This window comes from Meriones unguiculatus, chromosome 21, assembly GCF_030254825.1.
Source record: "Meriones unguiculatus strain TT.TT164.6M chromosome 21, Bangor_MerUng_6.1, whole genome shotgun sequence".
Taxonomy (NCBI): Eukaryota; Metazoa; Chordata; class Mammalia; order Rodentia; family Muridae; genus Meriones; species Meriones unguiculatus.
This window is the reverse complement of record NC_083368.1, coordinates 46,029,532-46,284,248: the sequence shown is the minus strand read 5'-3', so window position 1 is coordinate 46,284,248 and position 254,717 is coordinate 46,029,532. Positions and strand designations below refer to the sequence as shown.

At 41.7% G+C, this 254,717-nt stretch overlaps 1 protein-coding gene, 1 long non-coding RNA gene and 1 pseudogene across 3 annotated transcripts; 1 reads left to right on the top strand and 2 right to left on the bottom strand.

Annotated features, from left to right (window-relative positions):
• The first annotated feature begins 36,873 nt into the window (after window positions 1–36,873).
• Window positions 36,874–39,887, top strand: LOC132649716 (uncharacterized). Its single transcript, XR_009588212.1, has 3 exons — window positions 36,874–37,116; window positions 38,430–38,595; window positions 38,796–39,887. It is a non-coding gene; the product is annotated as an uncharacterized LOC132649716 (long non-coding RNA).
• Window positions 39,888–50,391: 10,504 nt separating this feature from the next.
• Met (MET proto-oncogene, receptor tyrosine kinase) lies at window positions 50,392–164,525 on the bottom strand. Of its 2 annotated transcripts, none has more exons than XM_060374043.1 (21): window positions 164,292–164,525; window positions 134,959–136,175; window positions 113,393–113,584; window positions 98,831–98,965; window positions 97,778–97,951; window positions 94,163–94,323; window positions 91,940–92,042; window positions 91,693–91,829; window positions 90,876–91,037; window positions 90,062–90,161; window positions 85,847–86,065; window positions 79,313–79,459; window positions 77,272–77,425; window positions 76,974–77,114; window positions 72,549–72,779; window positions 70,672–70,752; window positions 66,926–67,107; window positions 63,087–63,196; window positions 61,756–61,921; window positions 52,833–52,969; window positions 50,392–52,733 (listed from the first exon to the last, which is right to left on the bottom strand). In XM_060374043.1, exons 2-21 carry the CDS (start codon window positions 136,159–136,161, stop codon window positions 52,523–52,525), a joined length of 4,146 nt encoding a protein of 1,381 aa, XP_060230026.1. In that variant the 5' UTR covers window positions 136,162–136,175; window positions 164,292–164,525; the 3' UTR covers window positions 50,392–52,522. The 2 variants fall into 2 exon arrangements, with proteins under 2 accessions (XP_060230026.1, XP_060230027.1); XM_060374044.1 differs by having other exon boundaries at window positions 164,400–164,489.
• A 22,331-nt stretch (window positions 164,526–186,856) lies between these two features.
• LOC110552610 (large ribosomal subunit protein eL13-like) lies at window positions 186,857–187,521 on the bottom strand (annotated as a pseudogene).
• Window positions 187,522–254,717: the final 67,196 nt, after the last annotated feature.

Here is a 254,717-nt window from a genome sequence, read left to right as displayed (position 1 = left end):
TCTCTTTTCTGTTTTTCTCTCTGATATCCAGATAATATAGTCTTTTAAAAGTTATTTATATAAAAATGGTTTTGATAGAGTTTTATAAACACTGTGGTTAGAGAACATTAGACCAATTACTGACAAAACAACATTAAAACCACCCACCTTGCCCCTATGGCAGTGTAAATTATGGGGCATAAATAAAAATCTTAAGGGTTTTTAAATTTTTTTTTTATTTGTTTATTTTTTTAACCTGGAAGGACAAAGCAAAATAATACATATGAACACTGATGCCAAATGAAAAATAAGTCAAACATCCTTAAATTTGTATTGAAAATGTCTTGTTAATGAGTTAAATTTTTTTTTCTTCGGTGTCTCCATGGAGGGCCTGGGGAGGAGGGGAATGTCTATGTATGTGCTCTGCTGGGCAAGTGCACTTGGAGGGCAAAGCCAGTTCCTTCTCTGCCTTGGTGGGTTAGGGACTATCAGTGAACCTGGAGCTCAGCATTGCAGCGAGACTGACCGACCAAGAAGCTGTGCAGATTGGCCTGTCTCCACTCTCCAACACTAGGATTATAGGCATGCTGCCACAGAGGAATCCAAACTCAGTTCCTCATGCTGTGCGAGAAGCACTTGACCCACAGAGCCATCTATCTCCCAGCCGGTGAGCAGTAACTTTTGTTTGTTGGTTGGTTTTTCGAGGCAGGGTTTCTCTGTGTAGCCTTGGCTGTCCTGGCCTCACTTTTGTAGACCAGGCTGGCCTTGAACTCAGAGATCCATCTGCCTCTGCCTCCCCAAGTGCTGGGATTACAGGCATGTGCCACCACACTTTGCTTGTGATCAGTAACTTTTAAGACTTTTATTTGGACTCCTTAATAACAGTGCAGCAAAAAAACAATATTGTCCATTGTCTTTCCGCAAAGCTACACTTGTCTCCAAGAGGCCCAGTCCAGGGAATCGCAGTAGTGTCTGCCAAATTCCTTCTTCTGCGTTATTTGGAAGTACCACCGTGAGCCAAATAAAATGTTTCCATGGCTGGCATTCTCTTGGCCACTGACCTTAATCACCTCTGCAGCCGCTCTCTCATAGGACGGCCCTCACAGTAGCTCTAATACTTTTCATGTCGTGTAGGGCTGTGTGCTCAGGTCACTTCGTCTTCTGCTCGCAACACATTTTGCTCTTCGGTGCGTGGATGCTGAGCTATTCAGAAACACCATTCTGAGCTATGTGGTAGAGTATCCAGCTCCATAGTGTTTGCTTTCATGCGTTGCTTTTGATGGCAACAGCTGTGGTGGACACTACGAATGCTCTCACCAGATAACCTCAGAACACTTTTCATGATCCATACTTCAGTGCTTTCCTCCCTTACCACACAGTGTCTGTGATTTTTGGAGAGATTCCACTTTTTTTTTTCTATTAATATTTTTTTATTTTTAAATAATTTTATGCATTCACTTGTATCCCAGCTGTAGCCCTCTCCCTCTTTCCCTCCCAATCCTCCCCTCCCTCCCTCATCTCCTCCCTGCCCTCTTCCGAGTCCACTGAGAGGGGGTGTCCTCCTCTCCTTCTGTCTGGCTATAGCTTATCGGGTATCTTCAGGATGGTTGCAATGTCCTTATCTGTGGCCTAGCAAGGCTGCTCCTCCCTCAGGGGGGAGGGGAAGCTCATGAGTTCATGTCAGAAACAGTTCCTGTCCCCCTTACTAGGGTACTTGGATACTAAGTTACCATGGGCTATGTCTGAGCAGGGGTTGTAGGTTATATCCATGCATGGTTCTTGGTTGGATAAACAGTCTCATAGAAGACCCCTGTGCTCAGATATATTTGGACCTTGTGGTGCTCCCTGTCCCCTCTAGGATATACTAATTCCTCCTTCCTTCATATGATTTCCTACACTCTACTGAAGGCTAGGTTATGGGTCTCAGCATCTGCTTTGATACACTGCTAGGCAGCATCTTTCAGGTGCCTTCTGTGGTAGGCTACTGTCCTGTTATCTGTTTTCTCCTATTTCCAATGTCCATCCCCTTTGTCTTTCTAGATGAGGATTGATCATCTTACCCCTGGACCTCTTTCTTGTTTATCTGTACATATTTTAGTATGTTTATCCTATCTTATAGGTCTACACAAATGAGTATATACCATGTGTGTCTTTTGCTTTTGGGATACCTCACTCAGGATGATTTTTCCTAGATCCCACCACTTGCCTGCAAAATTCATAATTTCCTTGCTTTTAATTGCTGAGCAGTATTCCATTGTGTAAAAGTACCACAATTTCTGTATCCATTCCTCTGTTGATGGAAATCTGGGTTGTTTCCAGGTTCTGGCTCTTACAAATAAGGCTGCTACAAACGTGGTTGAGCAAATGTCCTTGTGTACTTGAACATCTTTTGGATATATGCCTAGGAGTGGTATAGCTGGATCTTGAGGTAGCATTATTCCTAATTGTCTGAGAAAGCGCCAGATTGATTTCCATAGTGATTGTACCAGTTGACATTCCCACCAGCAATGGAGGAGGGTTCCCCTTTCTCCACAGCCTCTCCAGCATGCGTTATCTCTTGAGTTTTTGATCTTAGCCATTCTGGTGGGCATAAGGTGAAATCTCAGGGTCGTTTTGATTTGCATCTCTCTGATGCTAGGGATGTTGAACATCTCCTTATGTGTTTCTCTGCCATTCTATATTCTTCTACAGAGAATTCTCTGTTTAGCTCCATACCCCATTTTTTAATTGGGTTACTTGGATTATTGCCTTTTAACTTCTTGAGTTCTTTATATATTCCAGATATCAGCCCTCTGTCAGATGTTGAGTTGGTGAAGATCCTTTCCCAATCTGTAGGCTGTCATTTTGTTCTAACGACAGTGTCTTTTGCCTTACAGAAGCTTTCCAGTTTCATGAGGTCCCATTTATCGATTGTTGCTCTTAGGGCCTGTGCTGATGATGTTCTGTTCAGGAAATTTTCTCCTGTGCCAATGAGTTTTAGGGTCTTCCCCACTTTTTCTTCTAACCGATTTAGAGTATCTGGTTTTATCTTGAGGTCTTTGATCCACTTGGACTTTAGTTTTGTGCAGGGTGATAAATATGGATCTAGTTTCTTTTCTTTTTTTTTTTTTTGCATGTAGACATCCAGTTGGACCAGCACCATTTGTTAAAGATGCTGTCTTTTTTCCATTGAATCGTTTTGGCTTCTTTGTCAAAAATCAAGTATTCATAGGTGTGTGGGTTTATTTCTGGGTCTTCTATTCAGTTCCATTGATCCACCTTTCGGTTTCTATGTCAGTACCAAGCAATTTTTATTATTATTGCTCTGTAGTACAACTTGAGATCAGGGATGGAGATACCTCCAGAGGATCTGTTGTTGTACAGGATTGTTTTGGAAATTCTGGGTTTTTTTTGTTTCTCCATATGAAGTTGAGAATTTTTCTTTCACGGTCTGTAAAGAATTGTGTTGGTATTTTGATGGGAATTGTATTGAATCAGTAGATTGCTTTTGGCAGAATGGCCATTTTGCTATGTTAATCCTACCGATCCATGAGCATGGGAGATCTTTCCATCTTCTGATGTCTTCTTCGAGTTCTTTCTTCAGAGACTTGAAGTTTTGTTCAAACAGGTCTTTCACCTACTTGGTTAGAGTCACCCCAAGGTACTTTATGTTATTAGTGGCTATTGTGGAGATTCCACTTGTGCTAGTGGACTGCTAAGCTCAGAGCTGGGAGTTTTGCTCTGTGGATCCTCTGGTTTAATTCTTCACCAATAGCTGACAGAACACACACACACACACACACACACACACACACACACACGCACAGGCACACATCAAAATGAAATGAAAGCCAGACACCTTGCTTCAAAAGAGGACAGTTTACACTATTGTAATCTTACCCAAAAGATGGTATACTCTCTAAAATCCAACTGTCTAAATGTATTTCTTTACCTGCTGCATTACATAGCTTGAGACTGAAATGTAAACTTAAGACAGATCACAAAGTAAATATTTAGTATTCATCTTCACTAAATTTGCTTATGCGATTCTTTTTCATTTTATGCTTACAAAGCAATAGGTTTCTTTATGATATTTCCACATGCACTTATTACTAGCTGATTCTCACCCTCCTTTTAAATCTACAAATCGAGTCCAGGACAGCCAAGGCTACACAAAGAAACCCTGCCTTGAAAAAAAAAAAGTATTATTCTTTGACAACTTCATATACATATATATTTTAATCACCCCTCTCAGTTATACTCTTCCAACTCTATCTGATTCCCACCAAACTTCTTCCTCATAACTCTGCTTCTGTTTCCGTGTCATTTTGTTCTCTGTTATTGTTTTCTTTTGTGACTACTGAGTTTAACAAGGATTACTTACGTAAGCATCAGTGAGGGGTTATTCACTGGAGCACAGTCAACTTGCCTTTTTCGTTGGGAGCCTTAGCCTTAAAAGGCTGAGCCATCCCTCCTGCCTATACCCAGAGCTTAAACAATATAACAGGTGCTCTACCACTTCAGGGAATGGTGTGTGTGTGTGTAAAATTATGGACTTTCGATGTTTGCTCTAGCTCAAAATAATGACATGGAGACCTTTATATTTATTAATAAACTTCAAGCACTGTAACTGGGCAGATACATATCTATTCTAACCTGACTATGCAGGCCTGGCCTGCTTCCTAGCCACATGCCCCATTGCATGCCATCTTAGTCTCACCCTGCCCGCTCCTGCTCCGGCCGTGGCAGCTCCCTCATGATGACTCCCTCATGGGGACCTCCTCTCTCCTCTGTTCTCCACCTAGAACCCCCTCCCTGGGATAGGATGTCCAGCCCTAGCTCTCCTGCCCTGCTATAGGCTATTCAGTTCTTTATTAATCAATCAGAATGTGGAGAACAATTTTTAGGCAACATTGAGTCAGAAGATGCTTCGTAGAAATGACAATGACAGATTTCTGCAACCAGATCTCCGAGTACAGAAATCAGAATTTGAATACACAGTGTACAACACCATCGCAACATGGGGGTGGAAGGAAGGGGACAGACAGACTCCCGTTGCCCCAGCAACCATTAATTGTCAATAGCTCTGTGGGGGGGGGAATAGAATCTTATGAGCCTCTCTCAACTGCACGATAAAGAGTTGATGGGTCAAAGTGTGCGAATGTTTTGTGTACGTAACAATGGCCTTAGCTTTCACATGCTTGTCATTTATATATTTTCCTTGGGAAAATGTCTTTTATACATTAGGTCCATTTTTTTTTCATTTGGTTTGCATTTTTACTAGTCGAATTTGAGGCCTGGTTTGCAAACTCTAGTTATAGCAACTCTTTTGTTTCCTGGTGCAATCCTATGAATATTTTTTATAGAAGGTGATCCTCCTGATTAAACCAGGCATTGCAAGGCATGCTTTAGTCAAGTTTCTCCTCTCTGGCCATTACTTCCTCTGCATCAGAGAGCATTCTTAGGTTTTACTTTCACTTCTCTCATAGAGGTGGTAATGAGAGTGAAAGAAAGAGGGGGAAAAAAGCCTTTCATATTTATATAATTTAATACTTGTATCGCAGAAGATATTACAGTCTCCAATGTGGACAAAATGCTAAATGTATTTGTCAATTGTAGTGGAAAAAAAACATCTAAAAGTTATGAAATGCATGCTGTTGCCACATTAAACTCCTTAAGTCAAAGCAACAGCTCCACAGAATTGAATTATCTTGCACTTGCATGATAATGGGAGCTGTTTTGGAAAACAAAACAGTGTTTAACCTGGAACAGCTCAGGAGAATTTGTTGTAGCTCAGATTTGTATGCTAAGCAAGCAGGACAGTCTAGCAAATCTGAGAGGGAAATGAAAGACTGAAGTTCAAGTCTCGGAGGAGGTTGTGTTTCATAAAAACGATTCCTCATTTGACTGTTTATTTTCACATGGAAAGGCGTGGTGTCAGCTAAACAGAGTTTTGGGGAAACAGGGATTCTGTGTCTCTGGAAACGACATGCATACTTTTATTGCAAATTCAGAATTGCTTTCACTGTTTTCAGGAGCCTACTGGGAGATGTGAAGGGCCCTTTAAGGCTCTCTCAGGCTGGGTTGGAGAGGACTAGGGACTTGTGGAGAGCAGTGAGGGTGGGAGGTAATCAGAATGAGGCAAGGGTAGTGTCGCCTTTCCTGCTCTGTGGCTCACAGAAAAGGGAAACTGGGGTTCCCAGACTGAGCAAGCGGAACTACTGGCGAGACTTAGGGGTAGAGCAAGAGTTGAGCTTGGTCGAAGCCACCGATTAAGACTGGGAGCATGAAGATGTAAAGAAATGTAAAAGAAAAAAAAATAGCCAGGTTGTGACTTATATCTAAATATACTATGTCATTTTTTTCCTCATAGTGTCCTATGTAAGCAGAACACTGCTTACATAGCTGTAGACCAGTGATAGCAGAGGGCATAGTGGTTTACAACTACAATCTCAGCACTCAGGAATCGAGGCAAAAGGACTGAATTGAGTTTGAGGCTGGCATGAACAACATAGGAAATGCCAGGGCTGCCCAGTGAGATCCCGTCTCAAAACACAACAACAGAATGTTATGTTTTGGAGAAATGAGTACAGTTCAGCTTACATACCAAAACATACAATAAGGTCATATTTGGCTGTCTTCGCCAACGTTCGGTGCTCCTTTCTTATGTCTCATTTAGCATGATTTTTTAAAAATAGATGTTACCAGAAAGAACCTCATCTTACATTGACATTTCTGTATATCCTATACAATTTCAACAGTTGGGGGCAAGAAGGAATGTTACAAATCCAAAACCTAACTATAATTTATCTCCAGCTACCAATAGGCCCTTTAATAGCCTTTTTTCTCCCCTGTCTCTGTATCTGACTCTTCTTTACATTAGATAAATCCTTCAAAATATACAAATAGAACCTTAGCTCTCACCAATCAAAGGGCTAAGAGTGTGGTTACACAGCGTCAGAGCCTATAGCTAAGACTCCCCCAATTTTTGGAACCTGCCCACCTAATGTTTCTGTCAATGTATTTGAAAAGTGCTTTGGTTTGTGATTCTCTTGGTTTTATCCCTATGAAACTTCTTGGAACAGTTATTGTATTGAAACACAGCGTTCGCGAACCCCTGATTCTGTGTTTCTAGGCCACGGTCTCTTATATTTGATTAGAGATTAAGTGGACTCTCATCTTCCTTGAGGAGAAGGCTGTGTTTTACATCAACAACATTCAGCAAGCGCAGTTTGGACAATGTTCTTCCTTCTTCTTCTTAGCGTCCTAAGAACAGTAGCTGGTTGAGGCCCGCTGCTTCCAGCTCTGATGCGATGGCTGCATATGCAGGTAGGGCCGGTTCAAAACCAGATCCTTGGTGCTGGGTGAGGAGCAGGCAGCGGAAGTCTGAAGCGCTCCATATGATGCCAGGGAGCGGCCGAAGCCCCGTAATCATCATCCGTGATCCACACACGATCAGCAAATACTGCAGGAGATTTAAGAGTTCGACTACCGAGCGAGATCTAGGACAGCCAGAGCTATAAAGGGAAACCCTATATCTATACCCCTCCCCACACAAAGAGAATCAATAGTTTTCTTATGATTTATTAGAATAAGAGAGAAAAATATTTCCTAGGTTCTACGAGTGACCGGTTTCACTCACCAACCACATTTTTACCTTTGTCTACACTGCAGTCTCTGGTCATGTCACAATTGACACGCTTTGTGATTTGCTAAGTGTTCTTCCGTAGCTATTAGGAAGAAGACATCAGGTCCCACCTGTGGCTTATTTTATGTTGTTAGTCTATTTAGTTAGCTGATTAACTGCAGGTTGGAAAAATTACATGCTCACAGACTTAAGGCTGATAAAGCCATTATTAGGTATAACCCCCCAATGACAAAAAATGAATAGACTCTTCACTGTAGTCCAAGTGTCCCAACTTGTCTGAGCAGAGAATCAGTATATGTTGGGTCTTGAGGAAGTGTGGAGTTTCTGGATTGCTGGCGTTACAGAGGCTTAGGAACTTTGACATCCTCTATGGAAGTGTGGTTGCGTAGATACAGATGTTGACTGGTTGTTACAGTAGCATGTATATTAGAGTTGCATCTATGACTGGCTGGCTTCCACAAGAGACTCATACTAGGCCTGGACAGATGGTTTAACAGTTAAGAGTACTTGTTGCTCTTACAGAGGTTCCCAGCATCCACATGGCAGCTAACACTCATCTTTTGCTCCAATTTCACAGGATCCAGTGACCTCATCTTGCCTTCCTGGGCATTTCACACATGTGGTTCACCTAAATGCACGCAGGCAAAATACTTACACTCATAAAATTAAGAGGAAAAAAAAAAAAGCTTTTTAAAAACGGGGCTGATGCTGATAGGTTGATTTGAAAAGATGATCACTGAAGCATGCTGTTGATGGCATGATTGGGTTCCAAGCTGGTTATGATGTCATTTACAGACATGGCTTAGGACAATTTGGCCTATAGTAGTAGGTGTGGGAATTTGTTTCTGTTTTCATTCGGGGGGTATTTATGACTTTTCCTGAGCAGATGTGAACAAACATCTCTCTACCCCAGAGACCCCTGTTTAGACAAGAGACTAAAGAAATGATTTCACCAGACTGTAGCTTGGTGAGCCATTTACTTACAGGACCACGGGTGACTCAGAGGCAGCTGTACCACTGAAAAGCTTAGGGCAACATGGAGGATGACTCATGAAAGGTGCATCCTGGAACTACCTATATGACTCGTCACATTTCAAATGTTTTCTCTACCATTTGCTACTGTCTATATAACCTTGGAAGGAGCCTGGAGAATCTTATTGAGAAACCTGTGAGTTTTATTTACTTCCTGGGCCTTGTAAAGGTTTTATTTATTTTCTGAGTCTTAAGGAGCCTTCCTCCACTAAGGAATGTTTCCACCAGAAGGAACTAGCTACCCAGTGGGGCCACCAGTAATAAGGCACACGTCCTTTTACTACCCACAGGTTCTTTGGCAGGATTAGAGTGGGAATGGGTAATATTATAGCAGGAAGGAATTTAGTTCATTCAGTCTAGAGGATTTTCAGTGTTTGAAAAACAATTTAAGTACTGTCTTAAGAAAGCATAATCTATTAATTAGTGTCCCTTCTTTTTTTACGTAGGGGAGAGAGATACAGGTGCTTGGGCTTTATACCGTGATGATATCAGTTATTTGGACGCTCTTTCTTGTCCCTGGTGTAGCCTGATTCTGGTTCCATAGCACACGCCAGCTGGCTTTACTGTTGGCTAACTCCTTGACATCCAGTGTACAGGCCTAATCACAGCACAGCCCCCTCATGATGAGTCTACTGGGGGCAGAAGGCTGTGTTGCCATTAGATACTGATTCTGCCACCTTGTTGCTTCAGGCTTTGTACCATTCCTCACTAGCGAAACTTAGAAGACAGGCAGTCAAGTGGGACACTTCTTGAGTCCACTGAGAAGAACACCACTAAGACTAAGGCTTTCCAGAAATTTCTCTAGTGTCCCACCCTTGATTCCTTTCTGGCTCCCCAGGGCGCAACATTTCCTCTATCTCTCTTGTCCTCTCAAGGAGATCTCAGCTACCCGCAGGCACTTGCTCCAAGAGCTTTCTTCATGAAGCTGTGCCCCTGGGTTCTTCACATCTGAACCCTTTTGCTCAGTTACGCACTTGGCACATGTTAATATGCAAATACATATTTGGAGGTTGCATTAAAAAAGAATACAGATTCAGACTCAGCTGGTGTGAAGTGGAACTTGAAATCGTGCCTTTCCACCCAGCTTGCAATCGAGACGTGCCTTTTGGATCTGCTACCACAGTCTGAAGAGGAAGGTTCTATAACCAAGGACTTCATCAGGAAAAATGGGGAAGGCTGCCGACATGATTAAGTTGATGATACAATGTGGGGATTTGGCACCAAAAACTATGGAATGGGCCCGGAGTCTGTACATCTGGTCCCCTTTGTGACTTTTCTATACTGGTTGTTTCAGGCACAGCACTGCCTTATGGTATGAAGATGTTATTGTGGATTCCTTCCTCCTTAGATAATTATTTAATAATGTATTTTGGGGGCTGGAGGTGTAGCTTGGTTGATAGATTGCTTGCCTAGTATGTTTGAAGTCTTGGGTTCAATGCCATACTGCATAAAATGGAAGTGTCACCGCATTCCAGCACCTGGAGGCAGAGGCAGGAAGACCAGAAGTGCAATGTCATTCTCAGCTACATAGTGGGTTCAAGGACAGCCTGGGTTACATGAGTCTCTACCTAAAACATTTATTTATAAAAAAATTATATAAATATAAACCAAAATATTATATATAATTATATACATTTATATATAAATATATAAATATAAATGTATATAATTATATATGTGTATATATTTATATAAGAGTATATATTTAGATTAAATTTTTATTTAACTATAAAACAAAATATATTATATTTATAAATTTTTGAGGTGTTGGGAACAAGCAAAGAAACTTATTCTAAGTACTACCATTTTGTTTTAAGACTCCACTAATCATAAGGAGAAACTAAATTCAAGGTCCTAGGTCCTAGGGGAGCTGGGGACTTCCCAGTAGTTAAACAGCTTCTATTGTAAAGAGACAATTGTCTGAGTCCAGACATCTCAGGGACAACTTCTCCATCTTGCTGGCAGGGTCAAACAAGTTCATGTTCCAAGCCCAGGAATGGATTCCTATCCCACTTCTCCAAATATTTCTGTCAACTGGTAAAGAATATAGAAATTGCTGTTATCTAAGCCAAGATACCCAATTGCCTGGTATGCCCTACATGCAGCTGACCCACTCCTTTGTCTTCTTTTCACTCTGAGCTCTGGACCAAATGTCTAGGAGGATGGCCCTTAACCCATCCTCCTAGATGGCCGGGTGTCCTGGATCAGGCCTAGTCTCCAACAGATACTCCCTTGCTTAACCCATAATGTCAAAATAAAATTTATAGCACTGGAGCCCACCCATCCCCCTCCCTCTCTCGTTTTCTGTTTCCATCCTTAAAAAATGTTGTACCATCTCCCTTCCAGGACGAGGTTTGGATCCCACCTCTCTGAAGTCAGAAAACAAAGCTTCCACTGAAGTAAGTTTTCTCAGCTTCTGCCCTGAGCACAACAGAGGCAGGGACTCATTACAACACTATATTATTATATGTAGAGGTCTTATTTTTGCTGAGATAAAGCTAAAATATTTTCATGGGCTTCTGCAAATATCGTGAACTCTAGGCATCTTGCCTCATAGAGAAATTAACATGGTCATCTGCAATGGGTCTGCCTGTTGGATCCACTACACACATCTGCAGTTTGAAAGCACTTCTCTGAAATGGTGCTATGTAAATTCCTGAGTGGGATAAAATATTTTCCTAACTCCTTTGAATCTTACAAAACAGCTCTCTTTCTGTGGGATTGCATTAATATTCGAATTAATTTAATTTGCTCATTCTCCTCCCCGCTGCTTTCCAAAATGCGCTCCCTTGGGTTTGTCATGAAGAAAAGGAAGAGGTATACTATTTAAAAGGCTGTGCCCTTAATTACAAGAAGAGGAGCTTGGAGACTCTTTGCTAGGAAGAACTTGATTGCACTCTGAGCACAGGAGTGGCCGTGCTTCCTTTCTGTCTACAGGTATGCTACTTGAACAGCTGCAGTGACAGCCGAGACAGTGTCAGGAGAGCAGCTCTGAATAAAGTGGGCCCAAGAGGCTCCCAAGAGGCCTAAGACATCTTTGAGGAATTCCGGTGTTCTATAGAATTCAATTTGTGTACCAACAACAGAATTCATAAGCCCTGCCACACTTTATAGATATTAATTAGAGTGTCAGAGAATGCGATCCTGTTTTCTGCCTGTATATAGTTATATATACACACAATATGTGTTATGTATATATCTGGGCATATATATATATCTATATATCTAATTGAGACAAAGTCTCATGTAATATTGGCTGGCCCCAGACTCACAATAGCTGAAGAATGCCTTCAACTCATGGTCCTCCTGCCTCTACCTTCCTGTCTGTTTTTTAAATCAGTAAGTTGGGTGTGTTTCCGTGTACATCTGCCTAGTAATTTAGAAACTCCCCTAACTTGTGACAGAATGGTGACTCACACCATCCTTATCACTGATTTTTGACCCCAGAACCACGCCTTGATTTCCTGAAGATTAAGGGGGAAAAAGATAACCAGAAGAGAATTGTTAAGGAAAACAATGACCTACTCCCAGGAAGAAACAACAGGGGTCAGCTGAGGTCAAGATGCTTGCCATGTTTTAATCCTCGGCACTTCATCATGGTGTAGGGGTAGGTACCTAAAGCAGAGTGTGTTAGCGCTGTGTCCAGAATCACTCACTACTCTTTGTGGAGTTAGTCATGAGCTCACCGAGTCTTCCGTGATCTGCCTTGGAATCACTCTTTTATGACATGCTTAAAAGCTCCCACCCCAATATTCATGTCATCTACTTCAGAGAGATTTCTTCTTCCCTTTCTTTTTCATGTAGCTCTTGGTGCCGCTCCAAGCAACTGAGACATCTTCAACTTCTTTGTCTAGTGACACCACTCACCTCACTGTTAGAATCCACCATAATCCTAACTGAAATCCATTTTTGTGCTTATGGGAGTCAATCACAAAGTGGAACCATCTTGAAGGTTCAGAGCAAAGCTTCAGGGGACTGCCGTGGAGTCGGAGCCAGAGCCTAGCAAAGGCTGCCTCTCATCCTCAGAACCATTGCTGCCTGTCTCCTCCACATCCTCTCCTTGTGCCAATACTCTGTGAGCATCTCAGCACTGAGCCCTCCCAGCCTGGCCAATAAATGGAGCTGTGTTTTTGTTCAGACAGCTTCTGCTACTACTGACCTTGATGTCTGTGGGAGGAACTCAGGTGTTCAGACAGAAAACAGTCCATCTCCTTTAGATCCAATGTTGAACTAACTTAGAAAAATTGAGCAAGCGATTTAATTCACCCATGCCTCCTTTTTATTTGTAGTAAAATGGAAAATGATTATAGTACCTGTGTCATTTGGCTACAATAAAGGATGAAAGAGCTACCACATAAAAGCACTTTGAACAGTGTGTGCTTCATAGTGAGGCATTAATAAGTAGTAACCGTTATTATTGTGAGATGGTTGGCAGCAGGCGAGAATACAAAGTGACCCCCATTATGTTCTGAAGACGTTGTAAGATCAGAATTCCTGAGATGCCTTTCACTCACTGCCTTAATGGCCTCCTTTCTATCCGTACAGTCAGGAAAAACAACAACAACAACAAAGCACAACAACACCTCCCCCAAACACCACCACCACCTCACAGATCTTCCAGGCTAAAGATAAAAAGCCAAATCTGACAACGACTATCAGGTGGACACAAAACAGTGACCTAGCTAATGACATTAACTTCTGGGGACTTGTTAAAATAACTCACCCCTTGATGCACCTGCTGCTGAGTCCGCTGTATCTGGGAATCCAAGCTTGGGTCCTGTTGCCAAAGCAGGTCTGATTTGCCGCCCTCACTTTCACCAGCAGAAAACCTGCAGGGCACTCTGGGCAGACACACCTCAGCCCGTGCTTTCTTTCGTCCTCACCCGTGAGCCTGACTTTCTCCTGCTTGTCTGATATCCTAGTCTGTTTCTAAATAATGTGTTTTTGTGGACTTTTTGCCCTATACATTTTCTCAACATGTAAACCGTTGCCTATGAAAGATACCAGATGCAAATTAGTGCTTTAATAGACTTGCCCCATCCCTTTAATAATGAAGAATGTTGTGGAGTGGCAAGATTGCTCAGTCAGTAACAGCATCCACTGGACAAGCAAGAAGACCTTAATTAGATCCCTAGAAACCATACAAAAAAAGCTACGAATGGTGTCACGCTTGTACCCCAGCTCTGGGAAGGGATCATCGGGGAGCCACCCTGCCCTATTCAGTGAGTTCCAGGCCATCTTAAAACACAAAAATAGCTGGTCATGCTGGCACACTCTTTTGATCTTAGCATTCAGGAGACAGGCAGGTGGATCTCAGTGAGTTCAAGAATTGACTTTGTCTACAAAGCCAGTTCGAAGCCAGTCAGGGCCACACAATGAGACACTGTCTCAAACAAAACAAAACAAAACAAAACAAAACAAAACAAAACAAAACAAAACACATCAAAGTACCTGAGGAACAACACCTGAGAATGACCTCTAGTTTCTGTAGCAGTGTATACACACACACACACACACACACACACACACACACACACACACAGACACAATGCAGATCGAAAGACTTCACCCCAAGATCCTAGGAGTATGGGGAACTAACACTCACCTCAGTTCTTGATATGGATGGCTTCAGCAGAAGAAAGCTGTTGTGCCCAGTGTCAAGTCAGGTCCCTTGTGTCAAATGACTGATCAATGTAGGTATAAATGACCCACCCCAATTAACAAATCAGAATAACTCAAAAGGAACAACCCAGCCTCAAAACTCCCTGTACTGCTTGCTGAGACCTCAATTGAGATGCTACTGAAGATCAACATTATCCTCTCTAAAATGCTGCTTCCTCAAATTTCTTCTCGGAGTTGCTGATTCTAAACGCTCCTCAACAAATCTCTCATATAGTAATCACCATCTCACAGCTGTCTCGAGGGGATCCCAAATTGTAGCATGTATAAGGAGTATGTTTTTTAAAAGAATAATAAGCTTGTCTTTTCCATCTGGTTAAAGACAGATTATATTTTTCTATGTGCTTTCTAAAATCTGTTTTAATTGGCACAAAGCAATGGGCTTTACTGTGGCTCTTTCATAGCTTTATGATTGTAAGTTGTATGGTTTCTCTCTCTTCCACCCACTTCTTTCTGGTCCTTTTCCTGGCTTTCACATCTTATATTCCATCACTTTCTCTTTTTCCCCCTCCCTCACTTTAAAACCTCTTCCTCTTCTATTATAGTTTACTTTCTGCTTTCATGTCTTACACATACATACATACAGAGAGAGAGAGAGAGAGAGACAGACAGACAGACAGACAGACAGAATGACAGAGAGATCCAGACTCAATATTTGAGGAAAAAGATGTTATTTGTCTTTCTGAATGAGACTGTTTTTTTTTCTACAAATTTCATACTTTCATTCTTTTTTAAACAGCTGAGAAACCCCTCTGCACCTATGTCTTCCTTCCTTCCTTCCTTCCTTCCTTCCTTCCTTCCTTCCTTCCTTCCTCTCTCCCTCTCTCCTTCCCTCCTTCCTCTTTTCCTTCCTCCTTCCTTCTCTTTCTCTGTCTCGCTGTCACTGTCTCTCTCTTTCATTCCTTCTTTCTTTTGTTTTCGTTTTCCAAGACATGGTTTCTCTGTGTAGTCCTGGAACTCACTCTGTAGACCAGGCTGGGCTTGAGCTCAGAAATCTGCCTCTCTCTGCATCAAAAGTGCTGGGATTAAAGGTATATACCATCCACTGTGCTTATATCAGGTTTTGTTTATCAGTTCATCTATTAATGGATCGTATGCTGTCTGGCTCCTTATCTTGGTTGCTGTGAATAGCATCAGTAAATATAGGTATGCAAATATCTCTATGATAGGCTGGCCTAGAACCCTTCGGGTATATGTCAAGAAGTGGTCATATGCTGTGAAAGAGGAAGTAGAGAGGGTATGAGAGGGAAGCAAGATGGGGGTCAGATCTGGGGAGAGCGGGGAGGGGAGGTTTGAGGGCCGGAGACAAAAGAGAAAAAAAAGAGAAACTGAAGGTGGGGGCATCACTGAGACAAGCTGGAGACCTGCGACAGGGTAGGCTACAGGGAGGATATGGGGATGTCTACAAGATATGCAGAGATAGAGACCGAGGGAATGACCAACCACTGCCTGGCCCAGCCTGACACCGGGAGAGCTCCAACCCCTGACACCATTAACAACACTATGCTATGTTTACAGACAGGACCTAACTTAACCATTCTCTGAGAGCCAACCCCCCCAACAGCTGATTGTATCAGATACTGAGACTCACAGCCAAGTATAAGTCAGACATTGGGATGTCCTGTGGAAGAATGGGAGGGAGGGTTAGAAGGACCTGGAGGGGACAAGAATGCTACAAGAAGACCAACCAAACTAGACCCATGGTGACTTACAGAGATGGAAACACCAGTCAAAGAGCATGCATAAACTTGACCTAGGCCTCCTACCCTATGTAACTGTTGGGCATTTTGATCTTCATGTGGGTTCCCTAGTAAGTTGAGCAGGTGCTGTCTATATGATATGGACTCTGTTGCTTGCTTTTGATCACTTTGCCCTAACCAGGCTGCCTTGCCTGGCCTTTAGTGGATGAGAAAGAGCTCAGTCCTGATGTGATTTGATGTGCTGGGGTGGGTTGGAGGGGGAAGACCATGGAAAGAAGGGACCAGGAAGAGAGAAGGGCGGGGGCTATGGTCAGGATGTACTGTAAATATATAAATTAAAAATACGTTAAAAAAAACAAGTGGTCATATGACAGTTCTATTTCTAGTTCTTTGAGGAACCGCTATACTCCGTTTCCTTGTGGGTGTAATAGTTTGCATTCCCATTAGCAACGTGGAAGCGTTCATCTTGCCCTACATCTTCAGCAGCATTGGTGCCTCAGTTTTTGATGACAGTCATTCCGACTAAGATACAATAGAATGTCCGTGCAGTTTTAATTTGCATTTTCTTTTTTTTTTTTTTTTTTCAATGCAGTTTATTCAGGAACATTGAACAATCCTCGGACCCAGGGGAAAGCCAGCCCACAGCTTAAATAGCCTCTGGGTAGCCAACCCAGGCGTGCCACGGGGGCAATGCAGATAGGTCCACATACATGGAAGCAAGCCAGATCCTCGGCCTTAGCCAAATGTGGAGTTGTTCGTGACAGAGAGCACTCACCATCGGGAAGGTGGAAGGCGGAAACCAGCTCCATCTTTAAGGCATAGCATTCCGCAGCTCTCTACAGTTCCCCCTTTTTGTTTTAGACGCATCAGGCAAGAGTAGGGGTCTGATCTCTGATATTAGAAATAAATTGGGACTTTGTACAGATGTTCATTTAGGTGTCATCCACCCAAAGAGCATCAGACCCTTCCGATACCTTTTTCTCAGAGGCGGGACCTGGGGCATCAACCCGCATGCAATCAGACATGCTCTTCTCTGGGTCCAAAGCGGCTGACCCTGAGTGCAGTGCTTAGCCTCGCATCCTGAGCGTATCATTTTAGCTTTTTATGGTATCCAACCATGCTTGGGGAGAATGTCCTGCTTCAATGGCTGTAAAGGCCTGAATGATCATGGCTGCATCACACTGTTGTGAGACTCTAATCTTGCATATATACCACAGGCAAACCAAGGAGACCAACACCAGAAGGCCTGCTAATACTCCCATGCCCGCCCATTCCTTCAGATGATTCATGGCTGCAGCAATCCATGTTGATAATCCTGTGGCTAGTCCTGCGTCCACTCCGGTAGAATTTGCATTTTCTTGATGATTAAGGAGGTTGAATCCTCTTTCAAATGCTTATTGGCCATTTGTGCTTCTTCTTTTGAGATCTAGTTAATTCGTTAGCTCACTGATTAATGGTGTGATTTGATTTGATTGGTGCTTAAAGTTTGGTTTTAAAGTTTATTATACATCCTAAACATTAATATGCTCTCAGAAATATAGTTGTCAAAGATCTCTCTGTAGTGTGCACTTTCTCTCTGCCAATTGTCTTCCTGATGTAATAAAACTTGCGTGTGTGTGCATGTGTGTGTGGTCTAAGCATGTGGGGGAGTATATGTGTGTTTTAGTTAGCATTTCTAATGTGGTGATAAAATACTATGACCAAAAGCAACTTGAAGAGTAAAGGGTTTATTTTATCTTACACTTCCAGATAGCAGCCCATCATAGGGGAAGTCAGGATAGAAACTCAAGGCAGAAACCTGGAAGCAGGAACTGAAGCCGAAGCCATGGAGGAAAGTTGCTTACTGGCTTGTTCCTTAAAACTTGCTTGGCTTGCTTTCTTATACAACCCAGGACCCCCTGCCCAGGAATGGCACTGCTTACACTGAGTTGGGTCCTCCCTCATCAATCATTAATCAAGACAATGCCCTCGAGACATGCTTATAGGCTGATGCTGTGGGGGCATTTTCTTCACATTCTCTCTTCCCAGATGTATCTAGGGTTGCCTCAAGTTGACGAAAGCAAATCACCGCAATGTGCCTGTGCATGCCAACATGGAGGCCAGACAAGAGTGGTAAGTTTCTTCCGAGGACCTGTGGCCTCCCCAGCCACGGATATTTTAAAGATTGGATTTATAGTAGGAGCCATGAATACTCCGCTGGTGAGAAGACCCCACATCTAATCAGAGAGCACCTGTTCACTTGCCTAACGGTCATGCTCCTTCTACAGCAGCTGGCACATCTTGCCTCATGGGTTGCTTTTGCAGTTCACATGGCTCCTAACCATTTAAGACATGGATTCCCTTTCTCCCCTCAGAGTCAGCATAGAACCTTCCTATGAGAAAGCCGAGCAGCAAAGATGAAGCTTCCGCTAAGTTACAACTTAAGTGATGCTCTACATCTTGCAACACAGGTGTGTAGCGTTTTCTTGCCATCTAGTTTGATAGCCCTCCAGGAAGAATGGCGAGAACCCCTATTTATTTTGAGAGGGGTTGCTCTTGGGGCTTTCCTGATCAGCGACTAATAAGGAGGTAGCGTTGGAAGACTCACCTTGCTTGCTATGTCTTCTTGGTTTAATGACGGTAGGTCTTACGAGCTTAGGAATTTATTTTCTAAATTAATTTCTAGATTTTCCAGTTTTCTGGGAGAATGTAAGTTTTCAAGTTCCATATTGAGCTTTGAAATTCCACTAGAATTTGTTATCATCCTTTTTTGAATCTCTATTTTCTAATTTTAATTTTTATATTAATTATAGTTTATTCACTTTATATCCCAGCTGTAGCCCCCTCCCTCAATTTTTAATCCCACTCTCCCTCCCTCATCTCCTCCCGTGCCCCTCTCCAAGTCCACTGATAGGGAATGTCCTCCTCCTCTTCCATCTGAACCTAACCTATCAGGTCTCAAAAAGGCTGGCTGCATTGTCTTCCTCTGTGGCCTGATAAGGCTGCGCCCCCTGTCAAGGGGGAGGTGATCAAAGAACCAGCTACTGAGTTCATGTCAGAGACAGTCCTTGTTCCCCTTAATAGGGTACCCACTTGGATATTGAGCTGCCATGGGCTACATCTGTGTAGAGGTTCTAGGTTAACTCCATTCATGGTCCTTGGTTGGAGTATCAGTCTCAGAAAAGACCCCTGGCCCAGATTTCTTGGTTCTGTTGCTCTCCTTATGGAGCTCCTGTCCCCTCCAGGTCTTTCCATCTCCCCCTTCTTTCATAAGATTCCCTGCACTCTGCACAAAATTTGGCTATGAGTCTCAGCATCTGCTTTGATATCCTGATGGGTAGAGTCTTTCAGAGGCCCTCTGTAGTAGGCTCCTGTCCCATTCCCTCTTTTCTCCCTCTTCTGATGTCCATCCTGTTTGCCTGTCTTAGTGAGGGATGATCATCTTACCCAGGGTCTTCCTTCTTGCTTAGTTTCTTTAAGTGTACAGATTTTAGTATGTTTATCCGGTATTATATGTCTAATATCCACTTATAAGTGAGTATATACCATGTGTGTCTTTCTGCTTCTGGGATACCTCACTCAGGATGATCCTTTCTTTTTGCCTGCAAATTTCATGATTTCCTTATTTTTAATTTCTGAGTAGTTTTCTATTGTGTAAATGTACCACAATTTTTGTATCTGTTCATCCATTAAGGGACATGTGGGTTGTTTCCAGCTTCTGGCTATTACACATAAAGCTGCTACAGACATGGTTGAACAAATGTCTTTGTTGTGTACTTGAGCATATTTTGGATATATGCCTAGGAGTGCTATAGCTGGATCTTGAGGCAGCACTATTCCTAATTGTCTGAGAAGGCACCAGATTGATTTCCAAAGTGGTTGTACAAGTTTACATTCCTACCAGCAATGGAGGAGGGTTCCCCTTTCTCCACATCCTCTCCAGCATGTATTGTCACTTGAGTTTTTGATCTTAGCCATTCTGATAGGTGAAGGTGAAATCTTAGGGTTGTTTTGATTTGCATTTCCCTGATGGCTAATGAGGTTGAGCGTTTCTTTAAGTGTTCCTTTGCCGTTCGATATTCCTCTATTGAGAATTCTCTGTTTAGCTTTGTACCCCATTTTTTTAATTGGATTACTTTAATTGGATTTGTTGCTTTGTGCTGTTGGTGTTCTGTTCAGGAAATTGCCTCCTGTGCCAACGAGGTCAAGGCTCTTTCCCACTTTTTCTTCTAACAGACTTAGTATGTCTAGTTTTATCATGAGGTTTTTGAGCCACTTGGACTTTAGTTTTGTGCAGGGTGACAAATATGGATCTATTTGCATTTTTCTACATGTAGACATCCAGTTAGACCAGCACCATTTGTTGAAGATGCTATCTTTTTTTCCATTGTATGGTTTTGGCTTCTTTGTCAAAAATCAAGTATCCATAGGTATGTGGATTTATTTCTGGGTCTTCTGTTCGATTCCATTGATCCATCATTCTGTTTATATGCCAGTATCATGCAGTTTTTATTATTATTGCTCTGCAGTACAGCTAGAGATCAGGGATGAAGATACCTCCACACGATCTGTTGTTGTACAGGATTGTTTTGGCAATTCTGGTTTTTTTGTTTCTCCATATGATGTTGAGAATTGTTCTTTCAGTGTCTGTAAAGAATTGTGTTGGTATTTTGATAGGAATTGCATTGAATCTGTAGATTGCTTTTGGCAGGATGGTCATTTTTACTATGTTAACCTTACAGATCCATGAGCATGGGAGATCTTTCTATCTTCTGTTATCTTCTTTAATTTCTTTATTCAGAGACTTGAGGACCTTTTTTCAAACAGGTCTTTCACTTGCTTGGTTAGAGTCACACCAAGATACTTTATGTTATTTGTGGTTATTGTGAAGGGTGTAGTTTCTCTAATTTCTTTCTTAGCCCTTTTGTCTTTTGTGTACAGGAGGGCTACTGGTTTTTTTTTTTTTTTTTTTTTTTTTTTGAGTTGATTTTGTTTCCAGCCACTTTGCTGAAGGTGTTTATCAGCTGGAGGAGTTCTCTGGTTGAAATTTTGGGGTCACTCACATATACTATCATATCATCTGCAAATAGTGATACTTTAACTTCTTCCTTTCCAATTTGTATCCCCTTGATCTCTTTTTGTTGTCTTATTGCTGTAGCTAGGACTTCAAGTACTATGTTGAAGAGATAAGGAGAGAGTGGGCAGCCTTGCCTTGCTCTTGATTTCAGTGGGATTAATTTAAGTTTTTCTCCATTTAGTTTGATGTTAGCTATAGGCTTGCTGTCTATTGTCTTTACTATGTTTAGGTATGTGTCTTATATCCCTGATCTCCCTAAGACTTTAAAGATGAATGGGTGTTGGATTTTGTCAAATGCTTTTTCTGCATCTAAGATATGATCATGTGATTTTTCTCCTTCAGTTTTACATCTCCTTCAGGATTACATCAATGGATTTCCACCCCTGCATGCCTGGGATGAAGCCTACTTGGTCATGGTGGATGATATCTTTTTTGTGTTCTTGGATTCAGTTTGCAAGTATTTTATTGAGTATTTTGCATCAATGTTCATAAGAGAGATAGGTTGAAGTTCTCTTTTTTTGTTGGGTCTTTGTGAGGTTTAGGTATCAAGGTGACTGTGGTTTCATAGAATGAATTTGGTAATGTTCCTTCTGTTTCTATTTTGTGAAATAGTTTTAAGAAAATTGGAGTTAGCTCTTCCTTGAAGGTCTGGTAGAATTCTGCGCTGAAACCATCTGGCCCTGGGCTTTTTTAGGAAGGGAGACTTTTGATGATTGCTTCTATTTCCTTGGGGGATATAGGACTATTCAATCTATTTACCTGATCTTGATTTAGTTTTGGTAAATGGAATCTATAAAGAAAATTGTCCATTTCATTTAGATTTTCAAATTTTGTGGCATATCGGCTTTTGTAGTAAGACCTAATGATTGTTTCGATTTCTTCAGTGTCTGTTGTTATGTCCCCCTTTTCATTTCTGATTTTGCTGATTTGAATATTTTCTCTCTGCCCTTTAGTTAGTTTTGCTAAGGGTTTGCCTATCTTGTTGATTTTCTCAAAGAAACAGCTCTTGGCCTCATTGATTCTTTGAATTATTTTCTTTGTTCCTAATTCATTGATTTCAGCTCAGAGTTTAATTATTTCCAATCGTCTACTCCTCTTGGATGTGTTTGCTTCTTCTTTTTTTTTTTTTCTAGGGCTTTCAGGTGTGCCATTAAATTGCTTGTATGATATGTCTCCAACTTCTTTCTGCAGGCACGTAGTGCTATGAACTTTCCTCTCAGCACTGCTTTCATTGTGTCCTGTAAGTTTGGGTAAGTTTTGTCTTCATTTTCATTGACTTTTAGGAAGTCTCTAATTTATTTTTTCATTTCTACTCTGACCAAGCTGTCATTGAGTAGAGAGTTGTTTAGCTTCCATGTTTATGTAGGCTTTTTGTTATTTCTGTTGTTGTTGAGGTCTAGTTTTAGGCCATGGTGGTCAGATAGGATACAAGGGATTATTTTAATCTTCTTGTACCTGTTGAGGCTTGCTTTGTGCCCGACTATATGGTCAGTTTTTGAGAAGGTTCCATGAGGTGCTGAAAAAAAGCTACCCAAGCTTGTTTTCTGGGTCCATTTGCTGGAAAAACATTTTTCCAGCTCTTTACTCTGAGGTAGTGTTTATCTTTGTCACAGAGGTTTGTTTCTTGGATGCAGTAGAATGTTGGATCCTGTTTCCACAACCATTCTGTTAACCTGTGTCTTTTTATTGGAGAGTTGGGTCCGTTGATGTTGATAGATAATAGTGACCAATGAATGTTAGTTCCTTTTATTGTGGAGTTAGTGGTATTACTGTGTTTCAATGCATGTTTTCTTTTAATTTGTGAAGTTATCTATATCCTGTGTTTTTGTGGGTGTAGTCGTTTTTGTTGGATTAGAGTTTTCCTTCTAATATCTTCTGTAGGGCTGGGTTGCTGTGTAGATATTGTTTAAGTTTAGTTTTGTCATGGAATATTTTGTTTTTTCCATCTATGTTGATTGAAGCTTTGCTGGGTATAGTAGTCTGGGTTGGCATCTGTGTCCCTTAGAGTCTTCATGACATCTGCCCAGGCCCTTCTGGCTTTCATAGGTTCTGTTGAGAAGTCTGGTGTGATTCTGATAGGTCTACCTTTATATGTTACTTGGCCCTTTTCCCTTGCTGCTTTTAACATTTTTTCTTTGTTTTGTAGATTTAGTGTTTTGACTATGATGTGACGTGAGGAGTTTCTTTTCTGGTCTAATCTATTTGGTGTTCTGGAGGCTTCTTGTATGTTTGTGGACATCTCTTTCTTTAAGTTGGGAAAATTTTCTTCTATGATTTTCTCGAAAATATTTTCCGGACCTTGGAGCCTGGAATCGTCTTTTTCATCAACTCTTATTATTTCTTAAGTCTCGTCCTTGATATCTTGGATGTTTTGTGTTTGGAACTTTTCCGATTTTACTTTTTCTTTGAGAGAATATCAATTGAGAATATCAATTTCTGCAAGTGTGTCTTCAGCGCCTGAGAGTCTCTCTTCTATCTCTTGTATTCTATTGGTGATGCTTACCTTTGTGGTTGCTGATCTTTCTTCTAAGTTCTCCAGCTCCAGTTCTCCATAAACACTTCTCTGTTTATGCTTTCTGTATTGATTCTAATTCTGTTTTCATGTCTTCGACCATTTCCTTCATCTGTTTGAATGTGGATTCCTGTCTTTCCATGATGGCGTTTATTTTTTGTTTGTTTGTTTCCTCTCTATATGCCACTAATTTTGCCTCTATTTGTGCCTATATTTGTTTGGCTGTAGTTGCCCGTATTTCTTTGAAAGCTTTGTTCATTTCCTCATTATGTGCTTCTAATATCTGGATAAGTCTAGAATTGAGATCATTTTTCCATGTTTCTGATGAATAAGCATCTCCACTGATTTTGTGGGTTGCTGGTGAAGGCATGATGACCTCATGTTTTTTGGATGTGTTCTTATGCTGACCTCTAGCCATCTGCTTATCCGTAACTTTCGCTGTTTGTTCCTGGAGTCCATACTTCTGTCTGTGTCCATCTTTCTCTGGTGTCTGGAGTATTCTTCAGGAAAATGAGAGAGGTTCACCGGTTTGAGAGTGGATGTTGGTGTTTCAGCTGTAGCTAAGGGAGGAAGGTCACAGGCACAGGTGCACAAGCGTGGGTGAGCAAACATGGGTGTGTGCATGAAAGTGTGCCTTGGAGGACAGTGTGCTAGAGTGTGTAGATGCCCGGAATGTGCGGCTTGGGTGCAGATCCTGGTGCTGTTTGTGGGTGCAGTGTGCATGCGAAGGTGCCCTGAATACCTCAGTGGCCTACAGGCCTGTTGTACTGTCCTTCTGGTATTCAAATCTGTCTGGCTCCAGGAATTGTTTGCCTGGACTCCACTCATAGACCCACAGAACAGGGCCTTCAATGTTGAGAACACTGTCCCAAGAATCCCTATGTTGCCCGCAGTGGGTGTGGGTGTGGGTGTGGGGTGGGTGTGGGTGGGAGGGATCCAGTGTCTGGCTGCTAGTGTAGAGAGACCCTGCATCTGGGACTCTGCATGCACTCAATTGAAGGCGCACTCACTCTCAAGCAGGCCTAATCAGAAAGCACAGGGGTCCCCCCTATTCCCTATTCTCCGATTTGGGCCTGCAGGGGCAAATGAGGGTGTAGGAGATCTGTCAGCTCAGTGGTGTCCACTGTTTGTCTGCTGGGCAGGGAAACCTTTACTTGGGTTAGCCACTTCTGTTGTGTCAGTCACGGAGATAACATGGAGGCTCCTGTTAGGGCTAGCCTCTACCCCGCTGCCAGTGCTGCAGACCTGGGAGGCCAGTACAGTTGCCTGCTGGGAAGCCCTGGGAGGCCACCCCACCACTGTGGAACTGGGAGACCCTCCTCCGCTGTCGCTCAGGGAGTTACTGCTCAAGGAGGCCTGTGCTTGGGTCAAGGGCAAGTGCAGGGGGTTGAATATTCTCCACTCTTAGCCTTGGAGACGTTCATGGGTGACCTGGATCCAAATGGTCTGAGCTCGCAGGTTGTTCCCTCTCGCCTGGGAAGCCTCAGTGTCGATGTTCTGGCTTCAGCTGTCCTTCCACTCACCAGTTTCAGAGTTTCAGATCCTGTACCCCTCAGATATGGTACACACTGGTCGCCACCATCTTGGATCTCCTGAATCTCTAATTTTCATTTGGGTCTTCTCATTCGTTTGCTAGCTTGAGTATGGTTTCACTGATTTTGTTGACTTTTTCATAGAATCAGCTCCTTGACTGACCTTGTGTATCAGCTTTTTATTCTACTGCTTTGGGGTTCTGTTTGCTTTTGGTTTTCTAAGAACTCAAAGTGCATCATTAAATTCTATATTTGAGATAACTCTGATTTTTTAAAAAGGGTTTTATTAGTTTTTTTAATGTAAGCTTTCTTTTTAGAGCTGCTCTACATGGATCTCAAAGCTTCTGGTAAGTTTTATCTTCATTTTCATTTTATTCTAACAATTTTTTCCCTTAGTTTATTTTTTTCATATGCTGTATGTGTATTCACACATGTAAGTGATGGTGCACATGGATGTGTGTACATGCCCAAGGTTGATGGTGAGCCTTTCTTATTCATTGTTTACACTATTCCTTGAGGTGGGGTCTTTCAATTGAATCCAAGACTTTCTTTTAATGAACTAGTCTAGGTAACAAGCTTACTGCAGGGTTTCCTGATCTTTGCCCTTTGATTGACTGAATTACGGGCGGATCATCATGCCAACCCTGAATGTATGTGAATTCTGGATATACAACCTGGTGTATGTTTTGAAATGCTTGCTATGGTGGATGTGAACAAACTGGATAATACTGGAAGTTTGAAAATGGTTTCTGCTTTAGTCAGATAAGAAACAACAGTATACCTTAGAATATGCAGTGGACCAGATTGTGCATATATTTTAAAGATAGAGCCAGTGGTGTGTGCTGATGGGTAGGACATTGGTTGAGTGCCATGGTTGGACAAAGATAGCATTTTCTAAGATAATAGACTTGTGGGGACAGTATTTCAAGAGTTTCATTTCCTTTGTTAAGCCTGAGATATTTAACATAAGAAGATATTAAATACGTAGTTGAGCATATGAATTGCAGCTCAAAGAGAGACATATTTGAGTGCATTAGAGAGTGGTACTATTTGAGAAGGATTATAAGGATTAGGAGGTGTGGCTTTTCTAGAGCTGTGTGGTTTGTTGGAAGAAGTATGTCACTAGGGGTGGGCTTGGAGGTTTCAAAAGATGTAGCACTCAACTACTTCTCTAGCACCATGCTGGCCATACCTGCTACCATGCTCCTTCCCTTCCATGATAATAATGGACCAAGCCTCTGAAACTGTGAATAAGCCCCAGTTAAATGATTCTCTTCATCAGAGTTGCTGTGGTGAAGATATCTCTTCATAGCAGTAGAACACTGACTAAAACAGAAGGAAAAAAGATACAACCTAATGGAGGGTTTGTGGAGTGCTTCAGGATAGATCCTTTATTACTTCAGTGGCTGAAGTTTGAGCTTGAGGAAAAGATTAAGCATAAGGACAAGGAAGAGGCAGTGAGTACTGGGTGCTGGTAAGAAGAAGTATGAACCTCTTTTGGATATATGCCTAGGAGTGGTAGAGCTGGATCTTGATGAAGCGCTATTCCTAGTTGTCTGAGAAAGTGCCAGATTGATTTCCAGAGTGGTTGTACAAGTTTATATTCCCACCAGCAGTGGAGGAGGGTCCCCTTTCTCCACAACCTCTCCAGCATGTGTTGTCACTTGAGTTTTTGATCTTAGCCATTCTGATGGGTGTAAGGTGAAATCTTAGGGTCATTTTGATTTGCATTTCCCTTATGACTAAGGACATTGAACATTTCTTTAAGTGTTTCTGTGCCATTCGATATTCCTCTATTGAGAATTCTTTGTTTACCTCTGTACTCCATTTTTTAATTGGATTACTTGATTTGTTGCTGTTTAACTTCTTGAGTTCTTTATATATACTGGATATTAGTCTGCTCAAGTACACAATAAGGACATTTGCTCAACCATGTTTGTAGCAGCCTTATTTGTAATAGCCAGAAGCTGGAAACAGCCCAGATGCCCCTCAGTGGAGGAATGGATGCACAAATTGTGGTATATCTACACAATGGAATATTACTCAGCAATAAAAAACAAGGAAATCATGAAATTTGCAGGTAAATGGTGGGATCCGGAAAAGATTATCCTGAGTGAGCTATCCCAGAAGCAGAAAGATGCACATGGTATATACTCACTATATAGACCTATAATATAGGATAAATCTACTAAAGTCTGTACACTTAAATAAACTAATCAAGAGGGCGGACTCTTGCTAAAATGCTCAATTCCTATCCAGAAAGGCAAAGAGGATGGACATCAGCAGAAGGAGAAAAGAGGGAACAAGTCAGGAGCTTGACACAGAAGACCTCTGAAAGGCTCTGCCCTGCAGACTATCAATGCAGATGCTGAGACTTATGGGCAACCTTTGGGCAGAGTGCAGGGAATCTTAGGAAAGAAGTGGGAAACAGTAAGATCTGGAGAGGACAGGAACTCCACAAGGAGAGCAACAGAACCAAAAAAATCTGTGCACAGGGGTCTTTCCTGAGACTCATACTCCAACCAAGGACTATTCATGGAGATAACCTAAGACCCCTGTACAGATGTAGCCCATGGCAGTTCAATATCCAAGTGGGTTCCATTATAATAGGAACAGGGACTGTCTCTGACATGAACTGATTGGCCTGCTCTTTAATTACTTTCTCCTGAGGGGGAAGCAACATTACCAGGCCACAGAAGAAGACAATGCAGCCACTCCTGATGAGACCTCATTCACTAGGATCAGAAGGAAGGAAAAGAAGACCTCCCCTATCAGTGGACTTGGGGAGGAACATGCATGCAGAGGGTAGAGGAAGGGAGGGAACCACAGGGGGGATACAAAGTGAATAAAGTGTAATTAATAAAGAATTAAAACAAAAGAAGCAGTATGAAGTTGAAAGATACAACATCTCAGTGTGTGTGTGTGTGTGTGTGTGTGTGTGTGTGTGCGCGTGTGTGTGTGTAGGCCAGAGTAAAACCTTGAGTATCATTCTCAGGAATAAACTATCCTTATGTTATACACATGATCCTTTTACACAGGGTCTCTCACTGTCCTGAAACTTAGCAGCTAGGCCTGACTGCCTGGCTAGCCAGCTTTGGACTCTTCCTTTCTCTGCTTTTCAGTACTAGGGTCACACATGCTCCAATATGTCCACAGTTTTACCATAGGTTCCAAGGATAAAACTCAAGGTTTCCTCATGTTTGCAAGGTAGTAAGCACTTTACTGACTAAACCATCTCTCCAACCCCCATGGGTGACGTTGACAAGAGCAGATTCTGTGTAAAGGTAGGATGAATAATGCCATTGAAGGAACTGAGGAGAAAAGGATGTATAGAAATGGAGGTTTTATCATTCAAGATATTTACCATGCATGGAAGAAGGGGAATTTAATGTTCTACTAGTTAGTGAACACTGTTTTGTGCTAAGAATTTTTTAAAGATATTTACAGTTCTCCTGGCAACTCTCAAGACATTGTATTTCCATTATATAAACAGTTTAACATAGGATCAAAGTTATAAAATAATTACAAAGTCCACACGGCTAGTAAAGGCAGAGCTGGAATTCAGGCCCAGCTTCGTGTGGGTCTTAGCCCTGCCTCCTGGAACACGGAATCTCTCCTGGCAGGAAGAATTACACTATGGGTATGGTTTACAGGAACTTGAGAATTTCTTCTTAGTTTCCAGCCAGAAATACTAATACTATTTTTTCTCCTGAAATGTATGATGTTCTGAAGATTTCATTAGTATTTTTTTTAATTCTGAAACTTTTTCAGATTATATTTTAGTTATTAATTTAAATGCCAACTACCAAAGGAAAAGCAACAATGAATGTTTTTTTTGTTTCTTAACTTTTTATTTTATTTTTTAAAAAATATTTATTTTTTTATTAATTACAGTTTATTCACTTCGTATCCCAGCTGTAGCCCCTTCCCTTTCCCCTCCTAATCCTACCTTTCCTTCCTCTACTCCTCCCATGCCCCTTTTTAAGTCCACTGATAGGGGAGGTCCTCCTCCCCTTCCATCTGACCCTAGTCTATCAGGTCTCATCAGGATTGGCTACATTGTCTTCCTCTGTGGCCTGGTAAGACTGCCCCCAACTTATCTCCTGTGTCTTTTTTAACTTCTCTAAAGAGCCATGACTTTAAAATCCATATCATCAGACTATAATACCCATTTACTTTGGAGAGTGACCCGGGAACTCCAACTTATTTCTCCTACTTTTTTAAAGGTTTCAATAGGTGGATTGTGATGCCCAGTTTCTATATTCTCTATCTATAGTTGTGGTGGGCTTTTTCTTAAATGCTGTCTGTAGGCTCCTGACATCCTCTCCAATACCGAACTTTCCTTTGGATTCTGGGCTTGTACCCTCAATTTGACCTTTGTATTCTCACAGGCATTCTAAAATTAGCATATCCCAAATGGTCCTCTTGGCTCCCAACCATCTCTTTTAATTTTCCATATATGAATAAATGGTGAACATAGTCTTTTTGGTTTTGTTTTTGTTTCTTATTGCAGAAGGCTATTAGTCATCTTTGAATCTTCTCTCCTAACCTGTGGATTGTATCTATCAAGAAGTCATGCCAATTCTTCCTTTAAGAGAGACCCCGAGTCTGTCATTTTCTTTCTCAGCATCCCACTCTTGGGACTACCCCGCCCCGAATGGCCCCCTCCTGTTTCACCATCTCACCTATCATAGCTAAGCTTCCACTAGCCTTACCTCATGCAGTTATCACCACTTCCCCTTTTGAATACAAGTTCCTTAAGGGCAATGATTCTGTTTGAATTATGATCATGTCTCCGGTGTTTAACATGATTACCATAGTAGCAGGCATAAGAAGTGATCAACAAGTGTTTTGATAACTGAAGAAAAGATCGGTGAGTAAACAATTTCTAGGTGGAAGGCAGGTATAGAAGTATAGCTTGTTGAACAGTGGCCGCCCAGGGTGGGGAAAATGCCCACCAAAAGACCGGATGCCACTCCTAAGGCAATAAACCCAGGTCAATATTGCCAGCCTTCCAAAGTCCTGGAGGCCCCACATCCTGCTCTTGGCTCCCTGCCAGGGATGTCCTCCCTCTTCCTTTCCACTTGGGTCGCACATTAGTCTTCTATGCCACCACAGTGTTACAAATGACAACTTTTTGTAGACTACGAAATTCATACAGCTATAATGTTCTGATTACCTGAGAGAATGGGGTTTGTGTTTTGCTGACAGTTAGTTCAAAGTTGAATTCAGCCCTGGATGCCCATCTGTGTTTCTAGCTCTGCCTTTCCCATTGGACTTATGTTTTGTATCAGAGCATAATATAGCAAAGTTGTAACAAGTAATGTTTCACCTAGCACTCAAAATAGAGAAGTGGGTGGCAAATGTTACCTGAGAAAGGAAGGAAAGGGTTCAGGGTTTTCCACTTGAACACTGACTGAAAGCTTGGGTGCTTGGAGAAGTACTTTTGTTTAATTCCTAGATTATCTATATACAAGATAAGACAATCTTGTGTGAGTTCCCTAGTCCTGTGGTCCTCAGTTTCCTCCTCTGACAACAGAAGGTAATGTTAGAAGTACATACTCCAGATCATTGTCTGGTTTCTCTCTATTGATCCATGTAAGGTATCCTAAGTAATGAAGCTCAAAACTAGCTACTAAAACATGGCTGAACCAGGCCTGGGACCAGCTCTTTGGACCAACTGCAGAGGCCGTTCATCGTTTAATTTTGCTGCATACTTAGGAAAGAAGGTTGGAATGACTTTTTTGTAAAATGCTCTTTCCAGGAGCTCCTGGGGCTAAGGATGCCTTGCATTTTACGAATTCCAGAACGAAGATAAGAATTTGATGCTGTCACACGTGAAATCTTTTTTTTTTTTTTTTTTTTTTGTAGAGTATAATGAATATCTTGACATCAGCACAAAAAGTTAGGTAGGCTTTTCTGATTGTGCCTACACTGCAATTTTCTCTCTAGAGTCTCAAACGTTGTGCGCATGCGGCCTTTTCTTTGTGACCTATGCTCAGATTTACTGTTTGTCAAAGGAGAAGCTTTCCTTCTGACTTTTTAAATTTCTCTGTCGTCAGAGTCTGCATTCATTATTGTTTCTTTTTTTATAATAATTTTTATTTTTTATATTAATCACGAGTTATTTACTTTGTATCCCAGCTGTAGCCCCCTCCTTCATCATTATTGTTTCTTTTAAAAAAAATCTTTTTGACTTCTATATAGAATGTGTTATTCCAAGACCAATATATATTGAAAATAAAACATTGTGAGTTGCAAGAATACCAGAAGCCACTGCCCCGGAGCAGGGAACATCTAAGTTGTTATAACTTTGGCTATAGGCACACACAAACAGCCCAATTCTGTATTGTCTATCTTGGGTGGGTTATTTCAGTGAAATAAAAGACCTGGGTCAAGCAGATACCCTATCATTCAAACTCCGATCTTTGGCAAAATTCTAATCTTTACCATAAGTTTTCAGTTCCTCATAAAAAGAAAAGTGTGATTTTCCTCAAAGGACCACCTGTGGTCACCGTCACGATTCTTGTTTGTTTCTGATCTCCACGGCTTATCTGGACACACATTCTTCTAATGACCCACCAAAGAACTTTGCAGTTAGGGGCAGAGTCTCAGCTCCAAGGGCAGGTCCTGAGATTGACATCAGTTAATTTCAAGGTTTTGGTTACTGCTACCTTCCTGTCTGATAGCACAAAGGTCAGGAAATGAGAGGCAGTGTCAGCAAAGCCAAGCCATTCTTCTATCCCTTCACTTTAAGCAAATCTGCCCACATGTGTGGCAACAGGTTTTCATTCGGAGGTTAATTCTCCGTGGTTCAGCAATCTTACATTTGACACGCAGGAAAAGCTGATCTAGCTGGCAACCCCTCCCCTACATATTTAATTCTGGAAATGTTCCCTCTGAGTTTTATGACCAATTTTCTAAAAATATGAAAAGCAAGTATCATTTTCCACTTGGGAACTTGAGCAGGGCTGTAGCATGACAAGGTAGAACAGGCTAGTCTTTGGAGGCAAAACAAAACAAAACAAAACTGGATTCAGATCTTGATTCACTTACTGACCGATTAATACTGGAGAACCCTTGAAACTGAATCCTTAGTTTTAGTCTTCTCACCTGTGAAATGGGCATGCCATCATCTGTACAGGGAGCCCTTTTGAGGATTCAACAAAACAGTGACTGATGCCCAGTGAGGGCTCAGTAAGTGCTCGCACCTTTGGTTTCTTCGTAACCAAAGTACAAGGAGGGGAACCCAACTTGGCCTCAGAAGCTCATAGATTCATCTGGTCTGGCTTGACCAATTAATTACCAGATTGACACGCACACACTGAGAGACTTCAAATGAAAATGTAGTCTGAGGGCTTTTCTTTGAGGGGAAAAATGATAGCACAAGACCTACATTATAAAAAAAAAGCTAATTTTGGTCAGGATTGAGGACTGCCCCATCTTTCTGAGGGAGCATACACTCCTTATCAAATCCTGCTATCCTATTTTTGTGATTGCTTGGCACTACCACATTTTATGACCTGCCACACTTAGGAAGGATTGGTCAAAGACTCTTGTTTCACGGACCTTTGGAGTTATAGTCTTTCTATCAGTAGGGTGTATTCCTGAAATTCATGTTTATTAGGATGGGGCAGAGGAAACAACAAAATGTAGCATTTGAGAAGACACATTATTGGCCCATGTACAAATTTTATATTGGGAAAGAAAAACAAGATACATAGTCAAAAAACAAAAACTGTCTAGGAAAATACTTTGTAGTGAAAATTAAGAGTTAATACTATTAACGTATAAGAGTATTTTCCAGGTGCAAGAGAAATACAAAGACCGCAAGAGAAAATTGAGTATATGACAGATAGTACAAGGGCTAGGAAAAGACAGTATTATCATTATTTATTATTATTATTATTACTAAGGTGCTAGGGAACCAAATAAAAAGATGATTTTAGAGAAGAAATTCTAATAAATTCACAAAGTTAATTTCTCTGCTAATCATGGAAAATTGAATCATTACAATGGTGAGAAATCATTTTTTTTTAACTTACTAAATTGGCACTAATTAAAAGGAGCAATAACATCTCAGGTATGCATGATGTTGGGAAAATGAAAAGGTGCACCTGAGGGAAACAATTTCCCATAGCTAGTAAATATCCGTTGTGTTTTAGTTGTCAGTCCTGCTTTGGAGCTGCCTTGCGGGAGGATGAACAGGCAGGGTACTAGATGATGTGTAAAGGCTATGCAGCATTGTTTACATTGGTAAGCACAGCAGAGCAGAGGAAGCAACAGCAAAAACACGGTGGCATAATAATAATAATAATAATAATAATAATAATAAAGAATATAGTGGCAGTAACTTAGATGCCTCAAAAGAGGGAAAAAGATTAAATACATTACGCAATTTTTCAGATTTACTCATTTAATCATTTTATGTGTATGGGTGTTGTGCCTGCATGTGTGTTTGCGTACCACATGTGTGTAGTGCCTGCAGAGGCCAGAGGGGATGTTGGACCCCCTGAGACTGGACTTCCAGATACTTGTGAGCCATCACGTGGGTGCAGGAGTTGAACAGGGGTCCTGTGCAGAAGGTACAAGTGCTCTTGACCACTGAGCTGGCTCTCCAGCCCCGATTAAAATATCTTTTTTTTTTTTTTTTTTTTTTTTACAGAGTATTGGTACAGTGAAACAAGACCAGTTATCTGCTGGAAGAACGCTTCTGAAAATAAATGCCTGCTGATTGTATATACAGAGAGCCCTATCGTTTTTATTTTGAAACTCTAAAACCAACACAAATGTATGTTTTTCTATGGGAGGCATGCAAGCACGGAATTGGGAGGCTACATTAGAACAGAGGGGGAACTGCACAGGCTTGGGTGGGGTAGCTGGAATCTGCCAGAATGCTAGCTTTCAAATAAGTGACATTTTAACATTATTCTACATTTAACGTATGCATTATTTCTGTGATGAAAAGACAAATACTAGAATACTTTTAAAATGCTTTCATTGTTCTCTCTCTGTCTCACTCTCTTTCTCTTCTGCAGACAGGTTTAATTCACTCGGTTTTCCTTATATAAAACCTTATGTTGTAGGCACAGCTGGAGCCTGATAATCATATTTTTACTTTGCAGTTGTCAGCTTACGTGTTTCCTCTCTAAAAGCCCTTGACCTCTTGCAAGTACATTGCTCAGATGTTATTGAGGCACCCAACAGGGTCGCTTTTTGTCCTGGTTATGAGCCAAACATTTGTCCTTGATCTCAACACAGCCATCCTCTGCAACAACGAGCAGCAGTCCCTGATTATAAGTAAAGAGCACAGAGCCCACCTGCAAAGTATTTTAACACGCACAGGCTCACATCCAATTTCAGGTTAGCCTTTTAATTGATAAACACCATTATACCCAGGCTTCATTAGAATGTGAAATGAAAACTCAGAGGGAAAGCCAGAATAGAGAGAGGTAGTGGCTGGAGAGAGGGAACAAGGTAGGAGAGGGTGCAGAGTTAAGAGGATGGAGATCAGACCTGGTGAGAGTGAGGGCAAGAGGACAGAAGGCCTGTAGAGAAAGGAGAAACTGAGGGTGGGGGTCTCTGTGACAAGTTCGAGAGCTAAGTCAGAGCAGCTGGGAGGATATGAGACAGAATCAAGCAGAGACTCCTAGTAGCAAAGGCCATAGAAACTGAAGAAGGCACCCTCTAGCTAGACTATTCTCCTAGCAGAGGAAGGGGAACACCAACTCACCCACAAAAACTTCAACCCCAAATTTACCCTGCTTACAGGATGTATAGGGATAAAGATAGAGCAGAGTTTGAGGGAATGCCCAACTAATGCCTGGCCCAACCACTGGCCCTATGGGAAAATGCCAACCCCTGACACTATGACCAATACTCTGTTAAGTTTGCAGGCAGGTGCCTGACAGAGTTGTCTTCTGAGAGACTCTACCCAGCGGCGCCTCAAAATAGATGCTGAGACTCACAGCCAAATATTGGGTGATGAGCAGGGAGTCTTATGGAAAAGTGGGAGGAAAGAGAAAAGGACCTGGAGGTGACAGGAGCTCCACAAGAAGACAAACAGAGCCAACTATCCAGGACTCAGAGGGCCGTGCTGAGACTGAAACACCAACCAAAGCGCATGCAGGAACTGGACCTAGGTCCTACAAAGATGTAGCAGATGGGCAGCTTAGGCTTCACGTGGATTCTCTAGTAAGGGAAATGGGGACTGCATGGAACAGGGACTCGCTTGCCAGCTTTTTATCCCTTCCCCATCATGGGACTGCCTTGTCAGGCCACAGGGGAAAAGGACCCTCTTAGTCCTGATACAACTTGATGAGCTGGGGTGGAAGGGAAAGGGAGCTCCCTTTTCTAAGGAAAAGGGGAGGGAGAAGGAGACGGAGGGAAGGTGAGACTTGGAGGGGAGGAGGGATGGGGCTACAACAAGGATGTAAAGTGAACAAAAAAAAAAAAGACTATCAGTGAACTTAGATAAAATAGATGTAATTTCCCTTTCCTCACCAACTATCCAGGGTTTATTAAAATGTGGCGTCATTTGAGTTATACCTGCAGCAGTCACTATCACCTGTACGTTTCAGAAACATGCTCCTTTGAACTATGACACTCCTCAGCAGAAAGGAAGGCTCAGCACTTGGTATCAGGATGATAATCTTTGGCTTTCTGGTGTTAAGATTTACAGCTGTGACCTCAGGCTCCGCTTCTCCTGGAGCTAGTCTCTTTAAGTTACCAGCGGTGATTGCCGGTGGTTACAAGGTCAGTGTGAACTGCCCAATAGAGTGTTAGAACGTGCTTCCTAAGGGCTGATCTGTGTTAGGGACATGAAACAAAGTGAATTTTAATGTCTGTAGAAGGCAGCTGCTCTGATAAACGAGCTACCCTAGGAATGATACATTTCCATGGCAAGAGGGTGCAAAGCCAGAGCCTAGCTGAGTCCACGCTAGCCATCTTTTACTTAAAAAAGGGAAGAAAGTCATTTTAATAGGAGAATTAACCAGAAACTACCTCATTAATGAGATAAAAAAGAAAGAGTTACAATATAGCTATTTCTATATTAGGGCCAACTTTTTGCTGGCATCAGGAAAAGATGTTGAATGGGGGACCAGACAAAACTGCAAGTAATATCCTCCCATTCTGTTTATTCACCGCCACCTGGAAATTGTACGAGAGTATTTTTTTTTTCTACAGTTTCAAAATAAATATTTTGTTTGCCTAAAATCCACATTTGTGTTTGGACAGAAAGCAATAAAAGCACGCAAGAAGCTGCGTGTGGGCATGGAGTGAACACTAGGTGGCACTCTAGGGCTGCCTTTTCGGGATCTCCTGCGCGTCCCGAGTTCCCTCTCCGTTAATTCTCTTCCTTTAAAAAGAGCAAACAAGCTGTTTAAACAAAGGGTCCCTGCAGTTGCTGTTTTTATATTTATAGTCGTGTAATCAATATGTTGGTAGAGTAATTAATTTTTAACCTCCACCCACGGGGAGAGCAAATGTTAGTGGACTTAATGGATGGAGCAGGCTTCATTATTCTAAAGTAACACTAATGACAAGGCAGGGGAGAAAGTCAAGGGTTGTAAACAATTGTGTCATCAAGCACAATCACAAAGCGGCGTGCAACTCGAGCAGGGGTGCTGACCCCTTGTCTCCTTCGGTGCAGCTGTGGTTTCTGCTTAAGTCAACCCAACCTTATGAAACAGCCTCGCAACTGACCTTCCAAGCTGGCCCTCTGGCACTCAGTGCAGCGATCATTTCACGGAAGAGCTCTGGCTTCATCGCGCTTCCGTGTGAAAGCGTTTGCTTGCTGACTGTTTCCTCCCAGCGTAGGGTGATATCAAAACCCTCTAAGGTTTGGGCCCTTTCTGCACTGCTGGAGCACCCCACAGTCCTGATACCTTTATTCAGGGGTGCTCTTCACATTTCATGGGCTCTCCTGTTGGAGGAGAGTTAATACCTCAGACCACATAGCTGTGGCTCAGCTGACTCTGGACGGACACACTACCATGGTAAGGATGGGCTGACAGTGGCCAGAGCTGGGAGGATAAAAGCCAGACAGAGCATAGGACTCCGTCTATTCGGACACCCCCTACCTCCCAGCTCTGTCCTTGACCTTGCAAACCCACCTCCCCACACCATGAGAAAACATGGAAGGTGCCCATGCTGTAGGCAGAGGAGGCCCACACGTGATCACACACTGAGGCACATCATTAGTTCAAATGTTTATCTACTGCCAGGGTGTACTCATATTCAAATGAGTCTTATTTGTTTTATAACCATTCTAATGCTTTATTTCTTTTATTTTTTTATTTTTATTTTTTACTTCTTGGCGGTCATGATTCCCTCTTGCAGAATGTCTTTTCCCTGGCTATGCAACTAGGCTTAAACTCAGGCATTTTCTTTTGTAAAGTATTCCTTAAACTGCTTCATATTATAACAAAGCCTCTTCTATATGGAACTCTTAAAATTTCTCAACTTAAATGCCTCTTGCAATAATTTACTACAATCAAGATATCTGATCTTATTGTTTTCTCCCTCCCCCTCTTCTTTTCTCTTCTCTTCCTCTCTCTCCCTCCCTCTCTCTTTCTCTCTCTCTCTGTCTGTTTCTCTCTCCCCAAGGAAGGGCAAAACCTGTGTAGCCCAGGCTGTTCCTAGCTAGCTAGGTAGCCAAAGATGATTTTGAACTCTGGTTTCTTATACCTCCTAAATCTTAGGAATACATGTATGTGTCATCACGTATACTTTTATGTGGTGTAGAAGACCTTGGTTTCATACATGCTGGACAATCAGTCTGCCAACTACATTATCTAGCCCTTTTTTTTTTTTTTTTTTTTTTTTTAGTAAGGTGTAAGTGGTATGAGGATCTGTCAATCTCTGTACTCTCTGCATCCGAAGCCTGGTCCAACACAAATGTGCTTGCAAATGTTAAATTTACCAAAACATTGTCAAGGGTCCAGGATGGATGATTCTGTCAGGGATCAGTACCTTTTTCTTTTGGAACAATCATCATTGGAGTAGGGAGATTCTTTATGTTTTTTCTTTTTTTTTTTTTTTTCCACCCAAAACACTGTTGGTACTAGTCTGGCTCACGCAATGTGAAAGAAGCCAGTTGCCTATCAATATTCTCTCTTTCCTTGACTCAGCCCTGGTTTTTATCCAGGCAGATTTGGGACAAGAAGAAAGGATTGTGTATCAGACTGATCCCTAGCATTTAGGTATAGACCTAAGGCTATATTCTGGTCAAAAACATTAGTGGGAGGGTTTCAAGGCCCTTTAGGATGGTTCTTAAAGCATGCTGATCCAGCCTTTCCCCTTCTTCCAGCAGCTCAGGAAGCCTTCTGGACTCTAGGGTGACCTCGAGGATAGAAAACACACGTGGGAGGTTCCCATATGGAAACAAAACCCCAGTGCAACAGGGTTGGCAAGTGGAGCCTAACAGAAGACAAGGACGTCTAAGCCCCCACCAATGGACTGAAATGCATTTAGAGGTAGTGAGTTCGTTATAGATGAACGTGTTGGGGCCCCTTTTCTTTTCTTTTTGTCCTCTCTTTGCCCTTCCACCATGAGATGTTGCGTCAAGAATGACCTTGTCTGATTCTGGTCCTCTTATCTCAGAGTTCTCCAGTTCCATTAGCGAACAGATTTTTCTGTTGTTGTAGATCACCCGGTCTTTACCATTCTGTTGCAGCATCACGATGTGGATGAATATGGCACTCATGGGACGGTCTGACAGGAAGACGGGGTCTGCATCCCTGACACAGTGCATGTCAACCACCTGCTTTACCTGAAAGCCAGGTCTTGTGTAATTGTGTCGTTTCGGGTTTTCTGAATGTATGGTAGGAACAGCCCTTTTTGTTTGTTTGTTTAATTTAGCTTTTAGGAACTTTCTCAACTTATAATAATGATTACACAAGCTTATCCCAAGCTTCACTCCTCCTTTAGGCAGGAGTGAAGATGCTTACTGGGAAGAACAAAAGGCAGGATGGATAATTTTCCTCTATATAATAGAAGACTGTCTCAGACATAATTTGTATTGTTTTAGTGATACAAACTTTAGATTAATTTGAATGAAATAAACTAAGTTAGCGGCACAGAGGAGCCGTGTCATCGGGGGTTACTGCTGAGGTATACTGTGACTTGATAATGCTTACCCATTGCATTCAGCTGGGCTAGATAAATTGCGCTGGAAAAATTGTGATTTTATTTTATTTTATTTTGCAAATTCTTTAGGGTGAGTCGTGGCTACATTCTGCTTTTAGAACCAGAAATTAATTCTATCAACACAGGGGGAGTGGGTGAAGAGTTTTAAAATAGGAAAAATTAATTTATGGTTCATAGTTTTATTTAACCTTTCCTGATAATAACCTTGCATTTTCATGCTGAAATAAGTAGCTTTCTCAATCTCAGCCCCGTAAGCCCATGAATAGTGACCCGAGGCTGTGTCCTTGGCTGCCTTGAGCTTCTGTCTCTAGGTGCTTTCGTTCTTGTTCTATGTTTTGTATTACCAAATGCTGATATCTGCCTATTGGCAGATAGGTATAGGGGTTATGGGACATGTGGCCTCTTGGGGACCAGAGACCCGGCAAGTAGGCCCAATGGTAAAGTGGGCAGCACAGCTGGGCCAGGATCCTGGGCTCATCTTGCTTCCCACCCTTCTGCTTTTGTTGTCAGTCCTCACCATCAACCAGTCCTCAGCGTTCTCTGCTCGAAAGCGGAAGTGAATTTAGCTAGAGAATGTTAAAAAAAATCAGAAATAATTTCATTTGTGGTCTCTGTAAACAATTTTACCTGAACTTGGCATTTTTTACTTGAATTGTTTTAATGATTATCCAAATTCTCACTTTGTTTTGCTATCACATTGTATTGTGTCTATGTTTGAAGAATCATTTCCTTTTAAAAACAGTGTTATCTGTACCCTTATGAACTAGTTAATTTTCTTTCCAACATTTTCTTTGGGCCGTGCGGATTTGACCTAACAGTCACAGCAATAACACTGTTCATCCAAAGGATAAAGACCTTTTTTTTTTTTTTAATTTATAAAACCACCTCCTATAGTGTGAGAACACTTGTTGTTTTTGGTAATATTTAATTTCCTTAGCAAGAATATTTTCTTGTGCTTTCCATTGTCATCAGACAAAAAAGATACAATTAAATCAAGGAAACCTGGCAGGGTTGCTTTTGGAAAATAAAATGAAGTTTTGATTTAAACAAAGAGCAATGTATTAGGCTGAAAAAACACGGCCCCAAAGAGATGAAGCTCGGCATGCAGCTTGAAGCCCCCCGAAGCCACCTCAGATAAGTGTTTGTGTTTATCTTTGAGGACGGGCTATTGTTTGACCCCAAACTTTGGTCTTTGAATTAGCTAGCAACAAAGGACCAGAAGCCTTCTACGAGGTGATTGAATTCTTCGAAACCCATAGCCCTTAGCTTTTTAATTCTGAGTACAGAATCTTGCAGATGAGCCTAGCAACCACATAGAAGCAAGTAAAATTTTGGAGTTTATTAGAGGGAATTTTCTGAATTAGATGTGTTGTAAAGAGACTTTTTAAGAAAATACTTTATTGAGATGAGTAAGTAATTGTAGCACCTGGGCAGGGTGAAGCCCACCTACAGTCCCAGGCAATCAGGAGGATTATCTGAGGATGGATGGTCGCTGAGCCTTGGACTTTAAAGCTGGCCTGAGCATCAGAGAAAGGTCAAATCAATCAATCATCCAATCAGCAAGTAATAATATTCTTATTGAATATTTAATATTTATAATCAAATCTATGAGCTATAATTACAGACAAGGATCATACAACTTAAAATACGACATAGAAAATTACACAGGTATGCAAAATTACAATAGATTAAGACCCCTTTCTCGTATTAGTTTGCTATTACTAAAATCTTGAAGAAAACCAGTGTGTTTTCAAGATTTTCATCTTTGTAGGAAAGTGATGCCAAACTCTGGACTGTTTGGTGGTAACTTTTAAAAAATGTTTTTGTTGGCATAATCAATCATACATGTTTTATTGTGACACTTTAATTCACAAACATAACGCATTTTGATTGTATTCACCCTCGGCTACCCTCTCTTGTCCCCTTTATTTGGAGGTAATTTTGTGCTATGGCTTTCTGTATTGGATCTTCTTGGAGTACAGAACACATTACAGAAAGCAAAAAGGGAAAAAAAAATCAAGGTCTTCAGTATGGAAACTAAGGCACAGGAAGATTCAATAATTGATCTGAAAAATCAGTCAACTCCTCAGGCGTGCATTGGTTCAAACCTACAGAGGATTCCAAAATGTGCCCACGCAGACGGGCGTTCCAGTCCTCCTGTCCAGAGGAGCCTGAGGGTGGACTTGTCAGGCAGGTCTCTGGGCTCTCTGACTTACCGCAGGACTGAGCCAGTGATAGGATGGCCAGAGTTTCAAGTGTCGATGTGTTAGGTTGGGTGTGCTTGCACCACAGGGACAGTTGGGGTCAGGGAAAGCGATTACAGCCGACAGCCCACCCCTGTGGCCTGTGCTTGCACAAGCTTAGTGCACTTCCAGGCAGCGACGACGTGCCTCCGAGCTCCACTTCGGCAGCAATCCCTCACGCGGAGCGGAGTGCTGTTTGTCAGGAGGCAGCGGATTAGGCTTACTGCCTCCGCTTAAAATCCTTCCAAACTTCTAAGCAGTTTGACGTTTCCCTCGCAAAAGAGAACGAGGATTTTAGGGGAGTGCAACGCGTTGTCAATCTTCAGAACTGAGTTTACTCTGTTTCGGCAAATAGAAATAAGCAAATCTATCTGCTGGGGAGAAAAATAATCCCGTCTCTTCTCCATTTAAATGACTGACTAATTTACAGAGTAGTGGTCTGCAAGGTCACTGGCCTGCAGAGCCGCAAGAGCAGTCGTTCTCAACCTGTGGGTCCCGACCCCCCCATGGGCACCGTTAGGAAGGCCGAGAACCACTGTTCTGGAGGGAAATGGTAGTTAATACCGTATCCTAGCTCTGCGTCTATAGTTCACATTCTAAGTGGGCACTTTTGGTCGGAGTTCAGCCTCACCAAGGTTTGTGCTGTGGTGAGCCATAATCAGTTTAATAAACATGATGGAAGCTATGGAAGGACGGACCGACAGACCTGCCTTAGTTTGGGTCCCTTCCCCGGGTGGAACATTTCTGGACTAAGGAACAAAGAGTTTCAGCAGGGGTCACTCTGGAGAGCCAGGCTGGAAGAAGGGAGACGGTGGCTGGAGGAAATTTTCTGTCCGCTTTATAGCATTTGGCCCAGTTATTTTTTCTTTTTTTCTGTGAGGATCCATTTTATAACAAAAATAAGCAAACCCAAATACCACAAAGGAGAGATGCAGAAAAATTTAGAAAGAGTCTTTGATGCAGGTAAGTGATGTAAACAGATATTTGATTTTGGCAGCTGTTTTTTAAGTTAAAAGGTTTAGAAGGCAATTCACAGTGGGCACAACCGGGAAGTCAACTGTTAGACTCATCTTTGACTTCTAAACCAAGTTCAGCTAGGAGACACTATTGCACAGTTCATACAGACTATCCACATGGTCTTCAGGGCGAGTGTTTACGACAAAACCATCTGACTATAGAAATTCAATATGCCTACACTAGAGGGAGTTATATTTTCATTAAAAAGTTTAATTGAAATATTCTATCCCCAGAGTAAAATTATGGAACAAATGTATGAAAGACAACAATGTGCAAAGCATATGTTCCTGAATCACAGATTAATAATAATAATAATAATAAGCCCAGTAAGTACAGTTTGTGACACATCCTACTTTTACTCCTCCCTCCCTTGAATCAACCAGCTCCGATTTTTTACTTTCTGTCATTTTAAGCGTTCATTTACTAAACCAACAGCATTTCATTAAGTGAGACGAATCCCTGAGAGTATTACCTTAGGCCGTTAGCTTCCAGACAGCCATTAATCCCCATGACATTTCCTGGGATGAGATCACTATTGTTATTACTATTTATTTTGTTATTTTTATTTTATCTATATATTAAGTTCATTTTATGGAAAATAATCTACATTGCTAATTTTAACAGTGGATATTTTCTTTCTGAAATACTTGGGGCAGTGATTTGACTCTTCCTCACCCAGATCTGCCATGGCTACCACAGACGCTAAGGCAAATGCTTAGCTCTCATTCTTACAGCGTAACAAATTAGAAACAGCTCTACAGAAGGCTGGCACTATGATATTTGGGTAGTTATTATTATTATTATCATTATTTTTTTATTGGGACTTCTGAAATTATCTCTGGGGATCATGTGACTGAAGTTGGGTTTCATGGGTGCAGGCTTCACAAAGGCTCTGCAGTGGCCGTTTCTTCTTTACAGCTGAGGAAAATGGTGGCCGTTTAGTCACGGCTGTGAAGAAGGAAAGGCCCTGCCTGCTTGACTCTAATGGAAAGAGCAGATGTCAAAGTAAGGACTTTGGCCAGCAGAGAGCACATAAGCAGCTCCCAGGGCTCAGCATCAGAGACAGGGCTGGGGTGGGGCACAGTAGTGGCCTTCTTACCTACCACGTGCCAAGCCTCAGATTCTGAACACTGGAAAAAAAATAGAATAGCATAATCATAAGAAAACAAAATATAATGAATTGAGATAAAATAAGAGATGGGCAGCAAAAAGACATAAAACCACTGAGAGAATTAAGAAAAAACACAAAAGGTAGACAAAATGAGATTCTTAAAAGTTCCAGGCTGTCCAATAAAAAAAAAAAAAAAGGAACTGGTATTATGGCTCCGTAAACCATACGTGAGGGACACAAATGGTTTGGGGTTAAAAACAGTTCTGATATACTAGGATGCCAAAAATTTTTAGAGTTGATCTCTTTTGGCCTGGTAAGATTTTATGCATTTTTGTAGTTCCAGCCAAGTGGTCTAAGGATTACTGGATGTTTCTGCCAGCCTGGAACTCTGTGGCGTAAGGAGAATGTTCTGTGTGACGGTGAGAAGTAAACGCATAAAGACAAAGGGCTCCTCCCCACAAAAGGGATGGAAATTAGCTGTCGCTGCAGCCTCAGGCCAGTGCTCCACGATAACGTGGGATTATTATTGAGTTAAAACTGAAATCATTTCTGTTTACTCATGAGAAATGTGGCCATTTTCTTCTCGCACTTACTTCTTCAATGCTACCTTAATAGCATTTGAAACTTATTCTTAAGTTGGTCCTTTCAGTGACATTCTCTCTCTTTCCTCTCTCTCTCTCTCTCTCTCTCTCTCTCTCTCTCTCTCTCTCACACACACACACACACATATACACACACACATACTGCCACATGTGTGCACCCGTATGTGCTGGTGTGCAGGTGTGCAGGTGTGCAGGCTAGAGGTTTTCAGCCTGTGTCTTCCTTTACACCACTCTGCCTTGTTTTAGGTTTTGTTTTTCTTGTTTGTTTTGGAGGCAGTCTGTTTCTGAGCCCAGGGATCACCTATCAGCTAGATTGGTGGGCCACAGAGCCCCAGCATTCTCCCATCTCCACCTCCCAAAGCTGAGATTACAAGTGTGCATTGCTATGTCTAGCCTTCAGATTTTGTCTGAGAATTTCACACATGAATACTGCATTTACATAATTATACCACTTCCTCTCTCAACTGCCTTTTAAATTTATGAATCTTTTATAACTATTGTCTTAAACACACACACACAATCACCCACACACATCCACACATAAACATACCCCCAACACTAGAGTTGCACGCGTGCATGCACACACGCACACACACACGCACACACACACACACACACACATGTTCTTAGACTTGAACACTAGGGATTTGAACTCAGGTCCCCATGCTTATGCAGCAAACACTTTATCCACTTATCTCTCTCTTGGCCTCCAATTCCTTTTTTTTTTTAAACTTGCAGCAATAACAACAGATTCAGAGTTAGATATTCATTATACAGACTAATGAGTAACTCATATGAGAAAGGGGAAAGGGGAAATACTGGGTGTAAGGACACACATGAGGAGGGGGATAGGGAGAAGGGGAAAAGGCGTGAGTGCAGGGAAGAATTCAACCCAAGCTACATAGGAAAATGTTATAAAGAAACCTGTGACTTTACATAGCAATCAGAAGATGAAATAAAAACATTATTATAAGTTAGTAAAATAAAAAGTAGTTCACTGAGCCTTTTGAATCCACATTTTTTTGTGTTAATAATAAGAAAAACACATGTGTCAAAATAATTTTCAAAGAGTCCAGTGAAGGAAATTGAGAGAACAGAAATTCCTTCCATGTCAAGTATTTGCTCAGTATTTGCCTTGAAGCCAACATAGTCCTAGCTGGATGACAGGACAGTAAGCCCTGTTAATGATAGACTTTTCATTACCATAGGTATGCTTTTGCAATTTTCCTAGATTTCTGCTCCAGGGTCACATGCTAAGTCAATAGTAGTTATAAACCTCTCAGCGTTGTGATCAATACCCTTTGGCTGATGTAATCTAGACCTCTGCTGTGATTTACAACAAAGGACAGTTTGGGCAGCCTCTGTTTTATTACCTTCAATTCACCAACTGAAATATTTCACTGGCGAGGACTGGAGCTTTTCTCCATTTTTGTATTAATTCCCTATCTTAATAGGGAATTAAGATAGTCCTGGGGAAAAAGGTCAGATTTGATAAGGGGACCTAGCAGTAGGTGCTGTTTCCTTTGAGGTACAATGTCGGCATGTCTTTCTGTGTTACAACATCATTGAAGGTGCCAAACGTCAGTCATGTCTTTGTAGCTCCCTGTGTGTAGGCATCTGGACGGAGAAGAACGCCCACGAAGTATTCCTTAGGCTCCCAACCTATGGCATACACTAAAACAACCCAGGGCATAAGCTGCTTTGCCTGAACCTGAATAGTCAGTAAAAACCCACTTGAGCAGGATGAAAGCATTAACAATCCTTAAGCAACAGTGTGGGAACTGTGACTCCATCCTTGAACCGCATGCAAAACTCCTAAAATTTCATATGGGTTGTTAGATTTCCGTGTCTTTTGCGGATTCTAGGACTGAGGATTAAACAAGAAAAAAAGAAATCTACAACTGTCAGAGTGTTAGAGAGGAGCAGGGCTTCAGAGAAGCGTGGCATGGTGACGTCATGCAGGGGTCCTTCCCTGGAGGGAAAGTGTCACCGCGTGTCCACTGTTTTGTCATGCTTTTCATTCGCTCCTTCACTCTCTCATCTACCTGTGCTCAAGGGTGAGGTAAAAATCACAAAGTGAGATGAAGGTTTGTATTTCAACACCTGTAAGGTTCTTCCAGGCCAATTACATGCTACCCTTGTGTTGGCTCTTTTTGTCCAAGACTGAAGATCATAATAATATTGCAATTACTCAACAGCAGTGAACACTGGGTGTTTCACACACTCATTTTGAGCCCCAAAACGATGTTGTGAGTTAAGCAGGACCAGTCTGTCTGACAGATGAAGGATCAGGTAGGTCCCATACATGAGTCAGAGTTTGGTCCCACTGTCCCAAAGCCTACCATTTTCATTGTTTAACTGTGAAGCGTCTTGAAGGCGTTTTGCAGAGCTATGAAAAGCCAAGGTGTAAAAGTCACTGACTGTGTATTTTTATCTGTCTTACCCATTATTCCTTGGAATAAGGACAGTTTTACAGCTCCATTACCTAAAAGTACCTGACACAGAAGCTGCTTGATACATATTGTTGAAGTAAATAACAATCAATTTCTTTGTTATTGTATTGCTGTTATTTTCTGAAATAAATGGGGGAGATGTCATCATCTGAACATCTGCTATATTTATACAGGTTATGTATGTCCTCCGTTTTTCCCCCCAAGGATGGAATCTGCCCTGTCAAAGAGTAAAAATACATTTGATGTTTGCGTCATGAGATGAAAATACATTCCTACAATCAAATATTGCTATGCAAATACATCTTATTTTTCTTTTTTAAATTAATTTTTGTTTTTTAAATTTATTAAAATTTATTCACTTTGTATCCCAGCTATAGCCCCCCTCCCTCATCCCTTCCCAATCCTGCCCTTCCTCCCTCTTCTCCTCCCCTGCTCCTCCCCCAGTTCACTGTTAGGAGAGGTCCTCCTCCCCTTTCATCCAACCCTCACCTATCAGGTCTCATTAGGACTGGCTGCACTGTCTTCCTCTGTGGTCTGTTAAGGCAGCCCTGCCCCTCCCCATCAAAGAAAGGTGATCAAAGAGCCAGACACTGAGCTCATGTTAGAGACAATCCCTGTTCCCCTTACTAGGGAACCCACTTGGACACTGAGCTGCCATGGGCTATACCTGTGCAGTGGTTCTAGGTTATCTCCATGCATGGTCCTTGGTTGGAGTATTATTCTCAGAAAAGACCCCTGGGCCCAGATTTCTTGGTTCTGTTGCTCTCCTTGTGGAGCTCCTGTTCTTCCATCTTTTTATATTTTCATGAGTGTGGACATGTGGTGTGTACATCTGTGCATGTTTTGCATGGGTGTGTACTTTGAAATGGGCATGCGTGCACATGGAGGCCTGTGATTGATGTTGGGAATCACCCTTTATCACTGTCTATCGTACTTAGCATTTCCATTGCTATGATAAAGTATCATGACCAAGAGTACTTTGGGGAGAAACTCACAGTTCCAGATTACAGTCCATCACCAAAGGAAGACAGCAGCAGAGCATTTCAATCACGGTAGGAAGCTGAGGCTGAAACTGAAGCGGAAGCCATGGAGGAGTGCTGCTGATTGGTCTGCTCACGGCCTGCTCAGTTTGTTTTTTCTTTTAAATTTTTTTGTTGGTTCCTTGTGAATTTCACACCATGCACCCCAATCCCACTCATCTTCCAGTCCCTCCGTATTTACCCTCTGCCCTTGTCACCTTCTATCCAAATGAAAAAAAAATATTGCCATGAAAAGTGGTGTGTCACAGTGTGTCCCACAGTCTGTTCTCTTGCCCAGTGTTGCTTGCAAATGTTCACTGCAATGAGTCATTGGTTTGGTTTAGCCTCTGTATTCTGCTATATCATCAATACTGGATCCTCACTGGGGACTCCTCTCAGATATCTTGTTTCCCCGTGTCATAGAGATCTTGCAGCTTTGGTTCTGCAGTGTCGGCCCCTTCCCATGTTCCAGGAGCTCACAGATGGGGCAGATGTCGGGGAGGACCAGCTCAAAGCCCTGGCTCTGGGCCTGGGTGGTAGCTGAATTGGTTAGCCAGCTGGCTATTCTGCTTTGCCAAGGCGATGGGTGGGATCAGCTCTCCCACACCCACATCACCAGGGCCAGCTCTCTCTCACTGCAAACTCGAGGGGTGGGGCCAGCACACCCAAGTGCTGCAGCTGGCGAGGGGTGGGGCCAGCGCATCGCAGCCATTAAACATCAACATGGCCCCAGGCAGCTGCCTGGACCATGGTTGCACATATGGGCTTTGGTGGCAACATGGGCCACAGACATAGACATGGATGCCTGCCACCCAGACATGGCCCTCGGTGGCAGCAAGGGCCTGGACATCACCATGGCCTCAGGCAGCAGCACAGGCTGGTCCTCACCACTGTAGCAGCTCCACCTCCCTTCGTAGTGCTCGAACTGCTCCGCTTCTCTTTCTCTCCACCACATACTTACTTGCTCATTGTAGAGGTGCCAACCTGACCAGTAAGTGGACCTCTGTCAATTTGTTTTCTTATACCCTCCAGGACCATGGGCCCAGGAGTGTCACTATCCCCAGCAGCCTGGGACCGCCCACCTCAATTACCAGTTAGGAAAATGTACCACGGGCTTGCCCACAGGCCAATTTGTGGGGCATCTTCTCGGCTGAGGCTCCCTCTTGTCAGATGACTCTAGCTTGTGCCAAGTTGAACTAAAACTAGACAGCACATTGCCTATATTACTTTTAGGGCAGGATTTCCATTACCCAAACCTTGCTAAAAGGCTTGTTTTGGAGATCCCCTATCTCCGCCGACAGGAGCTGTAGTTAGAGGCTGCTTGCCATGCTTGCCTGACATTTCTGTGGGTTCCCAGCATCCGAACTCTAGTCCTCATGTTTGTGAGACAAGCATTTCAACCACTGAGCTATCTGCCAGCCCATGTTGCTGTTGCTGGCCACTTCAGTGTCAACTTGACATAAGCAAGAGTCAGCTGAGAAGGAGGAGAATGTTGCCACTGAGGAATGGGCAAGACTGAGACTGGGGTGCATTTTCTTGAATGATGACTGATGTGGGAGAACCCAGTTTACTGTGGTCAATGCCACCTCTGGGCTGGTGGTCTAGAAGCTACACAAAAGGAAACTGAGCAAAGCCATGTAGAGCAAGCCAGTGAGCCACCCTCCTCCTGGATTCTGCTTTAGTTCCTGCCCTGTGTGCTTCCCTGACTTGGCTTCCTTTTACTGTACTATGTAACTGTAAGCTAAAACATACCCTTTCTTCCACAAGTTGGCTTTGGTCATGGTGTCTTTTCACAGCAATAGAAACTCTAACGAAGACAGTCTCTTTCTTCAGAAGGTTCTTACTCACATTTCCTGTGTTGGTGTCCACCAAATGTCACAGGAGATACATAGGTATGAATTTTTTCTTCATGGTTTAAAGTGGCAACAGGAAATGTAACTGCTGGTTCAGTCCAGTAATTCTAAGTATCAAATACTAGGGATATAAGGATGACAGGATTCTGTCTTCAAAAGACAGAGGAATGAATGAACTTTGTGTGAGACAGCATCTCTTGGCTAGAAGCCTGGGTGCGTACAGGAAATAAAGAATTAGCCCCTACTGCATTTATCAACATCAGTATAAACTTGGATTTTTAAAGAATCAAATATCCCCATAATGCTACACAATTCTTAGATGGCTGAAATGCCATCTTTGAGTTACTTTATCATTACGAGAATGTAGGGATAAGCTGAATGTAGTTTCTATGATAACTAAAGGTCCCAAAGGGTGGGTGCATGTGCATATAAAAAAGGGGGATTTTGAGGGGCAAAAAGACATCTCTTTCCAATGGCCACTTGGGTATCCATCTTCCTGTAAACTGTGCCTTATAGCTCCTTTGGCATGCCTTCTGGCTCATGGATATTCGTTTTGCTGGAGAAGAGCCCCAAGTTAAAACAGAACAAAATGCTCTAGCAGGAGAAGGATTGCCAGAAAAATGCAAGGAATTAAAATCTCAGGACAAACCATCCTTAGCAAAACAGAGACCTCCAGAGAGTCAGGCTTGCAAATCTAGGAAGCTACTGCCCTTACATTATAGAATCAGCATCTGGGCTATGGAGGAGTGCCATGGAGCCAGGTGAAATCAATTATGTAAATGAGGTAGCTAATCAGGCATGACTAGCTATAACTGACTCACAGTATACAAGATGTCACGTCACTTTATTTTAACTGTATGATTTATCAGAACAATTATTAACATACAAAGTACCATTCAACTCAACTGCAGGTATAGGCAGTGACAAGTATATAACTCTTAGGAGAATGATTTACTCACACAATCTGTCCAGACACATTACCCTAGGAAGGTTCATAAATAGAAAATATGATTTTCACATTGCAGCTTTCTAGCATGTATAATATACAAGTATAGGTGTTTCTCACAGCTCTTTCTGTTCTTAATGTATTCCTTTTCTTGACCTCATAAGGACAGTTAACTTCTTCCTAAAGAGCAGATCTTTTTCTTGCTGTCCACCATTGACAGTGCTCTGTGACTCAGTAATACCCTTCATAATTATGAAGTGGTAACATTTGATTTGAAATAAATCTGGACTACAGTTCCTTATGTGTTCTGATATGTTCCAACACCATAAAGACCTGTTGATTGCCATCATTTTCCTGCAACAACAGCCAAATTCAACTATTTCGTTTCAGCAGAGCACACCCATGTCATAGCTTGCTCTATTAACCCTTGGCTTCAAGTCCTGATGATGTAATGAGGGTGGGGTGTACTGGCAATCAGTGCATTTCCTTATCACAATTTACAGCCATTTAAAAAAAATCACGCTGCTGTCGATCCAAGTCTCACATACCTCTTTTGAAACATTCACAGTGCAGTATTTCTGTGGCTTAACGAAAATTTTTTACATCATTAAAAATAAACATTTCTATAAAAATATAATACTTTCAATGTTTACGCAGACAAAACCAGCTAAAGTAACCTAAGCCACATGCACTATACAGTAGTAAGCACAAAGTTCCACAGAGCAAAACACGTCCAAAGTCCTGTCCAGAGTAACTATTCATCCAACATGTTCAATTGACTTTTCATTTGTTTCTAAAATAGGCTTTTGTTTAACCTAAAATATGTCCCAATGCAAAAAAAGAGACTCCCCAAAAAGTGTTGTTTCCAATTGTTTTAGGTGAGAAGTCTCCACCTGAGAAACATATTTCTAGTCCATTGACCCTTTCTTTGTTCTAAACAAAGAAATGCTGGAAATACTGAATCTTTCAGACAGTTTTATTGTCCTTTAAAAACATATTGAGCTGCCTTTAAAAAGATTTATCACCACAAGTTACTTGTTTTCAGAGTTGCATTAAAAAACAGATAAAAATTTAATTGTTCACATTCATTATATCGGAAAAAAAAAACTTTCTCAAATTTTTGTTTGTTGGGACAGGATCTCCCACTGCAGACCATGCTGGACTGGAAATCATTATGTGGCCAAGGTCGGTTTCAAACTTGTGACAGTCTGCCTGCCTCAGCATCCCTAATGCTGGGGTACAGGTGTGAGCCACCGTTCCTTGCTAAACAGCCGAGTTTTAAAGGATGAATATTTTACTGTAACAAAGTTATTTCTTGAAAAATCTCCCTATTGTCGTTTATGTACAATACATAAAATCCCTGATAATTTAGAAAACACACCTCATGTCATGCTATTTTGGAAATAAGTGCATTGTCTGTGGATATTCCTCCAACCAAAGGAATGTGTATATAAAAGTTTAAAAAGGAATGTTTGCCTGATGGGTAGACAGCGTCAGAAATGGAAAATGTTCATGACCACAACACAACAAAATATTTTAAAAACACTGGAATTCCAACAAGCAGCCTGATGGAGCCACCACATTTGTCCTGCAGGAGGCCATCTCTTCTGAGTTTTCTATGAGAAATCTTCAAACTTCATTGTATCATCTCCTCACCAAAAATAAAATGTGATTTTAAAAACTTCAACCCAGCACTGAGATTTCAGACTCCGATGAGCAGGAGTGTTGTCGAAGCTGCAGGCTGCCATTGACGCCCAACCTGTGGGGCCAGGCTTCTCTTTCTGGTGCATTGTCAGAGGAGAATTTCCTCAGAGTTCAGGGATTTAAGCAGCGAGTTAATGCCTCATAGTGGTGCAGTTTTGGCAAAAGCAGAACAAAAATAAAAACAGAACAATAACAACAGAGACGTTGGGTGACCTCTCAAAGGCCAGGCAGTGAGAACTGTTGGAGAAGGTATAGACTGTTGTTTGGGCTGGCACTGTTTCTTGGAAGGGGGCTGGCGGGCCTCCATCATGTGTTCACCTCGCCATCAACGTTGTCTTGGGAAGGCAACAGAGAAGGGTACGGAGCAACACATTTGACATTCACATAGGTAGCGTTCACATGGACGTAATGCTCCCCGATGAAAGTGGAGAAGATTGAGGATATCCTGGAGACCAGTTCAGAAAAGGATGGACGCATTTCAGCTTTCGGGTGCCAGCATTTTAGCATCACTTCATACCTGTTTCAGAAAGATGATGTGAGAGACACAAAGGCAAGCGTTTCTGTAAAAGTCATGAGCTTTCGACACATGAAAGACCTCACCGACATTCTTACTTACAAGGGGTCTGGACAGTATTCTGGTTGCAAGAGCCTTCTGCCTTGCAGCAAGTAGATAGTGATATCAAACGTGTTCACATCGGGATAAGGAGGGGCTCCTCTTGTCATGAGCTCCCAGAGAAGCACACCAAAGGACCACTAATGAATCAAGACAGAGGAGAAGCTTGGTGAGAGAAGTAACCACACGACGAGAAAGGGGAAATCCGTAGGTGTGTGTAATTAATCCTGGCTTGACATACTTTACACCTAAAAATTTTCCCTAGAGACAGCTAGTAAGCTATGCATTTCATGGCCTGTTTAAACCAGAATGAGATGAGGTATAGATTACAAGCAGCTATAGTTTTTAAAAATATGTGTTTAAAAATATAGTTTTTAAAAATATGTGAAGTCTACATGATGATTAAGACTTAATCTCTGGTCAGTGGACATTTGTTGAGTTCTTTCTTGTAGGGTCAAAGCACCAACATGTTCCCATCTTCTCCTTTAACAGTTTTGCCACAATTTTAGATTTTTATAGATAAAAATGACCTTCCAGAAATAAAACAGATTAAAAATTCTGTTTATACATTCTTGTGTGCCTCTGTGAGTTTATGTCCACCATGTGGGTACAGATCCCCGTGGAGGCCAGACGAAATCAGAGCCCCCGACACTGTGATAGGTGAACAGGGAGCTCCTGATATGGCTGTTGGGTAAAGAACCCTTGTACTCTGCAAGAACAGTCGCTGCTGATAGCTGCTGAGCTATCTCCAGCTTTAGGGATCTAAGTCCTCCTCTGGCCTCTGCGGACACCGGGCATACACGTGGTACGCAGACACACAAAAGCCCCAAAGTACATGCATTTAAAGGGACAGGAACGGTAACTATATCTAAGGACAAAGCGCTTGCTATGAAATCATAAGGACCAGAGTTCTTATCTCCAGCCTCACAAAACATGGGCAGGCATGGCAGTCTGTCTACAGTCCCAGACTTTGGGAGGCAGAGACAGGGGACCTCTGGGGGCAAACTGGCTAGTTATGCTAGTTAAACAAAGAGCTACAGGCTCAGCAAGAGATCCTGCCTCAGTAAATATAATGAAGAGAGACTGAGAAAAACACCAAGTATCAACGTCTGGCTTCCATAAGCACACACACTTACATACACATGAATACATGTACAGACAGGCACACACACCAGGCTCACATACACATGCAGAAAAGGGGGAAATGTCACCGAGTCTAAATGTTAATGTTAAAAGGGAAGCTCTAAATCAGTGTAAGTAAAAAATCTGTATTAAAAGCAGAACTAATCACATTGCTAGGCAACACAGTTTTCTATTGAAAACTAATTCCAATGAATCTGAAAATGCTAACCCTGCCAGATGAATGCGAAACAGCTGTATCAGTATTTTATCAGAACAGAGGGACATGGAGGGGTTGGGTGAGCCATAAAAATCCCCACATACATCTGAATCCGCAGTGGCACAAACATTCAAAGACTTCCTGACCTTCAGATCATGTTGTGTTATTGCACTTCACAGAGATGCATTTTCTCGGTCTAAAGCTTCCTACACAGAATAGCACAGGTCAAGTGCATCTTTCCCCCCCGCTCTAGCCCCAGATACGTGACAACGGTGACAGGTGACAAAGAGGTAAGTCAGCGCGTGCAGGTCGCCTGTGCTGGGGCTCAGAACTTTAGTTCTTTCTAAGCAACGTTTTCAGGCCATTTCCATACAAAAGAGCCAGTAGGAAGTCTGGGTGGTGGTGGGTGGTGTGTGTGTGTGCTACAGAAAGAAAATCCATAGCAAACAGAAAGAAGTCAGAACCAGATATAAAAAGGGCTAGCAAGAGCCACGTGTTTAGCAAGGAGAATAATACATGTCTTTGACTCCCTGAGACAGAGGGAAACTAGAGAACTCCAGGCTCAGTTCTCTAGTTGGAGTTGCCGAAGCAATCACGTTAATGGCTCTTTCCTCTGCTCTGTACAAGAGCACCGCCCCCATTTCTTCAAATGATTTATTTATCGTTATATGTGTGTGAGAATGCACACATGCTATGGTGAGTGTGTAGAGGTCAGAGAATAACTCCCAGAATTCAGCTCTGTCCTGCCTTGTGGGATGGGGGTGGGGAGCAGGGAGGTCATCAGACCGGTGGGTAAGCACCCCTACCCACCAAACCACCTCGATAGCCCTTAAGAGCTCCCCCACCTCTTTCTTAGGAATGGGGAGACTTCTTACCCTGTAGTCTTGTTTGGCCTTAAACTGGCAGCGACCTTCCCACCTCTGCCCCTGGAGAGCTGGGTTATAAGTGCAAGCCACACTGTCCTATTCAAGAGTCTTTAAGATCACTTAATGCTTTGATCAAATGCCCTCCCAGGAGGGAGCTAGAAAATGTCACTGTCAACTCAGCCTCTCGTCCATGTTTTTCAGGTAAATCTTACTCTGTAAAGTTATTACGGCGCAAACGCTTGAGCTGTAGAATTTGAGTTAAAATTTAAGTCCACTGAACAAATATCTATTGACCTTTGATCCTGTACAAGTGGGTCACTGTCTAAGTTACTAGATAGGTCCCAGGGCTGATTAAACAGTATTGTGCAATAAGAACACAGCTGTAATAGAGATTGATGCTAGAAAAGAGGTACAGCTGTTGTGCAAAATGAAAGGGCACCCAGAAACATTATGGGAAGAGTCAGGGGAAAATGAAGCTCAAGGAAGAGGCAAAAGTTGTCTCGGGGGTATAGGCATCAGCCTTCTAGATGGAGTGATGCAGCAGCAAGAGTGCACACATGAAGCTGGGGCATGGTGGCACACATCTGAAATCCTAGATGTAGAAGCTGAGGTCGAAGATTAATGAGTTTGCAGTCAGTCTGAACTACTAGAGCCCCTGTCTTAAGCCCTCAGCTCCCTCCATAAGCAGCATATATTTGTATTTTTAGTGGATATCTAGTACCGGAGAAGTCACACTTCTAACCTGTGGAGCAGATGCCGGGGAGATATGGTTAAAACAAAACTTCGAGGGGAGGTTTGCAAATGTTGAAAATGGGCTAAGCTGAAATCCATCTGTGTGCATGGAGACCATGACCACTAACATGCTTAAGGTGACAGAAGGATCTAGGGGCTGGCGACATGGCTCAGTTGGTAGAGTGCATGAAGCCCAGGACTCCACTCCAGCACACATAGAACCAGGCACAGTGTCCCATGCCTATAATTCTAACATCTGGGAGGTGGAAGCAAGGGGATCAGGAGTCCAAGGTCATCCAAAGCTACACTGTGAGTTTGGGTCCAGCCTTGACTATATGAATAGGACCTTGTCCAAGAAAAAAAAATGGAGAAGCTGATTCACAAATCCTCAGAAGGAGAATTCTGAATAAGGACAGAGGCGTGTGCTTCGTTGTAAGAAGCCTACAAGCCTGCGGAGCCTTACTCCAAGTCTGATGGCTGAAGAGCGTCTGACATATCTGTAGCAGATAGTGCAGGCACCACGCCCTTCCCACACTGTTGTTTTATTTAATCCTTAGACTGGATTAACAACGATCATAACCTGGAAGTGTGAATAACTCTGTCAGTGTTGCAAGGCCAGAGCTGTAGGCTGATCAGGTCCAGGATCTGTAATGGACAGTGTTGCGGATAACATGTTTTTGTTTTGATCCCAGGTGTGCAATATGGGACGGATTCAGATTGTCCACAGCAGCAGACTATTTGCCTCATGTGGGCTCTGAGAGGGGCTCTTTGAAAGCTGCAGATAGTTTAATTCTGAGAGAGAATAAATGCCAGAGGCCAGAGAGTGTTGAGTTCTGATAAGAAAGCTGCTGGTGCTTCCCCCTGCTGCTTGTGGTTACTGTTGTTGCAGTTTGAGGAGAAATCAGAGATATCCTGAATCGAAGATTGAACTTTCTTTTCCCAAGGAACCCGACGGCCCTAACCAGCAGGAAGTAGCTAAAGAGAACTCCACTCCCTCTCACCACTAACCTTTCTCTCCTACCCAGTATTGGGGTGTTAGAAGGGATTGGGCTGGAGAAGGAGGAAGAGGGGAAAGAATATAAAATAGATTAAAAAAATACAATAACAGGAGAGGGAATAGAGATTACATCTTAGGCAATGACATCAGAAGTTGGTGGATTTATAGGACAAAAATTAAAGGGACACAGCTTCCAGAAAAGCATTGTACTAGACTATCAGAAAACATGTGCTTGTTGTGTACCCAGAATATGCAACTCAACAACTCAAAACAAAAGGGGTTAGAGCTGACATTCCACCAAAAATTACAAGAATGGGACAGCAGGCACTTACTATGCTCAACATTAGTAGTCATTAGTGAAATAGAGACTAAAAAAGAAAACCCAGCTTTATTAGATTGACTTAACCTCCCGAAATCTGACAATGCCAAGTGTGGGTGAGAATGCTGAAAGGCTGGAACTCACAGAGATCACCAGTGGGGAGATAAAATGATATAGACATTTGGCACTGTCTTAAAAAATATTGAATTTGTACGAGTGTTACTTCTAAACATCTAAAACCAAAGAAAAATATGCAAAAACCTTTAAGCAAATGTCTTGACAATTGTAATTATGTATAGTTAACTGCTGAACAATAGAATCCTTCAGTTGGTAAGTGAACAAATTAAATGGTGTATGTATACAGTAACCCACTACTCAGAAGGACAAACTACTTCCTATGGAATATGGTACTGAAAAAAAAAAAAGAAAGAAACTAGAACTAGTAGATGGTTCAGAAATTCCCACTTCTGGGCATATATCTAACACAACTAAAAAGAACAAACCGTTTGCTTACTGCAAGTTCATTGCAGCAAAGTTCATAACAGCCATGAGGAGCAAGACATCTAAATGTCTAATAATGGATGAATGAAGAAGATGAAGCTTATATACACATTAGAATGTCACTCATAGAAAAGTAAGTCTTATCATATGCTACAACATGGCTAAACCTTGAGAACATCACATAAAGTGAAACAAGCTACTCATAAAAGGACAAATGTTTCGTTTCACTTCTGTGAGGTATCTGATACAGTTGAACTCTTAAAGGCAAAAGTGGAAGGGTAGCCAAGATCTGGAGAAAAATGAAAAGTTTTTATTCAGTTGATGCCCTCTCAGTCTTGCTCGAAGAAAAAGTTTTAGATATCTGTCATGTCAAAAGTGCCACAGTGAACACTGCCATAACGTATGCATAAATACGGATAAAATGATAACTTTCATGAGTTTTCAAGCAACTAAAGACTGAACCCACCTATCAAAAAACTACTGACAGAGCAACATGTATGTTCTCAATGCATTGTTCTGAGTGAAGTTGACAGACATAAAAGGCACAGATTATGATTCTGTTTATATAACATTCCAGGAAAAGTCAGTGATTTCCAGGTCCTGAGAGAGGCTGAATATAAAATGGCACAAGAACATTTTTAGGGTGACAGAACTGTTTTATACCCAGATTGTGGTGGCAATGGTGACACAATTGTCTTCCTCTGTTAAAACGTGAAGTGCTAAAAAGGTCCACTGAAAAAGATGCGCAGTAGGAAGATTGCAAAATGGTGGCATCTAGTTAAGGATTTGCTGGATGAGGAAATAATTTGATTTTGAGTGTAAGAAAGTCCTGATGCTGAGGCTGACCTTCAGGCAGGGTCAAAAGTCATTGTTGATAGAATGATCTCAACTATTGGGACATTTGATCCCTGAACAGATCCTCAAGGAAGCTACTTAAGAATGAAAAGTACAACCAAGAAGTAGGAAGAAAACCATGTGGCACAGTGTCTAGAAGCCAAACGAAGTGGGTATTTCAAGGAAGGGCTGGATGACTGTGGGTGATGCCTTCTGAAAGATGAAGCAGAATGGGGGCCAAAAAAAGCCAGCTGGACTAAACAAGTGAGGATGTGAACTTTACTGAAGAGATTGTTCGAGGCGAGAGCCACTGAACAGCACTGCTGGGCATGAGTAATTTCACGGGATGTGATTCCTGTCTGATAAGAATACACCTAAGAGTATTTGGTGTGGCCAGATTTCACCTGGGCATTGGCTAAAACAGAGAACCTATATATACATAGGCACGTTTTTGCTTGTAGGACTCGATCTACTTTCCGTTTACTACATACTTTTGGAAATGTTCCATGTCAACATTCAAAAGACTATGCTGCCTTTGAAATGAAACTTTACACAAATTATTCCATGCAATTAGCGATTGTTTGTCAAAGCAGCATTGTGTGTGGTTTACATAGCTCAGTACAGTGTCTTTCTGTGAGAGGGAGAGAGACTGCATTGATGTTCTGCGGTTTCTTTTAAAAGTTTGTTTTAGTGTTTGTGTTCTCAGGATAGGCTTTTCTTGTTGGCGTCTACTTTACAGGTAGGTTATAGAATTACCTGATTATCGGTTATAATCAAAGACACTGGAAATTTCAGCTATGTTATAGATACTATTGCCATCCAGTTTTAGCTCACTTGCAACACCCCAGAAAGTTCCCTCTGTAATCATCCCCATTCCAACTCTTAACCTCAGGCAACCACTGATCTGTTTTGTTTATAGCTCTGCTTTCTAAAAATTTCTCAAATATGGAATCATTGGTCATTTTATCTTTTGAGTCTGCTTGCTTTCACTTCACATAATTTTGGAACTTTTACCTACACTATGGCATATGACAGTCATTTTTGTATACTGCACAATGGCTTTGCATCATGTAGGCATATCATCGTGTGTGTGTGTGTGTGCGTGTGTGTGTGTGCATGCATGTGTGTGGAGGCCAGAGATCCTTCCTTAATGGCTATCCACCTTATTTTTATTTTGTATGTACAGGTATTTTGCCTGCACTTATGCCTACCATGTGCTTGTGCCCACAGAGGCCAGAAGAAGGTGTTGGATTCCCTAAAACCAGATTTATGGAAGGTTGTTAGCTGCTACATAAATGCTGGAAGAGCAATAAATGCATTTAACTTGCTGAGCCATTTCTTTAAGCCCCATCACCTTCATATTTTGAAGACAGGAATTTTCACTGAACCAAGAGCACACCAGTTTGCGTAGACAAGATGGACAATGAGCCCCAGGTATTGTCCTGTCCGTTTCTGCCACCCCAGGGCTGGAACTGCAGGTGTGTACTGCATTGCCAGGCTTTTATGTGGGTGTTTAGGGACTACACTCAGGTTCTATCCCTGCATAGCAAGCACTTTTCAGACTGAGGCGTGTCTACAGCATAAGGTATGTCACATTTCATGATCCATTCTCTAGGGATGTTCTGATTTGGGAGCAATTTTAAAGAATAGTACCGCAGTCATTTAGATGTAAATCTTTGTGTGGGCATGCTTTTCCTTCATGTGTTTATTAGCTAATGAGTCATGCATGTATTTGGTATAATGCCCATTCAGATCTTTTGTCTGTTAAAAAAAAAAAACTGGGTTGTTTCATCTTGTCTCCTTGCTATTGACTTGTTAACACTGGTTCTCTCTCTCTTTCTCTCTGGTAGTTACTCTGGTGGTCAAGTCTGAAGGAATAGTATGTTCTCTGAGGATAGGTATGCTCTTACCTTATCTTTCCTTCCTTCCTTCCCTCCTTCCTTCCTTCCTTCCTTCCTTCCTTCCTTCCTTCCTTCCTTCTTTCCTTCCTCCCTCCCTCCCCCTTCCTTCCTTCCTCTCTCTCTTTCTCTCCCCCTTTCTTTCTTTCTCTCTCTCTCTCTTTCTTTCTTTCCATTTTTCCTTCCTTCCTTCTTTCTCTTTCTTTCTTTCTTTCTTTCTTTCTTTCTTTCTTTCTTTCTTTCTTTCTTTTCTTTCTTTCTCTCTCTTTCTCTCTCCCTCCCTTCTCCCTCTCTCTTCTCTTTCCCTTCCTTCCTCCTTCCTTCTTTCTTCTTCCTCCCTCTCTCTTCTTTCTTTTCTTTCTTTCTTTCTTTCTCTTCCTCCCGCTTCCCTCCCTTCTTTCTCTCTTTCTCTTTCTTCCTTCCTTTTTCTCTCTCCCTCTTTCCCTCTTTCTTCTTCCCTCCCCTTCCTTCCTCCCTCTCTCTCTCTCTCTCTCTCTCTCTCTCTCTCTTTCTGGATCTCATGTGCCCACAAGTCTCTTTTCACTACCATGGCTTGTGACATACTTATTGAAAACAAACTATTGGTCACTTCCCATTAGAGTCCATGCTTCTTCCTCACAGGGTCAGGACCTAGATGAGCACTACTTCTTTGACTTACCCATAGAGTGCCCCCTTCTCCGCTGGCTGACAAGGGAGTGAGATGACTTCTCACTAGCACCCTCAGTCCCTATCCCACGTCATCTCTCTGCAGCTGCCAACATTCTCTTTTGAAGGTCACATCCTCCAGGGACATCTCCAGGATGTCTTGTGTGCTGACGGCACAGATTTGTGGCTGCATCCTTCAGGGTAAACCATTAAATGCTTTTCTAGCTAAACATCACACTTGTCCGGACTTGCTGCATGTGAGAGGACAGTGTACTTGGGTTTCATGCAGCACTCACACTCCGAGGATACTCTAGCCTCGGAAACCATTCAAGTCCTAAGAGGCCAAACAAGGTCAACCTTTTGAACCAGTGAGGACAGTGGCCTTGCTGCTTCCTCTACCCACATCCCTTTTGACATTTTTCTCTTCCTCTGGCTTCCATGGTAGACACTCCTAGGACTTCAGGCTTTCTACCTGCCTGCTCACCTTAGTGTGTAGATTCTTTCAAATAACTTCTTTTGGACTCTCAAAAATATCATTAGCATAGATTTCTGTGTGTGATGGTGTTTGGAGACAGGACCTCTAAGAGGTTACCGGGTCATGGGGGGTGGGATGCTTCAGTCTACAAGTATTTTTGAATAAACAAGGGAATTCCTGAATATAGTTTGTTACGGACTGGACAATCAATTCCAGTTTTACACATGAAGATACACTGTAATTAATGGTATTAAAAAAAACATGTTATCATACATAACTATGGGAAAGAAAGAGAAATTTAGGAATGAGCACTATATTACCACATCCGACTTTGTCGTAAACTTCTGTGTTTGCAGACTCTCTAAAGCCATCCACTTCACTGGCAGTTTTGCACCTGTTTTGTTGTGGACACTGTAGTATTCTTTATCGTACATGTCTCTGGCAAGACCGAAATCAGCAACCTTGACAGTGAATTTTTCATCCAACCTACAGGAGAAAAATCATTACTGACTGAAGTAGAATAATTTACAACAGTGCTGAAGGTCTATAGATTTTAAAAAGTACCTCCAGTGTTAGAGATTCATAATTTCCTCTGGCCTATTGACTGACGTTAAATTACAGTGGAATTCCTGAATAAAAATGCTTGACATTTACATTACAAATTCCACCGGCTGAAGAGAGACATTACAAATGACATGGCATTTTGCTGTATTGTAGGTCTGGAGAAAAGGTAAAGCCAGATTCCACCTAGCTTTCCTTGGATGCAAAATAAACAGGGCATCAGGCCTACCCAAGGCAGTCACCGACATCAGCAGTCTTCCTGAGTTATCTTACTGACAGTATGTTCCATGGAATGGAAAGGCTATGGAACTGCTATTTTACTTCGTTGTTGTTCTAAAATAAGCTAGCCAGCACATAAAACTCCCAGGTGCCATCAGTGAGGTAACGAGAGAAGGCAAAGCACCTGGGAAAGTTGTCCTGTTAAAAAACGAAAAATGACACCAAGACAAACACTTTCTCCTAACTAAGGCTGTGTATCCTTTGTTTAGCATACTTTTATGATGTTAGCCCGAGCGAAAGCTAGGTAGAAAACTAATAGCCTAGCTCCTTCATTCACACATACCACGAGCCATGAATCAGTGCTCTTCGAGGGAAAGCAGGGACCCAAAGTTATAAACTGTTGACTGTTGTTCCACAGCCAGGCAGCCAGACACAAATAAAAAGTCTTTGTATATTCACTCCCGGATACCATTTTTGGTAGCGCTGCTTCTGCAGGCTGATTTCAAAGCTGCTGTTGGGAGTTACACTGCCCGGGTATTCCTGTTAGCCAGCTTTTCTTTTTCACTGTCAAACGCTGAAGATCGAATTCTCTCCCCCGGAACACTAATACAGTGTGAAACCACAACACTGGAGAGTGCTGGTGGGAAGGACCCAGAAAAGCTGGGGTACACAGCAGCTGTTTGAGATCCCCTGCGGAGCAACCTTTTAAATGCTTTGTTTGATAAAACTAAAAGCCCCACCTACACCCAGGGGCTTACGCGTCCACTCAACTAGGCCAGGAAAGACGGACTTCTCCCTGAGAAAACATCCTTACTTGGGAGAAACAAACACTTCATTTGTACTTTGCAAACAGAGACATTTTCATACTTACATGCAGTTTCTTGCAGCTAAGTCTCTGTGGACAAACTTTTTGCTGGCAAGATATTTCATGCCTTTGGCTACTTGAAGACCAAATCCTATAAGATCTTTTACAGTTGGGTTCTGCAATCAAAGAGAGTAGGAAAAGCATAAACTAAGCACTCAGTGTTCTAACAGTGATCTCAGAATATGGCAATGTTTATATGACTTATCTTGTCTCAAATAATAATTCATGCCCTGTGGAGAGCCACAATTATTTGTTACGTAGTACTGTATACAAAGCTCCAGTCTAGATGAGTTCTGTAAATTCTATTTATTTCATACACGCTTCTGTTTGGGTGCTGTTACAGTCTCTATTTTCCGGATGGGCAAATACTGATGTCTTGAAATATAGGTTTTGACAAATTGATCAGGAGATTGCTCTTGTTGAAAAGATAGTTTACTTCTCCCAGTTTGCAAAAGAATGTAGCACACCACACGTGCAGGGCTCTGTGGGAGAGCATCAGGGATGGTCAGGAGGCGGTGAGGGAAAAGCATGGGTGAGATATTTCATTGTAGTTTCATTGAAGGTGTGGGACAAGGGCAGCCTTGGCTCCTTGTTGGAGCAGGCTTTGCAGATAGGGCTGTCTCTTGTGGTCTCCTCAGGCCTGGCCCTAGGAGGATCCGTGAGGAACCCACAGCTGCTGCATGGGTTGGTTTGCATTTGAAAGGCACACCCTAAAGGCTACTTCAACAAGTTAGCCCCAAAGGGACAATCCCGCTAGTGGTCAGCAAGGCTCTGGATGCCAAAGCAGCTTGGTAAATGCAGAAGATCTCAGAGAAAAATCAAACCTCTCCTAAGTGGTTTGTTAGGAGATCACTGAAGTCTGTTGGAAGCTCATGGGAACTAAAGCACCAGTTAGCCACCAGCACAGACAACAGGGAGATCCCCTGCTCTGCAAGTGTCACCCCCAAAGCTGCAGGAGCAGAGAGAAGGCTTTAGTAACTGTAGGACTGAAATCTGAAGTTACAGATCTCACTGTGGCTCACAGCCCTGAAAAGGGTCTTTTTTTTTTTTTTAGGTAGAAACTCTCATAAAACTTTATTTCTCTAAAACTATGTTGTTGTTACTGATTCACACTATAGTATTCTTCACAAATGCAGAACTTTATTTTTATTTAAATTTAGTATTTATAACTTATTCATGTTATATCCTGATTGTAGCCCCCTCCCCCCTCTTCCCCCAGTCCCCTCCCTATTCCTAAGAATGGAGGAACCCTCCTCCCCTACCATCTGACCCCAGCCTATCAAGTCTCATGGAGACTGCCTGCATCCTCTTCCTCTGTGGCCTGGAAGGCCACCCGACTGGGGTGTGTGTGTGTGATCAAAGAACAGGCAATGGAGTTCATGTCAGAGACAACCCCTGCTCTTCTTACTAGGGAACCCACATGGAGACTGCTTATGGGCTACATCTGAGCAGAGGGTCTAGGTCCTCTCTGTGCATGGTCCTTGGTTGAAGTATCAGTCTCTGCAGGCGCCCCTGGGCCCAGATTTGTTGGCTTTGTTGGTTTCCTTCTGGCACTCCTGTCCCTTTTGGGTCCTTCTATTCCTTCACTCTTCCATAAGACTCCCTGCACTCTGCCCAAAGTTTGGCTGTGAGTCTCAGAACCTGCTCTGAATCCCTGCTGGGTGGAGTGTTTCAGAGGGCCTCTATTGTAGGGTCCAGTCCTTTTTCTTCTCTTCAGCCACTTCCGGTGTCTATTCTATTTGCCAAGAAGGGTCTTATTATCCATAATGGGCTGTCTCTCCTTCAGTAGCTATCAAGGAGCTTGTGAGCACAATATTCCATTGAGAACCCGGACAGAAGGGCTGCAGTCCCTGCTAGTGCACAGCCTGTGGACAGGCCACATCTTGGAGCCTAGACATCCCTTAGGCCATATGTACTAGGTGCCAGTAAACGCTCTCTGGGCTTCGGGAGGCCAGCTCCTGTTCTGTAATGGATGGCAGGACATCTCTCTCATGCTTTAATCCTGGGAAAACAGTGCTGCAGAAAAGGTATATCTAAGCTGACTTACTGACTCATCAGAGAGATGACAGAGTTAACCTGATGCTTGTGAAATGTCAGTTCACTTTATCTGAAAAAAAGAAATTTCACATCCTGAGGGTGTTTTATTCTTTTGGCTGAAGAGAAACGATTCTTTCATGTCCTAGAACTCATTTGGCTTCATGTTTATGCAACCATTTTTGATGAGGAGCAAAGCCACTTGGTTGACTCCCACAGGGCCTGTGTCAGCACTAGCCAAGCCTGAGGCCATCAGGTCAGTTTAGTTCTGGAGCTCCCCACTGCACTCTCCTCAGCCCAGGTCTGGCCAAAGCTCACTCAACCTCATGTCCTGGTATAAGTGTCATGCAGAAAATGCATCTCTCTCTTTCTGGATCTTTCCTCTCTCTCTTTCTGGATCTTTCCTCTTCTCTCTGGATCTCCTCTCTCTCTGCACTTTTCTCTCTCTTCCTCCCCCTCCTGAGCTGCTCCCAATAAACTTGCATTTATATAATAAAGAAAAGAAAAGAAAAACTCATACCCACATTAGCTGTAGTCATTTTTTTGTAACCCCCTCATTTATCCAACTAACATTTATTAGGAGCCTACATGCTGAGCACCGGAGACACAGGAGTGAACAAAATCCACGAAACTCCTACCCCGTGAGCTAGTGTGTATGTGAACATACACACTTATAGTGATTATCTATTTGTTTATTGTCTAGTACAACACTATTTGGTATAACATACAGTAAGATACACATTTACTTTAATAAAGATAGACAAGACGTATCATAATATGTTTTTAACCCAAGTTTTCTAAAATAGTATTTCAACATTTGATCAATATAAGAAATTATTTGTGAGATATTCCTCTTTCTTATAAAGCAGCATTTAGCTAGGTAGCCGAGGCTTGGACTGGTGAGTAGTTTTTTTTTGTAACACTCAAATGCTTGTGTTGGAGCTGGGGAGTAGCTCAGGGGGTAAAGTGTGTGCTTTGCCAAGCCTGGGAACCTGAATTCAGACCCCTGGCACCCACCTAAAAGCCAGGTGGGGTGGTATTGATATGGCATATGATAATCACTCACTCTTTCACTCGCTCGCTCACTCACTCACTCACTCACCCACTCACTCCTGAGCAGGGGCCAGAGACAGGCAGATCCTAGAGACTCGCTGGCTAGCTAATTTAGGCAAAGTGCTGAACTCCATTTTCAGTGAGAGACCTTGTCTCAAAAACTAAGGCAGAGAAAGGACTGAGGAGGACGCCCAGTGTCTTCACTCACTTTCCCCTGCACAAGTGTTCCCATAGGTGCGTGTACACACACCCAGCACACGAAACAAAGAACCAAGCGAACAAACAAGCGGGCTGGAAGGATGTCTCAGTGTTAAGAGCATCTGCTGCTTCATCAGGGGACTTGATTTGTTGCTCTGCCCATACATGGCGGCTCATAACTGTCTGTAATTCTAGTTCCCGGAGGTATGATGTCCCCTTAGGGTGCCGGGCACCAGGCAAGAACACTGTGCACTCATATACATGCAGGTAAACACTCACACACATAAAGTGAAAATAAAGTAAAAGCTTTTAAGAGAAAGGGGGCTGGGGAGACAAGCCAAGAGGTGGTGTCACGTGGCTTGTAATGTCGGTATTTGGCAAGCTGAGAGAGGCAGACTACAGAGAATTTGAGGCCAGACTGGGCTACAGAGTTAAGTACTAGGTCAGCCTAAAGTCGCCCCGTCTCACCTGCCAAAAATTGAAACAATCAAACAAATACGTTTAAGGAATGGCCAGCGGACGGCTAATTTGCGAGGGAATAAGCTTAATAAAGTACTCACGTGAGTCTCATTTCGGATGAAATTTCGAAGATCTCCGTGTTTCATATAGGGCAGAACCACCAGAGGGGATCCCTCGCTCCGAAGGCAGATCCCCAAGAGTGAGAGAACATTGGGATGACTGAAATCTTTCATGATGATTCCCTCAGTCAGAAACTGGGAGACTTCCTCTATATCTGTGATTCCTGGGAAATTCAGTGTTGAGATGTTAGCTTCAGAAGGGGACAGAGGACACTTTTTCAGATTTAGACAGAAATAGCAAAAAATATAAAAACAAACAGGTGACATCTTGTCTGGATGGTGCTTCAGCCTTAGGGCGTTCTTTCTACAGTATGTCTAGTGAAGGTGTGTCCTGGCAGAAAGTTTTTTTTTAATTCACTTTCCTTACCTATCATGAGAATCCTATAACGAAGAACTAACAACGGAAAAGTATAACATCTCCTTTTAAACATTTTGTTTTATTTATTACTATTAGTGTGTGTGTGTTTCCATGTCTGTGACTGTATGTGTGTGTGTGCTAGATGATTGTGATCCACCAATGGTGGCTGCTGGGAACCAGACCTGAGTCCCCGGAAAAGCAGGACGCTCTCTTAACTGCTGAGTCATCTCTATAGCCTCACACAACATCTTTTAAAATGAGCTTTATAAGACATGGGGACCTTCAGAAATGGAGATCTAAGCACCCAGGGGAACTGTTTCTTCTATGCTTGGATTTGATGAAAAATGGACAGCTGTGGAAAACATGACTGGATCAAAGCCTGTGACCTCATGAATGGCAACCAGTTGAAAGGGGACCCAGCAAAACTTGTCTGTTTAAGTATTCTGTGTGTGTGTGTGTGTGTGTGTGTGTGTGTTTGTGTGTATGACTGCATCTTTCCTTCCTGGGTATAAGTAGGGCCCTTTCTAGAATGACGGTCTTATAAGTAGCCATCTGACAATACGAGTAGGAAAAAAATTGTGGCCACCTAGCTCAAAAACAGGAAGGAAGAAGATTCTCAGAATATTCCAAAGTACTATGCCTGGCTTTTGGGAAGAGTGACTCTAGTTTCTGTGATCTGCCTTGGTCTGGGAGGAGTTCTACTTTATAAGGCCCACTTTGAGGAATGAAGCAGCCCTGGAGTCAGAGAGGTGGCAGACAGGCAGAAAGAGGCTAGTCAAATGCCCTTTAGTTCAAACAGTTCAGCAAACCAAAGCCCCGTATTGTAGGGCATTGTTTCCCGAGCCTCAACACTGTCACAACTGCTCAGTGCCATCAAGTTGCCACTGACATGTTTGTACAATAGAGTCCTGAAAACAACCGGTCTCAGGTAGGAGCCTAGATTCTCTTAGACAGATTCCTGAAAACAAAAACAAAAACAAAAAACAAAGAAGCACACTATTCCATCCGGGCAGTGTCCAGGGCCTGGGCTGTCAAGCGCTGTTCTAGTTGGTTAGATACTGTCTGGCCTCACGGTCCATGTGGTGTCTGTTGCAAACACTTAACTCGATTGTTGAACCATGAAAGTATCGGCAGCAAATGACTGTGTCTCAATGTCTTGCCCATGGAAACAGCGTGTGGGCCATAGCTCAACGGTTAGTGATCTAGGAGAATTTGAGGGCCAACCACTAGAAGCCATGTACAAGTAGCTCCCTGTCCCTGCTTTGTGCTGACAGTTGATTTGAGCCCTGTATATGTAAGTGCTCCAACCCTGAGCTACACCCTCCCCAACTAAGTAGGTGATGTGTGTTTGTGTGCATGCAGTATATTCACGTGAGTGAGTGTGTGTGTGTGTGTGTGTACAGAGGCTAAGAATAACATCCAAGGACCTGCTGTTTGGCTCTCTGTACCAGTCCTCTGAGACAGGGTCTTTCGCTGTATTTGGACCGTGGCTGGTGACCAGCAAGCCCCAGTAACCTCTTGCCTCTGATCCCCACAGTACTGGGGATATAGCACTTGTGGCCATGCTGTTTTTGTTGTTGTTGTTGTTTGTTTGTTTGTTTTGTTTTGTTTTTTATGAGTCCAGGGATCTGAACAGAGGTCCATATGCTTACTCAGCCATTACTGTTACTCACCGAGCCATCTCTCCTCTAAATAGTTTATAGTACAGTCCTTTCTGATTATGTCTAGAAAGACATACTGAGGGCACAAGAACACGCCAATGAAGAGTTAGCGAGCATTAACATAAATTTCACTAGTATCTCTTTGGCGTTCATGACAACGTTGGCTGCTTTTTAGAAACACTGTGCATTCTAAGGCCTGGAACAGATGACGACATCAATGCCGATGACAACAATAACCACATAACAGGGACAGAGCGTTTTCTTGGGGTTAGGGCTGTTCTGAGTGAAAATGGCAGCACGCTTTCCTTTGAAGCCAGTTGGTGGATCAGTATACGTAATCTACCACAGTTTGCTTCAGGAGTCAATGTGGACTGTCCCTTTAATTATTTTTGTGGTGAAATATCCAACAAATCCATCCAGAACGATGCTCACCATGGAGATTCGATTTATATGTAAAAAAGCTGAAGCAGTTCTGGGATAGAGTACCTGGCAGGGAAACCCATTAATTCTTTTTCTCTCTCTTTCTTTCTTTCTTTCTTTCTTTCTTTCTTTCTTTCTTTCTTTCTTTCTTTCTTTCTTTCTTTCTTTCTTTCTTTCTTTCTTTCTTTCCTTCCTTCCTTCCTTCCTTCCTTCCTTTCTCTCTCTCTCTCTTTCTTGTTAATTTTTTTATTAATTACACTTTATTCACTTTGTATCCCCCCATAAGCCCCTCCTTCCTCCCCTCCCGATCCCACCCTCCCGATCCCACCCTCCCTTCCCCCTTTTCACGCATGCCCCTCCCCAAGTCCACTGATAGGGGAGGTCCTCCTCTCCTTCCAAACCTACTAATTCTACATTTAAAGGTTATTAGTCCTAATACAAATTGGTAACAGAGTTGGCTAACATTTTTCAGGTTGTTTCAAATTCTAAAGTAGAAAATCACAAAATAAGAAAGCAAGTATTGTAAAATCTTGCTTTTACAAGGGTGGAGCCAGGAATCCTCTCACATGGTGAGAACAACGGCTTGCCCATTGTTGGTTTTTTTTCCCTCCCGGCCATAATTATGTCTCTGCATCAAGAAACACTAAGTTTGCATTTATAAATATGCCTTGGTTTTTAAGGAATGTGTGCCCTTCATCTTAAGAGTTTTCTAGATAACAGCTAAACTTTAGGAAACACTGCCTCATTAAAAGGGGGCAAGTTGGGTTTTCTTAGGAAATGTATTTCTGTGGAACTCCGCATTCCCCAAACATGTGGATAAGTGAGGAATTATCATACTTAAGATTTTTCAGTTTCCCGCCAGCACATTTCACCCCATTGCACTATTTCAGTTTTTAATCTTTCTTTCTGAAGTTGAAATTTGTGGTTAAAAAAATAATGACAGTAGTGTCTCTGGGTATAATGAGTCATTACTATGGCATGTGCCAACGTGCTTCCAATAGTTTCCATAAATGTCATTTGCAGAACAAATACTATAAGTGTAACGTGGCTAAATGACACTCAGTTCATCTAAGAGACTCACTGCTCTCCTTTACCGATTAGCTCTCCGTGGGCTAATTTCAGAGGGACTACCTTAATAAGTGTTTAGACTAAACAAGCTTTCAGGATTAATTCCACAGTTTCAGCAGCAGATGATTTTTTCCACAAGGGAAAGTGTAAATCAACACTTCATTATAGGCTGTCAGTTTATAAACCACAAATGCACTCTTTCACGATTAAACGCAACTTACTATTCAAGGATTTCACAGCACAGTGAATTTTCTTGCCATCACTGTCCAACAGCGTCCCATGGTAGACACAGCCAAAATGCCCTATTAAAAGAGAACTTGATTAAAGTTATATGATATTGGCTAATGCAATAATTATTTATCAAGCCCTTCATCTCTCTTTTTCTGTAAGGCAAAGATACATTGCTTATGACACTTGAATAATACAACTCTTTATCGTACACCTGTTTGGATATAACTATAGATGAAATACATTTGTCTCCATGGTATAAGCAATGTGATTATTTAATATATGGTGAAAATTGTAGGTACTATGGCTTCTTTTAAAGGCTAATATACTAAAACATGGAATCATTGCTACTTCTGAACGCAATAATATAAAGGAGATTTACTATATTTAAAGATCAAATAATATTTAAGAAAACATGTAAATAATTTTATCCACTTGAATAAGAATAAAATAAGCTTTCTACATTCCAGTAAATGATTATAAATAAGGTATTATGGAGTAAGGATTTCCCCTGTTAGTCACTGGTTAATATATAAGCCAGGTTGGCAGGAATCAAAAGCCAGTTGACTAAATGAAGCCCATTTCACTCTGACTCACTCATGAACTTCCCTCTGACTTTACTCACTCGCTTCCCCAACAGCGGCCTTTCAACAGTGGCAGTAATTTTTCCCAGAGGTGTCAAATGTCTGATAGCTGAGTACGTCATTCATTTGATTCATGGAGTCAGGAAAGCTATCCTAAGTGCATTGAATATGAGCAGCAGGTACGGGGCTACCCTCTTGTGACACAAAGATGAATACAATAAAACCCATGCTCACGAGTGCTCACGTTTTCCCATGGAAAAAGTCATATAAACAAGCAGTAATTAATATTGATAGCTTTGTAAATGATGGTGGCTTCGGAGGAGTCATCACCATGTTGATACCTTTCATCATAAAAACGTCTTGATTTTACATGTAGAGTGAGAATATAATTAGTGAGGCTTTACACTCCAAACACACCGGCACACTTACCGGCTTTACAGGGCCAGTGATACAACACAGGTACTCACTGGTGCACAGAGGCCACTTTTCCTGAAGAAACAACTTTCTCATTCAGAGCTCAGCTCCGGGGTGTGACAGAGGATGCTAAGAAGAGCCTGTGCTCACACGCCACCAATAACCCCATCCGTTTCTCCTGCATCATCCCAACAGAGGCCTATACAACCTCCTGCAGAGCATTTAGAATAAGAGCAAGCAGAAGCCATTCAGTCCTAAGGATTTTATAGTAGAATTTATCTCGTGGTTTCTAGTTGGTTTCTTTTCCTGACAAGTATTTCCTCCAATAGCGTTTATGTTTGCAGTTATTGATGCTCTGGATAGCTTATTGCAGTTCTTTGTGTGAAGAAATTGGAGTGCATTGTGGAGATGATGTATGATGCCTCAGATCAGGGGAGGGCTATAAATTCCCTGCATTCTGATGCTGTCCAGCAGTGCATAAGCTGCTATACACTAGACCTTGTAGATATTGTAACTGCTCTTAGGATAAAGAAAGATGGAAGGAATAAAGGAGTGAAAAAAAAAATCAGCATGACTTTTATGGGAAAGTAAGTGACACTTTCCAAGAAACTGTAGTTAGTGTGAGAAATATGAGGCAGAAATAAGATCTTTCCTCCTATGCTGGGGTCGCTATCCAACATCTTCCATGCACAGTGCAGTCTCCATGGATATGCTTTTCAGGTCTGCATTTCTGCAGGGCAAAACTCAAATACCTCATTATCAGTGTTCTGTCAGGGGACCTCTGCATTGTCTAAGTTCTTAATCTGCAGAAGAGGAGATAAAAGTCTTACTGGAAAATTGTATTTAACAGAGAGCTGAGTGGAAACACTTACCTCTTCCTATGACTTCATTGAAATGCACAATCAGGCTACTGGGTCCAATCACTACGTGCTGAACTGCTTGGACCAGCTCTGGATTTAGAGCGCTGAGGTCAATGTGAACAGTATTTTGTAGTAACGGGCTGGATATATCAGAGTCTCCACTAGTCACAATGGGGGACAGATCCGTCAGAGGATATTGCACTTGTCTGCATGCTCCATTCTGGGAGGAGTTGGGGAACTGGTCTGCAAGATAAAGCAAATAGATAGAGCAGTGAAACCTCCCTCTCTGGGGTGTGAGGCAGGGCTAGCAAAGGGGATTAAAAGTGAAGTGTGGATTTTAACATTAAAGAAATGCTAGTTGTTGCATTCAGTGAGTCTGGGAACATCTTTTACAAAGGATTGGTTTGAGAAAAGTGATAATTACTTTGGAAAAGGCTCATACACATACATGTTTATATAGAGAGACATCTTATGAAGTGCTTGGAAATTTTCTTTTAAGTGGACAGTGTTAACTACGAAAGCTCGTTTGTCCTACTGGTTTCCTTGGGTATTTCTCTCTTGCTTAACAACATAAAGTCACGTTTAAAGTTCATTTTAAGATATATTCTACACTTAAGAATTGGAAGCAGTCTGGACAGGTGGTGGCTTCTGGGCAACGGTCAACATTCCTTAAGGGTGAGGACCATGTTCGAGCACGTGGCTCCACACCCAGGAGTATATGGGCAACACACTGGCTTGGATAAGTTATTAAAAAAGAAAAGAGAGGACGCGAAGTCTGAGCGTGTGTGGAGGTAGGGAGCCAGGGAAGAGTGAGGGTGAAGATGATCAAGATGTACTGCATGAATTTCTCAAAGAATTAATAAAAATGTTGTATTAAAAAGGAAACGAAGCAGAGGCAGTGAAAGCGGTTAAGCAATTGCTCAGTCCTGCAAAAATCCAGTTCAGACATAGGAAGAGAAAGGGACGTCTTGTGAGATGATCACTTATTAATGGAAATGATTAGTATATGAACTACATGAACTCCTGGACAAGGAAATATGTATAGCAACATACATACAATCAATATAAGTTGAATATCCCTTTTAAAATTACTGGGGACCAGAAATTGTTCAGATTTTGGATTTTCTCAGATTTTGAAATACTGGCATGGACTTTACCGGTTGATCAATCATCCCTGATCAGGCAATCTGAAATTTAAAATAAAAAATATAAAACTTTTAAGACTGATACTTCAAAGTATCATAAACCTTAAGGGCTGTGGAGATGGCTTGGTGGGTAACAGAACAAGCATGAGGACATGAGTTCAAATCCCCCCAAAATGCAAAAAAAAGCATTGAGGAGCCAAGACAGGTGGATTCCCAAGAGCTTCCAGCCAACCTGGCAAAAGGGATGAGTTTCAGATTCAGTGACAGGCCCTGTCCTAAGGTACAAGACCAAGAGTGATAGCCAATGTTCCTGACAGCTTGCTCTGGGCCCTACATGTAGGCACATGGACACACACACACACACACACACACACACACACACACACACACTCACATGCATATCACAGAGCTTTCAGCTAGTTTTGATTTTAAAATTTTTAGTTATGGTTTTTTAACCTGTAGCTTTAATTACATATCTTTAGAAGTCAATGATGCTCCATCCTCAGAACTGAGAGCCTTGCACAGTCCTGGTAAATTCTTCGCTTCATGGCAGTGCTCACAGAGTGTTATGCCTGTTTAGAGGACACAGTTTGGATCTGTGCAAGTGTGCCGTACCGTTGTTCCGCTGAGCGTTTGGGCAGGGCTTGGTAGCATTAGCTCATCTTTATAACCAAAGTGCTATAAGAACTTTAAGCAAGGTTTCTCTTGCGAGAAGACAGAACTTTCATGCCAAGGTTATGGGCCTGTGGTGCTTTTACTAGTAAATAAGGGGAAAAAAGCCACTGTCTGCTTGCATTTTCCACTGGGACAGCCCCCCCCCCCCGCATCAAAGATCAGACATTAGAATTACAGCAACTGACTGGTAGTGTGTGTGTGTGTGTGTGTGTGTGTGTGTGCAGGCATAAGAGTAAAGTTCTGTGGGGTTGGATCTCTCCTTCCTTTACATGGGTTCCAGGTGTCAAATTTAGCTCACTTGGCTTGTAAGCAATTACATTAACTTCCTGAGACATCTTGCTTTCTCATTTTAAAAGTTACTATTATTATTATTATTATTATTATTATTATTATTATTGGTGTGTGTGTGAGAGAGAGATGTGTGAGATTTACTAATGTTTTACATTCCTCACTTGCCTAATGTGTCATCATGGCTGGGAATACATGCTTCTCCCTCCTGGCTTGCTTTCCATCTGCTTCTTGGAGGCAGGGAATGTTAAATGGGCAAAAGAGGGCCATCTAAAGGGAAGAACAAGAGTGTACACACCTCAAACTTAACCAATAGAAACTGCGAACTTCCTTTCTACAGTTGGTGATGACAGTTTTCTCCCTACTCACGAGACCCACAATTCTCTATGACATTTCAGCAGGATTGGCCTCTCTGTGTATTTGAACTTAACAAAGGCTCAGTAGAATTCTCCTTCAGGAGGACCATCATCCTGTATCTTACAGAAGGTTTTTCCTGGGTACCAGAGAATTTACACCTCTGAACTCCAGGTATATCAGAAAGTGAAGGTAAAAGAACTGGGTTAAAAGCCTTCATTTGCATCTGTGATCATCTGGGGAAAGTTTGGAGAAACTGACTCCTTGCTAGTAAAGGGGAAGCCAGGGGAAAAGGCATTGTCCCTGAACCCACCCAGCATCCCAGCCTTTGAGGGGCCTTGTCAATGTTCTAGAACCTTCCTTGGACATTGCATTTGTTTGTTTTGAGCTACTGATTATTATGACTATAAAGGCCCCTCCAAAACTTTTCTGGAGGCATTTTTGAGATTTACTGTCTGGCTAAGTAAGCATTACCAACCAAAAAAAGCTACTTTGGAAAATACTAAACTTGCTTAAGTGGGGTTAGAAATAATCATGACATCATCAGCTTTCTTAAGTTCTGATTCTCTTGTTTGTTTGCAAGCAAACAATATTTTCTGTTGGTGCCACTGGACTGCTTACCTAACCCACCCTTCATTACACGCATATGCATACACACATGCACACACATACACAAACACACACACAGTTTAAAGATTAAGAAGGCCTTATGGTGTGTGTGCTGTGTGTGTTTATACTGTACACATCTGTGGAGGCCTGAGGTCAGTGTTTGGTGTCTTCCTCAATCACTCTCCACTTTATTTCTTTAACTGAATTTAGAGCTGCTCGGCCAATGAACTCCGAGGATGTGAGTCCTACATGCCCTACCTATGACTTTTATGTGTCTTCTGGTGATACAAACTCAGCTTCTCTTTCTTAGGCTGTAAACATTTTATAGACAGTCATCTCCCTTGTCCAGGAAAGCTTTTAAAAGAGCAATTAGTTGTAAACCTCAATAATTCTTAGAGCTATTTAAACATGAATATGAAACACTGATCATATGTAAACTTTAAAAGCATGCACTAAGCTTGATTTGTCCACATCCTTAAAGGACTGGACTTCTTTCTAACAGGGAATAGAGTCATCTGGGGCATTCAGTGATCTTTGGAGAACTAACTTAAGTCTCAGGAAGGGCAACCAGTGGTGAGAAACTTAAAATGCTAAGCGTCTCACTGCTGGCATATTTGCTTGGATGAGCAGCTTCTGACTTCTCAGTATCCATAACTGTCTGTGACTCACTTTATTTGTCCAATGGTAAATATTCAACAGGGAAATGCTTGTACTTGACTCATGTCCTGTAACTTCTAAAGATAATGGCCCTGGTACAATACGGACATTTTGCTTTGTGCAAGACATGTTTAAGCAAAACAATGTGAAATGCCCTGGCCAACCTGACCGTTTATCAGTTTGGTGTTTTGCAGAACAGATGATGTTGATGAATAGCACAGCTGAAGCTTTTTCTTGGATAAATCTCAAAGTACATTCAAATCATAGATGGTTATATGTAAAAGTTATCCTCATTGGGAATGCTTCAAAAGGTTACTAATGATATAATTCAAAAGTTTCCCCAAGATATAGGATTATAAATTTATATTTAAATAGAAATATTTTATAACTGTAGTTTTCCTGAATGGTTAAAGAGAGCTTCTCAATTCCTTAGCATTGACATAAGATGCTTTGCTCAAATGATTCTAAAATGAACCTTTCTGTAGGTGAGCAGAGTTTGTACATGCTAAAATTCCATTATGATACCTGCATGAGTTTGATTTTAAAGTGAGGGCCGTGTAATTCTGCATCAAGTTAAATGTTCCCTTGGCAGAGGTCAACACTTCTGTTCCACTTGTATAAAAATATAAGGAAAAAAAAAGCAAAAAGCAAGAACAGCTCACAGAGGTCTATGTATAGATATTTCTCAGGATAGTAAACTGAATTATACCTTCTGGAAAAGTAGCTCTGTAGTCTACAGACTCATTTGAAACCATCTCTGTAGTTGGACTTACACTTCGGGCACTTACAAGCCTATCCAAATGAGGAGTGTGTACTCTTGCGTCATAGCGAACTAATTCACTGCCCAGATCTTAAAACAGAGAGAAAGAGAGAGCTTGTTAAAAACTTGGCTGTCCCAGGAGACTTTGACCCAGCACCCAGAACTCACCCATATGTCTCCATGACAATGCTGACTATAATCACTATATTACTATGGTAGCTGCTTAGACAGTTAACAAAAGATGCACCTTTATGCTTTCTTTTCCTCAGCCACAGGAAGAGCCCGGATAACAACAGAACTATTACTGATATTGAGACTGCACCAACGATTAATCCTGTGAAATTCTGGTCTGGCTGAACAATCACTTTTCCAAGGACAGTTGAAGAGACTGCTTGCTTCCACTGGAAATAAATAAGAAGGAAAGTCAGATTTTGGCCAAGACTGATATAAAATACACTATCTGTGTTGGAATCAAAGTTTCCCTGGGACCCAATTAGCATCTGGCAGCCACCATTCTAGAAGTTGCATTATGGCCTTCAGAGTAAGCAAGAAATCCCTCAATTCTGCCTCAGTGTTCAGATAATTAGGCACAAGTTAGATAAACAAGAAAAGTCTTTGATACTGAGGAACTAAAGCATATATGAAGGGAAACAGATCAATTATTACAATGATACTATAGAAGGATGAATAAATAAAAGTTAATTATTTCCCATTTGGGAGGGTAGAGTGCATAGCAGAAAAGATTTCTCAAATGAGGAAAGACCTTATTTTACACAATCATGTCTCATAGTATCTTTATTTCAGTTTTAATACATAGAAGAAATCTTGTGGTTTCTCCCAGCTCAGTGCTTTGTGGTTCTTAAGACTCATAGTCATTTTGAAATTTCAACTCTTGTTTCCACATTCAGTCTCAGATTTTGTAATTCTTTTTTATATTTCCATTTCCTAATATTTCCAGAACTTTTTTTTGGTAAGCAATATATGATAGTGTACACGAAATAAGATATTAGTTAGCTATGAACTGCACTGAACTACCAAAAATTTGGCAAGTAAAATAAACAAGATGCCAAAAGGAAACTATCGTATGATTTGACTTACACGAAACACCTAGGTCAGCAATTTCATAGAGAAAGAATTCAGGTTAGAGGTTACAGGGGCTGTTGGAGAGGAGAGTCTGATATTATTGCTTAGTTGCTTACACAGAAGGCTTTTGAGTTACATAGCAATGATGGTTACACACACATTATGAATATATTTTTGCCCCTGAACTGTACATTTAATATTATTAAAAAGGACAAATTTTATGATATATGTGTTACCATGATTTAAAGAAGTTCACAATTGCAACTTACTAAGCCTACTAAACTGTGTATTTTAAGTGGTAAATTGTATGATTTGTAAGCAATATCAAAATAAACCATTAAAAATAATAAAGACCTGATAGAGTAGGATCAGAGGGAAGGGGGGGAGGACCTCCCTTTTCAGTGGACTGGGAGAGGGACAAGGGTGGGGAAGAGGGAGGGTGGGATTGGGAGGGGAGAAGGGAGGGAGGTACAGGGGGGATACGAAGTGAATAAACTGTAATTAATAAAAATAAAAATAATTCAATAAAAAAGAAAAAAAATCTAGTTATATTAAAATCCCAAAAGTTTGGCTTGTTAAGAACTATAACCCTGGCCTAAGGAAAGGGCATAGGGGGAGAAGATGGAGGGTGGGTGGGACTGGGAGGAGACAAGGGAGGGGGCTGCAGCAGGGATACAAAGTGAATAAATTGTAATAAATAAATATATAAATAAAATTAAGTTAAAAAAGAAAAATAAAAATAAAGAAATATTTTTGTTCTGGTTTATCTGATTTAGTTGTATACATGAAAGAATACAACAATTGAGTTTCTATTTTACTCTAACGCGTGGATGTCTCCTTGTATTTATAGAGGAGTTCTAGGCATTGCGACCACTGAAATGGGAAGGCACCTTGGCCTTGTGAAAAATGGAGGAAAGGATTCTCTTTCATGTGTCTGAGAATGACAGCACGTTTTGGCAAGAGTGTGGCATGATGGAGAAGCAGTGTTGGTAAAAGGACTTTTGAGAATTACACTTCTAGCCCAGGAGAAAGAGCGTGTGAAACACAACAGCAAAACCTCAGCATTTCTCAGATCACATATAGGAACTGAGGCTGAGCTGATGAGCCAACACATATGAGCTTTAATGATTTATTTTCAGCCTACTGGGGACATAATTGCGCTGGCGTCCTTGTTTACATCACGAAAGGCATGCAGGAACCCCCACCTCTATATTTAGCTCGCTGTTCAGTTTCAGCAGGTCATTGGGGACTGTACATAAAACAGCTTCGGAATGCCAGTGTATATTCTCACAGCTTTTATTTCCAACTTTTAACACTTCACCTTTAACTGCTTCAGGGTCAATATGATTTCCCTGGAAGGGAAAAAGAAAACAAAATGAAAGGTCATTAACACTTCACAGGTCAGTAGGAATGCTGGCAATTTTAGAAGGAACCCAAGAGTACAGCAAATGCAGGTGATGTTTTCCAAGAAATCTGATTTTTATGGAGCTCATTTTCAGGGGAGCTGGGCTGGCTGAAAGGGGGTATGAGCATTTCAGAACACTAACTAGGCAGGAAGGATAAGATGAGCTTTTCCATCAGGTTGAATTTTAGAGGAGAGGAAAGGGAATCTTGTTTCTGTCCTTGTTTTGAAAACTGTCATGCATAATCATCTTATTACCGTCTTCAGGCGGAATACGGACGATTGACAAAAAAGAAAGCAATTTTGAGTTTAGCAGCTCAGCCTGCTGAATTGCTTAACCCTGCTTTGTGTAATGATTCGCTTTTAGAATCACACTGAACACTTTGAAAAATGCCAATGCCAAGGTCTCATCTCCAGTGATCTGTTAAACTGCCTCGTCAACACATTCCTTCAGCTGTTTGAGCTGGGCGATTTCTTTTTATTCTTGCCTAGTTGAACCCTGTACATAAGTAAATTCATTTCAAGGAAATTCCCAGAAGATGCCGTTTGGCCTTCATTAGGATTTGAGAGCACAATTGCATGATTTTGAATAATTATACAGTTACTTGAGGACTTTTAAACATTATCAAATTTGACATAATTAACTTGACTAACATCAGGAATGTTAAATGTTAAAACATCAACATTTTGTTCAAGAAACCAACCATTAGTCTTGGTAAAGAAGTGCAACCATGAATACAATTTTTCATATCAAGACTTAATGAGTAGTTATTTATTAAACAGGCTGTTGCTTGGAGGAGGGACTATCAAAACCTATTACTATTTTTCTTATGGACAAAGAACAGCTCCTAAAAAAAGACAGCCCTGCAACTTTGTTTTACATACTCTCGAGTGCATCTGCAAACTGCTCTTCCTTGCAGTGTCTCAGGGACTTCAAGACAGGCGGGGCAGATACCATCTAGCAATAGGAATACATGAAAGAAGGCGTTTCTGTATAGTCTAAGAATCTATGGAAGAAATGAACACAAACCCTATCCCTCATTGTACTTCCAGAGGCAGTAGGAGCAAGCCATTGATCTAGGTCAGCCACCCAGGGTAATTCAACAGAAGAGCACATAAATCTCACGGGTTACTTTGGGGCTCGGAATGACAACTTGTTGGTTAGGTCTAGGAAGGGCACAGGCCCTTACTCACATATTGGAGGGAATTCAGCGAATGACAGAGAAAAGAGATTAAAGAACCAGAGAGCTTGATTTATGAGAGAAGTCCCAACATGTGCCTTGTGTGCTTAGATAATAGCTGGGGTGGGGGAAGGGAAGCCCACAATGCATGTCCCTCTGTAGGACTTTCATTCTGCCTTTGCAGCCTTTTTGGATGTTAAAACAGAGGAATAAGCAGCAGAAAGACTGAATTCTTTCGGATTCGCAACCATGAAGGAACACATGAAGAGCGCCGACATATGGAATATATGTTACCAACAGCATTGTATAGGAGACTCTTTCTAAAGCTGAAAGCAGACAGAATCTGAGCACAGGTGTGGCAGGAGCGATCCCAGCAGCCATGAATATAGAGGAGGAACTAGTATCAGAGAAGAAACAATAAAAAATAGATGCAGTTTAATTCTGTATTCAAAGTAAATGTAGTTCTATTGAGTTGTGGAAACAATTTTAAAACGTCCATTATTGATTATTAACTATTTATTAAGTAAAAGAGTATGTTTACAAAATCAGCTCAGTTCTGTAGGCACTGAAGTGTCAAAATACAGGTTTCTAAACAAAATTGAAGCAAGAGCTTCAATCCTTTATACACGATGAGCAACTCAGAATTACAATGATCTCATTTTTTCCTATAAAGACTCTTGGTATTTTGTCATTGCTGATTTACACGAAGAGAGCTAAGCTTCAAGAAGGGACAAAGTCACAAAGCTAAGCAAATTCTATCTGATGGAAAAACCTACTTATCACCCAGTGAGTGACAACTAAGGGAAAACATAAAGATTCTCTAATCAAATTTTAGATGTTTGAAGAAAATTTAGAGTAGGGCTAGAGAAACGGCTCAGTAGTTAAGCACTTACTATCCCTTCCAGAAAACCTGAGTTCAGCTCCCATCACCCGCATTCTTACACCATGGCCTATATTCTTAGCTCCTGGGGATTTATCTTCTTTTGGACTCCACGGGTATCCACCGTCACACCAGTACACCCCACACAGACACATACACGCATAATTAAAACAAAATGACTTAAAAATGTTTAGAGCTGCTTCACTCAAATAAGTGTGTAGAATCTCTATGTCACATAATAAAAATTTTCTTTATTATAAAAAGTACTTTTATATTCATTAAATTAAAGCGAATAATGAGAAACATTGTCATTTGGTGAATTTCACGGAATCTGGGCTCAGGAATATTGAATGTAAGTTTTAGTACTGCTGTTTACTCCATGGGGGACCCCAAGACAATTAAAGTTAATTGAAGCCTGTTTATTTATTTGTTAATGGGGACAATACTTGCTGACCTCCAGACCTCGAAGGTCCACATAAGATTTAAATCAAATAACATAAACCAGAAACCTTGTGTCGACTGTAAAACCCTTTATAAACATGGGTACTGTTGTTGATGGGAAACCCACTGTGACCTCCCAAAGTGTCAAAGTTCACTCTATGACACTGTTCACAAGTAGTCCTGATGGATGTGAACTACCTCTAACATCTCCGTGATTCCTATTTATCATTAAGAGTGACCAATATTTGGTCCTCTTGTGGCTGGCAAATGGTGGGAACTAGAAAAGATCATCCTGAGTGAGGTAGCCCAGAAGCCACACATGGTATGTACTCACTCATAAGTGGATATTAGACATACAATATAGGATGAACATACTAAAATCTGTTCACCTAAAGAAGCTAAGCAAGAAGGAGGACCCTGGGTAAGATGATCAATCCTCACTCAGAAAGGTAAACAGGATGGACATCAGAAAAGGGAGAAAACAGGGAACAGGACAGGAGCCTACCACAGAAGGCCTCTGAAAGGCTCTAACTTTCAATCTCCTCCCCCTACTTCTTCTCTTCTTTTGTTATGTGCAAGTGTGTGTTTCTTGGTGCAGGTATTTTGAGTGTGGTGCCAGCAGAGTCCAGATGAGGGAATGGGATCCCCTGAAACTGGCAGTGGTTGTGAGGCTTTCTGCATGGGTGCTGCGAACTAACCCTGACTCAGTCTTCTGCAAGAGCAGTAGACTCTTAACCACTGACTTTTCAGCTCCCACTTTTTTTTTTAATATTTTCTTTTTGTAGTATTTACTAATGATTGAGCCTAGGTCCTGAGCTAGATAACAGCTCTACGACCAAGCCACACTCTAGCACCATAGAACTGTCACTTGTGGGAGGCAAATACTCATGTTTGAATGGCAGTGGGATAAATACAAGAAATTCTTTGAACAAAAACACCCTACTGGGTGTCCAGGAGAGTTGGAGGGTTCAGAGTGATTAATGTAAGAAATTGATAAAGGATTAAATTACCACCACAGCAAATGGGATCATTCGTATACTTTATATTTCTTTCTAGACTTACATAAAATGGAGCATGTGCAAAGAGTGAATCATGACACTAAAATAATCACCCTAAACTGCACTGTCCCCACTGGAGCACAGCTTTGGGACATGTAAGTGCTATAGACATGTGAGAGAAACCGAGTGAACTTTATACAGTGAAGAAGAAGGACCGCTTTGTGCTCATCTCCAGGGACCTTGGGCCATATTCAAAATGCCATCAACAGACTTAGGATGATGTCAAGTCATGTTTTCTCTTGGTTCAACAACTTTGTAGGACATTGAATAACAGCTGTTTAATTTATAGAGAAAGGAGTTTCTCTTCCATCAAACACTGGGTTCGAAAGGGTAAGTAAAGAACCACTTAATCTCTAATCTGTCCATTGTAGACAGAGGAGAAGGAAAATATTTTTTTTTGGGGGGGGGTTGACATAAAACTATTTGCACACAAACCTTTGTTTTCATAAAAAAAAACAAAAAAACAAACAAACAGAATCTTTCAAACAGCAAACATTAATTGTTGGAAGCAAAAGGTCACACTAGATTAGTTTTATTGGGGAAAGAAAGAAGAAGTGATAAAAGCCCTTTCTCTTTTTCTAAAACCAATTAAAGAAGCAGATGAAAGAACTTTGGTGTGGCAAACATGCTGTTCAGTGAAGCAGGCTTCCATTTAATTTCATGCCGGGTTTACTTAATTATTGTACAAAATTCAAGAGTGAGGTTGGTGATTGTGTGAGTGTGAATGTGTGCATGGGTTTGTTCGGAGATAAAAATCTCCCCGAAAAAGCAGAACTATTTCAGTGTAAATGTCACTCAGATGCAGCTGACCCATGCCACCCACCTCACACCTGTGGAAGGGTTACTCCGCTGTTTGTGTTTGTTCACGTTTCCATTCACATTTTTTTTTCCGGGAGAAAACATTTTCAATGTCTCAAACAGCAGGTTGTGAGGGATGAATATTTTGCTATTTGGGTGAACTATGGAAAGCTAAAATCTTGATCATTTTGCTAGCTTTCTTACTATCTGAAGTAGAAATGACTGAAATAACACCAGGAAGCTGATTGGAGTCCTCATCCTGCCATGTTTTTGTTCTGCTTATTCTACTGCTTCTCAAACCCTAGCCTACCTGGCTCTGAGGGATCTTTACTGGCAGCACGAACAAACCCATGCACACACTCACACAACCACCAGCCCTCACTCTTGAATTTTGTACAATAACTAAGCAAACCCGGCATGAAATACTACACAGTGGATAGCACTTGATTGATAGAATACTTCTTATATTCCCAACATGGTGGGACTCAGCTTATAAATCAACTTAGATTTGACCACAGCTATGAAATGGCCCAGTGGGTAAAGGCGAGTTAAATCCCCAAGGCCCACATGAAAGGCTGAACACTGGGCCATGCATCTAGATCCTCCCAGTTACTCCTACAAGCTGGGGAGGCAGAGATGAGAGAATTGCTCAGAAACTTGTGGTTTACTAAGCTAAGGGGTAGAAACAGGGAGAGAGAATTCATTGCCTGCTCCACGGAAGGTACTGTAAAATGTGGCCAAGAACCCATGACTGGAGAGCTGACAGCTTCTTTGGGGGTGAACCCACTGCTGTTATTTTACTCAACAGGCATAATATTAAACTGTTGTCTAAACTTCTATCTCTATTCTCACAGATTAGTGTAGCCGTCGCGCTGTGTGGTGTTTAATACAGAAACTCAGAACTGGTCAGGGTGCAGAAAGTAAGCGTCAGTAGAGTGCTAAGCCGCAGATGGAACACTTGTGTCACCCTCGTCTCCCCAAGTCTTAGGGACCGTATCTTGGAAGAGAGGGTAGAACGATTGTTAAGAGGCAGAGGTTGGGCAGAAGCAGTGTCTTCTGGAGATGTCAGGACTGTTCATTCATGAACTCACAGTTGCTGGCACTGAACCCATACATGAGCCTGCAGCCTTAACTAGGGAGGCATTGACACTTGTAGGCATTTTGGAGAAAGCCAGTTGATTGTTTTAAAAAGAGTGTGGACCACAAGTGCATTCCCAAGTGGTTGTCCCTTGGTCTATGGCTCTATGGGAGACACAAGTTGGATTTGGTAGGTGGTTCTTATTATTTTTAAGAGAGGACATGAGGTTGAGACAGGGTAGGAAGGTATCTGGGAAGAGTTAGAGGGAAGAGTGAGGAGTGAATATGATCAGAATTCACCATGTGTTTATGAAATTCTCAGAGTTAATAAAACTATACAGAGAGAGAGAGAGAGAGAAAGAGAATGCAGGGAGAAAGGGGGGAGAAAGAATGCCACAGAAACAAGAAGAAAAACCGACTCTGAAAGTTGACCTCTGGTCTTCAAATATTTGCCATGGCATTCCCTCCCCACACAATCGACTGCACACAGATATAAAACTTTATATCCGACAAGGAAATACAAAACTGCAACTAATGCATTCACCATCACAGCCCTTACTGTTTGTCTTCTAATAAGCACGTCTAGGTGAAGCACAGAAGGCAATGCGCGCCATCACACATCACCACGATAGCATCACAGGGAGCCTGCTTGATAGATTTATGTTCAGCATTTGTTCCTTCTTAATATATACACAATGAAGGGTCTTAAATGCTTCATTAAAAAGCAATGTATAATTGCACTTATCTTTTAGTCTCGTGCCAAAAAGTTTTATTCTCAGGGCTTTGATATTTACTGATGTAGTATAAGATACACTGAACAAAACAATGACTCTATTCACAAGGCTATGAAGCCCATAGAGCAATTCAAGTTCATTTAAGAGAGTACTTTAAGCAACTCTTACCTTAATTTCTAGTACATTTTCATTGCCCACTGAGATCATCACTGGCTTCTCAAAAATCTTAAACACAGGATTATGGACATAAGTGAGATCAAAGTGTTTGGAAAGGATCCCGTCTAGCAGGAAAAAGGCTTTGGTCTTCAGGGGGAGTTGCAGATCCAGCTGTTCCAGTGAAGGAGTGGTACAGCAGATGATCTCTAAGTTAGAGCGATGCTGACATGCCTACAAGGAAGACAGAGTTTCCCACTGTCAGCAGGACACAACATCGATATGGCATGGTTAGTTCAGAACTTTAGAATCAACTCAGAACACACTGATTGTCAGAAATGTTCTTGCATTTAGATTCCTAACCCCAAGAACACATAAGATGGGTGTAAAATTTCCCAAACGTAAGCTTTACTGATGTAGCTGTGGCTGGCCCATCCCTCCTTCATGTAATTTTCCGTAGAACAACAAGGCAGTTTCTGCCTCTTCATTTCATGAAGAAACTATGGGTGAACAGGGGCTGGACTTGGAGAAGTCAGAAATCCTTTGATTCAGATCCGACTTTTTAAGTTATATGAAGTAAGGCGAGGGCATCAACTCAGAAACTCAGTTTCCTCACCTAGTAGTTAAGGTTGAAAAGTGTTCTTCACATGTGGAATGCTTCATGGCAAGGTGCATTGTAACTTGCAAAGCTCCATGTGGTCAACACCAACCACAGCTGACAACGTCCATGGACTCTTCTTAGTGTGTTTATTGGTAAGCGTCAAGTTTCAAGATACTTCACAAAATCAGTCTCATTTAATGTTTGGGATATTCCTACAGGGAGGTGTCATGTTGGGTTGCCCTGTGTAGCCCTCGACATCTTGGAACTCACTCTGTAGACCAGGCTTCAAACTAAGAGATCTACCTTTCTCGGCCTCCTGAGTGTTGGGATTAAAGGTGTGTGCTGCCACCACCATTTTTAGATAAAGATTGAACTTGAAAAACATTGTGTAGTCTGGTCACACATCTGAGGGATAAAGTTGGGTGATAACAAGCAGGGCATTAACATCAATGCTCACTATCGTCACCCCGAGCCTTGTTTCTTTTCCACTCTTCAGCGTCTTTAAATAATGCTGTCCATGTTACAAAGGCTCTGTGGTTATTATTTTATATCCTTTCATCTCTCATTTCAAATCTTCCTCTTTGAAAGTCTGATTTATGGAATTTTGGAAAATGCAGTTTCCTCTTAATTGTACTTAGACTAAAACCAGCCACACAAAGTAGTATATTTAAAGTCAAAAGGCTGTGTTTCTCCCCCAAGGAAAAGACAAACAGGCAACAACATCCCTTAGATTTCCTTTTCTTTGACAAGCATAGTTGGAGATAAAACAATTACTTATGCCCACAATAGCAAAAGGCCTCAGGATATACATAAAAAGCACAGAATTTGCTGTGTGATATTTTCTTCTTAATAATTTTAAAACTTAGTCTATTAATTACACTTTATTCACAATTAATAAAAGTTAAAAATAACTTACTCTATATTTTAAAATGTATGTTGGAATCAGATAAAACATGAATAAAATATAGTACAATATTTAGTTTTTATAAAATATAATGTCATAGTGCTAAGAGCTACTTATTCCTATCATGTTGTAAAACAGTAATGAAAGATTTCACTGCTACCATAATAATTCTCTCTATAAAAACAAGAACCTAGAAACCACAAAATGATCTGGGACACAGCATGTATTAACAAATTAATCTACATTTCATTAAGTTAACTGTTTTTATATTTTAATGTTTTGAGTTTATTGAAATAAAAAATTATTGTGGCTAGATATTTATCTGTGTCAGACCTGACCCTTAGTTTTCATTTGTTGACTAGTAAATGGGCTCAATCCATCATGGTCAGCTTTAGACTCTGAAAGCCACAGGGAACAGGTAAGGAGCATATATCTCTGCATAAGGCAGTGTTTAGACATGACAGTGAAGGGAGAAATAATGACAGGGTAAATAGCAGAGCACCCCTTGAAATTCTCAGTCCTGTCCAATACAGTTATTGTATGCTGTGTCTCCGACTCAAACAATAGAAGTTGTTCTTTCCAGGTGTGTAGACAGATGAAACTTTTATCTCCTATAGATGTTTGAGTCTTCCTTAGGGTACACCTTCCTTATTTCTGGCACCTGGAAGGCTTCAAGCAAACATTTAAATGCAAGCAGATGGCTGAAGCTAAGAGTCATCTTATATGTCATCTTTTGGTAAGGGAGATGAAAGCAAGCTCAGCCATTATCTTCAGTAAATGAATCATTTCTTAGACCCAACCTTAAGAAGTCACATGCCAACACCAAAGAGGGTTACTGTTATTTTTATTCGGTTAAAGTAAAATCGTATCTTGGTTGTGGAGAACTGATGTGTCCTAAATTAATAGCAGTGGTATTCTAACTTTGTTTGTGGCCATGTGTGGGGATTGGCTTCAAGGTCCTTAACTTCATGCTGTGACTCCCTGGAGTATCATCTCTCGGAAATATGATAAAAATCTAATAACACTCGTTAGAGGTGATGCAATGTGGATGACTGAGAGGGTCAAGAGAAATCTCATTTGAGATGACCTTATTATTTGGTGATTTAGCTTGACATTTTTAGTCCCAAATTGCTTTTTGTAATTAAGGAACAGAGTGGCTTTAGTTCTTAAGAAATATTGGATGGCGGAGTTTCAAAGAAAGTGCTATAATTCAATCTACCACTTGCCCAGTGGAGACTGTATGTGAGACAGGGCCCTTAGGGCCTTAGCTCTGAGTTGAGTGCTTGTGCTCAACTAGAGTGTGGCATTTCATAGCTGATAAACAGCAACAAAGTAATAGAGCCCTTTTAGGTCTAGTGACTACTGTTTGTTTGTTTGGTTGGTTTTGTTTTTGAAACAGGGTTGTATTTAGCTCTAGCCTGGTCTTTATCATGCTATACAGCCAAGGCCAACCCTAGACTCTGGATCCTTCTGTCCCCATCTCCAGATGCTGTGATTACAGACATGCACCACTATGCCAACCTTCATGTAAAATAGTCAAGAGAACAGATGGGGCCATCACCTTTAAGGTTTAATTATGGTTGAGCTTGCGAATAAAAACAGAAACAGAGAAATGAAAAATACCACTGACATCTAAGAGACAATATAGTATACAATACTCTCATGTTATTTAATAAAAGTATTTTATTAGCATCCCATGTGTGCTAAGAAAGAGATGAGAACATTGGTAAGGAGATGCAAGAAAATAGGCTTTAAGTCTAGGATGCATAGGTAGGGCAGGTGTGGTAATTTGTATATTTTTTTTATCAACAGGTATGTACCAGTTTAAAATTTCATAATTTCTTTCATCAAAATATTTTTTATTATATATGTGTTGTTGCAAGAAATACACTGATCTATAATATGTATACATACACTATGTTTTTCTGTGTATATCATTTGGCTTGTTGGCATCATGTAGTACGTATTCAAAGAACATAAAAAATACATAATCATGATTAAAAATAGTATCTGTGTTTCTCATTCATAAAAATGTCTGTCATAATATTTCTTTCACTTGAGAAATTCACTGTGTTGTTTAGGTTTGCACTGCTCTGACAAAGCTCTGCGACCAAAACCAGCTTGTGGAGGAGAAGGTTTATTTCATCTCACAACTCACAGCTCACACTCCATCACTAAGGACAGCCGAGACAGAATGTCAAGGAAGGACTATGGAAGCAGGAGCTGCAGGAAAGCCCACAGAGGAATTCTACATTCTGGCTTACTCTCTGGGCTCCTGGTAAGGTGCCTGTCCTCTCCCTTCCAGAAGCACCCAACTAGGGATGGTGCCACTCACAGTGGGCTGGGCGCTCCAATGTTAAAAATCAGCAGAATGTCCCCACATACTTGCCTTCAGTCCAATCCAATGGAGGCATTTTCTCAGTTGTGGTTCGCTCTTCCCAGATGACCCTCACTTGAGATAAGTTTGTATTTGTACCAACAAATTTGAAAACTGCCGCCTCATGCTGAAGGTCTTCATTGGTATGTAAATGTTTGTGTGTGTGCGCGTGTGTGTTTATGTGTGTGTGTGTTTACAATGTCAGCTCAAGATTCTGTTGAATAGAAGTACCATTTGACCTCTGCTGCAGGTTACTAGGGAATATTAAAGACACAGACTATCCCTGTGCCCTGAAAGCCTGGTGGCAGGGGCAGAGCTCCTATCAGGATGGCCGCTCTGAGGACTTACCACTGTGTAGTTTGTTTCCACTTCATGGACGCTTATCACCAGCTTTGGGATGCTGACTGAATGCAGGTTTTTCCCAATGCCCGTTATTGTGCTTCCACCACTGGCAAAATAAAATAGAAAACAGAAGTCTTCAGAGCTTTTCCACCAAATGCTTAAAGGCTCAGTCTTATACTCACTGATAATGTTAGAGGTCTACTTAGAGTTGAGTATGATTCAGAGGTACCACGTCTCTGGAGACTTGAGAGTATTTTAAAGAAAAAAATATATTTTACAAGCTGTAGAAATTTCTACATTTTATTGACTAAATGTGGGAAATGTGCTTTTTTTTTCCTCTGAAAAATACAAAGAAAAATGTACGTGGCTATTTTTACTAGACTGGTAGAGTGAGTGGAAACGGGAGACACCGAACTGAGTCCAGAGAGATACCGAGTAAAGCAGAGTCTGGTGCAGAGAGAAAATGAGTGTGAAGGAATCCCAAAACATGATGAAAGGGAAATGCAATGCTGCTATCAGGAACTGCGGCTCAGCCGAGAGCTGACCTGCAGGCAAACGCATGACATAGGCGCACACACAATGTGGCGCCAAGCATTCCATGATAGGAAGAGTGGGAAGAATGGCTCTTGGCATGAAGTACCATCAAGAAGGTCAAACTGTCCCCTCAACCTAGATGGAATTTCCCACTGGAAAGGTGGCTTCAGAAGAAACACAGCAGCATGTAAGCGAGGGATAAAATGGAGATCCTTTTCAGTGTTCCTTCGCTAAATCACCCTTACGTTCTTGCATTTTTTTCTACCTATCAGAAACTTTTACTTACCAAATGAAAGATTTGGTTGGGTGGATCTCATTGACAATGGGGTCTTCCCGGTAAGTGAAACTGCTTGCCTCCCGGTTAGCTAAGTCAATTTTCAGTTTCACAGGAAGCTCAGCAGAAACGCTTTGGGCTGGGGTATAGCATTCGAGAATACTATTCGATACACTGGTCAAAAACCAACCAAATGAACAGAAAGAAAGGAAGAAAAAGAATAAAAAGCAGTCATTACTTATTAGCATTATACATAATCCAAAAGTATATCTGTAAGTCAAAAAAATATAACTTGGTAGAGTTTCCTGAGGTGGTCTAGAAGAAACCTGGGTGTAGGCTGTTTACATCCAACTAGATCTCACCCTTCGCCTTGTCAAAAGGCCATCCGTGATTTCAAAACATTTGGCAGTTGAAGTAACCTTCAAAGTACATTTGGTACTTGAGTAAACTATGCTCCTTCAGCTCTTGGGAGAAACATAACTACCTTCCAAAATCTAACCTCACCCATTTCTTCCTTCCACATATCTTCTTTAGTTTTGAATCTTGATAGAAATGCTTATTTTGAGGTATTGCCAATGACCAGTGTCTCAAATTCATTGAATAGCCTGGGTAAGACTCACCACAATAAAGGAGTGGATAGCCAGAAAAAAACTCTGAATGAGGATTAAGCGACAAAAAGGAAGGATAGGAAAATCAACAAAAAAAAGCAGATGTCTTTGAGACGGTGAGAATCATACATAAACATTTTTACCATCCTCTGCACAAATGGAAAAGGGCTTGTCTTGATGTGTTACGTATAGATATTAACACAACAAAAAATCTGCAATACCTTTTCAAAGTGCATGTTTTCCCACCAATTGAAATGTGTCTAGAACTCCCGCTGTTTAGATATTTTCCCGTTAAGGTGAGTAGCGTGCCTCCAGCCTGAGGACCATAACTTGGAGAGATGCCTGTTATTACAGGATTCTGAATGGGTGGCAAAACCAGAAAGCAACTGGTTAATTCCATCATTTATATAGATGAAATAAAAAAAAAATCAAACATCCCAGGTCATTCTAGAAGCAGCTTGGACTTACTACATAGGAAAAGGCACTGTGTTGTGTTGTCTCTCGGCTGTTTGAGATAATTACAGAAATGTTGAAGTGCTCACTCATCGCGGGGCCAACTGTGCATTTCAACCTGAAAAACAAAACAATACAGCAGAGCGTAACACACCACATCTACACGCATTTTCTGATTTTTTTTCTGGTTTGGCTGCTTGTTGCGATGGGGCACCAGCCCTAAACTGTGAGCTCATGACTCCAAAGAGCAAGCTCAGTCTCATGGAAGCAATGAGGCTGAAAATCACATAATTCTATTTTTTGAGTAGAGTTAAGTTATGCCAAACTTTATATCGATCGCTGTAGGAAACTTCAGACCTCACCATTGCAGACTTCACGGGCTAAGAAGTACACGATAACCTAAGCCTGTAAAAAAATTATGTGGTTGTTTGGCACGTGTAGGAAAATGACTGTTATCTCGCAGCATGTGAAGCAGCGTGCCAGCTCTGAGCAAGCCAACTCTTTTCGTCAACTTATGCCAACAACTCTACCTCCATGAGGAGAGCTGTCACAGATCTATTTAAATCACTCAGAGGGTAATGAAACTGTGACAGTCTCCCATAGACTTCTTATTATTCTGTCATGTTGGGGGCACAAGTTTGCGTGTAGAAGTCAGAGGTCAACCACAGATGTGATTTCTCAGGAACTACCTGGTTTTGAGATGGCTCTTTCACTGGGACCTGGAGATCTCTGATTAGGCTAGAGCGGCTGGCCAGTAAGCCCTAGGAGCCTTCCTGTCTCTGCCTCCCCAGTGCTGGCTTACTTGTGAGCACCACTATGCTTTTTATTTGGGTGGGTACTGAACTCAGGTCCTCACACTAGCTTGATAAGCACATCAGCAACTGAGGCATCTCCTTAGCCACCAACAGTGCCAATTTTTATCATTAATCTTATATAGTTTAATATATAACATAATACATATAGTATATATAAAGTTTAAATATAATTTGTTTTATTAAGTAACTTCTAAAAGGGAGAATGAATTGTGTTTTTTTTTTTCTTTAAAAGATCTTAATTCATATTGCAATAATTAAGAGTTTTGGGGCACAAAGGATGTTTCTAGAGGGAACTTGCTTTTGTCTTTGGCCTAGCAGGCTTGACATTAATTGGTTTTGGTTTCATTAAAGTGGATATATGAAGGTCTTTTATGACCCTGGAATAAAACCTATATTAGATATATGTACTCCACAGAACAGATTCAACCTCAAAGATTCAACTGTAACAAATTTGATTGTTGCTACTACAACATAACAAGCAATTCCTGGATTACCCGGTCACAGGGAAATTTAGACTTAGAAGGGATATGTAGAATACAGTGGAGTAGGCCCAGGTCTTGATCAGACAGCTGCATGTGAGGTCTGTCAGCTCTGATCCCTGGCTCGGCTCGGCTGCATCCCAGCTCTCTTAACTTCAGGTAAGGATGGAGCTGAGACCTCCCAGGATTTCGGCGATGCCCAGATCGCAGAGTGCCAATCAATATTATCTGTATCTAAATTTAAGTTCATCTAAGAAGAGTCTCAAAATTCTTTGATTTGATTCATGGCTTCCCCACTGTTCCAAGAACCAGCAGGTGAATTGTGAAGAGAGGAGAGCTGCCAAGCTGTTTACTGAAGGTCATGAGAGGCCTTTGAGGACAACGTTTGAAGTCTGAAGGGGCAGGGCCACTCTTTCAAATTGCACAATTTGCCCAGTTTTTGCTTTGGTAGTTTTAAAACTCCTAGATTCTGGGCTAGAGGGTAGAAGAGCGCTTATCAGACAAGCCTAATGACCTGATTCTGAGCCTCAGAACCTACTGTGGAAGAAGGTGACCAAATTCCCAAAGACGTCTTCTGACTTCTGCACGCAATGCTACACATGCGACCGCATTTGCAGGTGCGCATCAAACACACAAAACAAAAACAAATATTAAACTCCAACTCTGCATGAAATTAAGTCACGCAAACAAGTCAAAAAGCAATGCGCGTGTGCTGAACTGTTCTTCACGTAGGCCATGTCGCCGTTTTTTTCTCCTAGTATCTTAATAAAATTGATATTACAAGAAGAGAATCAAACGAACCTTCAAATGCTATAACAAGTCAAGACCCTTAAGAATTTGCGCGTCACCATGTTGAACAATGTATTTTTTCATTTTAGAAACGCTAGTTAAAGAACCAAGTCTATCTCCCAAGCTCAGCTCAGCAACATCTCCGTGTTCCTTACGTATTTGTCGAGCTCTCGCTTAAGGTCAAGGTGCAGCTCTCGTTGCCAAGGAGAACTTTGGTTTTCCTTAAATCAAATTTATTACTCTTCTTGAATCCAAAGTCCCAGCCACATATGGTCAGCATTGTTCCTCCTTCAAGGGGTGCGCTGGTAGGGAAAACCTATAGGAATAACACAGGACTTACAGGAAGATCCAGCACAATGTGACCTTTCTTCCATACTGTGGAAATCAAGCAAACCATGTATTATTTTTAAAATATTTTCTCTTGAAAAATCCATGTGTGTACGTTTCTCTGCATGGGTTTGTGCAGGTGACCACATTGACTTTGGAAGCAAGGGGAGGGTATTTGATCCCCGGGTCCTGGAATTACAGCTGGTTCAGAGTCAACTAATATGGGGACTGGGACTACAACTCAGGTGCTCTGCTGAGCAAATTTTCAACTCTCTGACCTTACTTCATGTCTAACAATTCATATTTCCACATAATCTTTTTAGTTGCTTTCTTAATATGGTGACTATTTGATACACAACATACATGAAATTATGTAATATTTAATACAAATACATTATTTCTATTGGAAAAAATAATAACAGGTTCTCAAACCATTTTCGTGGTATTTTTTCCTAATTATTATTTTGCATCGGTTTAAAGATGTTTTTCTTCATGTGCAAAGTTCAGTGAATAGTAGGCTCATTTTTTGTGTGTTGAAAGTGAACCCTGGACTTGCTAATAAGATGGTGGCAGCCATGATATACCATAACATGAGGCATTTATGACGTCTGTAAGACAATCGCTCCTAGGCTAAAACTCTTTAGGCAAAAACACAGTTCCAAGTTAAAAATAAGCTTCTCCCGGGGAGCTGTGTGACAATTGAGAAAGGAAATGCTCTTTTGGGGGACATATTGTAAATTGTGCTGTAAAGTACAATGGTGGGAAAATGAAGTGTGAAGATCGAGGTGATCCAGAGCCAGCCAAAGGCATTTACTACTGCCTGGCGGGAGCAAGTCTTACAGCTAAGGACTTTCAGAAGAATTGAAATTTGCAAACATTCCCATCCTTCCTAAGTAAACAATTACAAACCAATGTCTTAACTCACCCTTGTTACCAAACCCCCTCTAAAGTCTTAGCTTAATGCTTTTATAATCGCCATTTTACCCATAAAAATCCATTACACAGTTTTGCTTTTCATGTAAATTTACCTCATCTATGTCTAGCCAAATGAGAACTGCTAGGGGGGAAAATCTGTTTATTATGGCCATAGAAATCCAGCAGAAGAGAAGATACATTCTCTCCCAGGACTCTTCAGGCCAAGGCTGACACCCAGCTGCTGCTCCTTCTAAGGAGGTTTTCCCCATCTAAACAGCTGCCCAAACCAGTGTGGGCCAGATCCTTCTGCCCCCAGCCCTCTGCCTGCTCCAAAACTGAAGCCTGCCACTCAGCACGCTGTCCCTTCCTGTGAAAAGGCAGAGGGACTTGGCAATCACTGAAGAACGACACAGCGTTGTTGAGCGGCTTCACTGGCGGGAGGCACAGTGACTACAAAACCTGTCCTACCCGCAGGGCTCTGAAGGGCAGCTCTGCTTAGCGTTCTCAGAGCTGAACACTGTCCCAGCAGCTTGTGGAGGAACTGTCCCTCTTCCAGGGCAAAAGGAAGGAAGCTGCCCTAGACCACACACCCTTGCCTAGCCTCAACAATGGGCTGGCAAACCGAGTTATCCTGAAGTGCAGAGAAACTCTCCAGGCAGGAAATGAGTGTCCCGCATAAAGCCACAGAAGCCGGCTCTCCCACCTGTCTGGCTGGGGAGATACCACCATGAAGCAGCCCCATCCTTTCACAGATGAAAGGTCACATCACTGCTGGGCTCATTCCATTGGGACTTTAGGATTATGTTAGTGCCCTCCATTAAGAGAAAATATGAGAAAGCGTTAAAAAAAAGCAGAAAACACTGAAACTTAAATTTTACTTCCAAAGCCACCTTCTGGGTTTAGCAGGAAAAATAAAGTCACAAATGTGCTTATGGCAATGCAGGGCTGCCTGGGCTGCTGTGGCTCCATATCTGGGATAAAGTTCGACTAAGACTGTCTTCAGTTCCATAAGGTAAATTCAGAATAAATATATTGTGAAAGTGCCCCTCCTTTTCAAAAATGAACATTTCTCATCGCTCTTGAAGCATGAGATCAGATGGCACATTTGAAATAACGGATTGGATTTTAAAATCCTGAAGTCACTCATCTCTGAAACTGCAAAGAACCTTGGCCCCTGAATGCCACAAACCTTGAGAAGCAGGTTAGTGTGTAGTATCTGAAAGTGAAATTCTACACATCAGCTAGACTTGTGCCCGTAGAGTTTAAGGCAGAAAAGGAAAGGAACAATTTGTCTTTTATTTATTTTTTTTTTTCAGTTAGAATGCCCAATGTCACGGTCTAGTACGGCATGAAATCTTCCTAACAGCTATGGACGAAGGGGGTGGGGGTGGCGGATTTATAGACTCAGCTGCCCTGCTACTTTCCTTCTACTGTGTAACCCACACCTTACCAACTTGTGTATGGTACGCGTCAACTTTTTATAGTCACCAACTGTGGATGCTGGCCTTCGGAGAGCCCAGGGAAGAGGAAGGCTTGTATGAGAGACTACGTGGGTCTGGAAAACTTTAAGTTCTTTACTTTGTTTCCAACTATTTTAACAACACTTTGATGATTAATGAAGGGAAGCACATTGGCCAAGATGAAATGTTTTTGTTACTGGACATGTTATCAGCCTGCTTTTAAAAATACTAACGTGGTTAGTTTTGAAAGGAAACTGTTCTGATGTAATTGTGTGTGCCCAGCACACACACACACACACACACACACACAGCTGTCAGGCTGTAAAGAGTTCAAGTTTCTAGCATCTGAAATTGCCAAGACGGTCTGCTTATTAAATTATACAGTTGTGTGTAAGTCTTAAAAGAAGACTAAACAGCACAGTGCCGATTCATGGCTGCTTTCTTACTGCTTCCCGTCCATTCTCTGGCTGGTCAAGCCTAGACTTGATAACTGGCAATCACACCTAGCAGAAAACGCTTTTACTGAAAACCCAGCTACCCACTGCAGATCTCACTCTAAACCGTAACTAAATGGAAACAGTCAGGCGCTCCAGCCTGGGTCTCCGCTCGGCCACTTTGTTTACTTGAGTGAACCAGGTGACCCAGACCTTTAACTTGAATCTTTCACAAGAACTATTTACTAAAGTCAAACTGCTCTGCGTGCAGACAGAAAAGTTAAAACTGGATCCTCGCTTGGGAAATATTTTTTCAAGCAAAATATACATGGGCCAAGAGGTTTTTAAAAGACTATCACAGATTTTCATAGTGGCAAACTGCTCCCTGCCTAAACAAGGCGGCACTTGGAGTATGGCTGCAATGCCAGGGCTGCCTTCCCCGCCAGGAGCTGGGCTCTTCAACAGCAATGGGCACTTGTCTCTTTTTGAACTATGTCTTGCCATACAATTATACAACCAAAGAGGGGACATCGGCTGGTGTCCACCACATAAAGTTATTTTTGCTTTTTTTTTTTTTTTTTTGGAACTTGCATTTACCAAGAAAATATGCATGATGGCTGGCAGATAGTCCTACCTTATAAATTGCTGGCAGACAGATCTCTTGAGTCCACATGCCACTGGGGCATTCATTGGAATGCACACATTGATTGTGGCACCAGCCACACCGTACAAAGAAAGGCGCAGAGAGACACTGGCTGCAGGACTGGAAATGCCCGCAGCCCAGGCCATTCAGTGGAATCTTGGTGATCTGCAAGGAAAGGGACAGAAAGAGCTTCTAGAGGGGTTTGGGTTTGTGAAAAGTGAACTTATAAATAAATAGCAGTTGACCGCGTCTAATAGAGATCGAGTCTATGTGAAAATCCCGTGATAATGGTTTTAGGTGATTTTTAAAAAGTCAAACTCTTTCTTTTACTGTTGGAACATACATGATAAGGAGTGCACCTGAGATAGCTGCTACTTAGAAGGCTGAGGCAGGGCTGTGAACACCAGGAAAGCATGAGCAGGACAAAGTAACCTCCTTCCCCCACCAACCATAACATCACTGTCCTGGTCCAGAATCACTGTCCTACAATGCCAGAGATTCTACAGAGTAGAGACATGTGGACCGTCTGAGATGGTCTCAGAATAGGAGAGACTAAAATAAGCTTCAGGGGAAACTCTAGAATCCCTGGAAAGTTGTACGTAAGGTTGCATACCATTCGGGTATCAACATGTACACCTTCCTTTGGAGAAGAAAAGGGATTACTGGCTGGAGGGTCAAATTCCAGTGTGTGTGTCTCCAGGACTCATCTGTCTGCTCTGGGGTTCTGCTGTTAGGACTGTAATTTGCATTCTATATGGTTTTGGTTTTTTTGTTTTGTTTTGTTTTTGTTTTCACTGAGAAACAGGACTGAAGGAGAAGTGCACATTCTAAAGAAGACCTCTCAGACCTAGTGTCCCTTGAATAGGAGATAGCTCTACTACAGAAACTCTCTGGAAGACTCAAGAAAGAACTAAATGGAAAGGTATTAATCTAAGGCTCAGAGCGGGGTTATTACAACAACAACAATAACATACACACACACACACACAATATCCATTCAAGAAGAACCTTATCCATGAACATTTCCATGGAAATAGGCCTTACCTTCTTCCCTGTGACAACCAAAGTGTAGCCATTTTGGTTTGATGGATGTTCAACAATGACTTCTGGAGATACAGGATGGGAATCCAGGAGAAAGTTCACATAAGGGGTGAAAAGTGAGGTTCGGGAGAGCACGACCTGAGTAACAAAACAAACACTCATTCCAACAGACTCGCTTTAAGCACAGGAGAGTACACCAGGGTTCCAGCTAAAGACTCACAGTTCGCCCTGTTAGACACCAGTACAACATCGCCTCATCTCCTGCCTTGAAGCCAGGAACCCTCATGTTTTGCCTGTGGTCTCAAGGAGTTTCTGGAGAAAGAGATCGTCCCCTCAATCAGCCAGCCCAGTAAAACCAATCCTTACAAGTCCATGGGGAACTGGAGGAGCCAAGTCTCCCCAGGAGGAAGACACTTCATAGCTACACAGTTTCTGGATTCTTCTGTAATCTGTCCTTTCAATTCTCCCTTTGGGGCACTTTTCATTGATGTTATATTCAGAGTAGAGGATAGGAAGTCTGGAAACCTGGGGTTGATTCCAGCTTTGTTACCCTGAAGCTGTATTTATGGATCTTTTGAGGTTGGAATAGACTTTGGCCATTTGAATTCAATGTTGGTTTTATACATATACACGCATACACACATACATACGTACATACATATACACACATATACTATACTGTCTTATGATATGCTTTTACTTATATTACAAATAAAGTTCCACATTTTGTCCTGGCTTTAAAAATAAGGTCTGGTGTCCTTAACAACACGTAAATGACATATTTGGAGAGATGATGTTATTCTTGCTCTCGGTGATTTGTCATTAGGGATAGTGCCCAGCAATACAATTTTCCTCCTTCCTATTTCTAGAATCCAGTGACAATGAACCATCAGAGACAGACCCCTGGAGAGATAAGATCAGGGATGTTATCTTAGCTGATTGCAGACTTCAGGAGGGTTTGGGTATGCTCAGAGAGTTTCTTAAGTAGGTCATCAGTTTGCACAAGGGGCTGTGCAGCAAGAGGATGATTCAGCCTTAGGATTCACATCTACTGTGAAACTGCCCAACATTTCCAAGAAACTTGTGTTTTCCAAAAAAGTTGTATTTTCAAAGGGCACTGGTTTGCCATATGAAGTCCTGGGACAACCATGGGTCCCCTGAATTTAGAATGAAAACACAACACAACAACAACAAAAAGCAAACCAAAAGCAAACCAAACCACTCCCTGACCATAGTTTTCTCATTCACAAAACAGGAGTGCAGGTGAGAGTAGTGATTCAGTGCTTTGTACTCAAATACATGCAAGATAAACATATTCTGAGGAGAAATGGGCATTTTTTTTTCCTTCTTCAACACAATAAAGAAGCCTAGTAGCCTGAAAACAATTTAGGAAGATTTCCAAGAGCTTAGTTTGTACTCATGGGGTGAACCATTATAGAAAAACTAACCAAATGCACATTGAGCCATAAAAGTTAAACATCATGACATTTTTGCACTACTCCAAACACTCAACAGGTTCAAAACACCTCCATTAATTGGAGTGGCTATTATTTTCACAGAAGTTAAATGATGGCTCAAGGGTCATGTGGTCAGAATGGAAATTACTGTTACTTTCTACATTTAGGGTCCAATACACATTTGTGACTTCAGTGGGCAAAGTAGAGTTCAATTTCCAGTCTCCTACCTGCTCCTCTGGGCTGCTCACCTATCAGACACTGAAGAGCTCAAACCTTTAGAGTATGTGACCTGGATTTAGCTATTCAGTTTTGCAATCTTAAACCTCCGTTGGTGTTTAGCTCTTCTCATTCTTTGTACTTCTCCAACCCATGGCTTCACCTTCACTTTGAATACAAAGACTTACAAACAAACAAATGAACAACAAACAAACAAACTCTCCTTTTCTCACTCATAAGTCAAAACCAAGCATAAACATCAGTATGCTGGCTAGTTTTAGGTAAAACTGACACCCAAACTAGGGGTATCTGAAAGAAGGCAACCTAGGTTGAGAAAATAACCTGCCTAAGAGCTGGCTGAGAGGCATTTTCTTAGTTAGTTATTGGTGGGGAAGGTCCAGGCCGGGGGCGGGGCGATTCTACCCCTGGGTTGCTGGTCCTTGGTTTTATAAAAAAGCAGGCTGAGCAAACCATGGCTTCCGCATCAGCTCCTGCCTCCAGGTTCCTGCTCTAACTGAGTTCCTGTCCTGACTCCCTTAGATGATGAAGAGAGAAATGGAAGCGTAAACCAAAAAAACAAAACAAAACAAAACAAAACAAAGCAAAACAAAAAAAACCCTTTTCTCTCCAACTTGCTTTTTTGGTCATGGTGTTTTGTGCAGCAATAAAACCCAAACTGAGATACATCAGCTTGTCTTAATACTCAGATTTCTGTGATTTTCACCTCTTTGATGATTATGGATCAGCTCTTGGATGTTTGCATTTTGCACCTGTTTTTTTTGGTTTCTTCCACACTCCTTGGACCTCTTACATGACAATGATCATCTCCGAGAACCCTTTGAAATGATACGTTTCGCTTTCTTTCTACTGCTGTCACGTGATACGTCAGGACTGGAACTGCTAAGCCTTATGGCAACTCTATATATAACTTTCTTGCTCGGTTTAGAATTTCTCGTATCTATAATAAGCAATCCCTCCTTAATTACTAGACGGTTATCTCTGACTTTATCACATATCTGATTATATGTGCTTCCCAGGAACGATTAAGCTTTCCCTTTGTTTTTATAAGAAGGCTCTTTGCATGCCTGGGCTTGGGCTGATTGACTTGTTTTTGCCTTCTCATGGTTTCCAGCTGGAGACACCACATACAGCATCCTCTCATAGGTAACCGAGTCAGGCGCTATGCTTAGGTCGGGTATCTCTTCACAATGATTCTGGACGTTACGTACTGTTTTTGCTTTCAATAGAATCCAAGGGAGAATTTAGCTAGAAAGTGCAGGTTTTCCTAGAGACTTTACCTAATGCCAGAATCTGTGTGCTTGACTACCTCTTAAACACCCAGTTGCTTGGCTCATGGAGCCCTGGAGTACGGACCAATATGAAGCTTCAAGTCAGAAGTCTCAAAGACCACTAGGGAGCTGAAGATAGAGGAGCTTTCACAACACATCTGCTTGCCAGTTCGTCCTTGCTTCAGTAACCTTGGTTGCATGAGTGAAGGGTGCCTAAAGAGAAGGTTTCTCTGTGTAAATGAGCACTGATAGAACAAATACCCTACTAGCCAAGCTAGCAATGCTACGGGGCTAGAACGGGTGTTACAGAGAGTGGGCAGCAGGAGAAGGCGGGAAGGCCATGAGAACAGCGGGATGCATCTTTGCCTTTGCACTGATGAACATCCTTATCACAGATGCAAATACCTTTTCCGTTCATCATTAGCCTTTTCTCTGCAGGAACATCCACTGTATGGAAATGCCAAGAATGCTTTTTCTATCATTAATCCCTCCCTTTCTCTCATTGCCAGAATCCTAAATAATTGAGTAACCACTAAAATCCTCAAAATACCCCTGAAGCAATGCTTGCAAGAATTAGGAGTTGCTTTTTGTTGTCATGGAGATATTTCTAAGGACAGAACAGAATTTGGCATGTAAGTTTATTTCTTATGATAAATCACTTGGCAATCTGAGAACAATTAGTATGAAATAGAAGACTGGCAATATCTTTTGAGTTTCTGCAGTGTCCATGACTAATCTTTAGTATTTAGACCACAGAACCTTTTTCTTTAATGATCCTGAAAATATAGGCCTAATGAATTGTTTGGGGGGTGGGGAGAAGAAAGAATTCGAATTTACTTGCTCATTGCTGTCATTAGGCCACATAAACTCTCTCAATAAGGAATCTGAGAAAGGATGTAGGAAAAATACATGAATATATAAATAAAACAGTGTGGTTTCACCTGGAAACTTTGTAAATGTGAACAAAATAATTTTCTTGTGCTATTTTATAATTCAAAAAGACCAAACTTCCCTGCCATATACAGTATTTATTTTCAAGTAGATAGCTCTACAATTTAATGTTGTTTAAAAACATAGGCACGTAAGTTAACACAAAATAAATCTATGTTGCTATCCACTTCGTTAAATGTTTCTGTCTCTCTTTCTCACAGTTCAATGTGATAGGTGGCTGAGGAGATAGAGGAAGGGGGAGAGAAGGAGGAGGAAGAGAAGGGGGAAGAGAGGAGAGTGGTGGTGGTGGTGGTTATAGGGTCTGTAGGAATTTTAGGGATCACTTGAGTCTCTCCAAGAATATTAAATGTCCTTAGTCTACAGCAAGCCTGATTAAACTACCTGTTTGGCTGTCCTCTGATGACTTCAGGGGCCTCTCTCTGTCCTTCAGAGAACCCACTGTCACGCATGCTGTTCTGATCTAACCACGCCGCCGCCTCCTCTGTTGCATGCTCTTCCCCATGTGGTTTCCATACGGATGTTGGGAAGTGTGCTTCATCTCCCACTCTGGCTGCTTATCCTGTGACAATCCCCTCCTGCTCCTTTCATTCCCACAGCTTCCAGCCTGCACTATAGAGCCCTAGTTTCTAGAGTATACATAGATTCATGCAATCATCACTACCACCAACCTTGAAATACTTTTAGTCACTTAAAAAAAAACAATATCTCGAAACAATTATTTTCTAATCTCCATGGCCTCGGATAACTACTAATCTACTTTCTATCTCTCTCTATTTTCCTCTTCTAAACATTCTATATAGATGGAATCTGACACTATCTGGCCTTTGTGTTTGGCATTTTCTACTTAGTATATGTTTTTAAGATTCATCCATGCTCCTTTCTATTGCCAAACAGTACTATCTCTATTTACAGATCACTGTCTATGCACTTATGCATCACTTGACGGACATTTCAGTTGCTTCTACATTTTGCCTCTGAATTTGCACCTATGTGAAACTTCCTGTGTGAACATATACTGTCGTTTCTCCTATGTGTTGAATCTAGGATAAGGATTGTCTTTTACCTTATAGTAACCCTATCTTTAACTTTTTGAGGGACTGTTAAGTTATTTCCCAGTGTCTATACTACTCTACATTCCCACAACTAAGGTTTTTGACTTGTATTTTCTTTTCTTCCTTCCTTTTTTAATTTTAGACAGGGTCTCTCTACATAGTCATGGCTGTCCTGGAACTCACAGAGAGCTGCCTGCTTCTGCCTTTCAAGCACTGGAGTGATGGAATTAAGAGCAGTGCCTATTTTTCACTTTCTTTCTTTTTTTTTAAATATTTTTTATTTTTAAAAAATTTTATACATTTACTTGTATCCCAGCTGTAGCCCTTTCCCTCTTTCCCTCCCAATCCTCCCCTCCCTCCCTCATCTCCTCCCTGGTCCCTTCCGAGTCCACTGAGAGGGGGTGTCCTCCTCTCCTTCCATCTGGCCCTAGCTTATCAGGTATCTTCAGGATGGTTGCAATGTCCTTATCTGTGGCCTAGCAAAGCTGATCCTCCTTCATCAGGGAGGGGAAGCTCATGAGTTCATGTCAGAAACAATTCCAGTTCCTCTTACTAGGGAACCCACTTGGATACTGAGCTACCATGGGCTATGTCTAAGCAGGGGTTGTAGGTTATATCCATGCATGGTCCTTGGTTGGATAAACAGTCTCATAGAAGACCCCTGTGCCCAGATATATTTGGACCTTGTGGGGCTCCCTGTCCCCTCTAGGTTATACTAATTCCTCCTTCCTTCATATGATTCCCTACACTCTGCCAAAGGTTTGGTTATGGGTCTCAGCATCTGCTTTGATACACTGCTAGGTAGAGTCTTTCAGGTTCCTTCTGTGGTAGGCTCCTGTCCTGTTACTTGTTTTCTCCTCTTTCCATATTTTTCACTTTCTTAATTACAGCCATTTTAGTGGGTGTGAAGTGGTATTTTACTGTGGTTTGGGTTTGTATTTCTTACCATCTGTGTATGTGTGTGTGTGTGTGTGTGTGTGTGTGTGTGTGTTTCTGTAAAGGAAAGTATACTTCAAGAAAGTCATTGTAAACCCTTGCTTGCCCGTCCCTGCTCAGCACCCATAGCCAAGGTTTTGAAAAGGTTTCTTCATGGTCAGAGTGGGCCTCTATAACGCAGGATCCTAGAGAGGCTGGTAGCTCGAGAAACAGAGTGAGAGGTGAAGCAAACTCCCCGGATATCTGTGTGGCAGATCACAGGGGAGGGTATGGGGCAGAGGAGGTGGAGTGGCAGCGTGGTCAGAACAGAACAGTTTGGGTGAGCATGAAGAGCTTGTAAAGATGAAGAGCAGTGAGGGCCCCTGCTATTCACCAGGGAACTTAATCAGGATTGCTGTGGACTAAGGACATTTCCTACCTCTTAAAGGTTGTGTAGAGACGAGTGATCACTGAAATTTCTGTCAGCACCGTACCACTACCATCATTCTCCCTACCTCCATTCTCCTCTTCTCCTTTTCCTCCTCCTCGTCTCCTTCTTATTTTCTTCCTCTTCTTCCTCTTCCTCCTCTCCTTTCTCCCTTCCCCCACCTTTTCTTCGGTTCTCCCTATCTAGCCCAGGCTAGCCTCCAACATGAGATCTTCTTGCTTTGGTGGCTTAAGTACTGGGATCACAGGGATGCCCTATTGTCAAACAGCATTATACTTCACAAACAAGGCACTGGTTTTGGTGAGGTTCGATTCTAGGGTACACATTGTAGTTGTGACATTCTTAGCGGCCCTCAGCCTAGCTGAACCAGACGGCAGACTCTTAGAAGCACTCAGCACAGTTCTTCACAAGGTTATTTAATCAATGATGACAGTTGACCTGTGGTAAGTGATCCAGTCCTACAGAAATGCAGATTAAATGGCATCTAAGAAGCCTGCATGAAATTGTTTGAAGATCAAAGGGATTCTCCTTGGATAAGAATTGAAAATCTACAGTCCTGTTCAAAGGTAAACAAACGTGAAGAGGAGCTTTGACACCATCTACAATATTGATTCAGTTTAAATGTTGAGAAGCCCAGGATTCCTCTTGAGGAGTAAGCACGGACCAATTCGTCATGAAAGAGCCAATCATTGGAATTCGGGACTCAAGAAGAAAAATTTGAGTAAAGGTGACATTATTAATAGACAGACCAAGTTATATATAGATATAGATTTAGAATTTTGTGAGCCACTATATGGTTGCTGGGAACTGAACTCAGGCCCTTTGGAAGAGCAGCCAGTGCTCTTAACCTCTGAGCCATCTCTCCAGGCCTAGATTTAGAATTTTATTTGCTTTCCTGTAGTTCTAGTATAGATCAAACTGTGGCCCATAGTAGGTCTCCAGGGCATGTGTATTGCTTCAATGTATTTGAAGATTGAAACAGGAAGCCTAGATATACCTTGATGAAAGCCAGAGGGTTTTAAAATACTTCAGAATATACTGAACCTTCGTGTTTAATGCGTGTTTTCAAGATATGACTTCTGAGGCCTTGTGCTTCTAGCCAGCTTCCTATCAGCCACAAAACAATGTTTATTGGAAAGAAATCTGTATATGAGTTGATAACTGTTTCAACAAAGAAACTAATTTCATGAAATAAAAAAAAATTAGTAGAAATTGCTGATTGGTATTAGAAGCTTAGAATCCAGAGGTGGGAGGCAATATACCAAGTACCAATCTTAAATTAAATACAGTGGGAGAGCAAAGGTGTGGCCCTCTGTGTTGAAGAATAAAGTCATGAAGTTCATTGAAAAGTGGGGGCTGGGTGTGCTTTCCTCTGTACTTTGCTTAGCTATTTCGATTACGTGGGCATGGATGCTTCTACAGCAAGCAGACACTGCAGGGACAGGCATATTCAAAAGGTAAGTGCTCACATGTCTGTGTTTCAACTATTTGAAATGAGTCAAAAGAAAAACCCAAACATCTAAAACCTATATAAGTTAGTGAATTTGTACAAAAGTGAGAAGAAGTAATACATTTCTTACGGTTTGGTTGTGAGACTGTTCCCCACAGGGTCCTGTGTTTGAACACTTGGTCCTCAGCTGGTGGCTTTGTTCTGCGTAGTTGAGGGACTTTTGGGAGGTGGAGTCCAGCTGAAGGAAACCAGCTATTGGAGAGTGGACCTTGAAGTTTGTGTCCAGACATTGCTTTCTGTCTAGCTCTGCTTCTTGATCTACCCAGAGTAGCCTCAGCCCTTTGCCGCAGTCATGAGGCACTGCCGCCGTCACACCTTTACAGTTGTGATGGGCTGTATCTTCAAAACCAAATACACTCTACCCCCCTTAAGTTGCTTCTGTCACTATTTTGTTACAGTGGTAGGAAAGATAACTAGTGCAACTCTAAATTAGTATTAAAAATACAACGACTACAGGGCAATTAGTCGTTGTATTAATTATTAATATCTGCTACTGATATTTAAAATTAGTAAAGATTAATAAACTAATGCTATATATGTTTCATATTTTATATGTCTTTCTGGTTTTTTTTTTTGTAAGAAACATCCATGAAATAAATTTTAGTTTTTCTTTGTTATCTACAACAAAACAAAGTTTCACATTCTCCTGGGGTTTCAAATATTTATGATGCTTTAAATTTTTGTGATTTGATAGTGAGCAAAGTATATGGACCACAAGAGCATCTATACATTAATTTTTATAAGACTATACAAAAACCCAGCTTAAATTTTAGTTATGGGTCTTTAGGGCTACATCTAGCTCAGTGTTGTATACTTCATTTTAAAAAATATTTTTAATGATGCCTCTGTCTGAACATCTTAACAGAGATCAGTGATTTAGCAGACCTTCAAGGAAACAATGTTTGAGTTTAGCCTTCATTCAGCTGGATCTCTAATGCTTCCTTGCTGAACCTAAATGTGCCTATGTATCACATACACATGCTTCAAACCACTGTCTTCCAATGGAAAGCATTGATGTGATCCCAGAGTGGTGTTAGAGAAGACCCAAGCAATCTGATGACAGGGGGTCAGTAGATGAATTGGCCTTACTGAAAGGGAATAATTATTCTCAACTTCACTGATTATCAACTAATCCTTTAAGCAATGGCCAGGAAGAATGATCATGACCAGAAGGCATCTTTCCTCTTTAGTTTCTTGCTAAACCCAACTAGTCCAGCTAAGACCTGAAGAGAAGGAAAGTAATGAGCATTAACAACGATGAAGGTAACAGAAGAGGAAAGACAGAGGCTGGGGGAGGGGGATGAAGGAAGAGCAGGGTGGTAGTAAAGAATGCGAGGGCAGCTGTGATTGCGCCCAGGCGGTGGGTGCTGTGAGCACGCACAGTGCGGTGGCCCAGAAAGCATCTGTGCAGTTGAGTTTGAAACAAGCATTGAAGAAGCCTCGGCCCCTCCCCCGCACCCCATCCACTCACTCTCCCCGGTCTGATGGTCACGCACAAATATTTTAATAGCAATGCTTTGCATTTAGAGATTAAAGGCCTTATACAAGCACTGTAAAAAAAAAATCAAGCAAGCATTGTTTAGATGTAGATTAGATGAGGAGCTCAGAAGGGGAGACGTGGGCAATCCCTGTGATTAGTCCTGTGATCTTCATGAGAATCCATCCTGCTCCCACATGGCCTTGAACACGGGGCTAGGTTGCCCCGTAAGGACACATACTCTCACTGTTTGCTTCTGCTCTCTCAAATACTGCTCAGTGTTTTACTTCAAAGCATCCCAAGAGACTGATCCTACAAATCAAAACCGTTTTTGAATTCTACTATTGATGTCCTCCCACTGATCTGGACTTGGATACATGTACACATCAGTATATTTAGACTTAGTCGCACCTGCATGAGATAAGTTACACTTGTTTAAAAGTTAGCAACAAGTCAAAAAACAAAAAAACAAAAAAAAAACCAGTCTTCTCTGCCACGCACAGACTATTGTTAGCTAAACAATATAATTCCTTCTAATCAAATAACCACTGTGAAATACCTGATTCACTTTGCACCCAACAGCTGGGGCTGTCGCTTGTGTTTCCCAGCCTGAGCCCAAAACCAACACAATAGGAAGGGCTGAAACAGCTGCAAACTCTTGGGATAAAAAAATTTGCTAAGCAACTTTGCCATTAGGCTCGAGGGTAGGAAGGAAGTAAAATCATTTCTCTGTGTTTTTCATGTGCAGCAGCTGCCTTGGGAGGGAAAAAAAATATGTTGATTTCTGTTTTGTAACAGAAACACTATAGTATTTATTAAAACATGAGTTGTAGAAACTTAGCTTGGCTACGAATTTAGATGTGTAGTCCAGTCAAAACACTGGACGAGCGTGGTAGCAAGTCACTCTGGCAAAGCTCCCCGAGGATCTCCTGCCTTCTCTATACTCCTTACGTCTTCCCTCCACTGCATTTGATGTAAGCAACCTGGATTTCAGTGCAGCTGGCTGCTTGATTCTGTTGACTGTCAAATGCTTTAGGTTTATTTATATAAAACTTGATGGAATACAACTACCGTAGAAATAAATTCGTTGTGGTCCCTGCAGCCTCTTATCTACATGCACTATTGCTGCCAGGAAAACATTCTCATCTTCTCTATCAAAATTTTATTTCCCCAAAAGCAGGTTCTGTGTTTTCTTTGTTTCATTCACTTGCCCAGGAAAAAAAGGCAGTTGGATCTTTATATACACTTGATGACTTTAAAATTACCTGGCTAACAAAAATATCAGACAGCGACACCAATACCTATTGTGTAATAATTTATAATTTTCACCATTTTTTCTTTGTGACACTAATGGCAGAAGATAGCACCCCTTTTCCCATATACAATAAGAGATGAGAATGAAGTATAAACTACAGAATTTTAGTTAAAATTAGTATATAGTTATATATACATGATATATCTCTTGTGAGGGCATGAGCTTTTTTTTTTTAAAATAACTTACTTAAAAATGGGATTTTATTATAATTTTAACATTTGGAACTAGAATATGACTCCTTTGTTGTTTAAGAATGTTACTCTAAGGTTGTGGAGAAAGGGGAACCCTTCTCCACTGCTGGTGGGAATGTAAACTTGTACAACCACTCTGGAAATCAATCTGGCACTTTCTCAGACAACTAGGAATAGCGCTTCCTCAAGATCCAGCCATAATACTACTGGGTATATATCCAAAAGAGGCTCAAGTACACAAAAAGGACATTTGCTCAACCATGTTTGTAGCAGCTTTATTTGTAATAGTCAGAAGCTGGAAACAACCCAGATGCCCCTCAACTGAAGAATGGATGCAGAAATTGTGGTACATCTACACAATGGAATATTACTCAGCAATGAAAAATAAGGAAATCATGAAATTTGCAGGTAAATGGTAGGAACTGGAAAGGATCATCCTGAGTGAGTTGTCCCAGAAGCAAAAAGACACACATGGTATATACTCACTCATATAGACATACAACATAGGACAAACCCACTAAAACCTGTGCATCTAAAGAAACTAAGCAAGAGAGAGGACCCTAACTAAAATGTCCAATCCCCATCCGGAAAGGCAAAGAGGATGGACATCAGAAGAAGAAGAAAACAGGAAACAACCTAGGAACCTACCACAGAGGGCCTCTGAAAGCCTCTGCCCTTCAGACTATCAAAGCAGATGCTGAGCCTGATGGGCAACTGTTGGGCAGGAGAACGGAATTTTAGGTAAGAACTGGGAAATAGTAAGAGCTGGAGAGGACAGGGTCTCCACAAGGAGAGCAACAGAACAAGAAAATTTGAACATAGGGAACTTCCCAGAGACTCATACTCCAACCAAGGACTATTCATGGAGATAACCCAGAACCCCTGCACAGATGTAGCCCAGGGCAGTTCAGAGTCCAATTGGGTTACACAGTAATGTGAAGAGGGACTGCCTCTGACATAATCTGATTGGCCTGTTCTTTGATCACCTCCCCCTGGGGGGGAGCAGCCTTACCAGGCCATAGTAGAGGACAATTCAGCCACTTTTGATGAGAACTGACAGACTAAGATCAGAAAGGAGAGGAGAACCTCCCCTATCAGTGGACTTGGGGAGTGGCATGCAAGCAGAGGGAGGAGGGAGGGTGGGATTGGGAGGGGAGGAGGGAGGGGCTTATGGGGGGATGCAGAAGGAATAAAGTGTAATTGAGGAAAAATTAAAAAAAAAGAACGTTACTCTATTGATGGAGCAATTTATATTCAGGAATATGGGTGTATACATACACATATATGCATGCAGTAACAGTGAAAAGAAGAGGCCACACATTTGAAGGAGACTGGGAGGCGTATACAGGAGGGAGTGGAGGGGAAAAGGGAAGGGAGAAATATTGTAATTATATTATGATCTCAAAAATAAAAGAAATACCTCTCAAATCTAAAGTCACTGCAAAGGGTACTAATGAAGACCTGAATTGGAGAGATAACGGGCAACTTAGAAAACAGAAAAAGGAGAAATAAAGATGAGGGGAAACAAGCCATTCCCACATGCACACCCAGAACTCACCAGGCACCCACTTCTCCTTCAGATTCTTTCGCTTTTGATAGCAGTTATCAGTGTAAATGAAGAATGCATATAAACACAAACAGTGGGATTCCTTTTCAAATAGCCACATTGGAATGAGAAAGTGCACGTGTGTGAAGGAAGTATGTGCGCCTCCTTCACAGTTACAAAGAGAATTAAATGACCAAACCTGGTGAGGCAGGTAGATAGCATACCAGCTTGGGGGAAGGGGAGAAGAGGAGTGGTCAGCTGTGAGGGGGCAGTAGTTGGGCAAACTGTGGGAACACTCACATTGCAGGATCTCTGCCAACATTTAGAGATCGGAAGGTTTAATTAAATGCTTTGTGACTTTGAAAAAGTTCCACCATGTTAAGAGCATGTGAGAAATATGACTTGTTGTTCTTAAGTTATGGCAGTGATAAATATCCAGATTATGCTAAAGACAATGAGGATTCCCAAAACTTTGCTTTGTTAAATAATACAGACACAATATGCCTAGATAGATAAATTAGAGAGAGGAAAATCTCACCCCCTTCAATGGGTTTACTAGATGCCATTATCCAATCCCTTGCCCAGGGATTGGATATTTATAAAATTAGCACCTTCCTTTATAAGAAATTCTTAATATTATAGAAGTTACATAGATGTCATCATCCTTCTGCACTAATTGAGAATCTACGCACGAACTCATGCTGAAAGCACCAATAACTATTAAAGCAATAAAATAGATCCACCATGAGGGGTTGTTAATTTCTGCAAAGTGCTATGATTCTTGTAGCTAGGAAACACTAACTCCATCAAGTCTGAAATGTGAATTTTTATTTTATGGAAATACTGTCACTAGCCATTAGGAGTACTTCTTAATGAAGCACGTTTTTTTAAATTATTTATTATTTATTACAATTTCTTCACTTTGTATCCCGGTTGTATGCCCCTCCCTTGTCTCCTCCCAGAACTACCCTCCCTCCCTCTTCTCCCTCAATACCACTCCCCTTGTTCACTAATAGGGGAGGTCCTCCTCCCCTTCTATTTGACCTTAGCCTATCAGGTCTTATCAGAACTGGCTGCACCCTCTTCCACTGTGGGCTGGCAAGGCTGTACCCACCAGAGAAAGGTGATCAAAGAGCCAGCCATTGAGTTCATGTCAGAGACAGTCCCTGTTCCCCTTACTAGGATGCCCACTTGGAGACTAAGCTGCCAATGGGCTACATCTGAGGGTCTAGGTTATCTCCATGCATGGTCCTTGGTTGGAGTATCAGCCTCTGTAGACCTCCCTAAGCCCAGATTTTTTGGCTCTGTTGGTCTCCTTGTGGAGCTCCTGTCCCCTCCAGGTCTTTTATCTTCCCCCTTCTTCCATAAGATTCCCTGTACTCTGCCCAAAGTTTGGGTATGAGTCTCAGCGTCTGCTTCAATAACCTGCTGGGTAGTTTTTCAAAGGCCCTCTGTAGAAGGCTACGCCCTGTTCCCTGTCTTTTCCTGCTGCTTCTGATGTCTATCCTGTTTGCCCTTCTGAATGAGGATTAAGCATCTTCCCTGGGGTCCTCCTTGTTGTTTAGTTTCTTTAGGACTGTATAGATTTTAGTATGTTTATCCTATATTTTATGTTTAATATCCACTTATAAGTGAGTATATACCATGTATGTCTTTCTGCTTCTGGTTACCTCACTCAATGAAGCCTGTTTTTAAAAATTAATTGAGTATATGAGCTTCTTTGTGTGAGATTCCACCATTTTGCAGAACAAGGAGAGCCTGAGCTACGGTGGGATTTCGACAATTTCCCTTCATGATTCCTGCCAACGTCCCTTAGGGACATGAATGTCTCTTCTCATGGACACACATGGTTCACACAATAGCTCTCCTTTGATCCACAGTTTCCCCTGAAATAGGAAAACACTGCCTGGAAGTGCTTAATTGTTTCATTTTTTTACTTTCCAATCATGTGATAGAAGTTATGAATGGAAAAAAAAAAGAGACCATTCTAGACAAGAAGATTAAAGTAACCACATTCGAGTTGAAAGGCTCAAAAACTTTACAAAAACAAGCTACCACTTCATAAAAGTAGGCCACGCTTCATTGTCGGCTTTCTAGGTACTGTCTCTACTTTCTACTATGATGTGCACTTTATATTCTGTTTGTAAATATCTTGCAGTGAAAACAAATCAAACTAATTACATAAAGGAAGCACTCACCTGCATGAAGCGACCTTCTGACGTCCCCAGATTAGCAATGGTGAGGTCACCTTTGATGAAGGTTGATATGGAGGTCAAGAGCACTTGGTTCAGCTTGCCCATGAACAAGTCAACACGCTGCAAAGCTGTGGTAAACTCCGTCCGGTACTCATCACTGCGCACTTCACAGCCTGAGGAATTTCTCAGCAGGGTCTGCAACAAAATGTGGCCACAAAGTTAAGGTAAGGCAAAACGAAACAAAACTGGAAAGCCACTTTGCTCCACATTATCAAAGAGCTTGTTCAGGGTATCAAGGATAATTGCACGACCAGGCAAACAGTCCTAACCGTTCATGAAATGCTATAGTGGCTGTAGGCACTGTTGCACGTACAGATTCTCAAAAACGGGAGGCAAAGCTTATTATCTCAATTTTACACTGTGGTTCAAATGTGTACGCATGAAGATGGAACCTGGATGCTAATAAAGAAAAACAAAACTTGAAACGTCTCATTTCTTGACATAAGTGTACAGTTCCTAGCAGCAAGTCCTATGAAATAAATTTATTTCATATTATTATTATTTTTATTTATTTCATATTATTATTATTTATTAATTAGGATTAAGTATTATTAATTATGTTTAATATTAATTATAATTAATTATAATAAGTTAAAAGTCATACTATGACATATCTTAGAACTCATGCATATGTGCATTTTGCAGGGCAAAGAAGTGGAGGGAGCACACGCCAACTGCCTCCAGCAAGTCTTGGTCCTGAATACATGTGCATTTTGTACAGTTCCTATAATCTTTCTGTGTTCAGAAACTGAGGTGATCTCTGCTCTATTCTCTCCATCTGTGAAACAGAGCTTCCTACAGAAAAACATCCCCACCACACAGAATTGTTGCGAAGACTAAATTAACTAGCACCTATGAATCTCTTGACAACAGAACCAGCATGCAACACTTCACCTTAGCCTCTGTCATCACTGAGGGAAGGGTTAAAAAAAGTGCACCCCTAATATCTCAGTTAGCAGCTTCCTGTAAGACAAGGACCAAAGGTTACCTTCAAATTCGGGTGAAAGGGTCGAAAACAAAAATACTGTTCAATAACTCAGCACAATGACAATTAAGCACCGGGGATGCCTCCCTCTCCATTCGCATTCAGCCCTCTGGTGTTTCTCTAACCCCTCAGACTTAAGCATTTGTGGTTTCCTGTGCATCCACATCAGGCTTCCCATAGACTTCCCAAGGCTTCTAGGGTCACTCCTGGACCACATGCTCATCATACTCTCCCTGGCAATCCGTTTCTCCTGTGGCATCTACCTTATTGACCCTACATTTGCATCTCCATCCATCTGAGAGATTTCAGGCTTAGTATGACTCTTCTCCTCCATTCCTGACCTTATGATGTTACACACCTCACAGAACAACTCTTCCATCTCTCCAGATGGACAAGCCAGACATCAAGCATCTGCACGATTCCTTCTTCTCTTTCACCCCTCCAACGTAATCTACCTTTAACTTCTATCAGTTTCATTTCCCAACTGTTCTGGTTACTTTCTGTTGCTGTGAGAAAACTCTGGCGGAAGGTGACTTGGGGAGGAAAGTCTTGTTTGATTTACATGTCCAAATCTCAGTCCATCGTCGACAGGGTTCAGGCAGGAACTCAAGCAGAGGCAGGAATCGTGGAGGAAAGCTGCTTCCTGACTTGCTTCCATGGTCACAGTCTGCTGTCTTGTTTATTCCTTCCAGGACTAGCAGCACAGGGATGACGCCACCCACGGTGGGCCGGGCCTTCCCACATCAGTCAACAATCAAGAAAATGCTACTCATAACTGCCTACAAGCTGTGCTGGTGGAGGCATTGGTGGAGGCATTCCCCTGCTTCCGACTGACTCTAGTTTGTGTTATTCTTCCTTACCATCCTATTTCCCAGCTCTGCCCCTGGTTGTTCTGCTTCGGCCACAGATAGTTCTCGCAGCCTCCCACCCTTTCTCTGTGCTGTGGCAACAGTTTCTCCACTAGCCCCACTGTAGCCGCCCTCACCGTTGTTAAGTCAGCTGTTCATATTGTAACAGGTCTTTTTTTTTCTTTCTTTTAATGATTCGATACCTCTTCCTTTCCATTTAGAACACTTAATGCATCTCCTTGCTTTTAGGATAAACATTTTTAACATGGCCCTGCTAAGTTTTATATCATGTGGCTTCTACCCAACCTCTTCAGGTCTGTGTTCTCTGCGTCTCAGTGTTCAGGTCTGCTTTGAGATGTCTGAGCGTTCCGGGCACCTTCCCATTAATGAGTGACTTTCGGGGGCTCCTTCCACCTTCACTCACCTAGTCAGCTTCAACCCATCCTTTATTCATGAGCTCAGTGCCAGTCTCTCATGAAGCTTGCTCCTATCAGGCCCAGTGTTCCAATTGTAGATTCTCAGGATAGCTTTTGCCCGTTCATCACAAGCACAGTGGTAGCAATTTTGGCTGCAACTCAACATTTCCTTGTGTAATTAATGTCAGGCTCCAGTCATGGCTCTCTGCTCTTTCAATACTAGATCGCTGGTGGTAGTCTGAACATCATGCAAAACAGAGAGCTAATACATAATAATAGAATGACTGAATAAATAAGGTGGAAGGGCATAAGCGTGGAGTGGTGAACTAGTAGTTTTTAAACTATCATTTTCAGGAACAAAGCAGTTGGAGTTCATGAGGAGCAAAGAATGCCTGGATCCTCACTGTTCCCAATAACAACTGTGAACTGGGAAATGTGGGCCAGATGAAGGGGTCAAGAAGATGTAGTGAGGAAAATGAAGTCAACCTTAGAGTAAAAGAAATAAAAGTTCATTCTTAGACATCTTTACATCTATCTATCTATCTATCTATCTATCTATCTATCTATCTATCTATCTATATCTTTACATATATACGTATATATATGTGTGTATATATATCTTTACATATATATATATACACATAGATAGCTACAATCTGGAAAAATGGTTGAGAAGTTAGAAATCTCTGTCATTATCTTGCACTATAATAATCAGAAAGGTTAAACTTTTTTGTGGCACTTATGAGTGAACCCAGGCTTTGTACACGCTAGACAAGTATGCTGCCACCTGGCCTCATGCCTGCCTTCCACCTTACTGTTCCTTCATTCCTTAAGGCTGACCATCCATTGCATGGCATCGTGAAGTTCTTATACCTTTTGCCTCGGTGGTTAAAAGCCACTGGACATATTCTATTTTGTGCATTGGCAATGTCTCCATTTTAACTGGTAATCAATTAGCAAACTGAGAGAGTCTTAGAGATAATAAACCTATTGTATCTTGTAATTAAGAAAATGTTTCGGTTCTGGACACTTATTTTGATGCATTAATCGGCTCTAGCTCACTGTTTAATTAGAAGCCTTTCTTCACTAACGTACTATAGATTATTCTGAGGAGTATCAGTTAACTGGGATACACAAGAAACCCGATAGAGATCGATTAATTGGTTATTGAGTTTCTACTGGTGATCACTGATTCATTTCATAGAGACAGCCAGAGCCAAAGGAAGCTGCTTAAATGGGCAATGAACAATTTCAAATCTTAGGCCATCTGAAGTGCTCCGTTAGAAGAGGCTGCTTCAGGGCCCGGTCCCTGTGGCTGTTTTTTTGCTTCCTCTTACTAGGCCCTACATTCCCCATTCTAGATCTCGTAATACACTGGGAGTTTTAAAACCCCAAACATGACCTAGGGCACAGAGTTATTTAAAGTTTTTTTTTTTTTTTCTGGGATATAAATAAATGTGTAGTGTGTATAGCCATCCTGGGTCGTAAACTATTATTGTCAGCTCTCTGCCATTGAGAAAAACAAAACAGACAAAACAAAACAAAAACGTCCTCATTATCTTTTGTCCCCAGGGCCCTCCATCACGCCTAGGTGGTTAACAGCAGGTGACAGCCATGGCAGCAGCATTTTGTATATCTGCAAAGCCACCAGCGAGAAATCCCTTCTCCTATTCAGCTTGCTTTAAGGCTCACCTTGCTGAGTAGGTGAACCGGGCAGTGGGTGCGGTGATCTCTGGGAGTTTCTCAGAGTTTCTGAACCCCTGTAGGGCTTGCTGACTTTTTCTTCAGTGAAGAGAGGGAGGGCTGCAACCAGGGCCTCTGCCCCTATACACCTGTTCCCTCAGATGTAAAGGTTAACCATAAATCTGGGTCAGCCCTGATGTAATAGTTACGCTGTGGACTTCGAGATCCTTCCTTCAGGAAATCAGTCTCTAAACCCCATCTCTTCAAGGATTAGTGACACGGAGTTATGTCTCTATCTCCTCCCAGTAAAATTCCGATGTGGAGAAATTGCACAATGCTAGGACAGGATTTGCAGGGCTCCTTGGTCTTAGCAATTTGGAGCTAAGAAAGAAACAGCATTAGGGACATTCTTGTTTCATAAGACATGGATAAATATCTACTTCTTTTCCATCTTTCCCCACAGCACAGAGCTGTGGCAGGAGGAGTAAGCATGCTGGCTTCCAGGAAGAAGTAACTTCCCAACACTCACTGCAGGGGAGGGAACTCTCCTTATCTCTGTCCTTGCTGAGAATGTTGGGAAACCCAGGAAGTAGGGCAGAGTAGCCTACAGTGTGCTACCTCAGGGTCTGACTCACTATGTCCTGAAAAGATGTCCTTGACCTTAACATATGCACTCAAAGGATTGTGCAACACACACACACACACACACACACACACACACACGCACACACACAAACACACAAACACACACACACACACACACACACACACACAAACCTTAAACGTGTTGCAATCTCCCTTCACTAGCCTCTATCCTATATCTCACCCTAGAGATAACAGGACTTACTCTGCACTATAAACTTTGAATCAATACCTTATTTAATTCGGGGGTTTATTATTATTATTACCATGAATACTTGCCAGGGATATATTCTTTGAACTGACTCAGCCACATGGTTTTTTTTTTGTTGTTGTTGTTAATAAAAAGAAAACTGAAGTGCTAGAAACCTCAATAGGTTTAACTCTAGCCGTTTCCCCCAATTAACACTGTGATGTATGCAGCCACTATGCAATTACATTTAATTCAGTGTAATCAAGGATGTGATATATTTAAGACAGTGATTCTTTTAATTGATCTATAGGACAGATTTAGCTCATCTATAGATAATTTAAATCAGTCATGCACATAACTTTTAAAATGCATTTTGTAAAAACATTCCAGCTTACTCATACCAGTTATTACATCCATGAGCATGCGAAAATTAAGAGAAAAGAATTTAATATAAACTTAATTCACAGTCATACCTTAAGGTCTTGTAACAGCTTTGTGGGAGACTCAGCCCTCAAAGTGGAAAGCATCCCTTGCTTACCTTTGTGCCAGTTGGCTAAACACTCCACTGTGTTAGTGTCAGAGTTCTGCTTGGGTTTGTTCCCCAAATGCCATTCCCATGGGGGTGCAGTGGAAATGGTGAATACTGGGGCACAGGGCCCTGGACTCCAACACCTGGCTATGTTTCTTGCAAGGGAAGCTTAACTCCCCAGTCACTAGAACTTCTCAGCTGAAGAACAGGACTTCCTTATGGTGCAGAAGAATCAGCTCTTGGGCAGAGCAGGCTATTCTTTAATGTCAAAAGTTGGTGTTGTCTGGACCTTGCTAAGAAGAGAACTCAAGTTTGATGTTCTCAGGGAACAACATGAAAGGGAGATGCTTCATTATTCTTTCTGCTTCCATTGACTTCTGGAGACGGAGAAATTCTGCGACTGTATCTCTACCTGCCCTGGGGTCATGACTGCCTGGCGCCTAGTCTAGCTGTCTAAGTGCAGGTCCAGCAGAAGAGCAACGCTGGTGCAGAGTTAAAGGTAAGCTGGCAAGACGGCATCCTCGCAGCCTGGCCAGCCACCAACACAGCAAAAACAGGCTCCTGGTCGGCCTGCTGCTGGCTCAGCATGGTGAGTCACCAGGTGACAATGCTGCAGCTAGACTTTAGCTTGCCTAGTGTGATGACCAAACTCTCCACACAATCTGGGTTTGTACTCCTTGGGGCCAGCACATCTCCACATCTGCCTGCGGGCTATATTTCAATAGGCCTCACTCAAACCCATCATTTTCCCTCCTGATTTGGGAGGGAAGATTTTTCCATCCTTCAGTCTAGGACTTCTAGAAATCATTGAATCCTCCCCTAAACTTCTCCACTCATCCCCCACACACCAACTCTGCTGTTTTGAACCCAAAGGTCTGTAAATGCTAAGCACATGTCTTTGCTATGCCTACAATCATGTTTGCCATTATTTCATCATGAAAGTATTCTACTTTTACTCTAGTACCTGCTGAAGACCAAGCCAGTTAACAATTCCAGCATGGGGGGCTCACAAAGCCCCACCCTTACCCAAGTCCACTTATTTTGAAGACAGACTAGGAGATTGTGTGCATGCCCTCATGGATGACCCACACTCACGTGCATATAAAGCTGCCCTAAATGGACTCAGCAGGCTATAATAAAAAGGACATAAAGCTGGAGGGGAGATATGCTGGGGGAGGGGGAGTCACAGGGCAGGAGTAGGGGCTGGGTATGATAGGATGCACTAGCTGGATGAATGAGGCTTTCAAATAATTAAAGAATAATAAATATATTAGACTTGAATGTCACAATACCCCTGTGGCATATTTTATTTTTCATATATATATATATATATGTAATTCTTCAAAAATGTAAAAATCATTCTAAACTTGACATGTGTGCCAAAATGTTTTCCAGCCCATCTTCTGAAGGCAGTGAGAACACAGGGAGACAAGAGACCAACACATCAAAACACCTAACTAGGTATGTAAAACAAAGAGCCAGAAGTTAGGTAACTGAAAGCACTGCACTCACAGCATGTGCTCTCAGACGAGCGAGGAGTGAGATCAGAATGCGCTTCAACAGCTGCAGAACCTCCTAGCCGAGAAGCATGCCGAGCTAGGTCTTGAGAGGAGCTGGACTATAGGAGAAAAAAAATACTTGGAAGAGAATTCATTTTATGTACATGTGTGTATGGCTTTCTATATGCTTCTGTACAAATGCTTGCATCCATACATAAATACAGATCCACACCCAGAATCAGAACACTCACAGTTCTACAATGATATGGGCTTTGAAATTGGAAATGTTAAAACTTTGCATCTTTATCATTTCCTAAGATGAATCAGATATAAAACAGGCTAGGCCCATGTGGTTTTGGTTAGCAGTTTCAGTCTCAGCAAGGAGTGACAGTGATTCATAAAACTGTTCCAAGTGTGGCCAATTTTGATGCTGTGAGGAGGTTTTCTGTCTTCCTCTATTTAGTAAACCGAATTTAAACGCACTTATTTCACAGAAATATTAGAAAGTCAGAAGACACGAAACCAACCACCTTACATTAACAAATCAAAGGGAAGTCAAGAGCCACAGCATCTTTGTGGGCTCAGGAGACTCCCTCTCACTATGAAGTAACTGATGACTGTCTTTGCAGGAGGCCAGAAAAAACGAAAAATGGATGAAACAAAAGTGTTCAATCATGCCCTGGTATGTTCTTGAAGCCTAAGACTGTATCCTAGACTGTTGTTAATCCATCTGTCATTAGTACTTATCCCTCTTTTCCGTCTTAGCTTTATAGAGTGAGGCTCATTTCATGTTTTCTCATTTTGTTTCAGGCTTGAACTACTTATCAGAAACTTTTCAGGTGGGCAAATGTGGGTCTCCTCTTCCCTTGGGAGCTGTTGGCCAATAGCCCATGAGGGTGGGAGGAGCAGAGGTGGGTCACAGGGCTCGGACAGCTGAACAGAATGACATCCAGGACCAACTGTAGGGAGGCAGATGAACTTTACTTCAGGGGTGAGGAGAGAAGATAGAAAAAGGGAAGCCCCTGGGAGGTACTCTGATAGATGCTCACAGTGCACTTCATTAGCCTTAAACAGCACGGTTGGTCCTATCACCCGTGCAGGGACACAGTATCTAATTATCATATAGGCAGGCAAGGCACTCTTCAGGAAGCTGTGTCAGAGGCTACTTCTACAATAAGCCAGGCATCTAGCTCAAGGACAAATAAGGACAGGAAGAGAGTAGGAAGCCCCACTTGGAAAAGGGATTCCTCCATTTCACATCAAGCTCAGAGAGCTGTCTGGTCATGAAGGCTGCAACCTTCAGCAGCAGGGCCCTCCAACATCCTGAGCCCCAACCAATTCACTCTTTTCAATTGGGCCTATCAGTGCAGGACAGGGTTTCTCTGCCTAGCACATATGTCATGCCTATGTAGTAGCGCCAAAGGAGGGGAATCCAGTGAGCATTAGGGTGATACTGGTAAAGACACTTATTTTTCTTTGTATTAATCCATGCTTCATTTTAAATGTGTAACTATGGTTGGTGTCTAGCAGTGAAAACCTGTGGGTTTCAAAGGCAAATGTCGAGAGAGGTTCCCATTGTGACTACCACTCACAGTGAAGGCATAAAGCAAGCACTAGCCACTAGATGCTCTCCAAAGCCCCTCTCATCTGGGGATGTTCAGGAGATGTTCTCCCTTTGAAATCCTCTTAATGGCTTTAATTCTTTTTTTCCCCCTAATTCCACTCCCCTACCAAGTTTTGTAATTTCTTTCTGTCCACCTTCCTTACCTTCATCTTTTCATTTTTCTCCCTCTGTGATTTATCTTTTATCCAAACTGGACAGGGTTTCACATGTACAATGTCTATGAGTGCAGGGAGGAATGCAGGTCTGAAGAAACAGAACTTTTTAGTTTTTCCTCAGTGGTAACTTAAGTCTTCAAAACCCACTACTCTATAAATTAGTTTTTAGAGATTTGAAGGGAAGAAGGAAAAGTAGTTTGAGGAAAATTTTATTTTTACTAATAAACATTTTAATAGCCTACTTGAATCATGAATCTGTTATAATCATTTGTTTGTATTTTGTATGTATGTATTTTGTTCAAGCTATTGTATCAAGTACCAGATATGTGGGGCTAGAATCCATAGTCCAGAGAATATCAATGTGAGTGGAAAATATACCGCTTGGCTTGTGGTAAGAGATGTGGCTGAAAGGGTAACAAACGTCACTTAGAAAAATTCAGACTATAGAGCAGGAAGGGAATAGGCAGGAAGCTAGAGAATAGTTCCTGGGAAAGAAAATATCTACAATGAGAATTAAAAAAGGATGAAGAAGAAATGTGAGTTTGACAATATGAGTGTTGATGGAAATCTGAGGCTCACCAAGGAACAGGCATTATGAGGCTGTGCTGAGGGAGACTGAGAGACACTATCAGCTACAGCAGTGATAGGCCAAGTATAGGGCAGAGATCAAAGATGTACTGTAGCCGTTTGTGAAAGCTTTTCCCTAGTTTTATTCAGTGACAAAACTTGTTGCAGATTCAGGGTCAGGAGCCTTATCAATTAAGGTATCTGAAATTTGCAGGCAAGTGGATGGATCTGGGAAAGATCATTCTGAGTGAGGTAACTCAGACCCAGAAAGACATGTGTGGTATATATTCACTTATAAGTAGTTATTAGCCATATAATAGATGAAAACCATACTACAATCCACAGACCTAAAGAAGCTAAGTAACATGGAGCACCCTAGAGAGGATGCTTAGTTCTCATTCAGAAGGGCAAATAGAATAGACAACGGAAGTGGTGGAAGAGAGGGAACAGACAGAAACCTACCATAGATGTCCTCTGAAAGACTCCACCCAGCAGGGATAGAAGCAAAACTGTGGGAAGAATGCAGTTTATGGAAGAATGGGGGATAGAAGTTCCCGGAGGGGACAGGAGTTCTACAGGAATATCAACAAAGCTGCCAACAGAGACTGATGCACCAACCAAGGATCATGCATGGAGAGGACCTAGATCCCCTGCTCAGAAGTAGCCAATAGGCAGCTCAGTCTCCATGTGGGGTCCCTAGTAAGGGGAGCAGGACATGGACCCTGTTGCCTGCTCTCTGATCACTTCCCCCTGGTGGGGTGACCTCACCAGACCACAGAGAAAGAGGATATAGGCAGTCCTGATGAAGCTTGATAGGCTGGGGTCAGCTGGTAGAGGAGGAGGACCCCTCCTTTCTGAGGGGTAGGGGGTAAAGTGGCATAGGCATGGTGGGATACCAAAATGCCAGAAAGCAGCCAGCAGTTCACGTCAGGGGTTTTCACTATCTTCTACCAAGAGTGAGTTCTTGATTGGTGTAACACCACATGTGAGGGAAACCAGGGCCCCAGTAAGAACTCCGTGAATATCATACTAATGAGTGTGGACTTTACTCTGAAGCCACCGGGGAGTCCCCAGAATATTTCTAGGGTTGCAGCTATAAAAACATGTGGCTTTCAAGAAAGATTACCACACCATCAGCACCCGGGAGAGAAGGAGATGGGTGGAGATGGGGACAGATCCAGGGTGATCTAATTTTATCTTATTGGCATCATTTTTAGCACATTAAAAAAAAAACACTTTTAGAAGCAATAACATTTTCCATTTCTGCTTTATGAATACATAGGAAGAAAGAAATTAAAGATTTTTTTAAGCTACATATTTACTAGGAAAGAATCCAGATTTTATTCTGAAGATGAAATAGAAGGAGCTTGTGTTCATGAAGAAGGCTGAGGCAGGCCAAATAATTCCTTGGAAATATTAAATTTCTTGATTAAATAGGTGTTGTTTGCACCCACACTAGCAGCTGGATAAGGCGCTTAAGGACTCCTTAAGGGAGGCTGGGCTACAGGAGGAGGATGTTGACATGGGTTAATGAATGAGAGGTTGTGTAAAGGATTACTTAATCCCAGTGGAGGGAACTCAGCCACTGGGGAACTGGGCTGAGGCTGATAGACAAGAGTAAGGTTAGAAGGAAACAGAGCATTAAGGAAACAATAGTTCAATTTATTTTGTAATTTGCCTGTAGCTCAGAGTATAAAATAAATCTTCACTATGGCAAGAAAGGTAAAATGAAGCTATACTATCATCATTATTAATTATCCACTCATTCACAGGAACAGATATTTTATTATGTGTTTGCAGACGAAATAGAATGTTTGACTGTTTCTTAACTATTTCTTGAACTTCTAACATACAGGGCAGTAAATAAGGTCCTGGGAGTTCGAACAGGTGCACCGTGGGCCACAGTGCAGGGACAGCTCTCATACAGAAGCAGTGTTTATGTATGACAATGTAGGTGTTCACTTTCCAAGAAGTTCCCAATCGTTCTCTTCAGACTTGATATGCACTCAGATGGTTGTCTTTTTACCAGGGCTACAATGACGCCCATGGCCTCCACCTTCTTCACCCTGCATTCTATGAAAATTTGCACGTTTGCTTTTGTTTTGTTTCTCATTTTTTTTTTATTTTTTTTATCAGTTACATTTTATTAACTCTGTATCCCAGCCGTGTCCGATTGTTTCTCATTTTTTAATAAGAAACTTTCTTCTTAGAGGTGGGAAAATCGTCACAATTAGCTGTAATGTGGCACCACCTTTAAGGCTGGAGTGTGTTTAAGTTCTCTTTGTCTATGTCAGCAACTTAAAACCTAAACCTTCGGCTCTGCAACACTGATCCCACGGTTCATCTGCTATCACTAAACTACCACTTGCATATCATGCCTTTCAAACCCCTGTAGATATTCCTAGCATTGGGACAAAAATAGCACTGAAATGGTATGTTATTTGCCCAACTCTACCTGGAGCAATCACTTTTATAATAATAATTATTTTTTTAAATGTTTGACCTTAGTTGAGAGCAAGAAGGAGTGCTATTCCCTCCCCCCCCCACAGTGTTTCCAGATAAACCCAATGTAATCGGTCTTCTTTAAAGTAAAAATATTTCTAAAAAACTCTTACTAATGTAGTTACTGCTTTTTGTTTACTATGATGGTGGAGCCACAAATTAGTTTCTACTTAATGAATTATCCACCCTAATGTAAACTCCCCATAATAATTCAAGATTTATAATACGAGGATTATCTAATGTGACCTGAGGTTCACTTTTCTATTGCTGCACTTTAGGACATCTGTGGACACTGAGACTTTCTCATATTATTGAAAACATGAAGAAAATAATTTCACTTTCCTATTATATTTTCCCAAATGGTCTATATTTCTTACATCCACTTGCTCCTATAAACAGTCTCTTGTATTCAAGAGTCTGGTCACTTTACTGGAAAAGAAATAGTCCTCTGCCTGTGATTACGGGCTGCAGGAAGAGGCAAGCCAGTGACCTCCCTGACTTGTAGGCACAGAAACAAACCCTGAAGATTAAACGCCTCCTGGTCCCTTGGCAAACACCAGTGCTTTGTTGGTCAAACAAAAGTGAACAAACAAGCACAGAGTCTTCGGATCCCTCAGACTATTTTCACACCTGCACTTCCAATCTTCGAGGCTCGTGCAGATGATGAGCACAACACTGTCTATGACCTACCCACTAAAATACTTGCTCAGACTTTACCAAGACTGCATATTCCTGTGATTCATATGTTCTTTATTTACATTTAAATACATAGATTTATTTCTGGAGACTCCTAAGATCAAACTGACACTACTTGTTGTCTCTGATGTATGACGCAGAAGCATGGTGGCAAAGCACAGCAAATGCCTCCCTTCCGAGACCTTATTTAGATAACCTGCGCAATGAAGCATATAAGCAGATGAAGATGATTGACGTGAAAGACAAAAGCCTGATGCGTTTGGAGCAGGGATGAAAGAAATGGCAGCACAAAGATGGCCCAGGTTGGAGAGCACATCCAGGGATGTTCAGGAGGTACTCATAAGATGAGCATGAGTCCTGGAAGGACATTCTGGAGGTGCTCATGAGATGAGCTGAGTCCGGGAGCTCTTGGCTCCCATTCGGCCTCTCAGCCACATGATCCTCATGAACAGGAAACACACTCAAAGGGATGTGATTGGGGGGTGTGTGTACTCCACAGATACAGAAGGACAATGTGATTTGAGTCACCTCAGCATCACGCTGCCTCCAGTTCTATTAATGTTAATAATGCTGAGGGTTTCAAAAGGACTTATTTGTGGGTTCTCAGAGCTGCATGATTCTTTGTCATAGGACTCATGAGTAATGGAGAACCCTTTTCATGTGCAGAAAAAAAAAACTTCTTCACAAATACTGAGTGTTGACACAAAAGAGAGGCAGGGAGCCAAGGAAGAAATACTCCAGCCCAGCAGAAAACCTATCTATTTCCAAAGAAGCTGATGGCGTGCTGGGCTATGAGATGCAGTGAGTGAGCACAGACGAAACCCTGTCTGTAGCGACCGGTCACGTGCACAGTAACCTACTTCACACCAAGCATTATTAAAACACACTGACAATTTGGCATTACAGAATAAATTCTAAAAAACCTCAACATTCCACTTCTGATATTTTTGTTAAGTATAAAATTATGTGCTCTAATGGCCCTGGCCCACTTTAAAAAGTTAAAGACAAATGCAGCAGTTTATGCTTAAGACATGAAGTCATGATTATTAGCGCATTAGGCACTTGGCATGTGTTTGCTCAAGCTAAATATATTAAAGATATCATGCTTTTTCCTACAGTTTTTTTTAAAGACTTATTTATTATGTATACCGTGTTCTCCCTGCATGTATGCCTGCATGGCATTATACATGGTTGTGTGCCGTCATGTGGTTGCTGGGAATTGAACTCAGGACCTTTGGAAGAGCAGCCAGTACTCTTGATCTCTGAGCCATCTCTCCAAATTCCTTTCTAGTTTTAAGTTTTATGAAAAAGTTAACTTTTATCATCTAGAGTAGTCTTTTAAGATTAAACCATAACATTTAGTTATTGTCTTTCATTTGTATTCACAGTTCACATCATATTTCATGAACTAACAAGACATCTTGCTTATCTGAGAGACTTGGTCATTTACTGCCATCTCCACTAACCCATTGCTGCATGAAGAGAAGTGTTACATACCACTGCTTCACCACTGTCCTACTAACAGAGCTGGCACTCAGTAGGCGACTACTGTGCTTCCCATTGAATTCTGGTTGCACAATTAATCCTTTCCCCTGACACTTTGCTGAAAATGGGGTTTACAAGTATCTGCTCATTTTATGTTCTAAATGAAACAGTTAGGCTTTTGGCATTTAGCTTAAACTAATAAGATGCAAGAACAAGCTTGCAATGTAATTAGCTGAAAAAAGTGGAAAATACTGCATATTTTACTGTGCAGATAATTCTTAGAGACATTCATTTCTGCTATTGACTGCCACCGCATTAGAGCCATAACCTGTTTAGTGCAGGAGCACTTGCACTATCGATTCACTCAGGGCTGGAGGGCCAGTTCAATCCTGCTTCGTCCCCCAATCCTGAGTGCCTCTTCATCCTTAGTGTTAGCAAGCTGCTTGTGAGACGCTAACAGATATTCTGAATGTAAACTATCAACGGGGAAGTTTTCCATTCAGATTTACACTTTCCTGGCATGCAGACCTGAGTCCTAGGCCACCATGAATCATCTGTGCATTCTGTGATGACAACACAACAGACTGGATTTTCATAAAGCCAGCTCTACCAAAGAATGCCTTCAACACTCAGACTGACCCTAACTCACCCCTTTTACCTAGAGCACAGTTCGAAGTGTCATCTGCCATTTAATGTTCTCTGATTGATGAGCCCTTTGCGGTATATACAAATAAGATAAGGGGCATCAGACACTAGTTCCGCACTAACGATGCATCTCTTTGTTTTATAATAACATTACCTATGAACCATCTGTAGGCACGTGTGAACACGGAGGATGGTTAAAACAAACTTTTACTCTATGTTAACACTCACTAGTTAGATATCTCCTTTCCCTTCTCCTTCTGAAAGACAAATCTTCCTGAAGTGTCTGTGCAAACGCCATCTGCTCCGACCTCGCTCTAGGTCCCAGGTGAAGTGCAGTCAATTGCTTCCCTAAGGTAGAGCTTGGCTTTTAGAATAGGAAGTCAATATTGCCCAGCCAGTGATTCATATGCAAATTAACCCCCTGGAACATTTTAGTTTGAAAAAAATATATGATTAGCAACTGGAATGTATCCAGGACCCTAGAATCACTTACCACATCCATGATTTAAAAAAAAAAAAAGTCAAGGGAGTTTTACTGACGCCAAGAGCAGCCAAACCTTTGGTTTCCTTTCCCAGATGAAAGGAACCCAAATGAACCCAGGCGCTGGAGAGGTGACTTTATAGCACATACCGGGGCACTTGGTCATTTTGAACCCACTGTATTAAAATTTATGCCAAACCACGAATAAATAACAGTCTTCTCTAAATTCTGACAGATCCCTCTTTTTCTTGTTTGAGCAAGGAGATAAGAATACAGGCTGGGATGGCCACTGATAAGACAGAAGCCTAGAGGAAGAGTGTAACACCCAAATTTTGAAATATTATAGTAAGTTAAAAAAAAAAAAACTGCTGTTACTCAAGTAGGTTATTATCCTTATCAACATGTGGGGCTCCACATGCTTCCAGTCATCTCCAGCCAGGGAACGTGGGAATGGAAATGCCACCTATCAGTGCTTTGGCTTCAGAATTTTGCCTTCTTCAAAAGTCAACTTCAAAATTCATTTCTTTTCCTGTGGCCTCACTGTCTGCTACGGCCATTTCCCCAAATGAATCATCACTCAGCTATCAGCAGCTCAACGCAGTCAAGCCCTGCTTTAAAAGACAGTAAGGACAGGAAGCACTCTCACCATGTGAGGGGCATGGCTAAGCTCAGCCGCCCCACGTGGGGGAGAGAGATACTGTTACTCATATCCTGAGCCAGGACCATCCCCAGGTAAAGGCGGCCTGCATTTTGGACTAGAGTTTCAACCGTAACTGAGTCCTTTTTGCTTTTGGTTTATGAAAAGCAAATTTAAGGTCTTTTCTGGGGTAGGCTGATTTAACGGGGTGAGCAAGGAGATGGGGGAGAGGCAAGAGGCACTAAAAACACCCCCAAGGCTGTGCCCAGTGAACTCAGAGAGTATTATGAAATTCTGGACAGAAATTAATTTTAAGTTTCTCTTAAATAAAAGAAAAATGCACTGTGCCATTTTGTATGCAGGGAGAATTCAAGTAAATCAGGAAGCAGCAACTTGCTGAGTCTGGGAGAGAATAGAACCAGCAGCTATGGAAAAGAATCAAGTGAAAAATTAATACAGTTTTAGTTAGATTTTCTAAAATGTAAATTACATCAAAATCCTTGAACCTCGAGGATTTTCTGTCTTACAAGATTTTGCTTTGGTAGCAATTACATTTGCTGTACAGACAATATATTTAATTTTTAAAGTTTGAAGTCCTTTCTAATCTCAAGAATAAAGACTCCCCAGTAACAGTGTCCATATGGGCTAACATTCTCTCATTCCTGAGCACAGGAAGTAAGAAACAGCTTTATAATCTGACTTTCCATTTATCACCCCTAATACAAAATGCATTCCCTTGAGATCACCGCAGTCTAAAATAGCCGTGCCGGACCAATCAAAGGACGTGGATGTTCTAATGCTACTCCACATCCCCAGCTTGAATACTGTGGGAGATTATAGATATGCGGCCTGTAGACAGTTATAAATCTCTGTTTATTTTATTAAATATTACAAGACATGCCCTGAGGAGGACAGATCAATAATGGACCTTGTGGTTTCTTGATGGAACACTGCAATTATTTTCTTTCATTACAACTTAAGTGTAACTCAATTTTATCCATCTATCATCTTTATGGTAGCGATAAGCAACAGCACCGAACGCTTGTTTCTCTGCCCGTGTCTAATATTCCTTGTTTGCATCTTGTTTTGATGTTTTTGGTCTTATTGAAAATTTGTTCTAACTGCTTTCCTTTCTCCCTGAGACCGCTTTGAGTGGTGATCCTTTAACTTTGGCACTCCAGGAATGGAGATGGAAAATTACTACCTTTAGTTTCCTTTGTTTTGGGAAGCAGTTGGCTACTCTTTGAATCCAAGTACAGTGACATTTGAGAAACAAGGAAGCTCATTAAAAACAGCCTACGAGGCTGTCTTTTTCTGTGGCTGTATTGTCTAATTCTTAGTGCAAAGTTTCACTGTAAAGTACAGAAGCAGGGCATCTTGCTGTGTCACGCTAGTTTAAAATTAAAGTCAGAGAATGACTTTTTTCTGGAGTGTAATGCAACTTGATTTGGCTGTTGTCTCCCTCAGTGTCAGCCCACTGAGACATTAACTAATTAAGCCTTGTGGAGTTTGGTCATTCACAACATATACAGAGGGAGGTGAAAGACTCTCATGAGAAATAGAACCACAATATGCTTTTTTTTTTTGAGACAAACTGATCATTTAAATTTGCCTCTCCTTATACAAGCATTCCTTGTTGTAATAGCTGCCATTTAATTTACCATGAGCATAGTATCATATTTTGGGTACTGTTTTGGGTATTGCTGTACTTGTCTACATGATAGGTTCGTCTTGAGGCCAGACCACCTGGAGACTATAAAGCTCTCAAGGTCAGCAGGTAGAAGACAATGGGGTACAGGCCTCAGCCCAGATCCTGGGCTCCAGGCTCTTTTCATTAGGCTATACTGATTCCCAAGGCGCTAGTTTCAGAGTCTTCCTGTTGTGAAAGGTGCATTATAGAATCCTCGCACAGTTTACCAAGACTGTGAAGTAGCTTGTGCTACCCGCATGTTGCAGATGGAACCCAGTTTGCAAGAAGTTAAGCAGCAGGCAGGGGTCGCGCAGCAAACATGCTGCAATGCAGGCCTTTCACGTAGGAGTGACTGGTCCCTAATGTCACTGTTTTCCCTTCAGCTGATCCTATCCATCATCATGATAACCAAGATGCCCCCAAGTCTACCAACCACACTCAGGACAGGCTCCCACGCCCAGTTAAGGTTGGCCAACACAAAACAAGACTCCATAGCTGGCGCGTGTGTGGTGTGTGTGTGTGTGTGTGATTTTTGCTTGGTTCTGATTATTTTGTCTTTTTTTTTTCCATTTTTTCATTTCTTGAGGAGGAGAGAGGTGGAGACAGAAAACATGTAGTCGGATGGTTAGGGAGGTTAGAAGGAGCTGGGGGAGGGGAAAGAATATGATCAAAATATACTGTAAACATGAGAAACAATTTCAATAAAAACTTAAAAGATGACCAAGATGTGGGGTAATATTTACTACAAGCTTACTTTTTCAAATGTTTATACAATAGACTAAAACTTTGGTAATGGACTGTAAGGAAAAGAGTGCACTTGTGCGTTAACAGTATTTTACATAAAGGTCCTTCCTAGTTCAATGTCCCCTAAAAATCTTCTCTAAAATATAATGGTTCAAGTCTCCAAGTAATGTATGTAACGTATGCACAGAATAAGATTGCTACGGATTATGAGATTTTAAAAAATTACCCTATTCAATACAGATACGCATTTGCAGGAATTTTCTGAGTGTGTTCTTCAACTATGTTTTTTCTGTGCTTTCAAGTTAATAAATTTCTTATGCATGATTGGTGAAGATTCTAGTAATTTCAAGAAAATAGATTTATAATACTGTTTATCTTCAAATATAAGGAAGAGGTTTTTTTTTCCCCACTAAGGTTGAGTTATTACAAAGTTTCTATATTATAGGGGTATTTTCTCAATGATTTTATTTTGCACATTAATAGGTTTCTAACAGAATATGCACTAGCCTAGAACAACATGGAGTGATACTAATTTGAGAAGCTTATAAAGGTTCCCCAATGAATGGGTTAGGAAAAAAGTCAGGAGAGATATACAAAATGAACTTGAAATTACTGTGGATATGCAAACTAATAGAATTCAAAGTGAGAGGTGATTGTAAATAAGCCCTTGAAGAGTTACAGTCAAACTCAGCAGAAAACAAAAACAAAAACAAAAACATGTGCATTATGAAAATCAAGACTATATTCTTACAGAAGGTCTGTTATAACCAACAGCACTGGATGGGCACTGGTGGCTCAGGATAAGCTCCCAGAAACTGTGTTGTATGTAGAGACAAGCTTTGAAACACAGTGAAGAGGGGGAAATGATGTGCTCTCATAATCATTAGATGACCAACGGGTGCTCTCCTGTTGCAGATGTGAGCAGATGCCTGTAAAGACTGTGGCTGGACTCATTCATGTTATGAGAGGGAGAGAAAGCAACATAACTTGACCATCAATAAGTAAATTAGGCCTGCAACACCTGCTGGATCTCTGAACAGAAGATGGTCTTTCCTGGCACCCGCATGCTTGATCCTGCAGTAAGAATACATTTTGTATATGGCAGGTATATAGAAGGGCAAAGAGACCCTCTGATGGATCTTCTCACATACACTGAAGACTTGACAGAAGCCTACATAGAAAGGTATGGTAACATCCTTTAACTTGTCTAAAGAACACTCAAGTCTGTCCATACACATACTAGAGATATTAACAGCCAAACTATCCAATGTGTATTCAGTCAAGAAATTTCATGCTAAAAATAAAGACTCGATTCCAAGATATTATTAGAAGGTCACCTGATATCTGGTCAAGTTAATCAGCCAAGACAAAATGGAGTCATCTTATTATTTAGAGCCTGCCTAACTGGCCCAGTCTGGTAAATCATTTTGTTCTTGCTGCCATCATTTCAGGACAAAGCTAGGAAATGACTATATGCTGATTATTGGAACACATTCTGTGGGTCAGGTGTCTGAAAACAAATGTGTACAGTCTCGATTTCAGAAGAAGGCCAGCCATTAGTAAGTGGAGAAGATAAACAGGCAAATAAAGAGGAGGGTTTGCAGGTATTTGTGTTTATGGAATCTGGCCAGCACGAAACTTGGCTTCCCTTGCAAGAAGACGGCTGGCAAGTTACATCTTGTTTCCCACAAGAATTTTTTGAGATGGTAGTGATAATGGTTTCAGGTGTGGCGTTTGGGGCATTTTTCCTGCGTGATAAAACTGGCCTGCATTTTACTGGATAATCCTGACTCTTTGTTCCCCCTGGAACACTGAAAAATGTCAGCGCGGGTAAGATAAAGTTCTGAAGGCTTTGAGACTTTCTAAAATGAGTAAGAGCATTTGCAACTGGGAGGCTGAAATGGACAAAATAAAACAATGTGATAAGATACCCGTATGCCTCTGCAAAGTCAAGGGTCCTTTTAACTTTTAGCAGGATGAAATCCAAGCACCAAGGGTCCTGGAAGCCCTCGGGATCTCCTGATAGGCTCTTTAAACTTGTGTTGCTCAACTAGCTTGCTGAGTATGGGGAAAGTTGTTTGCTCTAAGAATCTATGAATTTCACACTTGTATTTTTGAATTCCAGGTTTCCGAAAGCCCTTCGGCTTTCTTCCATTCTTTTGTTGCATTTTCCATTGAAGAAAAGGGCAGCCTGATGAAGAATTCATTCCACCGTGTCTTACAGAGTTTACAATGCATATTAAATGTGTAAGGGGGCATTAAGTCTTAGCTGGGGCTGGCATGTACATGCTGTGTGTATTATTAGACTACAGAGGGGAAAGGAGGGAAGTTTTGTCTTTGTTTCACCAAAGAATGTATTTTCTGAGCTCCATAAAATAGTTAGGTAATTTTCCACGTAGGCGAGTATCCCAGGCTCACTAAGAGCCAGCACATGCTCCTGAATTCATACACCCTGGGTACCCTCAGCAGAATTACATGCTTTCTCTTATCAAGTACATACTGAATACTATTACTGGTTGCTGTTTTTATTTTGTAGACTGAAAACTGCTCAGGCAAGACACACATTTACAAAGCCCAAGTGTCTTCAGATAGGATTCAAAGTGCCACTCTATTCAGTTATGGTCACTGAGGGTCCTAGCGTAGGAGGCGCAGTCATGCCATATATGCAGATCTAGGCTTAAACCAATACCCTCCAAGGCCACAATGGAATCCGTAGGTTGGTGCTCTTCCTCAGTCACTAAGTGACCAAAGAAATACCCCCCCAAAAAAAAACACTCTACTTACAGAAGGGAAATTCTCCTTTATTTAAATAAAAACACCTATAATAATTTCCCTATGCTTTTCTGTAAAAATACCATTTTAAATGATCATCAATCCCAAACAAAGAGTGTTGTGGAGGAATGAAAATCTAAGTTTTAAAGTAATTTTTTCTTTTAGTTATATCATCTCCCCACTATGTATATACTTGCATGTGTGTGCACACACCCAGTTGGGTGCATTGTGTGTGTGTGGGGGGGCACATGGAGGCGCAGTGAACCTTGGGTATCACCCGTCAAGCCCTGTTTGTTTTTACTCATTTTTTAGAGTAAAGTTTTTTCTCATTCGCCTGGCGAGTGTCAGCTAGGCTGGCTGACCAGTGAATCCAAGGTATTTCTCTTGTTAGTGCTTCTATTACAAGCTTAAGCTGCCATACCTGTTTTTTTTTCCTCCACATGGGTTCTTGTAATGCAACTAACCTCCCCCTCCCCATGCTTACACAATAAACATTTTACTGGCTGAGCTACCTCCTCAGCTCCACATTAATTTCCTAAGATAACGGTTTAGTCATTAATGAAGACCACTTTCTTAATTTTCTTACAAGAAATTTGTAAGTATTTTGAACACAAATCATTCACCAACCACAAAACAGCCTTGATCTCTTGTTTTGTTTTTAGACTGGCACTTACTCTGCTTCACACCTAAATTTAAGCGGAAGGCCTTGTATGACTTACCCTGTTGAAACAGTGCTCGTGGTTGGGTCCATAAAAATGCTGGAGGCACCTCACGTTGTTCTTGTTGACGATCTTGTTGAAGAATTCGTTGACGTATTTGATGGGGAAGGCGCAGACCGCGGAGCGATTCACGGGCTCGGCAGAATCGGGCCTGCTCTGCGCGAACACCCCGTAGAGAATGTCATCGTTGGGGCTGGCTCCTATCTGCTTCGCGAGGCTGGCGCCCGGCTTACTGACGTAGGCGGCTTGGAGGATATTAAACACTTCCTCCCTGGTGGACCTCTTCCTTCTCTTCTCTGTCAGAATGCACTCCAGGGGCATCTCCATGTAGGAGTGCAGCCCGGAGTCTGCGGAACAGAACCTGATGATTCTGGTATGGAAAGTCTGAGCGTCCAGGGTCTCCTTTTGGACGGTCAGGAAGTAAATGAAATGGTTGCTCTCAAAGGCGTGGATGTACTTGATGGGGTAGGAATCTCGGAACTCGGGTAGGACGTCAATGTAGGACTGGTCTGTCAGGAACTTAAAGCCGTCCTGGGTTTCCTTCAGGCGCCTCACCGAGATCGAATGCAGCGAACGGTCAGGAAGGTGGGAGGAACTGACCGTGTTCCCCACAAAGAAATTGATGAAGCGGTCCTTTTCGGACAGAAGGACTTTGGCCCCCAGGGCACTCACTACGCAGTCGGGACACTGGCCCGACTCTTCATCCCCGCGCGGAGAGAACATGCAGTGAACCTCGGACTGTATGTCCGCAGCATTGCCGGGCGGAAGGACGTGCCGCTGGCACGTCCCTCTGTGGACGCTGCCGCAGCTAATGAGCTGGTCGTCATAGTACGTGTCGAGAAGAAGGGCCATGTTGATGTTGTCTTTCCAAACGCCTCCCGAGGAGTTGGCTTTGCTGCCGCAGTCCTGACAAGGAAAACAGTCTGGGTGTTCCAACACGGGCCCGGTCTTGTACTCAGCCACCTTCCGCAGGTCTTTGTCATTCAAAACATAAATGTAGTTCGTGGCTCCCAGGTAGATATGATGCCCGTGCAGAACGACGTTCTGGATGGGAGTTTCTGCGGTGAAGTTGGGGAGCTGGTACTTCACGTTCGTGTTCATCTCAGACTTCACTAGGGCCTCCCTGCACTCCCCGTGGCTCCTCTGCACCAAGGTCAAAAGCAGCACCAGGATGCCAGGTGCCAGCACCGTGGGAGCCTTCATTGTGAGAAGCTGATCTGCCAAGACACAGTCAGGAGAGAGCAGTTCAGTCGTCATTAGAAACAAAGAAGAAAAATGGACGCACTGCTCCGGCTTCGCTATCAGAAACATTTCCTAACTGGAGTTTTTATATGGAATGAAAACAAAAACCAGTAGCTGGCTTCACATAAAGATGCATTGTAGGGCTGGACAGGACTCCTCACAGTTTAATTTTAGAAGTCAAGCCATGAACAAGTAATTTTCAAGGACCATTATGTGATGCAAACAATGTTCTGTGTTGAGGCCATGCATTCAGCAGCCCAATAAGCAACATAGCACATTCTTTCTTAACCCCTTGCTGGTTGCTTAATGTGGTTTCATATCTGTGTCTAATGACTAGGCTGGTACTTAAACTTTCTTGGTTAGTCAAGTAAAGGAACTGTGGCTCAGATTCATTTATTCTAGAAATCACAGCAGGCATTGTTTCCTTGGGAGCATGTAGAATTACTAGGCTAAATTTAGCTTCCTTTTGGAAGAAAACAATCATAAATCCTAGAAGCAAGTGATCACATGCTGTTTATAGGATTCTGTGTGCAGGGAAAAGGTATGGTTATAATTTGGCTATACTGAACCTATTGTTTCTGACTGACAAATGCTTAATGCAAAATCACTAGGACTTCAAAACAAACAGCAGAATGAAATGTGTAAAGTAAAATTTAATCTTCAGAACTAATGTTTTGAAACTATTTCTCAGGGGGAAAAGAACATATTGTTTATTATCGAGCCAAAAAGCTTTTTAGTAATAATAATATTATTTTAGCATTCCATAATATGCATTTGGACCAGTGTTTCTCCCAGGAAGTATGACTGGTTTGTTCTTCAGATTATAAAAGTATAAGGGGCACAGCTTAAAAACATGTGAATTCCCTTGATAATCGCTATGGTCAGGGGTTGGGTATTGTTTTGGTGAAGAGCGGCTTTCGAATGAAAGAAACTAAATACCGACATGTGTATTCTGACCAGATGGAAGGATGCTTAAAACCATATTTGGTATTACAGCAATGGTAAAGACTAACCTTGGATCTATGAAACCACACCCAAACTCACCAAGCAACTAATATGTGCATAACTCTGCTTACACTATGGAAATGGGACATGGTTCCTGCCTTTCAGTGAACCTAAAAAAATGGTTAATAAGTAACACACACTGATGACTATACTTCCTGGCATTATAACACCCCATATAGCACAAACTCCAGACTACAATCATCAAGAGAGGGAGAGATGGCCCAGGTATGAGATTACAATATGAGAAATAGGTATACATTCATTATGTTATGGGGTCCAGAAGAAGAAGGACAGCATCTGTCTGACTCATTACTGTATTCCCGTAATTGGGTACAGAGGAGCCCGGAACACAGCTGGCATTAAACTAATAGATACTGTGTAAACAAAAGATAAGCAGTAGGTTCAAAAACAATAACTTGAGTCTATACTGTCTGACTTTGGCTGTATTTAATTTCTAAAAATTGGGATCTTTAAAGAGATGGTTGACCAGAAACTATAATGACCTAGAATGAAGTAAAGAAGGGCCAGGACCAATATGGTGGCCCCAAGAACAGAAAGTGGCCATGAGTGGAACTGTTTAGTAAGTAGGAGTTGATACCTAGTTGGACAGAATAAAGGGAAGGTAAAGATGACCAGGAGTCACCTGGGCAGAAGTAGAATGAGTGACAACAGCATGGCAGGTAATAACAGGAAGTTGGCTAAAAGGTATGGGTTTTAAGTGTGCTGAGTTTAATTATGTAATGGGAACAGAGTAAGGTGTACCATAGGAAAGACCAGAAGAATTCACACTATTTATCAGGAACTAGGTGCTTTGAATACATGGTGAGTAGAATTTCTGAGCAGATGGAATATCTATGCCAAGAAACAGCAGAATACTGAAAAGCTTTTGAAGAAAGTTGCCGTTATGGATGAGAGACATGACTGGTACAGGTGAGACACATCTGCTTTAAGTGACCCAGTGATAAGTGGAATGGTGAAGGAATAAAAATTCAAAACTCGGTGTGCCTGGTACTTCACTTAGAATAATAGAAACAAACTGTAGGCATACGCATTGAAGTGATGACTAAAACCTAGGCTGGCATGCTTGTCACGGTGGCACAAGATGAAAAAGGAGATGGCCAATGAATTAAATCTGTGTAAATACCTACATTAAGGGAACTAAGTGAAGTGAAGAGTCAAGAAGGCTAAGGTCATGGAAACATTAAGTATTATAGAAGCCAGGCATGGATCTCAAGAAAAGAACTATTTGTTGACCTCAAAGAGTAACTTCAATAAATTTAACAGTAGATTTCAATAGACTGGTAAGGAGCAAGGGGATGTGTGTTTTGAGGAGGTAAAGTTGTTCGTCCAAGGAAGAACAAGCAGAAGGCAACAGCAGTTGCTTGGAGTTTATTATTAAAGCATAGAAAAGATGTATGTTTACTTGCAAGACTTTTCCTTAAAATGTTGATTTGGTGCCTACAAAACACAGGGACCTTCTCTGGAAAGTTCATAGTCCCTTGGTAGAGGCAATGAGTTAACAGAAAGCTGTGTGAGTAGAAAAGAAACCAGACTGCAAACGAGGCTGAAACTCAGCCTTCAAGGAGGACAGTGGATGAGGATTCCTTACAGGTATAGTAGTTTTGTGCAAAGCCGAGAAATGAGGAGCGCACACAGCAGGGGCAGGACAGTGGCAAGCAGTAGAGTCTGAGGAGTGGGGTGACAGGCTCAAGTTAGAGAAAAAGCTGATGATGCAATATTCCAAACAAGTTCATTATAGAGGAAGGACTACACGTTTAGCTGGATGAAGAGGTTCAAAATAACCAACGCAGAGCCTGCAAACTGAGATCAGCAGGAAATTAATGAAAGAACAGCTCTAAGAGTTCCTTTAAGGTAAGATACAATCAACACGCCACGATGACTTCACAGTCACGGAAGAGAAGGAACCTAGTGTAGACAGTTGAGGACACAGTGGTCTTCAGGGTCCATGTGGAGGTTTCTGGTTGAGGATACAGGCTTTGATGTGCCACTAAGCCAGAAAACCACAGTTACACCACAGAGCCAAGGGAAGCTTCAATAAGATAAATTGTTAGAGTGGGATAAGGGAAATTATAAAAAAATAACAATAATGTTTGTCATGTGCTTACCACATGCCAGGCGTCCCACTAAACTGTCTGATTTCTCTCCACAAATATCCTGTGAAGAAGGAAGTGTGATTGTCATCCTCTTCTGGATGAGCATGCTTGACAGAAGTCACCCAGGGTGAACCACGCCTAACAGACTGTGGCCCACACTCAGCTACTTCACTAGCACTGGCAGAGAGCACAGCCTGCGCAGATGTTTCTCCATCAGACACCTCTGCCCCCAGCCCTTCCCTGTGTAGCTAAGTGACTTAAGGCCATTCACCCATCTCTGTGCCCACAGTCCAAAACTCATGTGACTGTTCTTAAGCATAAAAAAGAGAGGAGACTTTGAAGATATATGACCATTTTAGAGTAATATATAAAGACTGGGAATTGAACTTGCTATTTTTTGGTATACTTCTCATTGTTCTGAAATATAATAGAATATTTTTGATGTCAATGAGGGAAACGAAGCAATGAAAAAAAAAAGGACTGGGGACAAATAGTCTTATCAGTCCAGAGTACAGTATATGAAAAATTAAATGTTTCTTTTATTATAATTTTCTTCTATTATTATTACTATTATTATAATTTATTCACTTTGTATCCCAGTTGTAGCCCCCTCCCTCATCTCCTCTCAGCCCCACTCTCCCTCCCTCTTTCTTCCCTATGCCTCTCCTCTAGTCCACTGATAGGGGAGGTCCTCCTCACCTACTGTCTGACCCTAGCCTATCAGGTCTCATCAGGACTGCCTGGATCCTCTTCCTCTGTGGGCTGACTTGGTCACCCCACCAGGGAGAAGTGATCCAGGAGCAGGCAACGGGGTTCATGTCAGAGACTGTCTCTTCTCCTCTTACTAGGGAACCCACATGGAGACTGAGCTGTGTATGGGCTACATGTTAAATGTTTTTCTTAACATGACATACAGCAGTATATCTTCCGAGAATGGGAACACTGTTTCTATATTTTCTTAAAAATATGATATGAAGGAAATAAATGAATGCTTATTTCCAAAAGGAAGGCCACACATTTGCACCCAAGTTGAGACCCAATAAGGCAGGATTGAGTGTTCACATCTTTTTGTTTTTTGCTTGTGAAAGAAACTTCAAAATTATCTTTATTTTATTTTTACAGCCTGAGGGATTACATAATGATTTAAAAATAAGGACCATGTTCTAAGGTTTATGTGTATGTCACACACTATACTAATGCTTAACCAGCTAGAATTCTGCAAATGTACAAATGAGCTTTTTGTTACCTCATTTGATGGGGCAGCAAATGAAAAGTAAACTAGCAGGAAAGAAGGATGTATGTAATCATTTGATACATGACATTTTCTTGACCGTTCCAGCTAATTAAGAGTACAAAGGCGTATGTTGCTGAGACCAGTGTGCCAACTCCAGACTCTGGTGCCAAGTGCGCAAACACATTCCTTGGTCAGGTGCATCGCGGGACCCACCTCATTTCTGAGAGCAGCTCTAGGAGTTCATCGATGAGAGCATGCTAGCGAGTAGGCACAGTGCCTGGCCCGTGGTAGGTCAATGAGTGTTCCCCATTGTCACTGTTTGTTCATACCCTCAGAAAACATAGATGGGAATCCCTAATGTTCCAGATACCAAGAAGAGGGCTGAAGAGTCAAAGATGATTAAATTACTTTCCAACTGCCACTGAGAACACAGACTTGCAGGAAAGAGAGACAATCACCCCGCCATTTAAAATCAAGGCGAGAAGCTCGAAGAAGGGAATGTCGCCAGGTGAAGGAGTTAAGTGGACTTGGCAACCGCTTACAATCCTTCTCTCATTGTACGCTCATGATCTCGCAGAACCTAGCTTCAGTTGTGTGGCAATGAACCTAAGTTGTACAACCCAAAGCAAGTCACTTAAATTCCCGGGCCTCAGCTACATTCTAGTTTGCCAAGTGATTTATGAACTATTCTTAAGTCCTCTGGTACCAGCTTAGGACACCTATTTTGTGCTTCTCTTCCTAACTTATATTTCAGTGACTTTATCTTGACAACCAAACATTAGCACAATGGGAGGGTTACATCACAGGAGTTGGCAAATACTGCAAATTAGAACTTTGTCCTCCCATACGGGCATGGTTATTGAATATTTATTGGCATCCCCCAAAAGAACCAATGAGCTGCATAGTATGCACCAACTGTAACAAGTCTGATCCCTGGGACTGTTTTTCTATAATTACCTGTCATTCCAGTGTCATCGACTTGAATGTAATACCCTTGCTTCCCCAGCTCTATGCCAGAAAGTTTAATGTTTATAATGGCAGTGACTTCAGAAACATTCTCCCTTCCACATAATTTTGTCTTGATACATTGATTCCTGTGATGTGTCTGAATCAGACTTTCAACGTAGAATGTCTTTTTCACCAGTTCTGTTCCTTTTTTTCCCTTTGAAATAGTGCTGGCCATTTAACTGATTTTTAACTGACTAAATGAAACATATAAAGATGATTCAAGCAGACTGACTTATTCATTCTCTTGAAATGTGCACATAGCAGATGAAACCGAATCACCTATAAAACATTTCCTTATTTCTTTGCAGTTGGTAGCAAAAATACTCTCACTGAACAAACATTTCCTGGATATGAGCACCTCTGTGCCACCTTGGTCATTAAGCTTGTGGCATTTAGGAGTCTTTTCACTAAAGACAGCCTGTTAACTATGAACTCAGGCTCAGCCTGACCTTGCCACCTGTCATTCAACTCTTCTCTGTGACCTATTTGTTTCTAGTTTTCTCATTAAAATACCTTGCATTGGTCACATCATTCCCCCCAAATCTAGCAATCTGGTGGGTTCTCTAGGTATGTATGGAATAGCATCTGCGCCTGCCAACAGTTCCACCAGCAGCAAAAGCACAGTGTGGTTGGTAGTCAAGGTCTGATTCCTCAGGAAGATTCACAGCAGGTGTAATGAGACATTTTTTTTAAGGGGGAAGAGTTTATAAACTTTGACACAATTAACTTTGCTTTAGGGACTGATTTTTCTCTGAAGTCACAATGATATATTACTGTGTTGAAAGCACCTTCTAGTGAGATACTCTACTCAGTTATATCATTTTGTTTCTAATTATAGTCATAAGGTAAACATTACTTTCATTTTTTTTTCAGATGACATATGTGTTCAAAGAGAACAAAATGTTAGCTAAATGTACAGATGGAATCAAGGTCTCCTCAGTATTTCTAATTTTTAAAATATATGATGCTTGTTTGAGCTGTTTCTAATTGCATTTCTAGGGAAAGGATTTTATTCCAAAGGCACAGTACTTCAGCGAACATTTATTTGTACCTGCTCAGTACCCATTGTTTCTTCCTCTGGCAGCTCTTTTGAAAACCCTCTATGTCCCATCTACTGAGATTGCCTATCAATCACGCTGCCCCCTTCTCACGGCAAGGGGAGTATGCTCACCAGACTGGCTTCTCAACAAGCTCTAGTCTTCGGAGCCAGTGCTCAGCTAGGGTGAACATCTGACCACAGCAAGGACACCCATATAGATGCTGGCAGAGACCTCTCATGTTCAGAGATTCCAAAAATACAGATGATACTCCCTTGGAGTTTCTGAGGACGCATCTCTGCTCCTGTGTGGGCAGAGCCAGCCTGAGGGTGAAGCTGATGCTGTGGGCCGAAGAGCTCAGACTTGGAGACTTCCACTAACATTTGGCTATCAGTATCCCACCATGTTTTAAGTTTACAGGAGCCAGTAAAATTGTTTCTTTTCTTCTTCCTTTTTGGTGAGCAGTTTCATAATGATTCCTTTTCTTGCAAATCAGAAGCAAACAATATCCAGGAAGAAAAAATACTTACGGACTTGTGAGTTCATACACAAGGTCAAGTGCATAAGAGCAACTTTGCATAAAAAACTGAGAGAAGATGAGGGCCTGAAGGGTTGTATGGCTGTAGTCTATATTAAATATTCAAATAAGTGGGACAAAATGGTTTCTTTGTGTTTTTCAACAATTGCTTTTAAATATCTCACTCGGCACCTTGGAACACATTCATCAGCTGAGATTTCTGGGGTGGTATACTGTTTTATTCTTTCTCCCACTATCCATTTCTGAAGTAGAATAAGTAGCATGGGCTCAAGATGAAAATAATGCATCTAAGTGATGAGTTAGTACATAAAACCATAAAAGATTTCAATACACTTAAGTATGTAAAAGGAATTTGTAATTCTGGAAAATGGCTTAGATGCCATATTGAGGATGATAAACCATAAAAACTGCCACTGCTACATCTAAGAGGACTTGCAAGAATGGCATCCTGAGGAATATTCTTAGCCCCTCTAAATTTATCTTCTTTCCATTAGTTTTAAAAGGCTGCTCAGTATCCAAGTGGGTTCCCTAGTAAGGGGATCAGGGACTGGCTCTGCCATGAACTCAGTGGCTGGTTCTTTGATCACCTCCTGCTGGTGGAGCCAGCCTTGCCAGGCCACACAGGAAGATGATGCAGCCAGTCCTGATGAGACCTGATAGGCTAGGGTCAGATAGAAGGGGAGGAGGTCCTCCCCTAACAGGGGACTGGGAAAAGGGAATAGGGGGAGAAGAGGAAAGGTAGGTGGGACTAGGAGGAGACAAGGGAGGGGGCTACAGTGAGGATACAAAGTGAATAAGTTATCATAAATAGATAGATAAATAAAAAGGTAGGACTATAAGAGCTGAGAGTGCTCAATAGGTAGCGCTCATACACGCATGTGTGAGGACCTTAGGGGTTCCCTAGAACCCAGAAAAAGTGATGAGGTACGTATACAGCTCCTGCTGCAAGATAGGAGGTGGAGGTAGGGGAATAGTCAAAAGGAGGTGGCCAGATACACACCGATGAACAACAGACTCTATCTCAAAGAAGAGAGGGGATTAGGACCAACTTGTAGGCTGACTTCCAACCTCTGCACAAGCACCATGCATGTGTCCATTCCACCAGAGAAGAAAATGTAGGATCATCGCAATAAAGTTGGAGCAACAAGATTCTAATAAGAATTTCTGATGCCATTTCAACTACTGGGTTTGTAAGCAGTCGCAGTACTTCGTCTTGCATACTATCCATTACATGACAAGCGGTCGTCTGGATACTGAGAACTTCTGTTGATTTGAAGACAGCAAGGAAAACTATACCTCAAGTCTGTAGCCTAAATCAAAATGTAAATTAAACTATAGGGCTGTTGAGAGTGAATTTTACAACTTTTTTTCCCTCCCTTTTCTGGACCCCCCCCCCATGCCTTGATATTAACAATTGTGTATAAAATAATAAAGACAATACACCTTATCAAAATCCTTTCCAGGGCAGCCATATCCTCCCTTCCTTCCCTCTCCCTGCCTACCCTTTCCTTTCCTCCCTTCTCCTCCCCCTTTCTTTTGCTTTTCCATTCCTCCCCATTCCCTTCCCCCACTAGAGATCAAACCCAAGGCCTTGAATATACTAAGCAATTGCTCTACCAGAGACTTACATCCCAAGCCCAAGATACTCTCATAACCGTGATTTCCAGAAAGGAGCTTCCAGTTTTTTTCAGCCTACCTAACTTTTGTATGACCATATTTAAATCATCCAAAATTCCCCTAAGAGAGTCTTATTTTTAATATTTACAGATTAGTTTTTCCCAAAGTACCTTTCTGACACTCAATACCACATAGAGCTTTTGCTAAGAAGTAGTGGGAGAACAGAAGGAGGCTTAGGTCACTTTTACATATGGATGTGCCTTACCCCTTCACATAGCCTGGCCTGAGGGCCAAAGTCTATTGTTTCTACCTTGTGGGTTGTCCGTGATGGTCTTAAATAAATTATGGGATACACTAGCACTCATTTATGCAGCAGACACTGACAGTCAATGTAACACCTCTGCTTATTGTCCTGAGCTGGGTTGTGGCCGGTTCTGAGAGCTCCCAGTAGAAATGAGGAGTTGGCGAGAGCTCTGGAGAGACAGCTCTGGGTACCTGCCCAGTGTTCCACTGCTTTACTTCTCTCTTCAGATTAAATACAGCTATTTGTTATTTCCCCTCCCTTGGCCATCTTGTGGTTTTCCTCTGAGTTTCAAGTTCTTGAAGCCCTTAAAGTCCTTCCAAGACAGAGGCTGCATTAAGAGCCAGACAGGAACCATTAGTTTAAAGAGTAAGCCCATATCCCCATAGAGATTTAGGAAGTGACGGTGTAGGAGACCCAGTTAAATTTGAATCTTAAATACTGGATTCTTTTTCAGTGTAAATATGGCCCATAAACGACAATCGCTAGCTGTAAACGTGTAGAGAAAAATAAGGGAGTGACCAGCTTTTGAAACCAGCATAACTTGGAATGAAAAGACTTGGATGGAATCTATTTATCTTGGGAGTAAAAGGAATTTCTGTCTTTTGCTTGCCTGCTTCCTTGTTTTCCTCCCTTCCTTCCTTCCTTCCTTCCTTCCTTCCTTCCTTCCTTCCTTCCTTCCTTCCTTCTTTATATTCAGTTTTAATAAAATGCATTGCATATGTGAGACAAGTGTTCTACCATGTAACTACAGCCCCAGCCCTTTATTTGTTTTCAAACAGTTATGGTGTATTGTCCATGTTGTCTTTGAACTTTCTCTGTGGTCCAGGCAGACCTTAAACTTGGGATCTTTCTATCTCAGCTTTCTCCATAGCTAGGAGTAAGGCATGTACTACCAGTCCTGACTCAGTTTTTTAAGAGTTTGTTTCTCTAACGCGTACATATTTGCAAACTGTGCACAATTTCTTATTTTTATTTTGGATTTGCTCCCATTATATATCTATAATATGTTGTTTTATGGATGATCAATAGGATAACTGAACTCAAAAAGCAATTTAAGATTTCATATAAGGTATAACTGCCAAAGGGCATAAACATTTTTTTTAAAGAAAAAAATTGCAATGAAGATAGCAACTTGTACATTATATGAAATTTCATAAAAAGATCTAGATATGCATATTCATTAAAGATTCAGATATAGATGGATACAGAAGAAAACAAGTTAAACTTGACACTAGAATAATGTACATGTGTTATAATGAATGGGGCTCAGGATGGCTCTAAATGCTTTCTTGGGTATTGCACAAATGTTTTGTTTTTTAAAGAGAGACAGTGCTTTTGTTCTGATTCTTATGCATTTATCTCAGGCGTTCTCCTGATAATCATTCTAGAAATTGAAAATGACAAACTTTTAGCCTAAGAAAAAAGCCAGTTGTGCACTTTCTCTCCTCAATATATGATAGGGATCATTGTCCAAGACTGATATGGCAAGAGTAATGATTAAAAGAATAGAATGCCATTCTATCCTCAAGATTTTGTCTCATAAACTCATAATCTGTCAGCAAAGATCTTTGTTCTTTTAAGAATGGCTAAAAACATCCAACTTCTGGGAAAAAGAATAAATGGACATTTGTTTTACTATTGTGCATGTTGTAAAAAAATATCATTCAGAACATTCATTGAACTGTCAGAGTCCTGATTGATGGACAGGCATCTACCCCATTAATAAATGGTAGCTCATACAAGAACATTTCGTTGTCCTTGGAAATGTGGAGGTTGAAATTCCCCATTGTTAAGAATATGCTAAAAGGCTTGAAATCAAAAGCACTCCCCCCCCCTTCAGTCTAATGGATGAATGGAAGTTTGTAATTCAGAATGTGTATACACCCTACTAGATTTTGTTCAATTAAGCCAGGAACCAGTGAACAAAATAAGTCCAGAGATCACATCTTTCTACATACGTAAGTTAAAATAAACTAAGGTTAGCAACCCTTTCCTGATACATTCAAATCAGAGTTGGGAAAGGATGAACCTGACTGGGCAGCCAGAATGTGAACTGACAGGGAGACACATCCAGAGGAAGCTGACACATTGCTCACTAGTGAATCAGACATTCCCTCCTCTCTGTGGCGTGGCGGGGGAGGGGGACGCTCCTGAGCATAACTGCATGTTCTCCTTCCAAATGGGGGGGGTCTGTGCTCAAGAGTGGAGTGGATTAGTCTGTTTCTTTCCTCCCTTCTTTCCTCCCTCCCTTCCTCCCCTTCCTTATCTTTAGAGCGAGACAAGGTCTTCTTGTGACGTTGTTCAGGCTGGTCTCAAACTGCCCTTCTTTTTGTCTCTGCTTCCGAGTGTTAGACACAAGACACTGCTGGTTGTTCCATTTGCACGAGGCAAAAAAATTAAACAGCTGCACAGGGAAACAGGCCGTATGTAGATCCATTTTTTTTGTCATGGTGGCTGTACCATAAGGAAAGAGAAACTATTCTAGCAAGAAAGGGGGCAAGGGGTTCTATCAGGTGGGCCTTTCTTTCTGATTCCTTTCACTTAGTTCTTTAGTGTAGTGTGTTTTGCTCACACTGAGGATGTTTCCTGAGAAGTCAACATTAGCAAGCAGACTCCGAGGCTGAATGAATTAGGTCTGAGCTTTGAAGATGAAGTACACAATAGTTTCTTTTCTAAGCAAAGTAGAAATTGTGATACTACTGTGAATGAATGGAATTACCAAACTTGGCTCTATTTTTCTACAAGTGTGGATTTTCATGGGTGAAAATAATGCAATTATGTTGGAACAGAAATCAAAAGAATACAAACATGTTCAGATCAATATATCATCCGAAAAGAAAGAACTAAGCACATTTTCTACAAAATAAAAATTAAGCACTTTTAAATGGACAGAGAATGCCAAGCAAGTCAATCCCTATGAAAATAGGACAGGGCAGAGAAGTAAGTATAAAATCCTATTTCTAACATTAGTAAACACTGTGGACGCTTAAAAAAAATCAATAAACCTAAAGGTTAGGACAACTTCAAAACAACTGTGCTCAGCATTGCATTTATATAACTGATCAATTGAAGAGAAAATCACTCAGGGCTGTGTAAGAGTGTGCACACTGACTGGTGTTCCTATGAGTGTATAAGATATGTGTTTGAGGAAGAGAAAGGAAGAGCAAGAAGAGGGAATGGTCTTTTTAAATGGTCTTTTTCACTTAAATAGTCACTGCCAAAATGACTGGGAGTACCATCCTCCAGCTCATGCATAGCAGTGCTATCACAGGTAGAACACAAAGAGAAGAAAAGCTGAAGGCAGCTTAGAAAGCAAAGATGGCTTAAAGTTGGGTTTTGAAGGCAAATGACATGCTCAGACAACTAAGTGCATGGACACTTGGAGCACTGAGGATTCAAACACTCAGACAATCCAGGGGTTGAGGTATAGGGCTCTCCTGAATTTAGTAATAAAATTACTGTGTGGGAGGGGATGGCATGGTTGAAACTGCCAAATCACATTCACAGAGGCTTTTGTTGAAGGCCTGGGCTTTTGTTGTAGCTGGGAGTCAATGGATGGATATAGAGATTAGTACATATGTCCCATTTTAATGGCTATATGGTGGTCAGATTGAAGTGGGAAAGAGCCAAAGGCTATAAGACAGTGCAAAGTCTTTTAGGCATAAGGATAAAAATCAAGGAGAATAAACTGGAAACTTCATAGTTCAGTATCTATCTTCCTATCTTCATCAGGAGAGGGTATAAAACATCATCTCTCCAGCACTAGTTTTGGCTATCCAACATCTATGTAGATTGAATTCAGTACATGTTTATTTAGGCCCTGTTGTGTGTTTAGCGTACATCAGTGACCAGGCAAACACTCTAGTTCTTTTGGAAAGCACTTACTAGTTGGGGCATTCCAGTGACAGCACATATAAGTATGCTGGAGGTGGAGTATATTAGAAGTTGACAGTGTCTGGAAATCTGGTCTGTCTCAAGGGTACAGGAAGAAGTCTGTGACTTTTTGAGAAAAAGTATGATGGAGGGAGAATCCAGCCAAATGACATATGAGAAGAGATTCCTGAGCAGAGGCAAGAAGAATAAACAGGGGACATGTTTGGTGAGATTTTTTTTCCCCTTGGCAACCAAAAGATGAGATTTGGAAAGACAAAGAATCAGAACTGTCGGGCTCTGTAGGCCACTATGAGACTCTAGCATTTGTTGGAATGAAATGAAAACCAACACAAGGTGTGGACTGAATGAAATCACCTTGACTGTGCAAGGGAAGACTGCAGCGAGCACAGGAGAGCACGGCGCAAGTGTGAGGCAATGATGCCAGAGATAGGCTGCTTAAGCAGTTCATCAGTGACAGAAATAGTAAGTGTCCTTCTAGCTGAACTGGCTTAATTGTGGTTATAGTTTGAAGACACACAGAATGGAATCAAAATATCAGGTGTGTGAGTAAAAAAAGGAGGTAAAAATATTCCCGATTTTTGACAGAAGGGGTTAGAACAACCAGTGGGATTTAGGAACATCAGAAACTCGCTGGGGATGTGAAGAAACCAGCTTGATCGTGCTGTGCTCACAGCTGAGGTACTGTGTGAGCAGCCTAGAGTTGGGAGGCATGTGGAATATTTGAGTCTGAGAATGAAGAATGAAGGACTAGGCTAAAGACTTGAATTAAGACACTGCCAGCATGCAGATGGAGTGAAAAGACAGGAAATTGGGTGAGACCACCATGATGGGTGGTCTTCAGGGTCAACTTGGCTGGGTTTGGAATCACTTACGAGATACACCTCTGCATATGTCTATAACTGTGTTTCCAGAAAAGCTGGGGAGGGATGACGTACCCCAAATGTGGAATGTGGGTTAAACAGAAAGAGAAAAAAGAGAGTTGAGGCCTAGCGTTCATTGCTTTTGCTTCTTGATTGTGGACACAGTGTGAATCTGCCTGATGTTCTGCCACAAACCTCTCCCTGCCACAAAGGGCTGTGCTGCTGCAAAGCACTAACCCCCAGCTAAAACCGTCCCCTTCTCCCTCAGGTTGCTTCCTGTTATGTATTTTGTTACAACAACAAAGCAAGACTGAATACAAGCCACAAGGAACAGAACATAAGTGATAAGAAATGGAGACCTGAGGGCTGGAGCCAACAAAGCTAACAGGCTGGAAAAACAGGATGAGTGTGTCAAGCCAAGAGGGCAGCTGGAGATCTCTGCAGAACTCTCCTAACACCTGCTCTCCCAGTCTGTATCATATCTCAGCGTCTCTCATCTCCTGCATTTTCAGGTCATCGTACTAGACTCCCATCCATGGGAATTGTAGATGTGTCTTATTAGTCAGGGTTGTGTCTCTTCTTTCCCTGGATTTCTACAGTCTGCTAGCTGGTTTTCCCTCTCCACTCTTGAAATCTGTTCCCAAAGGTACAAGAGACTTTTTTTTATGCTGTTTCCATATTGAACAAAACGTCACTACCTTAGGAACTTACTCTTGCAGTTGCTGGACTAAGTAACCTGTTCTCTAGTTTTTAAAGCAAGCCACGTGCTCTTCCACTTTGGGTGTTTGCACACGCGGATTTTCTTCAAGGGGTGCTCTTACCTCACTACACCTGGATAACTCTCACTCTCTTTTAAGGTCTCACCTTAAGACCCTCATCTGGGAAGTCTTTTTTAGTGCCTCTCTTGCCCTCCAGCAGAGACACAGGAGCTCTTTAAGGTGCCTTCCCCCCATCCGGCGTTTCCTCCTAGCCTGTGAGCTTTAGTGTCAAAACCAACACCAACAGCTGGGTGGTGGTGGTACATGCCTTTAATCCCAGCACTGGGGAGGCAGAGGCAGGCAGATCCCTAAATTTGAGGGCACGCTGGTCTACAGAGCAAGTTCCGGACATCCAAGTCTACACAGAAAAACCTTGTCTCAAACAAAACAAAACAAAACGCCAATTCAATTTGTATGTGGAAGAGTTAATCCAAACAAAGAATTTGTAAATTTAGATAGAAAGTGATGACAGGATCAGGGAGATGTTAGAGAAAGAACATTTATGTGGTAATGGTTCAGCATAGATAACAATCATAAAAGTGACTGAGAACCCAGGAGATGTCAATCAATAGCTCTAAGGCAATGAGCTGATCGTTCAGGTGGAAGTGTCTTATAAGCTGAGGATGGCATTCTAAGGAAAAGGAAAATCTCTGGAAAAAAATCTTTGGTCCATCAGAGAGCAGTGCATTTATCCTTTACGCAGACTAAATATCCTAAATCCAAAAATCAAGAATGCAAAATGATCTAAACTCTGCCATCCTTTGAGTAGCTGCACACATGTAAAGTTTTGAATTTTGGAGCATTTTAAAATTTAGATCTTCCTTAGGGACACTCAACTAGCAGACATTCTAGAATCTGAAAGAAGACTAACATTTAAAACACTTCTGTTCCCAAGCTTTTCAGATAAGGGGCAGCACTGTCTTTATTCCAAAGGTACAAAGAAAAGTTGTAGACAGAGGAAGCACAGAGACACAGAGGCTGAGTTGGGATTATTTTTCAAAGCTAAGGCAAAACTTTCAAGAAAGAGGGCAGAAATTAGACATACGTCATGGAGTGTCATATACTCCAGAGAAGAGAATGGGAATAAAACAACCGCCCATTAGCTTTGCCAATGAGGGAATTTTCTTTGCCATATGGGGGAGGCTACTTCAATCAAATGAGTTAGGGAATGAATAAGAATAAAGAAAGTAGAGAAAGCAGGCTAGGCATGCACTTTTCAAGAACTGTTACTTAAAAGATAAGACAAAAATCACAGCACTTAGGCAACTGTGTATCCAAGATCCTATCAGCATGCCTTACATCTGTGTTTTATTTCTCTCTTGAAGCAGTGGCTGGCTGCATCAGGACTGCATGAAAAATGGTTAAAGGGACTTTAAAGATGGGAGCAGAGGGGGCAGAGGCGGGCAGGGCAGGCAGAGCAAGGTGATCAAAGATGTGGGGGAGTGTGGGAACAGGATCACAGGTTGAAAGAGCACTTCACTCTCTGAGATGTACTCGAGGAGGTAGTAATGAGCGGCATGGCCACCAAATGGGCTTCTGCTAGTCTCCAAGTAGGAAAGGCGATCTCACGTTGAGAATGAGGGAAGCCGAAGACAACTGAGAACTTGAGAGAATGGGGAAGTCACTGCAGTGGGCCTAGGGGAAGATGGGACAGAGACCTGTAGGAGAAACATTTGTTATGGACTGGCCAAAGTCGGGAGGACCACGAACAAAATTCCGTTTCAGGGTGCTCTCATCTTAAAGGCCTTAGTGCTTATTCCTACTGAGCGAGCAAGCTGATTTGAGGAGCAGATGGCTACATGATTATGACCTCCGGAGCAAATCCCTCATGTATTCGTTGCTCATCAGTCCCATAGGCCTTTATTAAGAGGAAATGCCAGCTTCCAATTATTATTGCCTCAGAATCAGATTTATTCAAATCTGGAAGAAATAACTTCTGGGGAGAAAGAAAACACATCAAAACAGATACTCTTCTTCTTCAATAAAGGCAATAACCTAAAGATGTTGAAGAAATGAATCATATATAATGATCATCTAGCTCTGAAAACTAAAACCCATTTAGGAATTGTGAGGGAGCCTTGATCTTGAATTCCAGGCTAGTTATTCAGTTAGAATGTTTAATAGCAGTTGGAAAGTAATTAATCAACTTATGACACAGATTTGAGAGCTGTCACCTTTCATTGCCATTAGGGAAACTGCTTGGATTTTAGCTGTGCTTTTCTGGTGACTTAAACAGCATTTTAAAAAGCTCCTTGAAGACCGAAAGACCGCTTAAAAATTACTGGGCCTTGACACACAGATTTCAAGAGACAATCTAAATATGTGATCTTCACACTGAAATGAAATTTAGAAGTTTCTTAATTTTGACTAGACAGAAAAGCATTTTTGAGACTCCCAAAATGTATATTCATTTCTGCTTGAAGTTCTTCCTCCATGAACCCACAAGAGCTAATGCAATGTTTAAACCTAAAGATTCTTCTAGTTCTTAAGTGACAAGTATTTGTTTGCTGTCTCTGTGTTAGCCAGATAGCATGCAAACCACAGGCTCTTGGAACAGTATGGCCTCTACCTGGAGGTGGGAGAGATGGGGTTCATGCCCAAATGTGAGGCAAGGTTAAGATGAGAGCTGCCCATTCCACACTCTTAGATAAAAAAAATACAGGAAGCAAAGACAAAAAGACAGGAAATAACACAAGCTTTCCTCAAATCTTTAGATCACTGTCTAAGTTTATTTTAAATATGAACTTTTTTTTTTTCCTGACACAATCTGTCAGCATGGACTCTGTCATAGTGAACATCCAAAGAAAGTCTTCAAGATACATCCTCAAGGGAAGCTAATTCACATCCACAAATGGTATGTCAGTGGAAAATGGTCATAGATATAGTTCTTAAGACCATACACAGCAATAAGAAAAGACTGTACGTAGCTTTTGCTCACAATAATAACTCATGCATTACAGTGATTATATAAGATAGAAAATGTTTCTGTGAAAGTCATAAAATTTTATAATCTTGTCTGGTTTAATGTCAACAACTTTCTCTGAGAAGATGAACTGAACACAGCGCATGAGAGTTGACCGCAGAGTGCTTAGACCGTGACACAGATAACAACAGCTGTGCATCTGCCTTACGGTCCTGCTCTTCTCACTCATAAACAAAGACGGGCTAGACTCAGAGGCCAGTTTACATCTGGGTAGTTACATTAGTAAGCTTTGCAATGAACCCTCTGAGCAGTTGGCTTTATGGAGAGAAGGTTTATGCGGCACATTGTCGAGGCTCATGAGCATGGATCAGTTTGGGTGACAATTTCATGGTGAACATCAGATGACAATAGCTAGAGTATAGGAAACTGGGTGCTCACATCTAGAGCCAGGGGTCAGAGAGGTAGTGGTGTCCCATAAAGCTCCAGGGAAATACATATTTCTTACTTCTACTCACCTTTTAAAGATCTACACCACCTCCACCCACTTCCTCCTTAAGAAAGAGGTTCCTTTTTCATGCAGTTCTTGGGTGACACAACCATATTCAAACCATAATACAGATAGTCTACTAAAGGTATCGGACGGGTCTTATGCTCTTTGGGTGGATGACACCTAAATGAACATCGGTACAAAGTCCCAATTTATTTCTAATATCAGAGATCAGACCTCTACTCTTGCCTGATGCGTCTAAAACAAAAAGGGGGAACTGTAGAGAGCTGCGGAATGCTATGCCTTAAAGATGGAGCTGGTTTCCGCCTTCCACCTTCCCGATGGTGAGTGCTCTCTGTCATAAACAATTCCACATTTGGCTAAGGCTGAGGATCTGGCTTGCTTCCATGTATGTGGACCTATCTGCATTGCCCACGTGGCACGCCTGGGTTGGCTACCCAGAGGCTATTTAAGCTGTGGGCTGGCTTTCCCCAGGGTCCGAGGATTGTTCAAGGTTCCTGAATAAACTGCATTGAGAAAAAAAAAAAAAAAAGAGAATGAAGGCATGTGTGAAGAGAGGGGAGGCTTATACTCTACCCACAACCTGACGTGTGTGTGTGTGTGTGTGTGATTCCACTGTTGATTTCCCATGCTGATCTGCCTCTTTCCTACTTAGAGTGAAGGCAACAATTAAAAAGTGGGCTATGGAACCTTACAAAGTTCCACAGAAAAATACAAAAGAAAGTACACGCGGCTAAGAAATATTTTGATAAATGTTCATCATCTCTAGCCATCTGAGAAATGCACATTTGTACTATTTTGAGATTTCAACTTAATCGCAGTCAGACTGGCTAAAATTAAGAAAAGACAACACAGGCTGGCAAGGATGGAGAAAAGAGAACCCGCATGCACTGTTAGAGGGAGTGAAAATTAACGCAACATCTGTGGACATCAGTGTAACAGCGACTCAGAAAACCACCATTTAACCTGTCTATACCACTTCTGGGCTTATATCCAAAGGCCTCTAGTTTCTACTACATAGATACTTGCTCATCCATGTTTGTAGCTGCTCTAATCACAATAGCTGGACCATGAAAACAGCCTAGATATCCACCAACTGATGAGTAAGTAATGAAAATGGTATGCCTAGAAAATGAAGTTATAATGGAGTTATATTTAGCTATAAAGAAAAATAAAAGTATAAAATTTATAGTTTTTTTTTTCTAGCATGGAGCTAGAAAACAGTGTACTAAATGAGATAACCCAGAAAGATAAACACCTCATGTTCTCATCAATATGTAGATTCTAGTGTCAAATATTTAACTTATTTTGGGGTTTAATTTGAAGTACCTATTGAATCAAGAAACTAGAAAGGGGCCATTGTTGGGAAGGGTGAAGAAATATTTCAAGGGAAGAAGGCTAATAGAACACAGGTGATGTAAAGAGGCAGAGGGAGGCTTAAGAAGAGAGAGGGATGGCAAGGTAGCACAGAAGGGGGTTGGGGTGGAACAATTACTGAGGATGGTTGGGAGAGCTGTGTAGAAATCCATTTGATAAGTCTCATACGAACATATTCGTATTCATTTAACAGGGCTGAGGTGGAGCTACTCTACAGATGAGGCAGTGCTCACCCCAGGAGATGTAAGTTGCCAAATAAGAAGCCCAGTGCCAGGTGTGAGGTGCCTCCCCTTGAGCTGTTGGTCAGAGATGTCCCCAAAACCCCCAAATAATTTAGATTATTGTCATTATTCTTGGTTGGGTCAGCGTTCCCCATCTGTGAACCCCATGGGCTTCAAGAGTGATTAGAAAGATATGTCCATGAGTACAACGAATTTTAGGGGGTAAATAGCTGCTTTCCGGTTTCATTTACGGCCCACTCCATAGGAGGAAACACATGCCCATTAACTGCAAATCTGGTCAAGAAACTATGGTTGGGGAGCCTTCACTCTCTGAAGGCTCAAATGGTGAACCCACTGCTATCAATTTGGCTAAATGGTCATAGTATCAAATCACCCTCTAAATTTGTATCTCTCTGCCTATGGGATGGTGCAGCTCTCTGACCTCATCAGAGAAGTTCTGTGTGCAGTGGATGGTGGTTAACAACAGAACACGGCCAAACAAAGTGCCTGTGGCGTGCACAGGCGCACATCTATATCCCATATTCAGGAACCATAGCGCAAGAGGCAGGTGGAAGTAACCGAAGAGTCGGAGGCTGGGGAGCCCCAGAACAGAACAGTCTCCTCTGGACATGACTGGACCACTAAGCTTGGGAGCTCACCGCAGTTGTGGCTGCACACACGAAACCTGCACAAGATCTAGCCGATCATTATTTTAGATGGAGAAGGAGGGGTCCTTGAGTGCCATTCCTAGCCAAAGTGCTATGGACAGTTGGCAGGTTCTGAGAGAGAGAAAGAGTCTGTTTTCCTTATGGGTGAGGCTCCTAGTATGTTGTCCCTATAAATCAGATTTATGGGCTATTAGATATTAAAAAAAAAAACGCGAAATAGGGTGCAGGGATCTGAAAAGAGTTAAGGGGAAGAACTGGGGGGGCAAACATGATTGAAATTATCAAGAATAAACTACTTTTTAAAAAGTAAGAAGGAAGTAAAAAGGAAGGAAGGAAGGGAGGGAAGGAAGAAAGGAAGGAAGGAAGGAAGGAAGGAAGGAAGGAAGGAAGAAAGGAAGGAAAGAAGGAAGAAAAGAAGTCAGATTTCTCAAGGAAGGCAGGCAGGCTTCTCATGGGACACTGTGACTTACAGTGCTCTTTGACCTTTCAAGTGTTTTCCTGTCATTCCCTTCTGTTTTCTCACTGATCCAATACCTATCACAAACTCCAGGTATTACTGAATTTCTGTATCTGTGGTATAAAAGTTATCACAAAATGTCTTAAACGGAACAATTTTATAGTCTCTCAAATATGTAAAGAGGCATTTCTTCATTTATCAAGATATAAGACCTTTTAATTGGAGTTTTAAAATACTTGCAATACAGTTGTGTAAAAAAAAAAACCCACATCATTATTATTAATGATTTCGCTAAGCACAACAACAAACACAGACAAGTCTAAGCTATATAAATAACTTTACTCCTCATGTATAGCTACCTGTAATGAAATGTCAGAACTAGCTTTACTGATATTGTATGGGTGCAGTAGGCCTTCAGGGTCAACAAAAGGTCTATGACGGTGATAACATAATTTCCCCCTCTTCTCTCAGCCTCACAAAAATGCAAGAAATGACCAAATTTTGCTACTTCGCATGTTGTGCACTCTGGATGAGGAAGGGTTTCTGAGGATAGTGTATGATAGGCAATTAGAAACCCACATCTGTCATCAAAGCAGGGCTCACTGGCATTTCTAGTTCTGTACCTCTCCCTCTCTCCAAAGCAGTTTTATCCATGTGCATTTCAAGCTACACGTTTGTGTTGAGTCCATATGGGAAGCAGAGTTACCAGAAATCACACACAAACAGGAAATGTGGCTACAGCAAGAAGGTGTTTTTCTCCACACAATGGAGTTCAAAGATGTGTCATCCATGTTATTCGGAGCAAAACCCAGTCGCTCCATTACCATTGAACAACCCCCTTCCCTTATACATGGCGGTCATTTATAACTATAGTATATGGCAGATTGTTCAAACTTGCTGATCTTCTTTTGCATCATATACCTTTCCTTTCCTGTGTTTAGCTTTTAATCAGTAAATGTGTCAAGGTGGGAGGAAGGATGACAGGACTAGGAAAAGAGGGGAACATCAATTTTCAGAAAGCATATGGTAACAACAGAATATTTAATCAAATTAGCCTAGAAATTCCTTCCTATTTTCGGCACTCTTTGCAAGGCAGTTGCTTCACGGTACAAAATGAATTTCAATAAATGTCATATATTTAGTCAGATGACTTATTTTTGAAATTTGCCAAAGCAGGTCAACCCACTCAGAATAGATCTTGTTCTAAGACATGACAGATGGATATTGATATTGAATACAAAGATTGGCATTGGGCAAAAGGCTCTGGGTGTGGAAAGAAAAGTCATTCACTTAACACTCAATTAGGTACTGAGTACTTACTAAGGGTCAGGAAAAAAAGGATGACTAGTTGGAATACTTGTTAGAAAGATGGGATGTGTCAAAAATATGTCATTGGCATTGGTAAGGGCTTCAACTGAGTACCATGGGAAGCAGGTCTCTGCATGTACTAACAGTTTTCACACTGCGTTAGTTGCATGCAATAAGCTGGCTTGGTAGTTTACACCTATCCCAGATTTTTAAAGATGCCATTTACTGACCCTTAGGAGAAAGCAACTTCATATTTTTTTGGGAAAAACAAAGGGTACTTCCATGGTTTCAAAGATTTCATAGACATCAAAGAGCTCAGAGGAACAGTCAGTTTATGGGTAATGGTTTAAGGTTTAGTGAATCAAAAACACATGGATTAAATTTCCCTTAAAAGACCCCTAGGTTTGAAACTCAAAGAGAGAAAATGCTCTGGTCTCAAGCTAAGCCAAAACTTATTGTTTCAAGTCAGTTTGAATTGTCTTAGGGACCCAAAACTTGGCTGGGCTTTTCTTTCCCACATGAGCAGGCCTCAGAGGAGGTGACCTGGCCCTGCTACACAAATTTACTCCACCTCTCTGACAGAGTTTGGATGACTACCTTATGTCAAAGGTCGGCAGATGGAGTCTTTTTTTTTATTTTTATTTTTTATTTTTTGATCCTCAAGCCATTCTGTTGTAACACACAACTTCAAAACTGGACCTGAGATTGTAGGTGCTATCTCAGATTTCCAACTAGCACGCAACACAGGATCATTTCAATACAGGAAAGGGGTTGTGATCTTAACATGTGCACTGCTTTATGGTGTATTACTATGTTTGTATTTAAAATTGTAGGAAGACATATAGCACATAATCTTCCTTCCTCACACAATGGCCTTTTCTAGCCGGGTTCTTTACCTAGTTTTTAGGGTTAAAGAAAACAGGTTCATCTGTAACCTGTGAGCCTTTATTCCTTTGGAAAAGTAGACTGCAACACTGCTTGCTTTGAAAGGGCACTCAAAGCCAGCAAGGCAGAGTTTCACTAGCAGGGAAGAAAAAAAAAAACAAAAAAAACAAAGAGGGAAGTTCAGTCAGATCCAAAATAAAGAGCCAAAATTCCAAGAGGAGAGTCTAGTCTGAAGGAGAGAAGTTGGAAATGCAGTTCACACACAAAGTTATGATGGATTCAGGTTTCAGAGAACGAGGGCCTCAAGTAAGAACAAAATAACTAGGTTATCCCGTTGCATAGAAATGTCCATTGCCTGATGCAAAGCATGTGGACTGGTCAGTTTAGAGAACTATGCTAATAGGTGATGAATGATAAGACACCCTTTTCTTTTTTTGACTTAACTTTCCAAAGTGGGATTTTTTTTTTTTTTGAGAATTCTAGAAAAACTAACTGCTTTGTTTACAAAGTATTCCAAGTCTCTCTGGCTGTGTGTGCTGTTCATTGGAACAGTACTTGAAGGAGCCTTAGCATGGGGCAGGGCACAAACAGCCAAGGCCACGTGGGGACAAATCCAGTCTGCAGTCTTTCTGATCCTCCTGCATATATCTTTAAACCGGGGAGGCTAAGCACCACCATGTTGGTCCATGACACACAGAGAGACCACATGATAATTCCAGTGATGGATTCCAAATGGTGCCCACCCCCTCCCGGGTAGAATTTTTTTCAGCACCTACTAGAAATGGATAGTTTCATTCATTTAAGCTACTTGTTTGCAGGTATTCATAGAGGGCATAGGCAAAACAGAGGAAAGGAAGAGAAGAAAAGGGAAATCCAGAGCTGTGTCTCGACACAAAAGGAAAAAGGACGCAGAGAGAAGGGAGACAGGAGAGCTCAGCATGCAGGCACACCATCAGCAACTGCCTTATTTGCTGGCACCCACTTGTCACCCTGGGAAGAACCAGCAATGACTGTATGGGTATTACTACCCACACATTCCATGAGGCCAGGCACAGGGCAGAAAGTAAGAAAGAACCTTCTTAACCTGATGGGCCAATATCTGATACTGGACCCAATGAATGTAGGGAAATGCCATGAATCATTTTTCCACATTCCATAAACAAAAGGGTCTGCTCCACATTTGTTCCTCCATCTTTAAGGCTGACACTACCCACAGAAGACATTTTTTTAATAGAACACCACCTAAACGAGAGACTCTGTGGACACTTGTGCAGTGCACAACTTCAGAAAAGCACAAAAACACCAGGGAACTGTGGGGGAGACACTGGTATTCACACTCTCTCTTTAAGGGTCTGGCTAAGGCTGTCCTTGATGGGAGGCCCTTCCCTAATCTCAGCACCAGATTTTCTTTCTTTTCTTTTTCATTTTCACCACTCTCATTCTTATCTTCTTCAGTGCCCACTCTCCTTCCCAACTAACATACAAAATGTGTTGGACTTATGAATTTCTTGTTTGTTTACCTCAACAGAACAGGATATCAGAGGTCACCGTTCTGTGGGCTTTATTCTCTCCAGACACATTGCACACTAGCGCTCTGTCTGGTAGAGATGCTCAATGAAGTATCTTAAATCCCCAGTCGCACTGTTAAGAGGATGGGGGCTTGGCTTTCATGAGCACCTGTGGTTCCCCCGCCACATCTCACAACTGCTTTGCCTTTGTCCCAGGAGTACAGCCAGGTTTTCAGCCTCATGATATAATTTATATGGCCCATAGGTCTTCACAAAATTGCTGTATGGTCCTACAGCTACACAACTGGATGCAAAATTAAAATGGAGAATAACCCGTATTAACACACTTGGCATGACCACAGAAAGAAACACACATGCCCGGGTCTGCGATTTCCGAAGTTGATTGTTCTTCATTTCACAGTGCTCACACCTCCTGTTACAAATGCCACACGTGTGATTTTTCTCTCAATTATGTTTTATAGCTTATAAAAACACTTTCTTCATTTTGTCAGTTGAAAAGCAAAGTAGTCAGATTTTACTGGATGTTTTTATTAAAACAAAACCCAAGGGAAATATAAACGTTAAACAATTTAACACAGCTGAAGAAATATCTGAGCAGGGGCTTTCTGATGGAAGGGCAGATTACAAAGTCACTCACAGCTCCTAATCTGATAATGGGGCAGAAGACCCCACACATAGGAATGAAATCGTTTTCTAAAGTCTTTTACAAAGAGAGAAAGTAAAAGGAAATTGAGAGGGGTATAGGAGAGAGAGAGGGAGGAAGAGGGGGAGAAAGGTGGAGGAGGGGGAAAAGGAGAGGGAGAGAAAAGGAGTGTGTGTGTGTGTGTGTGTGTGTGTGTGTGTGTGTGTTTGTGATCAGGGGCTTAGAAATATTACACCCATCTTGGTGTCTAACCCGTACCTCAGTAGAAGATTTTGCATGAGCTAAGCTCTGTTGGTGGCTGGGAATGGGATGGCTGAGGAGCACAAAGTGAGGTTCAAGCCAGCTCCTTAGTCTACAGTGTGGAACTGTGAAGGCCTTAAGGATGAGCTGTGCTCAGCTTGGAGGATATGAAGAATTAAATAAGCAGAAGCAGCTTAGGCGTGTTAAGGTCTTTATGTTGCAGTCTTCAGCAAATGAGATGATCGAGCTTCTTCACGTAATGTTTCCTTAATAATTTTGGATTCAAGCTCTGTTTCGTATGAGTAATATCTGTCTACACAATTAGACCGTAAATTTCTCAAGGGCATTTTATTTCCCTCCCCCACATTTAGATATTCTACAAGAACCAGCACAGATAATGCTCACAGTAAACTTCTTTGCTATTTTTGGTAAGAAAAATGTGCGTTTAGTTGTGAATCAGTATGTGTTAAGAACTCATAATCAAAATGATTCCAAACTGGCATTGGCCACTGCACCTACTGCATATTATTGAGAGTTGCATGCTATTTTGCACTGAGAAAAAAGTCATGAGACTCTGTCCTGAGGGCTCAGTCTCTGACAAGAGTTGCAACACGCACCTGTCGGGAAAAGGAAACTACTCCCCTTACACTTGAGTCTCTGTGTTCACTTCGTCCCTTAAGGGAAAATGATAAGGACTTTAGGAGCTCCAGGCACAAACATAATAGGCCGAAGGATATCACGGGGAGACTGGAGAAACGACTCAGCATTTACAAGCACTCATAGCTCCACCAGAGGACGCGGGCTGCGTCCACTGTACCCGCATCTACCCACCGCACTCCCAACTGTCTGGAGCTCCAGTTCCGGGAGATCTGATGCTCTCTTCTGGCCTCTACAGGCACCAGGCACACACATGCACACAGACAAAACACCCGTGCACAATTCTATCCCCAAGGGATAGGGAAAGAAGTACGGATGGCTTTGATGACGACCACCGAGCCGAACATCAGTGACGAATAAACCAGAAAACTGTGAGAAATGGGAGTCAAGTCAAGGTATGGAGATGAGGAGCAAAGGGGTATGGAAAAGGGAGGGGATCTGGAGGCATGATTAGCCATGCCTGACCATGGGTGTGAGAGCACATAGTGGCACCTGGACAGCCACACAAAGCGCAAGCCTTTCTGAGAGAACTGCATCTGAGAAAACCTTCCCCTGAGGTTACTGCACACACTTGTAAGAGAAAATCAGATTAGCTCTATTTCGAACTGTTTATTTCTATCAACAGCTCTGGAAATTGACCTTTAAAAATATATTTCTAAGTGCAGTCTTCATTAGAATATTTTTTTTTGAAAAGTTGAAGACAAACATGCGTCACTGTTCCCGTGGTCTTAGAAGTCATAAATTGTAGGTATTTGCCTTCTTGAGAAAATTGTTATTTTCCTCTCGTTCTAGACTTAAAAGTAACACAAATGTTAAACTTTCACATTCACTGCCTGTCCATATTTTCACCCTTTTATTTTGCAGATAAGGCTTTCCCTCGGGTTCTCAAAGCCATAGCGCGCCCCGAGTGTAAAGGCCCTGTTGCAAATGATCAGGAACAAAGGCAGTAGTTGCCTGAGCATCCTGGACACACGATAAATCCATCTTGTTTACAGCGGAGTACGGGTAAGTTAATAACTATTGACTAACGCACTGGTGAGTTTGAAAACTGACCACAACGTTTTAAGCACCTATTACACTTTGTAGGAACACGTTTTTGGAACCATAAGCTTTCTTATTGAAGGTGTACAGCACACTTGTGTGTTTTTATCTGTTCAGATGAGATAAGCCTTGGCTAATGGCAGAGACCACAGCACCTCATTTCTGTTCCACAATGGAACTTTACACTTGAGAACAAAGCCAAGTAATCTTCCAGCTGGAGAGAAAAGCTATATACCTGTAAATAATCCAGGCGATATTAACACTGTCCCCATAAAAACACAATTTATATCCCAGTAGCAAAGGGAAACGCCATGTACATCATTTTCAGATCATCTTCATGCAGAAGAAATTCATTAGTCAGCTATAATAGTTGAGCTGTAAAGGAAAATAATGTTCTTCTGAATCCATTTGCATGGCAATGTGTGTGTGGCTGGCTTTTGGAAGCGACAGAATAAACCTCCACCCAATGCTGTAAAATGCAAACAGTCTTCTTAAAATTCCGTCTATATTCTCTCCAGTTACAGCTTTTACCATCTCCTCACAGTCATGGACCGTTTTAACTTGGCAATTAGAGCCTCCTGATTATTTTGCCTAAGAAAGTTGACAGTATTTCATTCTGCCCCAGAGCTGCTTTGAACACAAGCCTGTGATAAGGGACAAGCATTCATGCGTGAGCCCCTAGAACCCTTGCCAACTGCCAAATTAGCAAATGGCTCTTCTAAACATAAAAGGTAGGAAACGGGGAAACCGCAGTTTGGAGTAAATTCTGCATTGTACTTTCATTGGTGTTTTAATAATTATACTGGTACTAGCCAAACTGCCTGACCTCTGGTTATAACGTATTTCACCTCTACTGAGTCCCAGCAAAAAAGATAAAGTAGGCTCGAAAATGATGGATCACACAGTCTTCGTGTTTGCCAGGAATAAAAAATTCAGACCGTCCCAGAAACACCTGCCCCTGGGAAAGACCCAAGCAAGCAGATAAAGCAGGGCTGGGAACAAGGAAATAGCTGGGCTCAAACCTTGTCTGCATCACCCTGGACAGGGTGACCGATCCCTTTTGTAAGGGCTGAGTCAGACCCCTACGGTGAAACTTGCAGAGCCACACCAGCCCTAAAGCACCCAATGCTCCCAGCGCCCCTGAGTCACACAGGTGGCCGCCAACAACGCTCTCCTAAAGCGACAGGCTCAATCCTAGTTTGCACCACCCCCTACCCAATCCCTTCAGTTCCCGAAGCCCCCTCGCCCCCCGAGCTCGCACCCACCTCGGTGGTCTTGCCCTCCGGAGCGGCAGCCAGTTCCCTTAGTGGAACAAAGAAAGCAGAGGTGCCGGGAGAGGGTGGGTGCGGGCTGGACGCGGCTGGAGTTTGTACCTTGCGGTGCCCGGAGCGCGCGGCGGCGAAGTCAGCCGGCCGGGACCACCCGCGCGCTCCGCCCTTCTCCGGCGAGTCAGCGGCCGCGCGGCATCTGGCTCTGCACCAGGTCAGCCGGGGCTCGGGAGCGGCGGACGGCGGCGAGGCCGTCCGGGTCACCTGCGGCCCGGGCCGAACCCCGCCGAGCGCCCTCGGACTGCTCCGCCCCTTCCCACACGCGCCCTGCCCGGCCCGTGACTCAGCCGGGCATCGGCGGCGCCCGGGCGCGTCCGGGCTGGAGGCGATGAGATCTAGGCACCCGCCCCAGCACGTGTCTCGCCCGTCCCTGTCGCTCTCGGTTGGTCCCACCGGTCCCTCCGGGGGGCCCGAGGTGGCGACTCGCACCACCCTGCTCCGGTTGGTGGCGGTGGCGAGGGGCGTCCCCGCCGTCCCCGCCTTCCCTGCAGCCCGTAAGCCTAGCCCTGGGGGGGGGGGGGGTCGCGCTTCCTCAAGCCCCGCCCACCCCCGCCCCCGCCAAGGTGAAACTTTCTAGGTGGAGGCGAAGTTTCCCTCGCCGGGGGCCAGGCGCTTCCTCCTCCCTCCCGGCCCCGGAGTCTGGAGCGGGCGCCCGGGGAGCTCAGCGGCCCCGAGTCTCCCCCTCCTGGTGCTCCCGCGGCGAATGTCACCCGCGCCGAGCGCACGCACCCCCTGCGCGCCCGGGCGCTGCAGCCTCTCCCACGACCGCGGCGGCGGCCCAGCGCTCACCCGCGTGGACAGAGATCCTCTCCCCGCTGAAAACCGGGGGCTCATCGTCACCGACGCTGGTGGGGGTGCGCGGACGGAGCGTCCCGGTGACTGCATTTTGCAGCCATTATGCCCTGCAATAATAACTCGGGTTTCTGGAGGAGCCCCAGGAGTTTTAAGCCAGCAGAGGCTTCCGTTTAACTTTCACTTTTTCTCATGGCCGGACACAGAGTGATTAAGTAGACAAATGGACACAGCTGATTAAATGGACAAATGGCAATTAACAAAACCAACTGCTAAGTTCAAGTCCCGGATATCGAACACCCAGATGTTTGGAAAAGGTTTGGGGCAGCACTTGTGAAGATTCATTTGTTAGGATCGTTTCTAAAACGTCACATTTACCTACAAGGGTACAGTAAGGTGAGCGGATCTGAGGAATCCATTGCCTTTGGAACTCAAGTTCTTCCTGACTGTCCTAAGCGCCGATTTGCTAAGGGAAACAAAGGTGTCTGCTGCTTGCTGAGAGTCATTCCACTGACTGGCACTGTGCAGGTGCGGGTGGCCCTACTACGCACAGAGTGGAGAGTAGGAAAGCAGCACTTCCTGGGCTCAGACAGTTCCCATCAACGCTCTGTGTGCTCGGTACCAGACACTAGACAGAGCTATTTCAGTCCCCGGAGCTGTTTACCTCACCGCGCTTCAGTTTGATGGAAAAGGAAAGTTCCCATTACATTTTTGGACTCCTGCGTGGAATCGTTTTGCAGATGCATAAAACAGTCCCAACGAATTCTTAGGAAGGCCACATAGCTGGTATTGAGAGCCAGAGTTAGAGCCCACTTCTCAAACCTCCTTCAAGGGTCTCCGCTGTGTTCAGTGGCTGCAGCCAGGCAAGCTTGATTTAACACGGCCCTTCCAAATACCGTGTCATTAATGAAGGCTGGAGCTCATTCTAAAACTCTTGGTGTTGGTGGTTATAGCGTACGCGGCCTTAAAAAAGCCATCTCGATTAATTTTAAAGTTTCTAACATCTTTCAACTGAGGGTAAATAGATTAATTTTACACACACACACAAACACACCATGGTTGTCTAAATGAATGATTAGAGTGTTGTTTCTACTTCCTGGTTTCCATAGCAATATGTTAACTGGATTTTTTACATCACACATTGTTGCCTTAACAGGTTTTCTGAGTTTGAGTGCTATGATAAAAATAGAAAAACAGAACAACAACAATAAAAACAATTAAAGTTGGATAAAGTCTCAAGAAAAAAAAGGCAGTACAAACAAACTGAAAAGTAGATTATACATGCAAGAAATATATTATATGTTTTTAGAATTGAATTTTCCTGGTTTCTACTCAAAGACAAACTTCAGTTCAGTTAAGATGAATGGATATGTTAACCATAAACCAGAAAGTAATTGTTTATAAAGCTAGCCAAGAATAAGATAACTAAAAAAGTGATGGTGAGCACTGTAGTTTTTATACACCGTTTGGACTGGCCTATTAAAAAAGCATCTCACATCTTCAGAATGATAGGAGCGAGTTACTTTCTAAAAATGGCGGGACGCCCCCAATTCCACTCTTTTGCAGCACATCTTGGTTGTTCTTTGACTTTCTTAGGGTCTGTGGCACGGGTGACGCACGGTATGATGAAAGTCTGCCGGTATTTTCCGAACCAGACCAAACCGCTGTGGCCAATGCTGTTGGCTGGCTAGGCCCGCACCTGTTCCCAAGCAGATTGCCCTTCCCTGCCTCCCTCCTCAGGCTTAAAAAAACGCGCTCCCAGAATCCTTTGCAGCTAGCTATGGTCCGGTGACGTGTGTCACTCTGCCAAGGCGAGATCTGATGGTGTCTTTGGAAAGGGGTTCGGTTTCTTGCTTAAAGGGAAAAAAGAAGCTGGTGCCGCCTCTTTTCCTTGCTTTCCTAAGTTCAGAAGTGGTGTTTGAAGGGGAACTGGCCATTCGGTCACCGTGGAAGAAGCTGATGCCGACGCTGGTGCAGAAAGGCTTAACCCCAGATTTCCTGTTTGTGGGGAAAGCACGTCACCCAGCACTAACAGCCAGCGTTTCCTCACCTATATTCCTTAAAGAGCTCAGATCATGGTAGAAAAACGATGGCCTTTTCAGTTTGTCACCAACCCATACTCCTCTCCTGCACCGCGTGTAGATTTCGGCTCTTGGCGTCTTGCTCTGGCATCGGCAGTAGAGTCTATGACCCTGGACTCCACGTGTTGTATTCGTGCATTCCTGCTCCTCATGTCCTATCATTTCTGTTGCTGTGTCTAAAAAACAAACAAACAAACAAACAAACAAACAACAACAAAATCATTTAAACCAAAACCAATAGAAGATTTAGATGATCGCTCCTTGTGCAATTTCTGAGAGTAAATAAAATTTGGAAGTGTAGGGTTTCTGTTACCTTTTGGGAGACACATTGTATACATCAGAATAATAAATCTTCTGAAAATTCACATGTGAGAAAAGAGAACAAAACAAAGAGAAAATCTTTCTTAGCTTCACTTCCCCCACCATATTCCAAACTTAGTTCACCACAGAATGCTGCCTATGCTCCTAATATCCGCAGAGGCAATTTCGTGTAAAGTCAGTTCACTAGAGAACACGTTTTGGGAAGCCTGACTTTAGAGAGAAGGCAATGTCAGGAAGGCAGTCAGTTGTGGCTCACGATGAGAACTGGGCCCTCTCAATAGGAAATGCTTTGGAGTGGCTTTGTATTGGCCATTCACTGACGTCTGAATTTCCAGAAATATTCTCTATTGAACCACTTAGGATGTGACAGAGCCTGATTAAAGAATTGCGTGGCTACAGTCTGTGAGTGTCACAGTTATAAGCAGAAGACTGAGTAAGCCGTAGGTAGAAAAATGCAGAGTGAGAATTTCCACCATGTTGCTGACCTTTCGTTAGTAGTTTGATTTATTCACTTTAACATAACGGTTCTGCCTTTCTCACACGTAATTTCGTCATGGCCCTCAACATATCTGACACAAACTTGGAATTTTTTCTTATGTCCTCATGATAAACTCCAGGCCATGCATCATCCAGGTGTTACACTTTGGAAACCTAGCCTCATATTGCTCCTGTAGCTTATCCAAGGTCACAAGGCTGCTGTTTTCACGCCTGCACCTCCCACAGTAATGAACAGGAATTGTGAGGATGCGGATGATTAAGGCAGAGCCTACTCTTGTCTGTTGATTTTCTTTCTTCTCTGGCCACAAAGTCAGGGCACGACCATACCTCTTCTGCTTGCCTGATCCTCTGGACTGAAGTTGCAGTGAGGAACAAAGGAGCTGATTCCTCTATGTTGTCCATCTGAGCATCATTTCACAAGCTGGAGCAAAGGTCCTGGGCAGTCAGGGCAGGGCAGAGACTCCCTGAATGTGAAAAAAAGGAGTATGCTTCTCCCATATCTTTGTTTCTAAAACTTCTGAGTTCTCCTTTGAGGCCTGTACCGGTACATTTTCTGTTGCTCTGTAAATATCTGAAGCTTCCTACTTTATAAATATGACAGCTTTCTTTTATTTTTTTAAATAAAAGTTTAAGAAGCTAAAGCTTCAAGACTGGGTGGTCTCAACTGTTGGACTTCTTAAAAAAAAAACCTATACTGTTTATCACAACATGGCAGAAAAAATTCACAGGGATCAGACATCACAGAAAAGCTGCATCCAAAGCATGGGATGGCCTAGTTTATGACAACCCACTTTCAAGAGAATTGAGTGACTGCATACCATCAGCATCAATCCCTTCTGGAACTGGTGCCCCAGTAAGTAAGTGACTTAATGTAGCTGTGCTTCACAGAGGATCCACGGTGCAGTACAGCCACACTGAGGCCAAGCTTTTAGTCCATGGCTGTGACAAACTACCCCTAAACCAGAGCATGAACACAAGGGATGCGGGGGAGGAAAGGAAGCACCAGTGGCTGAGGAGGGAGTCCTAACAGAGTCCTTGGAGAGTCTGCCGTCTTCCCCATCTTCCAGAAGGCCAGAAATGAATGCCAAGACTTGGAAAAAGCTCTGGAAAGAGGCTCCTATCATAAGATGCTCTATCCTCATTCAGAAAGGCAAACAGGATGGACATCAGAAGAAAGTGAAAACAAGGAACAAGACAGGATCCTACAACAGAGGGCCTCCTAAAGACTCTAGCCAGCAAGGTATTAAAGCAGATGCTGAGACTCATAGTCAACCTTTGGGCAGAGTGCAGGGAATCTTATAAAAGAAGGGGGAGATAGAAAGACTTGGAGGGAACAGGAACTCTACAAGGAGAGCAGCAGAACCAAAAAAATCTGGGCCCAGGGGTCTTTTCTGAGACTGATACTCAAACCAAGGACCATTTATGAAGATAAGCTAGAACCCCTGCACAAATGTAGCCCGTGGCAGCTTAGTCTCCAAATGGGCTCCCTAGTAAGGGAAAGAGGGGCTATCTGTGACATGAACTCAGTGGCTGGCTCTTTGATCACCTCCCCCTGTGGGGGGCGGGGGGCAGCCTTACCAGGCCACAGAGGAAAACTATGAAAGGCAGTCCTGATGAGACCTGATAGGCTAGGGTCAGATGGAAGGGGAGGAGGTCCTCCCCTATCAGTGAACTAGGGAAGGGACATGGGAGAAGATGAGAGAGGGTGAAATTGGGAGGGGACAGGGTGGGGGCTACAGCTGGGATACAAAGCAAATAAACTGTAATAAATGAAAAAATTATATTCTAAAAAAAACGAGGTTCCCATCATCCTTTCTTCTGTCAATACCTCCCACCTCAAAGCCATAGTCGCTTCTTTTTTCCTTTTACTTTGTGGTAATTTGGTGAAACTGTTGTTTTAGAAAAGACTGTTTTCATTTTAATCCAGTGCAGCACTATAGAGAGCGGTTATTTCTTAATTAGTTCACATCTCCCATCAGTTGATTTAAAACTCATTACTCATGTCTGAAACTACAAATTTGACCAAGAGCCTTTTACTGGGAGCTCATACTCTCCTAGGGTAGAACCACTTCCTCCTACTTTGCTAAATAGACATAGTATCAAATCGCCTTCCAAACCCTGATTAATCGTTATACCCACGGAGTGGTACAGCTCTCAAACCTCATCAGAGGAGCTCTCTTTTTAAGGTGACGGTGGCTAGAACCGAGGCTCACAACTGGTCAAAGTACAGAGAATAAGTACCTGTGGAGTACTCAGCCATACATTCATTATTCCAATCCCCAATCCCCACCTCAGGTTCAGGGACTATCATGGAAGATGGGTGCAGAAAGATCATAAGAGCCAGACGTTACAGTTTCTGGTGTAAAAGAGTGTATTCTGGACACAACATAGCTGTAATACTCACAAACTCATAGCAGCTAAGGTTGCTAGCATAAGACCTGTACAAGATCAAGCTAGTCAACATTCCAGTCCCAATATGGAGGGTCTAATGAAGAAGTCCCATTCCTAGCTATGAAGCTATGGGAAGTTGTTGGCTGATGGAGTGGGGTTGGGAGATGGGGCATCAGATTTCTTCAAGAATGTAGCTCCTGGTTGCCGACACACTAGTCAGTGGCCTTACATTTACACACATATAGGCAGCAGTACTTGGACTCAGTAAGTTATCTTTTTCTTACTGAGAATAAAATTAAGTTGGGATAGTGATGTGGGGGAATTGGGGGGAGTTGGAGGTGGAGAGTAGGGCGAATATTAAAATACACGGTGTGCACAAAATCCTCAGACATTTTCATAAAGACATCTTTTAAAATCTCAGTGCTTATAGAAAGGGTTTAGTCTATCTTAGGGAATAAAATATTAATAAAAACGAATGGTTTTTCGGAAGGCTGGAGAGATAGCAAAGCGCTTTCTGAACAACACCGAGGGCCTGCGGTTAGACCCGTGTAAAAGCTGGGTGGCAGCATTCACTTACAGTCCTACGGCTAGGATGGTGGAGAGACTTGGCTTGCTCACCACTCAACTCAACTGAGCAAGCGAGCTCGAAAGCCAAAGGGACCCCGTGTCTCAAAAAATAAGGTGAAAAACAGTTGATGGAGAAATCTGGCCTACACCTCTGCTCTCTACACACAGTGTACACATACGCACACACACGTGCGTGCACACCCACACCCACGTAATTTGTGGATTAGCGTTTGTTTATGTTTAATCATTTAAAAAACTCGTCTCTGTGTGCCTTTCCATAATTACTGCAGTTCTGGATTTTATTGCTAACGCAATGAGTATTTGGGCAGTTAAATCCCAAGGATCGGTTTCTTCAGCTATAAACCGGCTTTAAGACCCTGATGAAAAAGATTTTAAAAATACTAAGTTCCAACCAAGATTTTGTAGAGACCGCTTCATGAGGAGCAAATAGAGCAATTCATGTCTGGATTCTCTTGAGTAGAAGGAGCCTTCCATGAGAAAGAAAGCACTTCAGTGTGTGGTTCGTATTAACTACTGCTCAGTCCAAATATGATAAAGTCCTTTTCTCTTTCCAATATAAATAATTAAATAATCGACTTAGGAATAATATATTTGATGAGTCCAAAAGTAAATTAGGCAATTTGAAAATGGCTACAAAATTGAACAGTTTAAGGAGAATTATGTAAGTCTTATGGAATTGAAAAATGATGGAATGAAGGGTTTGGTTAGGATTACTAAAACTCATAGACATGATTGATATGTTCTGAAATATAATAAGCGTGGTTATATTGAAAAGACTTTCCAAAACTTTTACATTGGCAAGAGTTTGGCCTTTTGTTTAACAACCTTAGAGTCTAAACATAATTACTGTTAATATACCCTCAAACACACAAGAGAAATAGCAGTACCTCTGGACTAACCTTAAGTTGCCAATGATGAATTAAAGAAATAAGCACACAAGCAAGGGTCAGGAGCAGAAAGTTGGCAATGACACAGTACAATTAGTTCACTGGCCTATTGTAAACATCCTTGAGTTTCCAACAAAATCCAGCAAACCCCAACCGAACTGCACGAGAGGCAATTGCAAACTAACTTCTAGACAAAACTGTCAGATCTGATCAAAATCATCTGCAAGCTTGTAAGCTTATGCCGAAGGAACTTTCAAGGAGTGTATAACCTGAATTAGCAAAGACATCTTGTTAAAGCTTTCCCCAAGTGTCAGGTCCATCTGCTTTGGTCTGAGCCCCCCCCCACGCGATAGCTGTTATCAAGGACTGTCAGATCTTTCCCTGCTACTGCAACAAATGGATTGTCAATCTAAACTGAAGAAAAAGCACATTTTCTTTGTTGTCACATGCTCTAAAAACGTTTATAAACACTTATCTGTGAGTGTGTGCCACGGATTGTGTAAGGGTCAGAATACAACCCCCAGGAGCACTCTCCTTCCATTATGTGTGTTCTGGAGATTGAACTTGGGTCATTAGGCTTGGCAGCAGGGATCTTTATCTACAGAGCCATCTTGAGCGCCGTATTGTTATTGTTCTATATTTTGATGACAGAACAAAAGTTTAAATAGCACCAGTGAAATGGATATTTAGAAATAATCTTAAGCTGATCAATGAAATCATGTGATTTATATCGACTTTCAATATTTGATCATTTGCTTTTATTGAATTACCCCCACATCAATCAATTCTTATAACATAAACCCATGTTTTATGGGAATCATGGCTTGTACTGAAGCAGCTGTAAGTATGGAATAAAATATTTAAACACATCAAATCTTGAAATAGATCAAGTAGGTTTTTATCCAAAGGTTTATTGCGCCCTTTCCATGTGCCAGGGAAATTTGTGCGTGCCTGGGGCTACAAGGAAGCATCAGTCGAGGTCCATAACATTAAGGACTCCTGGCATGAAGCAGACATGTAAATTAGTATACATGACACAACTTGGCAAAGCACTACTCACTCTTAGGAAAACTCGTGGCCACGTGCCCTGGAAGACACTGTAAGGAAGACCACGCAGGTCCCCATTGTAGTGAGTGAGCAATATTTTGCCAGGTGACTGTATTTACAAGAGGAAGTAGGTGCGGGAATTAAATCTTGGAAGAGGGCGGTAGGCGCTCAAACTTTTGCTGATTGTGTAGTCTGTGTACCCACTGTTTACATGACACCTGCATTATGTTAGGTATTACAACCCGAGGTGAGTTTAAGTATAGAGAACTCAGCTAGGTTATATGTGAAATACCCTTCTGCTTTGTAACAGAGAAAGGACTTGAGCTCCTCTGGGCTTTGGATGAGAGGGAAGGAGCAGGGACCAGTTCTCCATGGTATCCGGGGCTTTGGTGTTGGAAAGCTATCTTTAGTGGAGCAACCCATTTTGATGGAAAATTTGGAACAAGGTGAGACCAAGGCAGTTTTCTAGAGACAGATCATTGTTATTATTTTTTTTAATGCAAAAGAGCAATGATGAAACTTGCTGGGATACTGAGATGGGAAGTAAGCAGGCTAGAGGCTTAGTGTGTAGAATGCACAGAACCAGGTAAAGGTGACAGAAATTGGGCAGAGAGGGTCCTCTCCCTCCCCTATCCAAAAACATCATATTGTAAACTATAGACAGATATAAATTTAATGTGTTGATTATGTTTTTAAAATTCAGGGTGAAATGTTCATTGTTTTATCTTTGTGTGTGTGTGTGTGTGTGTGTGTGTGTGTGTGTGTGTGTGTGTGTCTTTAAGTGGTCTACAAGCATGCATTCATTTGGGACCTTCTTAGTTTGAGGAGGAACACTTACTCACACTGACATAATAGACTACTGGAAGTCTCAGCATTAAGTCAATGAGTACAGCTACTATCTACTCAGTTATTTTCAGAGCTATGGTATGTCAGACCATCTATTTTCAAGTAGTTCCAGGTTGGAGTTGATCAATCCTTGGAGACATGAGAGAAGCAACTGCCCTATTTCTTGAAGAGTCTTGTTGCCTGTTTGAGGTAAGAGACGCATAGTGTGATGTCAACAGATTTCAGTTCATCTTTGCCTTGTCCTCATGGTAGTCTTGTCCCTGTAAAGTGCCACTGTGCTGTGTCAGTTGCTACCAAGAACTCCCAGAGAACATGATGATCCACTCTCTGTCCAGAGGCTCTGAGACCCCGTCACACAGCAGTGAGGAAGGGAGAGAGGGAGGGAGGGCTCTCAGAACCCCTGCCACGTCTGAATTCTCTGTGATTCTTCCTTTTTTCTTCTCCATTTGTAAGGTCCATACCTTCCGTGATTTCCCCATAATTGGGTAAGATTCAATTACTATAATGAATTTTTGTTTTTATTCATTTAATTACTTAGTGGGAATTTGCGTACACACACGTGTCCATGTGTGTTTGTCACTTCACATGTATGAAAGTCAGAAGATGGAGAGTCGGCTCTGTCCTAGCCTGTGAATTCCAGGGCTTGAACTCAGATCATCAGGGCTTTGCAGCAAGCTCCTCTACCCATGGAGCTGTTTCAACAACCCACGCGATACATTCTATCTTCTGGATTACTCATGGTGGTTTGCTTCCTGGACCGAATGTTTTTAAAGCTATAATTGAGGTTCAACCAAAACCCTGTAAACTGCCATATTTTACATTCACAACTCCTACAACTTGAAACTGTTTAGATTTTGAGTCAGATCCCTAGGTCTCTGACAGTGACTGCCAGCAAAATGTCTAGATTTTAATGTGTTCAAATGGGAGAAATTGTCAGTCTAGTTGAGAAATGTCAAGGAAATTCAACATTAAGTTCTTGAAAGCTGTTGAAAACCATAATTTTATAGTGTGTGTTTGTGTGAACGTTTTAATATAATATAGTGTCCAAGACATTTCAAGGTCACAGAGAACAAGTCATAAAAATACCTCTGATGTTTTAGAGATGGGCAGTGAGAAATGACAGAGCAGATTGATGTAGGAGTAAAAAAAATTTACTCCTGTGGGAATATGGAACGATTAAATGAGGGGGCCAGTTTCAGTATCCTGATGATGCTCTTCATTAATAGATCAACACAGAATGAACAGGATATACTGCCCAGATTCTAGACTAAGTAGGAAGTTTGCTTATTAGAATGGCTTGGCTAAGCACCACCAAGGCTTGTGGGAAAGGTTTGGTTTCCAGATGGTGATGCTATTGGCAGGTGATAGAAACTTTCAGAGTTGAGGTTATAGGTCACTTTGTCCTTAAAACAGATGGTGGAGCCCTAGACACATTGTTTTTTTCTCTTAGTGCCTGCAGTTGTGTGAATGAAAATGGCTTCCATAGGTCCATAGAGAGTGGCACTAGTAGGAGGTGTGGCTTTGTTGGAGGAAATGTATCACAGAGAGCAGACACTGAGGTTTCAGATGCTCAAGCCAGGCCCAATGTCGTTCTCTTTTCTTGCTGCCTGCAGATCAGGACATAGAACTCCTGGTTCCTGCTCTGGCACTATGTCTGCCTGCATGCTGCCATGCTTCCTGGCATGGTGACAACTGACTGAACCTCTGAACTGTAAGCCAGCCCCAATTAAATGTTTTCCTTTGTAAGAGTTGCCATGGTCATGGTGTCTCTTCACAGCAATAGAAACCCTAAGACAATATCTAAACCACATGCTGAGCTGAGGAACTCCACTCTGCTACACAGTCCCCACTGTAATGTGCATCTCCAGTGAAGCCAATGGATTTTGGACTAAAATAGCTAAAACTATGAACCTAAAGGAACCTTTATTTTTACAAGTTGACTTTCCTTAGTCATTTTTTGCAACAATGCAGATCCAACATATTTAATTTGTTCTGCCTCTTCCCAGGGGACAGGGTGAAGTTTAATCCCAAGGCTAGTAACAGAAAAGCCGACAACCTTGTGAGAGCTGGAAAGTAAACGTTGTCCTTGAATGTTGTCCTTGCTCTTGCCTCTTGACTTCCTTACAAAGTCTTCAAAGGAGGCCATAGGATCTTTTTCCTCCAGAAGGAAGGTGGTCCCAGCCATCCTACAGTACCATCTGTCTTATTCACAAGGCAGTTTCTGATTTATCCTTCAAAGTCCAAACCTAATATTGGTAGGCTTCTTTGACTGGTCTTCTTCTTGGGCAGACTGACAGGCAGCTTTGTCTATTTTTCATTGGCATTTCATACTCCTAATTTAGCATATCTCACACTGTATTACAATTAGCTGTTTTTGTGTGTGACAGCATAACCCAATGATATATTAATTTGTGTGGTGTTCTCTAACTTCTACTTTGTGGATCAGAGAGTGCTAAGGAAAAGAAAATGAGAAAAGCTGTCAGCGGGGTGAAGGGATTCTGTATCTTTTTAAAAATTAATTTATTTATTCACTTTATATACCCCTCCCTCCTCTCCTCCTGGTCTCTCCCTCCCTCATGCCCCCCCTTCCTATTCCTCAGAAAAGGAGAGCCCTCCCCCACCCACTCTAACTCCTCAAGTTGCATCAGTACTGAGTGGGTCCTCTTCCCCTATGGCTTGGCAAGGCAACCCCCAGGGGGGATTGATCAAAAAGTAGGCAACAGAGTCCATGTCAGAGACAGCCCCTGCTCCCTTTACTAGGAGACCCACATGAAGCCTGAGCATCTGCTACATCTATGTAAGGGGCCTAGGTGAAGTCTATGCATGGTGCTTGGTTGGTGCTTCAGTCTCCACAACCCCTCCTGGGCCCTGGTTAGTTGGCTGTGTTGGTCTTCCTGTGGAGCTTCTGTCACTCCCATGTCTTTTTATCCTTCACCCCACTTTTTCACAAGATTCCTTATGCTTCATCCAATGTCTAGCTGTGAGTCTAATCATCTGTTTTGGATGGAGCCTCTCAGAGAAGAGCTAAGCTAGGCACCCATCTGCAAGCACAGAAGAATATCTTTAATAGTGTCCCAGATTGGCTCTCTCCCATGGCATGGGTTCAGGTTGGGCCAGGCATTGGTGGGTACTCCTTCAATCTTTGCTTTATCTTTATCTCTGCACATCTTGTAGGCAGAATAAATTTTGAGTTGAGGTTTTTGATGGTGGGTTGCTGTTCCTCTTCCTCCACTAGGAGTCCTGTCTAGTTAGAGGGTGTCTTCCATGGTTCCCATGACCCCTGTTATGAGGACTTTCAGCTAGAGTGACCCCCATATCCTCCCAGAAGCTTGCCCTGTTGTAGGTCTCCAGATTGTCACAGAGATGTCCCCACCCATGGTTTCTCTTCTCTCTGTAGGCCCTCTGTCCTTCTGCCTCTGCTCTCCCCAGGTCTGTTATCCACCCTCATTTTTCTCTGCACTCCATTTCTTATTTTGTTCCCTCTCTATATCCTGTATCTTTTAAGAGTGCTATATATCCAGTGTATATGCCTTGCTGCACATAAACAGGCTGACCCAGCTCTATATTTGCTTGGTTAGGAAGGAACCAGAAATAAAGCTGTCCATAAGATTTCTTAAAATCCTTCATCTCTATGTATGTACAAAAATTTGAAATTCACGAACAATTCTGAAAATTGGGTTGTGTCCCCTACACATGCTCTGTAGACATAATAAAAGTTTGAGATCATGTTCTGAGAACAAAGCCAGCATATGCAGGGTATATAGGTCCATCTAATTTCCAACAGTTTGTGTCCTGAGGGAGTCTTGGGTAAATGGCCTTTATGGGCCTAATGACCCCCTGACCTGCAGTGGGTAATTAATAATCTTTCCGTTCTCCTGGGAGACAAATGAGATTAACAAACTGTGACAGTGTCTATTATTCTTAAGGAAGTCACACTGAGATTGGTATCTCCTTTCCAAAGGACATGTACACATTACACAAAGGGAGAGACATACAATGTGTGCAGAATTCTTGTGATAAATCTGTCTTTGTTAAGATAATATGAAAGCTAGATATGGTTTGTTGTATAGGCAAAGAGTAGTTCATGCTTAATGCTCCATATGAGGTGAGAAACTGAGATTGGATGGGCCCATTAAACTTGTCAAAGTGAGGTATGGAAATGGTTTGCAGAAAACACATTTCATGGGTCTCAAGCAAAAAGGTTGCGCCTGATGTCTCCTCAGTATTCACATACTGCTCCCTCTTGGAAGCATTTGTTGATCATTCTCATGGCCCATGGCTGAAGTGTGGGAAGAAGAGCTTTTTGAGATCAGTTGGCCACTGTTAGGGCTCTTGGCTGCTCAGGCAGACGGGACTTCACATGCGCCTATTTGTGTCTTAGGATTCTGTAACTCCTTTCACATGACAATCAACAATAATGAAGTAAGACCTAAACTAGGAAGGATGCCTAATTTTGGCAAAATGCTAAAATATACAGCAAGATCTCCATTGCTGAAGGACAACTTAATCCTTGTCAAGGGGTGTTCATTTATAATTGTACATGGTCATGTGGTATGAATCAAATCTAAAGAGTCTGAGCTAAAGTAGAGGTTCACCCACAGAACTTTGGGAGCTGGCTATGGGTTTAGAGTGGCCCTAAAGCTCAAGACAGTTGACATGGAAAATTCACTTGTTTAGTCATGATGGCAGAGCAACCTAGAGAATCTGAATTTAGGTTGAGTAGGAAACAGGAAGGCAATGATGAATAAGGAGAACTTTGTGCCTTGTTGGGACATGAGAGAAAGGTGTGAGTCAGGAGGTGTGAAGTGGGGTGATAGGGGGCTGGAGAGATGACTCAGTTAAGATCATCCTGAGTGAGGTATCCCAGAAGCAGAAAGACACACAGGGTGTATACTCACTCATAAGTGGATATTAGACATATAATATAAGATAAACATACTGAAATCTGTACACCTAAAGAAACTAATCAAGAAGGAGGACTCTGGCTAAGATGCTCAATCCCCATTTAGAAAGGCAAAGAGGATGGATATCTGAAGAGGGAAAAAACAGGGAACCAGATAGGAGCCTACCACGGAGCACCTCTTTAAGGCTCTACCCAGCAAGGTATCAAAGCAGACACTGAGACTTATAGACAAACTTTGGGCAGAGTGAAGGGAATCTTAAGAAAGAAGGAGGAGATAGTAAGACCTGGAGAGGACAGGAGCTCCACAAAGAGAGCAACAGAACCAAAAAATCTGCAACAGGGGTCTTTTGTGAGACTGATACTCCAACCAAGGACCATTCATGGAGATAACCTAGAACCTCTGCACAGATGTAGCCCATGGCAGTTCAGTATCCAAGTGGGTTCCATAGTAATAGGAACAGGGACTGTCTCTTACATGAACTTCTTGGCCTGCTCTTTGATCACCTCCCCCTGAGGGGAGAGCAGCCTTTCCAGACCGCAGAGGAAGACAATTCAGCCAGTCCTGATGAGACCTGATAGACTAGGATCAGAAAGAAGGAGAGGAAGACATCCCCTATCAGTTGACTTGGGAGGGGCATGGGTGAAGAAGGGGAAGGGCAGGTGGGATTGGGAGGGCAGGAGGGAGGAAGCTACAAGGGGGATACAAAGTGAATAAACTGTAATTAATAAAAATAAAAATTAAAAAATAGAAAAAAAATGCTTGTTGGTCTTGCAAAGAACCAGGATTCAGTTCCCCACATCTACATCAGATAGTTCCCAACCACCTGTAACTCCTGTCCCAGGGGATCCATGGCCCTCTTCCGGCCTCTGTGGGCACCTGCATGCTCATGGCTCACATCCATGCACACATACACATAAAATAGACAAAGAAGTAAAAAATAAAGAAATCAATCTTTAACAAAAGAAGTGAGATGATTGGCATTTCTAGGTGTTTCCCAGGGCCTTAAGGCTCTTTTTTTTTTTTTTTTTTTTTTTTTTTTTGGTTCATTCTGTGTTCTGTGGGACACCACTTAAAGCTTTGCTCACTAAGCAATTAGTTTATTAATCTTTAAAGAGAAGGTATATGATGGCAAATTTTTGACACCCTTTAAATCTGAGGCTGTCCTAAAATTCACTCTGTTGACCAGGCTGGCCTTGAACTCAGAGATTCCCCCTTCCAGTGCCTTACAAGTGCTGGGATTAAAGGCATAAGCCACCACTGCATGACCTGAAAGTGTTTGTTTGTTTGTTTGTTTTCTCCCGAATATTTGATTAAGAGTTTGGGTGCTAGTGCGATTCTAGACTGAAAGACAAAGATCCATTATCTTCTAGCCACACTTCTGGTGTTTGAACTGTTTGAAGCCGTATGCTTTTGCCTAGCTGTACCCCATTCCTGGGGACTTCAGTGAGGGCTTCAGTCTTATGATGGTAGGGAACTCAGAGAGCTCCAGGTGTGAGCTGTCTGGTCAGCGCCTGGAATTCAGCTTGTGCTCTTTGAACGGAGAACCCAGTTGTCTGTGCTACAGAATGGCAGACAGCTAAGTGACTGGCATGGGGAGCTATGACATCAGCTGCAGTTTATTCTTCAGTGGTAGGAGGGCAATATAATATCTCCCTTGAGCTTTTTTTCAAATTTCACTTGAAATTTGTGCTATTTGTTTGATACCAGTTTCCTAAATAACAAAATCACGAAGTAACTATTCTCTTCATGCTGGTATTTCAGACTCCCTTGATACAAAAAAAGAGGTTCTCAGTGTGCGTGTGTGTGTGTGTGTGTGTGTGTGTGTGTGAATTCTTTGAAAACAATCATACATGCATAGTACATAGTTTGAACATATTCACCCCCAACTCTCCCTCTAACTCCTTCTCCCAGATCCTCCTACTCCCCACCTATTCGGTGTCTTCTTCTTTTAAAACAATAACCCACCTTGTCTAGCTTGCGCTTAGTATATATTAATGAGTTTGGGCAGTTCTCTGGAGCATGGTCAGTCTGTCAGGGACCACATTCTTCAAGAAAACTCTCTGTCCCTCAGAATCCATTGGCTTTCAGTAGCTCCACAGCTAGGGATGGGGTTTGTGAGCCGTCCATGTGTTGACTGGCTTGATTCTTTTGTGCAGGTCTCATGAAGGCAACAATGCACAGTGTGAGATCCTGAGCACTGTGGTCCCATCTCATCCAGAACCGTTTCACCCGAGTCGTCCCTGACCTCTGCCTCTTACGCTCTTTCCAGCCTCTCTTCCATAATGGTCACTGGGCCTTGCAGGAGAAGGTGTGGCATGCTATAGATGTCTCATTTGTGAGCAAGCACGCCACAAACACTTATTTAATGCTCTTTGATTAGTTATACATTCCCTAAACTGACGTTAGCCTCAGTTTACTGCATGATGAAGAAGCCTCTCTCATGAGGTCTGAGAGCCGTACAAAGCTTTGTGAATAGAATTTAGAGGACAGTTTAATACTGTGTGTATTTAGTAGATTAACGGTGGTTGGTTCATCACTGGGGCCTGTGGGCTCCTTAACTATGAGTTCTTGGCCAATTTACAGTACTGCATTTATATTTCTTTCAGTGAAGTGAATCTTAAATTGAATAAGAAATATTAGATTACCCCCAAACATCCAGGCCACTATTGCACAAATGGGACCATCATCCTTTGCTTGTCATAGTAAACCCCAGAGTTCCCAGCTAGCTAAGAATGTGTCTTTTTCTCTCCCAGCATCCTTCACAGCTTCTTCTGGTAATATGAAAATTAGTCAGTATTTTTGGGGGCCTCTGTGACATAGCCAGCCAACAACTAGAGGGAAGGCATCCCACACCTGGCACTGGGATTTTTATTTGGCATCCCATGGCTTCTTGGAGGAGCATCATCCACATATAAGATTATTCCTATTTAGTTCTCTCTCTCTCTCTCTCTCTCTCTCTCTCTCTCTCTCTCTCTCTCTCTCTCCACACACACACACACACACACACACACACACACACACACACAGAAGAATCATAAACAGTAGCTTTTCGAATGGATTTTTCAAAACTCACTAGCATTAGCTATCCTTTCTGAGACCCCTCTTCCACCTTACCCTCTCACCCCCCTTCTAAATCAGAACCACCTCCTCTGTTACCCTCTTTCTCCTTCATATTACCTGTGTTTGACTGTCTCCATTCCCTTAAGATTTTTTTTAATCCTTCACATTAATGTCCCCTTTCTCGTTTTCTGGAATCAATAGGCACTCTAACTTAAACACACAAATACAGACATTTGATGCTAACTGAAGTACACATAGGAGTGAGAACATGTGTTTTTATTTTTTTTTTGTTTTGTTTTGTTTTTTTCTTTCTGGGTCTGGCTCACCTCACATAGTACAATGTTTTCCCTTTTTACCCAGTGAAACGAAAATTCGTAATTTTATTTTCTTTACAGCTGAAAAAATTTCTATTGTGCATCAGCATTTCATCTTCTCTACCCATTTATCAGTTGATGGACATTGAAGCTGTTTCCATGTCCTGTCTATTGAGAATAAAGCAGCAATGAACATGGATGAGCATGTGTCTCTGTAGCATAAAATAGTCCTTTGGGTATATGCCCAGGAGTGGTATAGCAGGGTCATATGGTAAATCTAGTTCCAGTTTTTTGAGGAACTGCTTCAATGATTTACATAGTGGCTGCACCAGTTTTAACTCCCACCAAGAGTGCATGAAGAACTCCTAGTCCTCACATCTTCACTAACATTCATTGCTTTTATTTTCTTAATCTTAGCCATTATGACTGGGGTAAGATGAAATCTCAAACTAGTTTGAATGTGTACTTCCTAGACAAATAAAAAAAGAGTATTTCTTAACTGTTTGTATTTCTTCTTCTGAAAAGGACTTTATTCTCTTAATCATTGAGCCATTTCTCCACTAGGGTATTTTGACTTAATAAATTACTGTGTTAACTTTGTCTGTGTCTCAAGAAAAATAATTTGAATGAATGAATTTGGCTCACAGTTTCAGAGCACTGAGCTCTTTATGTTTAGGAAGGCATATTGGAATCATATAGTTATTGTCATGGAAGCCAGATGACATTTTTCTATACTTGTGCCCACAGGCTTTCTGGTTTTCTCATCTGTTTGGTTTATCCTGCTTGGAAAAACAGCATTCTATCTTCCTTTTAAAATATGAACTCTTTGAAGTCAGGAACTATCTATTTTTCATGTCTATGTGTTAATTTTTTTCATCTTTTAAAAAATTATTATCATTTATTACAATTTATTCAGTTTGTATCCTGGCTATGGCCCCCTCCCTTGTCTCCTCTCAATCCCATCCTCCCTCCCTCTTCTCTCCCCTATGCCCCTCCCATAGTCCACTGATAGGGGAGGTCCTCCTCCCCTTTTATTTGACCCTAGCCTATCAATTTCTCATTAGGACTGGTTGCATTGTCTTCCTTGTGGACTGGCAAGGCTGCTCCCTCACCTCCATAATGGCTAAGGGTAAGGTGATCAGAGAGCCTGCCATTTAGTTCATTCCAGAGAAAGTACCTGCTCCCCTTACTAGGGACCCTACTTGGAGACTGACTCTATGGGCTGCATCTGAACCAGGGTTTTAGGTTCTCTCCATGCATTGTCTTTGGTTGGGGTATCAATTTCTTCAGGGCTCCCAGGGCTCAGTTTTTATGGCTCTGTTGGTCTCCTTGTAGAGCTCCTGTCTCCTCCAGGTCTTTCTGTCTCCCTCTTCTTTCATAAGATTCCATGCACTCTGCCCAAAGTTTGGCTATGAGTCTCAGCTTCTTCAATACCTCTATCAGAGGCCCTCTGTGGTAGGCTCCTGTCGTGTTTCCTGTCTTCTGCTTCTGATGTCTATCACATTTGTCCTTCTGAATGAGTATTGAGCATCTTCCCTAGGGTCTTCCTTGTTGTTTAGCTTCTTTAGGAGTATAGATTTTAGTATGTTTATCCTATATTATATGTCTAATAACCATTTATGAATGAGTAGATACCATGTGTGTCTTTCTGTTTCTTGTTCTAGTTGATCTTTTCTAATTCCCACTATTTGTCTGCAAATTTCACTATTTCCTCATTTTAAATAGCTGAGTAGTATTCCATTGTGTAAATGTACCACAATTTCTGTATCCATTCCTCTGTTGACGGACATCTAGGTTGTTTCCAACTTCTAGTTATTATGAATAGAGCTGCTATGAACATGGTTGAGCAAATATCCTTGTTGTATAGTTAAGCATATTTTGGATATATGCTTAGGAATGGTATAGCTGGATCTTGAGGTAGCACTAGTACTAATTTTAACAAATGGTGCTGGTCTAACTGGATGTCTACATGTAGAAAATGCAAATAGATCAATATTTATCACCTTGCACAAAACTAAAATCTAAGTGAAGGACTGGCTGCATTGTTTTCCTCTGTGGCCTGGCAAGGCTGTACCCCTCCAGGCAGAGGTGATCAGAGAGCCTGCCACTGAGTTCATGCCAGAGACAGTCCCTGCTCCACTTATTGGGTAACCCACTTAGAGATATGAGTCCTTCTTAACAAGAGTTCATCTATAAAAGATGAAACTCTTGAATGAAAGAGTCCTCTTCCCAGGAGACAAAGCGATCTCCTAAACAGCCACAGTGACCATTAACTTTTCTGTTTCTCTCTCTTCTTTGCAAAAAGACTTCCCACAGTTTTTAGGTTTTGATGACTAGAATTTCTCTTAAGGATAAGTCATTAAAGGTAAGATTTATTTTCAAAATATACCCCTCTACCTACTGCAGCCAAACAACATAATCTATACAGTTAGACTTTTGGCTTTGATTGGTAACTTGTTATAAAGGCTTGCTAGTACTTTGACCATGTTAGTCCATAAGAAAGGGTGAGCCAGGTAGAAAGGAGCCATAGGCCCTTGCTCTACTTACTAGCCTAGTTAGGATAAATATGCTAGGAGAAATGTTCAGTATTTATCATGTTATTGTGATGTGAAAAAATCAGCACCTTTGAAGCACTTTAGAACCTTGCCCTTTTTTGAGGGTCATAAAAAAAAGCCTACAGAAAGAGGCTTTGGAAAAGGCTTTTGATGAGACTGTTATAAGTTCCTATTCCATAAACTCATGATGCTTATTACTGGATTAGACACGTGCTCATTTCTATGAAAGTAACTTGCTTCTCCTATCATGTTTGAGTGTCAAACTGAGGCATAGACATCAGCCTTATGGACATAGACCAGACTGCTAGAAATAACCACAATGTGTAAACTTTCACTTAGAGTCTGAAATTGGGTTATCTGGCCCATAAGGACCCATGGTTATAACTCTTGTGTTTTAAAAGAAAAATCTTTAAACACATGAAATTTATACAAACCTTGGGATTTTAAATATTGTCAAGAAATGTCATACCAAAGATGGTGAATGCATAAATATGCTTGCATTTCACTATCATTTTTATTATTTATTCAACACAAATCTCTAAGGTTCAGAAAACATATAATGCATATTCATGTATAGTTTATTATTTCATTCAAATAAATCAGATATACACTATCCTTTCCTGACACATGAACCAAATAACTCAAGTTTAGCAGTTGCCTTTTCAAATTTAATCTAGAGACAAATTACAAGCTTAGTGCTAAAAATCTCCATGATGAAAATCTTTCCAATTTTATCATTATCCTTTGATTTATATACAGATTACGTGTCAGTTTCTTTTAAGCTGAAGTTGCATTTCAAAAATAAAGCCTTCCTTTTTCTCTTTGTTTTAGTGGCATGGATTGCTTATGTTGGACATAGAATAACACTAGCTCTGGGGTAACTATAAAGGCAGTTATCAGAGTGCCATGGAACCTTCAGTCTGCCTGTGTGATGTCCTAACATGGCGGAAACCAAGTCAGCTCATATTGCTTGATTGTAATGTTCATCTGGCTCCCTGCCATGCAAATGGATGTATTAATATACAGTTCTCAAGTGTGTTGTGAAGTTTAGTTAATTGATGCTTATAAAAGCTTCTTGAGATTGTCTACTGAAAGATACTGCATGAGTTAAAATTGTAAAAAAAGCAAACATGTAGGGTACTCTAAAAATTGTTGCTTAGGAGAGATAAAATGCCCTGTTAGCCATCTCTGAATCAATGGCTTCTGCCTCCTTTAATTTATTAAGGTATTTTATGGCTGGTGAATAAAGCTGCCTTAAAGGTGCACCCTCTCTTTTCATAGTGCAGAAGTCTTTATGAAATTGTGGTCGGAGAGGTTTACATAGAGCATTTGTCTGGTGTTCATCCAGGCAGAACATTCAAATTACGGATCTCATAAAAGGTAAAATATTATCTGGACGATTAATCCTTGCTCCCGAGTGGGTAGACTTGGTGGTGAGCATGCTATCCATCTCTCCATTTTTCTCTTATAGCTATAGAGCGCTTTTGTTTTTATTTTTTTTTTCTGAGCACATAGTCATCCTGCTTGTCTTTCTTATAGCTAGGTGTGCCTACAGCAGCTGAGGTCTGGCCAACAGGACGTGTTCACCGCTAATTTGTGGAGGGAGCATGTGTGTTAAATCCCTTCAAAGAGGGTTTACCCATTTCCCCCTTCTTTCATTCTGCCTGGAATGTAGATGGAACAAGCTGCATTATATAGGTGAGTGACAAAAAACAGCCTAGAGATGAAGGAGCAATGAGTCAAGCATCCCAAAGCTTACAGCAGCGAGCTGTCATCCCAGCCTTCCGTGGTCTCACTGTGAATGTGTTTAACCCACTATTGAGTCTTGGTTATAAACAATCCTCTATGTATTAACTTGCACCTGTTTCTACAGGAGAGAAGCAACGATTTGATGTCTAAATCTTATATAAATTAGCTACTCCTGGACCAGGATTCTTTGAAAACCCACTGTAACTTTTATTTATCTTCTAGGCACATTAAAACCTTTTAATCTGAGAGGGTGATTAATCTCCCCCAAGTGGATACGGACAATTTTCTTTAGTTACTCCTTTAAACAGCTCATAGTCCTCTGTTAAAAATGAACTTTTCCTCTGAAAACCCTAAAAATTTGAAACTATTAAAGCTGAAAACAAACTGTTTAAATTAAAATGAATAAATTCTAGTATATTAGACATAATAACTAGCCATTGTTTCATAAACTGCTTTAATTTTTTTTTCTTTACTTTATGGAAAATTCACTGCAATACGCCAACAGCGCATTGCTTTTCTTTTCAACGTCTTGCTTTGCAGTTTCCTTCAGCCCTTTTCTCGGATGCCAAAGAGCCGGGCATTGGCCCGAGCTGTGCGAAGACTGGCAAAAACCTTGAAATTCTGTTCTGTGATGACTGTGGCCTTCTCCTTTTGTAGACATTCCTGATGAGCATCACAGGTCCTGTAAGCTCAGCGGGTGAGTTAAGCTCTTCAGCACACCTATCTCCCTTCTTGGGAGCAGAAGGCTTTCTGGGGAAAAATGTGACCTTGGAGCCGTACTTCTTCCGGCGCTGCCCACTGGCCTGTAGCGACTCAGTGGGTGTGTTTCCCCTCCTTGGGTCCACAGAGATGCCGATAGTGCGAGCCATTTTCTTAGGGATACCAGCCACCCGGAGTTCTTCCAGGCTGAAATCCCTGCAAGTTTGGACCTCCGTGTGGTATCTAACTGTAGGGCACCTCACTATGGGCAGATGGGACCAGATGCGGACGAGGGTCAAGTGGCGCGCTGTCTCCTGCCGGGCCTTGAGTCGACAGACCTTGCATTCTGGCTGGGAACCAAGTGTCCACTCGCTGCTGCTAACTCCTGTGGAAGAAGCGGGGCTTCAGGATCATGCCATTCCTGCTGGCTCCCATGCAGGAGAACCGCCGAGCAGAAAGGGCTAATTCATTATTATACTGTGTATATCGTCTAGTGACTGTAGCTTATTTCTCGACAGAGCAAATTGTATTTTGATTAAGATTTTAAAGCTTATCTCTGTTCTATATTCCTTAACCACACGTATTTGGAGCTCAGAAAGGTCCTAATATTGTAATAGCCGCTTTTCGGGCACGGTTGTTATTTGCTTCTGAAATATTTTTCTTACATATCAATTGGGGAATAGGCCCTCTTTAATTTTGTTCAAATATTTGGGCTTATAGTGACGACATTTTTTAATAATATCTCAGGTAACCCCTTATTAGCTCCATATTCACTATACAGCTAAGGATGACCATGAACTCCTGAACTTCCTGCATCCCTCATTAAAAGTGCAGCAATTACAGGCATGAAGCCCAGTTGAAGAGTGTTTGCCCGGATTGGCAAACTCTCCCAGCTGAACTACATTCTCAGTCACTGTTACAATTTTTGACCGTGAGAAACTCTTCTAGATTTACACTGCGCCGGCATAATTAATTTCTTTGTTTTTGTTATCTACTGCTGTGATGCAAACTACCTCCGTTATTAATGGGTTACAGCTACAACGATTTATTTTACTCACAAGCCTGAAGCTTGATCATTGTTCAGAGGAAGCAACTCATAACGATAACTTCTGTTTCATAAGACAAGTAAGATGATTCAGTCAAGGCACGAGGCTCAGCTTCTAAAACAGCTCTTAACAATGAGTAGTATTTGGTGCCAGCTCTCTTCTGAGATATAAGAAATTTGCTATAAGCTGGGGCTTTGGTCACTTTCCGTTATGCTTTGACTATGAACTGTACCCCACAAGCGTGTGCTTTGAATTCAACTGGTCATGCCATGTTGGGAGATTTCTGTGAACTAGAGAAGGCAGGCCCTAACTGGGGAAGTAGGCCACCATAGCTTCTCTTCTGCCAGCTGCCTACCTCCATGATACAGTGAAACATCTCAAATCAGAAGCCCAAAGAAATCTTTCCTCCCGTAGTTGCTCTTTCAGGTATTCAGGCCACAGCTGCGCAGAAGTGTCCAATAGTTCTCGTCTATTCCCCCTACTTAAGTGCTGAACTTCTTTCCAACAAGGCAGCTAATTTCCAAGAGTGTGCACTTGAAGGCACAGGGAAAAGAGAGAGCTGTCAGGGTTTTTTGTATTTGTTTTGACCTTGCTCTGAAAACTGGTAGAACATCATTTCTAGAACATTCTATTAGTTAAGCAGTCACATAACCCATCAAGACAAAAGAATTCACCTCTTGTTTGGATCAGTGTAAAACATCTTTACTTCAATACTAAACACCTCCCAACTAATTTTTTTCCTATTGTTATTGTTCTTGCTGTATATGTGATACTTATGAGTGTATGTGTTTATGTGTGCATGTGCAGGTGCATATGTGTGCAGGTATATCTGGAAGTCGGAGATCTAAATTGAATATGTCTCTGTCTGGGTTGGAATAAAAATGGCCCTCATAGGTCCATAGGAAGTGGCACGATGGAAGTATGACCAACAAAGGCATGGCTTTGTTGGAGGAAGGAGCTCATTAGGTGGTAGGCTTTGCTCAGAAGCTGAAGCCAGGCCTCGTGGCTCATTGTCTCCTTCTGCTGCCTGTGAATCAAGATGCAGAGATGTCAGCGCCTTCTCTAGCACCTTGTCTTCCTGCATGCTGCCATGCTTCCTGCCAGGAAGATAATGGACTAAACCTCTGAAACTGTAAGCCAGCCCCTAAATGTTTTGTAAACATTGCCATGGTTTTGTTGTCTCTTCACAGCAATAGAAACCCTATCTATGACAGTCTCTCTGAGCCTCACTGTATTGGCTATACTGGTGGGCCAGCAAGCTCCAGGGATCCCCTTATCTCTACCTCTTCTTGCGCCGATGTTACACGTTGCGTTCCACTGTCCCCCGTTTTCATGTGGGTGCTGGGGACCTGAACTCAGGCTCTCCTGCTTGCATAGCAAGCATTTTTCCCCTTCAATTAATAACTAAGCCACCTCTCTAGCCCCTTCAACAGACACAATGATGGAAAGAAATGTGGTTAAGAAAATAAGTCACAAAAAGTTACTTTTCATAAGAAACAGCTAGGGAACACTGTTGCAATGCAATGGTTTAATGAGTGATTTAGCCAGGAGTCCCTGCACTTTTGGGGCACACTTGTAATCTCAGGCCTTGGAAGTAAAGCATGACAATCAAAAATTCAAGGTCATCCATAGCTACATAGTGAGTTCAAGTGTGAGTTGCATAAGGCCCTGTCTCAAGCAATAACAACAGTAACAAAACGAAATATTAAATGTCTGCAGCCCTGTATTTCAGAGTTCAGAGCTTTTTTGGGTTCATGGTTCAGTGTAATAGAACTTTTATTGACAATATATAATAGATACTGATGGTTCTCTTCTGTATTCATTATACTCTCTATTCCTTGTTTAGAGACCTCTGAATTTGTTCATATCAGCAATACACCCAGGTAAAAATGCTAACAGTCTCTTTGTTCCTTTGTCCAAGGTAACAGATCTGGCCAATATATTATTGACCGAACTCATTGGATCTATGATTTTAGGAAGGTGCTTTAGAGGGTGTTCTTCCCTCTTCTCCTGTGTGGATTATGATGATGCTGTCTGTGGTGTAACAGCTCTTGTCAGAAGTGATTGCATGAAAGCAAGCCTCATGTCAAAAGGGGGAAGTGGAAGGCTGACTTCTTGAAGACCATACGGTACTATCACACAGTCTCATAACACCCACTCCGGACTTCCTAAATCAGGATACAAATGATCCTTCATGTGGTAAAACCACAGAAATTGGGTTTTCCCCCATAAAGTCTAATATAGCTTCTAACTGAATTAGTACAGTAGAAAAGTCAGCAGTAGCTCTAATCACTGGAGATTAAGAATCTGTCATAGCATTTAGGAAGGCATCAGCAGATTTCTCCTGTGCTCAAGGTATTCCTGAAAAAATAGAGCTGGCAGCAATTGGGCCGTCCCTTTCTTCTCTTATATTTGTAAGGCAAAGTTTTGGCATGTTCATAAGTTGTTGGTGTCAATAGGCCTCCTGCATACGAGTGACAAATGGTCTGAGAAAAAAAAATTAAGGAAACTACATCCTTCAAAATAGTCTTAAATCATATAAAGTGGAATGGGCGGGCATGGGAGTGTTAGCAGGCCTTCTGGTGTTGGTCTCCTTGGTTTGCCTGTGGTATATATGCAAGATTAGAGTCTCACAACAGTGTGATGCAGCCATGATCATTCAGGCCTTTACAGCCATTGAAGCAGGACATTCTCCCCAAGCATGGTTGGATACCATAAAAAGCTAAAATGATACGCTCAGGATGCGAGGCTAAGCACTGCACTCAGGGTCAGCCGCTTTGGACCCAGAGAAGAGCATGTCTGATTGCATGCGGGTTGATGCCCCAGGTCCCGCCTCTGAGAAAAAGGTATCGGACGGGTCTGATGCTCTTTGGGTGGATGACACCTAAATGAACATCTGTACAAAGTCCCAATTTATTTCTAATATCAGAGATCAGACCTCTACTCTTGCCTGATGCATCTAAAACAAAAAGGGGGAACTGTAGAGAGCTGCGGAATGCTATGCCTTAAAGATGGAGCTGGTTTCCACCTTCCACCTTCCCGATGGTGAGTGCTCTCTGTCATGAACAATTCCACATTTGGCTAAGGCCGAGGATCTGGCTTGCTTCCATGTATGTGGACCTATCTGCATTGCCCCCGTGGCACGCCTGGGTTGGCTACCCAGAGGCTATTTAAGCTGTGGGCTGGCTTTCCCCGGGGTCCGAGGATTGTTCAATGTTCCTGAATAAACTGCATTGAAAAAAAAAAAAAAACAAAAAAAAATTAAGGAAACTACATCCTTCAAAATAGTCTTAAATCATATAAAGTGTTCTGGTGTAACTCTAGCCAAGCAAATCAAAGACTTTCATGACAAGAACTTCAAGTTTCTGAAGAAAGAAATTGAAGGAGATATCAGAAGATGGAAAGATGTTCCATGCTCATCGGTAGAATTAACATTAAAAATGGCCCATCTTACCAAAAACAATCCACAGATTCAATGCAATCACCATCAAAATAATAACATAATTCTTTACAGACCTTGAAAGAACAATTCTCAACTTCATATGGAAAAACAGAAACCCAAAATAGTTAAAACAATCCTATATAATAAAAGAACTTCTGGAAGATCTCCATCCCTGACTTCAATCTATACTATAGAGCAATAGTAATAAAAACTGCATTGTACTGGCATAGAAATAGACTGGTTGATCAATGGAATTCAATTGAAGACCCAGGAATAACCCCATACACCTAAGGACACTTGATTTTTTTGACAAACAAGCCAAAACCATACAATGGAAAAAAGAAAGCATCCTTAACAATTGGTCCTGATCTAACTGGATGTCTACATGTAGAAAAATGCAAATCGATCCATATTTATCTCTCTGTGCAAAACTCAAACCCATGTGGATCAAAGACCTCAACATAAAACTGGACATACTAAATCTGTTAGAAGAAAAAGTGGGAAAAAGCCTTGAACTCAATGGCACAGGAGACAACTTCCTGAACAGAACACCAACAGCACAGGCTCTAAGATCAACAATCAATTAATGGGACCTGATGAAACTGTAATGGTTCTGTAAGGCAAAGGACACTGTCAATAGAATGAAACTACAGTCTATAGACTGGGAAAAGATCTTCACCAATCCTATATCTAACAAAGGGCTATATAGAGAACTCCAATAAATTAGACACCAACAAACAAAATAATCCAATTAAAATATAGGGTATAAAGCTAAACAGATAATTCTCAGCAGAGGAATCTCGAATGGCCATGAAACACTTAGAGAAATGCTCAAAGCCCTTAGTCATCAGAGAAATGCAAATCAAAACAACTCTGAGATTCATCTTACACCCAACAGAATGGCTAAGATCTAAAACTCAAGTAAATAGAACATGCTGGATGTGGAGAAAGGGGAACACTCCTGCATTGCTGGTTGACGTGAAAACTTGCACAATCACCATGGAAATCAATTTGACGCTTTCTCAGAGAATTGGGAATTGCTCTGCCTCAAAACCCAGCTATACCCAAAGGATACTATACCATACAACCTGGACACTTGCTATTAAAAGCAAAACAGATACCCATATCTGTTTTGGGTATTAAAAGGAAAACATTAAATTTGCAGTGAAATGGATGGGACTAGAAAAGATCATCCTGAGTGAGGTAACCCAGACCCAGAAAAACACACAAGGTATGTACTCCCTTATAGGCAGATTTTAGCCATATAATCCAGGATAAGCATACTACAATTCATAGAACCAAAGAAGATACGTAACAAGGAGGACCCAAGGGAGAATGATTAAATCTCACTCAGAATTGAGGAAAGGAGGAAGGGGGCTATGATCAGGATGTAAAGTGAATTAATTAATTAATTAAAAATGAAACAAAACAAGAAATCCAACAAGCTCCGTATTTGAAGCTTATTGAACTCTGCCTTGTTACGGACAACACTATCCACTGTGCTCAACATTTCATCTAACATGCAATACTTTACTTGGCTACTGGGAAAACAAAAGTAGGACTGTTCACTGCTAAAGTTCTTATAGTAAACCGGTGATGCAGCCATTGTTATAATCTGTAAGTCATAATTGGAGCTAAGTTTGGAAAATACTGCATAACTAACATGGCTTAATGGACTATACTGAAAGGGTAGAGTAAATCCAATATATGTGTAGGTACTCTAAGTAGGAGGTATAGATTGGCTCTGTAACAATGGCTTATATGTGATGGAGAATTTGTTTTTCTCTTTTTTGAAAGCCAGAGTTGGGAAGTGGTTGGGGTTGATGGGAGGTTATTGGTTACAGCTAGCAGCTGTGTTTACTAAAAAATGCAGGGTTTTTCTGTGCCATTTCCAGGTCATTGCAGAGACTGGAGCGTTGTCTTCATGCTCATGGCCAAAGCTGGCTCACTTCGATTATGCCTCTAGCCTAGACTTCAGATGTGTGAAAATAATCAATGGATAATAGCCTATGTAAGAATGTGGTCTGGAAGCTTTTCGTAGCCTCTTGGTTCAGATCTCACCAGTCATGCCAATAAGCCACACCAGTAATTGGGCAGTAAGAAACTCACTCTAGTTGGGATTAGATGTACCAAGCTGGTGATAGGAGTCTGTATCAGTCAAAAGAGGACACTGGACACTGTCTGACAAATGGCTACCTCTTTTATGGGTATCTGGTCTATCTTCAGAGGATAAATCATCTTTTAGGCTGCTGCTGATAGGATTGTTACGATTTAAGAGATGATATCAGAGTGGACATTGTATTCTATGGTACTGAAAGCATATGGGTCAGCTCTCAGCAGCAGGGAATTTAACTGTTGTTTTTTACAGCTGATGATACAATCTTTGACTTCCTTTCTGTTGTCCTCTGGGTCTCATGTTATGTTATCCTCTCATGCTTACTTTCAGTGCACATGTGTACATGTTAATGTGTGTGCATGCTGAAGGACAACCTTAGCTATCATCCTCAGGACTCATTCGAGTCAAGGTCCCTCATTGACCTGGGGCCAACCAATTATGCTAGGCTGGTTGGCCAGTGAGACCTCAGATCTACCCAGTCTTTGTCTCCCCCAAACTGGGATTCTAATCTCTTGCCACACTGCCTGACATTTTCATGTAGATCCTAGGGATTGAAGTCTGATCCTTCTGATTGTAAAGCAAGTGTTTTACCAACTGAGTCATCCCTGCATCTCCATCATCTCAACCCCTTGCCATCTTGAATGATGGTCTTTAGCTTTTGACATTCACATATATATTGAAATACAACTGCATGATGAAACTGTACTGAAGATCAAGGTTGGTGGGAGTGACAAAGGATCCCTTTTTGCTGGCTTCAGTTCCCTGGCATCTCCATTTTCATGGCACCTCTTCACCCACTCACAACCAAGTTACCACTTGGACTTTAAGCTTGTTTTCCTTGCAGTTAGCCAAACCACTCTCTTTTCTTCTTCAGCCTTCGAAGCCCCACCAGCTCCATAGAGATTTCTGCTTCTACACTAAATTGTTTACCTCCTAGAAGGGGCTCTATGACTAGCTGCTGAAATAACAAATGTCCTCACCTCATTAGAAAATGAAATCAACTCTTGCATTTGTTGTAAAAATGTAGTTGAGGACACTGCCCATTACATCACTCAGTTTCCTTTCTAGAAAGCTGCACATCAGAAAGTTCTTTTAGATTTCAGTGCCAGGAAAAACGTTGGTTCTCCTGCAGCATGCTCCCTCCTTTTTGATAACAAGAATTTAACAGTTTCACGTGCTTTTTGAACCATGTAACCCAAAGCCAATTTTTGCAGCTTTTTCATTGCAATTATGTTAAACACACAGTCACCATATTAGTATTTTTTCCATTTGCTTTGGTCATTTTTTATGTGTCTCATACTGAGTTGAATTTTTCTTATAGGCTATTTAAAATATTTTTGGAACAACAACAACAACAAGAACGAAAAGAATCAAGGCAGCTATTTGCATGCCGGTATTCCCAGCTACTCAGGAGGATGACTGCTTGAGCCCAGGCATTCAAGACCAGTCTTGTTCACAAAGAAAAAAAAAAAAAGACAAAATAAACCAATATGCAACATTTTAGAGCCCCATCAGATATTCAGATAAGGCAAAGGCATGTTAGACCGCCCACTCTAAATAATCCCACTTTCTGAGGAGAATGACTCAGAAAACTGGCATTTTAAATATTATTTATTATTATTATTATTATTATTATTATTATTACTTTTGGTGCCAGGGTCTTGGGAGTGCTAGGCAAGTTCTATGCCGCTGAGCAGTACCTCTAACCTTGAACTGTTACTTTTAGTAAGACTGAAAACTCTAAAAAATTGACTCTTGCTGGCCATAGTGTAATCCCAGCGCTTGGGGAGGCAGAGGCAAGCAGATTTCTGTGAGTTCAAGGCCAATCTGGTCTACAAAGTGAACGCAGGACAGCCAAGGTTACACAGATAAACATTGTCTCGAAAAATCGAAAGAAAGAAAGGAAGAAAGAAAGAAAACTCTTGCCAGTTGAATCATGTACAGTGTCTCCTACAATCTTTGGTCACTGTGTCACTCCAATAGTGACCAAACTGATGGAGGCTCCAACAGATTTCAAGAAAGCACAAAGTAACAGCATCCTTCCTCATGCACTGTAGCATACTGTCTACTCTGGGGCTTCTCCATGGTGATGAGAATAGAGATGTTAGAAGATTCCTGCTCTGCCATAGCAGCAATGATTGCCCTTTCGATCTTTGGATAATTTATGCATTTTAGCGCTTCCTTTTTTCTGTTGCTGGGGTTTGAATTGAGGCTTTGCCCTTGATGGATTAGAGTTGTGCTGCTAATACCTCATGTTAGTTTTTTTTTTTTTTTTTTTTTTTAACAACATAGGCTAATGACGAGCATTTGAAAATTATTCCTTAGCTGTTTAAAGTTCCCAGAGACCCTGAAAAAGATCAGGGCAGCTCCTGGCTAACATTCTTACTAATGTTATTCTGGGGGAGCAAGTCTTCTCTGGAGTTTGGAATAGCAGTAGGGTTGGAAATGTGAATTGGATTTGTTAGGGCAAGACTAAGAATGAGCCTTCAGGCGATGGCCAGAATTAATGAATAACAGAAATTTGGGTGAGAACACAGTACACACAGACTTCTAGGTGAACCCAGCTGTCAGGGCCAGGGAGCTTTTGGAAAACAGGTAGGGCTTGGAAGCCAGCAGCACATATAGCAGGATAGGATTTGTTGATGCTACTGGCCTACTTGAGTAAAGGCTTAACCTAGGACAGTTGGTAATTGGGGAATGATGATCTAGGATAGGCCTATCTTTTCTGTGTGCTTTCTGCAGCTCTGTAGACTTCCAAGGAATTAGTGGCCTGCAGTGTAAGGCTTAAAGATCAGAGGGGCAGCAAACCCTTCTTCTAAGAAAGCTGGGAATGTTAAAGGTAAAGGATTCCAATGCCTTCTGGAAACATCTCAATGATTTCAAGTAAATTTCTGTTATTGTTTAGTAATTTCCTCTGATTTGAAGTATTCCTTCCAGAATTAAGGGGTCAGAGGAGTTCAGGAGATTCAGGAGTTAAACAAACTGCACAAGTCTGGGAAACCTGAAACTTACAAGATTCACAGGGACCCCTTTCTCAGGTTATAGAAGCAGCAGAGAACTACAGGGCCGAATAGCTGTGAGGAGACTCACTGACCAGCCTGGCTACCTATGCCTTATTCAGATTGCTCTGGGATATGGCTTCTGCAAGCCTCTGCTTGTGCTGGGGTGGACTCCGCGGTGAAGCAGCTGCGTTTGTTCTCTCTGCTCCTACTGCTGTAAGTTAACCCAGTTAAAACTTACTAGTGCACAAAGTTGGGCTTTGGGAGAACCATTACTTTGGGCTCTGAGGTGACTAGATATATTTGTGTCGTGTCTTTCCAGGAAAAGTCCCACGAAGCAGCTCTGGTGAAAGAGATGATAATGTAGAGTCAGAGAAGACCGGATTCTTCTGAGTCTTCCTTCCTTTTGAGGGAAGACTCTGGAGTTTGTATTTTACTCCTGCTTTTTTTGATGTACACCATTCTGGAGAACCGCACATGGTCTCGTGCAACTGCTTTGTGCTTTGTTGATGGACATAAACTAATTTAAGGTGAGACTGAGGAGCTGCTTTTCCTCTTGGTTTATATTATGAGCCATCTCCATCTGTCCCTGGCAACTGTTGCTAGGAAGTAACTTGCCAGAATAAATAGGAGGCAAGCCACTGTTTTAGAAGACGGGCTGATCACATATAGTGAGTCCATTTTTAAATCTCATCGGAGCCGAAAGGTATGGGGCACCCTCAGATTTTAGGAGACAAAGGAACTGATGGGCATGTTGATACAGTGTCTCTTTTAATTATAAGAGCTCATAATTATTGTCCCATTTGACAGATGTGGGAAAGATGTCTCCGAGAGCTAAACCACTCAGAGATATTTAAGTATGGATTTGAAGCCAGCCTGGGTAGTCCCAAGGCCAGAGATGTGTCACGTTATCAAATTCCTTGATTATCTTTGTTGACTCTTGATGGATAGTTGACTAGAGGACCTCCATGAGATTATCTGTTGAAGAACTGTCATTATAGCCATCACAAAATGAATAGATACTTTATTTCAACATTCGAAAAACCCTGAAAAATTACGTTGTCCACACTAGTGAGGGTTTGTAATTGTTTCACAGCAGCACCATGTATCTGAATGCTATTTGCCGGTATAAAAGAAGTAATGGAATGGGGCAGTGGGACATACTCTTTATCCCAGGCCTGGGGAGGCAGAGGCAGGTGGATCTCTGAGTTCAAGGCCAGCCTGGTCTACTGGGTGAGTTCCAGGACAGCCAGGGCTAACACAGAGAATTCCTATCTCAGAAAAAAATGGACAAAGTCTCTTTAAATGAATTTGATTTTGACAGAAAGTCACATTAACAAATGCAAAGTCTAGCTGAAGAAATGTCTTTTTATATAGTGGGAATATTCATTAGAATAGGATAAAGAATGGGAAAAACGTGTGTCAAACTGAAGGGAAAGAATCATGAAATCTTGACAAACTAGTGGCCTGAAAATCCCCAAACTGTGCTATCTCTGCAAACAACTCCATTTATCCACAACCAGACACTCTTATCAATAAAACTGTATTTATAATAATGTCCCAGGACAAACTGTCTTTGTAAGGGAGGCAGATAGGTCAACTTCCAAAAATCTTAAGCAAATCTAACCCTATTCTGGTATTAGAAACATCCCAGCTAAGAGCAAAGCCTATCTAAATACTTTCTGCCACATTCTTTCTGGTCCATTAATGCCAATGGTCTGCAAATATATTTTAGTTAGTCTATTATACCATAGAAGAAAATTATATTAATGCTTTCCAATTCAGAGATCCTTGGAATTAGAATACTTAGATGGTTGAATCTTAATGAGGTTAGGCATAACAGGTGCCTCATTAATTACTCATATGCAGAAACATTCTTCTTTCTATATCTTTAAAAGTGAAAGAGGCCTCTATTTTTAGCCTGGAGCCTGCCCCACAGTTTAGTTGTATTGCATCCTGTCTTTACCATCTCAAATTCTATGTAGAAATACTTAATATCCCAAAAATAAGCTATAAGAAAAAGGTTTATATATATTATAATTATATATATAATTACAGAAATAGTTTAGCTTAGTTATAGTAAAAGAAAACATTCCAAGAAAAACTTGCTAAAATTTCTTTGTGTGTGTGGGATTTTTTAAAAAAGGGCTTCTTTGTTATGAATGTAGTTAGGGGATCTCTTCCTAAAACATCACAGAAATGAGAAAGCTGAAATGACGAGAACACATAAGTAAGAAAAGGCTTCCAAGACATCCAGGGGAGAGCTAGATATGGGTTAGTCAATGTGCTATTACGTGTTCTTTTCTTTACCCCCCCTAAATGATCACATCAAGAAGATCACATCCACAGTGAAATTTATTTATATTCTTCTTTCTTTTGTACAACTCAAAATAAAAATCTCTAATTTTCAGGAGTACTTATTTTAATGTAGGTCACAATATTCTTAAAAAGTCAACTTAAAAAATTACATTATTGATTTTTAACACATTGAAAGATAATATTTACTGCAAGTTTTTATGAAGTGAACTCAATTTACAGTTGGCTTTTACAACCTCTGGAAAACCAGCTTTAGAAAGCTGAGAAATTCTACCAAGTGACTTTGTTCCTTAATAGAGATCTTATCCAGAGAAGCCTCAGCTTATAGAAATAGTTGGATAATAATCTAGATTTGGGTTTAATTGTTCTTTTTTCTTTTTTTTCATCCTAAGAGAAAACATTTCATTTCCAAATTCTTACTGAAAATCTTTTTAAAATGTATTCAGAGTCTTCCCTGTCACAGTAAATACAAAGAGCGCATTAATCTTCCCTTGGTCAATGGAAATTTCCAGTGCCTGAGAGATCTATCATCCTGGATGTCAATAATCACTGTTCAGTCAGAGATTGGGATGGATGCGTATGACTTCAGCACATAGTGAGGGAATTGACTATCTGAGCAAATCCTGACAGAAGATTCCTCTCTTAAGATGTGTTTCTTTTTTCTTATCCTCAAAATAGAGTTCCAGAAAGGGTCTAGGATTAGAAATGTTTACTCAGAACTCTCAGTTAGATTTAAGACATGATCTTGTTCTATTCTTAGGTGACGTTTAGTGAGTTCAGGTGATGGACATCCACTCTTAGCAAGCCTTTGCACAGCTGTTCAGGTTTCAGCACATGGTTCAGGAATGGACAGAAGAACATCTGGAGGGAGGGATGGCCAGGAGTAAGGGCTTTTTGTTTAGCATCTCAACATAGTTACACTCTAGCTTGACTTTGGAAACAAGTGTCTATGACAGTTAATTTTAGTTGTCAGCTTGACAACCTAGAATTATTAGGGATGATGTTTCAATAAAGAATTGTCAACATTATGTTGGCTTGTGAGCATGTCCGTGAGGGACTTGAGGGACAGTCTTAATCAGGTTATTTGATGCGAGAAGACTCAGACCACTGTAGGTGGCCCTGTTTCCTTTGCAGTGGCTTCTGAATAGTGTAGGACTGGAGAAACAGACCCATAAAAGCACATAAAAGTGAGCAACTGAGCAAGTGATGCATTCATCTCTCTCTCTCCTCCTGCCTGTGGATGTGGTAGGACCGCAGTCCCTGCCTTGGCTTTCCTACGGTGATGGACTGATCTGGAAAGGTAAGCTGAAATAAGCCCTTTTCTCCCCGAAGTTGCCTTTTGTAAGGATATTTTATCCCAGTAACAGGAATGAAATTAGAACAGAGTTGAAATACGACAGGGTCGTGAGAGTCAAGGACCCACTAGGCAATCAGTGTTGCTTTGAATTGGAATCAGCGCAGAGGTTCATTTGACTGGAACCTCCAGCCTGAAGGAGTCAGGCTCTAAAGACACAGCGGGGCTCATGGTTATCGGCTGGATTAAGGGTAGAGAAGGAGAATTCACAGAAGAGGCAAATGACACAGTACAATAGAGCATGGTAAACAGAGATGATTGGAGAAGCACCGGTCTCTCCAAACTATATAAATACTGGAAGAGACATCCACATTACAAAGAGCCAGCAAGCTCGAAAGGAGGAAAGTAAGAGCCTCTGGCTCTTAAAATCAACAAAGAGCGTGAAACTAGCTCAGGGGAACCCATGGCGCCTGATGGGGTTCCCAGTCAGCCAGAGACTGGGGAGCAGGATGCCGGGCCGGAGAAGGAACCACCGAGCACGGCGAGGCACATGCTGGGGAGCACTCTGCTAATAAGCAGGCGTCTTGCATGAAATAGTGTCACAGAAACTCTACCCTCCAGAGCAGGCCCAAGCGAGGTCCCATGAAGAAATCTGTAAAGAACTGGAAACCCAAGTTGGCATGGAGCAGGTGTGAGTTCTGAATTTACACCACTCCTGGGGTGCAGGAATCCCATATTGAGAAATTAACACCAGTACTGCGCTGGGACTCGTGAACCCCCAGGTTTCGGGGAGAAACAAGAGTGGAACAGCTCTGAAAGGATTGTCTCACAGCAAGAGCACAATGGAATAAAAATAAATACCCAGAAAACAAAACTCCATGTGGGAGAGAAAGCAGCTGCAACCACCGGGAGGAAATATATCCAAAAGGTCTGGAGATTATAGAATAATCTGAAATGTAATAGGCACATTTAAAAATCCTAAAGAGATAACAAGAAACAATAAAAGCACAATAGAAATAGAATGTAATGAAAAGAGAAAAGGCACAGCCATGCAGCACACACAATAAATGAAGAGAAAATTCAACTGATGTTAAATAACAGACTATGGTCAGTGCAAGAGATACGTGATTTGGGAACTATTGTGAAAGATAGTAATCAATCAAAATATAACACACAGAAGGCTGGCAAGAAGGCTTAGTAAGTGAAGGCCCTAGCCCCCAAGCCTGACAACCTGAGTTCCACCTCCAGGAACCACAGAGTGGAAGGAAAGAACTGATTACTGCAAGCTGAGCTCTGACCATTACATGCACAGACACATACCTGTGTACACTCTACTATAAACTTCTTATACTTCAAGTAAGACATGAGTCTTTTGTTGGCTGGTGAGATGGCTCTGCCAGTAAAGGTTTCAAATTGTCCTCTGATTTCCACATGCACACTGTACCATGTACGTACACACACACACACACACACACAGAGAGAGAGAGAGAGAGAGAGAGAGAGAGAGAGAGAGAGAGAGAGAGAGAATGGTTGTAAAAAGGAATTTAAAGGAGCTTTAGTTTGATAGCATATGATAAGATCTGGGTAAGATAAACAGAAACAATTCCAAATGCAGACTCTTCAGAAACAAACAGATTATATTATCTGTCAGAGAAAAATTGATTAGTGAAAGAAAATGACAGATAGATTGAGTGCGACTTTCTTACAGAAGAGCTAGATATCAGGAAATGATGGGATGTATTGTCAAATGTTCAACTAAAATATCAATCAATTTAAATTTCTATGGTCAAATAATTACAGTTTAAAATAACTTGTTAAAAGAGTGGATTTTAAATGTTTTTTCACAGTAACAAATGATATGTATGCAGGGCAATATATTTGTTTATTTGGCTGGCTCCTGGTCTCTCTCTTTCTTTCTTACCCAAGATGGGATCTTGCTATGCAGCTCTGTGGTCCTAGAATTCACTATGAAGAGCAGGTTGGCCTCGGGTTCAGAGTGTCACCAAATGCTGGGATTAAAGGCTTGTGATACTATACCCAACTTTCTGTGGCCTTCTTCTTTAAAGTAGGCCTTGCGTTCAAAACTTTCCATCACCTCCAAAAATCTCCCCCTCCACTGACAGATAATTGCAAAGTCAGATGCAGCAAGTCCACAAAAGAGGTAGAGTGTATTTCTTTGCCTGTCACATGGCTTATTCTAGCCTGTTGAATTAGATAGCAATGACTGTGCTAATTTCAATCCCAGGCACTGATTGGAAGCCTTTGATTGCTTTTATGTATTGATGCTACTACCATGGGTCAAATGCCCCGGTTTACTAAGCTTTAATTTTCAAGTCAACATAGCCTAGGGTCATTGAGAGAAAAGCCTCCACTGAGGAATGGCCCATAGGGAATTGTCTTGATTGCTAATAGATGCAGAAATTCACAGTCCACTCTGGGCAGCACCACTCTTAGGCAGGTGGTCCTGGGCTACCTAAGAAAGCGAGGTAAGCATAAGCAAGAGAGAAAGCAAGCACCGTGGCTGAGAAGCAAGCACTGCATCCTTCTGTGGTCCCTACTTTAAATACCTGCTTGAGATCTTTAATGATAGATTATGACCTGTGAGTATAAACCAAAGAAATTATTTCCTTCCCATGTTGCTTTTGGTCAGAATATTTAATCACTGGCACAGGAAAGAAACTGGAACACCAGGACATTTCACTGGTTCCAGAAGGTTGGTGAGAATCATTATTAATATTCCCATATTACAGTTTCATTTTCAAGTCCTTGAGTTTGGGGCTGGATTATGATATTTGTTTTCAATTATTAGTAGAATAAATCGCCACACCTTAATTATTTAAACACTAACATATTCTCTTACAATCCTGAAGACCAGACGTTGGAAATCAGTGAGAGGCTGAAGTCTGAGCACCAGCAGGATGTTTTTATTCTGGGACTATAGGAGAGGAATCATTCCATTGATGCTCCTAACTCTGGATACAGGCTATGTTCTTTGACTGAAGAATTCTTCCTTATTTCATTCTTATATTTTGCATTCATTTTCAAAGTTTGGGTATGGTCACATCTCTGTCCATTTTCCTCTTCAAATGAGACCCACCTACACAGTCCAGAATATTTCTTACATCTCAATATTTTTAGCTTAATCATATCTTCAGAATTCTTTTTTCATATGAAGGAAATACACAAGGTTCTGTAGGTTAGAATGAGGCTATTTTGGGAAGTGGGTGGGATTTTGATCATGATTTTTGGATAATATTTTATTTATTTAAGAAAAAAGTATGCAAATAAAAGCCTAGGAGACTTATTAGGCATTGATCAATATTGCAAAAAAAAGAAGAAATAATATAGGTAATGTATGACATTAGTACAGTAATTAAGCATATAGATTTTTTCAGCTTGATGTACTTGCTTTAAGTATATAGTCTGGTCTTTCAATGTGGCATTGATCAAGTCACTTATCTTTTTGTGACCTGTTTCCTCATATGTAAAATATATTTAGTCTTAATAGTATATGCCACATGTGCCTTTGCATGAGCAGTAAATGAGTTAATGTCAGTTAAATTCTTACAACATCTATAAGGAACAATTTAGGGCTATGTCATAAACAATAAAATCTATTTTACCAAGGAGTTTATTAGGGTTGCTTTCAGGAGCGTGGATGACTCAAAGGCACTACATCACCAAAAATGTGATATGAGCACGGGCAGTGACTCAGGAAAACTGCCTGCCTCAAACCTGTTGTAATACTTGTACACAGCCATTTGTTACTGCCTATAGAACCTTTGCCAGGATCCTAGTGAATCTTGTAAGTTTCAGGAACTTTTGGGACTTGTTAATTTTGTTTCTTGTTGAAATCTGTACATTTTATTTACTTTCTGAGTCCTAAGGACTATCCTCCAGAGGAAGAAATGTTCAAATTTTGGTGAAATAAATACAGAATAGAAAGAAGAAAAATTCAAGGAAGAGGACTATATTTCTGGGCTAGGCCAATGGAAGGAAATAGATATATCAGAACTAATGTCCTCATCTGGCTCCTAGAACTATGATCTGGCTGTCTTTCAAGAACATTATGAATAACAAGCAGTTATATTTGTTCTTCCAATCATATTTTGGTTCTGAGAATATTGAATCAGAAAATAGAATGGTCTAGACTTAAATGATCCATTAGTAAATTTAGTATGAGGGAGAAACACAGGGGAAAGGGGGAGGGGGAAGAAGACAGGAACTTAGTAAGAAAATCTCAGAGAAGTTTAGCAATTATTTGTTGAGCCCTTAATATGCATCAAATGGTTGCTTAGAAGTAAATTGCATGATACATATTAAGCAACACGCTAGACGAGGAGTTAAATGAGTGACATTGTCCCTATCGTCTTTAAATTTCCGCTTGAGCACCAAGTAGGAATTGGTGAGAGAAGAGTGTCTGAAGAACTTGGAGGCATCTCAGCATAGAAGCCAACAAATGTATTTATGGAAAGAGTCCCTTGTTTCTGATTCAAAAGTCTCCAAATGATTTCTGTAGAACTCAAATCTTCCAAGATATTCTGTGAACAAGGGATTTTATATCAAACATGTTAGGAAATGCTGTGTGCCATATCCATTCTTGGAGATTCACAGGCAATTAACATACCAAGGTGATTTATAGAAAAAAAATAAAAAGCTCTAAGGAAGCTTTGAGTCTTTCTAAATTATTTGATACCCACATGAATTTAGGAGAAAACGGAAATGCACCAATGAAGGAACGTAAGTGTTCTATGAAATTTGTTTTGTCATTTTATTTACAGCATGTTTCCTCCAATGCCTTTGGAATATTCTATTTTTACAAGTTTCCGTTATATTTTTTTAAGATCAAATCTTCATCCTGGTGTTTCTTTCCCAGTACTGTGTTTACAACGTTAGCCAGAGGTACAGTTGTTTTTCCTTTGTGGGAAAATAAATATGAGGTTTTTGAGTGTTGTTTCAGCCCTTCAAAACAATAGTAAGGCAGAGCTTTCATGAAGGTACTCAGCATTTTACAGTACCTTCACACTTTTTAAAAGTCTCACATCAGGCCCAGTCTTCAGGCTTTTGAATCAACATATGTCAATGGCTTTAAATCAAATGACCGTGTTAAAATATATGACTGTGCCACAACCATTTGCAGCCATCCATTTAATTGCATCCTATAACATGAACCAGGAGGTATAAGCTTACAAAAGTAACATCTGAGGTGGTGGTAAGATTAGAGCTAAATAACACATGCAGTTTAAACTCTTGATGTGAAGGGCTGTGATGTTAACAGACTGCTGACAAAGGGCATCAAAGCATCAAGGTACCTTCCCAATAAATACTCTGCAGCATTAAAGGACAAATAGCTCAAGCCTTGCAGACAAGGCTGGTTCTTCAACACAGCCTTTGTTTGCATTTCGCTGCAATATTGTAATATCCAACCAGTATTATCTTAACTTAAGAAAACAATAAAAATATTTTACTTTCTTGGAGAACTTTCAATATAAAATTGTTGTTCCGTGACTGCTTACTGCAGGCTTCAAGTTTCTGTGGGTGGTTTGTTAGATATTCATCACATATGCCCAAGTAGAATAAATATATGGGAAGGTTAATTAAACATGAAGCCAATTTCCATGTAATAAAATACATTGCTATTTGTTTGTTCAGGACCACAATTACTTGTTTTCTTATGTATCTAAAGTTGTACATTTTTTCTACGCACATGACCTCGGACCTGCTGTTGATAAGCTGGCTACCTTCAACAAATTGTTTGTTCTTTTAACCTTTCATTGTGTCTGCTTCTTTATCTGTAAGTAGAGGTGTTAATTTAGCTGCTGTAGATTATTAAGGTCATAGGTATTAACTTTTAGAATATAATGAGATGCATAGCTTAAAGAAGTATTATGTAAGTGTTAGCTATTATGTTATTTTTTATTAGTAGTAACATTTGTATAGTGAAAAAGACTATATATGATTAGCAATATAAAATTTCATCTGTCATGCCAGAGAAAGCCCCTGCTTCCTTACTAGGGATCCCACTTGGGGACTGAGTCTATGGGCTACATCTGAACTGGGATTTTAGGTCCTCTCCATGCATTGCCCTTGGTTGGGGTATCATTCTCTCTCTCTCTCTCTCTCTCTCTCTCTCTCTCTCTCTCTCTCTCTCTCTCTCTTTCTCTCGGCTCCGTTGGTCTCCTTTTGGAACTCCTGTCCCCTCCACGTCTCTCTGTCTACTTCTTTCCTAAAATTTCATGCATTGTGCCCAAAGTTTGGCTATGAGTCTCAGCCTGTGCTTTGATACCTTGATCAGAAGAGTCTTTCAGAGGCCCTCTGTGGTAGGCTTCTGTCCTGTTCCCTGTCTTCTCCTGCTTCCAATGTCTATCATGTTTGTCCTTCTGAATGAGGAGTAAACATCTTCCCCAGGTCTTCCTTGCTGTTCAGCTTCTTTAGGAGTTTAGATTTTAGTATGTTTATCCTATATTATATGTCTAATAACCACTTATGAGTGAGTATATACCATGTATGTCTTTGTGTTTCTGGGTTACCTCACTCAAGATGATCTTTTCTAGTTCCCACCTGCAAATTTCATGATTTCCTTGTTTTTAATAGCTGAGTAGTATTCCATTGTACAAATGTACCACAATTTCTGTATCCATTCCTCCGTTGAGGGACATCTAGGTTGTTTCCAGATTCTGGCTGTTATGAATAGAATTGCTACGAACACGGTTGAGCAGTATCAGTGGCAGGCTCTCTGAGCACCTCCCCCTGTTTGGGGGAGCAGCCTTTCCAGGCCACAGAGGAAGACAATTCAGCCAGTCCTGAGGAGACCTGATAGGCTAGGGTCATATAGAAAGGGGTCCTCCCCTTCAGTGAACTAGGGGAGAGGCATCAGGGGAGAAGAGGGAGGAAGGGTAGGATTAGAAGGAGACAAGGGAGGGGGCCACAGCCAGGATACAAATTAAATAAATGATAATAATTAAAAAAGTCAAAAAAGAATTTGTCTATCAGAATCTGAGTCTCAGTGAAGCATGATTAGCATAATAACCCACTACCCTAACATAAAAACTTTGATCCTTGTAGCTGTTTTCAAATATGGCCATTTTCCTTGTACATTTTATACAGATAAATGTTTCCTATGAATCTAATAAATGAGCCCTGTTCAACTGAGACAAAAAAGTATTCCAAGTTAGATCTGATTTCTAGTTTCTTAGTTGATTGTTATTGTTGCAAGAAAGTTTATATAATAAAACTTGATCAACTTTTAAGTTTGGAGAAGAAGAGGAGAGGAAGAGAGATGGGTGGGGGGATGGGTAAGTTATAAATGGTGATAAATGTTCCTGTTCTTTGGTCTGCTTTAAAGTTTATGTGCTATTTTCAGACAATATGAAAAGATTAAGGTCCCACTAGCTTCCACTGTCCTCATCTGTCTCCTTTAATATCTAGACCCTATGCCCATCTATCTTTGACAGCCATTTTCCCTGATTCTTCTTTGTTGGCAGACAAACCAGTGGGCAGAATCAACAAACTTTCTGAGGTGCCTCAGGACATAATCATACAGGCATGGACTGCAAGAGGGATGTGTGGAACTGGACCCCGATGAAGGGAGAAGGCTGATTTTAGTCCATACTCTGATTTAATCTTCAAACTTATCAAATCCTTATTCATATGTATTTTTATGACCACAGCTAGATACAATATTAATTTTCAAGGTCATACACTTAGTAAAAAGACAGAAGTTACACATGCAAAAAAAAATCTGTCTTTCTAAACTTGAAGAGCAATTAGCAAAACAGGGCTGTCATTCAAAAAGTGGAGAAACTAGTATTAAAAAACAGTAGGTATTTTATGTGGGAGGGTTTATGTGTTCTTTGTGTGTGTGTGTGTGTGTGTGTGTGTGTGTGTGTGTGTAGGCTGGAAGTCATCAATGATATCTTTCTTAATTGTTCTCCAAATTCCACTTGAAATTGAATCTCTCACATAATCTGGAATTCATAGATTTTGAGAGCTACCTAGTAAGTCCTATGGATGCTCCACTCTCTCCTTTCTTAGCATTGGGATCTAAAGCACTTGCAGGGTCTTTTGATTTTATTTTTATTATTTTATATGGAATCTCAATGTATGGCTCTGGCTGTTCTGTAACTTGCCATCCAGACCAGGCTGGCCTTTAACACAGAGAAGTGCCTTCTTTTGCGTCTCAAGTACATATTAAAGCTATGAACACCATGCTGGCCAAGCACCTGGCTTCTGATGTGGACCCGAGGCTCTGAACTCAGGTCCTCAGCTTGTGAGGCAAAGCAAGCACTTTACCCACAAATAATCTAACTCCCCAGGCTTTTTTTTCCTCCAAGTATAGAAAACTTCTTGGGTTTTAGAAAATGAATTTTAGTGTCCAAAAATATCAACGGAACCATAAAAGCATTTCTTTCATATATTAGAACATATGTGCTTTAAGTTTGGGAAGAGAAGATAAATGCCAGCACATTCCCACAATAGTATTACTTTAGTATGGGATGTATCAAAGTGTGTCTATACAGTCATAAATATGTGTATGCTGACATGGTAACCTCAGTTGACTGCTCAAGGCATGTAGGGAAAGGGGTTGGGATAGGAGTTAAAAGAGATGAAAAAGATAAACTGTTCTAATTCTTATATTTGCTTCTCAACTTTCATTTTAAACATATGTAGGCAATAAGAGCGAGAGAGGAACTCTAGTCATCCCTCTGTATCCATGGAGAATTGGTTGTAGGTCCCTAAGGATACCAATCAGAAGATGCTTATACTCCTTATACAAAACAGCATAGATTAGCATGTAACCTCTTCCAAGCCTCCATAACCATGATGACTACCAACACCCACTACAGTGGAAACACTGCAGAAATAGTTGTTATGCTGTATTTTTAAAGAATATGGTAAAAAAAATAGGTCTATGTTCAGTACAAAATTTTTCTTTCAATATTTTCTGTTTGTGATTGTTTGACTCCATAGCTCCAGAACATACAGAGGTGGAAGGGATGTGTGCATGCCTATTACAAAGCAGAAAATCAAACTGGGGTTCAGAGGACCCAGCCTCAAACTATTCCAAGAGACAAAATATATTAAGATATTTATCATTTCATCAAATGAGTTTAACATATTGACATGTTTTCATCATGAGGAGGAGATGGGGGCTATTTGTGTGTGTGTGTGTGTTTGTGCGCATGTGTGTAAGAAATATATATATATATATATTAGTAGAGACATGTTTTTAATAAGGAAGAAGTATGAATGAGCAAGAATATGTCAAGGAGGAACATGTATATGTTAGGATAACTTTATGCTGTGTTACCAGCACAAAAAATACTGACTCGTATTTAGTCTTCATAACCAAATTGTGAATAAGAATGCAAAATCCCATTTAGGATTGATGAGTGGAAACTCTAAATTTAGAGTGTGGTTCAAGGAAGACAATATAAAATGTAGTATTTTGTTCTTAAATTCCAAAGCAAGATTCAAAACTGTGAAGCTGAAGGTCAACTTAGTATATCCAGCCACTGGCCTTTCATAGTTCACTATACACCAAAGCAGGAACTTTACAAAGAATACATGGCTGACAGAGAACACGGGTCCAAATTTGCTCTCTGAAACCCCGAGAAGCTAATTTCCATGTCCAAGCTAGTGTTTCAAAGAGATTTCTTTTCATGTGTTTTCCTAGGAGGGCAAGATTTCAAAGGGGAAACTCAGCAAGGCAAGGTAACCCGGGACTGTTGGCTGGGGCTTTCAATTAGCATTTCTGACTAATACTTTGGCAAAATTACTCACAAATATTTCCAGAGTTGAGAAATAATCTCGTGGTACGTGTCTGCTTATATGCTCAACACAGCAAGTTTGCAAGTTTCAGTTGTGGAGGTGTGAGCATTCTGTTTTTACTCTCATGTTTGTTTGTGCCTGTTGCTTCTGTGTCAAACAATGTGTTTAGAAATCAGAAAGGAAATGATTGGCATCAAACACTGTGAGTCAATTATAGACATGCATCCCAATACATGCAAATGTGAATATAAAAATAGACATATTAAACAAAGGGATATTTAAAGTAATTCACTATTGGTATTAATTAAAATGTTAACATGTTGACATAGTAAAATGTAAGACTTTGGAAGGTCTGGCTATAAAACTGGAAAGTCCTCAGAGACCATCTGTTGCAATCGCATCATTTTACAAAAGGGAAATTTGAGGACCAGGGCAACAAAACAACTTTCCTGGGGTCACGTGCAAAGTCAATAGTAGAGCTGTGACAGTGTTCAGGTCCCATAACCTCCCTGCTATGCTCATCCACTGAGAGTGTTTCAAAAGGGTGTTTATAACACTCAGGCAAGCCAATCTTTTGTTTAATCCCCATGGAATAACTTGACTCTTTTTTGTTGTTGTGGTTGAAAAACAGTCTTCCTTCATCAATAGAATTTGTTAAAGGTAAAACTGATATTAACAGAAATGGCAAAGCTTTTACTACTCATAATTCATACTCAAGGTGGTAATTTTTGTGTGCATGTGTTTAGGATGGAGAGAGGGGAAAGGAAAAAGAAGGGAGAGAGGTAAGGAAAGAAAGAGAGAGAGCAAAGAGAGGGGGGAGAGAAAACATGAACATACACACAATGTCTTTATTCACTGTTCCTAAATCCCTATATAGTTTTTCCCCCCATAAAGCCTTGATGAAATCTGTTGGTGGGAAAACTGGGGTGAACTGCTGTAAAGCTATAGAAAGGTTTCAGATGTAATCATTTGCATTTTATTTTAGAAATATCAATATGTTTGATGATAGCTGCTCCTTCAGACATAAGATGATGCGCTGTTATCTGGACTAAGAGGAAAAATAAGATTACTCCAAAGTGATGGTATTGAAACTGGCCTCAGACGCAGGTTTTCTCTGACCTTCTGCTCTTCTGTCTCTTATTCCTCAACTTTCCCAGTGACAGACCATAAAAATTAGGAATACAATTCCTAGGGTAGCTCACAGAAGCCAGAACGCATTTCCCCCAAACCAGCCATAAAAACCCAAAATGTCTTTCACCTTTCTGTGAAAGAGCTAATATTAAAAACTTTTCTGCCCTATTCAGTTTGATTTTTCAGTCAAAAATTCCTACCTAGAAAGGAAGAAATGGTACAAGCAACTAGAAGAATCTGAAGAGACAGGACCTGATGAGTTTCCTGACCCTACCTCCATCAGCTCATGCCTTTGACATCCATTCACAGTTCTATATGGCTGTTTGTGCTTCATGGAACCAGAGCATAACAGCTCACAGTCCAACTTGTATCCCTAGACTTCCAATCTGAAGGCTTTCCAGCCCTGCAACATCCCGACTGAGAAAATAGGCAGTTTTTTCTCTTGTTAACCAGTCTTGTGTTGCAGGGCGTCAGCCACGAGTCCTTGTGATACCACACACTTTCCACTGATATGAAGATTAGATACACAACACAGTGTCCTTACAACTGCTCACATAGCCATCAGGATCAAGTTTGTTCCTCATGGTTATGGATAAGAGATTTGGGCCCTTAAATCGATCCATGATATACCTTTATCATGTTGGTTTAAACTGTTTTGGCTTACCACCATGCAGCTCAGTAAACCTTTTTGTATATATGGTTCTCTTCAGTTCAAAATACATGAACCAGAGAGAATTAGACGAAGCAAGCAATGGGCTACCTATTTGGCAGTAAATCTACTGAAACATAAGCTCAGTTTCTTCAGCACTATTGTGGTCCAGAAGCCTGAGGCATGTTCTGTGTTCTGTTGTTCACTTATCCCAAGTTTTAGATTAAATTGTCTCCCCAACCCCCCTTTTTTGAAACTTTCACTTTATAGCCTTCCTTTTAAAAAAAATGGGTGCGTGTGTGTGCGCATGCGTGCATGCATGCATGCATGTTTGGGTTTGTGTGTGTGTGTGTGTGTGTGTGTGTGTGTGTGTGTGTGTGTGTGTCCGTAGGGAGCATTGGATGTCCTGGAACTAGGTTTATAAGCAGATGTGAACCTTCTGACATAGATGTTAGCACCAAACTCTGGTGCTTTTTAAGAGCAGCAAGCTCTCTTAATGTCTGAGTCATTTCTTTAGCTCTTATGCCCCCATGACCTTCATTTGTATACATTTTTAAAGCTTAGCACAGATGTGGGGATTGAATTAAAGAATTTCCACCCCATGACTCCCAACAACCCTGTTTCACTATGCACTCTGCAGTTGTAATGCTTTGAATGAGAAATGCTCCTTTCAGGCTTGGGTATTTGAACACTTGGCTCCCACTTTTGCTTATGCTCTTCTGGGCACTGGAGCCTTGCTGGAGGGAGCATGTCACTGGAGGGGGGCTCTGAGATTTCATTACCTTATCCCACATCCACCTTGTTCTCTGTGTTCTCTTTGTTGTCCTCCTGCTCCAGCCACCATGCTGCTATGCCCCTGGCCATGATGGACTCTTCTTGTGGAACTGGAAGCCTAAATAGAGTTTTCCCTCTGTAAAGTGCCTCTCTCTAGCCATGGTGTTCTATCACAGCAATGGAAGGTAATGATACAGTAAGGATGAACTGGAGAGTAAGCAGTCCGTTGCTAATATTTGGGATGAGTTTGCTGAGTAGGCTAACACGTACACAGAGTCCTCTAGAGCTAACATGTATTATGGTATTGTTTTAAGTCTAAATATGTTCAAGGTTCTGAAAAAAATCTGTGGTCATGCTTAACGAGACTAGTTCAGTCCCAGGTGGAATTCCAGTTTGATCGGTGTTATACGTAGAGGAAGTGCAGCAATCAGGGGACACTCACAAGGCTGGCTCTTTCTTTATTGATGGAAACTCTCACCAACTGGTAGTTTTGACCTGTCACAAAGCATCACAATAATTACATGCTCAGGGATGAGTAGAGTTGGACCTATTAGATTTTTCTTTGTTTTTACTCAAGTAAAATTTATAGACTAAAAGGTTAGTATTTGGCATGTGTTAAGCTTATCCTCCCTGTGCCTGTCTCTAGTCACACAAGGACAGCCAAAGGTAAGCTGAAGAATATCTGCTTATTTTTGTGCACGCAGTTCTCAGTGGAGAAGAGTGCTCTACCTTTTTGCTAACGGAGCCTATAATGCACACTTGCTTGGGATGTATTGTGTAAGGAGGCAAACTTCACATACTCCAGTATTCTCTTAAGACATCCCCAAGTTAAAAAAAAATGTTGGCGTCTAATTGAAAAATAAAGAACCAGGAGTGAGGTCCCTTCTGAAACTTGACTTGGCCTCAAACAATCCTTCAGCCTCTCTGTGTGTGAGTTTTCCCTTCTGCAGAGCACTGAAGAAGAGTGTGTGGAAAGACTGTAAGGGTCAGAGTCCGGGGAAGACTGGCGTGAAATTGTCTTCTGGAAGTGGCAGGACACTTTCACACATGTCACTTCGGCTGTGGTTGTCTGCACAAGACTTTCACAAGATCAAGCCCGTCAGTCAATATTGCAGCAAGAGTAGGGACAGGATCAAGATCATCTCCCACAGCTGAGTTGCTGTGGACAGTTGATGCATTCTGGGTGAGGAAAGCTCGTTTTCTCTAAGTTTTAGTCCCTGGAAGGCTGGTCTTGTCCCAGTGGCTTTCCCCAAGTCCTTGAGTACATGGGCAACGCAAACTGGACTTCGTAGGTTTTAAATGCAGGGAGGAGTACTGAAGAGATGGCCCAGTGGTCATGATTAAGAATGCCCGCTGCTCCCAATCCCACCAGATAGCCCATGACTTAAGATTCCAGGTCTAGGGGATCGAATGTGCTCTTCTGGTTTCTGTGGGTATTTCATGTACAGACCTACACCTACATGCACACACTCATGCATGCACACACACACTCACACACACGCAACACAATTAGAAATAAAAGTAAAATCTTCCTCACTGGCAATGGCAAAGAGATGCCTTGGTGGTGGTGGTGCTCTCATACCAGTCAGGGGCAGAGCAGATGGCAGTCCCTTCTTCATCCTAGCTTGACGTCTGTCTTAGTAGCCAAAGCAAAATCCAATCCAATCCAGTCCAGTCCAGTCCAGTCCAGTCCAAGTGGCGCAGCAGGTGCGCCTGGCCTGGGCAACACTGGAGGAGGAAGGCAGACAGAGACCTGAAGCTCGCCATGCCACTGTGGGGCCATAGACACCTGCTTGCCACCATGTCGCTCAGGGGGGCCATGTCTTGGTCCGTGGCTACGCAGTGGCACGGGTCGGCATTGATGTCTGTGGCTCACATTACCAGTAGAGAACATGGGGACATCTCTGGTTCGGGCAGCCGCTGGGGACCACATGGATGTCTGTGTGGAACGGGCCTGCCCTCACTAGCGGCAGCACTTTGGAGAGCTGGCCCTGTACCTTCCCTGGGCAGCACAGTAGAGCTGGCCCTGTTCGAGGAAGCAAGAGTGAGCCAGACCTGAGGGCAAGGGCAAGGGAGAGCTGGCTGTGCCAGCCACTTTTCTGCCTTGAGGTAGCTTGGGTGAGCAGGTGATGCCTTCCCCTCCTCCACCACCATCTGCAGTAGCTGGGAGAACTGGCCCTGAGGGCATCAGACCAGGAGAGCTGCCCCTGCCCCATCACTGGCTGTGACACTCAGGAGAGCGGGTCCTGCGTGTGGCCTGGGCAACACAGTGGAGCTGGCCCTGATGGCCAAGGCACCAGTGAGCCAGCCCCAGGGGTGTGAGAGTGGGAGAGCTGGCCTGGCCCCTTGGGCGAGTGGGTCCTGTGCCTTTCCTGGGCAGCACGGTGGAGCTGGGTCTGGAGGCATAGATGGGGTGAACCGCCCCCCAAGGGCATGAGATCAGGAGAGCTGACCCTGCCTCTTGGAGCAGCGCCGGAGGGCTCACCGGGGTTCCAGAGAAGAGAGAGCCGGAGCCCAACCATCTCAGCTACCACCCAGGCCCAGATTCAGGGCTCTGAGTTGGCCCATTCCAAAATCTATACCATCTTTCAACAGCTGGGGCATGTGAAAAGGCCATTCCTGCTGATCCAAAGCTGCAGGATCCCCGTGACACAGGGCGATAACCGGCAGAAGTCCCAGTGAGGATGATATTGATGGTGTCGCAGAAGCCAGATATCCCAACCCAGACCAATGGCCCATCCGCAATGAACACTTCCAAGTGAAGGTGTTTGGACGGAGGGATGCACTGTAGGGCACAGTGTGACACACGACAGTTTGATTGTTAGTGTATTTCTTATTTCAGGGTGGGCGGAAGTTGGTTGCAAGGGTAAAGGGCATTTTCAGGGGACTGTTGGGAGATGAGTGGGACTGGGGTACATGGTGTGAAACCCACAAAGATTCAATAAAAAGTAAAATCTTTAAAAGAAAAGGGTACATGAAGTTGGGGTGGATAAGGAGATTGGAGTTTGATCTGAGAGGAGGAATTAAGGTGGAGGGAAATAAAACAAACAAACAAACATCATAGGTATACATGAAATTCTCAAAGCATTAGTAACAATTATGGTATTTTAGAAGGTGCAAACAGATTCTAAACCTAATGGAAGCTAGCAAAGAAAAACAGACAAGAATCAGGTACAGAAGGGTAAGTTTTAAAGGAAAAATCTATTGCACAGGGTGCGTAAGATTTAATAAGCACCATCTTGCAGGTAGTCAGTAGAGACATACTGCCCGAAGCAGCTGTTGGCTGTATCAGCACTTACATTCACTGGGTACTCCATGCTGAATGTCTGTACCTGGAAATCCAAAAAGACCGAAATGCAAAACATTTTGTGTGCCAAGATGATGTCAAAACTGGAAAATTCCATCATACCAGGCACTGTTTCAAGAAGGCAAATTGTTTAAAAATTCATACGAAATTATATTCAGGCTATGTGTACAAGGGGTGTGCGAGAACCCCGTTACCCCAGTCTTTTACCCGTCACCGTAACCATATAACGAAATAAGCTGTTACTGTGCCCATTTTACAGATGAGGAGGTTGAGGATTACATCAGAGACTCATGAAACAACCAGTTTCATGTAGCTGATAAACAGAAGCATCTGAGATTTAAATCTACATCATGCATTTTTGTCTTCTTTCTTTTCAAAATATTGACGCAGACACGGAGTCATTTTCCCTCTTGCTCATTCTCTTCTTTCCATTTCAATTCATCTGTCTCTGTAATCCCCATGCTTTTTACTAGCACATCCTGGGAAGGTTACCTATTATTTCAAGGTAGAAAATAATTCCATTTATTAGAGTAGATAATTACAGGACATTTTCTTTCCTGGATGTTCTTAATGAATGACTCCAGTCATTCCTCTGGAAAGTGTGAAATTGAGATGCAAAAAGATTGTCGAAGTCAATTAGTAGAAGGTTTATCTTTCATAAACTATCCTCTACTGAAGCCTATTACAGATATTTATCATTATTATCTGGAAGACTTCAAGAGCTCCAGACCAAAGTTGGCTATAATCAGAGTAATTACAATATGTTAATTCATGCTCCCCAGAGCAAAGTGAGATTTATGCCGTAACTTATATATGTAAGAGAACTCAGTGAGGTATGGCTTTATTTTTACCAGAGGAAAACAGAGTAACACAGCCTGGACGCCCTCTTCTTACTGCAGAGGCCATCCTCTCCACTGGCTGTCAAGTGAGGGAGCTCAGCCTTGGTTCCTGTCTTGCTTGAGAGAAGCCTTGCCATGACCCAGCTGCCACCCAGGTCCTGTCTTACTTCCAGGCATTTCCCCTAGTGAAGAAAGCTTTTGCTGCATGTCCTCTGGTGCTGGGCTAAAAGGCAGGGGCATCTGAAATAAAAGGACAGACATAGGAGGTCCTCAAGGATGCTCAGAAAGAGCGGGAGGTCCCCAGCCAGGAATCTTGCCTGTGATACTGGATTACCAGCCTCACAGAAGGTCTTACAGGGGACCATTATGCTGGTACAGGTCACCATCTTTTTCTGGGATATGACAGGTTTTCACCGTGCTGAGCGGAAATGAAAGTTCCCTGCTCCACATTTCCTTTGTCTTGTACATTCCACTGTTGGCTCCTTAAGTTGATCAACAGAGCTATTCTTTTGGTTTATACGCCTTCTCCCAGAGGATTGGGAGTTTACTTTTAATCTTATTAGAAAAGCTACAACTACTGCCTACTGCTTATTGGTTGCAAACTTGGGGTGTTCTTCTACCTCCAAAGCAACTTTATTCTTTAGCTGTTTTGCCTTTTCTTGTCTTAGGGACACGGTTTAAGTCACACAGGTCTGCGATAGCCTGGTTCAGTACCTTAGAATCTTAAGGAAGGGGACTACACACTGAGAACGTCCTTCCAGGTTTTCTGACTTTGTGCTTTTTGTGGTCTGCTCCTTTGTGGACCTCTTTACTGCCTGCCTTTCAGAGGAAAGCTCAAGAATCTTGTGCACTCTAGTGCGTGCTCAGGCAGGAATAGCACTCCCCTCTCATGTAGACCTTCATCCTCCTCCACCACACTCACAGCCGAGGCTGGAGGTGGCCCTATGTCAATGTGGGGCTTCTTTTCAAACCGGTAGCCCTGTCTGGGCTGGGTTCAGGGAGACAACCTCTCTGTCTTCCATTTGTATCTAGGTATGTTTATGGTGAGTTTCTTTGTATGAAATTTCACAACAAAGTCATGACATGTATGGATTAGCTCATCCAATCCCTAATTTCAACTTCCTCCAGCGTTGCCTTCTCCCCTGTGCCGTGGATATTGAGAAACCAAATCTTAGATCTCCCCAGTCAAGTGGTTGTGGGAATCAATCCTAGCCAAACTTATACAGCAGAAACTGGAAAGGATTTCTTTTCCTTTAAAATCATTTGTATTTATCTTATTTTATTTGTGTGTGTGGCAGGTGTGCCTGTGTATATGTGTGTTACCGGGTGGGTGTGAAGGCTTGGAACTACTGTTAGCAGTCTTCCTCAGTCCCTCGCCACTCTATATGTTGGAGTAGGCTGTACCAACTAAAACACAACGGGTGTAAAGCCTCCCAACAGATGAGAGGAAATTCTCAGCGCTGTAGGCGACTGAGATTTGAGGTTACTTGTTAGTCAGCATTTATGTGGCAATAATGGGCTTACACACCAACTACCAAGGACTTCCCTTATGCTATGAAATGAACTTTCTTCCTTTGACTGAGTGAAACCACAGGTACCCATTGGTGAAACTATACTTTTGACACATAAATGGAACTTCAGCAACTTTAGAAAGATTTGACTTTCTCAGTTATCTTTGACTTCAATATGTTGGTCATACTAGAAAAAAAACTGGCACTCAATTATAAAGCATACATTATTGTTCCATTTTTCTAATTTTCATTAAGAAATTTGAGTTCATTTCCAAGATAAACAAGTGCTTCTGGCCAATCAAATGATATGTCAACTACAGAAATATGTAAACAAATTTGAGAAAAACGTGTAAATTACAGTATCTATCATTGCTTTCTTCTACTTTTTCACTCTTCTGTGACACTATGATCTTCAAGCCAAATCTGGCCATCAGGTCAGTCCTTGAATTAAAAGTGCTCTTTTTGCAGATGAATATTTATAATTAATTTAATGATAAGGAACTCAAACTCTGAACCCCTAGTTCAAAGAATTGCTACTTCTTTGAATACAATGTTATCATTGATATTAGTACATCTATATTTTAATGAATATTTAATCATCACTTTTTCTATAGTTTGAATTGTGTCAATAAAACTCTAGAAATCTATTTTCTCTCTTGTTATACAAATGTTAGTATTAGCTTTAGTTCTGGGTCTTGGTTCACAAAGTCTCCAGTGGGCCTCTAAGCAGAAGATGGACTCCTGCCCTCGGAAATGACCAGCTGTGGTTCTATGGGCAGCGTGTTCTGAGAGGGCAGGCTGTCCAGGGAGCAGAGCTCAGCCATGCTGCCTTTTCTTGTTGACAAGCAAAAGTCTTTGTTTCAGGAGAAATTTACAGGAAGCACAATGCCAAACAGTTTTCACAATTTTTTATGTACTTTTTCTCATCTCACACAACATTCTTAAAAACTTCCAATAGGATCATAAGACACCCACCGGACCGGTGTTCACCTTGTGTGCTAAGGAAGTTCACGGGTGCCCTGGTTAATACAAGGAAATACATGCAGACAGCCAAGTCATCCATGATTCATTCTGCTTAAGTATAAATAGCTTCAGGATCATTTGAGCTAATTTGCAAGCGATTTTACTCCTTTACTTGTATCACTCATCATCTTAACATATAGCTGTAGGCAAGGTCTTTTAAGGACACTTTTTTTCCCCATTTTGATTACTACTAACACTTTTTTTGTTTCAGTTACCAGTGATAATTGTGTTCTACTTTAATTTTGAAAAGAACTTACTTTTTTTCTTAGTATTCTGAACAGTGAAATGTGTTTTGTTTCTGCTTGTTTCACACCCCATGTGGAATAATTTCATGTGCAGATGAGTTTTTAACTGTAGTAATAGTTGGTCATTATGGAGATGAAAATTATTAAGCTTTTGCAGCGTTTTTGGAATACGTATTTAGCACACGGACGCAGCAGTGGGCTGTACAGTGGGAGGGATACTCCATGCAGTGAACATATATTCCCACCTATTTCAAAGCCAGTACAGTGTCCATATTTTGTGATCAAACTTGCCTTCTTAGATACCTGCCATGCCTCTAAGAGCAACAATCAATAAATGGGACCTCATGAAACTGAAAAGTTTCTGTAAAGCAAAGGATACCGTCATCAAAACAAAACGACTGCCTACAGATTGGGAAAGAATCTTCACTAACCCTTTATCTGACAGAGGACTAATATCCAGTATATACAAAGAACTAAAGAAGCTGAAAAGCAGCAATCCAAGTAATCCAATTAAAAAATGGGGAACAGAGCTAAACAGAGAATTCTCGACAGAGGAATATCGAATGGCAGAAAAACACTTAAAGAAATGCTCATCCTCATTAGCCATCAGGGAAATTCAAATCAAAACGACCCTGAGATATCACCTTACACCCATCAGAATGGCCAAGATGAAAAACTCAAGCGATAACACATGCTGGAGAGGTTGTGGAGAAAGGGGAACCCTCCTCCACTGCTGGTGGGAATGTAAACTGGTACAACCACTCTGGAAAGCTATCTGGTGCTTTCTAAGACAAATAGGAATAGTGCTTCCTCAAGACCCAGCTATACCACTGCTAGGTATATACCCAAACTTTGCTCAAGTACACAAAAGGGATACTTGCTCAACCATGTTTATAGCAGCTTTATTTGTAATAGCCAGAACCTGGAAACAACCCAGATGTCCATCAACGGAGGAATGGGTACAGAAATTGTGGTATTTTTACACAATGGAATACTACTCAGCAATCAAAAAGGAGGAAATCATGAAATTTGCAGGCAAATGGTGGGATCTAGAAAAGATCATTCTGAGTGAAATATCCCAGAAGGAGAAAGACAAACACGGGATATACTCACTTATATAGACCTATAAGATATGACAAACATAATGAAATCTATACACCTAAAAAAGATAATCAGTTGAGCGGACATGGGGTAAGATGATCAATCCTCATTTAGAAAGACAGATGGGATGTGCATTGAACCTATGACAGGAGTCTACTGAGCGCATTTGAAAGACTCTAACTAGCAGTGTTTTCAAAGCAAAGACCAAACCTTTGGCAGAGTACAGGGAACCATAAGAAAGAAGGGGAGTTTGTCTGTTGGGGAAAGGATAGGAGCTCCACAAGGACCAAATATATCTGGGCACAGGGTCTTTTCTGAGACTGACATTCAACCAAGGACCATGTATGGATATAACCTAGAACCTCCACTCAGATGTAGCCTGTGGTAGCTCAGTAACCAATTGGTTTCCCAAAGTGAGGGGAACAAGGACTATTTCTAACAGGAACTCAATGACTGGCTCTTTGGTCTCCCCACCCCCGAAGGGAGGAGCAGTCCTGGTAGGCCACAGAGGAGGGCTTTGCAGCCAGTCCTGAAGATACCTGATAAAACAGGATCAGATGAATGGGGAGGAGGTCCCCCCTATCAGTGGACTTGGAAAGGGGCACGGTGGAGATGAGGGAGGGAGGGAGGGACTGGGAGGGAATGAGGGATCGGGACATGGCTGGGATACAGAGTTACTAAAATGTAACTGATAAAAAAAAAAAAGATACCTGCCATGTGTCAAAATCTGAAGCAGTCTGCCTTAGGATAGTCATCCATGTGAGAAGCTGAGCATGCAGTCTGACACACGATAAAGGCTCAATACATAAACAAATAAATGGTAGCTCTTTTGTGACTTCATTTGACTCTGCTTACAACCTGTATGCAGTTTTATAGGAATCTTTGGAACTCCTTTTTTATGGTGAAATTTAAAAGTCTTATTATAAAGCTGAAACTCTCTGGTTAGTAATCCATTGATATCACCCCAAGCATGAAAGGTAATTCTTCTGATAACTTATTGCACGCCCTTTGTGGAGGTAGTCTAGCCTTATTCGTTTCTATAAGAAAAATGGATTATTTTCTTAAAGCTGCCTGATCAGGATGCTAATTAGTTTTTCGTAGACTGTCTCTGAAGTGCTATTGTCTCATTGCATTGTGTGGGTAAGTATTTAATTTTAAGAGGTTTTTGTGGTGTTCCTGAAGAATGACTAGAAAGGCTGAGATGTTTTAATTTTTATGTGGTTTTGATTTGTATACTTGTGACAGTGTGTGTGGCTTATGCTCGTGCATGTGTGCGTGCGTGCGTGCGTGCGTGCGTGCGTGCGTACGTGCGTGCGTGCGTGCGTGCGTGCGTGTGTGTGTGTGTGTGTGTGTGTGTGTGTGTGTGTACTATCCCATGCAGGCGAAGGTTAGTGGTTCAGAGCTGACGTCTTTGAACAATGGCTTTTCCATTTCATGTTTTTGAGTCTGAGTCTCTCACTGAACCTGAGGCTTGCCATTTCTACAGGATGGCTGGCTGGCAACATCTGGAAACTTTCTGCATCCGTATCTTCCTGCCCTTCCTTCCAATTCCCGAGTTCTGCACCTGCTGTCACACATGACCTAGGCTCTGGGGTCTCATCTGTCGTCCTTGTGATTGTGCTGCAAGTACTTGCCCACTGAGCCTTTTCCCCAGGCCTTGAGCATTTTTGATTCAATGGAAGCTTTCCTTAAACGTTTGCCCTCTATTCTAAAGATAGGGCCAGAATCTCAGAAACTCCGAATCTTAGCTTTCTTTCCGGAGACATGCATTCACATGACCTTTTGTCATTGTACTAGAGAGTAATCACAATTTCTAAAATAAAGTCATAATTAAATTAAACTACAGTTTTGAAAAGTATATCCTGATTAATAAAACTATTCAGTTAATGAATTACAAATTGGAACAAAGAGTTATTTCCAAATAGTTTAGATTTGATGGCATCATTATTCATTTTGTGGTCTCAAAAAATCTCAGCAGATCAAAACCAAAGAATGTTTGTTACATTAACCTATTTGATGAATGGTTGCCTTTCCCACTTCTGTGACTTGTGGTGAAGCATGGCCAAGTTTGGGTCCAGGGAGCATTGAGCAAGCAGTCTTCAGCGTGAACACTCAGCAGGGTCAGTCTTATCTCAGTTTACAGGGAAGCAATGCTTTACCACTCATGACAACGATTTATACAAAGGAAGGGGCAGGTAGGAGAGATTGAGAGAGAGAGAGAGAGTGTGTGTATGTGTGTGTGTGTGTGTGTGTGTGTTGGAGGGGGTGGAGAGTGCTACAGATATCTGCTGGGAAACGACACTGTAAATCCTCTGAGATAATGTTTCCATTAGCCAAACAATCGCAGTTATCAGAGCAAATAGTTCTCTACTTCTTTTTGTTTGCTAGTTACCCCTGCAGGCATGGCTTAGAACACATGGCCATCATGCTACTGAACCCAAACTTGCCCAAGTCTCATGAATTCTGTGAATTTCTCGATTTGTGTTGCCCTTGGGAAGTAGTTCTGGTCAATGAAACGAAAATAGGACACAGTTTAGACATTTCATAAATAATTATTTAAAAAATTGCTGTGTATCAGGCCAATGGCGGGATGAGGAATCCAGCTGTAAGCCTCACCAAATCCTCACACCTAAGCAGCATATGGCTGACTGGCTGGAGACAACCTGTGATGATCAAATCCTAGGGATGAGGTACAGGTATTCCCATGGTCACATCTGTAATTAGGAAAATAATGTTCCTCTCTTGTTTATGACAGAAATCAAGTGTCAGGTGTCTGGGGCTCATAGTTTTCCTAGAGTTATGATTCTGAGTGTGGGATGAAGAAAATATTCCCAAGACTTTGGTGAAAAAGGAAGAAGTGACCTGTGAGCAGATGATAAAATATAGAAGTCACTTTGGAGAGGAAGTTGGGTGGGGTGGGGTGTGGGCTCCCAAGGGTGCTGACTTAGTTCTCCTAGCTCATCTTAAAGTGTGGCTAAGAGTGGGAGGAGCCATTTGGAGAGGAGGCTGATAAAGTTTCTTAACCTTGGGTCTCCTACAGAAAGAGGGAAGTGGAGAACAGTGGAAAACAGGGACAGGAAAGAGGAAAGAAAAGCTATTTCTTGGATAAGTAGGTGGGGCTAGTGACGGGGAATAAGAAGAGAGACTAAAGGTGCTGATGTCTCAGATTTGCACAGGGGAAAATTATGAACCCTCTGAACTTTTGAAGAATGGGAAGCCTCTTTGGGGAGACTAACATCTCTTTAAGGGTCCATCGGGTTGTATCACATGAATGGCTGGTGGCTTTGTTTATTTCTTACCAGAAATTCTGGGGGATCCCTTTGTGGCTTCCAGATGACTGGCACAAATTAGAGTACCCTCTTGGAGTTCTTAGTCTTGTTGATGAAAATTTAAGTATGGCCTTAAACAGAACCTTGAAGACAATTTTTAAAGAAATATTCCAGAATCTGTGAGCTATAAATCTCACTAGGTGCTTGGAAGAAGAGAAGGAAATCGAGAAGGAAAAGGAGAAGTGAAAGAGGCCATGTCATTTGAATTAAGCTGCCATGGAGGTCAGCTCCACGGCAGCAGGCTGCCACATACTGGGGAGGGCAGCTTTAGAGAAAGAGGGAAGCCCAAAGCATTGGGAATACATGCTTAGACAACAATGAAAGGAGAAAACAAAAAACATCACGCTTTTTAGAATAATTCATAGAAGAACACACACCTATATAGGCCAACATATCTGCTCTCTCTAAGGAGTGATCTGGGGGGGGACCCTGAGAAATAAACACTTTCTGCTTATCTTTACGGCATTCCTTAAGGTGAGCCTGCCTTCCTACCTGACGGGTGGTCGCTTGGCCAGGTGATTGACTAGTCCAACTGCAATGCTAAGTTTGCACCCAGGCCAGAGATTTCACTCTCTTCACCGGATGGAACCTTGTTATACTTTAATGGGCCTCCCCTGCTTCTGTGGCATTTCTGGCTTCAAAATCTCTCATGATCAAGCTCAGAACAGGAGTAAAAGTTTGCCTCCAGACATGTCTAACCCTTGCTGATCTAGCAAAATTCAACTCCGAGAGAAAACCATGCTCTGTATGTCTCTTCTCCGCCTTTCTTTTAAAGCGTTTGTAAAGATCTTGCAATATCATTTTAATGAGGTTCTGTAAAGTTACTACCCATTAAGAGGTTAGCAAGGGCTTTTGAGGGAGAGTGTATAAAGTAAGTATGCAGGAGAGGAAGAAATTAAGTCTGGAAGGGAGAAACTCAGAATGGCGAGAAAACCATCGTAAAGCTAAGACAGCGTGGAGTGACTGAAGGCCATGCATCAGTCATGTGCTGCGAACTGAGACTTCCTGTGAGGCATCAGCTCAACAGGAAGTGCAGCATCGGGCAGATCTTGGTCCCAAAGTCACCACAGTCCTCTGGCCCCTTTTAGGTTTTGATGACCTAGTGAATGCTGGTGGAAGTTTGTTCACGAAGGTAAACTCTCAGAACAGCTTTGTCTTTCCTCCCTGAATTGTGGTTTTAATGTTTCTATCCTTTCTTCCTAAGGCTTCTGTGAAGGACAAAGGACCTCACAGGAGTTGTTAGTGCTAATATTAAATATTTCAAGGAAAGGTGAAACCCTCCCCTCTTCCTTCCTCTCTGCCACTCAGAACTTGACTTGGCTTTGCAGGGGTCAGCAAACCTTTTGTCTAGCTTCTTTGTCTGGCTACAGAGAAGTGGCTTGAGTTCCTGGACCACCGCTTAAGTACTATGCACGGTTAATCGCTCAGCACATAATTTCTGATTACATTATTGATAATAGTGACAACAGTGATAGTCGCAGTAACTCACTTCATGCTTCATGCTCACGGCACAGCTCTAAGCATTTAACTAGAGTCTAAGGCACATGACGTAAGAGCTTTTATGCCCACATCATCTTAATGCTATGTCCACTTAGCAATATAACAGTAGTGGGCACTCCACTGGAGATAAGGCCTCTATTTTACAGACGAGAGAACTGAGGCACGGGGTTTGGGGGTGGTGTAAAGTAATTTGCTGAAACTGCACAGCCCGAGGGTGGTAGAGCCAAATTTTAAACCTGGACAAACTGTTGTTTAAGAAAAATAAGAAAGCAGTTTGCATAATAAAAACAAAAAATTATGCTGCGTGCAAGATGGGGTACCCTTGGATAACCTCACTTTTTGATAACCAAGCATTGACTCCTTTGCCATATTCTTGCCACATGCTGAGTTGACTTAACAGTTGTGGTTGTTGTTGTTACTCTTCTTTTTATGTAGCTTATATTTTCTACACTAACATTTTATGAATTGTGAGCTACATATTTTTTTTGGCCCTTAAGAATACAATTTATTTTGCTAATCCAGATGGCACCTTACGAGACTGCCAAGATACATAAAAACTGAAATAATATCAACATCTTATTTTAAAAGGAAGAATACCCCTCCATTTTAAAAGCTTGCCCATTCAAATTCTGGAAGCCTAAGTCAGTGAATCTTCAGGCATTTCACCTATTGGTCATCAGAGAAGCAGAGGTTCTTGAAAGTATTCCAAAACACCTACCTGATTTCAGAAAATCCAGAGAATGAGAATTCCCTTTATGCTCAGAAGGCTCCGAAGCATGCATCCCAGCAGGTGTTATCAGTAGCAATTAAACGGCGAAGTAATTAAATGGTGCTCCTGCGTGGCTGAGGCTGCTTGTGAGCTCAGTGCATTCCTAAAAGGCTGGGCGAACACCTGCCGGCTCAGTTCTGGCACCTCAAGCAACAACATGTCCTTCGCTGTTATTTGTAGCCACTCGAAGGAATTCATCAAATAATTCTAGTAATTATAAAGAGATTCAAGAGCAATCTGTGGTTCCCAGCTCTAAATACAGAGACAGGAGATGGTGTCACTGTGTTCTTGGGTAATTTACAATCCAGCAGAGGAAAGCAAAAAGTAGACAAGCAAAACAAAAGAAAACGTAGGTGCTGTGGCTGCAGCATGAATAGCTGGGGAGCAGGACGTGCTTGCTTGAAGGTTTCTTGGCAGAGTCGTCACTTGAACTGAGTTTTGAAAGCTACCTCTAGGTGTTTTCAAGATGGAACACTTAGTAAAATGTTCGGTGTCATAGAGAGGGAAATGACTCCAGGGTATGGCAAGTTCTTAGGTTCGCCTGGGGCAGAGCGGTTGTTTTGCCTGTATCTCCCTTTCTCTACTGCTTGCCTGTCTTGGCTTGCCAAATTCAGATGGCCAGACCTGTGTTTGTTTCTCTGGAATTGCAGGAAGAAATGAAGTCTCTGGAGTCTGAGAGATCGTATCTCCGGAGCCTACCTACTTTAGGGAGAGTTTTGCAAGATTGGTGGAAAACGCAAAAGGAGTTTTGGAGAATGCAATCTATATTCCGTATATTTGGTCAGGGAAATAAAGGGCTGAAGATTTTACCAGGCTGAAAAGATTCTGGCCCTGTGTGAGATAGTAGTATCTGTTTTCTTCTCACTGTATTTTCCCTCCCTATGCCTCCTCACTTCCTGAGGGTGGCCAGAAACTTACATTTCTTTTCCAGAGGGTGTTTTAGATTGTTAGGTTTGAAGCACCATTGCCAGAAGAATCCAGTTTCATTTGGAAGGCATCTTGGCTTGTTAAGGGAATAGGAGAGAGGCAAGAGAGACTCTAGCCTGAAAAGGAACTGAAATGTGACAATTGAGTGCAGCCATGTGCCCATTCCCTTACGATGTGTCGGGGTGCTGGTATGGGTAAGGATGGGAATGAGCCTGTGCCCACAGACAGCTGGACGCACTTGCTTGTAGGTCTCCCATCGTCAGCAGATTGCTTAGGAAACGCTAGTCATGCCACCACCTCCAGGGATTGTATTTAAGACTTTGGGTACTCTTAGTATCCAGGAGTTGAAGAGTTGGGTAGATGAGAGTCTATAATGATTGGAACATCAGACTTCCCATTCAGTTATATTTAAAGCAGTGGTAGAAAATAATTAGGTATTACTTCCACGCTCAAGTTAGTGTTTCCAAATTTATAGTCATGTGTTTCAAGGAATGATTCCTCTGTTGTGTTTAAAACTGATACCAGGAGATATCTAAGCTAGATATCTTCAAACTTAACATCCTAAGACACCCTCCAGAAAAGAAATGTAAGTTTCTGACCACCCTCAGGAAGTGAGAAAAGCAGAGGGTGGAAAACTACAGGGAGAAGAAATCAGATACTACTATCTCACACACGGCCAGAGGCCAGAGTCTTTTTAGCCTGGTAAAATCCTCAACCCTTTTTTTTTCCCAAACAAATATATGGAATATTGATTGTATTCTCCTAAACTCCTTTTGTGTTTTCAACCAATATTATGAGAAATGAAGGGAACTATAGTCAAAAGCAAGCTGATTATGACAAGGTTCTGACCTCAGACTGAGATGCTGGTACTGGGGGAAATTGATGGATCTGAGAGATGCTCAGGATATACAGGAGAAGTGGGGAGAAACATAAGGGTCTAGTGAGGAGACAGGACCCATGCAGGGGTTTGAGCAGGAAAACGATATAAAGAATTATAAGCTGGTAACTCTAGGTCAACAGCTGACAGGTAAGAAAAGAGCAGGTAGAAGATGCAGCTCTCCTCCCTAAGAGTAAAAAGAGCACTCAAGGAAGGGACACATTTTGAAAAGCTCCTATTCTCCAGGGCCGAGCCAGTGCTCAACCTACTGCTTGCTTCTGGAGTTTCCAATGTGGTAAAGTTTGCTGAGGTCTCACAGCCTGAGGCTAGCTAACTGAAACAAAACAAAACAACAACAACAAAAAAAAAAAAACAACCTGCCTGACAATACTATGACAGGACTATCCTCTATGGGATGGTGGAATTTGTTGGGACAGAATCTAGAAGAATGTTGCAGAACTTGCTGGAGGTCAACTTACAGTGTCACTCACTAGGAAGCTAGTTGTGGCAACAGTGGACTTATCAGAAAGCTGCTAGTGGGGAGCGTCCCTTTTGACCTGCTCAGTGTCTTTCAAGATGAGCACCATTTCGTGACCTTCATGACAGACAGTCACCAGAGAGGCAAGAAGAGAGAACAGAAGACGGGCAGTGGGAAGAGAAACCTGCTCTTCCTCCACAGTTATTGCACTTCCGTCCACTGACACAGCCTTCCTCTGGACTGGCTGGCTGCCAAAAGAGGAATGTTGCTAGCTCCCATCTGCAGAGTCACAACCAGGGCAAAAAAAAGGGAGGGGGATTTGGAGCTTGGACATTACAGGGTGACAATCGGCGAGGGGACTTCTGAGACAAGCGCTATGATCTGAGAGTTTATGCCCTCCCAGATTCATGTGTTGGAATCTTATCCTCACAGTAATGGTACTGACCAGCTCAGGAAGGTCAAGTTTTCCTCGTTAGGATTATTTTCCTTATAAAAGGTCCCAGAGAGTTCTTCTGCTATTGTCCACCACATGACAACGCAACAAGAAGGCACTGTTAACAAAGCGGATCGATTTCTCTGTTCCCAGCCTCTGGAAGTGGGAAATAAATCTCCTTTGTAGCTTGGTGTCTACCCATTTTGTGGTGTGTATCATAGACAGATGGACTAAGACAGTGACTCACAGGGTAATTGTTTAATCTTTTCTGTAATTGTGTTTATGGTGGTGTTTTTCAAAGAAAACAAACATCAAATCGACAAGAAGAATTGTATTCAGAATTAAAAGAGGTCATTACTATGCTGAAGCATGGGAATAGCAATATTTAGAGAGAGGTAAGAGATCCCTCTGAAAGAAATCAAGAAGTAAAGACTATAGATATATTATAGGTGCCAGGAAAAGAGAAACGTACATAAGGAACAGAGTGCTGAAGTGTAAATGTTCCCGGATATATATATATATATATATGCTACAAGTAAATATGCTAAGGGAAAATTAGTTGATCGTGTCTATAGGACACAGGGGTTGAGAGAGCTTGTGTGGATCACATCAAGTATTAACTATAAAAGGGTCCAAAGAGGATTCAGGACTGAAAGGGACTGAAAGAAGTTAAGCCATCATTCCAGATGTAGAAAATGCTATGACTGTTTCGGGACCAACTTTGAGATGGGGTAAAGCACAAGTGGCGCTTAATCTTGTCTACTTGCTGAGGCTTAGAATCAATTAGGAGATACGGCTCTGGGCTCTGGGAGTGTCTGTCCATAAGGGTGTCTCTAGAGAGGTGTAATTGAGGGGAGAAGGCCTACCCTGAATGTGGGTGGCACCACCCCTCGGGCTGAGGGCCTGGACTAAATGAAGAGCAGAAATCCGGCAGAGCCTCAGCACCCACCTCTCTCCAGTTCACTGAACTGTTTCCATGCTCTCGATCTTAAGCAGACTTTCAGGGAAATGCTTATACGTTCACTGGGCCCTAAGGGAATCAACAGAAAAATGAGGTGATGGGAGGGGCATGTCAGTGTCAACTTCGAAATACCGTGGGACAAACAACCGCTTTTGGCACATTCCTTATGAATTGCTCATAACTATGGTATATCCTACTTAAATTCTTACACTGAAATCCACATTAGGATATCTACTTTAAGAATAAGGAGAGTCAATCATTGCAACAAACCTTTGAAGGTATTTTCCAAAACACTAAACTTATTTTCTAGAATTTGTTTAAAGTGAGCAACCTACGTTCATGTTTACGGATTAATTTGAGTATAGAAAGCCTTGAATAAACTAAGTGATATGTTTCTGAATATTTTTCTAGCCATTATCATATAGGAATATGATAATGCTATGGGGAGACAAGAGGAAAAGAACTTTACAGTCTCAGATGTTGTGGTGGAAGACAATATTGGCCTCTCGGAGCAGATGCTCCTGAGTTCAAATCCTGAATTTGAACTCTCTGTCTTTCTCTCTTTCCCTCTTTCCCCTTCTTTCTCTTTCTCTCCCTGACTCCATTCTTCCCTCCCCTCCCTCCTTGATTTCTTCCTCCCTCCCTTCCTCCCTTTCTCTTCCTTGCCCCTCCCCCTCCTCCATCTCCTCCTTCTGTCCTGTGGAGTCAGATAAAGTCAGATCATCAGGCTTAGCAGTGAGAGTATCCACCCTCTGGAGTCTATGATAATCCCTTTTCCTTTCCTTCTTATTTTTAATGTGATAAATTATTTCAATTAAACATAATTTGGGATTAAGGTGACAGATGAACAGACAGCAGAATGAGCTAAGCAAACAGAGGTCTGGATCTGTTGGCCTTCTAGGTTTCCCAGCTAGCCCAGGTAGTCAGTAGAGCATGAGGCTTTTCTTTAAAAAACTGATCAGAGAGAACTATTTCTTTTTTTTTTCTTTTCTTTTCTTTTCTTTTATTATTTTTTTTTATCAGTTACATTTTATTAACTCTGTATCCCAGCCATGTCCCGATCCCTCATTCCCTCCCAGTCCCTCCCTCCCTCCCTCATCTCCACCGTGCCCCTTTCCAAGTCCACTGATGGGGGGGGACCTCCTCCCCATTCATCTGATCCTGTTTTATCAGGTATCTTCAGGACTGGCTGCAAAGCCCTCCTCTGTGGCCTAACAGGACTGCTCCTCCCTTCGGGGGTGGGGAGACCAAAGAGCCAGTCATTGAGTTCCTGTTAGAAATAGTCCTTGTTCCCCTCACTTTGGGAAACCAATTGGTTACTGAGCTACCACAGGCTACATCTGAGTGGAGATTCTAGGTTATATCCATACATGGTCCTTGGTTGAATGTCAGTCTCAGAAAAGACCCTGTGCCCAGATATATTTGGTCCTTGTGGAGCTCCTATCCTTTCCCCAACAGACAAACTCCCCTTCTTTCTTATGGTTCCCTGTACTCTGCCAAAGGTTTGGTCTTTGCTTTGAAAACACTGCTAGTTAGAGTCTTTCAGATGCGCTCAGTAGACTCCTGTCATAGGTTCAATGCACATCCCATCTGTCTTTCTAAACGAGGATTGATCATCTTACCCCATGTCTGCTCAATTGATTATCTTTTTTAGGTGTATAGATTTCATTATGTTTATCATATCTTATAGGTCTATATAAGTGAGTATATCCCATGTTTGTCTTTCTCCTTCTGGGATATTTCACTCAGAATGATCTTTTCTAGATCCCACCATTTGCCTGCAAATTTCATGATTTCCTCCTTTTTGATTGCTGAGTAGTATTCCATTGTGTAAAAATACCACAATTTCTGTACCCATTCCTCCGTTGATGGACATCTGGGTTGTTTCCAGGTTCTGGCTATTACAAATAAAGCTGCTATAAACATGGTTGAGCAAGTATCCCTTTTGTGTACCTGAACGAACTTTGGGTATATACCTAGCAGTGGTATAGCTGGGTCTTGAGGAAGCACTATTCCTAATTGTCTTAGAAAGCGCCAGATAGCTTTCCAGAGTGGTTGTACCAGTTTACATTCCCACCAGCAGTGGAGGAGGGTTCCCCTTTCTCCACAACCTCTCCAGCATGTGTTATCGCTTGAGTTTTTCATCTTGGCCATTCTGATGGGTGTAAGGTGATATCTCAGGGTCGTTTTGATTTGCATTTCCCTGATGGCTAATGAGGATGAGCATTTCTTTTTTTTCTTTTTTAATTTTATTTTTTTTATCAGTTACATTTTATTAACTCTGTATCCCAGCCGTGTCCCGATCCCTCATTCCCTCCCAGTCCCTCCCTCCCTCCCTCCCTCATCTCCACCGTGCCCCTTTCCAAGTCCACTGATGGGGGGGACCTCCTTCCCATTCATCTGATCCTGTTTTATCAGGTATCTTCAGGGCTGGCTGCAAAGCCCTCCTCTGTGGCCTAACAGGACTGCTCCTCCCTTCGGGGGTGGGGAGACCAAAGAGCCAGTCATCGAGTTCCTGTTAGAAATAGTCCCTGTTCCCCTCACTTTGGGAAACCAATTGGTTACTGAGCTACCACAGGCTACATCTGAGTGGAGGTTCTAGGTTATATCCATACATGGTCCTTGGTTGAATGTCAGTCTCAGAAAAGACCCTGTGCCCAGATATATTTGGTCCTTGTGGAGCTCCTATCCTTTCCCCATCAGACTAACTCCCCTTCTTTCTTATGGTTCCCTGTACTCTGCCAAAGGTTTGGTCATGAGTCTTTGCTTTGAAAACACTGCTAGTTAGAGTCTTTCAGATGCGCTCAGTAGACTCCTGTCATACGTTCAATGCACATCCCATCTGTCTTTCTAAATGAGGATTGATCATCTTACCCCATGTCTGCTCAATTGATTATCTTTTTTTTAGGTGTATAGATTTCATTATGTTTATCATATCTTATAGGTCTATATAAGTGAGTATATCCCATGTTTGTCTTTCTCCTTCTGGGATATTTCACTCAGAATGATCTTTTCTAGATCCCACCATTTGCCTGCAAATTTCATGATTTCCTCCTTTTTGATTGCTGAGTAGTATTCCATTGTATAAAAATACCACAATTTCTGTACCCATTCCACCATTGATGGATATCTGGGTTGTTTCCAGGTTCTGGCTATTACAAATAGAGCTGCTATAAACATGGTTGAGCAAGTGTCCTTTTTGTGTACTTGAACAAACTTTGGGTATATACCTAGCAGTGGTATAGCTGGGTCTGGAGGAAGCACTATTCCTATTTGTCTTAGAAAGCGCCAGATAGCTTTCCAGAGTGGTTGTACCAGTTTACATTCCCACCAGCAGTGGAGCAGGGTTCCCCTTTCTCCACAACCTCTCCAGCATGTGTTATTGCTTGAGTTTTTCATCTTGGCCATTCTGATGGGTGTAAGGTGATATCTCAGGGTCGTTTTCATGAGCGACCCCAAAAATTCAACCAGAGAACTCCTTCAGCTGATAAACACCTTCAGCAAAGTGGCAGGATACAAAATCAACTCAAAAAAATCAGAAGCCCTCCTATATACCAAAGACAAAAAGGCTGAGAAAGAAATTAGGGAAACAACACCCTTCACAATAGCCACTAATAACATAAAGTACCTTGGTGTGACCCTAACCAAGCAAGTGAAAGACCTGTTTGAGAAAAACTTCAAGTCTCTGAAGAAAGAAATTGAAGAAGATATCAGAAGATGGAAAGATCTCCCGTGCTCATGGATTGGTAGGATTAACATTGTGAAAATGGCCATACTGCCAAAAGCAATCTACACATTCAATGCAATTCCCATCAAAATGCCAACTCAATTCTTTACAGACCTTGAAAAAAAGATTCTCAGCTTCATATGGAGAAACAAAAAACCCAGAATCTCCAAAACGATCCTGTACAACAACAGATCATCTGGAGGTATCTCCATTCCTGATCTCAAGCTGTACTACAGGGCAACAGTAATAAAAACTGCATGGTACTGGCATAGAAACAGAAAGGAGGATCAATGGAACCGCATAGAAGACCCAGAAATAAATCCACACACCTATGAATACTCGATATTCGACAAAGAAGCCAATTCCATTCAATGGAAAAAAGACAGCATCTTCAGCAAATGGTGCTGGACCAACTGGATGTCTACATGCAGAAAAATGAAAATAGATCCATATTTATCACCCTGCACAAAACTAAAGTCAAAGTGGATCAAGGACCTCAACATAAAACCAGATACCCTAAATCAATTGGAAAAAAAAGTGGGGAACAGCCTAGAACTCATTGGCACAGGAGACAACTTCCTGAACAGAACACCAACAGCACAGGCTCTAAGAGCAACAATCAATAAATGGGACCTCATGAAACTGAAAAGTTTCTGTAAAGCAAAGGATACCGTCATCAAAACAAAACGACTGCCTACAGATGGGGAAAGAATCTTCACTAACCCTTTATCTGACAGAGGACTAATATCCAGTATATACAAAGAACTAAAGAAGCTGAAAAGCAGCAAACCAAGTAATCCAATTAAAAAATGGGGAACAGAGCTAAACAGAGAATTCTCGAAAGAGGAACATCGAATGGCAGAGAAACACTTAAAGAAATGCTCATCCTCATTAGCCATCAGGGAAATGCAAATCAAAACGACCCTGAGATATCACCTTACACCCATCAGAATGGCCAAGATGAAAAACTCAAGGGATGAGCATTTCTTTAAGTGTTTTTCTGCCATTCGATATTCCTCTGTCGAGAATTCTCTGTTTAGCTCTGTTCCCCATTTTTTAATTGGATTACTTGGTTTGCTGCTTTTCAGCTTCTTTAGTTCTTTGTATATACTGGATATTAGTCCTCTGTCAGATAAAGGGTTAGTGAAGATTTTTTCCCAATCTGTAGGCAGTCGTTTTGTTTTGATGACGGTATCCTTTGCTTTACAGAAACTTTTCAGTTTCATGAGGTCCCATTTATTGATTGTTGCTCTTAGAGCCTGTGCTGTTGGTGTTCTGTTCAGGAAGTTGTCTCCTGTGCCAATGAGTTCTAGGCTGTTCCCCACCTTTTTTTTCCAATTGATTTAGGGTATCTGGTTTTATGTTGAGGTCCTTGATCCACTTTGACTTTAGTTTTGTGCAGGGTGATAAATATGGATCTATTTTCATTTTTCTGCATGTAGACATCCCGTTTGTTGAAGATGCTGTCTTTTTTCCATTGAATGGATTTGGCTTCTTTGTCAAATATCGAGTATTCATAGGTGTGTGGGTTTATTTCTGGGTCTTCTATGCGGTTCCATTGATCCTCCTTTCTGTTTCTATGCCAATACCATGCAGTTTTTATTACTGTTGCCCTGTAGTACAGCTTGAGATCAGGGATGGAGATACCTCCAGATGATCTGTTGTTATACAGGATCGGAGAACTATTTCTTGAAAACAAAGTATTTTCTTGCAAGTAGAATCTGATATGGAATAAATAGTGTGACAAATTAGTTACAATTAATTTTGCCATTTTCTTTATTATTATTATGATTTATTACAATTTATTCAATTTGTATGCCAGCTATGGCCCCCTCCCTTGTCTCCTCCCAATCCCACCCTTCCTCCCTCTTCTCTCCTTTATGCCCCTCCCCAAGTCCACTGATAGAGGAGGACCTCCTCCCATTCCCTCTGACCCTAGTCTATCAAGATTCATCAGGACTGGCTGCATTGTCTTCCTCTGTGGCCTGGCAAGGCTGCACCTCCAGGTGGAGGTAATCAGAGAGTCTGCCACTGAGTTCATGCCAGAGAAAGCCCCTGTTCGCCTTACTAGGGAACACACTTGGGCTAAATCTGAGAAGGGGTTTTAGGTGTTTTCCTTGCATTGTCCTTGATTTGGGTATCAGCCTCTGAAGGGCCCCCAAGGCTTGGGTGTTTTTTGGCTTTTGTTTTTTTCTTTGTTGGTCTCCTTTTGGAGCTCCTGTCCCCTCCTGGTCTTTCTATCTCCCCTTTCTTTCATTTTAGGAAGTAGTTGCCAATGAACCTGACGTGTCCTAATATTTTTGAATGTTATATGTACTAATAAAATATCTGGTATCATTTTATGTAATAAAAGATGATTTTATTACAATATACTATTGAACTGTAATGTTATACAAGTGCAAATAATCAACCATACTATCAACCTAGGCTATTATGATCCTCAGGAAGCAGATTAACTGCACTACACAGAAAATATGACCCACCCAATCATGCCGGCTTCAAGGAACAGCTCTTCTCAGTCTACATTTTTCATCTTGCTTGTAACACCAGGACTGGAGAATTATCTGTTTTGGATTGTCTTTCCATCCTGTGTCATGTATGTTGTGGCTGTGACTGGAAATATAACCATCCTACACATAATCCGAATTGGCCACACTCTGCATGAGCCCATGTACCTCTTCCTGGCCATGCCTGGTCCTGTCAGGATCATCTTCCCCAAGCTCCTGTCACTTCACTGCTATGCTGTGACCTAGATCATGAGCTAAAAGGAATCTTTTTCTCCTAAGTCGGGGAATCTTTTCACAGCACTAGGGAAGGAAACTAAGAACGCCACATCCGAAGAACATGTCTGCCGGGGTCCACCATCCTTTTCAGACCACCAACATCTCCTTCCTCAATGAATAAGCCGGCGTCCTGGAAAAATCAGATTAATGGCAAATGTGGAAGAAAGGAATACTGACTATTGTAAGGTACAATGCTTGCCAATAGATATTTGGAAAGCTTCATAGAGAAGGAATCAGCCCTGTGCATCACTTCCAAGCATCTCTCTCTCCCTCCATCCCTCTGTTTATAATATGCTTCTATTCTTCATCATGAACACCGCTGTAACTGAGCCCCTTGACTCTGAGTGGTTCCTATTAATCTCTGTTACTCGCATTCTCATTTTTCTGACTGATGTTTCTCTGTCTAAGAACATTTAGTATAAGAAAGAATGAAAATGCAGTCTGAGGGGGGGGAGTGATGGGAAAAATGCATAAAATAGATGGAAGAATCAGGAAAAAAATAACAGAGCAAATCATTAAGATGAAGAATTTATGTAGCATAATTTGTCATGAAATGTACTGACCAATAAAGAAAATGAAAAGTTTGTGGATTAATATCTTAAACTCATACCCTGAATTAGAAGCTGGCAAATCAATGCTGGGAGCCAGCAAATATGCTCAGTAATTTGTAGGAAGAATGAAGAAGTGCGTTAATCAGCTTTAGAATGTACCTTAGTTTTTGGTTCTGCATTCTGACCGAACAGTTTCAAACCAGTTGTCACTTACTTTTAAATTGCTGGTATAGGGAGTTTGCTGTAAATAGAAGTACTAATTGTCAGGCTGGAGCCAAGCGCGCACTCTGCACGCGATGTATATTTGTCTCTTGCTGTACAGTTCTGCCAAAGAACCAACCTGCTCCTGCTGTTCCTATCCCTTCCCTTCTTGGACACAGCACATCATTTACTGAGCTCTCCGTGTGTATGTAGGGGTGTGTGTGTGTGTGTGTGTGCAAGTGTGTGATGCATGAATAGTCTTATAAATGAATAATAGCATGAGCATGCCCAGCTCCCTTCCATTTGTTCCTAGGCCTTCAAATCCCATTTCCTCAAACAGGGAAGCTGACTTCGTGAGCCTAATGAGCCACTTATGTCCTATTTTATTATTTTATAGATAGCTTTTGTTTCTCTTCAGTTTCATGATTTCCCATAAAAAGTATAAATGGATTAGTCATCGTGCTGCTCCGGAGTTCCACCTCTCCCAAGCTGCTCCTCGTCTGAGTCACTGAGCTACAACCAAGAGAAGCCTTTATGCTAATTTGATGGAATTGATGGTAATCCAGATCTGGCATGTCAGGTGTCAGGGTGGCGCAAGACTGAAAGCTGTGCAGAAACTGAAAGGCCAGTATTGTCACCTAATGCATGAGTATTTCCAGGAAATTCCTGGAATCTGAGTTGAGGTACAGAAGGATTTGTTCATGTTCATGGAATACCCTCCCCACCCCCACATGTCTGCACTAGTTTGTAATAGGCGAGGTAGCACTCTCTTCCCTTTAACTCCAGCTTACTAAAGGTGGTTGTATAATCTGAACTAACTGCAGCCCATGAACAATGAGCTAGTGGAAAGCTCTTGATGCTGGAGGGATGGCTCAGTATTTAAGAGCGCTGACTGCTCTTCTAGCGGACCCAGGCTTCATTCCTAACACTCAAGTAGCAGCTCACAACCATCTGCCACTTCATCTGTAACACCTTCTTCTGGCCTCTGTGGGCCCCAGACATGCACAGACATACATGCAGCCAAAGCTTCCGTACACATAAAATAAATTTTTCAAAAAGGAAGGAGACCTCTCTGATGTCATGTTCCCTCGTGTCTCAGATCTACACAGCATTCTGGTGGAATGGCTGACAGTTGGGACTTGTGAACTTTGTCCTGACTTTCTTTTTGTCAGCACAGCCCTCTCAAGAAGCTGATTGTCTAGGTAATGGATGCCGGATGTCATAATAAAATAAAGACCTTTGGGAGTAATAGCAATGAATGCACTGACTTTGTAGGTTTAGCCTTTGCTCTGGTGGAGGGATGAGGCAGAGGTGCTCTCCCTCACCTTTTTCCAGACAGCGCTCTTAAACACTGAGCCATCCCTCCAGCATCAAGAGCTTTCCTTTTCACGTATGCGTGTGTTCTCCCTCACATGGGCTAGTTCCAGAGTTAACATTGCTGTGCTGTCCCTAAACTCAAATCTCTGACATTACCTTCATCATTTAGATTACTTTTTTTCCTTAGTCAACTCTGAGATCACAGAGAAAACTCCTAACAAAGGAATGCTGTCTGAGGACAAAGAAATGCTTGAGGTTATAAGATGCTATATGCTCTGTTTCCTGTTGCTGTTAGTGAGGGGCTTCTTGCTAGAGAATAAGGAGTGTGTCATTTCCTTGTTCGTTCGTCAGCAGCTAGCAATGAAGAATTCAACTACTGCTTGCTCATGAAAGCTAGATATTGTGATCATCTATGCCACATGTTCAGGTAAAAGCTGTGTGTGGCCTTACACAATTTTCTCTTTTAGTAGGGACCACTTAGGTAGAGATTTTTATGTTCCTGTCTCATATATCTAAATCTCTATATCTATAATCAGGAATATGATAAGAAGAAAAGTAGAATGGAAACTTTCACTCCCTACCCAAACTCATATATATTTTGGGTGTGACTCAGTCACTAGACACAGGAGGGACAGATGGCACCTCATTGGACACATACCAATCATTAACAACTTCCTAGGTACATTTTCAGCTGACTCGAAGTGCTTGAAAATGTCAAAGTAGAAGTGCTTTCTTTTTAAAAAGATGTCTAAAGACATTTTGTAACTCTGAAATTAAATATTAATTTGAAAGGATATTTGTTTCCCTGTCTGTGATCAATACGTGAAGTTTCAGCAGGATGACACTGTCCCTAGAGGAAAGCACTCAGTCATTGCTTTCTTGGGCCCCTTTTTTATTTAGTAGCATTATTTTTACATAGATGTCATTAAATTTATATAATGGATTAATTAACAGCACAGACTTTAAGAAGTCAAAAAAGAAACCAGTTAATTTTATAGCTTTTTACTTTTCTTCAAAGATTATAAATATTTTTAATTACCTGCTACATTTAATAATCCACATTTAATATCTTGTCTGATTATAGTTCCCCCATTGCTGTCCATTAGCTTTATATGTGTAATATATCTTTTGGTCGATGCAATGTACTTTCGTGTACAAATGGGAAAGGGTTTTTGTCCTTGCTCAAGTTATTACTTATCAGGGAGGAAACTCTCCTTTTCAGCACACTTAACTATTCTCTTTTAGCTCCTTCCTTATGTTCCCATTTTGAAATAATTTTCCCCATATCCAGAGCAGATGTAGGCAATAGAATCAAAGAAACAACTAGGCACAGAGCCTCATGACTGCCTTTACTATGGTGGAGTGACATTGCCTAGCATTTCTGAGATTAGAAATCTGATAATATCAGAATATGATCAAAACACATTGCATGAAACTCTGAAAGAACTAACTAAAAACAAAGAAAGAAGAGGAAGAAATCTGAAATCGGCTTCCAAAAGTGATTGTGTAATCTTTACCCCTATGGTAAATTATATCACAAAGCGATGATTATATACTGTTGTGAGGTTAGGAAGAACCAGGGGACGCTGGGTTTTCCTGTCTTTTGGTCAGAGCGTTTCCTCTTTGAGATAAATTTTAGGGAAGCCATGCTGTGAGGGTAGCAGATTGCATAGTGAGTATCAGGCAGGAAAACAAGAGAAATGAGGAGCAGATTATGCAATGATCTTTACAGGCTGTGAAGTTGTCTCCTCTTCCACTGGGTGAGGGTGAGTTCTCCTGCTCTGGTCCCTCTTGGGTTGCACTTGGAGGTTAGTTGAGCACTGCTACCATTTGTCTCTTTGAGTCTTTTATCTCTTCCCTTTTCCTTGTTCCCATCAGACCAACCACTTAGCTCCCTTCACACCTTGTTCAAATCCTCACACCCTCATTGTTCCTTATGAATGGTTTTTCTGCAGAAAATAATTATATCTGAACAGATATGGAAATCCTTCTAGCCCCTGAGTTATGAGCAGCAGATTGCATGAAAGTTAATTAGTTTAATTTATGGAAGTCTGTTTTGCATTCTTAAGCCTGTGCTTTCAAAGGAAATAATACTTGCTATGTGACAATCCTCTTCTTTCTTTGTGCTGTCCTGCATGTGACATTGTCCTATGGTTGAAGGACCTTCAGCACTAACATTTTAGGGATAGAATGCTGCGTCTTGTAGCTATAAGGTCTTAGACAAATGATTCACACACATTAGGTTTTCGGTGTTTCATCAATAAAATAGATAAGATTTTTAAGTGACTTGACAACATGGCTTATTGCCAAGGTCGCATCTGTAGCCCTCTTTGTTCTCTGTTACCATGTGTTACTTAGAAACAATAGTGTGATTTAGTAATTTAGAACATGGCTGTTCTGGCAAGAGATCACATCCAAAGACCTTCTATATCCACGTGATCTGGCTGGACTACAAACACGCCTTTAATCCAGGAGACAGAGGCAAGCAGATCTGAGTTCCAGGCCAGCCTGGTATAGAGAAAGTTTCAGGTAAAGAAAAGCTTAGGTTCAGGTATGGTGATACATGCCTTTAATCCCAGACAATGAAGGTAAGGTTAGTTTGTGGAAGGAATCACCCATGTTTGAAAGTGATGTCTAATTGAATGGCAGAAACAGTGACGAATCAGAGAAAGACTAGGATAGGCTGAACTCTCATGAGAAGAGAGAGGAAAAGGAAGCTACTTGAGGGGCAGTGTGAGAGAGTGGAGGCAGTTTTACAGACACAGTAATAGAGACAGGTTGCAGAGAACTCAGGTGAAGACTGAATGAACCAGAGAATGAGAAAGAGCCAAGAGATTAGAGCAGATTGCTGGGACTAGTTTGAGGCCAAGCAGAGCAATTTAGGGGCTGAGAGAGAAGCTAGATTGTACAAGTTAGCTGGGAAAGGAGTTTGATCCAGAACAGCTGAGTTAAACCAGCCAGCCCAGAGCTCTGTAAGAACAAAAAAGGGTGAGCTTATTAAGCAGTAAGTCTCAGAGGCTGAAAACATTCTAGGTCTAAGTTAGATTGTATGGAGCCCAGAAGTTTCCAGGACTAGGCCTAGGTTAGCAGAAGGAGGCAATAATTACCACAGGAAAAAAAGCTCCTTTTACACCATAGCTGTTATCTTACTAGCAATTTAATATCAACATTGTTTTGTGGTAATGTGTGTGTTTGTGTGTGGTGCATGTAGATGTGTGAGCGCACTCCTGTGCTTGCTTGTGTGCACAAGCATGCAGAAGCCGGAGGAGAATGCCCAGGGTCCTGCTCTGTGCTCCCTGTCTTGCTTTCATGGATCTGGAGCGAAGCTGGCAGCCACCAAGACTGTGAGATTCTCTACTGTAAACGGCCGACTGCTGAGGCCACAGGTGTGTGTGGTCCCAGCTGGCTCTTGCTGTGGATGCTGGGGATTTGGAGTCAGGTCCCCACGTTTGCACAGCAAGTGTTCTTATCTCCCGGGTCATCATCTCAGCCCCTCTCAGAATGTTCTGGAAATCAACCTTTCCTTCTAACGATCTGAAGTTCCTTCATCATAGGACACTGTTAGATGTTGAGTGAAGTTATTCAGAAACTGCAGCTGAGTCTCCCAGCAGTTACTGAGGCTGCTGACTGGTGCCTATTCTAAGTGTTCAGGGCTCACTGTTAGGAGCAATGGAAAATGGATGAGGAGAGCAAGTATTCAAGGAACCTTGGGGGTCTCAGGCAGGAGCTGCCACTATAGACTCTGGGTGGAGACTCTTCAGTCTCAGATATCATGTGTGTGTATGTGTGGTATGTATGCATGCATGCATATATGTGGGTGTGTGCAAATGTGATCATACATATATGTGTGGAGGGGCAACTTTAATTGCTACGCCCCTTTTTAAAAATTATTTTATTATTTAATAGTTCTTACATTTTTAAATTATCACTTATTACAATTTATTCGATTTGTATCCTGGCTGTGGCCCCCTCCCTCATCTCCTCCCAATCCCACCCTCCCTCCCTCTTCTCCCCCTAAGCCCCTCCCCTAGTCCACTGATAGGGGAGGTCCTCCTCCCCCTCCATCTGACCCTAGCCTATCAGGTCTCATCAGGACTGGTTGCATTGTCTTCCTCTTACATTTTGAGATGGGGTCTCTCATTGAACCAGAAGCTCACTGAGGACACAGGTCCTCAAGCTTTTATGCCAGACCCCTTCTCAATGGAGCAGTCTTCCCCACTTCTGTCTTAACGATCCAAAATTTGAGTTATCTATTTGGAGAGATCTGTGGGAAAACTTCAGATGAATTCATATGCTTATAAATTGTTAAATTTGATTTTTTATAGAATTATATTGTATTGTGAAAAAGATTTCACCTTCCTTACATATTATTTATAGTATAAATTATAAAAGTTATTAATAAGTAGAACTATAAAATTTTATAATGAAAATTATATTATATTAATATTATATTAATTATATTAATACTTGTAAAAATAAAGTATAAAAATAGGACATAATTTTTTAAAATGCAAGTACTAGGGTATTTTTAGATCAAATAACATTTGTATTTATAAAATTATTCTTTTTAACCACCATAATTTATTATTTATTTGATATTTGGAATGGTTCTCCTTCATTTTTTTCATTAAAAGGTTATCACCAGTAAGTTGAACATTTTTTTTTTCATTTTAGCAAATGGCAATATCACAGTGTAGCAACATAAATTCAGAGACTCTGGGAAGCCATGTCAGTCCATGGTTTGAACTTTTGACCACGTAATTAAGAATTTCATATAAAGACTGAGCAGAATTACTTGGGCTAGTCTTTTTTCTACATCCCTCGCCCAAACTCACTCTTGAAAGGGAGCATAGTGCAATATTTCAACTGCAGACAAAGAAAAAAAATCCCCCCCCAAAACATCTGTGACTCTGATTATCACTGTTAAGTCCCCACAAACTGGTTGTGTTTAAATTCTGTCAAGGTTTTGTCTAAAATTAAGCGTCGTGGATTGTTCACTTGCTTTTTAGAAAGTAGTGTAAGTTGTGCTAAGATTTTGCAGCATATCTGACAGTGTTTCAAAAGGTTTCTGTTTTGGTTTATACGAAAACTTTCTGAATGGTTCCTGGACATCAGGTGTTTCATTCAGAGAGGAACCGGCAACCACCAGTTTTCACTGTGCCCTTTGAAGAACAAACGTTCCTGGAGCCCTCAGCAGGTATTTCTACAGAGACAGCAACCCCCACCACTTCTGTTTTAGAGGCCAGTTATAAGTCAAGCAATTTCGGCTAAGGAAATTCACTTTGATCAGTGGAGGTCAATCATCCTTCAAAGCATTGTTGGGTTTGGAAACGCAGGCAAGTGCCTGATAAATACACCAACAATGGGCCAAAACATATTTGTGTATATATGCAGTTTTGACTGAAGAATTTTCAAATAAACTCTACATAAAGATGCACCTTGTGAAAAAATTTAAATACGGCTCATATAATAAATCATACATCTTCTCAGTCCTCTACAGGAAAATTATAACATGCCTATTTAATTACACATCTTGCCTCTGAGCTTGATTTAGTCAATTAATTAGCCATTACTTAATTAAAAACAGTTCTTCATTTCTTATTTCATCACATAATTCTCCAGTTCTCAGATATTAACAGGTCGTTCACCAATTAAGTTTTGACGTTTTCGGATTAGTGCAAATGTTAAAAGTTAAGGAGTCAAACACACAAAACTCCAGGCAGTAGCTACAAATGGAGTCCCCAGACTGCTTTCGCTTCTGCCTGGCTGACTACATTTTTGGCTGCCCTCACAATCCTACCCCCCTCAGGTATAATAATTCACAATTTGGAGCTCAGGAAAGCACTGTGGTAGTGATTGCATTCTTTTTTTAAAATTTTTTCTATTTTCTTTTTTATTATTTATTTTATTACAATTTATTCATTATAAATCCTGATTGAAGCTCCCTCCCTCAATTCCTCTCAGTCCCACTCTCCTTCCCTCTTCCCTCTATCCCGTTCCCCTAGTCTACTGAAAGGGGGATTCTCCTCCTCTGCATCTGCCCATAGCTTATCAAGTCTCATCAGGATTGCCTGGATCCTCTTCCTCTTTTGCCTGGCAAGGCCATATTTCCAGGGGTGAGTGATCAAACAGCCAGCAATGGAGTTCATACAGGGGCAGCCCCTGCTCCCCTTACTCAGGAATTCCTCATGGAGACTGAGCTACATCTGAGCAGAGGGTCTAGGTCCTCTCCATTCACAGTTCTTGGTTGGTGCCTCAGTCTCTGCTGGACCCCCTGGTCTCAGGATTTTCAGCTTTGTTGGTCTTCTCATGGGGCTCCTGTCCTCTACTTGTCCTTCTACCGCTTCCCTTCTTCCATAAGACTCCCTGCACTTGGCCCAAAGTTTGGCTGTGAGTCTCAGCATCTGCTTTGATCACCTGTTGGGGGGAGCCCTTCAGAGAACCCCCTGTAGTAGGCTCCCATCCTGTTTCCTCTCTTCCACGGCTCCTGGTGTCTATCCTCTTTGCCATTCTTTATGACATTTAAGCTTCCTCCCTTGTCCTTCTTGTTGTTTAGCTTCTTTAGGTCTGTAGATTTTAGTGTGGCTATTCTATATTACAGGGCTATATCGGCTTATAAGTGATATATACCATGTGTGTCTTTCTGTTTCTGGTTACCTCACTCAGGATGATCTTTTCTAGTTCCATCCATTTGCCTGCAAATTTCATGATTTCCTTGTTTTCAATAGCTGAGTAGTATTCCATTGTGTAAATTTCTGTACGCACTCCTCCGTTGAGGGACATCTAGGTTGCTTCCAGACTCTGATTACTACAAATAAAGATGCTATGAACATAGTTGAGCAAATGTCCTTGTTGACCGGTTGGGTATCTTTTGGGTATATGTCCAGTAGTGGTATATCTGGATCTTGAGGTAGTGCTATTCCCAATTTTCTGAGAAAGCACCAGTTTGATACCCATAGTGGTTGTATAAGTTTGCTGCACTCTTATTCCATAGGCTGCAACTCAGGAGCATGTAAATGGAGTAGGCGTTGAATTAGTTTTTTCCTTGTGGCTCTAGCCAAAACCTGACGAGAAACAACTTCAAGGAGGGAGAGCCCACTTTGGCTCATGATCAGGTGATACAGTCCATACGGCCGGGGAGACAGGCCTCCTGGGGACTGTTTGCTCACATCCCAGAGGAGGAAGAAGAGAACAGAAAATGCCTGAGTTCCACCAGGCCTCCCATTTACCCCCTTTTACTCTGTGTAGTACCCCAGTTCCTGGGATGGTGTTACACCTGCATTCAGAACAACTTCACCTTAGTTAACCCTCTCTGGAAATACCATTAGACACACCCAGAGGCATATTCCCCTAGTGCTCTGGCCATTCTTTTTCCTTTTTTGAATGTGTGTTTGCATCTGCATATGTGTGTGTGGATGCAATTGTGTGTAAGTGTGTAAGAGTGCAGGGACCAGGGAACAGCTTTGGGTGTCATACTCAGGAATACCACCTAGCCCTTTTGAGACAGAGTCTCTTATTGGCCTGGGGTTCACCAGTTAGGCTAGACCGGCTGGCCATTGAGCTCCAAGGGTCCTTGGGTCTCTGCTTCCCCACTGCTGGAGTTATGAATGCACAGCACCAAGCCTCACATCCTTACGTGGTTTTGAGGCTTGAGCTCGGAACCTCCTGCTGTCCAGGCAAACCCTTCACCTCCTGGGACATCTTCCCGGCCCCTTAAGTGTTTATCATTTCAGTGAGGTTGATAGATTTGGTCATCATGAGTACATCCTCGTCAACTTAATGCTGAAAAACCTAACTCTAAACCATAGCATTCTAATGTGGTCCCTGAAGTCTCCCCAGTCTACTTTTCAAATATCTACAAACATTAAAAATCTTAACATTGCTAGAAAGCCTCAATTCAAAGTCTGATGTGAGGCTCAGTGTCATTTCTTAACTGTAAGCCCCTGCTGGAAAGAAAAATAGATGCAAAGCCAGAGATAGACAGTAGTGGTGATAGATAGATTCCCTAGCCTCCTACAATTTTACCATCTTCTAATATGTTAGTATGGTCTCCAGTCTGGAAACTCCCTGAATGTTGTTAAGATTAATTTACATGTCTTTATGAAGCTATGAAGCATGGCTGATTAAATTGTTGGTCACCGGTGGCTGAACTGCCTCTCCATTCATCTGCCTTCCTGGAGGTTACTGATTATTCTAACCTGTAACCATATACGTTGTTACTTGGTATTTCTGTGACCACTTCTTATTCATAGTTCATTAACATCAGCTCAAGTGTTGTAGGAAGGGGTTGGCTATGAGTAATCAAAGGCTTTCACATCACTTAGGAAATTTTAAATTAGACCTGTGGCTAGCTTAGTGAACCAATGAGTTTTTTGGAGGTACTCGGAGGAACATGAGTAAGGAATCAGCTATTCCTAGGATCATGGGTGACTCAAAGGCTCTATCAAAGAAAGTTTACTACAGTGTAGATGATGACTCACATAAGCTTGCTGTATCCCTGGAGCTCTCTGCAAAATTTCAGACAGCTCAACTGGAAGCCTGCATCTCCTGTCCTCAGCAAGCAATTGCTTACTGCTATTCATTCATTCATTCATTCATTCATCTATTCATTTTATATCCCAATTGTAGCCCCCTCCCTCCTCTTCTCCCAGTCCTACAATCCATCTTCTTCCCTCCTCCCCCTTCCACTACTGCTCAGAAAAGGAGAGTCCCACCACCACCCCACCCCAGCAGATCAAGTTGCATCAGGACTGAGCAATCCTCTTTCCCTGTGGCCTAGAGAGGCTGTCCCACCAGGGGGAATTGATCGAAAAGCAGGCAACAGAATCCATGTAGACCCTCTGTTCCCCTTACTAGGAAACCCACATGAAGACAGAGCTGCCTATCAGCTACATCTGTGTAGGGGTCCTAGGTCCAAACCATGCACGAGCCTTGGTTGGTGCTTCAGTCTCTGTAAGTCCCTCTGGGACTTGGTTATTTGGTATTGTTGGTCTTGTTGTGACACCCTTGACCCCTCTGGGTCCTTCTATTCTTTCCCTGACTCTTCCAAAAAACTCCCTGTACTTCACCCAATGTTTGGCTGTAAGTTTCAACATCTGTTTAGATCTGCTGCTGGGTGGAGCCTCTCAGAGGACAGCTATGATAGGCTCCCATCTGCAAGTATAGCAGATTATCATCATTAATAGTGTCAGGGGTTGGCTCTCTCTCATGGGGTGGATCTCAGGTTGGGCCAGGCATTGGCTGGACACTCCCTCAATCTCTGCTCTATCTTAATGCCTGAACATCTCGTAGGCAGGGTAAATTTTGGGTTGAAGTTTTTGTGGGTGGGTTGGTGTTCCCCTCCCTCCACTAGGAGTCCTAGTTAGAGGTTGCCTCTTCAGTCTCATGACCCTTGCTACTAGGAGGCTCAGGTATAGTCACCCCCATATCCTCCCAGAAGCTTACCTTGTCATAGGTCTCCAGCTTATCACAGAGATGCCCCCACCTACAGTTTCTCTTCTCTATCCAAGCAGTGCAGAATTCTACCACACTTTCAGAGAAAAGATAATATCAGTACTCTCAAACTATTTCACAAAATAGAAACAGAGGGTATACTGCCAAACTTATTCATTGAGGCCGCAGTAACCCTGATACTTAAACCACAGGAAGGCCCAACAAAGAGAATTTCAGACCAATTTCCCTTATGAACATTGATGCAATAATACTCAATAAAATACTTACTGCTTTCATACCCTTGTGGAAGGGCCCTGTGAATCTTGAAAGATTTAGAAGCTTACTGTTCCTGCAAGTTTGTTTACTTCTAGAATCTTCTGGGTCTCTCTTCTTTCTTCAAGTGGGAATGTTTCAATTCAGCAAAAATAGCTAGACAATAAACGTGTTGGTAGGACCTTGGTACTATCTATCTATCTATCTATCTATCTATCTATCTATCTATCTATCTATCTATCATTTCTCTGTATGTGTGTATGTATGTATATATGTATGCATGCATGCATGTATGTATGTATTATGAGGTATGTAGATTTCAGAGGATAACTTGTGTTAATCAGCTATTTTCCTTTCACCATGTAGGTCCTGTTCATTGAACTCCTGGCTGTACGTCTTGGTAGTAAATTCCTTTACCCTCTGAGACATCTTGCTGGGTCCTGTTGTTATTTCCAATCTTGGACTTAACTGCATATTTCCTTAGCTGACACCTCTGTAGATCAACTCCATGTGATTAAAGGAATTAAGCATCCAAGGCCCTCTGGGGCAAGGAATTATGCCACTGCCTGCTTCATGTACCTGGGTTGAGGCTTAGTGTGTTGCCTGTGAATTGCCTAGAACACAGCCATATGTGCTTATCATCACCTTTGTTGGCACCGTTGTTAGCACTTTGCTTTTCATTGTGTGCAAGACAAAATCTCAAGAGAGGTGAAGTGAGTTAGACATGAGCTCTTGCAAGCAGGAAGCAATGGTAGAAGATCTAGCTTCACTTTCTAGGTAGGAGTCAGCTACGGCAGGTTTCAGAGCTGAGCCTGATATGGAAGCCTTGCCTTGGTCATGTTCTAGGCTGGCACGGAAGCCCACACTGCAGAGCACTTATTAGGCGCCACCTGCAGAGAGCTGTTTAAGAAATACCTCTCACTGAGGATTGTGATGGAGTTTACGGCTGCTCTCAGCCTGCACAATGCATTGAAGTAGTGTAATCTGTAACGGAACACGAATTTTCCTGGATTGCCTATTAGGCTCTCATAGTGAAAGCCAGTAACTTGGGCTGTGATGGAAATGAGTCCGGGATGATAGCAATTTAATGAGAAAGTTAGCGTGGAAGCAAAGTTCCCTTCCAGCTGCCTTAAATTTTACCTTTATTGTTTCAATGCTTTTTGCATCTGAGCTTAGCAGTTAATGGCCTCTGTAATAAATTTCAAGTCAAGTTGAGCCAGAATTCTCTATTCTGTGTATCTATGCAAGACCTGCATGCCATTTAGGTCCCTTCCTGGTCACTTTTACCAAGCTGATTGTTTTATCTGTTGGTCCATAATTTACTAACTGGAATTTGGATTGAGTGCTATAGCAGGAAGCAATCTATGCTCAAGAACTTGGAGTCTCTTAGCTGTCTCCCATTTTGTCGCTAACCTCTCACAAATGGGCGGAAACATCAAACAATACATAGTCACGTAAGTTTAAAAACCGTATCTACAAACTTTTACTTTATTACTGAGCCTGATTGCAAGCTCGGGGTAGGAAAGGGAGCATCCTGGATGTATTTTGTGCATGATTCGGGATGTTTTTTTTTTTTTAATCATTGTAAAAGCAATTTATTTATTTATTTATTTTTTCAATGCAGTTTATTCAGGAACCTTGAACAATCCTCGGACCCTGGGGAAAGCCAGCCCACAGCTTAAATAGCCTCTGGGTAGCCAACCCCAGCGTGCCACGTGGGCAATGAAGATAGGTCCACATACATGGAAGCAAGCCAGATCCTCAGCCTTAGCCAAATGTGGAATTGTTCGTGACAGAGAGCACTCACCATCGGGAAGGTGGAAGGCGGAAACCAGCTCCATCTTTAAGGCGCGGCATTACGCAGCTCTCTACAGTTCCCCCTTTTTGTTTTAGACGCATCAGGCAAGAGTAGAGGTCTGATCTCTGATATTAGAAATAAATTGGGACTTTGTACCGATGTTCATTTAGGTGTCATCCACCCAAAGAGCATCAGACTACTCATATAGACATACAACATAGGACAAACCCACTAAAACCTGTGCATCTAAAAAAACTAAGCAAGAGAGAGGACCCTAACTAAAATGTCCAATCCCCATCCGGAAAGGCAAAGAGGATGGACATCAGAAGAAGAAGAAAATAGGAAACAACCTAGGAACCTACCACAGAGGGCCTCTGAAAGCCTCTGCCCTACAGACTATCAAAGCAGATGCTGAGCCTGATGGGCAACTGTTGGGCAGAGTGAATGGAATTTTATGTAAGAACTGGGAAATAGTAAGAGCTGGAGAGGACAGGGTCTCCACAAGGAGAGCAACAGAACAAGAAAATTTGAACACAGGGAACTTCCCAGAGACTCATACTCCAACCAAGGACTATTCATAGAGATAACCCAGAACCCCTGCACAGATGTAGCCCAGGGCAGTTCAGAGTCCAATTGGGTTACATAGTAATGTGAAGAGGGACTGCCTCTGACATGAACTGACTGGCCTGCTCTTTACTCACCTCCTCCTGAGGGGGAGCAGCCTTACCAGGCCATAGTAGAGGACAATGCAGCCACTTTTGATGTGAATTGATGGACTAAGATCAGAAAGGATTCGGGGTGTTTTAAAACTATCTTGGTGCTCAAGAAGAATGAAAGGCGGAGTTGTTATGGCTAATGTGATAAATATGCACATCCCAGCTGTGCTCAGCCAGGGAACCTTTACCACTGCGTCAGTCCCTCATCCGATTTCTTTCATGCGCAGGAGCTGGGGAGAGAAAGGTGAAGCACACAGTCACCTTCGGCTGTTTTGATCCTGCTCCTTTTGACCTTCTAACCACACATTACTAGCTTAAAATGTTCCTATTTTCTTCACTTTTCTGCCCTCCCTTCATATTCTCCCTGTTAGCCAGTTTCTTTTTATCTTTACCTCAACTATTGATAAACTGGCAGCCCCAGTTGAAGGAAAACATTGGGTATTTTGCTGAAAACAACGGTGAGTCTAGCACCCCTTTCTCAGATTTCCATTAATTGACTCTATCCATGGAACAATCACTGAAATGTTTTATCTTGATTGGATTTCTGGTCCCCACCCCACCCCCCAAACTATTATCTTCTAAGCGCAAAATGACATGATCAAAACTTTGAGTTTTTTGGTATGAAGATGTGCTGTAAATCAAACTGCACACTGCTATTGCAGCTAACACACTTCTGGGACTGAAGGGTGGCCAAGTCCCTGGAGATGACATGAAGCCCCCACTCCTTCAAGGGACCATCTGTAGTTATATATTGCCTTTACTGCCATGAGTGTCACAAGAAAAAGTAAAACACAATCGTGGCTTTAAAAGAGAGACCCAAGGTAAGCTTACACAAGGAAGCTTTAGTTATAGTTTGTAAATCCAGCAAAATGAGCGGGAAGATGCCCAGGTTGTTCAGAATCAATACATGATTTACAGACAGCTTTACAGGCAGGCAGAGAGTTGGGAATATTTTAAGCAAAAGGCAGCAGAGAAAACACTAATTTCTGAAGCTCCAGCCTTGCCGCAGAAGTCAAGGTACACAGCTGTTCTGTTCACGTGAATGGAAGCAAGTACTGGCCCGATGTTTGAATTGACAAGGGTGGACAGTGTGAAATTTTGGTTGTGCTTTTGTGATGCTTGTCTGTGTGGTTGGCCTGTACCCTTTACCAGTGGGGCTATCGTTCTGTCAATATTTGAGCTGTGGAGGTATTATCTAACAGAACAACACAGGACTAGAGGAACAGCCTCGAAAACAGGAGACATAGGGAAATTGGAGATTTATAGAGAGAATACATGATGCTATTAGGGTTCTGTAAGGAAATAGAGCCAAAATAATATTAACTGTCTATAATTGATCTATCCACATAGACATGCATCTAGCACAGAGAACTGACTCATGATTTCAGAGGCTAGCAATTCTAAAATCTGTAGAGTGGGGCTAGGGCTGGAGCCTCAAGAAGGAATGTCTGTTACAGCTTGAGCCTGGTCTCCTGCCTGCTGGCGAATTCTTTCCTAGGTCAACTTTTTCCAATAAGGCCCTCAACTGAAAGGCAAGGCCTGTGTGCTTATAGAGTGTGGTCAGCTTTATTAGAATCTGCTAGCTTAAACACCGACCTTGCTTAAAAATATCTGCACAGAAACATCTAGAAAAATACCTAAACAATTATCTGGGTATCTTGGATGAATCAAGTTGACACAATTAATCATAGCCCCCAGAAATATTCTCTTTGTTGGCATAGGCCTGTATCACTCACCATCACTGACACCTGTGAGGAATCTTTGCATCGGAAATCAGAGTTAAGATGGGTTGCCTTTTAAACAGGCCCACTTCCCTCTACAGCAGAGGGAGGGAAGGCAGGCTCTGCCCTGATTTCTGTGGTGGCAGACAGGAAGTGCCTTCCTTAAGGACTTTCCTTTGATGGTAAAATGGGGTGCTCAGTAGGAGAAAAGCAGGATTCTGGGTACCAGTAGAACAAGAATCAGTTTTCCTCACCTTCTGTGTAACCCATGTTTCAACAGTGCCTTATGTCTACTGAGTCTTCAGAGAACATTGATCTTATTCCTGTTTAAACAGAGATTAATAGGATCAAGGTTGCTTTTTTTTTTTTTTTTTTTCCCCAACTCTTATGTGCAGTACTCAGAACTATTTTGGAGACATAGTCCATGCTCTACATTTTTGTAGTGAATACATGTATGGGTGCACATTTGACCATGACAGAACACATTTATAGCCAACTTTCATTGCTTGTTACTTTGACAGAAAAATAGTTTTGAAGGTAGGGCTGAAAATTCATTCTTATATTTTAGCTCCATAGAACCAAAAACTTTAACAGTAGGAGTTCATCCACAGAAAGACTGACAGACAGACAGACAGACAGACAGACAGATATTTACATTGTGATTCATAACAGTAGCAAAGTTACAGTTATGAAGTAGCAATGAAAATCATTTTATAGTTGAGGGTACACACAAACACAGACACATACTACCTATGATATATTACATAGTATAGATGTTTAAAAGAAACAATTTCTGAATTTGTTTTTAAAATAAAAGTCTTTCTAAAATGAATGTTGGTCCTGTATTCATGGGCCTTTGTCTTATTATCATGGGCTTATCTAAAGCTTTCCACAGTCTGAACAGTTTCTCATCTCTTGTGCACTGTTATTTGCATTTGGGGGACTATATATTAAAGGTTCTGAGAGCAAGTCGGATATAAGAGAAAATTGCTTTTTGCCTCCTAAGAAAAGAAACAGTCCCAGAAAGACAATGATCAATGTTTTTCCAGATGATCAGTGCTTTTCACTGGAGAACTTTTTTGAACATTTTCCACAACAGAGAATTCCACATTCGCTGTTCCATTGTGGCCAGTAAAGGCTTTCCCAGCCCCACACGAACAGCACTTGGCTAAAGAGAATCTTTCTGTGTGGATATAGGAGACCCATGCATACAGTTGTCTTAGATGATGGAATGCACTTCCTAGTGTTTTGGTGCAATGCGCCTCAGATGATCCCGAACTTTGCAGATTAGAGTCTTTGGTTTTCTGGGTGTCTGGATGAATCGCCCCAGGTTGCTGTTGCTGAGTGACAAGTCACAACAAACTCATGGGTAATAAGACAGCAGCCATCTATTGTCTTCACCGATTCTATGGATAAGGAATTCAGCCAGCCTTAAGCATACATGGCTTTCCTGGGGCCTCAGCTGGAAAAATGCAATTATCTGAGAGTAGGAGGGATAACTAGTGGCTGGAATCACCTGAGAGAATCTTCTTCCTTGAGACACATCATAGGTCAGCCATGTTGGCTTGAAGCTCGTCCATTGACTAGAATAAAGGACTTGGCTATTATTTTTCTCCCTTTTTTCTTTTTCTTATTTGGTCAGTAATTCATCTGAATCTCATAGTTTGCATCTGTGCAAAGAGATTCTGGCAAAAGAGAAGGTGAACGTTTGTTTCCTGCTGTGAGATGATCTGGAGTCATACTTCAGTATCTGTTTTGGGGATTGATGCCAGGACCCCTGAGGGCACCAAATCTGTAGTTGTACAAGTTTCTTAAGTAAATGCTACATTTTCATACACCACCGCACAATCTCCTTTATACTTTTAATCATCTCTCGGTTACTTATAATACCCAATGTAATTTAAATATTGTATAAATGCCTATTTTGCTGTTTAGAAAACAATGACAAGGAAATAAATCTGTGTTTGTTCAGTAGACACAATTAGGAGAATTTTGTTTTCTATCCACAGTTGAATCTGGACATGAGAACCCATAGACAAAGGGGTGGTGTGTGTTGGCTATTTGGAAATAAGTAAGGTAATTTTATAATTTTGCACAAAGGGTCCAGAAGACTTTGGGGAGGGAAGGGGTTAAAACTATCCATCACTTCTACGAGTTCCAGTCTTCTTGTGGGTCTTAGTAAGTAAATTTAATAAGGTAGGCTTGTTAAAGTTGAGCAAGATTCTGAAACTATAAACATGCTATCACACACACACACACACATACACATGCACA

Coding starts and splice junctions, on each gene's coding strand:
- Met (XM_060374043.1), bottom strand. CDS start 136,161: ATGAAGGCTCCCACGGTGCTGGCACCTGGCATCCTGGTGCTGCTTTTG. Junction 77,115..77,271: donor GAGGAAAAGAAAGCATAAAG/GTGCATCTTTTG, acceptor CTCTGTTTTAAG/ATCTGGGCAGTGAATTAGTT. Junction 63,197..66,925: donor TCATCCGAAATGAGACTCAC/GTGAGTACTTTA, acceptor CTTTGATTGCAG/AACCCAACTGTAAAAGATCT.